The sequence below is a fragment of the Schistocerca nitens genome, chromosome 3, assembly GCF_023898315.1.
Source record: "Schistocerca nitens isolate TAMUIC-IGC-003100 chromosome 3, iqSchNite1.1, whole genome shotgun sequence".
Lineage (NCBI taxonomy): Eukaryota > Metazoa > Arthropoda > Insecta > Orthoptera > Acrididae > Schistocerca > Schistocerca nitens.
The window spans coordinates 716,857,629-717,145,986 of record NC_064616.1 but is presented as its reverse complement, the minus strand read 5'-3'; positions in this window follow the sequence as shown (position 1 = coordinate 717,145,986).

Genomic DNA, 288,358 nt, shown 5'->3' with positions numbered 1-288,358 from the left:
TCACAGGACCCTTATTCCTTCTTTTATTTGAGCTTCTGCATGTCGATAAAATTGGTTCTGAACTTGGAATGTAACTCAGACCGCCCTTAACGCGGAATTTGATCCCTTCGTGACAATAGAGCTCGACTACAATTTGTTGTTTGTTCAAAACGGCAGATTCCTCAACATTTCCACCTACTTCGCGTGAATGGTTTCGAATGCTGGCCTGGCACTATAGTTTTCATTATGTATTATCCAGCTCTAGCATGGGAACACCTGTCTGCTGGTGGATAATAATTTTGATTTTTAATGCATTTTCATTCGTTGTCAACACTAACGATATCTGACGGTTTTGACTCCCAGTGAGACACAGGACTATTTGAGAGATCACTGTAAGTTCAAGGATGTTTGTCCGAGCTGCTGGTGGAGAAAAATTCGGTAGCTGACGTTTCTTTGTGTGTAGTCAACAACGGTATGTGTGGGGTTCGATTCGCAGTCAGCACTGAACTCTTCGTCATATTATTTCTAGTTCTAACATGCTCACATGTCACTGCTGATGTAACAACCCCATATTTAACGTTCGTTTTCTCTAGAATATAACAGCGATAGGTTCCGGGTTGGAGTCCTGGGAAGCAAAAAATTAATATTTCGTCTTGTCGTTTCAGTTAAAACATCTAGCTACAGCCGAGAAAATCCGGTATGTCACAGTTGATTGTGCTTCGATAACAATCCGATTAGGTTCTGCGTTTGAGTCCCTGTCCAACACAAAGCTTTACCTCACGGCATTTCTAGTAAGTTACCTGTGAAGAAGCAATATTTAACATCTCTCGTAGTTCGTTAACAGGGACAATAGATGCTGGGTAGGAATTCGCGTCCGTTAAAAATGTTTACGTTATGAAATTTAAAGTTGATATTTGCCAACTGATACTGTCTAAAATCGAGGTATGTCACTCTCTCTATGCCTAGTCAGGAATGACTGTTAGATTCCGTCAGTCACGAAATATTAGTCTGCATGAGCTGGGTTTGAATCCATATGCAGGACGAGACGGTTCGTCGTGTCATTTGAAGTTCATACATATTGTCAACTAGCTGCTCGTGAATAACTTAAATTTTAAATGTCATTTTGTGTTAAATAACAAGTACGGTATGTTACTTTGAAGAAGAAATCATGAATACGACGAACTTACTAGGTGCATTACCTATCTGACGTAATAATGAGAGTGGTAACATTTCAGGTATGTCATTTATTGCAATAAATGTGAGCTTACAAACCTTAAGGACAGTCATATCTGTGATAAGGTGTTCCCTGATATTTATAGTATCGTGGTATTACTTTACATTTTCAGTTATTGCGAAACAGAGTCGAGTTTTCTATGGGTGACTTGTTGGAGCCATTTTCAATAGTCAAACGACTGTACCAAGGAGCGATTGGAGGACCTGCTAGACAGCTGCGTTATGTGTGTTGCATGCGAATCAGGCGAAATGCAGTTCAGGTCGTTCGGATACTTTTGAGCACCACTGTACATCTCCCATGTAATAGTATACTGCCCCCAACCGCCTGCGTCCGTGGAGCAAAGAATCTTTCGCCTGGATAATGGCGTATCCGGATATGAAAATCGACTAAGTGATCCATCTGACCGGGCGACATGTTTTACTGTTCTGCTGCCAACCTCGATGATCCAGTGTCCACTGCAGTCTTAACTGAATGTCATTGGGTCAACATGAGAACACGTATGGTTCGTATGCTGCGAATCTTCGTGGTCAGCAATGTCCGCTGGACGGCGTGCTCCGAAACACTTTTGCCCGCACCATCACTGCTCTCTGTCGTCAGGTCTACCACACATCGCCGCCTATCCTGATTTACAAAGCAGCAAGCGTCCGACATCCACATTCTGTGGTGATGTGTGGACCTTCAACACCACGCCGCCTACTCATGGTTTCACCGACTTTGAACCATTTACGGGATTAGCATGCCAAAAGCTGACCAACTTCGTCGTTTAAGAGATTCTCGTTCTCAGACGCCAGGTCTTGACAATCTGTCCTTTGTCAGTGTCGTTTATGTCAGTATATTTTTCCATTTGTGGCTTGTATCTCGCTAGAATGATTCCTCATTCGCCTATATTCCACTTATATACTTTCCTTTGAGCGTCATATGCCCTCAGAGGTGGCACTCAGTTTTGAGGAGGGCACTGCACATAATGTTTTGGCTCATCAGCGTATTTCGTGTGTTATGTGAATTAACCCGTTCTGGAGACTATACATGTTTTGCTACCGAGAAAATGTATGGCAGGTTGAGTTTCCATTTACGTAGTCCAACCACTATCACTGCACCTAAGTTACACACTAATTAGAGTATAAAAAGCCGTATGCAATTCATTTCGCTTTGTTAATAGAAAGCACTAAACCGCTTTCATATACTGATTCTGTCAGATTTCATATTCGGATTCTTTGATATGTAGTGTCGTGTCAAAGCACATCCCAGAAAAAGTAATCTGTGAAGAAGCCGTAAGCAACAGGACTCTTCATGTGAAGTCGTACTCCGAATCGCACATGCGTTTGCACTAGCGTAGATTACAGACAGGCAGATCCGACAAGAAGTGGAAGTTTTCGTGTACGCCTAGGTAGCGTCGTTCGCACAATTCCCCGCCTGGATAGTTAGATCGAGAACAACGTTGTTTTTCGCAGCGGACAAAGTGCCTTCAGCGATCGGCGCAGAACCGACAAACAAGTCAGCCAATACGCAGCCGCATCCTATAGCACGATGTCGCGACACACAATTCGGCGATATCGTTTCTACCAGAGGACAAGGGTTCATTAGCGTTTCCTTCCCTTTCGTCATTCTCAAATTGTTCTCAAGCTCTTACCAAAGTACCTTATTCTTTCTGCCACACTATGTGTAACAGTTGTGAAAACTCTTAGTATGCAGCTAAAGCTTGACACTGCAAGTATAGAGCACATGCTTAAGCTCAGGATCTGGAATGAATCGATATAAGCTCTATGACGACTCAATACTGCTCATATTCTGACAAGACTCGTAGATGTTTAATACAACTTCTTGTTAGCAAACAGAGGCAGTCAGAAGCCAATAGAGGCGCGTATGTTACCTTTATGAACGAATAAATGTATTTGTACCAATAAACATCTCTGGTATCTAAAGAAAATGACTTCAGCGCAGATTAGATTACTTTGAAAACTTTATGGCCAAAATCTCAGCTGCAGTAAATTTGATATAACCAAGTATTCTACGTACGGACTTCAGAAAGTAACTTAATATGTCTTCTCATTATAAGACCGTTACGCAATAAGAGTGGCACTTCAGCTGTACGTGTGACAGGTGCACCACAGTATGCTAGTGAAATGAAGTGGCAACTCGAAACGTACTCCAGAGTTGAAGTACGCAGGGCAGTACGTATCTTGTGGAAAAAACGTCTAAAGTGCGAACCGATAAACCACCAAATTGTGGCTATGTATAGAGCAGACGCAGTGGAATTGTGAGAACAGTTTGACCCAGACGAGGGTGATGCTGATCCGGAAGGTAGACTATCGACATCGACTACAGACGAAAATGTCCAGGCAGTCGGCAAGCTGGAAGATCATCTGGGGGAAGAGAGATTTTCCAACTTTTAGACGTTCGCACAGCGGTTCTCAAATGGCTTCGTGGCCAAGGAGCGTAAACCTACCGTCGAGGAACTTTCGAGCCGTTATTTACAGAGACCTAGTAATTCTGTTGAAAACAATGTCATGTGTCTGTGTCAACCTGAGGTTTAGTGCAGCATTTGAAAGATATTATTTTGCCTGCCCTAATAACATGTAACGTACGTTTTCAACTCGCATTTTCTGTCTAGGTGATTTGTCTGAAGAATATGCCCCGGTATTCGAGACATGATTAAGAATCGTAGCCAAAAACAAATTTCATAGTGGGGCCATTACTGTTTTTATGCAAGATTAGCTAAAAGCACAGTTTGATAGATTCAATGACTTTAATGTCATTTTTCCTATAGCCTATTGTGATTGGGGAATACCCATACTTATAGTGGAGAAACTGAAGAGTTCCATAATGTTAAGCGATATATTAATGACTGTCGCCCCATCCCGTGGATAGAACACCTACTTTCCAAGCTCGCTGGTGGTAAGCATTTTTCTGAAATTGACCTATCAGATACATCTGAGGAATCTAATACACTACTGGCCATTAAAATTGCTACACCAAGAAGAAATGCAGATGATAACGGGTATTCATTGGACAAATATATTATACTAGAACACGCAGTTTGGGTGCATAGATCCTGGGAAATCAGTACCCAGAACAACCACCTTTGGCCGTAATAACGGCCTTGATACGCCTGGGCATTGAGTCAAACGGATGGCGTGTAAAGGTACAGCTGCCCATGCAGCTTCAACACGATACCACAGTTCATCAGGAGTAGTGACTGACGTATTGTGACGAGCCAGTTGCTCTGCCACCATTGACCAGACGTTTTCAATTGGTGAGAGATCTGGAAAATGTGCTGGCCAGGCAGCAGTCGAACATTTTCTGTATCCAGAAAGGCCCGTACAGGACCTGAAACATGTGGTCGTGGATTATCCTGCTGAAATGTAGGGATTCGCAGGGATCGAATGAAGGGTAGAGCCACGGGTCGTAACACATCTGAAATGTAACGTCCACTGTTCAAAGTTGTTGGAGACAACAGTTTTACTGATTAGCTTTTGAACCTCGTCGGAAAATAAACGATACGCTCAAACGACGTACGGGAATGCAGCCTGGTGAGTTTCCGACAACCGCCGATATTTTGACAGGTGAACACCAAGACACTTTGAAGGAACAACAGCAACGAGAGAATGCCATGCATCAAATATGATGGTTTGTGTGAACTGTATGGCGGCGTCCTGAAATTAAATCACTTCGCTTTTAGGACATAATATAATGACACGTCGACACCACAGACAAGTTCAAATACTAAAGCAGGGTAGTCCATAAAGCACAACACTTACAACTGAACGCACGTTTGTTACTGACACCAGCGTACAGCCAGAAGAGAACTGATCTCCTGGATGGAGAGAGCAGCGATTTGTATAAACATCGAATATTCCAGAATGCTGATATTTATAGAAACATCAAAAATTCCAAAGTATACAACCATTTCAATCAGGAGATATTTGAGCATCCTTCCGGAAATTACTAGAACCTAGTAATACATAATTGCTGTTGGTTGGGTTTGAACTGGCAATCAGCAATACGCCCGCCGGAGACGATGAACACTAAGCCATACTGCCGGCACCATTGCTCGTCGCAATATTACGCATATCGCGCGATATATTACGCATATCGCACGATATCTCTACAGGCGCGGCGATTTTATATTCCCTGCTGGACATTAAGTTATAACTTAAAGGAAATACATTTTAAATTCCTCGACACAAAAGCTTCTTCCTGGCAGCAGCTTAAATCAGCATCATTTCAAGTCAAAGAAGGAATAAATGGAGACTTCATCAACTCACAAATTCTTTTGATGCATTTCATTGGTTTCAGGTTCAGATGAAGGGAGAGGAACATTAGCAGTTTGAGAATTCTGAAACGTTTAACGTATGAGAATCTAATATTCTTCGCTGTGATCTTATAGATTTGTTGAAGAGGAACAATTTATCGTCCAAGCACGCATGTATCTGAAATGATTTAACTTACATCTGTCTACAGCACTCTACCATATAAGTGCTGAGTGGACGGAGTCAACGTCTTTGTTGATGATGAAGTGATGACCTTACAGCCTGCAGCGCTCACGATAAAACACATACAATGGAACTGAGGTTGAAAATGATAAGACGTAAAAGTTATCCAGTGATAAACCTTTAAATAGGATCTCTTTGAGCAAACCAATAAAACTTGCACTGTTTCAATTCTTGAAGCTTATCAAAAGAAAAAAAAAAACACAGAGTAAATAGGAACATACAAGTGGCTGGCTGATCGGTAATCAAAATAATTGATAGACTGTCCATCACGAACCGCACTAACATCGCAGTCTCGAGCCCAGAGAAAATGCACAAAATTTGTAAAATACGTGTCACACTCGTCTCTTCGTAAGTTAAAACAGAGGACACGTACCCACTTAGCATTTCATACTGCCGTCTTGTCGGAATACAAAACACATTTCGTTACATGTGACGTACCATATTACTTACATTATCTACTGGAACTTTTGCTTGTAGGTTTACAACGACTGTAACTCTGAGATTGGGATGTGAAATAATTTTGAAATGCCTCCGGTCCCTGTTATTTGTCGTTCCTGATGTTATCGACACATTTAGAACAAAATATTGCGAAGAGCAACAGTTTGTGTTTTATCAGCTTACATTTATTTATTTTCCTTGCTTGTTTACTGTGCCCCGGAGCCATCTAGACTACAATCACTAGTCTCTTTAATAGGTTAAGGAAGCACTGCATGCCACGCGGAGTAGCCACGCGGTTTGAAGCGCCATATCAGACATTGTGTGGCCCCTCCTCCCGGAGGTTCGAATCCTCTCTCGGGCATGGGTGTGTGTGTGTGTGTGTGTGTGTGTGTGTGTGTGTGTGTGTGTTGTTAGCATAAGTTAGTTTAAGTAGTGTGTAAGTCTAGTGACCGATGACCTCAGCAGTTTGGTCCCTTAGGAGTTCCCACACTTTTGAACATTTTAAAGCGCTGCATGCTTTGAAAAACTCCCAGTTTACATTTGCTTCAGCTTTCAACCTCCATTGTATAAAACGAGACTGCTGTTACTTTAGTGAATGTGTCCTCACGGAACATAAATATCGTAAACAATATTTTGCGAGATTAGGGAGTGGGATTTAAAGGTTTTGCTGGTGACGATACAAGTGACGCACCACAGAAGCCGAATAATGCACATTAGTATATTCATTATATGGAAAAACTAAGTCCATAGAGAATAAATTATTTGCATTCTGTGGTTGTTTTGTTTCACGTATCGTTGGATTATATAACTGTGCTGAAAATAAGTATTTTTTTGCTAAAGTTGTAACAATTCTCCTACAATATTTTGGTATTTACCTTGTTTCTAAATTTCCATATGTCTCGCCTGCTAAGGTGCAAACGTTCAAATTTCTAAGGAAACATTAAGAAGGCTGATATATCCATAGTGCAGCTGGTTCCGGCGGAGGTTCGAGTCCTCCCTCGGGCATTGGTGTGTGCGTTTGGCCTTAGGATGATTTAGGTTAAGTAGTGTATAAGCTTAGAGACTGATGACCTTAGCAGTTAGATATGTTAGCAAAGTCGTTGTGCTCATCTAAAAATTAAAAATACGAGTATGTAAGTATTTTATTTGGAGTGTATTCAGTGCTAAAATTCACAGCTACATGACAAATCAAGGCCCTACAAAAGGAGAAGGTGGGGGTTTTGTGCAAAATATTGATATTCGCCGCACCCATTTCTAGAACATAGCACTTTTGTACGAACCCCAAAGCACTACGTTCCTTTGATTATTGGAAACTCGCGCCAAATTTGAAAGAGAAACGGTATGATAACCAGTTGCCGTATGTCCTGAATATTTTTTTTATGCATGTGACGTCATGAGAAGTTCTGACCACATGTGATATGGCAGCTCGTCAACGTCAGTGTACATAAACGAACTCGGTGTGTTTCGTATGCGCAGTGCATATTAAAGTATTGACCGCTGTGGGGATATTCCGGATGCGGCAAGTACGTAAGTCTCTCATCAAAAATGAAGCGCAGACACCTCATCGAGTACTTACAACGTAAAAATATATTCCCCATTAATAGGTTTGGAAGAATAAAAACACGATGATGACGGTTGACGAGAACACACACGCATATTTCTGTCGAAAAACTGAGCCGGCCGGTGTGGCCGAGCGGTTCTAGGCGCTTCAGTCTGGAACCGCGCGACTGCTACGGTCGCAGGTTCGAATCCTGCCTCGGGCGTTGATGTGTGTGATATCCTTAGGTTAGTTAGGTTTAATTAGTTCTAAGTTCTAGGGGACTGATGACCTCATATGTTAAGTCCCATAGTGCTCAGAGCCATTTTTTCGAACAACTGAAAACGGTTTTTAATGTCCGCAAATATAGCCTCTTAATCGTTGAGTCTAATCGACGAATGTTTGCTGCAGTTCTGGAAAACAAACTAAAAATTGATAGTTCGTCTACACGTAAAGAGATCTTAATAGTATATTTTCTTCTTGAAGTGGTAAAAACTGTAGCAACAGGTAACACTGTCAGTCATACTTAACTCTCTATCTTTAGTGAAACCCTTATCTAGTTCTAAACGATTAGACAGAGTATTACAGAATCGACGTCTATAGTTACGTTGCGAAAGAAGGGATCGTAGAATGACAGGAAGACGTACCAGGAAGCCATGCCTGAATCTTACTGGTTACATGCTGCGACATCCTGAAGTTAACTTTGTCGTGCCCAGTTTAAGTGTCACGTGCCGCAGGATATACTGAATCCAACTTCCTTGTAGAAGAAGGTAGCTGAAAACTTTATTATCGACTGCCCGTAATCCCAGTCACACCTCATGTAAAGCGCTCCGTAGTGATGGACGCTGACAGTTGCAGTGACTTGTTATGGTCTGGGAAATATCTCCTCAGATAGTCATTTGACTTCCACTGCGCATTGCAGCATCAGTATGGCACCATGAAAGATTCCTGTATTCATTCTGCTGGTCTGCGACTAATACGGTGATTTAGTGGAATAGTGTGTGGTATTCAACAAGCATTTCCCTGACAACTTCTTACACTTACTGGTATTTCTGCTGCATTTCGCACTCGTCATTGCAAGGTTTATCAGGTTCTCTGCAGCTAGTTGGGATCTTAAATCCGCGCAGAATTGTGAACCAGTTCCTAATTATAGAGCGACACACTCATTAAACTAAAGGTCAGGCTCTGGTGTAGATAAAGCAGCGGTGAGGTAAATAATGCCTTTTACATGATCCACACATTAGTTTGCTTGTCTCTAGATTCGAAATGATCACTCTACTGTACAGTATTCATTTCATTTTGCTTAGCACCCGTCCTGATGAATTACTGTCAGACATTCTACTAGGTGTATCCAGATAGGATATTAGTCCAGAAAGAAATTTTCACTCTGCAGCGGAGTGTGCGCTGATATGAAACTTCCTGGGAGATTAAAACTCTATGCCCGAAACAGACTCGAATTCGGGACGTTTGCTTTTCACGGGCAGGTGCTCTACCGACTGAGCTACCCAAGCACAGCTTAAATTCTGCCAGTATCTCGTCTCCTACCTTCCAAACTTCACAGAAGCTCTATTGCAAACTTTGCAGAACTAGCACTCCTGGAAGAAAGGAAATTATGGAGACATGGCTTAGCCACAGTCTGGGGCAGTTTTAATCTGCCAGGAAGTTTCAAGTTTCAGGATATTAGTCAATAAAGTGTACATTATCGACCACTTCCAATTTAGTAGCACCTTAGGAGTGAAATATAACAACTGATTAATGGTGGAGAAAGACACAGTAGCAGTGCTTCAGTGCGTTGGATGCCTTATCTTCAGAACATGTTGATCATGTGAAACAAGAAGCTACCGACCGTCGACCTCTAAGCCTGATGGTAGGTGGATCCTACGTGGTATGGCGTACTCTCAACATCTCCGTAGACGAGTAATAGGAGGGGATGCTATGTGAAAATATCATGGTGAGATTTATTGCCTAGTGGTCCGCTGGTTGTTGGATGACGGGGCGGCGGAGGGGGGGGGGGGGGGGGGGAGCACCTCATTTGGCATTTGGCAATGGGGGCTGCTGCATCAACTGCTTGAAAGTCCGTAGCCGAAGAGTGCCATGCATCCGATGGTCAAGTGGCACGCATCCGATGCTGAAGTAGTTTTCGAGCTTCTTGTTTGTTGTTGGAAGTATAGTCTCGGCGTTTCTTCTTTTGCAGCGATGTAGGTGCTGTCTGTGTGCCACTTTCTGTCTTTTTCGGTGATTTGGCTGGTGATGTTTTTGTGCTACCTGTGTTTTGTTGTAGGTCTTTGAGCAAATGCAACCAAGTAAGTGCATCTGTAAGCTCTTGCTGGAGTTACTTTCTCTGTTTCAATGGGAATTTTAACTTTTTAAATTGACTTTTTGGCAACTAATATGAAAGACGTAGGTAGAAACATCGCGGTGAAGTTGATCAGTACTAAAATGTATGTGAGCATTACAGGCTCATGCATGCTTTGATACTGGAAGCTTTATAGTTTTTTTCTTTTCTTTTTCTTTTTCAAACGATAATATGCTACCCACTAATCTGGAAACATCCAAAACTGATTTGATGGGCTCGAGCACGAAATTATTGACTCCTAGGAATATTTAAGTTTTTTGGATGTCAGATTAAGTCCCAAATCTTTATATGTTTGTTCATATTATTCTATTCATTTCCTATAGCTACTTCGTTACCTCGGTCATAAAAAAGAAAAGTTATTACCGAAACTTCCTGATAGATTATAATTGTGATCTGGAGTGGAGCTAGAACCCGAATTGTGGCCTACGCGATCGAAACTCTAACCGACTGAGCTGTCCAGATATTATTCACAACCTTACTCATAGCCTCACTTCTGCTCTCTCACTTCAAAAAAATTCACAGAAGCTCTCCTGCATACCTCGCTCGACTAGCTCTAGTCAAAGATGTGATACTGCGGCGAAGCGATTTAGTCACGATCTAGTGGATGATTCTAGAATGAATTTTTTACTCTCCTGTAGGAAATACAGTGTTGTGAAATTTGCAAAACAAATTAAAACTGAGCTTCGTATAGGACGTAATAAAATAAAAGTCCGGATTGTAGTCCCAGTTTGAAACAGCTTGAATCTGCCAGGGATGTTCACAGTAGAAAACAGTCCGCTGCAGAATGAAAGATACTTCCTAGTCTCTTAGAGCCTATTACTTGTCGGACGCCTTTTTACCCAATTTTGTCTTTTTTACGGAACTTACATAACAGTAGGACATCAAATATTAGGTCTCAGGCTATGTAGTGGAATTACACATTTACCATTAACGTCCCAGGAGCGGCCTCACAGAGCGCTAGCGTTTGTTGTTACTCTATTGCCAATGCATAGGGGTCGGATAGGAGATTACAGTGTTATTTAGTTGTTCTTTTCCGAAGCTGCAGTGATTTACTTTGTCAGTAGCCACTTAAATGTGACGTGAACCTAGACCTATTAGTACTTCTTTGGTGCTAGCGGTCTCTTAGACTGCACCTGGGAATTTGCGTTATGGATTCAGTAGCCAAATCTTCGTCTGCTGTTCATGTTACAGACCCTGATTTGAAGATACTGCTTTAAATTGGTCTGAGCACAATTTAGGACATGTCCGAAAAAAACAGACACCATATCCATGTAAGTACAGGGCTATTACAAATGATTGAAGCGATTTCATAAATTCACTGTAGCTCCATTCATTGACATATGGTCACGACACACTACAGATACGTAGAAAAACTCATGAAGTTTTGTTCGGCTGAAGCCGCACTTCAGGTTTCTGCCGCCAGAGTGCTCGAGAGCGCAGTGAGACAAAATGGTGACAGGAGCCGAGAAAGCGTATGTCGTGCTTGAAATGCACTCACATCAGTCAGTCATAACAGTGCAACGACACTTCAGGACGAAGTTCAACAAAGATCCACCAACTGATAACTCCATTCGGCGATGGTATGCGCAGTTTAAAGCTTCTGGATGCCTCTGTAAGGGGAAATCAACGGGTCGGCCTGCAGTGAGCGAAGAAACGGTTGAACGCGTGCAGGCTAGTTTCACGCGTAGCCCGCGGAAGTCGACGAATAAAGCAAGCAGGGAGCTAAACGTACCACAGCCGACGGTTTGGAAAATTTTACGGAAAAGGCTAAAGCAGAAGCCTTACCGTTTACAATCGCTACAAGCCCTGACACCCGATGACAAAGTCAAACGCTTTGAATTTTCGGCGCGGTTGCAACAGCTCATGGAAGAGGATGCGTTCAGGTGTTTTCAGTGATGAAGCAACATTTTTTCTTAATGGTGAAGTGAACAGACACAATGTGCGAATCTGGGCGGTAGAGAATCCTCACGCATTCGTGCAGCAAATTCGCAATTCACCAAAAGTTAAGTGTTTTGTGCAATCTCACGGTTTAAAGTTCACTGCCCTTTTTTCTTCTGCGAAAAAAACGTCACAGGACACGTGTATCAGGGGATGCTGGAAAATTGGCTCATGCCACAACTGGAGACCGACAGCGCCGACTTCATCTTTCAACAGGATGGTGCTCCACCGCACTTCCATCATCTACATCTACATCTACATCCACACTCCGCAAGCCACCTGACGGTGTGTGGCGGAGGGTACCCTGAGTACCTCTATCGGTTCTCCCTTCTATTCCAGTCTCGTATTGTTCGTGGAAAGCAGGATTGTCTGTATGCTTCTGTGTGGGCTCTAATCTCTCTGATTTTATGCTCATGGTCTCTTCGTGAGATATACGTAGGAGAGAGCAATATACTGCTGGACTCTTCGGTGAAGGTATGTTCTCGAAACTTTAACAAAAGCCCGTACCGAGCTACTGAGCGTCTCTCCTGCAGAGTCTTCCACTGGAGTTTATCTATCATCTCCGTAACGCTTTCGCGATTACTAAATGATCCTGTAACGAAGCGCGCTGCTCTCCGTTGGATCTTCTCTATCTCTTCTATCAACCCTATCTGGTACGGATCCCACACCGCTGAGCAGTATTCAAGCAGTGGGCGAACAAGCGTACTGTAACCTACTTCCTTTGTTTTCGGATTGCATTTCCTTAGGATTCTTCCAGTGAATCTCATTTTGGCATCTGCTTTCCCGACGATCAACTTTATATGATCATTCCATTTTAAATCACTCCTAATGCGTACTCCCAGATAATTTATGGAGTTAACTGCTTCCAGTTGCTGACCTGCTATTTTGTAGCTAAATGATAAGGGATCTATCTTTCTATGTATTCGCAGCACATTACACTTATCTACATTGAGATTCAATTGCCATTCCCTGCACCATGCGTCAATTCGTTGCAGATCCTCCTGCATTTCAGTACAATTTTCCATTGTTACAACCTCTCGATACACTACAGCATCATCTGCAAAAAGCCACTTCCGATGTCATCCACCAGGTCATTTATGTATATTGTGAACAGCAACGGTCCCATGACACTCCCCTGTGGCACACCTGTAATCACTCTTACTTCGGAAGACTTCTCTCCATTGAGAATGACATGCTGAGTTCTGTTATCTAGGAACTCCTCAATCCAATCACACAATTGGTCTGATAGTCCGTATGCTCTTACTTTGTTCATTAAACGACTGTGGGGAACTGTATCGAACGACTTGCGGAAGTCAAGAAACGCGGCATCTACCTGTGAACCCGTGTCTATGGCCCTCTCGGTCTCGTGGACGAATAGCGCGAGCTGGGTTTCACACGACCGTCTTTTTCGAAACCCATGCTGATTCCTACAGAGTAGATTTCTAGTCTCCAGGAAAGTCATTATACTCGAACATAATACGTATTCCAAAATTCTACAACTGATCGACGTTAGAGATATAGGTCTATAGTTATGCACATCTGTTCGACGTCCCTTCATGAAAACGGGGATGACCTGTGCCCTTTTCCAATCATTTGGAACGCTGCGCTCTTCTAGAGACCTACGGTACACCGCTGCAAGAAGGGGGGCAAGTTCCTTCGCGTACTCTGTGTAAAATAGAACTGGTATCCCATCAGGTCCAGCGACCTTTCCTCTTTTGAGCGATTTTAATTGTTTCTCTATCCCTCTGTCGTCTATTTCGATATCTACCATTTCTTAAACAGGAGATTGGAAAACCGATGGATCGGTCGTGGTCGAGATCATGATCAGCAATTCATGTCATGGCCTCCACGCTCTCCCAACTTAACCCCATGCGATTTCTTTCTGTGGGGTTATGTGAAAGATTCAGTGTTTAAACCTCCTCTACCAAGAAACGTGCCAGAACTGCGAGCTCACATCAACGATGCTTTCGAACTCATTGATGGGGACATGCTGCGCCGAGTGTGGGAGGAACTTGATTATCGGCTTGATGTCTGCCGAATCACTGAAGGGGCACATATCGAACATTTGTGAATGCCTAAAAAAAACCTTTTGAGTTTTTGTATGTGTGTGCAAAGTCATGTGAAAATATCTCAAATAATAAAGTTATTGTAGAACTGTGAAATCGCTTCCATCATTTGTAATAACCCTGTATATATTTCTGGCGATACAGGCCATGACCTTCTCATTCTGTGCGGATGCACACATATTCCCCGAACTCTTACGGGACTTGGAAGAATGTCTTCCACGAGTAATGAATGTGTTGGGGTGGGATACTACGAATGTAGTGTGTGGACATACAAGGTGAGAATGTGAGTCTCGCGGGAGGCGTGCACGGTATAGTCCCTGCAGTCGCACTATCATCTGTGCCCTCGGTTGCACAGCCGGCACGGTAGCTCAGCGTGTTCGGTCAGTGTTGTGTACATAGTTCCGCGTAGTCAGCGCGTACACAACTTTCCCACTAGAGCGCGCCCCGCTTAGCACAACAGCACAGGCGCAGCGCTCGTCCGTCTCCGCACTACGAGATGGCGCTGCCATAGAGACTGACCAAATTCTGCTTCCCCCAATCCGCATATTAATCTGTAACGCAGCCAATGAGATTGCTGCTAACGTAGAACCTTTTCTCCTCGCGGATCACACTCGCGCAGTGATACATGAACGCGCAATGTATTATAACGAGTGTACAGACCTCCCATTAGTCAGTCTGCATTTGTCTGCACCAGTCTGTACCAGTCTATAGTCAAGTTTGCGTCTGCGCCTAATAAGATTACCATATTCCTGTACATAGCCAGAAGAGAAATGTATAGACACTTTGTCAAGTATCAGAGATATATGTGAGAATAAGATTAACGTACCAGTACCAAAGGAACTTCAGATTGTCAATTGTAAATAGCATCCAGAACTAGTTAAGTAATTTTTATTCTTGTTATTATTTTAATAAATGTGTGTGAAAATTAATCAAGTTGAGTTTGAAGTTGGTCACCATCAATCTGCTACTCTAAGCGTGCAAGTGGCATTTCTATCGTCTGACCTAACGGCAGAGGATAAACACGCCACGATAAGACCACGAGACATATTGCTGACACTCGCCTATTTTCTTAGAGCGACAAGTCAAATAATCTGATGGTGTGTGTACTGAAGGTCTTACAGTACACACACCACAGTCAGAGAGCCGGTTGGCCTCTGTAATAAAAAACTGAGTGAAAGGATCAACAAACGAACTTGAACGTATGTCATGTGACGTCCGCAACGACCAAACACAACGATCAACAACGAACAAAAAAAAAAAAAAAAGGGATACAGCGTCTGACAGTTAAGCAGGAGATCCCGGGTTCGAGTCCCGGTCGGGGCACACATTTTCACCTGTCCCCGTTGATCCATATCAACGCCCGTGAGCAGCTGACGGTATTAACATAATTCTGATTTCGTTCTAGACGGCTGCAGGTCATGTCCGAAAGAACAGACACCATATCCATATGTTTCTATAAGTCTTTCTTGCACTCACAGCTCATGATTTGAACCTGCTGGCCAAAACTGGAATTAATTTTTTTTTCAGCATAAATATATTCCGCATTAATTCATTAGGATATCCACCAAGTTTCGGAGCCATACGATAATTACTGCTCAAACTGGACCTCGTGAGTTGCTACACTTTCATTAAAACCGACCGGTACTAACTGTGTGAATATCTTCATACCTGCGCTTGGTCTATTTGCAGACATAGCGAATAAGGCTCCCACCATTCCTCTCCCGGAATAAGGGACGTTACGGTGCCAACAGGGACAACGACTACCAGTGAACAAGGATTAGCGCCAGCAAAAGAGAAGCAGAAAACCTCCGTTTTGGTGCGGTCAGTTTTATAGCCGAGGAATTGTTAGAATGAGGGTAATGAAGTTAGTGCGGGTGCCCTTTGTGTGAGTGGAAAACTGCAACAGAAACGCGAAAGGGCGCAGACAAAGGAGTTGGCCGGCACCGCAGCCGACTGAGCACCGCTGGCGCTGAATTGCGGCTCCTTTCAGGGACGGCACCGGCCGCCGCAGCGCCGTTAAGTCCGGCGGAAAGCGCGCCCAGGGAAGCACCGGGGTAATTGCTATCTGCCGTTCTCCGGCAAAAACGCGCCGCCCGAGTGCATGTCTCAAGTGCAATCGCGTGCAATTAATCTGAGAACAGTGCCTGTTCAAAAGGCATCTTTTTCCTTTCGAAACGTTGGAAGGAGCTAAAGCGTCCTTCTTTAATGAACGACGGCTCCGTGGGAGTAAACGCTGCTAATGGCCATATAAAATGCTAATAGAACTAACAGTGGTTCAGTGAAAAACACAAATAACATATGCTTCCACTTATTTTTATTACATTTGCTTCAGTTTTTCATTACATTACTTCATTTTCCTCATTTCCCAATGCTCTTAGGTGGTGCACTCTACCCGATTTTTTCCCTCAGAACTGCGTATGTCAGAAATAGCGTTTGTACACTCACAAGTATAGTTTTTACATAACAATATCACTATTATTATGACTATTATTCTAGAATTATCAGTAGAAGCATTAGAAGTAGTACTGCTCGTATTAAATTCATTAGTTCTTACGCATTGCTATTTATTCACATTCTCTCTACATACAATCAAACCATTTTTAATAATATTGATTCTATGTTGTTACAATGTGCTCTATTAAAATTATAAATATCTCTTACGTAACTATGATGTAGGAAAAGAGTACTGTACGTGTGAAACCATGGCTTGATGTAGGAGAGTTTCTGAAGACCTTAATCTGATCAGGTTCAATAACTAAATAAATGAATAAAAATTGTGTAGCAGCTAGATTCTTCTAAATTATGACTGAAAATGGGTGGAGCCGTCTGCAGTTTTTTAACTTCAGACTCTCACTCTTAGGCTGTGTGTGGCATCAGATACGCTTGAAGTTGCTTTTACAAATTCGAGTGATTTGCTGAGAGTTATACGCAGTGCCGACGATGGACAATCTAGAAGCAGAAGTTTTCTTGTACTGTCATACTCACGGTTACTAGTGAACAAAATCAATCAATCGAGATGGTGCTGTCTGAAACACATTGGAAAAGAACCTAGGTAAAAAAATTTGAAATGAGATTTCTCGCGTGGTGTGCGAATAGACAGACGCCTATTTGGCAGACAGAATAACGTCCTGACACATAATTGACTTTCAGTGTTCTCCAGCAAAGTATGACGGATCCATTATTGTTTACGTCATGAGGTAGATCAGTGACTTAGTGGCTAGTATTATTTCCAATCTCAGATTTTCTTTAGAATCAGCGATTACCTTTGAGAGCGTAATCAAAAAGAAAAAAAAAAAAAAAATTGGATTTCGTCAGACCTAGACAAATGACGATCTAGTGATTAGACTGGCAACTAGCTCTTAGTACACGGAAACGTTCTGATGTACACCTCCCAAAATGTAAAACTATAGTAGTTTTTCCCCTATACATTAAATGAAATACAACTTGACAGATTTATGTCATACTTGGGAGTAACAGGCATTTTGGCTGATGGCACAGTCTAAAATAAATACTAGAATATCTGCTTTCAAATAGTTAACGAAATCCGTCCAACGCATCGCGAAAATGTGGATTCAGTAAATCAAGAAAGGTTCTGAAAATAAATTCAGACTTTGAACAGCTGGTACTGTGCTGTTCTTCCACTGCTTTATCAAGGTATGTATTGGTTCGAAATTTTAACGTACTGTAAAGTTAACAGTTGTTTCTACCAGGTGCTTTGTAGTGATACGTAAAATTTAAGTGAAGGTATGGGATGTAGATGAAGGTGTAGATGAAGACATTAAAGAGAAAACTATTTAAAACGGGAAAAAATCGGATACATTGATGACAGTTGAGTAGAGTTCCGATACCATAGGAATAGTATCTCTACTAGCTACTTCTATAAGGCATTAGTCTCGTGCAACTTCAAAAGTCGGTAGGGCACCTCTTGAGACACTGAGTAACAGTAAATGTCCTCACAAATATTTTAAGTTACTGAAATGTGAACATGAAATACATTGAACCCCAATAGTTCCTGTAGTTTCTCTTAGTTCGGAATCGGTTTGGACATCCGTACTTGTGTCTCGCGCGCCGCATTAATTTTAATGTCGCAGTTGGTTTCTGTGAAGAAACTGCCGGGAACTAAACTTCACAAAAGTGTAATGCCACAAATATTCCTCGGTGCCTCTGGATATTTACGGCAGAGCCGTGTCTTAAACTTGCAGAGCTCCTATGCAGCGGTACTGTACTACGTCTTTTATGAATAGGAATAAGGTGAGAATAGACGAGAAACATACAGCTGGTAGTGCTTCACGTGACGCAGAGAGCGAAATATAGCGTAGATATTGTCTCGTTTTTAGCGTACTGGAATTAAGACGTCAAACTTCCTGCGTCTACGGTTCGGATTTAATTCATCTTTACGTTTAAATACCTCCTTCTCAGTCACAGTCTCCAAAAACTGAATGTGTCTGATAGCCCAGCTGATGATGATTAAGGTTAAAGAAAGTGACGGGAAATCAATTTCGATGACGACGTTGGCTCTAGCATGCACATAGGTTAAAGATGAATAATAATTAGATATTTACACATCCGTTAAGCTACGTAAACCTCCGAAAGTGCATTCAAATGAACAATCTAGTTCTTTTCCACAATTAGTTAATGATATATCACACTTTTCATATTAGATGCAACCCATTACGTTTAACTGTTTTCTTCACCTTAGCCAGTTTGCAAGTTTCATCATTAAAAATACTGTTTCCATAATTGTGAAAGCATTATCAAACCTTTTTAACGTGGACTAGAGTTAACTGTTATATTCACCGACGTCCGATTTCATGATACATTTACACAACAGATTTTACCAAGAACCGTGCGTTTTGCAGCGATTTAATGCGGGGCTTGAATTAAGCTACATATTACCGTGATACTTAAACGCAAACTCCATCTACAAGCCTTGATACCCATTGGTACCGACCGACCGCCATGTCATGGTCCGCAAATGGAGTCATTTTGGATGCGGAATGAAGGGCTAGGGTGGAATGGCTGGGGGGGGGGGGAGGAATCATGGAGTCAGCACACCTCTTTTTCGGCCGTTATCAATCTTCATGACCTGAAGCAACTACTCAGTCAAGCAGGTCCTCGATTGGCGACACGAGGCTGGGTGCATCCCGTTCCAGACCCCCCACAAGGAAAATTTCTTGGCAGTACCGGGAATCGAACCTGGGTCCTCAGCATGACAATCATCCGCGCTGACCACTCACGTAAGTATGAATACGAAAATCAGCGGTTAGGGGACTTTATCTGCTCAAACACTCAAATCTGTACGACGTCTGCTTTGTTTGCTTCTGGCAGCCAGTCACAGCACAGGACACATGTCGTCACGCCAAAGTATTTCTGGCGGTACTACAGATCAATTACAACCTTTATTTGAATAATTACTTATTATTATTTGGGCTATTTTGTTAAATGAAGCCTGTGGTGACAGCCTGATGACTAACGTATCTCTATTGGCTGACAGAAACAAACCGAGCAGGAGCGACTGATTTAGGTGTTTGTAGAGCTAAGGTATGCTATTTGATTGTTTTCGTGCTTATACTTGCGTACTGCGAAAATATGTAGTTTATTTGATGCACTTCATTAAAAAAGTTATCAAACCATGTAGTTTTCCAAAAAATTGCCATGCAAAAGAGACTAGAAATGCGATTTCAGCAGATAAAAATGTCTCGGGCTTAGGTCACATCAAGGTATTATTCTTTACCCGACAATTGAATGGTTATTTTAAGATCATACGTACGCCTCTACCCTGACTAAAACGTCAAAATCCTATTTCGACGATAAATAATTATTAGTTAACAATGTTAGTATCTACTGCCTTCAGATTTACCAAGTTTTCAAATAGAAATGGGAAAAATGTCAAATTTAAATTATACGTATTGTAAAAGTAGCCACTTTTGCGTTATTTGTCACGTAACCATTTACGCGCATTTTCCTCTGTCCTTAATTATTAACACAAATATTTCTTTTTCTTTCGAAATAAAGAGTCATGCCATCTACTTAACTATATGAATTATTAACATAAACATCGTTAACAAGCCGGCCGCAGTGAACGAGCGGTTGTAGGCGCTTCAGTCTGGAACTGCGCGACCGCTACGTTCGCAGGCTCGAATCCTGCCTCGGGCATGGATGTGTGTGATGTTCTTAGGTTAGTTACGTTTACGTAGTTCTAAGTTATAGGGGACTGATGACCTCAGATGTTAAGTTCCATAGTGCTCAGAGCCATTTGAACCATTTTTTAAACATCATTAACAGTTGGTACACAGCTATTTTTGAGAATGAATTGATTGTACATGTTTCAAGCTCAGTGCGCAAAGCTCAATGAATGCATAAATATTGAAAATTATTTATTCATACCTCGCCCCCTGCTAGAGACGTCCGAAAATAACACAGCGCACCAAGTTAAATTGTTCAGTTCCCACAGATCGTGGCAGAATAGAATGTAAGGAAAGAAGATGATTTGAGCACGGCGAAAAATAATATCATAACGAAAAAGCATTTTTTCTTCTGCATTTTGTATAAATACGTCATATAGAAGGAAAGAAAGTGAATACAGATTGAATTATATGGTCCTGCACTATAGCATACATCAAAGCGAAGACTACATGCAATATAAAGTTGTAGCAGGAAGCAGGGTTAGAAACTGATGCAATGCTCCTACGAAAGATGGTTGCGTGTACTTACAGACTACATCCTTGAAACTTAATGATATTTATAAAGTCATCTACTTAAGCAGGGGAGTAAAACACAGAAAGTAACAAGCTATATGTACGAGGTTGAATGAAAAGTAATGCCTCCACCTTCGTTAATTGTTTAGGACGGGAATATTTTAGTTAATCAAACGCACAAATAATCCTTAGAATGTGAACTTTAATTACCAATAATCACTTTTCCACACAAACACCAGCCAATTGGATACATTTCTGCCAACGATGAACAAGTTTTCTGAAGCCGTCACGGAAAAAGTCGACACTGTTTCCTCAACAACAGTCTCACAGTTATCTCAACGTCTTCATCGGAAGCATAACGATGTCCCATGACTGAATGGAGAAAGGCGTCACCTTTATTCACGTAACGCGAGAGGAGTTCCTGGCAAATTTCAAGTCTGTGCGCTTTTAATTCAGGAGTCAGCATCCGGAGTACCCATCGTGCACAGATTTTCCGATAGTCAAGCAAAGCAATAATGTGACCCACACGTTCTCGTAAAATGCCGATTGCGCTTGCAGTTTATCTCTGAGTGATACGACGACCGTCCTCAATCAATCTGGCAACATTTAGCTTGTGAAACTCGGTGGTTGCTGTCACAGGACGTCCAACCCTTTGTTTGTCACGCAGGTCAGATGTTCCCGCCTCAACATCTTTAAACTTACTCGCCCAACGACGCACAGTACTCACATCAATACAATCATCATAAACTGCTTTCATTCTCTGATAAATCTCCTTTGGGGTGACACCTTCTGCTGTCAGGAATTCAATGACTGCACGTTGCTGAAATGGCATTGACCGACCGTCTGCGCAGGGTTCCATACTTTACACTGTAACAACACAACAGTTCAATGCTAAGGCCTTCCGCCAATTGGATCTGTAGAAAAGAGGCTTCGGAACAAGCCAGTACTTGCCGCATACCAATGCTGCCAACTGTTGAAGAGTTATGAAGGTGACTTTTCAGTCAACCCTCATATAATGTGAGTTTAATTGTTTGCGAGCACTTTATTTCTTCGATTTTACATCAATATCTCAGAGGATCAGGATACGCTTTTTGTCTGTTGCAAGCCGGCCGCTGTGGCCGAGTGGTTCTAGTTCCTCGGGCATGGATGTGCGTGATGTCCTTAGGTTAGTTAAGTTTAAGTAGTTTTAAGTTCTAGGAGACTGATGACCTCAGATGTAAAGTCCCATAGTGCTCAGAGCCATTTGAACTATTTGAACTTGCTTCACGGAAGGTATCCTTTATTCATTAGATTTTCTCCATAGCAAGACATTTTACTAACTACACAGTTAATCTGCTGCAAATTTGATTTTCCATGGGTCTCTCTGCAGAGTAATGAACACTTTGCTTTTTAATTGAAGCTACACGAAAACAGTGTTCTTTTCCATCATATTAGCCGATTAAGGTGAAGGTGAATTTTGAGGAAGTTTCCTTGAAAAGTATACGGCCGATTTCCTTCCCTCCTCTTGTTTTATCAGAGCCAGTGCTCCGCCTCTAACAAATTCGTGAACTATGGTACGTTCAACACACCCACACACCCACCCACACCCACACACCCACCCACCCACCCACCCACCCACACACACACACACACACACACACACACATACACACACACACACAGAGAGTGAAGGAGGTCGACTGATGAAGAATGTTCGGGACGAAACGGGGATGTTCAACTGCTCTATGAGCTTTTCGTATTTAGATATTTACGGAAACAATAAAATTGATTACATGATGTCACTGATATGGATCTAACATAGTCCTTATGCATCTTACATGAGATCGTAATCTACAGTTTCCAACAACGTAAAAACAAATTTCCTGATAAATCCAGTCTCTCGAGAAGTCAGGACCGCGAGCAATGAAACATATTAAAGTGCCCTAGTTTGTGACTCAGACGATACTTGAATGAAAATTTAAATATAACCGCAAGAAAGTGTTTCATTTATGTTAGAAACTGTGAGCTTCGCCTCGTTATGAGAAAATTAAGTAAACACCATGTCATGCGGGTCCAGATAAAATCTAAAATATCACAGGCGCCATTCTGGGAATTTTGCCAACTTGCCTCTTGCTGCCAGTTTCACAGCAGCAGTCCATGACCACTACAATACTTCATCTATTACAGTCTTCTGCGGACGATTATGCAGAGAGAAAAGAGAAATATGAAAGCGTTCTTCATTTATTCTGTGTGCAAACATGGATCGTAATGGAAAATTATTGTACGATACTATGGACGTTGAAAAGCTTTAGTAACTCTTTAGTCATTTTCGCTGAGGCTAATTATAGAACGAAGCTCAGTTTGATTTTCGTCTGGTGATTGCTAACACAAATCCTGCAGTATATATAGAGTATAAAGTGTGCGTGCGTGTGCGCGCTTGCGAGCTGTGTGTGTGTGTGTGTGTGTGTGTGTGTGTGTGTGTTCTCGAGTCCTGACACCTGTGTTTAATTTAGAACTAATAGCTGCCGTGTTGTGTGGGGTTTTACTGGCACCAGCTGCTGCTGATGGCGTCCTTCCCCGGTGCCTGCCTGCACCGAGTCTGTCCGCTTTACTATCCTGTTACTCACGGGAATCGCCAGTTCGTTTCGGTGTATTATAGGAGGAAGTACTCATTACAAAATCCGAAACAAGTACTGTCTCAATCAGCCCGAAATAAACCTAAACAGTAGTAAAGCACGGAAACGTTGTCCTTCCCCTCTTCTTTATGGCAATAATTGGAATATGTCTCGTTTGACGAGGGACATATTTATGATTTATAAACCGTAACCTGAAAAGAAGCGACGCATTACTGAAACAGAATAACTTGTTTATCATATAAATATGGCACAAAACTGTGGTATAAGTCTGTAAGTATAGAACGGGTCTGTATTTCAGATAATTCTAGAAAATTGTCGATGAGATGGAAACACATGTAAAGCTAAACATAATGTGAGTAGCATCCCATCGCAAGGCAAACTTCTGTTCGAGAGTATGGTGACGAATAGAAACACGTCTGAAGCATGAATTCGTGCATCTCGTAAAATTTCCACGACAGTAATGAATACCAGAGTAAACAGAGGAAAAATAAAGTATTTTAAGAGCTGGGTTACCTAAAAATATACTGATGTGCAGAACTTAAGGACGAAAGTAACTTTCGTATGATGTGTCACTGCTAAGTACCACAGCTCGATGAAACTTGGACCATACGTAAAACGAAATGTTACAGTAAAGTACAGAAGGTAGCTGAAAAATACGCAATGAGACGAACAGAAATGATAACTATATTGTTCTTAATAGGGTATGTGATCACCGGGGACAGCAATGCATGCTCTGCCACAAGGGTGGTAAGGAGTTCTTGTGGTAGAGCGATCCATTCCACCAGATATGCAGTCTGTATTACGTCTCCTCAGCGCATATCGTACACGCTCGTTGGGATTTAAGTCCGGGGGAACGGTCAGGCCAGTACCGTCGCTGAATATCCTCTCGTTCCAACAGATTTCACACCTGCGCTGTTCAATACACTCGTGCATTGTCATCCATAAAATAAAGTAACGTCGGAATGAACCCCTGAAAAGAAGCACGAGGGGGAGGAGTACAGTGCCAGAATAACAACCGATGAGTGTACCGTGTTCAAAGATTTGGAGGTCATTACGCCCAAGAAACATTATGCCTCCCCACACCACAACACCTGGACAACGAAAGCGATTGTATTCGATAAGATTCCTAATTGCATTACGTGTTCCTACCTCTCGTCAAATGAGGGTACGTCCAGAATCAATACACTAAATCTTCTCTCAGCCGAGAAGAACATGCGACCCTACTCCCTGCTGGTCCAGTCCCTACGTTCTTGGCACCATCAAAAACGGTGCCGCCGATGTGCGAACGAGAACAGAACGGGAGGTACTCTTCGTAGGACAAAGGAACCTCCTCCACATAGTCGCCGTGCCAATCCGCAGCGTGAGGCTGCAGTCGTGTTAAGCTAGGTTTCAACTGTACCCTCTGCTTGATTACCGTAACTGATCGAGGTCAACCACCTCCTCTACTTCGGGCAGCAGTGTCTATAGTTCGGAACGCTCCCCATGCAAGCGAAAGAACACTGAGACCAATACCAAACTCCCTGGCTACACGCGTCACATTTCGCCGTTTTTCCAGTTCCCGATGTCCCCCCCCCCCACGCCCCCCCCCCCCCAAGAGTGAAGTCATCCAAACGCAGTCTGTGGGCGTGTTGTAATGAAGAACACCACCGCAGTGCGCGGTGACTGGTTTCTGATTTACACATACTGTCTTTTCCGGTTCCTTCAACCGTTACGTGTTGCGGGTCTAGTCTCATTTGCCGCTATAGTAGCGCTGATCTCACATCCTGTGACGTCCAAGGGAGTCCTCTGGCAACATGCTTCCGCACTTTCATTCCTTTCCACCGACTAGTTAATATGTTATGATACTTTATCTAGCTCGCCCCCTAAGTTTTACAGAGCAGTATAGATGAAAACGCGAAAAAAGTAAGTAGAGTCCGACTCTGTAGTTAAGTAATAAGGATTCTGGTTCTCTTTCCGTCACTACCTGTGATTTTTTCTATTGTGGGAACGCTGGAACGCTTCGTGAGGCCAATAGATGAGCTACTTTAAGAGAAATACAGACACCAGAGATCCTAAACCTGAAAACGGCTACGAGAGCGTTGTGTTGATAACATGCTCCTCCGCACCGCATCCATATTACGACATTAGCAGAGCATGAAACAGCTGCTTATCGGGAACACATGGTCTTCAGGGCAAGATTAGTAGTTTCATTTACTGCCAATAGAGGGATGCAGTTTCCACGAAGATACACAGGAATAATACTGGAACAAAAATCGCCTGAACTGTTACACCTATTACAACGTATTGGTATAGCTCAATGTGGAGCGCTCGCGCCTTCACTAGACAGGAAGGTGTGCCAAACCCGAAGAAACTCCGCACGGCGGATTAACGACCGTTCGCCTTATACAAAGGCTAGACAGAGTGTGGTTCTTAGGTGATTTTCCACGCTCGTTTTAGGCTAATGCTGTGAAAGGGTACAGTACCGCCCGACATTGAAAATAGGTACAACATACTTCATTATTTTTGTCAGAACGACACATATTTTTTGTAAAATAACTCAATTTCAATTAATACAGTGAAGCCGGATACCAGTGTAGGAAAGAATGACTATTTATTTAATTGATCACATGTGCACTCCCACAAAATAAATCCCTACATCCAGTTTGGTGAGATCTGTGAAATGAATGAATGTATGGTCGTCTGCTAACCGAAGATAGTGAATGTGAATATATGATCATCTTTGAGACGATCCTTTGGCCACCTTTGGTGGGACCAAAGAGATGAAATTTACCTGAGCTTTGAGCGCCTGAAATGTGGCTGACCAATACGTTAACAAGGTGCTCCCCCACTTCGGCAGAGGTGAGAGAGAACCTGAAGAACGGCCATGTTTCAGCACTCTGCCGCTGGATCTTGTGCTGTTAAGACCTGTCTTAGGTGTGCTCCGTAATGACAAAAGAGTGGAGACATGGTATGCATGTGGAATATTTAAGAGTAGTTTGAAATAATAATTTCTCTATTTCAGGAACTTTTGTGGGGAGAATTAAATGTCAGGCAGGTAATATTAATGGGATCGTAGTAATCTTCGGAAGTGACCAACGGTCACAATGAAACTACGTGTAGCAATAAGTTGAAATACTTCCGTGTGCTTAAGCTGAATTACTAGCGTGTGTACTATAAGTTGAAATATTTAAGAAATAGCGTGTGCAGGACTTGAAATTAGAGGCGAGTACTTCCACGTGGTGAGTACTGTGTGAGTCTCAATCTGTGTATGAGAGAAAGGATAAAGAGAAGTACTCGTCCATGGTATCAGTTGAGGACTCGTGTGTGTGATGAATATGTTCTTAATATTACTTTGCGAGATATGTTTCCGTGTGACGCTTGATTCAAACTATAATGCTCTGAGAGAGAAGCAAGGTGAGTCAACCGTCTATCCAGCAACGCCACTTGGCTTGCATTGCACAGGAAGACGTGCATATATCTCCACAGTTCATAGTAGGAAAGTAGAATTACGAAGTGGGGCAGTGTCGTGTGAAACTGGGATAAATATTAATTGAAGTGGGAAAGCTGAAAGTGATAATGTTGTGACTATTCCCTGTGTTGTATTTCATGTTGTAGTGTGGTGTATATCATGTAATTTAAGTATGTGTGGTTTGCATGGGAGAGTAGCAAGGTAGTTTCAGAGGTAGTGGGTTATGCGTGTTCCTTTTGTACTGCTCGGTCTGGAGGAAAGTTTCGTGATGATGATTGTGAGGGTCGAAGTGTGAGAAATAATAAAAGATCCACCATCCTATCCAGAAAGTGCACTGTAGCGTTAAATAATTACGAGACCATAAGATAGAGATTCACCAATGTAAAGCCATGTCCACTGGGCGGAATTTCTCATGTGTTATTGTTGTAGGTTATAGAATTTGTGTGTTTAGGTTATAGAATTTATCGGAATAAATAAGACAGTGAAAAGAAAATGATTGGTGGACTTTTCCTTCGAATTGTATGTTATGATATCCAGAATTTATAATGTGTGCGCCACTCATATTCAGTGCGATGGCCACGTGTTGATAAAAGCCGTTAAATAAAAAAAAAAGAAAATGTCGTATTGCCAGTGCGTAGTGAACAGTCAAGAGTTCTGTAAATTACTGATAGTCAGATGTGAGTTTCCGTTGCGTATTATTCATACAGGAGGATAATTTGTAACTTAATTGTGAGTACGAGAGTTCTTGTTACTCGATAAATAAGAATGAATCCACTCGCTTGGCAGACCACTCATCTTGCAGGCCTGACTGCTTGATGCCACAGTATGAGCAAGGCATGTGGGTGCCTCTCAACTGGACTGGTCTCCAATCTCCATTTCACAAAGTACGAAACAAACTGTTGAATTACAACAGAACACAGAAGAAAGTTTACACGATCCATAGACACATAGCATGCGGTTAACTGGCGACTGTGGCGACAATAAGGGAATGTGACCCCAAGGTTAAAATAACATATTTGCCAAATAATGAAAACAGTGGACCCTGTAACATAGGTTAAAGCCCAGATAAAAGAGAGTTATACCTTTTAGCAACAGGAACCTCTAAGGTAAGAATGACGTCCGTCGTTAATCACTAGAGTTACTGGTACAATTGGACAATAACGTGGTCTTGCTGTTAGACAAGTGTAATGCGCTGCGAATACATAGAAAGAAAGATCCTTTATCATTTTGCTACAATATGGCAGGTCAGCCACTGGAAGCAGTTAATTCCATAAATTATCTGGGAGTACGCATTAGGAGTGATTTAAAATGGAATTATCATATAAAGTTGATTGTCGGTAAAGCAGATGCCAGACTGAGATTCATTGGAAGAATCCTAAGGAAATGCAGCCGGAAAACAAAGGAAGTAGGTTACAGTACACTTGTTCGCCCACTGTTTGAATATTGCTCAACAGTGTGGGATCCGTACCAGGTGGGGTTGATAGAGGAGATAGAGAAGATCCAACGGAGAGCAGCGCGCTTCGTTACAGGATCATTTAGTAATCGCGAAAGCGTTACGGAGATGACAGACAAACTCCAGTAGAAGACTCTGCAGGAGAGACACTCAGTAGCTCTGTATGGGCTTTGGTTGAAGTTTCGAGAACATACCTTCACCGAGGAGCCAAGCAGTATACACTCCTGGAAATTGAAATAAGAACACCGTGAATTCATTGTCCCAGGAAGGGGAAACTTTATTGACACATTCCTGGGGTCAGATACATCACATGATCACACTGACAGAACCACAGGCACATAGACACAGGCAACAGAGCATGCACAATGTCGGCATTAGTGCAGTGTATATCCACCTTTCGCAGCAATGCAGGCTGCTATTCTCCCATGGAGACGATGTAGAGATGCTGGATGTAGTCCTGTGGAACGGCTTGCCATGCCATTTCCACCTGGCGCCTCAGTTGGACCAGCGTTCGTGCTGGACGTGCAGACCGCGTGAGACGACGCTTCATCCAGTCCCAAACATGCTCAATGGGGGACAGATCCGGAGATCTTGCTGGCCAGGGTAGTTGACTTACACCTTCTAGAGCACGTTGGGTGGCACGGGATACATGCGGACGTGCATTGTCCTGTTGGAACAGCAAGTTCCCTTGCCGGTCTAGGAATGGTAGAACGATGGGTTCGATGACGGTTTGGATGTACCGTGCACTATTCAGTGTCCCCTCGACGATCACCAGTGGTGTACGGCCAGTGTAGGAGACCGCTCCCCACACCATGATGCCGGGTGTTGGCCCTGTGTGCCTCGGTCGTATGCAGTCCTGATTGTGGCGCTCACCTGCACGGCGCCAAACACACATACGACCATCATTGGCACCAAGGCAGAAGCGACTCTCATCGCTGAAGACGACACGTCTCCATTCGTCCCTCCATTCACGCCTGTCGCGACACCACTGGAGGCGGGCTGCACGATGTTGGGGCGTGAGCGGAAGACGGCCTAACGGTGTGCGGGACCGTAGCCCAGCTTCATGGAGACGGTTGCGAATGGTCCTCGCCGATACCCCAGGAGCAACAGTGTCCCTAACTTGCTGGGAAGTGGCGGTGCGGTCCCCTACGGCACTGCGTAGGATCCTACGGTCTTGGCGTGCATCCGTGCGTCGCTGCGGTCCGGTCCCAGGTCGACGGGCACGTGCACCTTCCGCCGACCACTGGCGACAACATCGATGTACTGTGGAGACCTCACGCCCCACGTGTTGAGCAATTCGGCGGTACGTCCACCCGGCCTCCCGCATGCCCACTATACACCCTCGCTCAAAGTCCGTCAACTGCACATACGGTTCACGTCCACGCTGTCGCGGCATGCCACCAGTGTTAAAGACTGCGATGGAGCTACGTATGCCACGGCAAACTGGCGGACACTGACGGCGGCGGTGCACAAATGCTGCGCAGCTAGCGCCATTCGACGGCCAACACCTCGGTTCCTGGTGTGTCCGCTGTGCCGTGCGTGTGATCATTGCTTGTACAGCCCTCTCGCAGTGTCCGGAGCAAGTATGGTGGGTCTGACACACCGGTGTCAATGTGTTCTTTTTTCCATTTCCAGGAGTGTATTCCTCCCTCCTACGTACATCTCGCGAAGAGACCATGAGGATAAAATCAGAGAGATTAGAGCCCACACAGAGGCATACCGACAACCTTTCTTTCCACGAACAATACGAGACTGGAATAGAAGGGAGAACCGATAGAGGTACTCAGGGTACCCTCCGCCACACACCGTCAGGTGGCTTGCGGAGTATGGATGTAGATGTAGATGTTAAACGTTCCATAATCAGATATGCTTTTCATTTAATTTATGTACAAATTCACATTAATATTATTCGCATTTTGCCCCAACATAATACACTGAATTAAGGGCACTCGTTTAGTAACGTACAACATCCGTCAATAAAGTTTCGAGATCGACCTTATGCGTCGGGTATAAGTGATGACAGTGGGGTTACTAAGGTGGCAGCTTGAACTAACAACTACAAATAACTGGTGTGCATTCGCTCATTCAAATTTGAGCAGGCAGTGTTAAGTAGTGGACGTGTGGCCCTCGGGTGTTAACGGTGTTGTATCAAAAATTACAGAATGGCAACATCTCTAAATCAAGTGTTCAAGACGTTGTGCAGAATGTTTTGAGGAAGAGAAAATCTACAAAGTGCAGAAATTCACACGAAGGGTCATTGTTTTCACAACGCAACCGACATGCAAGCAAATGTGACGCGCGAGTTTAACAACATCCTAAAGAAGAACTCTGCTAACAGTTTTCCATGGCAGTATGAACGTTGTGAGCGCTGTACTCAAGTAGAGGAAAATATGTAGAGCACACGAAGCATTAAAAGTACCATATTTACTTTTCTTTATTTTTTATTGATACAGTCTCGAAACTTTTTCGACCGATGGGGTTGTTGTAAAAATATATTTCTTTAATAAGCACATCGCTTTAGTGGCAACAGTCTTTGAATGATTCATGTTTCACTTTGCATCCTACTTTTGGATCATATTGTGTTCTCGGAGCGCAGCCGAGTGAGTTAGCGAAGTTGCGAAAACACGGCACGCGCGGTAGGGTGGTGCTGAATGCAAATACTGTCCCGCAACGTAGATTAAGGTTTTGTGTTACTTACGGAAAATGCAGGGGAAGTTCTATTGAATAAACGACGGTGGGTTTGTTTCCCCGTAATTTCAGGCTCAACTGTTGGTTTCTCTCTGGTGACAGAGACTATACATTAACAAATTTGACCTTACTTGTTGTTGTCTTTCTTTGACACCGAAAACTCTCATTATGCATTGTTCTTTGGTATCTTCTGAAAGATTACGATAAAATTTCCTGAGATCTTCATTAGCTGCTGCCGCGCGGGATTAGCCGAGCGGTCTACGCTGCAGTCATGGACTGTGCGGCTGGTCCGGGCGGAGGTTCGAGTCCTCCATCGGGAATGGGTGTGTGTGTTTGTCCTTAGGATAATTTAGGCTAAGTAGTGTGTAAGCTTATGGACTGAAGACCTTAGCAGTGAAGCCCCATAAGATTTCACACACATTGGAACATCATTAGCTGCTCGAGGAATTATGAAGAAACATGAATCATTCGCCTGTACATATATGTTTGTGGAATACGAGAAGAGCTGCTGTACATTCAGCAAACGAAGAGCACAAACGGGACTACAGGCAGCCCAGTACGGCAGGCAAAACCTGTATTATTTTTGGTTTTCTATTTTGCTATAAGATTTTCAGTTATTGAGAGGCACCCGTTTCCTGTAGGTTAGTTAGTCCACCACACTGAATTCTTATTTAAGAAAAGCAATTTGTATTTAATTTGACACTTGACACGTCTCTGAATTAAAGTATTCAGTCGATTGAAAGAGTACAGATTCAATATCTCTAATCGCCTCCATCATTAACAAAGTGGACCACGAGGTTGGATTATTTGTTACACTCTGAAAGCAGAAATGAATACTCACGGCAAGGTGTATGATATAAGAGAAGCATCAGTGTTCACGATATATGATATTTTGTACTCGACAACAATGCAGACAAGAGTAGAGTAAAGAAACAAGACCTCACAGCCACTCTTCTTAGAGGAGAAAGGCTACTGACAACAAAGACTGAAATAAAACTGCAGAGATACCGAGAGGTAATACCCACTACACAAAAGAGAGAACGACGTTCTGAAAGTAGATGGCAGCTGTACGGATGAAAGGAAGTAGCGTCATAAAATAACAGAGAAAACTAAATGGACAATAACGAACTCAGACGAAATTAAAGTGCTCTGTAACATAAAAAAGCTATTGAGTCAAGCCAAGGAAATGAAACCAAAAGAATTTCCCGGAAACGAGAATGAAATGAAGCAGCCTATGATGACATTGTGTAAAGAACTGATCCATTTAATTTTCACCGAAATGACAGCAAACTGTCTGTAAAGCCTTAGCTGCCAAATGGTGACAATGAAATTTTATGTACAACCGAAATAACTCACATAAATCTTTACTGCTTGACAGAAGCCACTGAACTGAAAACTCTATTACAGACGTTTATATTGTGCAATAGACTGTTCATTATGACAGAATGTTTCTTCTAAAGTTGATTTTTTCTTTATGAAACGACACAATTACCTCTGCAAACTCGCTATCTATATGTGGTCACGCATATGTGGTTTCTAGCCTACCGGTGAAAGGAGGTGAAAAATGAAGCTGACGACTGCACATCGACGACCAACGATATGATCGCACTGGATAACTGTCACCAATGCTACTAGACGATCACAGTAAACAGTAGGAATACAGATTTCTGGAGAGTAATATTATTGTAATTGATTTGATTTATTCTGTCATGAACTGGTATATGACAGTTCTAAAGGGGGTAAGTGAAAACTCGATTCTCATCTCATTAGTTTTTAATTACTAATAAATAACTGTTTTTATTTCTACTGGGATAGTTTGCTGGAAATATGTACTAATGTTTGTAGTAATGTACATTACCTCATGCAATGCCATTTAATTCATACAGACATACATTATGTGATCAAAAGTATCCGGACACCCCCAAAAACATACGTTTTTCATATTAGGTGCATTGTGCTGACACCTAATGCCAAGTACTCCATATCAGCTACCTCAGTAGTCATTAGACGTCGTGAGAGAGCAGAATGAGGCGCTCCTCGGAACTCACGGACTTCGGACGTGGTCAGGTGATTGGGTGTCACTTGTGTCACACGTTTGTACGCGAGATTTTCACACTCCTAAACATCCCTAGGTCCACTAATTCTGATGTTATAGTGAAGTGGAAACGAGAAGGGACACGTACAGCACAAAAGCGTACAGGCCGGCCTCGTCTGTAGACTGACAGAGACCGCCGACAGTTGGAGAGGGCCGTAATGTGTAATACGCAGACATCTATACAGACCATCAAACAGGAATTCCGCACTGCATCAGGATCCACTGCAAGTACTATGACAGATAGGCGGGAGGTGAGAAAACTTGGATTTCATGGTGTAGCGGGTGCTCATAAGCAACACATCACGCCGGTAAATGCCAAACGACACCTCGCTTGGTGTAAGGAGCGTAAACATTGTACGATCGAACAGTGGAAAAACGTTGTGTGGAGTGACGAATCACGGCACACAATGTGGCGATCCGGTGGTAGGGTGTGGGTATGGGGAATGCTCGGTGAACGTCATCTTCCAGAAAGTGTAAAGCCAACAGTAAAATTCGGAGGCGGTGGTGTTATGGTGTGTTCGTGTTTTTCATGGAGGGGGCTTGACCCTCTCGTTGCTTTGCGTGACAACATCACAGCACAGGCCTACATTGGTGTTTAAAGCACCTTCAAAAATGGCTCTGAGTACTATGGGACTTAACTTCTGAGGTCATCAGTCCCCTGGAACTTAGAACTACTTAAACCTAACTAACCTAAGGACATCACACACATCCATGCCCGAGGCAGGATTCGAACCTGCGACCGTAGCAGTCGCGCGGTTCCAGACTGTAGCGCCTAGAACCACTCGGCCACACCGGCTCATACACTACCTGATCAGAAGTATCCGGACACCTATTTGTGGAGCTTGATAATGAATGAGTCAACCCTTCGCCTTTACAACAGTCTTAAATATGCTGGGGACACTCTCAAAGCTGTGTCTGAATGTTTGCGGATGAATGAGAACCCATTTTTCCTCAAGATCCGAAAGCAGAGAAGTTAAATGGTGCTTGACCCGGGGTCGGGAGGGAATCCGACGTTCTAACTTATCCCAAAGGTGTTCCATTGGGTTCAGGTTGTGTCTCTGAGCAGTTCCCCTAATGCACGTAGTACACAATACTCTAAAATGCATTCATTTCCTTCGGCATTTAGCATTTTTCTTAAGAACGGGAAAGGGACCACACCACAACCACGAAAAATACTCCCCCAACCGTAGCAACACCTCCTCCGTACTTCGTTGGCACTAACTTGATGGTAGGTAAAGTTCTCCGGGCATTCGTCAAACCTAAATCCTTCCATCAGATTGCCACATGGATATCATCATCTATTCTCTAGTTCTTTCTTTCTTTTTTTTTTTCTTTACCCGGATTCTCCGTTTCTCTAGTACGGTGGCCTTAACTCCGTCCGCCATCTAGTTTTCCATTGCGCCTCCTTCCCTCCCCTTATAGCCCTATCAATCACTCACCTGTAATTGCCTTCTTGGCCTGCCTTCTGTGCCGTTTATCTTGTTTGTTAAAACATAACAAAACTTCTGGAAAACGGAAGAAATTAACTAACGTATATATTTCGATTGATATGGCAAATTCCCAATATTTGTTATTTACTTAAATTAAAGTTCTTCTTAAATGTGAATTAAATGGTTTAAATGGTTCTGAGCACTATGGGACTTAACATTTGAGGTCATCAGTCCCCTAGAACTTAGAACTACTTAAACCTAACTAACCTAAGGACAACACACAACACCCACTCATCACGAGGCAGAGAAAGTGAATTAAATAGTAAGAAAAATGTTTCATTTCGAGGAACTGAAAAAGAAAAGTAATAATTCAATAAAATTCCTTTTGATGTTTGTATAATCCTTCATATCCAGTTGACAGTCGGACACTTTACAGTTCTGCTAGGTTAGAACTCAATTAAACACTGCTTCCTTGCAGTCCCAATGGCAGCTAAGGCAGAGAATTCGCAACATAAATAGAGAAGTAAGCTGCAGTTTCCCTTGGAACCAGCTTCCCGGAGTCAAAACCAAAAATTTGCTACCTCTATGTCATCCCTTAAGTGAGAGTAATTCAGAATATTTAATGTAAATGATAAGAATATATCGAGTGAATGTACCACTCTACTTCTGAACCAAACCAGGAAGTAAATCGACGGACACATATTTACCAAATGTATTCTACAATGTTGATACACTTTTCTGTAAGTATGATTTTGTTATGCACCAACTGGACAAAATTTGACACGATATCACTCAGGAGGACGTGAAACAACTGTATCACTCAATGTCAAGCCGAATAACTGCTTACCTAAGAGCCAGAGGCAGACCAACTCATTATTGACATGCTCAGTTTGTGAAGCTCTTTCTCTTGAATAAATCATCCAACTTTTATGAAATTGTTATCTTAATCTTTTATTCTATTGTATGTTAACCGGGGACCTAGAAACGACGCAGAGGCACCGTCCCCGCCGCAGTCGCAGTGGTCCACAACCCCACGACGACTACCGCAGTCCACTTCACCCCTCCACCTCCCCACATCGAACCCTGGGTTATTGTGCGGTTCGGCCCCCGGTGGACCCCCCCATGGAACGTGTCACACCAGACGAGTGTAACCCCTATGTTTGCGTGGTAGAGTAATGGTGGTGTACGCGTACGTGGAGAACTTGTTTGCGCAGCAATCGCCGACATAGTGTAACTGAGGCGGAATAAGGGGAACCAGCCCGCATTCACCGTGGCAGATGGGAAACCGCCTAAAAACCATCCACAGACTGGCCGTTTCACCGGATCTCGACACAAATCCGCCGGGCGAATTCGTGCCGGGGACCAGGCGCTCCTTCCCGCCCGGAAAGCCGTGCGTTAGACCGCACGGCCAACCGGGCGGGCACATCTTAAATTACTTTAACACTACTAATTACATCAACGTAATCCCGAAAGGTGCAGGATGTGGTGATTAATTTAGACAGTATATTATTTTCGCATGAAATGGGGCCCATAGGGGTATGCCGAGATATGTTAATGGTGCCGAATTACTGCGTGAAACATTGTTCCATGCGCAAGTGTAGAGTTACATCAGCAATTACCTGAAACTTTACCTTACAAGGAGAGCCGCAATAGTTCACTCTCTGACACGGTCGAAACTTTGTTTGGTGAAAGAAGGGCGAAAATAAATGAGCACTTATTTTGTCCTAGGTGCCAATACTCGATAGTTTCCGAGAAAAAGGCAAAGTTTTGATGTTGCTGTGTCAGAGTGCACAAATCCCCTTATACCAAGCGAGATGGTAGTTTAGTGGCTAACAGCACAAGTGCGAATTTTTGTGATCCGTCTTTTTTTTCCTTTTTCTGTCGTGGATGTATGTGACATGGGTGTCATTAATATATTTGTGACATCAAGAAGTATAATGGAATTATTTACAAATAGCATTCCTAATATCTTTAAAATTAGATTTTATCACCACAGGACTTGTATAACATTATGTAACGAACAGTAATTGAAAATGAAAAGCACAAAAATTCTAAGATATCATTTTTTGTTTTGATGTTTACTTTTATACTTCAAGAAAGCAGTGTATTCTGCAGGACGATATGTATTATAAAGGCTTTCAAAGCATAAAAAATTAAAGTACCGCCAGCAACGCGCGAAGGCATATATGCCAAGTCATATTCTTAAATGTGAATTTCATTAGGAAAAGCAGCTTCATTAACGATCTAAATACCCTGCGTTCTGGCGATAATTTGACGTCCAATCAAGTATATCAAAGCATTTTCTCGGAAGCTGGAGTCTACAGTAGATTACGTATGGGCGCGTATATTGTATTAGAACTTTTTGTGGGTAACTGTTTACATTAGTCAAATATTAGGAGCCACCAACTGTACGTATAAACCATTATTCCCAAACGGTTTGTTTTAGCAACCACCATCACAGAGGAAAAGCTGTACATCGATGGATCAAAAATGAATTAAATGCAAACAGGATATAGCTGTACGCCCAGTACAAATTTGCTCCATAATAGCATGCATAAACTCAGTAACTTTTGAAACACTCTGAACCATAAAAATACAATAGTTTATGGTAGATGACACTTAGCTGTTAACGGCTTGCCACTGAGATAGAGCGCAAACTGTACTACAATGGACAGAATAAAAAATGAAGTAATCCGACGAAGAATGAAAATGGATAGGGATACCTGTGACGATATCAACAAAAACAGCTGATGTCGTTGAAATTAATCAGCTCGTCTTGCAACCCATAGGGCTACTACGGTATAATTAGGCTTGTTAAATTAAGATTAAACCATACCGATTGCTTGGAATCTAACATGTTTCGTTTCCTGTGATTTGTGGTCTTTTATATTCTTTACGTTTCACTATCTTGCTGAAACTTTATTATTGCTGATATGTATTATGAAACTGTATGATGCTAGTTGGGAATGGCATCACACCGGGACTGGGATGACTACGGTACCAGGTGGTGCACATTTCCCACTGTAACTTCGAGTTACCAAAACGTTTAAAAATACTCGAAGTGATGTTCAGTTACAAATATTTGTCGTATGCTAGCACTGCGTAGCGATGATTTCAAAACGTAAATACTTACACAAGAAATGATGTAGGCTTCATCTCGAAACGTCTTCAGTTATTTCATCAACCTCATTTCATCTAAATTCATTGCTTTACCAATGCTTAATTTTTCACAGTTACTACACACAGTTGTAAGAAATGAGGTGTCTAGTATTCACGCCTGTTTGTTCTTCTCATTTTACCATTTTTATGTGAATCTCAACTTTTTAGTTAAGCAAGAGCCGATGAGCAGTTGTCTCAGGAGACAAGCTGACTATTTTGAAACCATTATTAAGCCTTTCTAATAGTTGAAACATCCCCTTAGAAAAATTAGTGAATTACTTTGCTGATAAACCTCTTACTTTATTCGATTTTCAAACAGCTGAGCAAAACTGAACGTACTCAGACATTTCTCTCTTTACTTATTCCGATCATCACTAAACTGACACACAATATTTTAGCGCAACGCAATCTGACTTTCAATCATCCCTACAAAAGAATGGCCCTGACTAACAATAACCTATACCTTTCATGAATCACTTACCTCACAAACATCTTCGTTACTCGAATTACTGCTATACAGCGAGGCATAGTTAGCAAATGATATATATACATATACACTCCTGGAAATGGAAAAAAGAACACATTGACACCGGTGTGTCAGACCCACCATACTTGCTCCGGACACTGCGAGAGGGCTGTACAAGCAATGATCACACGCACGGCACAGCGGACACACCAGGAACCGCGGTGTTGACCGTCGAATGGCGCTAGCTGCGCAGCATTTGTGCACCACCGCCGTCAGTGTCAGCCAGTTTGCCGTGGCATACGGAGCTCCATCGCAGTCTTTAACACTGGTAGCATGCCGCGACAGCGTGGACGTGAACCGTATGTGCAGTTGACGGACTTTGAGCGAGGGCGTATAGTGGGCATGCGGGAGGCCGGGTGGACGTACCGCCGAATTGCTCAACACGTGGGGCGTGAGGTCTCCACAGTACATCGATGTTGTCGCCAGTGGTCGGCGGAAGGTGCACGTGCCCGTCGACCTGGGACCGGACCGCAGCGACGCACGGAAGCACGCCAAGACCGTAGGATCCTACGCAGTGCCGTAGGGGACCGCACCGCCACTTCCCAGCAAATTAGGGACACTGTTGCTCCTGGGGTATCGGCGAGGACCATTCGCAACCGTCTCCATGAAGCTGGGCTACGGTCCCGCACACCGTTAGGCCGTCTTCCGCTCACGCCCCAACATCGTGCAGCCCGCCTCCAGTGGTGTCGCGACAGGCGTGAATGGAGGGACGAATGGAGACGTGTCGTCTTCAGCGATGAGAGTTGCTTCTGCCTTGGTGCCAATGATGGTCGTATGCGTGTTTGGCGCCGTGCAGGTGAGCGCCACAATCAGGACTGCATACGACCGAGGCACACAGGGCCAACACCCGGCATCATGGTGTGGGGAGCGATCTCCTACACTGGCCGTACACCACTGGTGATCGTCGAGGGGACACTGAATAGTGCACGGTACATCCAAACCGTCATCGAACCCATCGTTCTACCATTCCTAGACCGGCAAGGGAACTTGCTGTTCCAACAGGACAATGCCCGTCCGCATGTATCCCGTGCCACCCAACGTGCTCTAGAAGGTGTAAGTCAACTACCCTGGCCAGCAAGATCTCCGGATCTGTCCCCCATTGAGCATGTTTGGGACTGGATGAAGCGTCGTCTCACGCGGTCTGCACGTCCAGCACGAACGCTGGTCCAACTGAGGCGCCAGGTGGAAATGGCATGGCAAGCCGTTCCACAGGACTACATCCAGCACCTCTACGATCGTCTCCATGGGAGAATAGCAGCCTGCATTGCTGCGAAAGGTGGATATACACTGTACTAGTGCCGACATTGTGCATGCTCTGTTGCCTGTGTCTATGTGCCTGTGGTTCTGTCAGTGTGATCATGTGATGTATCTGACCCCAGGAATGTGTCAATAAAGTTTCCCCTTCCTGGGACAATGAATTCACGGTGTTCTTATTTCAATTTCCAGGAGTATATATATCAGTTCATGACATCCAGTCTTACAAATTTCCTTTTTCTGACGGCCACACGTCCAGATCGTCCGCTCTCAAAATTCTGCCATCTCTCTCCCTATATCCACCCCTGCTGGCGGCTCACCTCCAACTGCCCAACACTACAATAGCAAATATTCCAACAATGCATACCAGCCACAGACTGCACACAGCACAGTCAGTGATTTTCATACAGAGCGCTATGTAGCGTTACCAACATAAAAACCTAAACAGCCTTACATAGTCTCCAAGATGAAATGAAATGACAATTAGCGTTATCCACTCAGTCAGACCCGCTCACAAGAGCCATAACATTTAAATTAGCAGTCTGTTGTTAACAGTTACACCTCGTTAAATCACACATGATTTTTGTGATAGCCTAGAGGGATCGTTAGTGGGAAACAACCGAGAAATTTACTATGAGCAAAATGTGCCAACTGCAAGACACTGCATAGAAATTCCGTCCCACGCTCACGTATGGTCATCTCTTCTTGTTAATTTCGTTCCTCTCTGTCTTAAGCTGCCTGTAAATGTAGATGCTCATTTATCAGGCGCTTTTTTCTGTTATTAATAAAGCCTCACCAGCAATTATGTAGAAATCATTACGGGTAGAAGATACTTTTCGCCTCTTTGGCTTTTATAGAATTGAATGAAAGTTTTTGTTAAGAAGGTCATATTTCACACATTACTTTCGGCACTTTTTGTTGACTATCATATTTTTATCACAATTGCTTCTCCTTTCATGTTATCAGAAGCTGGAATCGAACGTACACTATATTGATTGATTTGTTTAATTACCTTCACGGCTTTTAATCCAATTTGTTGTGATTTGAAACTGTATCTTATTCGCAGCATATGAAATCTGATTACAAAACGCGAACGTCCACAAGTAGGGCTACGTTGTCTTCCCATTTGTAATATTATTTACTAGATGTGGTTTCAGTGCAAACATTCATCAGGAAAACTTTTTTCAAGTACATAATACTGAAATGAATGTTATTTACTCATAATGTTAACAGCGTCTGGTGGTGCTGAAAAAGCGAATCGCTTCCAGTGAATGAGTTTTTTAGTTTGCAATTTGCTTAAGGCAGGAAAACAAAGGTACCTACAACACCTACACGAGGAGAACCGCCAAAATAGTTTTCCCTGGTTTTTAATTGCGATGTCCGAGTTCCATTCTACATCTAAATCTACATCTACATCCATACTCCGAAAGCCACCGGACGGTGTGTGGTGGAGGGTACTTGAGTACCTCTATCGGTTCTCCCTTCTATTCCAGTCTCGTATTGTTCGTGGAAAGAAGGATTGTCGGTATGCTTCTGTGTGGGCTCTAATCTCTCTGATTTTATCCTCATGGTCTCTTCGTGAGATATACGTAGGAGGGAGCAATATACTGCTTGACTCTTCGGTGAAGGTATGTTCTCGAAACTTTAACAAACGCCCGTACTGAGCTACTGAGCGTCTCTCCTGCAGAGTCTTCCACTGGAGTTTATCTATCATCTCCGTAACGCTTTCGCGATTACTAAGTGATCCTGTAACGAAGCGCGCTGCACTTAGTTGGATCTTCTCTATCTCTTCTATCAACCCTATCTGGTACGGATCCCACACTGCTGAGCAGTATTCAAGCAGTGGGCGAACAAGTGTACTGTAACCTACTTCCTTTGTTTTCGGACTGCATTTCCTTAGGATTCTTCCAATGAATCTCAGTCTGGCATCTGCTTTACCGACGATTAATTTTATATGGCCATTCCATTTTAAATCACTCCTAATGCGTACTCCCAGATAATTTATGGTATTAACTGCTTCCAGCTGCTGACCTGCTATATTGTAGCAGCAGCGTGGTTCCAGAATGAAGCGCCTAGAACCTCTCGGTCACAGCGGCAGGCGATTTGGAACTATCACGTGGAAAATGTTGGGAGGAAGGCGAACCACAGACTGCGTTTTATTAGCATAACACTTAGAACATACAACAAATCTAATAAAGAGACCTCCTACACTGCGCTTGCCCGTCCTCTTCTGGATTACTGCTGCGCGGTATTGGATCTTTAATGGATAGGATTGACTGAGGTCGCCGAAAAAATTGAATGAAATGCGGCTCGTTCTGTACTGTCGCGAAATCGGGTGTAGAATGTCACGTACATTCGTATGGTAAACGAGTAGGGGTGGCAGTCTTTAAAAAAAGAGGCTTTTTTTCTGACGAGAATTGTTATGGTTCAAATGGCTCTGAGCACTATGGGACTCAACTGCTGTGGTTATCAGTCCCCTAGAACTTAGAACTACTTAAACCTAACTAACCTAAGGACATTACACACATCCATGCCCGAGGCAGGATTCGAACCTGCGACCGTAGCAGTCGCACGGTTCCGGACTGCGCGCCTAGAACCGCGAGACCACCGCGGCCGGCAGAATTGTTATGCGAAACGGTAATTAGATAGTAGGAAAACGAAGAGAAGAAATAAGAAAAATATGGATTGCGGAAAAGTAATGAAAGGGGAAGTCACTAGATAGAATTCTGTACATAGCAAAAGTTAATAATTGCTAACAATTGATTTATGAATCATGAAACATGGTTGTGTACGTGGAAAGGACGTAGCGACTCTGGAAGGTTTCAGACAGACTACATAATAATAAAACAGAGAAATAGGAACCAGATATTAAACTGCAGAACATTTTGCAGGTGAAGAAATGGATTCGGATCCCTTTTTTTCGTTATGAATTGCAGATTAAAACTGCAGAGACCACAGAGAGATAGGAAATTAAGTGTACGGTACCAGGATAAATTGAAGAACTGGTTGCTGACAGTTTCAAAGGGAGCATTAAAAAACGGCTGACGAAAGGATGACTTTGAAAGAGGAAATAGTGAAGGCAGCAGAGGAGTAAATATTCAGAAACATTAAGTCCAAAAAACTTCTTTAGATAACACAAGAGACATTTAATTTAACTTACGAATGGAGACACTACAAAAAAAAAAAAATAACGGACAGAAGGAAATGCAGACTCATATAAAATGACGCAGGTACGAACTGCAAAATAACAAAACAGGAATTGTTAGATGTCAAGTGCAAAGATATAGGTGTATGAAAGACTATGGGAATAATAGATGCTGCTTACAGGAAAATTAAAATGGCCTTTCTGAGAGAAGAGAAGCAATATTATGAACATTAATAGCTCAGATGGCAACTCAGTACAAAGCAAAGAAGGAAAGGCTGAAGTGTGGGTGGATAAACAGAGGGACTATTCAAGGGAAACGAACTAGAAAACAATATTATAGAAGGAGAAGTAGAAGTAGCTGAGTATGTGAGGGGTAACATCGTACTCCAAAACATACCGCGAAACAATGCAAGTGAAGCAGACAAAAACCTGTCAGAATTATTGGTATCCTTGGGAGAATATACTATGACAAAACTATTCCCCTAAGCATGCACGATATTCCTCTATGAGACAAGCAAAATATCCTCAGACTTCAAGAAGAATGTGATAACCCCAATTACAAACAACGCAGCTGTTGACAGGTATGGTTTGTTTAGTAAGTTACCGTTATAAAATACGGACACGAAATGTTTACAGAAGAATGGAAAAACTGGTACAAGCTGGTCTCGGGACAGATTAGTTTGGCTTCCGGAGAAGTGTATGAACATGCAAGGCAATACGGACCCTGCAAGACAGGCTGAAAAAGGCAAATCTACATTTATAGCTCTTGTAGGTTTACAGAATGCTTTTGACAATGTTGGCTAGAATACCCACTCTGAATTTCTGAACGTAGCAAGGATGAAACACAGGAATCGAAATGTTGGCTACAAATTGTACAGAAACCACACTGTAGCTATAAGAGTCGAATGACATGAAAGGGAAGCAGTTGTTTGAGAAGGGAGCGAATAAGAATTGTAGCCTATCCTCATTGTTATCCAGTTTGCACCTAGAAGCCGGCCGCGGTGGTCTCGCGGTTCTAGGCGCGCAGTCCGGAACCGTGCGACTGCTACGGTCGCAGGTTCGAATCCTGCCTCGGGCATGGATGTGTGTGATGTCCTTAGGTTAGTTAGGTTTAAGTAGTTCTAAGTTCTAGGGGACTGATAACCACAGCAGTTGAGTCCCATAGTGCTCAGAGCCGTTTGAACCATTTTGCACCTAGAACAAGCAGTGAAGGAAACCAAAGAGATATGTTGAAAGGAGATCAAAATACTTGTTGAAGAAATAAAAACCTTTCGGTTTGCCGATGACATTGTAAATCTGTCAGAGATGGCAAAGGAGTTAGAACAGTAGTTGAATAAAATCGAAAATGTCTCGAAAAAAGTTAAAAGACGAAGATCAAGAAAATTAAAATAAGGTTAATGGATTGCAATCCGGTCTTGTAAAATGACATACGGCCGGGAGAGCGCTGTGCTGCCCACATGCCCTCCATATCCGCATCCAGTGACGCCTGTGGGCTAAGGATGACACGGCGGCCGGTCGGTTCCGCTGGGCCTTCCAAGGCCTGTTCGGACGGAGTTTAGTTTTAATGGATTGTAGGCGAATGCGATCAGGTGATGCCGAGCAATTCCATTAAGAAGCGAGAGAGTAAAAGTAGACAGTGAGGTTTGCTATTTCGGCAGCAAAATAACTGAAGTTGAGTGAAGCAGAAGAAAATAAAATTCAGACTGCCAATAGCAAGGAAAGCGTTTTATGAGCAAGAAATATTTGTTAACGTCGAAATTAAATTTAAGTGTTGGGAAGCCTTTTCGGAAGGTATTTGTGTGTAAGTGAAAGGTGGGTTACAAACAGTTCAGACATCAATGGATTAGAACTGCTTGAAATCCTGTGCAACAGCGAAATGCTGAAGATATGATGGGCAGATAGAATAGCTAATGAGGAAGTACTGGAGTACTGGAAAGAGAAATTTATGACACAACCTAACTAAAAGAAGAGGTAAGATGATAGGACACATCCTGAGGCAGAAAGGAATAGTCAGTTTGGTAATGGAAGTACTTGGGAGGGTGGGGGAGGGGGGGGGAGGGATTCAGGGAAAGACAAAGGCTTGAGCACAGTAAGCATCTTCAAGTGAATACAGACTGCAATAGTTCTGCTGAGATAAAAAATCAGTCTTTGGACTGAAGACAACAACAACAACATGATCTTTAAACAGCTGCTGCACTGACTCCTCGTCTCCCTCCTGAAGAGCTTACGAATATACATAAAGAAGTTGTGTTCTTCATTTAAAATGTTACAAATGTAACGATAATTCCACCTGGTCGTACTTAAGAAATCGTAACAGACGATTTACAGACACTATTCGTGTAAAACAACTGACACTTGGCTGCCTATATTTGATAGTTCCACAAAAGTCAAATCTGGCTTTACACGTAAACAGGGCAGCGAAAATCAGTTTCCGAATTTTTTATTTGTTCATTTCATTTATTTATTTATATAACCTGATCTCATTAGGGCCATTAGGCCTTCCCTTGCTTCGGACCAGCGTCTGACACACACAGTACCTTCTTTACATAATAGTTATCTGAGAAATAACTATTTCAATTTGACAAATAGAATCAAAGGGATTTGGGTATCTACAGTGACAATGTAAGTAAACAATACTATGAAAAAAGTTAATTCTGGCAGTATTTCTGTGGTTCTTCGGTTTTCATATCCCAATTTTTGTTGCATTTAAACATGGTGATTCTGTTTGATGGAAGGAGTATTTAATCCGACGACCATTTACTCGTAACGACGTACAGGTGAGAAAAGACTCTACTGAATGACTATCGTACGATACGAGAGCAACCAAGAATAGCAAATAGTCCTCTGTCGAGTAGTTGTGGCGTGGGCAGCTACTTCTCGAAACTAGCGGCATGACAGGACTAGCAATGCAAACACTAAGTGCAGTTACGTCTTTAACTGAGGTAACTAGCTGTGGGGTGAGAAACAGAGGTGTAGTTGCGCTCGCACGCCACGATAACGAGAACTGCTGTGAAGGGAAGGGAAGTGCAGCGAGGCGGAGACCGGGCAACGTTCGACCCCGTGGGCCAGGTCGCGGACGCGGGCTGCGCTCTGCGCATGCGCCGCAGCTAACGACCCTCATTGCAGATTCCGCTCATGTGAATGAACCTCCAAGTGGGGTCCTCCGTGAGTATTAACTTCCTGCGTGATACTGACCCAACACAAATCTGACGGCTACGCAGCTGTGCCCGCGCCCTATCCCAACGCTGCGCGTCGCTGCGGATGCGGGAACAAATCGAACATATTGTTCGGCGCGCAGTTGGTTGTTACTGATACACCGCTTCCGCACGGCGAACAGATACTCTCTGAAATACAAAAGACCAGTTATTGCAGTTGTAGTTTGAGGGCTGACGCTGATATTCAGCGCCTTTTGATGAATATTTACTCTTCAGTTGTAAATCTACTGTGTAATTCGCGAAACCTTTACAGTTTTCCATTTGAAATGAACGCTTCTTGCAGCATCCCGTATTGATTTTTTCACTGATCAATTTTTTCATGGCTACATCGGAACGCTTTACTGAATGTGAAGTAGTCCATATGACTGACAAAACGCATATACCTCAGTTTAATCATTCATTTTACATGCAACAAATACGTAATTCATGTACTGCGGTAATATTCTGACACGTGTTTCTCTGGTTTCAGTAGGCTTAGAAAACGACCAAAATGAAGCATAGGAATACGCTGAGTTGTAATAAACATGTAAACGTACATCGCTACGTTAATTTTTATACACTTTACCTTGCCGCGTGTATGACGAGCTTAATATTATATTCTACAATTTATAGTCAAATATTTAAAATGAAGGTACGATATATCATTATCTTTAGCTCAAGTCTTTTACTTGTACTTTTTAATAGTCACACAGTCTGCGCGAAGTAAATGAGTTTTATCTCGTAATACAGTAACTCTAATACCTATATACAACTATTACTGGCAAATGTAATTATAAAACGAAAAGTAGTCAGCACTCAGGTTAATAAATTACATCCCTGAAGACGAAGAATCGTATTGTAGAGTATTAAGAGAGCTTTAACAGGCAATGTGCCAAACCGAATTTTTTGGTAACAAATGTAATTTCGTAAAATCATGATTACTACTGATGTGACGAGGAAAAAATGCTGTCCTCCAGCTGAGTATTACTATTTGAATATTCGAAATGATATAATTTAAATGAAGATCTTTACATTTTGAAATTAGGTTTGGAGAAAAAGAAGTGAACTATCACACAGTTTTCAGTTTTTTTTTTTTTAAATTACATATTTAAAATGTAGCTCCGCTTCTGAAATCTTCCTTTTAAAAGAAAATGGGGTTAACAACGTTGAATGTTTACTGGAAAGAAAGAGTAATTTTTACTTAACAACAAGGGGATACAGTTGCAACTTTGAGTTTCTCTTCGTATTTCCTTTCATTTGTACTGTGTCCTTAACACAAGTATCTCAGTAATACATGATGTGCCATAAAGCTCCTAAACAGAAATTTTTAACTATGCCTCTGTAATTATTTTGATGTTTGCAAGTTTACTTGCTGCATGTGATTTGAAACTCAGTTCCTGCTATAAAAGAAGTATTAATATCCAATTTCTGTAGTTTTCTATACTACCGTCAGGCGTCTGTAAATATTTCATCGTAATTTTTGTTCGCAATGAGTGAATCTAGGCTTAACAGTGTAGTGCTCCTAAGTTATACAGTAAATACTAGAGTGTTAAATACGTCTGTTCATTTCCTAACACATTTCTGCGTGTTACGCTCCTTATAATGTTGTTTCCTGTAATAATATGCCATGGTGTTGCTGCGGTAATCAGTCCGAAGACTGGTTTGATGCAGCTTTCCAGGATTTCTTAGCTTCAGGAAAATCATCGATAGGAAATGTTTGTTTATTACAAAAAGTTACTAAGAGGTTCGTAAAATAGGGTGCAATAATTATTCAGAAGAGAAAGAATTAAGAAGAAAATTTGCGGAAAACGGTGCCAAGGCACTCTTGGTAAACTGGTACTTGTAAATTACGAAATGTAACGCTGTTAGTGTAGGAAAAGCTTCAGACATAGATTTAAGGCGTTGCCGCATTGATTACTAATTGTGACAACCATAAAAATTTCTAGACAAGGAACCCGACGTCGGTTGTGAGAACTGACTTCCATGCAAAATTCAGCTGTATGTTTCGTTTTAATGTAGGGGCGTCCTTTACGGGAAGAGAAATAAAAAACTTTGAGAACTCCATTAAGGGCCCAGCGCTGAGACAACTTCATACCAGCACCGCTTCCCAGAGGCCTACGCTGTTACGTACTGCTATCAGCATCATGCAGCTCCTCCTTCTCGAGGAACAAATCGATTCCTTGTTGAAAACCATGTGCCGTCGCCTCCACCAGAGTGTTGACTTATTTGGTCGTATTTTATTTCAGTTGAGCTATAAATTATTGAACGACAGTAGCAAAATGCCGAAAACACACACAAAGAGTTCTACAATTTTTCTACGTTGCCTTGCTAACATTTGAATTCTGCTGAAGTAATCTTAGACTTCTTGCTTTTCCCACACTCTCGTCTAGGTCCTCGCTTCAGTCAGAACATGAGAGAACTGACATTGTATTTTCAGTTTAAAGTCACTTAGCTTCCCACAAACGTTTGTCAGGGTGACACTGGATTCTCTTTGATCCCTCCAGTAAACTTAGTGAGGCTATTTTTTTGATTACTGGGATCGTTTTATTTTTTGAAGGAAGGATAGATCTTAACTGATTATCAAAGAGTAAGAAATACATTTCAGTTTAGAGCAGCCCAAATTCCTGTTATATCTGAGTAACAGAACAGTATTTCCATAAAAAGGTTATTGACACAACACTTCAAAATGGTTCAAATGGCTCTGAGCACTATGGGACTTGACTTCTGAGGTCATCAGTCCCCTAGAACTTAGAACTACTTAAACCTAACTAACCTAAGGCCATCACTCACATCCATGCCCGAGGCAGGATTCGAACCGGACACAACACTTTTCTTTAAATTTCTAGTAGTTATACCGCAGGTTATAAATATCAGAAAGCTGGGTACAAACGCAATATTAGTTAATTTCAACAAAAGTACAGCGTTTCGTGGCGTGGCAACCATGAAACGAGTAGTGAAGTGAAGCAGTGTTTCTGGCTGAACATATAACAAAAATAGGAATTTATTTTGTGCGAATAGGAAAACTAACACAGCCGCCACCACTCATATATCAGTATTTTACTTCCTAGTCACTGTGTATAATAAGAAGATCTTCTCTAGATATACAGTCTCACATTGCAGTACTTCTACATTTAAAGCTTTTCGTACGACTCCGAAAAGAGTGCATCCTTCCATTAAAAAACATTGTTTCATTATTTCTGAAGCGCCAAAGAAACTGGTATAGGCATGTGTATTCAAATACAGAGATATGTAAACAGGCAGAATACGGCTCTACGGACGGCAACACCTGTTGTGGTAAGTTCCTATGGGACCAAACTGCTAAGGTCATCGGTCCCTAGGCTTACACACTACTTAATCTAACTTAAACTAACTTACGCTAAGGACAACATACACACCCATGCCCGAGGGAGGACTCTAACCTCCGACTGGGGGAAGCCTCGCGAAACGTGGCAAGGCGCCCTAGACCGCACGGCTACCCCGGGCCGCTTGGTAACGCCTGTATAAGACAAGTGCCTGGCACAGTTGTTATATCGATTACTACTGCTACAACGGCAGGTTAACAAGATTTAAGTGAGTTTGAACGTGGTGATATAGTCGGCGCAGAAGGTAGCTATGAAGTGGTGATTTTTCTGTACGACCATTTCACGAGTGTACCGTGAATATCAGGAATCCGGTAAAACATCAAATCTCCGACATACCTGCGGCTGGAGAAAGATCCTGCAAGAACTTGACCATAGATGACCGAAGAGAATCGTTCAGCGTGACAGAAATGCAACCCTTACGCAAATGCAGGTTTAAATGCTGGACGATCAGCAAGTGTCAACGTGCGAACCATTCAACGAAACATCATCGACATGGGCTTTCGGAGACGAGGACTGCACTCGTGTACCCTTGATAACTGCATGACACTAAGCTTTGCGCTTCGCCTGGACTCGTCAACAGCAGCACTGGACTGTTGATGACTGGAAACATGTTGCCTGATCGGACGAGTATCGTTACAGATTGTATCGAGCGGATGAACGTGTATGCTTATGGATACAGCCTCATGAATCCATGTACCCTGCATGTCAGCAGAGGACTGTTCAAGCTGGTGGAGGCTCTGTAAAGGTGTGGGGTGCGTGCAGGTGGGGTGATATGGGACCCCTGACACGTCTAGACACGACTGACAGGTTACACGTACATAAGCATCCTGTCTCATCACCTGCTTCCATTCGCGTCCACTGTACATTCCGACGGACTTGGGAAATTCCAGCAGGACAATGTGACGCCCCACACGTCCAGAACTGCTCCGGAGTGGCTGCAGGAACCTCCGCTGGCCACCAAACTCCCCAGATATGAACATTATTGAGCATATCTGGGATGCCTTGCAACGTGCTGTTCAGAATAGGTCTCCAACCCCTCGCACTATTATGGATTTATGGACAGCCGTGCAGGATTTGTGGCGTCAGTTCCATGCAGCACTTCTTCAGACATTAGTCGAGTTCAGGCCACGTTGTGTTGGGGCACTTCCCCATGATCGCTGGGGCCCTATGCGCTATTAGGTAGACGTACCAGTTTCTTTGGCTCATCAGTGTACAAAGGAGCTACAACCATTGCAGAAAGCTGACTACATACCCCTTTTTGTGGAATTATCCTTTATTAATATTCTTTTGCTACCTCAAACAGTTTGTTAAGTATTAGCGATTTACACGTGTTGTAGCACATGTGTGATAAATACATTTTACATCAATTCAAACGAAGCCCGCTCGTCTCGTGTTCTGAGCTACGTCCAATGTTCACGCAAAAAGCAGCTTTGGTTTTTATCGTAAACAAAATGTGGTTCAATATGCAGTTTTATAAGAACATTTTATTTAAGCTAAATTCTGTTCAGAGTGAAAAATGGTTCAAATGGCTCTGAGCACTATGGGACTTAACATCTGTGGTCATCAGTCCCCTAGAACGTAGAACTACCTAAACCTAACTAACCTAAGGACATCAATCACATCCATGCCCGTGGCAGGATTCGAACCTGCGACCGTAGCAGTCGCGCGGCTCCGGACTGAGCGCCTAGAACCGCTAGACCACCGCGGCCGGCTGTAATGAGTGAAACTGAACAGAATTTCTGAGATTGTTCCGGAATATTTTCTGAGCATGTTAGTATAAGGGACACATGGTCTTTTGCAGCTCGTTACCGAGTAATGATGCAATTACGACCTATGGATTTTGTTAGCACAGTTATTTCCCTTCTGTGAAAATCCCTTTACAACAGCGGAAAAGTCAGTAATATGCAGTCATTAAAACGTGAAACACGAAGAAATTGTATTCAAGATTCCTCAGACATTACATGTACGTTTTCATTTCAGTTTGTTTTATTTCTTCTGTTAGTGTACAGTACAGTTTTTAGTAAATGCAGAACTGTTCGCTTATAGGTACTGCTCAGATTGCTGATCACCACGATCTCTGCAGTGTGTACAGCGACGCTCGATCACCTGTTTTACACCCTCAAGAAACCCAAGAGTTTACGATACTTTTTCTGTGGTCGCGGAGATCCTAGCAACCAAGTCCATTTTAGCATCGATCACAGAGACTTAAATTAAGCTTTTCACATGGCTCCGGAAGAAAAACTACATCTGTGTGATGTTTGATGATGGAGCTGGCCTCGAGAAAGCATCGAACGTCGCTCGAGATTTACCATACGTTCAGGCCGTTTAAATTATCTAGCAAATGTCAGAAATCCAAGTCGACGTTGAATGTCCCCAAAAACGCTGACTAAAGATTACATACTTCACAACATGAATTTTTTTAGCACAGGATGTAACTCTACATATGTGATAGCATTTGGTTCAAGGCAACAGGATAAACCGAATATTCCGTAATGAGCAATACTTCCTCCGATTTGCTACAATGGCCACTACGTGAGATGGGTGTGGGCGGAGGTAGTATGCTTCAAGACTCTTCTTGGAAAGTCCCCTTTCGGTATTATAACAAAATCCTTTTCGTGTGCGTATAAAGTTTGACTTGGATCTCCGCAATGCTGTCGTGAGTACTAAAGGAATCCGTAACTAACCGTATCTTCTTTCGATCTTACTTATTTCTTCTTATGATTCTCTAGCAAGGGTCCCCGCCTGACAACCAATACTTAGAAATTGACCGAAATATTAGTGGTGATTTATTTCACCACTTCCTTCGTGGCCTTTCGATTCGTCCAATTAATCTCAGCTTGGCATCCACTTCTCCCACATCTATTTGGAAACTGTCGTTCTACTTTAGAATGTTCCAGACGGATATTCGGGGATATTTTACATTTATTACTGGTTTTAGTTGTTTATCGCCAATGGCGTAATCCAAAAGTAATGGGTATTCCAGCCGACGCATGCGCAATACACTACATTTATTTACGTTATTGGGCAACAACCAATCCATACACAGATCTTCATCAAGTCTTCCTGCAATTCGCTACAGTTTTTGGGATTGCGATTTTTCTATACAGGGTGGTCAGAAGAAGTCTAAAATGTTTGTAAGCGTGTTGCGGGGTAAGTTGTTCAAAAATGGCTCTGAGCACTATGGGACTTAACATCTGAGGTCATCAGTCCCCTAGAACGTAGAACTACTTAAACCTAACTAACCTAAGGACATCACACACATCCATGCCCGAGGCAGGGTTCGGTCCTGCGACCGTAGCAGTCGCGCGGTTCCGGACTGAAGCGCCTAGAGCCGCTCGGCCACAGCGGTCGGCGGATAAGTTGTGATGAGAAATAATTGTTAAGAAAGAAATTTGATACGTTTTTGAGTTATTTAGCACTGAAGTTATCCAATCAGGTAGTTTTGCACACAGATTCAAACACGTACCAATATGCGGTAACGCACAGACATCTGTGGGTTCAACTGCTCATTACTAGTAAAATGAGCCTCTTTCGGATTCTTATACATCCAAGCTATGTGAGCAGAAGCTAAATTTGTTCGATATGAGGAAACTAAAGGAAGAAGACCTTTGGCGACACTGTTTCTGGCATACTGCTTGAACTGGCACGCGTGGAGACCTGATTGGCTAAATTCAATGCTAAATAACTCGGGAACATCGCAACGTATCGAATTCGTTTCCTCTAAACAGTTACTTCTCAGCAGAAACTCTCATGCAACACATTTAAAAGCTTCTTAGACTGTTTCTGACCGCCCTGTATGCAATAGCATCGTCTGCGATCAGCCTCGGGAAGATACCTGCCTTATCAACCACCTCATGAAGAGTCACTAAGTAATTTTTTTTAGTGTAAAACATATTGAAAGTAATTTATGGTACAAGGTATTTCCAGTGTGCCACAGCTCCGCCTTCACGATACTTTTGCAAGTGTGTCACTGCCAAGGATCCCTTGATGTTGTCCACTATGAAACGTTCCATAAGTGCAAATCGGTTCAGCGACCCACAAATTTCGCAACGTATTGCTGAGTAGGTTTACCCAGACACGGAATACACTCCGATGCAGAATTAAAGACTCACTTTTTAGAAAGCCCGTAATTATTTCCATCTGCGATTGGTAAGTTTTATGTGTGGCTCCAGAGTACCTACAACCGGCCTCTGTAACGATGAAAAAGTGTGGAGCCCTGCGACATCACACTCGGGCTCGGCGACGCTTCAAACACCAAGGCCTCAACACATGTGAAAAAAAAAAGCCAGAGCTCAGAAGTTCACGTGAGCACCACAATTATGCCCAACGCCATCGTAGAAATTCTGGTCGTATGTAAAGTATACAAGCGGCAAGACGCAGTCAATACATTCGCTACGCAGTGCCGATGGTACTGTTACCGACGACTGTGCCGCTAAAGCGGAGTTATTGAACGCAGTTTTCCGAAATTCCTTCCCCAGGGAAGACGAATGGAATATTCCAGAATTTGAAACACGAACAGCTGCTAGCATGAGTTTCTTAGAAGTAGATGCCTTACGGGTTGCGAAGCAACTCAAATCGCTTGATACGGGCAAGTCTTCAGGCCCAGATTGTATACCGATTAGGTTCTTTTCAGATTACGCTGATACAATAGCTCCCTACTTAGCAATCATATACAACCGCTCGCTCAACGATAGATCTGTACCTACAGATTGGAAAATAGCGCAGGTCGCACCAGTGTTTAAGAAGGGTAGTAGGAGCAATCCATCGAACTATAGACCTATATCACTGACGTCAGTTTGCAGTAGGGTTTTGGAGCATATACTGTATTCAAACATTATGAATCACCTCGAAGGGAACGATCTATTGATACGTAATCAGCATGGTTTCAGAAAACATCGTTCTTGTGCAACTGGCCGCTATCGACAGAGGATCTCAAGTTGATTCCGTATTTCTAGATTTCCGGAAAGCTTTTGACACCGTTCCTCACAAGCGACTTCTAATCAAGCTGCGGGCCTATGGGGTATCGTCTCAGTTGTGCGACTGGATTCGTGATTTCCTGTCAGGAAGGTCGCAGTTCGTAGTAATAGACGGCAAATCATCGAGTAAAACTGAAGTGATATGAGGTGTTCCCCAGGGAAGCGTCCTGGGACCTCTGCTGTTCCTGATCTATATAAATGACCTGGGTGACAGTCTGAGCAGTTCTCTTAGGTTGTTCGCAGATGATGCTGTAATTTACCGTCTAGTAAGGTCATCCGAAGACCAGTATCAGTTGCAAAGCGATTTAGAAAAGATTGCTGTACGGTGTGGCAGGTGGCAGTTGACGCTAAATAACGGAAAGTGTGAGGTGATCCACATGAGTTCCGAAAGAAATCCGTTGGAATTCGATTACTCGATAAATAGTATAATTCTCAAGGCTGTCAATTCAACTAAGTACCTGGGTGTTAAAATTACGAACAAATTCAGTTGAAAAGACCACATAGATAATATTGTGGGGAAGGCGAGCCAAAGGTTGCGTTTCATTGGAAGGACACTTAGAAGATGCAACAGGTCCACTAAAGAGACAGCTTACACTACACTCGTTCGTTCTCTGTTAGAATATTGCTGCGCGGTGTGGAATCCTTACCAGGTGGGATTGACGGAGGACATCGAAAGGGTACAAAAAAGGGCAGCTCGTTTTGTATTATCACGTAATAGGGGAGAGAGTGTGGCAGATATGATACGCGAGTTGGGATGGAAGTCATTACAGCAAAGACGTTTTTCGTCGCGGCGAGATCTATTTACGAAATTTCAGTCACCACTTTCTCTTCCGAATGCGAAAATATTTTGTTGAGCCCAACCTACATAAGTAGGAATGATCATCAAAATAAAATAATGGAAGTCAGAGCTCGAACAGAAAGGTTTAAGTGTTCGTTTTTCCCGCGCGCTGTTCGGGAGTGGAATGGTAGAGAGATAGTATGATTGTGGTTCGATGAACCCTCTGCCAAGCACTTAAATGTGGATTGCAGAGTAATCATGTAGATGTAGACGTGTGACATTATGGGAAGGTCGTCTAACCCTCTGTTATCCACATTTCTAGCCTTCTGTTGATGCCTCCTCGATGGATGTGAGAACCGTGATGCCCAATGTTGAAATCACGCCATTTTCTTATGCGTTGCCGAGAGAATCTTTTCAGGCATGCCGCTGCTCAGAAACGACACGAGGCCTCAGGGGGTGACATTAAGAACTTCAATGAAGCCACATATTTTCTTGAGTTGATTCCCACACATTTTGAGGTCGGAAATGACAGTTCACAGTGCGATGAGCAGCAGGACGACGTTCTTGACCGTCATTGACACTTACCGTCTTTGACACTGCTGACACGACACGGACGCTTCAACCCTTTTCCAAAGACATCGTGGTCTAGCAACCAAACCGAATGTGATCGCTCCCCTTTGTAGTACAGTGCGGCCGGAACTTTCGCTCTGGGGTACAGTGTGGAACCAAATGTGACTGTTAAAACCATTGGATGACATTTGAACGCTATCCGAAACAGCTTTCATCTTCCTGTGGCGTGCTCATGGAGACGTGTGATATTGAGACATACGTGAATAAAATGGCAAAGGGTCGCCCTAAGAACCCTCCCCCTCTCCCCTCCCCAGCTCAGCAACAATGTCATTATCATCTGTCCACGTTTGTTGAGCACTTTAAAAATGTAGCTACACAGAGGAAACCTGTGAGAGAAATCTGGCCGCCCGCTAGTAGGCAAGCCGGAAGAGATGGGTGTCAAGTGGTTGCTGGTGTCTAGAACTTGCTGAAGGTGTCTAGAACTCTCATCAAGGGTTTTATCTGTAGAGGCACATTTTTAACGTGCCCAACAAATGTGGGCAGGTGAAACTGAGGATGTTGCTGAACTGAGTCATCTGCAAAATTGTAGATATTGCAGCAATTATATTTGCTATGTCATAATTGTGGTATACCAGATATTACTTCAATATGTATAGATTATAAGTACCCAGTCGTCAGGCAAATTTTCACTGGTGTTTACACAGATATCTGCAATAGTTTTTGCAGTGTGTCGCTGAAGTCAGCCCAGACAATCAAACGTAGCTCATCGTGTCTTTCACGCAACACTTAGTGTAGACGGGAATCGTGTTTGTTTCCCATTACGAGAAAAATGATTATTAAAGCGGAATATTATGTGCCCATTCGATTGAGTGGTCCCAAATTACTCTAGTGCGATATTCGAGTTATCGATCTGTATTTACATGGACAATGAAACACGAAGCAACTGCACTCACCAGGCACGTGCTGGCTGCTACCGCCATGCAGCAGCGTTGTTCAGTCGCTGATGGAGTAACGGTTATTTTTCATGTTTTACCGTCCTTGTGAATACATATAGATAAAAGAAGTATAGCACTAGCCAAATTTGGGACCGCTTAAGTGTGACGTGCAGTATTTATTTGGGCTGACTCCTGCTATACATCGCAAAAATTTAATTGCACATATCTGCCCAAAATGGACAGTCACAGTTTAAAGATTTATCAGAGAAGTTTTCGTGGAACATTAAGCAGTTGTGCTGTATTAGAGAACAATTCCAAAACTAGATTGTTACTGTGTGGAGTAATTTAACTATCCCTCCAGTTTTCCTGCAAATGAAAGAGCTCCGTGAGTTGCTACTGCAGACAGATTTTCAAGCTCCAAACCGAGCCTGCATACGACTCCAGTAACATTCTCCATTAATACTCGATTTTTGTCGTGCCTTTAAGAGAGACTAGAGCATCGAAATCTTCCATAAAAATATTTCCATATCACGCTCTACAATTGCTGACTGCGGAGTATCTCTTGCATCATAGCTCTCATACCACAAAAAACTTCACCCACTGTGGCCTGCCGCTTTAAAGTGTGCTTAATACTGGTGGCTAACTCGTAAATATGGCACAGCCAGATATACCGAAGAAGGAAATGACTATTAGTAAACTCTATAAACAGCCCTGCATAAAACCTGTCACAGAAACTGTATACAAAACTGATGAGAAATTCTACATATGAAACAACTTATTCTATAAAAAGAGCTTGATAATAGCTGAAAAACTAAAAGCCACATAACTCCCTCAAGATGCTCAGTTTTTATCACCTGACATTGCCAGCCTTCACACAAGCATGTCTATACAAGAAGCTTTGCAGTAACCCAAAAGAACCTTGTGAAACATAAATGCCGGCCGCGGTGGTCGAGCGGTTCTAGGCGCTTCAGTCCGGGACCGCGCGGCTGCTACGGTCGCAGGTTCGAATCCTGCCTCGTGCATGGGTGTGTGTGATGTCCTTAGGTTAGTTAGGTTTAAGTAGTTCTAAGTTCTAGGGGACTGATGACCTCAGATGTTAAACCCCATAGTACTCAGAGCCATTTGAACCATTTTTTGAAACATAAGAAACTTGCGTACACAAAGTTTGTTGAATTTATAGGAACTCCTCCAGCTAACCCTATGTTACAACAATTTTACATTTAATGACAACATTTATAAGTAACCAGATGGCCAAGCAATGGGATCCAGTACAGTTAGTACCATAGATGACACACACATAAATCATCTGGAACAAAAATTGATTTACCACCAAGAATTTTGGTAGGAGATGTGTAAATAACATACTACTGCTAGTAGAAGGGAATGCCAAAGGCACAGTAGGCGCTCTAAATTGCTCCAATAGTGTACACCAGAAAATTACCTTTACATTGGAACATGAACAAGACAAAACTTCCAATTACCTAGTACCAAATATCGCAAGACACGACAATACTAGCACATTCAAAATTTATGGGAAAAATACAGTAACCAACAAGACAATCCCTAAAACTTCATCTCACCCAGAAGTAGCATATAGGTCAATACTGCAAACGGCAATTGAAGTACCTTTTAACCCAAGTAAAATTTGGTTTCTCTACATTTAATAATCTACAACAAGAACAAGCGCATAAAGTGTAATCGTGACGAATATTCGAACTCAGGAATACAAAAAATTATATGTCAGGAATGCCCCATTTTCTACCTCGGAAAACAGGCCGAGAATTCAGCACCAGGTATACAGAGCACATGAAAGCTTACACACACAAGACAGACACAGCATCATCAATAGCCACACACATACACAACGTAGTTCACCCATTTGGGAAAGTACAGCAAAAATGCTGAGGTAGTTCACCAACTAAATGAAGGTCATAAAATGGAACTTTTGGAAGATATACATATATATAAAATATTATATTTGTCAGATTACAGGAAAATTTAAGACAAAACGTTAACTGAGCAGCTGGAAAGTGAATTTGTGAATTTATTCAGATACTTTGTTTACATACTTAAAAGGTAGACACTCATAACTAAGTACCATAGTGAATATATATGAGCAGATAATTACCCAGATTATTTAGATAAATACCACCTGCAGGAATGCATACGTCCTCTTGTGGGTAACCTATAGGTTTACCTCTGTTGACTTCACGTGAAAAAGCGTTTGTAGCTGCTTGTTCATGTGCGTTTACTAGTGTGACTGTACTGTGGACAGAAAATTGTGTGTAATGTTTAATAGGTGTGACTGACTGCATAACTGGACCGGAAGTAAACTAAGTACACGTTCTTTCCAAATTTCCCCACTAACTTTACACGAAGATTGGTCTTTCATCAAAAACTAAATGTGTTTTTTTATATATTACAGTAAAGACAACAGAACAACGCTGCACCTGATACGTCGCAAACACCACGAGTAAACAGCACAGTACACAGATAAAGGTCTTGAAAATTGGTATCATTCCCTAAAATGCATTCTGAAAAATACAAATAAAAGAAATCTTGACTTTTAGTAAGAAAGTAACTTCATAAATGAACTTTAGTTTTTACAGTCGCGGGCATTTATCTACAGTTTGTAATTGATCAAATCAAAATACTTCACTCTGGTACTGAAAAATAAAACTATACATACCTGAACGTGGTTAATAACACGTCATCAGATAGCAGTAGTAGACTAACAGCTGTTTTGTAGTTATACTTAATGCCTACACTTTTGTACATTTTACGAATGACATTTTCCGGCTGGAATGTTACTTCTTATAACAGGCCAGGCCGAAAATATTGTTTTTTATAATTTACTGCATGACTGAACGCAAGCACGTTGAAAATACTAGTTTTGCCTACCTTCACACATTTCTTACTGCTGAATGGTACCGATGCTGCAGGTTCTATAGCTTAACCTTCCTATTGTGTTCCAAACAGAAACACACACATTTTTAAAGTGTCAGTTAAACCCAGTATAAAAAAGAAAGTTTTTTCCTTAGGTGGTACTTCAAAATATGTTTTGTAGATGGTTTGTATCTAGAAAAATAGACATACCAATTTATCAACATTTATTGAACGTAATGATTACAAGACAGACAATAATTTACAAAATTTTAGTTGACAAATAAATTTTCTTACATGGTACTTCAAACTACTTTTTTTCCAGGAAAACACACATTAGACCTTAAATTTCAACATTTATTGCAGACAACAATTATAAAATTTAAATTAAACACAAAATTTGACTCTGAGGAACTATACTGAACTCTTTCGGTATTTCTTCGGTCCACACTCTTTGCACCGGCCTCCCTCCCATTCTTTATCTCCTGAACCCATTCCTGAAATATTCTCCAAACTAACTTTGATCTTGTTAGGAAGATTTTTGGTAATTCTTTCCTCTCGCATTGGTTTCGGTAGCTAATATTCAGTTCTCTTAGAAATAGCAGCCTTCTGAACAATTTAGTTTGATTGGACTCTGGCTTGATGTGTACACACAAGATATAGGCATTTATTGGTTCAAATGGCTCTGAGCACCATGGGACTCAACTGCTGAGGTCTTCAGTGCTCTAGAACTTAGAACTACTTAAACCTAACTAACCTAAGGACATCACACACATCAATGCCCGAGGCAGGATTCGAACCTGCGACCGTAGCGGTCACGCGGTTCCAGACTAGCGCCTAGAACCGCTCGGCCACATCGGCCGGCAACAACGGTGACAGCCCGGTGTACTAGTTGCTAGACTATGACGCTGTGCAATAATTATAATAGTATACCAATAAAATACAGTTATGTATAATATATTTATTATGCTCATTTTGCTCCTGACTCTTCTGGAGGATTTGTAGACCACTCTGTACCATTATGCCACGTATATAGACCTCCAATTAGATTAGTTTCTTTAGACAACGATACTCCACCATCTCCTTCAGCCACATCAGTCTCCTCACTTCTAGCCTATACGTTATCATCATCTCTGGAACCATCACGAAAAATCTTGAAAATCAAGATCATTAACAGGATCATCTGCCATTTCATTATCTGATTCATTCAACAGCCTTTCTAACTGATCATCACTTAGGAAAGGTCTAGCTATTTTGACACACAAGATTAGAATAGTCATGTAGTTGTCACACTTGTACCAATTCTTACAAAAATGTGAAATGCCTCTGAGCCATTGTTAGACCGTACGACAACAATCGCATTTATTTAAAATAAAATTTTCTTGTAATTCAAATGACAGTTTCTGGCTGGGTCTAAAAGACCCATTCACAGTAAGTGTGTCAAAGCTGTGTGTGTCCCAAATTATTTTAGACTTTGAAGTAAGTATTGAGGACAACGTAAATTACCGTATTATATATCTTATGATTCTACATCTACATCTACATTCATACTCCGCAAGCCACCCAACGGTGTGTGGCGGAGGGCACCTTATGTGCCACTGTCATTACCTCCCATTCCTGTTCCAGTCGCGTATGGTTCGCGGGAAGAACGACTGTCTGAAAGCCTCCGTGCGCGCTCTAATCTCTCTAATTTTACATTCGTGATCTCCTCGGGAGGTATAAGTAGGGGGAAGCAATATACTCGATACCTCATCCAGAAACGCACCCTCTCGAAAGCTGGCGAGCAAGCTACACCGCGATGCAGAGCGCCTCTCTTGCAGAGTCTGCCACTTGAGTTTATTAAACATCTCCGTAACGCTATCACGGTTACCAAATAACCCTGTGACGAAACGCGCTGCTCTTCTTTGGATCTTCTCTATCTCCTCCGTCAACCCGATCTGGTACGGATCCCACACTGATGAGCAATACTCAAGTATAGGTCGAACGAGTGTTTTGTAAGCCACCTCCTTTGTTGCTGGACTACATTTTCTAAGCACTCTCCCAATGAATCTCAACCTGGTACCCGCCTTACCAACAATTAATTTTATATGATCATTCCACTTCAAATCGTTCCGCACGCATACTCCCAGATATTTTACAGAAGTAACTGCTACCAGTGTTTCTTCCGCTATCATATAATTATACAATAAAGGATCCTTCTTTCTATGTATTCGCAATACATTACATTTGTCTATGTTAAGGGACAGTTGCCACTCCCCGCACCAAGTGCCTATCCGCTGCAGATCTTCCTGCATTTCGCTACAATTTTCTAATGCTGCAACTTCTCTGTATACTACAGCATCATCCGCGAAAAGCCGCATGGAACTTCCGACACTATCTACTAGGTCATTTATATATATTGTGAAAAGCAATGGTCCCATAACACTCCCCTGTGGCACGCCAGAGGTTACCTTAACGTCTGTAGACGTCTCTCCATTGATAACAACATGCTGTGTTCTGTTTGCTAAAAACTCTTCAATCCAGCCACACAGCTGGTCTGATATTCCGTAGGCTCTTACTTTGTTTATCAGGCGACAGTGCGGAACTGTATCGAACGCCTTCCGGAAGTCAAGAAAAATAGCATCTACCTGGGAGCCTGTATCTAATATTTTCTGGGTCTCATGAACAAATAACGCGAGTTGGGTCTCACACGATCGCTGTTTCCGGAATCCATGTTGATTCCTACATAGTAGATTCTGGGTTTCCAAAAACGACATGATACTCGAGCAAAAAACATGTTCTAAAATTCTACAACAGATCGACGTCAGAGATATAGGTCTATAGTTTTGCGCATATGCTCGACGACCCTTCTTGAAGACTGGGACTACCTGTGCTTTTTTCCAATCATTTGGAACCCTCCGTTCCTCTAGAGACTTGCGGTACACGGCTGTTAGAAGGGGGGCAAGTTCTTTCGCGTACTCTGTGTAGAATCGAATTGGTATCCCGTCAGGTCCAGTGGACTTTCCTCTGTTGAGTGATTCCAGTTGCTTTTCTATTCCTTGGACACTTATTTCGATGTCAGCCATTTTTTCGTTTGTGCGAGGATTTAGACAAGGAACTGCAGTGCGGTCTTCCTCTGTGAAACAGCTTTGGAAAAAGGTGTTTAGCATTTCAGCTTTACGCGTGTCATCCTCTGTTTCAATGCCATCATCATCCCGGAGTGTCTGGATATGCTGTTTCGAGCCACTCACTGATTTAACGTAAGACCAGAACTTCCTAGGATTTTCTGTCAAGTCTGTACATAGAATTTTACTTTCGAATTCACTGAACGCTTCTCGCACAGCCCTCCTTACGCTAACTTTGACATCGCTTAGCTTCTGTTTGTCTGAGAGGTTTTGGCTGCGTTTAAACTTGGAGTGAAGCTCTCTTTGCTTTCGCAGTAGTTTCCTAACTTTGTTGTTGTACCACGGTGGGTTTTTCCCGTCCCTCACAGTTTTACTCGGCACGTACCTGTCTAAAACGCATTTTACGATTGCCTTGAACTTTTTCCATAAACACTCAACATTACCTAAGGTCCTGTTAGAGCATAAATATTAATCGCGCTTTTATGTTAATTTTAGTAAATGAACTGGGTCAGTTGGACCCATTAACAATAGGAACGTTAAATTCTATCTATTGTCTCGATCTTTTACAGATTAAACCACTTATCAATTGCTATGATATTTTAGATTATATTTGGTCCTGAAACAATGCCAGCCCATAACGCAACACATTTCACTCTCTCGCTTCAACCTCGTATGACTAAGCACTGTAGCAACGCGTGTGAGCTACATTATATAGAAGAAAGGAAGATTGGAATTTAACGTCGCACAGTTATCACAGACGGGGCCCAAGCTCGGATTACGAAAAGATGGGAATGGGAGGTACCTCTTTTTAAAGGATCCATCCAGGTGTTTGTCTGGAGTGATTGAGGGAAATCATGAAAATCCTAAATCTGGATAGCTAGGCAGGAATTTGAACCTTTATCCTCCTGAAACGTTATACAGAGCTCTAAATGTTGTGCACTGAAGTTACGAACAGATAAACACTATGAGTTACACTAAACAATTCGCTAAATCACCGAACGTAAGAGGTAACATACCCTTGCACTAGGGCACTGCAGATGCGTGGCGGAATAGCGCGAGTATCTCTCGCTGCCAATCACTTGCTTCCCATGCAATGCCGAAGCACGCGTCTGGCAGTTCCCGAACTCTTGAATCATTCGGCGCGGATTCACTGAGCAGCCCTACTACGAGGCTAAGGAACCGTGGACTCTAAACAGCTTTGTCAGAACGTAGCAGCACTTATGGGCCTGGCAAGCGTTGGAATGCATTCAGCACTGAAATTCTTTTTAGCAGTTGATTTCCCATGTTTTCTACGGAGAACATGTATGTCGCATACATGAATTCGTTAAATGCTACCACAGCGACTGAGTATGATTATGTGTAACGAAATTTAAACTGATAATCCAATACTGAATATCACTGAAAGTCATTGATTTAGCTGTGGAATTGTAAATTTGCGTGAGTGAATAGCTGATGAGATGATGCTCGCAATCAGCCAGCAACTAAAATCGCACTGACATTGTGACTTATTTTCGACAGAACAGATGAAACAGGTCTACAGCAGGAGAGTGACAACTGATTAAAATTGTCAATTTTGTTTATAATTAACAAAAAACTTCAATCTAGCAATACTGTAAGCTTTCAGTGAGCAAAGCGGGCAAATTCAGTGAGCAAATCAGGCAAATGAATTAACAGGACTTGTTACAGTTGATAATATTAAGACATGACATCCAGACCAGATGTGAGGAAACGCAGATCAGCAAATCGTAAGTAATTACTTTTTTTTACGAAACAATCGCGAAGTGAACTGTTTAATAATCTAAAACTAACAAAACTATCGCTATAGATCCACTGATGATGCCTTAGAACAGGAGAAGGCGAAACACGTATGGGGTAAATAAAGTAACTAGCAGCAGGAAAAGGCAGTTTTATTTACAAAACAAATATTTATTATGACCCTGTAATATTAATTGCACTGACTACAAACAGGAAGCAAGCTCAAGGTGTAGTGGTAGCCAGAGATAGGTATTATTTGAACAAATTTGTATCTGGATAATTATCTGTGTATCATTCAAACAAATCTGCCCGCTGATCAAGTATTCACCGGTAAGGGTGAATACAAATAAATATTTGTTATTTATCATTCGTTACTTAAATAACGAATAACGTAGCATACCACTACGTTTTCTTTGTTTACTTCTCGTACAGGTCTCAATAAGTATTGTTTGTTCCCTTAGCTCAGTGCAGTTTATGTTCGCTCAGTTGACATACGAGCATCAAGAAAAGTTGTTGCAATTCGTAAATCTAAAGAAGCTAGCCGACGAAGGCAAGATGGTCAGCACAAGGAGAAGCTAAAAAACATAAAAGCTAAAAATTGTTGTTTTGAAAACTAATTTAAAAGCAACCAAAAGCACATTTGTTTAATAAGTGACAAATAACTGGACCAACAAAAAAATGGCTCTGAGCACTATGGGACTCAACTGCTGTGGTCATAAGTCCCCTAGAACTTAGAACTACTTAAACCTAACTAACCTAAGGACAGCACACAACACCCAGCCATCACGAGGCAGAGAAAATCCCTGATCCCGCCGGGAATCGAACCCGGGAACCCGGGCATGGGAAGCGAGAACGCTACCGCACGACCACGAGATGCGGGCAGGACCAACAAACGTCGCTGGAAATTATGCGTAAAGCGTTTTGTTCACACATGACGAATAATTGTTTTTACTCGTGTAAATGAATAACGTTCCAAATAATGTTAGTCACAAATAAAGAACAATAATTTTATTTTATATCTTTTATTCATCACTCGAATAAAATTTGACCTACTCTACCAGTAAGAGAAGCGCATCGCACATGCGCAAATTGCAAATTCGCAGGTTATGTGCGAGTGTGTGCGAACGTGTGACATCCGCGTGGTCACATAGAAGTGCTCATTCAGCTGCGTTACTGCATCGACCATCTTCGGCAACTTCCGACAGGATATACGATGTGTATTCGCTCTCTGTATTGCATACCCAGCCGTGTGCAAATCTCTCGGGTAGGCTACTCGCCCGCAGGGCTCTAGTTTGCACATATCTGCCGAAAACTTGAAGTGAAGTAGTCCGCAAGTGTGATTATTGGAACATGACATGAGCTTAAGTGTTAGCCGAAATACGGGCAGCTGTGTGACGAAACACCAGAAAAATAGGATCTGAACGTATATGCTTACTGTCCACTATGTTTGCAACAAAAAAAAAAAAACGAAAAAAATCTGTAACAAATATCTAACTAATAAGTGGTAATAGTTCGTGATCTTTTACTGCACAATAAACAATGCTAACAGAGTTGTCGAAATCGAAGTATAACATTAAAAATTAATAGAAGAAACGATTATTTTTTCAGATCACAATGAGCGCCCACTGAGGTCACGGCCTTCGATATGAGAAGCCCAAGTCTATCTTGTTTTACTCGTATTTCGTATCACACCTGCACAGCGGATTTAAAATATCTGTTCAACGAAAAGCCGTTGTGTGTGACTCAGTAGTGCAACCTGCGCGTTAACATTTACTCAGCCACAGGGGCACAATAAATGTGCGTACAAAACACGAGCATTTAGTCCGACTCTAAACAATTTTATCAGCGCAGTACAGCGTTCAAAATCATCGCTTTTAACTCAACGGTAATCACCGGAGTACCTACGGGAACCAATTGTGCCGGCCGGAGTGGCCGAGCCGTTCTAGGCGATACAGTCTGGAACCGCGCGACCGCGGGTTCGAATCCTGCCTCAGGCATGGATGTGTGTGATGTTCTTAGGTTAGTTAGGTTTAAGTAGTTCTAAGGTATAGGGGACTGATGACCTCAGAAGTTAAGTCCCATAGTGCTCAGAGCCATTTGAACCATTTTGAACCAATTGTGAATTCACAATATGTTCTCAGAAGTGAAAGAATTTCCTTTTCCTTCAATAGTCAACGTTAATATTTTTGCAAAATTTAAAACATAACACATAACTCCAGATGCAGAGTGAGAGTATTACTTTCTTGTAATCCATGTGTTTATTGATGTGATACTAGGCTATCTGTAAGCGACTGTGTGATTGGATGTTTCCTACAAGGTGGCCCTTGTATAATGCCGTACTACTAAACTGTAGACTGTCCTTCAGTACTATGCCAGTTAACGTTGCTAGTTCAGACCCACCTAGACACACGCGCGGGTTAGCACGCCGCTTCCGGAATTACTGAAGGCGCACCGGCTCCGGCTAGAATCTAGCTCCGGCTAGAGTTGGCGTGGCTTTTAGGCTGTTCCTCACATACCACTGGGTGAATAGTGGGCTGGTATACACTTTCTGCCTCAGTTAAGCGATTCGCAAACATTTGCACATAGGATGCCACAATACGCAAACAGCAGGGTTACACAAATTCCGTCCTGGTGTAAAAGGGGTGCCGTCACTAAGGGGATCCGGCCACCTCCGACGACTAACATTGCCAAATCCAGATTGTTGACCCCATGGAGATACGTATTAAGGCCAAAAAAATGAAGTACGTTGCCCTTTCAACTGAATTTTTTGAAGAGGCGCCAAGAAACGTCAGGACTGAAATCTGAAGAGCTTCATTGCTGGTACACACTGGTCATAGTTTATTCTGAACAGCGGAGAAATACTAGAGTAAAGGAAATTTATCTAATTCTCTAAGAGATTCTTGAGTTCTCCTTCATGGAATCCCCGTCCAGTCATACAGATTTAGGTCTTCCTTGATCTCCGTAAATCGCTTAAGACAAATGCTGGGATGGTTCCTTTGAAAGGGAACTTCCGATTACCCTTCTGTAATCCGAGCTTGTCCTCCGCCTCTTCAAATGGCTCTAAGCACTATGAGACTTAACATCTGAGGTCATCAGTCCCTTAGACTTAGAACTACTTAAACCTAACTAACCTAAGGACATCACACACATCCATGCTCGAGGCAGGATTCGAACCTGCGCCTCTAATGACCTCGTTGTCGACGAGACGATAAACACTAACCTGCCTTTATTTATTATTTATTTATTTGCTCCATAGTAGAAAACTTGCAGGGAAGAAAATAGAGCACATTACGCATGAAATCCCGGTTAAGAAGTGCGCCAATACTTTCGGATACCACACCTAATTTTACTTACACATCATAGCTTCTGTATCAAAAACAAATGTCGCAAATGTTTTGGTGATTTACAGATGCTAAATCAAGTTAGATGCGAAATACTGCCTGAAGGACCACGAAGTATCGGCTTCGCCTAATGTAAAAGGTTTTTTGTCAGTTGACAATTTTCGATCTCGGCTTTTACAACATATACCTAAATGGACCGGTGAACAAACCAGCATCTAGAAGGCTGGCTATCGGGCATTCCAGGGACTAATCCTGCTTTCGGTTGAATGCAAGCGGTCGTGTTCCTTGGAGATTAAGGGCATCTGAACAGTTGACGACCACCTGCTCCTCAGCTATTCGAAGGAAGCTAACTTTACGATTTCTTCATCGTTCTCTAACATGGACTCGTGTACTATGCTGGCTTTGACATTTGTTTTTATTTATCATCCTGTGCGTCCGTGCTTGCTCCGAGTGCTGTTGACGTAATGTAGAAAAGCGTTACCTAAAAGAAACAGCAATAAACTGAATTACTACGAGGGCAACACTGCTACAAACTCAAAAGTTTAACTAGCGATAAAAAAAGCACGTCCTCTAAAACATTAGTTTAATCGGAACTTTCTTATAGATTTGTGGTCCAGGCGGATAGACTGTCACAATAACAACAAATAAATTGCAAATAGACGTCACGGCTGTAACGAAACATGTTCCGGCGAAGACAAATGTAACTGTGTTTTGGTAGTAGGGGGACTCTGTTATTCATACGTTTTTAATTATCTACTTTATTGTCTCACTTTACGTGTAACTGAGTGTGCAGAAACTACTTTGTCACTGAATAAGTCGTCACATAGCACGAACTACAGTTAAAATATTTAGAAAAAGGGAAACAAATTAACTGTGATCGTATATAATAACAAATTTCAAAGATAGGCTCTAAAATGCTGGGACGCAGTTCAAAAATGGCTCTGATCACTATGGCACTTAACTTCTCAGGTCATCAGTCCCCTAGAACTACTTAAACCTAACTAAGCTAAGGACATCACACACATCCATGCCCGAGGCAGGATTCGAACCTGCGACCGTAGCGGTCGCGCAGTTCCAGACTGTAGCGCCTAGAACCGCTCGGCCACTCCGGCCGGCTGGGACGCAGTGCTACATATTATATGGTGTAAGGAAGGCTTTAAAGTCAGATTTGAAAATCTGGGGCTTGTCAGTCACGTTGGTTAGTTCTACTGGAAAGCTGCAGAATGATGAACACACAAAATGTGATGCCACTGAGCATAACACAGCAAACGTAGGCAATGTAAACAAGTTTTAACCTTTCAGTGTGAGTTTCAGTGAGACTGTAGTGACAATTGGAACTATCATTATAAAGAAGACAGCAGCACTCCGATTCTCAGTTTGATACCTCCAAGGAAGTTTACTTTCTGTCTGTAGAGTTCAGACCGTATAATGACGGCTTGTACTAACTATTTGGTCATCTTTTATAAGTAAATTTTGTTTTGCAATCAGCTTTCTGCACTGCTGCTGAAATTTTCTTTTGTATAGATTCCGTAAGTTTTTTGATTTTTACAAACAACCCTTCTGATGTCAATGACTCCATCTCCAGCGGTACAGATCTTGAAGTTTCACGGCGACATAGACTTACCTGTCCGACTGAAAATTCTTACCTCATAATTGTGAGCATTGCTTGATTCACGTTGCTTCACTCCATCTTTAAATACAGTAAAAATGGATGGCGTACGTTTGGAGAACGTAATTTTTGAATGAACACGTGCAGAGTTATGGAACACGTATAAATATTCATTGAACAAAGACCAGGGAGAAGAATAATAAATGTGAAAAATCCCAAATGTACTCAAATGCGTCATAATGATCAAAGTTCATACACAGGTTAATATACTTCATGGATAAACACAACTAGACAGACCATGTGCTTTACATCCACATCGGATGTGATAGGCAAAAGAAAATTACAGAACATTATTAATTTCTAAAGCATTGTCTTACTTGTAGAAGATCACTGACATAAACCACATGAAATCTTGGATGATTAAATTAGAGGTTGAGACGAGTCCCCACATGCTCTCAAGAAGCTGAAAACACGAACAGAGACCTAACCTTTCCCACGCCAAATTGGACTGAAAAGTGTATCAAGGAAAGATATCTAATACTACAGGATCTGAAAGGCCACATAATTTACAATCACGAAAATGCATAGCAAATGTGTGAATCCAGCAACGATGTCACGATAATCCAGGACGAAGTCGGCTGAATGCAGCCATGTCATGGCAACAGAATCAGACTAAGTGTCTTTGTGATGCGGTCACGAGGATCTCCGAAAGGAAGTACGCGACCCAACATTCTGATATTGACAGGTAGTTGACTGCAGATCTTGGAGGCTAACAAGTGACTGTCATAGTGCACACCAATGCGCTATGTGAAAGGTGTTCGCGCCAAAGCCTTTCAAACTTACCATAAATCTTCAGTCCCCTTAATTATTATGTCTTCCGCTATAGTAACTCTGGAGCAATTATAAGAAAATGAAATGTGAACATGAATAGAAATATGTATAAGAAACAGGTGTGATCCTTTAGATCGATTAGAAGTCTTTCAGTATTTGGGAACCAAAATTTATTTTTCTACAAGATATTGCAATCTACATTATTATAATCCTGACTTGAATCTGTTATATTTATGTTAGTATCATGCCTATGGTCACAATGGTGAACTGTTAATATGAATTTTTAAAGACAAAATTTAGTGCTGCTTAATGATGGTTCGTCAACAAGCCCTGCATTACAACTAATCTCATTGGTAATCGACAGAGACATAAGGGAGATCACTTGGATTCTGATGACTTACCAAATGTTTTGATTTTCACAGGTTTAGTGGAAGGACCTTTCAGGACTACCTTAGGTCCCAGTTGGTAAGTCAAGAAAGCGGACTAGAACAAGAATGTTGACAGATAAAAAGAGAACCTAAGAAAATTAGATAAATATGACGATCTAGTCTAGGACTACTACAAACGAACTCAATGGCCTACAGAAGCCATCATATAGGCTATTCTCCAACAGAAACAATTCAGTATTAGACATAAATCTAGTCAGGCGTAGCGAGAAGTTGAATGCTTGAATTTCAGCAGCTAACGTAAGAAATTACATAGGAAATATAAGCAGCATAGACAAAGCAACGTAACATCTAGTCAGAGAAAATAAATGGAGATATAAAGAGGATGAACAGTAAGAAGATGAGGTATCGATGAGTGAACTTCGAGGAACTAGAGTGTTGTTCTAACAATACCAGAGGCAGAGAGAATTTCTGCCAGATACTCTTCATTTTCCGTTAGTGTCTCGTACTCACGGGTTATCACATGATCCCACAGTCGAAATCAAGTTGCATCAGAACAAGCTACCAACTGACCTCAAAATAGGATTTCCTCTTTATACACACTTTTAGTGGCACATCAGGCGCAAGTATTAACTAGCAAGAATTGCGAAGAGAGGAGCCATTCCATCAGGTTGGAACTGCAGTTTTATACGAAAATCTAGTGGGATACCTTTCAAAAACGTGAGGAGTAAAGTTATCGAAAACACAGTGTATACAGTACAGGAAGCAGGTAGAAAGTTTTACGAGGCTATTCAAGTAAGGGAGGAAGATTAGAGTTTAACGTCCCGTCGTCATCATGGTCATGAGAGACGGAGAACAAGCTCGGGATGTTTCAAGGGTAAGGAAGGAAACTGACCGTGCTCTTTCAATGGAACCATCCTGGTATTTGCTGGAGCGATGTGGGGAAATCACAGAAAACCTAATCAGGATGGTCAGACGAGGATTTGAAACGTCGTCCTGCCGAATCAGAGTCTAGTGTGGTAACCACTGCGCCACCTCGCTTAGTCTGGCCTATTTAACAATGACTGATAATGCCCACTGAACCCTTCGTTGCAAATCTGCGTTGAAAGCTTTGCACAGATGTAGCGCGGAATTCTCGACGGAGCCTTTAATCCTTTGTGGACGGCAACAGAACCAGTACAGCGGGGGCCACATTGCAGCTCCAGCCTAAGACCGTACGGGTAGGTTTTCGCTTTTCTGTCAAGTGTATCTGCCACCATATCGGTAAGATTTCTCCCTTCTGTGACTGAATGTTGCTGCCATCTGTTGCAAACATCTGCATCTACTAACGTTTCCTATATCTATAGGAACTAAATTCGATACTTGCATTTGTGCTTTCACGTTTGGTGAGAATGACGCGGTCGAAAGGTTTGAGTGACAATGTAATTAGAGAAATATTGGTAAATGAAGACTCAGCTGTGGAATATGGTAGTGGTTTTGAAGACCACGAAGACAGAGGTATTACCAACATATACCGAAGATTCATCGAGTGACACTGAAATTATACACGAACCGGGCCTTTCGCAGGTGATAAAGAAGCAAAAGGTCGGAAAAAGCGAATACAGATCGCTGACAGACGGCGAGTTTACGCGTCAGAATTACACTTTTCCTGGTGGTAATTCTGGCGTGAATCCTCATTGTGGACTAAGTGAGATACATTGCCAATGAAACTAACAGCTTTTACAAAGTAGTGATTGAACGATGTCAAGGATCTTCCAGGGGAATACAGTGGACAGATACAAGTACGGACGAGATGTATCAGTTTTTGGCAACCTCCACCCTGATGGTTAACGTAAAAAAGAATAGAATTATGAAGGACTACTGTTATAGAGGCCTACTGACAAACACCTCTCTTTTAGAAAGTAAAGCTGTGGTCTGCGTACTGTAAGACCTTCGGTACACACACCATCAGATTATTTGACTTGTCGCTCTAACGAAGTAGGTGAGTGTCAGCAATATGTTTCGTGGTCTTATCGTGGCGTGTTTATCTTCTGCCGTTAGGTCAGACGATAGAAATGTCACTTGCACGCTAAGAGTAGCAGATTGATGGTGACCAACTATAAACAGAACTTGATTAATTTCCACACACATTTATTAAAATAATAAAAATCATAAATCTTACTTAACTTGATTCTGGATGCTGTTTACAATTGACAATCTGAAGTTCCTTTGGTCTTGGTACGTTAATCTTATTCTCACATATCTCTGCTACTTGACAAAATGTCTATACATTTCTCTTCATGGCTATGTACAGGAATATGGTAATCTTATTAGGCGCAGACTAAAACTTGACTACAGACTGGTACAGACTGATGCAGACTAACGCAGACTGACTAATCGGAGTTTTTTTTTTTTTCTTTATTGTGATTTCATTCCCCTGCCCAATATGGGCAGGGGAGGGCTGTCAGCAGCACAATCCGCCGCTCTTCAGCCGAGTGACATGACAACTAAAACAAGAATAAAATAATACATACATAAGGAGGTAAAAAAAGGGGAACATAAAACAGAGTAAGGGGAGAAAATGGAGGTAAAAATACATTGATATGTAGACGTTCATTGGGGACAGTTAAAAAAAAGTCACCAGAAAGTTGAAAAAAAAAAAACACAGTGGACGATTCTGAAAACACAGAAGTCACTGGATGCGCAGGCACAGGTTAAAAGTCGGCCACAGTATTAAAAACACTCCGAAACAACACACTTAAAACCCACTTGGAGCACACACGACGAAGAATAAAACGACCAGGTGGGACCTGCCGAGGGAAAGGTCAGAGAGGATGGAAAAGGAGGGGAGAGCATGGGGCAGCCGGGGAAGCAGCGGGATGAATAGAGGAGGGGCAACCGTGGGTGCACGAAGAGGCAGGAGACACATGGGGCGGGAGAGGAAAAGGGAAGACAGGGCAGGAGGGGGCGCAGAGACACTGAAAGAAGGCACAAGAGATGGAGGGGGAGTAGGAGGGGAAATCCGCGCAGAAGGAGGGAGGGGGAGGAGAGGGAGCCCTGAGGAGGAGGCAGGAAGAGGGGGTTAGAGTTGGTAGGAAGGGTAGATGTCAGGGCGAAGCTCATCATCCGGGAGTGGTAGACGGTGGAAGTTACGTTGGGAAAGGAGATGGAGGGTGTGGAGATGGAGAGAGGGAGGGACACAACGGTAAAGGCGCGGCAACGGGGCGGGAGTGGAGAGGAATGGAGACACCAGGGGGTGAGGGGGATCAAGGCGACGGACAATATATAGTGTGCGGATGTGTTCAAGGAAAAGGAGAAGGTGGGGGAAGGGGATGAGGTCATAGAGGATGCGCGTGGGGGACGGAAGGCGGATGCGGAAGGCGAGGCGGAGTGCATGACGTTCGAGGATTTGGAGGGCGTTATAGAACCGGGGAGGGGCGGAAATCCAAGCGATGCTGGCATAACAAAGGATGGGGCGGATCATGGATTTGTAGGTGTGGAGGATGGTGGAAGGATGCAGACCCCATGTCCGGCCGGACAGGAGTTTCAGGAGGCGGAGGCAGTTGTGGGCTTTGTTTTGGATGGTAAGGAGATGGGGAGTCCAGGTGAGGTGGCGGTCGAGGGTGAGGCCAAGGTATTTGAGGGTAGGAGTGAGGTGGATAGGACGGCCATAAATGGTGAGGTAGAAATCATGGAGGCGGAAGGAGCGGATGGTGCGGCCTATGATGATCGCCTGGGTCTTGGAGGGATTAACACGGAGGAACCACTGGTTGCACCAAGCGGTGAATTGGTCAAGGTGGGTTTGGAGAGTACGTTGGGACCGTTGAAGGGTAGGATAAAGGGCTAGGAAGGCGGTGTCATCAGCGAACTGGAGAAGATGAACAGGAGGGGGAGGTTTGGGCATATCAGCAGTGTACAGGAGATAGAGGAGAGGGGAAAGGACAGAACCTTGGGGCACGCCGGCAGAGGGGTAGAAAGTATGGGAGTTGGAATTGTGGATAGTCACATAGGAGGGACGATGGGTGAGGAAGGAAGCAACGAGACGGACGAAGTTGATGGGGAGAGCATAGGTCTGGAGTTTGAAAAGGAGCCCGGGATGCCAGACACGGTCATAGGCGTTCTGGAGGTCAAGGGAAACAAAGATAGCAGAGCGACGGGAGTTAAGTTGGAGGGAAAGAAGATGGGTAAGGTTAAGGAGCTGGTCGTCAGCAGAGAAGGAAGGCCGGAAGCCACATTGGGTAAGAGGAAGGAGGCGGTGCTGGTTAAGGTGGCGGTGGATACGGCGAGAGAGGATGGCCTCAAAGACCTTACTGAACACGGAGGTGAGGCAGATGGGACGATAGGAAGAGGTAGCAGAGGGGGATTTGTTAGGCTTAGGGAACAGCAGGACACGGGAAACTAATCGGAGGTCTGTACACTCGTTATAATACCTCGCGCGTTCAGGTATCACTGCGCGAGTGTGATCCGCGAGGAGAAAAGGTTCTACGTTAGCAGCAATCTCATTGGCTGCGTTACATATTAATACGCGGATCGGCGGAAGCAGAATTTGGTCCGTCTCTGACAGCGCCATCTCGTAGCGCGGAGACGGACGAGCGCTGCGCCTACGCTGTTGTGCTTAGCGTGGCGCGCTCTAGTGGGAAAGTTGTGTACGCGCTGACTACGCGGAACTATGTGCACAACAAAAGCCTAGGGACAGATTTCTGACAGTCCTTCGAAAGTTACATTTTAGTGATGCAGGCTTTTTGGAAGACGCTCAGAGGCCGAACAGACTTCAGAAAATAAAACATATTGTGAATTTTTTGACCGTGAAATTCAAATCAACTCTAAATGTGGTGTCACCGCCAGCCACCACACTTGCTAGGTGGTAGCTTTAAATCGGCCGCGGTCCATTAGTACATGTCGGACCCGCGTGTCGCCACTGTCAGTGATCGCAGACCGAGCGCCACCACACGGCAGGTCTCGAGAGACTTACTAGCACTCGCCCCAGTTGTACAGCCGACGTTGCTAGGAAAGGTTCACTGAGAATTACGCTCTCATTTGCCGAGACGATGGTTAGCGTAGCCTTTAGCTAAGTCAATTGCTACGACCTAGCAAGGCGCCATTTCTCCTTTGCTATGTATCTAATGAAGCATGTACAGTAACAAGACCAATGTTCACCAATTATGGATTAAAGTTAAGTATTCCAGCAGCTACGTACTTTTCTTTATAGCATTCATTAAGTATCCTGTTTCAGACCTAACGCCATCCTGCGTGAGCTTATAGCGTGCATTTCGGCTTCCTCAAACAACACGGTGTTGGCACTTCTGCCGACACTTCACTAAATCCATTCAGAGAGTTCTGCATTGACGAATCTTTAATACAGTGGAAAGGTAAACTTGTTTTCAGACAATATGTACCAAACAAATGGCACAGATCTGTAATAAAACTGCGCATCTTCATATTTTCGCGGTGTAGTGACTGATCCAAAAAATTTCGGGAGTGCAGTTGTATAAATTTCACTTCTTCTTCCAATATTTCAGCTATATATAGTCCTTCCATCTTCAGAGTGAGGTAACTGACGCTCAAGCTCTTTCTCCGTCCCTTTAATCTGGCGGACTGCGCTACTACGCATGCGGCCACGGATACACAAGCCGCCAGAGACGTTGATCGGCGGCAAAGAGATGTAACATATGCATGAAATTAGATCTGTGGCTGCACGGTCGACCCACACGGTGACATCGATTTATGACTGCGAGCTGCACTGTCGGGACGACTTTGTGAGTTTATCACAGAAAGTCCCTGATTCCATGTTTTTTCCAAACTGAAGCAGGTGTATCTATTAATTAAATTCGTCGCCAACCGAATTTCAGTTGCTTCTATCACTACTGAGTCCCAGAAAGATGAAGTTGAGGCTAAAATTTCGATGTTATCTTACGCCATAGTGTCCAGTGTCACTGCAGTGCCCTGCCATCGCCGATTTATTAGGTTGTAAGAGCCGGGTGTACATGCGGTGCTCTGTGCATCTCTCATGGGCTGTACGTGTCGTCTGTCTGATGTATGAACGGCCACACTCACATGGGATCTTGTAAGCCCCAGGCCACAGAAGCACCAAGTCATCTTTAACGGAACCCAGGAGTGCCGCTGTCTTTGGTCGAGGGTGAAAAATCAGTTTCACTTTGTGTTTGCTGTGGATCCGTCCTACTTTTGACGATATGCTTCCAACGTATGGCAGAAAAGCCATGGATTTAAAACTTACCGTGTCTTCTTTTGTATTCCTTATGCCCACTCTTGGTTTCATTTGTACTGCTGTGGAGAGTACCCGTTGGCTTCAAAACCTCTTCTCAAGTGTAGAAGCTCGTCCTCCAGATTGCTCTCGTTAGCAATGCCATGTGCTCTGTGTACCAGTGGTCTGACAACACTCATCGTCAGCTAAGGATGGTGGCAGCTATTTGCACGTAAATATAAACCCATATGGGTCGGTCTCCGACATACTTCATGTCCCAAAATGCCATCATCTTTCCGTCGTACCAAAACATCCAAAAATGGAAGGCACCCATCTTTTTCGATTCCCATCGTGCCTTCGTCACATCCAAAATATCGTGCAAGATGTGAAAAACTGATAAAAGAACGGTGTTCACTTTTTCCGCTATCGCCTGACTGTGATACGCTGGTCTACGAGCACTAACGCCTCAACTTCTCTTGATATCCAGATCCTTCACAGAGAGGTAGCCTGACAGTTCCTTCTTCGTTATTCAGACTTCTTTGATCACACTGGAAGCGTATGTGCCACATAACCTCTGTGTCATATGATTGTGATTTGTTGCTCCACATTTAGTTCAACAATTATCGTAGGATGCTGTAACTTCATTAATGGACTGCGTCATTTTCTTTTGGCTTCTGTAGCGGCGTACGTCGGTACTGTGGCTCGGGCATTCTAGTGTGGTTCCCGAACTGCAGACAAGTGCCTCCAAATAAACAGAAAAATTAATTAAATCACTTTATTTTTAAGGTGATAATTACAACTTTATGTCTGCTTTTGTATACGCACAGTCAGTACTATTTCGATATTCACAGCAAAGTGACGATCGCCCACATAGCAATGCAGCGTCCATTGGATCAACACAACATGACGTCTGAAGTCATGTGGAGTTACAGAACTTGCCCTTTATTTAAATGATACAAATGTAGATGAAGGTCATTATTGTGCTGCACGCAGAACTTAGCACGATACACATTTCACGTGCAACAGATCCACACCAGTTTAAGGCTGCTATCTAAGTGAACAAAAATTGTCTCTTTTCGGACGAAATCGTCCTATGTACTACATACTATGCCTACCTTAATCGTTGGAACAACATTGAACAACAAAACACTTCCTTATGTTCTAAAAATGTTTATTTGATCGTGGAACCTAAATACACTCCTGGAAATTGAAATAAGAACACCGTAAATTCATTGTCCCAGGAAGGGGAAACTTTATTGACACATTCCTGGGGTCAGATACATCACATGATCACACTGACAGAACCACAGGCACATAGACACAGGCAACAGAGCATGCACAATGTCGGCACTAGTACAGTGTATATCCACCTTTCGCAGCAATGCAGGCTGCTATTCTCCCATGGAGACGATCGTAGAGATGCTGGATGTAGTCCTGTGGAACGGCTTGCCATGCCATTTCCACCTGGCGCCTCAGTTGGACCAGCGTTCGTGCTGGACGTGCAGACCGCGTGAGACGACGCTTCATCCAGTCCCAAACATGCTCAATGGGGGACAGATCCGGAGATCTTGCTGGCCAGGGTAGTTGACTTACACCTTCTAGAGCACGTTGGGTGGCACGGGATACATGCGGACGTGCATTGTCCTGTTGGAACAGCAAGTTCCCTTGCCGGTCTAGGAATGGTAGAACGATGGGTTCGATGACGGTTTGGATGTACCGTGCGCTATTCAGTGTCCCCTCGACGATCACCAGTGGTGTACGGCCAGTGTAGGAGATCGCTCCCCACACCATGATGCCGGGTGTTGGCCCTGTGTGCCTCGGTCGTATGCAGTCCTGATTGTGGCGCTCACCTGCACGGCGCCAAACACGCATACGACCGTCATTGGCACCAAGGCAGAAGCGACTCTCATCGCTGAAGACGACACGTCTCCATTCGTCCCTCCATTCACGCCTGTCGCGACACCACTGGAGGCGGGCTGCACGATGTTGGGGCGTGAGCGGAAGACGGTCTAACGGTGTGCGGGACCGTAGCCCAGCTTCATGGAGACGGTTGCGAATGGTCCTCGCCGATACCCCAGGAGCAACAGTGTCCCTAATTTGCTAGGAAGTGGCGGTGCGGTCCCCTACGGCACTGCGTAGGATCCTACGGTCTTTGCGTGCAAGCCGGCCGAAGTGGCCGTGCGGTTAAAGGCGCTGCAGTCTGGAACCGCAAGACCGCTACGGTCGCAGGTTCGAATCCTGCCTCGGGCATGGATGTTTGTGATGTCCTTAGGTTAGTTAGGTTTAACTAGTTCTAAGTTCTAGGGGACTAATGACCTCAGCAGTTGAGTCCCATAGTGCTCAGAGCCATTCTTGGCGTGCATCCGTGCGTCGCTGCGGTCCGGTCCCAGGTCGACGGGCACGTGCACCTTCCGCCGACCACTGGCAACAACATCGATGTACTGTGCAGACCTCACTCCCCACGTGTTGAGCAATTCGGCGGTACGTCCACCTGGCCTCCCGCATGCCCACTATACGCCCTCGCTCAAAGTCCGTCAACTGCACATACGGTTCACGTCCACGCTGTCGCGGCATGCTACCAGTGTTAAAGACTGCGATGGAGCTCCGTATGCCACGGCAAACTGGCTGACACTGACGGCGGCGGTGCACAAATGCTGCGCAGCTAGCGCCATTCGACGGCCAACACCGCGGTTCCTGGTGTGTCCGCTGTGCCGTGCGTGTGATCATTGCTTGTACAGCCCTCTCGCAGTGTCCGGAGCAAGTATGGTGGGTCTGACACACCGGTGTCAATGTGTTCTTTTTTCCATTTCCAGGAGTGTAGAAGTCATCAGATGGCGATGACCGAACAAACGGAAAATAGTGACATGACGAAACAAATACAATTTTGTAGAACATTTGCAGGTATTTGCTATTTAATACTGTTTTAATGTTCTGTTAATCATAGATCGAACGCTTCGTTAACGTTGTAACAAACTGGGAAACTTGATGTGCGTTCGATTTCTTCTGTGTGGTTACTTGGCTTGGTAAAACCTGTGAACTTCCTTACAACTTCCATTTGATTCTCAGTACACGAAACTCTATACTGCAAATTCTGTAAACTGGGTAAATGCTGTTTTTGAGGCCTTGAGAGACTATAAACATCAACTCGTAAATACAGACAACAGTATTATAGATTTTAGGTCAGGCCTGACCATTATAGATAACTCATCAGGCAATCGGCAGTGCTTTATTGGAGTAACTTCTCATCACCCCTCATGATGTAAGCCCTCATGCTGGGTCGGTATTACCCATCCGACGAAGGTAGCAACTAATTACATAATAAGCCTTTTCATTGCATTGTACAAATAACGATTGATAAGTTCACGTATTCTACTGATAGAACTATCAAACAACGCAAGTTTCTAGACAGTAGTTTCCGAACAATAATTCCAAGTCAGAAATAAATTTGCCCTTCTGTATCATCTTCGGACGTTAATATTGCCGTCATGGAAACAACCCACAGGAGGATGTATACCTCTCTACTAATAATGAATTCTTGTTGTTGCTGTTGTTGTGGCGATCTTCAGTTTGAAGACCGGTTTGATGCAGCACTCCACGCTACTCTATGCTGTGCAAGCTTTTTCATGTCAGAGTAACTACTGCAACCCACATCAATTTAAACCTGCTTACTGTATTCATCTCTTGCTCTCCCTCTACGATCGTGACCTCTCACAGTTCCCTCCAATACTAAATCGGTGATACCTTGATGTCTCCGAATGTTACTCAAGTTATGCCACAAGTTTCTTTTCTCTCCAATTCTGTTGAGTTTTTCCTCATTGGTTATACGATCTACCCATCTAATCTTCAGCATTCTTTTATAGCACCATATTTCAAAAGCTTCTTTTCACTTCTTGTCTGAACTGTCTATCGTCCATGTTTCACTTGCACACATGGCTACACTCCAGACAAAGACCTTCAGAAAAGACTTCCTTACACTTAAATCTATATTCTATGTTAAGAAATTTCTCTTATTCAGAAACGCTTTTCTTGCCATTGCCAGTCTACATTTTATATTCTCCCTGCTTCGGCCATTATCCGTTACTTTACTATACAAGTAGCAAAACTCGTCACCTACGTTTCGTGTATCGTTTACTCGTATGATTTCCACGGCATCGCCTCCTTTAATTCGCCTACATCCCATTCCCCTTGTTTTACATTTGTTGATTTTATCTTATATCCTCTCTTCAAGACACAATCCATTCAATTCAATTGCTTTTCCAAGTCCTTTGCTGTCTCTGGCAGAATTCCAGTGTCATCCGTAAACCTCAAAGTTTTTATTTCTTCTCACTGAACTTTAATTCTTCGCCCAAATTTTTCTTTTGTTTCCTTTACTCCTTGCTCGATGTACGGATTGCATAACATCGGGGAAAGGCCACGACCCAGTCTTACTGCCTTCTCAAAAAAATGGCTCTGAGCACAATGGGACTTAACTTCTGAGGTCATCAGTCCCCTAGAACTTAGAACTACTTAAACCTAACTAACCTAAGGACATCACACACATCCATACCCGAGGCAGGTTTCGAACCAGCGACAGTAGCGGTCGCGCGGTTCCAAACTGAAGCGCCTAAAACCGCTCGGTCACTCCGGCCGGCACTGCCTTCTCAACCATTGCTTCCCTTTTATGCCCCTCTGCTCATAAAGGCCGTCTGGTTTCTGTATTACAGTCGACATTGTCTTACGTGTTTATATTTTTCACACGAAGGAGGCACTGTTGCGAGTGTACGCACCGCGAACGCCATTAAGACTTCTGGAAATGTCTTGTGATCGAACTGTGAAAATTTGTGTCTGAAAGCTGGTGTTTACCCGGTAAATTACGAATTCAGGAAATATTGAAATATTCATTCATAAAGACAATGTCGGCTACCAGTGTACGATCAGAAGCAACAGTGGCTAACAGTGAATAGCCACGACGGCGTCTAGAGAACGGTGGCAGCTTGTGCAGGCCGGTACCCTTCCAGGAAAGTGAATTATAACTCGCAGACGATTTCGTGAGCGAGGGAATTCTCGCGTGAGTTGGCACCGGCTGTGGGACTGCGAGCAGATATGCATTCATGAATGCGCAACGAAGCAATTAGCCATCGAACTTGCAAGCCCGGCTTGGTGGTGAGCTTCCAAGCTGTGATGCGCGGCCGATGGCTGGGAATTTTCAGCGCCAGGAATCTGGCGACCGTGTCGTGGCCTTAATGAGCTCAGCCGGGCGTTCAGGAAGCTTCCGTACTCACGGCCAGTGCGTGCAAACTGCAGCGGACAACTTCTCGGAATCGAGATGTCACACCTTAACTGGTTTTTCCCATGCAGTCCTGGCAATTACTGGTGTTACTGAGGGCCATCAGATGTAAGGGTACGGCCAACTGTAATTTAAGTGCTTTCAAAGGATTTTCATATTATCAGAACACTGCTGCTTTCTAATGAAGTGATGTTTCACTCGCTAGTATAAACAAAGAAATAAGGTTGTCTTCTAAAGACATTAATTACTTTAACTGAGCAATGTGTATTACCGAACCTGCCAGTAAATCTCTTCATTTATTTTCTATTCTCTGTATTACGGATCTCATTGTATCTACCATTGAGCATCGGAAGCTATTCTTCCATCTGGTCTTCCATGTGGTCACCCAGTTTAAGTTCCATTAACCCTCCTGGAAAATGCTATGTAAAGAAGTTTGTTCTCAGGACTTCCAACTCCGTGCACGGTCCGAATTAGCCTTCAAAATATTGTGGTGTTTGCGTAGCGCCTTCATTTTATTATTTATTCTGATGCTCAGTTTCCAGGAATGTACGTCCATAATTGATTTAAAATGTCTATTCTATTTCTCTTTCACTCATTATAAGTTCTTTTCTTATCTCTTGTGGAAAGCGCAGTGTACAATTATTGAAATACATGAAATAAAATCATCATAAATTCTAAACGGTTAGCGTTAGGAAGTTCAAACTGTACGGTTGGCCTGGGGGCATGATGGCAGTTAGTATGCGCATGCATGGTTTGATTTTGCGACGAAGCCCACTTTCATTTGGATCGGTTGACAATAAGCAAAATCGGCGCATTTGGGGGACTAAGAATCCGCATTTCGCGATCGAGAAGTCTCTTCACCCTCAACGGGTGAGTAAATGGTATGCAATGTCCAGTCACGGAATAATCGATGTGATATTACTTGATGGCACGATGACTACCGAAAGATACGTGAAGGTTTTGGAAGATGATTTCATCCCCATTAGTCAAAGTAACCCTCATTTCGACGAGATGTGATTAATGCAAGACGGAGCTCGACCTTATCGAAGCAGGAGAGTGTTTGATGTTCTGGAAGAGCATTTTGGCATACCCAGATGCCACTGGCGGATACACCGGTTCCCGTGAGATCACCGAAGTTAAGCGCTGTCGGGAGTGGTCGGCCATTCAGGCCGCCATCCGCTGTTGCCATTTTTCGGGGTGCACTCAGCCTCGTGATGCCAATTGAGGAGCTACTCGACCGAATAGTAGCGGCTTCGGTCAAGAATACCACCATAACGACTGGGAGAGCGGTGTGCTGACCCCATGCCTCTCCTAACCGCATCCTCCACTGAGGATGACACGGTGGTCGGATGGTCCCGGTAGGCCACTCGTGGCCTGAAGACGGAGTACAGATGCCACTGACATGACCCTCGATTGGCCACCATAGTCGCCGGATCTCAACACTTGGGACTACTTTTTGAGGGACTGTATTAAAGACATGGTGTACGGCAATAACCCCAAAACAAATGCTGAGCTTAAAACAGCCATTCAGGAGGTTTTCGATAGCTTCTATGTTCCGACACTTCAGCGGGTCATACAGAATTTCGCTATTCGTCTGGACCACTTCATCGCCAGTGATAGCAGGCATTCGAACATGTCATGACTTAAATCTGAATGTCTGTACTGACGTTTACATGTTCAAACATAGTTTGTAACTAATTTGCGTTTTTTTCATATAGTACAATACTTGTTACCCTGCAAGACCCTAAATTCCACTACCATGTCTTACAAAAAATCCAGATCTTGAAATTTAAGTAGGATGATCTGTATTTCAGAATGGCAGTGAAGACTGATCAGTTCAGAGCTACAACGATTTGTACATAATGTCATTTACATCGTCTACAATGCGTATTAGTATTCATATATAATTTGAAAGCCCTAACGTGCTGCCTGTAGAAAGCAACTTCCATTCTGGAAACAGATATCTAGTGGAACTGTGCTAACTTTTGTCCAGATGAGATTAAGCAACTGCGGTTAGGTCAATGTTCCTTTTCTTCTCTTACGGAATCATTCGATAAATTTCTGCTCTGAAGTCTATTGAACTACGTATGAGCTTACCGAACATCACATCAGCCGTGCTCCCTTTGGATCACGGGGTCCCAGGTTCGATTCCCAGCCGTGTTGGGGATTTTCTCTGCCTGGGGACTGGGCGTGTGTGTTGTCCTCATCGTTTCATCATCATCATCATCATCATCATCATCATCATCATCATCATCATCATCATCATTCGTGACAGGGGACTGATAGGACTGTGTAAAAAATTGGACTGTGTAAAAATTGGGACTTTGTACGGGTGCTGATGACCGCGCCCCACAAACAGATTGCCTGGTTGGTTCCTTTGAAAGGACATGGCCGCTTGGCTTCTCCATCCTTTCTTAATCCGAGCTGGTGCTCTGTCTCTAATGACCTCGTTGTCTACGGAACGTTGAACACGAATCTCCTCTTCATCTCCTCTTAACGAGGAGAAGTTAACAGATGTAACAGTAATTTCATAAAATCTTAGCGAAATGCAGAAAGAGCAACAGGTGACTGGCATTTCGTTAAGAACTGATGTTTGACCTTCAATATAAATAAATGCAACACACTGCACACAGTAGAGTGAATATACTCTCCGTCCTTCGATTAAGTTATTGGTAATAAAACACTGAAAACAGTAACAGTTGGAAAGTATTTAAAAGTATTCGTCCACAGCGAGCTTAAGTGGTACGATCTTATAAACCAAGCTGTAGGAAAATCAGATGGCAAACAGAAGTACACTGGGAGACCCTTAGGAAATGCGAATTAATTATGAAAGAAGATTACAAAATCCTCGTTGTATTGAATCTTAAGTTCAGTTTGTCAGTGTGCAACTACTCGGAGGTAGAATTAATAGACAAGACTGAGGAGATACGATGCATTACGTCACACGTTCATATGGTAAATATGATGACAGAAATGCTCACGATACTCGAGAGGCAGAAGTTTTCCACATCACGAAGAGATAACTGCTTGAGGAATATACAGCCTACATCAATCGTTTGGAAGACTTCATTTCCGCTTATGGGTCCATGAATTTTAATATTGCCATTTTCAAGTGTAAGCTGCTTGCGCTATTTCAAGTTATAAATCGAGTTCACAGTATTGGAAGCTATGGTGTATTACGATCGTCTTTTCAAATTTAGAAAAAGTAACTGACAGTCATATTTACTCCTGTTAGCTAGTCGGATGCAGACTAAGTACAAATTTGGGACCTTTTTAATTCAATCTGCCTACGAGCGTTCAGTAATCTATATTTCTAATGCAATGTTAGTAACAATCGCTCATTCGTGGTGTATGCTACGTTTCTTGTGTTGAATAAATTTTTGTATTTTATTGAATGATTCCTCTCAGAGTTCAGTAGTTTCTGGTGCATTTTTTTTGGAAATGAGTAGTGTTTTCTTTTTCTTCTTGCGGCCTTTATAAACGATTTGAAGTTTTTGGTGGTGATCCTCGAGAAGTTGTTCAGCCCATCACCGTTTATCTCCTACTGGTTTGTCATGAACTAGTTGAGAAATCCGGCATTCCCCAGGTATTTATTTATTTCCATTCGTCTAGTAGTTCATCTCCTCCTCCCTCCACTGTCTTTCCATCTCCTTTTTTCCCCTCTCTCCGTCAATCTCCTCTCTCCCCCTCTTTGTCAGTCTCCTTTACCACCCTCTCTCTGTCAATCTCCTCTATCCCCCTCTCTCTGTCAATCTCCCCTCTCCCCCTCTCTCTGTCAAGCTCCTCTATCCCCCTCTCTCTATCAGTCTCCCCTCCTCCCTCTGTCAATCTCCTCTATCCCCCTCTCTCTGTCAATCTCCTTTTGACCCCTCTGTCCATCTCCTCCTTCCCCTCCTTATCCACTTCTGCCTCCCCCTCTCTCTTTAAACACGTATCCCCTCGTCTGTCTCTAGCTATACCTAGCTACCTCTATATTTCACATCCACCCCTCCCTCTCTCTGACAGTCTCCACCACCACCTCTCTCTCTGTCGACCTCCTCCATCCCCACTCTCTATCTATCACGTCCTCCCTCCTCTCTCTCTGTCCATCTCTTGCTCCTTGTCCTATCTGTGTATGTCTTCTCCCTCCCCTTCACTATCTGATCATCTCCTCTTTCTTCCATCTCTCTCTACATTATCATAAAAAGAAGGCTGGGGTTTCTTATCTGCACAGTATATATTACGAGATTGTAACTAATATGTCTATCAAATTTGATTGAAATCATTCCAGGGATATAAGATGAGCTTATTACCCATGGCTTTGTCTGCATAAGTATTTGTCAAATATATTTCACACGTGTTTAACGTATTTCACACGTATTTGAACGCACTACACAGCCGCACTTTCGAATCCATGACGGGTCTTGCTTTATATACCCCTACCAATGGGTAGCCCCAATATTGGCGAATACCAGAACATACTAAAAAGGTTTCGAATGGTCCACAATATTCCAGAACATTCCACAACATTCGAGAGTGTTCTGGAATGCTCCACAATGACCTAGGATGTTCGGGGATGCTCCTGAACATTCTAGAATCTTCCCGAGTGTTCCAGACCATTCCCGAACATCCTGTATCATTGTGGAACATTCCGGAACATTCTTGAATGATGTGGAATGCTCTCGAATACCCTCGAATATTGTGGAATGTTCTCGAATACTCTCGAATGTTCTGAAACTTTCTGGAAATTTCTAGAGGACGAAACTTACGAGAATCATAAAAACGCATGTGCCCGAGTAAAACTTGTAAATGCATGCACAATAACATATGATAGGTTCCAACACCGGAGGCATTAATTTCTGTTTTTTGCTAGCCAGTGCCAAGAGCGTTTCATTATGTAGGGCAGATTTTTTTCTACCTGTAATATCAGTGGAAAGTTAGGTTTACAAGGTCATTAAAGTTGATGACAGTTGTTAATTCTAGTGCGCGGTTACAGCGCATCCTCGGATAAGCCTAGTGTATTGTGGACCACAGACGCCGCATCGTAAACAAGACGGAAGTTGCGGTCCTGCTTCGCACGAAAGAAAAATTGACGGCCGTCTTCTCAAATGCAGAAAAGTGCTGAGACACTGGGTCGTAACTCGGAGCTGTAATAACGTTATCCCGGGGGAGAAGAGAGCCATAACGTAGGTATCCCGGAGGCGGCGTTAGCGAGGACACACTTTATCGCTGAACTTGAATAGCGAAAGGAGAGAAGTGGCTCCACCAATAATTTCATAAAAAACAGACAGGACGCAGTTAATCGCAGCCAAGAACGGCGCACCGGGAATAGATGGTCATTACTGCCACAGAATTAGAGGCAAAAAAGACAGGAAGACTATTTCTCACCCTTCTTTGACGAGAATTCAGACTTAATAGATCTACTGCACTTATCGTGGAAGATACTTGTTCTTCCCATGCGTTTTGCCTTTCTGTGTCACGTACTGTACTGAAATACATACAAAAATTGTCAGTACTGGTCATTATGTAACAACATCTACATCTACATCTTAATCCATAAGCCTCCTAATGATGTGTGGGGGAGGGAACTTCCGGTACCACTCAGTCATCTCCTACCCTACCCTGTTCCACTCACGAATGGCACGTGGGAAGAATAAGTGTCGGTAAGCCTCTGTATTGGCTCTAAGCTCTTTAATTTTCTCGTCGGGGTCATTACACGAGACGAATCTGGGAAGAAGTAATATGCTGTCCGGCTCTTATCGTGAAGTTCTTTCTCGAAATTTCGACAGTAAAACTGACCGTGGTGCACAACATGGCTATTCCCGTGAAGTTCTTTCTCGAAATTTCGACAGTAAAACTCTCCGCGATGCACAACACCTCTCTTGTAACGTCTGCTAATGAAGTTTTCTTTGGGCAACTCGGTAACGCTCTCGCGCCAATTATACGATCACATGAGGCAACGCGCCGTTCTTCGTCGGATCCCCTCTACCTCTTCTATCAGTCCTACTTGCTAAGGGTCCTATCTTGATGAACAGTACTCGATAACAGGTCGAACAAGCGCCTTCTGTCACTTCCTCCGTGGATGAGTTACATTTCCTTAAGATTATATCTATGAATCTCAGACTGGCATCTCCTTCTCCATATCCTTATTTTATGTGGTCATTCCACTTGTTGTCGTTCTGTGTGTCCTAGCTATTTGACGGTAGATACTGTTCCCATCACTTTCTCATCAATGGTGTAGTTGTACAGTAGCGGCTTTCTCTTTCTACGTATGCGCTATACGTTACATTTATTTATGTTCAGGGTCATCTGCCAGGGCCTACACCATTCAACAATCTTTTGCAGGTCATTCTGCATATTATTACAGTCTTCTGTCGCTGCTTATTTGTTGAAGACAAGCGCATCATTTGCGACCTGTTTTAAAGAGCATCTGACGCTTTCTACTAGATCTCTTATATACATCGTACACAGTAAGGATCCTATCACACTTAATTAATGTACTCAGGAAAGTATCTTTACATCAGTCTATTTTGTTACATTAAGAACAACATGTGGAGTTCTATATGCAAGAAAACCTTGAATTTAGTTAGAAACCGGTCCGATACTTGATAAAAAGGGAGATTTTCTAACTGTGTGCGCAGACGAGATACATTTGTTTGAGGGATTCGATATCAAAAGTTTATTTTAGGTGCGAATGTAAACTTATTTGCAAAGTAGGATCTTCATAATCAAAAACTCATGTTAAATAATTTATAGGCGTCTACAAGTAGTATAATTAATTCTTTTGTTTTGTAACCAGGTGTTGCCAAAGACCGTAAATGAGCACATCAGTAGTACATTTCAGCAGACTGAAAGAGTGACATGTTAACATCTAAACTCTGGCAACACTGTCATAAAATTATTGTTTTGCAGATACCAACGGAATGCTAAGGCCGGTATTACACTAACAAATTTCTTTGTCAAATATCTTTGTCAAAGATATTTGATGGTGTAATAGGGAACTTTGTCAAATGTCGTCCAATATTTGATCAAATCTAGGGCCTTGCTGTAGATTTGATCAAAGTAGTCGCTTGTCTTCTGTTCACTGCAATGTGACATGTTACCACATGGAGCGCTAGCATCGCTGCAGCGTTCTGTCGTCTGTTGTGTTTTTATAAAGATTGCTGGTAAATACAATTGGTGTGTGCTGACAACTACAAAATTAATAGATATGTATGAAGCTGATGAGGCGCTTTACAGCGTGAGGCACCATGAATACAAAACTAAATTAAGAAGAGTGGTGACCTGACCTGGCCTGACCTGACCTAATCTAACCTAACCTAACCTAACCATCTCCTGTAGCAAGGAATCGGAGTGCTACAGTGAGCCTGTCTTCTGCAGATGTAGCAGTTCTTAAGTGAATATTGTGCTTTGTGATATGAGGTTCAAATGGTTCAAATGGCTCTGAGCACTATGGGACTAAACATATGTGGTCATCAATCCCCTAGAACTTAGAACTACTTAAACCTAACTAACCTAAGGACATCACACACATCCATGCCCGAGGCAGGATTCGAACCTGCGACCGTAGCAGTCGCGCGGTTCCGGACTGAGCGCCTAGAACCGCTAGACCACCGCGGCCGGCTGTGATATGAGGATACACTTCATTGAGCACATACAGAAATGTGTGCTCATCCATTCTTAAGTAATTGATGTACGACTTGACGTCCTCCACTATAAGCTCACGTAACAAGTTTTGTTGAATGCTTTTATCGTGTCGTCGTAAAACCCAGGTATGTTTCCTTTTTTTCCCCTTGCTTCTCTTCCGCATGTGCACACAATGCAATTGCGGTACATGCAACTGCTGCGGTTAATGACAAGTTGTTGTTGTCAGCCATCTTGAACTTTGACGAAAAATATGATGACAGTGTAATACCCCTTCTTGCGCTACATCAAAGATCTTTGTCAAATATATTTGACGGAATATTTGATCATATCTTTGATCAAATCATTGACAAAGAAATTTGATAGTGTAATATCGGCCTAAGCGGCAGATTCTATGCTTGAAATGTTGTTGTTTTCATACACACATCAACGTTGAAGGCCTTTTCACCAGGTAGTATTCATCGATGTTCGCTCATATGCTTTCACAAAATAACGCTTCGTCTCAACATTGGTTCTGCCCGTTTCCTTCTTTGCCTTTCCAGAAACAGCTTTGCAATTCCTTATCAAAAACGAGTTTTGGTGCCTGTTATAACGGTAAGCCCTTCACATCAAATCCAACCCCTCATCCTACTCTAGCTACGTTGCTGCAGATGAACACCGTATTCTATCATGCTTCGAGTCTACTTATGAACGTTCCTGCAATTACCACCTTTATAAATTCGGCCCAGTGTTCTTACCTCGCAAAAGTAGCCAGGCCGTATGCAGACGGACAGTGGTCATTTCTCCAGCAGACAACGCATGCGCGTGATAAAGAATTAGGTCGTTCGACTAGAAGAAATACAGTTACCTACCTACTATAACAAAACGTGCACACGATAGGTGACACAAATACATCAGCTACAGTTTATTATGTGGTAGTAAAATGTAAAAAATGTAATTCCTGTAAGACTGTTCATGGTGTTAGGATATAAGTTCCATAATTGTAATGGGATAACGGACGATATAATCACTCAATACATGTCACTTGCTTCATAATTTTTGAACTTCTCAATTTGGAGTAATGTAACAAGAATAATTTAGGTAACATGACACGCATGAACACAAGCATTCTGTGTAAGTATGTGGTTTACGGAGCATTTTAAATTGTCTTTATTACGTTTGTGTCAAATGAAGTTAAATAATGACCTCATTTAAAAGAGAGAAGCCAAATAAGTACAGTTCTGAACATTAAATCATGGATAATTAGTGTAGCTCTATCTCGAAATCTGGTAGAAAATCCAAAGAGATTCTAGTCATTTATAAAGTACACCACCGGCGAGAGTAAGCCAATACCTTCCCAGGGCGAAATCCTTGGTAATATTACCGATCACAGCGCCAATAAAGTAGAGTTACTAAATATAATTTTCCGAAATTCCTTCGCCAAGGAAAACAAAGTAAATCTTCCAGAATTCGAATCAAGCAGTGCTGCAAACGTGAGTAACTTAGAAATAAATATCCTCGGAGTAGCGAAGCAGCTTAAATCAGTTAAGAAAGGCAAGTCTTTCGGTTAAGACAGAGTACCAATTAGGCTGCGTTCAGACTATGCTGATAGGATAGCCCATACTGAGCAGTCATATACAACAGCTCGCTCGACGAATGATCCTCATCAAAAGACTTGAACGTTTCTCAGGTCACACCAATGCTCAAGAAAGGAAATATGAGTAATTCGATGAACTACAGACCCACATCACTGACGCCGATTTGCAGTACGATTTTGGAACGTATACTTCGTTCGGACATCACAAATTATCTCGAACGTAACGATCTATTGACACAAAGTCAGCACCGATACAGAAAATAGCATTCTTGTGAAATACAATTAGGTCTTTATTCACACGAAGTAATGAATGCTGTCGACAGAGGGTCTCAAATTGATTCCACATTTCCTGATTTCCAGAAGGCTTTTGACACCGTTCTCCATAAGAGACTAATCAAATTGCGTGCCTATGTGGCTCAAATGGTTCAAATGGCTCTGAGCACTATGGGACTTAACAGCTGTGGTCATCAGTCCCCTAGAACTTAGAACTACTTAAACCTAACTAACCTAAGGACATCACACACATCCATGCCCGAGGCAGGATTCGAACCTGCGACCGTAGCAGTCGCGCGGTTCCGGACTGCGCGCCTAGAACCGCGAGACCACCGCGGCCGGCGCCTATATGGTATCACTTCATTAGTGTTACTGGATACGTTATTTCCTTCTGGAAAGTAATTGACGGAAAGTCATCTTGCGTTCCCCAAGAAACTGTTATGGTCCCTCTGCTGCTCCTAAGCCATATAAACGATTTAGGAGACAATCTGAGCAGCCCTTTCAGACTGCAGGTTACGCGAGTTGGGATATTAGTCATTAAAATAAATGCAATTTTCGTTGTAGCGAGATATTTAACGAAATTTCAATCACCAATTTTTTCCTCTGAGTGTGAAAACGTTTTACTGTCGCCATCCTACGCAGGGAGAAATTAACGTCTTAATAAAACAAGATATCAGAGCTCGTGTGCAAAGATTTTTCCCACGCGATGTTAGACAGTGGAAGGGTAATTAAATAGTCTGCCAGGGACATAAGCGTGAATTTCAGAGTAGTCATGGAGATGTATCTACATATGTAGAACAGCATGGAAGCTTATCGTAATTCCAACGGCTAGTTCTAGCTTCTTCCGCAAAGTGGTAGAATATGCTGGTGATAGTGACATCATTACAATGGTGATATGTAGGCTCCATCAACTTTCACAGTGAAAAAGTGCTATAATTGATTCTTGCTATAGCATGAGACGAAAACTTTTTTCTTTTTCATTAATAGACCTGTCGTGATATGGAAGTCTGTGTTTAGCTATTTTAGTAATAGTCATAATGTTGACATACAGTGCTTGACGAGTTCGAAAGTCAGGGCATTCCCATAAGAGTGAACATTATCTTTAATTCTTGGTGAAAGCTTCCTTTCTTGTGGACATGAAGTGCTCAGTCGCGCAACGTATTACCTGACCACGAAGTTACTGCATTTGGCTTCCAGTGCCCGTTATCGGAAACACATAGTGAAGTTACAGGCAACAAGTACAGTGGTGTCTAAGGAAAACGCATCGCATTCTGAATGATTTCAAGACGGTTGTGCATACACTGTCAGGCGGTTCAGCGTGTTCTCGTGAAACATCACGATAAAAACCGGCAATAAGCCGACCGAAGCTCCCTCAGTCCCATGCGCAATAATATTGCTGTTGACTAGTATATGCTTCTATCCGGATGTATCTTGCTAGGGGAATACGGACGGTGCACGTGAGTAGGTGTTGCTCTAACAGTATCTGCGTTCACGAACTGCACAAGCCTGTTTATTTTATTTTACCCACTAGACGAATGATAAGATACACATCTCAGGAAGCATGGAGGGTAAAAATTGTAGTGAGACGAACGCTTCACTACAGCAAGCAGGTTCAAAAGAATGTAGGGTGCAGTAGCTATGTAGAGATGAAGAGCCGCACAGGGTACACAAGCGTGGAGAGATGCATAAAACTGGTATTACGACTGAAGACCACAACTTTTTCGATGTTTCCGATGCCTATGACAGTGTCGATGTTAACGTACAGATACGGAAGCTCCAGTCGATGGGTGTGCCAGACCTTACCCCGTTTACTCTCTCCTACGGCAAAGTGTAATCTATGTCAGACAACAGGACAATACTTTCGTGGACTGCATGTGGTCTACAGAAGACTGCCACAAGTTCCGTCTTAAGTCCCATTCTTTATGCAGTGTACTCGTCAGATCTCACCACAATTTTTGGCCCTCCAGTAAAAGTTCTAATGTTCTCCAGTGACATATGCATGTACACGTTTTCTCTCAGTTTAAGGGCGACAATAAGGTGGTTGGATCGAACGGCGTACGTACTATATTGGTGGACGTACGGAACTGGAATGAATCTGAAAGATACCAAATCTTGGCGGTTGTCTGCACACGGCAAAGATGTACGACAACAACACCCGAGATACGGTTAGGACCTTTCACTGTTCCAGTAAGGAGCTCAGTCGAATGGCTTGGACTCTTTGTCGACAGCAGACTGGCGTGGGTAAGCCATGTGGAATATTTGATTTCCAAGATCGGTGGATCGCGCGATATCCTCGCGTATGGTGGGGAGCTGATGTTACAGTCCTACTCACTCTTCACCGTGGCATAATTCGGTCTGTACTGGATTATGGGTGCACGTTATATGGCAATGCTCTGACATTTCTTCTAAGCAAGATCGATACTCTGCACTACCGTGCCATACGCATCTGTCTTGGGGCAGTGAATTCTACACCTGCATATGCGCTTTTGGTGGAAGCAAACGAGATGCCTCTTCAATTCTGGAGGACTACCTTAGCTCAGAAATTCATCATTAGCAGAGCAGTGCAAACAGTTCATCCTCTTCTTCAAAATCTTAATTGCTTCATTGAGGACAAAGGGTACGTCGATAGGATTCGAATGAGGAGGGTATCACCCGTAGTTCAAATTTCAGGCAGCGAAGAAGTATGATACCCCTCGCCCTAAAAGACTCTCTGCCTCCTGCGTTTAGTTGGGAATATGACGTACTAAGCTACCAGCCCACAATCTTCTATCAGGACAGAGGGTCGGATCGAATTCTCATTGCTTCTACTGGCGTTTCCCATTTGATTGCATCAACGTGACCCTAATCGGTCAAAATATTCACTGGCGGCTCCAAAACAAGAGAGGGCACCAGCTTTGCTTACTTCTGCGAACATCCGCTGTCTTGGCTATGTTTAATCTACCAAAGGAAGCCAGCATGTTAACTTACGAAGTCCTTGCAATTAAGTAAGCTCAAAAATGGCTCTGAGCACTATGGGACTCAACTGCTGAGGTCATTAGTCCCCTAGAACTTAGAACTAGTTAAACCTAACTAACCTAAGGACATCACAAACATCCATGCCCGAGGCAGGATTCGAACCTGCGACCGTAGCGGTCTTGCGGTTCCAGGCTGCAGCGCCTTTAACCGCACGGCCACTTGGGCCTGCAATTAAGTAAGCCCTTCAATACGCGCCCAGTCGGCTCAACGATATCTTTATTGTCACGTATTAGAGGAGTGCACTGAAAAACCTGGCAAAGCAGCAATGGGTCTCCAACATGAACTGTCATGTAGTCGATATAGTTATGTTACTGTATTACTGTGAAAGTCAACACAAACGTATTCAGTTGTTATGGATCAATTGACACTCTGGAATTTCATGTAACGAGATGGCGGACGACCTGGCAAAACAAAGTGATGCTGATGGCCGACCTTATTACACCAGCCTTCCATATGCAGATTTTGTTGCTGGCTTGAAGAAAACGGTTCATCAAGAATGGTCACATACGTGAGAGATCTCACAACAGTCCAAATGAAGACATTATGTCCGAACACAGCAGAGTATTCCGCGAAAAACCTGGTTCTCCCAGATAAAGCTATCTAGACGTCATACCACTACCATAACACGCATACGGCTGGGTCACGGCTGTTACTCTTAACATCTTTATAGGACGAAAGTTCAGCGATCTCCATACTGCGAAAACTACCCAAATGAAAATGCACAACTGAAACACGTGATACTAGGATGTTCACGCTTTGACAGGCAACGCTGCAAGTTTCTTAAGGCCTCGATCAGAGCAGGAATTCCTCAAACTACAACCACAGCTGGCCACAATGGTCTAAGTCAGTAGCAAGAAAGCGGATATCCAGTTATAAATCAGACTCAAAGGTTTGGGCGTAACAAGTTTTGATCTGTGGACTATGTTGAGTGCGTGAATGTACAGACTGTACCATGAAGTTTACCTGGAATTAATGCAATTTCTAATGTGTATGCTGCATATGTGATATTGTGCAGTACACACGTAGGTGACATACAGCTTGTTAATGCTATCACTTCTTTATAATGAGGTTCTGTTGTTACAACAAATTTTTTTGCTGAAGGAATGAACCAGAAATGAAAAATTGCATTTCTCTTGCCAGATTTCTCTCTCGCGACGGCTGCTACCAAAAAGTTTTACGAAGAGAGTAAAATTATGATGGGAATCAAAGCGTAAGAGTTGTAAAGAACTTGCGAACGCTTGTGGCATTTCCATTACATAACTTAGCGAATATGATTGATATACCAACATAAATTACCCATTCTTTTCCGTGCGATTAGCAAAGTATATCATTATACGCAGGAAGACGATAAGATGAGAATAATTAAACGTCTTTGAGTTCCTTAAATTACAGGCATCAAGTAAAACCTTTTTACTATCTCATACTCATTTCCTTTCATGCAGAATTCACCAGTGTTCGTGGCCCAATCAGATGAAGGATATTGTTTCGAAATAATGGCTTATGGAAGGTCCCTGGAGCATATATAATGTACTCCTAGCAAAAATTAATCTACGTTTCTAGCTTGCAGGGATTCAAGGATTAGATTAGTCTGACATCAGTGTGCTAGTTGGTTTTGTGAAGTAAGGTCAGAAGATTCAAACACGGTGACAGTCAGACGTTGCTATTGCAGAGTACTAGTGCTTATTCGTATTACACCTACTGCAGGTCTCCCGACAGAGTTACTGAATAAACAAATGTAGTGAGATATTGTCATGTCGTAATTTTAGGCATTATTCATTCTAAAATCAGTTTTAGATTGAAAAGTGCAATGTTTTGAGGTGCTTTTAAAGCTTGTAGTTTTTTTACAAAATCTTTGGATTATGAAAAGCAAGAAAAAATATAAAGTACGAATAAGTACATTTGGTCACGATCTTTTTTTTTTTCAAACATTAGTGGAAAGCATAAAAAATGAAGACACTGACGCAGTGATTCCAACAGAAAGAAATTTATGTCTGAAGAAAGAAATATATTTCAAATATTATAAAGCATGTCCACTGTATATAAAAATAACCTCCTACTGCCGGACTCTGTTTGATAATCATTGCGTAGTTCCAACTGTCTACAACGCATGCCTGCTATCGTGCATATTGGCGATTATAGATGGGTCGGATGTCATCCTGAGATACAGCATTCAGAAGTTCATATAACTATTGACCTTATCAGAAAAGTTGTGTAGCCGGTATTGTAAAGTTGATCAGACACCGGCTCCGTGCTGACTGTGGGACAGTGCTGATGATAATGTTGGCCAGAGGTGATGACAAAAATTTTCGATAGCGAACATTGGTATCGAAGCAATGTGGGCAATGGAGCTGTCATGTAGTATATGTTCTTCTACATTTATACTCCACAAGCCACATTGTGGTGCTTGACGGAGAGTATTTTGTGTTCCACTGTCACTTAATCCGTTCCCTGTTTCAGTCGGGAATGATACGAAAGAAGAACGATTACCGCTAAGTCTCCGTGTGACCTCAAATCTCTCTAATTTCACCTCCATGGTCCTTCCACAAGATATACGTAAGTGAAAGACATATACTGACTGACTCTCGCAATTTAAACAGTAAACCACTCCGTAAAGGAGAGCGTCTCTCTTGCAGCATTTGCCAAGAGGTTGGATGACCATGAGCGTGAAGCTTTCACGCTAATTAAACGAACCTTTAACGAAACGCGTTGTTCGTGTTTGGATCTTCCCTATTCCATCTTGGATTTTCCATTGCTCTATTTCTTCAATAATATATATACTATCTGATATTGATCCCAGAATGACGAGCATCATTCAAGTATTGGTTTACCGAGCGTTATGTAAGCTACCTCCTTCATGGGTTTCTGAGAATTCTTCCAATGAAGCTCAGTCTGGCATCTACTTTTTCTGTCATTAGTTTGATGTGGTCTTTCCACTTTAAATCGTTCTGTGCGCGTACTCCCAGATGTTTAATGGATTTGAATCCGTTCATTTATTGTTCAGAAATCGTTTACTAATTCAATACCGCGTCTTTTCGCCTATCTGTGCGCAATCCATTACACTTTTTCATGATCTGGGTCAGTGCCAATCCAGGTACCATGCCTTTGTCTTCTGCAGTCTTGCTTAATTTTGCTATAATTTTCTAGGACTGCGACTCTTCTGTATACAACAGCAGAACCCCTAACAGCCTCATGGGACTTCTGAAATTTTCCACTAGATCATTTACACATATTTTGGACAGTAATGGTCAAATAACATTCTCTTGGAGTATGGCAGAAATTTGTTTTACGTTAAAATATTTTTCTCCGTTGTAAATGACGTTCCGTCTTTTATTTGCTGAGAAATCTTCATTCAAATCAAAAATCTCATTGCCGGCCGCTGGTGGCCGAGCGGTTCTGGCGCTACAGTCTGGAACCGCGCGACCGCTACGGTCGCAGGTTCGAATCCTGCCTCGGGCATGGATGTGTGTATTGTCCTTAGGTTAGGTTTAAGTAGTTCTAAGTTCTAGGGGACTTATGACCTCAGCAGTTGAGTCCCATAGTGCTCAGAGCCATTTGAGCCATTTTGAAAAATGTCATTTGCTGTCCCGAACGTTTGTGTTTGGTGCATTAGGCTATTATGTGGAACTGTATGGAACAAACTCCAGAAGTCAAGGAACAAAAGATCAATCTGGGCTCCGGTATCCACTTCCTTCTGTAAATAATCCTTGTTTGCGCAATCCATGTTGGTATTTACCGAAGAGATTCTATGTCTTCACGAAAGGTTGTTATAAGCGAACATAAAGCTCGTTCTAAAATTTGACAACAGTCTGACATAAACAACATACTCTCTCACCCCAAACAGTTTCTAGATTAGACTACCAAAAAGTAGAGTTAATATGGTAGTTTTAATGCTTCAGTGTAAATCTGTCAGAAAAGTTATTCTTCGGAATATTATCCAAACACTTGTCACATTCGCACCTTTTTTGGTGTTGGCGAGCCAGCTGAAACTCATTTGCCGTTTTTTGGTAGGTTCGTAGTGATAACATTAAGTCTCCTTAAGTGTGAAGATTTTTTTTTCCTGAGAAGAAGTGTCTGCGTTTTTTGTTTCAATCAAATCGCGGCAGGCGTCCACGAGTCGTTCCGTTTGTTCTTGCTTTAAGGTGTGCGGGACAAGCTTAGCACACAGTTTTCTTTAGAACATTCTGGAGAATGTATTGGACATTGATTTAGAGGTTTTCAGTTAGTTGCTACATTGAGATTTGTGACACAATATCGCTGACACGCTATGGTAGCTCGTCCTTTACTTAATACTTCCTGCTCACAACTATCTGGTCGAAGGTTCTTCTACATTTGGAATAAAACTAGTCCAGGAACTTTTTAGACGGAGTATGTAGTTTACAATTGTGTGGATGTGTTCGATTACCCTTCTTGACAACGGGGATGGCATGTACAGTTTTCTAATCACCAGAAATGCTTCACTCTTCCAGCGACCAACGGAAGACTGATGCTAGAAAAAGATAAAGTTCCTTCTCTCTCCATAAACTTCCGACGGAAACTAAATGTGCTGGATGGACACTGCACAGAAAAACGTTCTTTCAAAAAACATCAGAGAAGAACAATGATTGCAGGCTATGATTCACCAAGCCATGAACTTATATGTTCGTCTACGTCACTGAATAACACAGTGTTGTAGCTACTGCACGCCTGGTTGACACCAAACTCACAAATAACCATCAGTGACAGAAGGGCACAATCTACCAAACGTGTAACTACACTGTGGTATTACGTGTCGATGAAACCACACGGGCCTCAAGATTGGCATCAGAATTTCAAGTTTCCATCAGATGCCGACAGAAGTCGTACGGTAACTATCGAATACAATGCAGCACGCCTGCCGAGCCATGCGTTCAGCGGGTCCGTACCACGAGCCCTCTGCCGCCGCGATATAGGACGGCCGGCGGCAACGAGACAGCCCACTCACACTTGGAACCTCCTCGTTACGTGAAGCTCCGACATCATTCGTGTAGTTTTGTAGTGGTAGAGGTAGTTGTAGTTTTCTTATCTCTCTCTTTTTTAAATTAAGTATCAGAAATAAATAATTAATTTGTTACTTATAACTAGCCAAGGCAATATGATTTGCTGGAACATTTTAGCTTTTATAATAATAGGCCGTAATTATGAAGAATAAACTGTCATTCGTCCCTTAGTTGGGGTAACCTCATACTTGTTGCTATTGTGTGAGCTGGACTCTATTTCTTGCTGTATTATTGGTAATGAGTCCTCATATGGTAGAAGAAATTAAAGTAAAGTAATGTTATTTTGTTCGGTGATCATTTCTGTTTTTCTTCAGCTTTCCTATGACAACAGTTGCGGCACCGCTCTGCAGTCCGCAGCTCGTGGTCGTGCGGTAGCGTTCTCGCTTCCCACGCCCGGGTTCCCGGGTTCGATTCCCGGCGGGGTCAGGGATTTTCTCTGCCTCGTGATGACTGGGTGTTGTGTATTGTCCTTAAGATAGTTAGGTTTAAGTAGTTCTAAGTTCTATGGGACTGATGACCATAGCTGTTAAGTCCCATCGTGCTCAGAGCCATTTGAACCATTTTTGAACCACTCTGTAGCCAACCTCTCCTTATCATTGCGTGTGAAGTCATACACAATGTATACAATTCAGCTGCCCATTTACGTCTTTTTCTGGACCATCACATGATGAACTGTGAGAGGAAGTTTGTGAACGGCATGTTAACTAGTAATGTACTCGTAGCTTCCAGAAAATGATACTAGACGGTTGTAGCTGACGCCTGTGGTGCATCATGGCTTTAATTCAAACTAAATTCATAGTATAGATAAAAATAGTCGCAAATACCTACACTGGTGTAGTCCACATCCTAAAAGCCGTGTGAGTGCATCGCATCTGGGCCCTGGACACCAACTACACACATCAAAGAAAGTTTTGCGTCACCTCGGTTCCGAAAGTTCCGGAACCTGTGCAGAAAATTGGAATAGAGATCTACACAAACGTCATTTCCGCCCTTTTTTTGCCCATGAAAACCACACATACCCAGTAGCACGTCCTCTTGCACTGATTCAGGCCTGTATTCGCCGTGGCATACTGTTCACAAGTTCATCAAGGCTCTGTTGCTCCAGAGAGTCCCAGTCCTTAACGGAAATTCGGCGTAGATTTCTCAGAGTGGTTGGTGGGTCATGTCGTCCATAAACAGCCCTTTCCGATCTATCCCAGGTATGTTCGATAGGGTTCATGTCTGGAGAACTGGAGAACATGCTGGCCACTCTAGTCGAGCGATGTCGTTATCCTGAAGGAAGTCATTCACAAGATGTGCACGATGGTGGTTCGAATTGTCGTTCATCAAGACGAATGCCTCGCCAATATGCTGCCGATATAGTTGCAATATCGGTCGGAGGATGGCATTCACGTATCGTACAGCCATTACAGCGCCTTCCATGACCACCAGCGGCAACACACAATGCCATTCCAAAACAGCAGGGAACCTCCACCTCGCTGCACTCGCTGGACTGTGTGTCTAAGGCGTTCAGCCTGACCAGGTTGCCCGCAAACACGTCTCCGACGATCGTCTGGTTGAAACCATATGCGACACTCATCGATGAAGAGAATGTGATGCCAATCCTGAGCGGTCCATTAGACATGTTGTTAGGCCCATCTGTACCGCGCTGCATGGTGTCGTGGTTGCAAAGATGGAGTTCGCCATGGACGTCGGGAGTGAAGATGCTCATCACAAAACCTATTGCGCACAGTTTGAGTCATAACATGGCGTCCTGCGGCTGCACGAAAAGCATTATTCAACATGGTGGCGCTGCTGTCAGGTTTCCTCCGAGCCATCATAATCCGTAGATGGCGGGCATCCACTGCAGTAGTAGCCCTTGGGTGGCCTGAGCGAGCCATGTCATCGGAAGTTCTTCTCTCTCTGTATCTCCTCCATGTCAGAACAACATCGCTTTGATTCACTCCGAGACGCCTGGACACTTCCATTGTTGAGAACCCTTCCTGGCGCAAAGTAATAATGGGGTCGAATTACAGACAACAACCGCGGTATTGACCGTCTAGGCATGGTTGAACTACAGACAATACGAGCCGTGTATCTCCTTCTTGGTGGAATGACTAGAACTGATAGGCTGTCGGACCCCACCGTCTAATAGGCGCTGCTTATGCATGGATGTTTACATTCTTTAGGAGGTTTTAGTGACATCTCTGAACAGTCAAAGGGACTGTGTCTGTGATACAATATCCACAGTCAACGCCTGTCTTCAGAAGTTCTGGGAACTGAGGTGTTGCAAAATTTTTTTTCATGTGTGTATCATACACAGCTAATGTCTCATTCATAGGGTGTTAGGTAATTCTTCAGTAAGACCAACCATCCTTCAATAGGCGAAATGTAGGATCTCGCTAAATGTAATATGTGTGTTAAAATCCTGTTTGTCGACGCTTTCATGGCGTATCTGCAGCATCTGATAGCCCACACTGATATTTGATGGTACAGATTATTCTTTTATAACGTCAGATGCACTGGTTGTGGGTTCTGTGTTTTCATGCTTACTACATGGATGCTAGTCTGTTCATACCATGTCCGTTTCACCCCCTGCTTTTTCTGCTCTGTAACAACGTTCCATATAAATGTGGTGCTTCTACGTCATGCTTTTAGATCTTTACATTTTTCACTTCTAGATATTAGTTCATTTTTACAAGTAAATAACATACAGTTCTATAGGCAGGAAATAATTATGTGAAATTTAAAGTTGCATTCATAGAAATTTGGAAGTATGAAGTGTAAACAAATTGTGAATACTTGTGACTGGATATCTTTTCCTCACTGGAATTCAGGACATATCAGGAGAATAGGCGATTCTACACTGTTTTCTTGATCAGTCAGTGTACTGTGTTACATCGAGATATTTCTGCTACGTCACGTTAATTATTGCGATTGTGTTATTTCCGTTTGAAATGTGGTTTGCTTCACGTTCCGATTGTGGTCTGCGGGAAGAGTAGCTCATGTGTAGGCACTGTGGTTTTTCCTCTCGTTCCCCTTCTCGTCACACCCATCCATATGAACACAGAACTAACGCTACACTTAAAAAGAATTCTTTGAAATCATCAGCAGAGTGCAGCTACTTGTCTCGCCAATCGAAGAGAAACGGGAGGCAGGCAATAACTTAAGTCTTCACCAGGCAAACTGCTATAAAAACAACATTATAATCGTTCTAACCATTCATTAAGGCAATATAGGTACAAGGCGTAACGTGACGAATCAGTGACAAAGTAGTGAGGCGTGCGCGGATGAGTGACTTTATCAAAGGAATATTCTCCAATATGTGGCATCTGTATTCGTATTCTTCTGCTGAATAGGGTTTTAACCTCTCAGCTGTTCAGTAAACTATGGATTTAAGTGTCATTTAATAAATGAGCGAAAACAAGTGTAATATGGATATTATATAAAAATAATAAGTATTTTGTTTTTTGTGAGACACATAGTGAGTAGTTAACGAGTATGACACTGTACTGTGCCCTGACGGTTGGGTAATCGGAGAGTGAAAAACAACCTGGGAAACTGGAGAACTACTTTTTGTACCGCAAAACGAATGACATGTATTTTAAAACTAAACAAGGGTCGAGGAATATCAAATCACGTATTCACACGAATTGCAATCTGTGGACCAAAACATCTAGTTATAAAATATCTAAGCTAGTAGAGGGGTAACAAAGTCGTTATAGTTTACAAGAAGGTAATATAACCAGGACTGCCACGATACATACATAATGAACAGTATTACTGCTGCAGATAACTATTATTTATTTTATTTTATTTATTTATTTATTGTTCCGTGGGACCAAATTAAGGAGAAGTCTCCATGGTCATGGAACGAGTCAATACATGAAATTGTAACACGATATTAGAAACAGATAAAATGAAATATAAAAAAACATATTCAGGTGACAAGTCGTAAGTTTCAATAAAGAAAATCAACAATGTAACAATGGAATTTGCTTAATTTTTTAGCTCTTCCAGGAGCTCCTCGACAGAATAGAAGGAGTGAGCCATGAGGAAACTCTTCAGTTTAGACTTAAAAGACTTCGGGCTACTGCTACGATTTTTGAGTTCTTGTGGTAGCTTATTAAAAATGGATGCAGCAGAATACTGCACTCCTTTCTGCACAAGAGTCAAGGAGGTGCATTCCACATGCAGATTTGATTTCTGCCTAGTATTAACTGAGTGAAAGCTGCTAACTCTTGGGAATAGGCTAATATTGCTAACAACAAACGACATTAAAGAAAATATATACTGTAGGGCAGTGTCAGAATTCCCAGACTATTGAATAGGGGTCGACAAGAGGTTCTCGAACTTACACCACATATAGCTCGAACAGCCCGTTTTTGAGTCAAAAATACCCTTTTTGAATCAGAAGAATTACCCCAAAAAATAATACCATACGCCATAAGCGTATGAAAATATGCAAAGTAGACTACTTTTTGTGTTGAAGTGTCACTTATTTCAGATACTGTTCTAATGGTAAATAAAGCAGCATTTAGTTTCTGAACAAGATCCTGGACATGGGCTTTCCACAACAACTTACTATCTATCCGAACGCCTAGGAACTTGAACTGTTCTGTCTCGCTTTTAATATGCCCATTCTGTCTGATCATAATATCGGTTCTTGTTGAATTGTGAGTTAGAAACTGCAAGAACTGAGTCTTACTGTGATTTAGTATCAAATTATTTTCCACAAGCCAAGAACTTATTTCATGAACTACATTATTTGTTATTGTTTCAATATTACACACAAGATCCTTCACTATCAAGCTGGTGTCATCAGCAAACAGAAATATTTTTGAATCACCTGTAATACTAGAAGGCATATCATTTACATAAATAAGAAACAGCAGTGGCCCCAGCACCGACCCTTGGGGAACGCCCCACTTAACAGTGCCCCATTGGGACTGAACATCACTACCACTCTCAATATTGCGGAGAATCACCTTCTGCTTTCTGTTCTTAAAGTAAGAGGCGAACCAATTGTAAGCTACTCCCCTTACTCCACAATGGTCCAACTTCTGCAGTAATATTTTGTGGTCAACACAGTCAAAAGCCTTCGTTAAATCAAACACCTAGCGTTCGCAACCTTTTATTTAATCCGTCCAAAACCTCACAGAGAAAAGAGAATATAGCATTTTCAGTTGTTAAACCATTTCTAAAACCAAACTGAACATTTGACAGAAAATTATGTGAATTTAAATGCTCCAGTAACCTTGTATATACAACCTTCTCGATAACTTTAGCAAACACCGATGGCATAGAAATAGGTCTAAAATTGTCAACATTATCCCTGTCTCCCTTTTTATAAAGTGGCTTCACTACCGAGTACTTTAATCGGTCAGGAAACCGACCACTCCTAAACGAAAAGTTACATATATGGCTAAGTACTGGGCTAACATACATATAACAATACTTCAGTATTCTGCTAGATACCCCGTCATATCCATGAGAGTTCTTGGTCTTTAGTGATTTAATTATTAACTCAATCTCCCTCTTGTCAGTATCATGGAGGAGCATTTCAGGTAACAGTCTCGGAATACTTTTTTCTAAGAGCGCTATATGATTCCCTGTTGGGACTAGGTTTCTATTTAGTTCACCTGCTATATTCAGAAAGTGATTATTTAATAGTGTACATATATGCGACTTATCAGTAACACGGACATTCCCACTACGCACTGATTCTATATCCTCGACCTGTCTCTGCAGACCAGCCACTTCCTTTACGACTAACCATACGGTTTTAATTTTATCCTGAGACTTAGCTATTCTATCTGCATACCACATACTTTTTACCTTCCTCATACCATTTTTAAGCACCTTACAATACTGTTTGTAATGGGCTGCTGCATTTACTTCCTTTTTAAAATAAGAAGGTCAATTTATTCTACGAAACCACAACGAATCACCTACTTCAGGCAAGGGAGCCACGAATAAATAGATGTATTCAAATAATTTGTTACGTAGAAAGAATGTGAAGGGGAGACAGGTGTTTGTCATTATTATTGTTAGTGGGAAACAGTAGTGTGTCATCAGTACATCGCTGCTCCCAACTTTTGATTGGGTACGCAAAAATATTGAACAGTATGTTGTCGAAGGTTTCAGCTACGTATGACTAACCTAAACTCAGTTTCAGGAAAGTAGATAAATGGTACCACGAACGTTTTGACAAAGTACGCCTCAGTGTTCAAACACTAAAGAAAAGAGATTTCGTAGTCCGATTGTCGTTAAGTGTCGTCACCACTTAAGCTGAACGTCTTACTTTGTAGCGTAGTGAACTGAATACTTACGCACGATAAGTCAGCCAGTTGCCCTGTAATTAAATGTTTGGAAAGAAGTGTAGAGTGCATTGTCAGAGCGCTCACTGAAATTGTATGTGGTGACTCCCACTTTGCAATAGCCACAGTCGGTCTAAATACAAAATTTGATTTAAAATAATAGTAAATGTTTTTGTTAGATGTCAAAATCAGTGGGCAAGCACTTTTGAGATTACGTCGGTGTGAATATCCGACCGCATGTACTATACGAAATATTATCTGGAATCCTAAAATTCAGTGTCACTTCGTGATATTGCATCAGCTTCATGTCTTCTTGAATTTTTAATTTTTTTCCTGTTTTTCATTCTTTTTCTAAATCGTGAATCTCTTTCCCAAATGTCTGAGGATGACAGAATATACACTCCTGGAAATTGAAATAAGAACACCGTGAATTCATCGTCCCAGGAAGGGGAAACTTTATTGACACATTCCTGGGGTCAGATACATCACATGATCACACTGACAGAACCACAGGCACATAGACACAGGCAACAGAGCATGCACAATGTCGGCACTAGTACAGTGTATATCCACCTTTCGCAGCAATGCAGGCTGCTATTCTCCCATGGAGACGATCGTAGAGATGCTGGATGTAGTCCTGTGGAACGGCTTGCCATGCCATTTCCACCTGGCGCCTCAGTTGGACCAGCGTTCGTGCTGGACGTGCAGACCGCGTGAGACGACGCTTCATCCAGTCCCAAACATGCTCAATGGGGGACAGATCCGGAGATCTTGCTGGCCAGGGTAGTTGACTTACACCTTCTAGAGCACGTTGGGTGGCACGGGATACATGCGGACGTGCATTGTCCTGTTGGAACAGCAAGTTCCCTTGCCGGTCTAGGAATGGTAGAACGATGGGTTCGATGACGGTTTGGATGTACCGTGCACTATTCAGTGTCCCCTCGACGATCACCAGTGGTGTACGGCCAGTGTAGGAGATCGCTCCCCACACCATGATGCCGGGTGTTGGCCCTGTGTGCCTCGGTCGTATGCAGTCCTGATTGTGGCGCTCACCTGCACGGCGCCAAACACGCATACGACCATCATTGGCACCAAGGCAGAAGCGACTCTCATCGCTGAAGACGACACGTCTCCATTCGTCCCTCCATTCACGCCTGTCGCGACGCCACTGGAGGCGGGCTGCACGATGTTGGGGCGTGAGCGGAAGACGGCCTAACGGTGTGCGGGACCGTAGCCCAGCTTCATGGAGACGGTTGCGAATGGTCCTCGCCGATACCCCAGGAGCAACAGTGTCCCTAATTTGCTGGGAAGTGGCGGTGCGGTCCCCTACGGCACTGCGTAGGATCCTACGGTCTTGGCGTGCATCCGTGCGTCGCTGCGGTCCGGTCCCAGGTCGACGGGCACGTGCACCTTCCGCCGACCACTTGCGACAACATCGATGTACTGTGGAGACCTCACGCCCCACGTGTTGAGCAATTCGGCGGTACGTCCACCCGGCCTCCCGCATGCCCACTATACGCCCTCGCTCAAAGTCCGTCAACTGCACATACGGTTCACGTCCACGCTGTCGCGGCATGCTACCAGTGTTAAAGCCTGCGATGGAGCTCCGTATGCCACGGCAAACTGTCTGACACTGACGGCGGCGGTGCACAAATGCTGCGCAGCTAGCGCCATTCGACGGCCAACACCGCGGTTCCTGGTGTGTCCGCTGTGCCGTGCGTGTGATCATTGCTTGTACAGCCCTCTCGCAGTGTCCGGAGCAAGTATGGTGGGTCTGACACACCGGTGTCAATGTGTTCTTTTTTCCATTTCCAGGAGTGTATTTGCGTGTCAACACCTGTGCAAAGAGATGCAAGTAAACCTGCGTTATCAGTGCAGTTCGGTAGACAGAACTCTGTCCTCAATTGTGAATGTGACAATACTCTTTGTGTACGCTGTCCATCCTGTCTAAAAGCTTTTAAAGCGCAGTTAAAGCAGAGAGTGTGCGCCTGTTGTTACATTACGGCAAGAAGATTCCTCAGCATGGGAGGTTGCGCGTCGAATTACCACAAATCACAGCGTCGTCATTCGGACAATCATCGGTACAGTGCAACACAAAAATGAATGGCCTGTCTCGTCGTGGTGCCTGCTGTTAACAACATCAGCTGATTGATGACCGGCTATCTACAAATTATAGGTCGTCGGTATCGCGTAGGAAAATGTAGCCGATTGCGTGCTGCCCTTATTGCAGGCAACTTGGAGGTCCTCGTCGAACCAAAACAGTACGCAACTGCTCTACACGCGAATTTGGCATCTAGTCACTCATTAGGAATGCAGAAGCCCCTGAGACGCGTGCTGAGCGAAGCAGGTGGGTAAATGAACACCTGGAATGCAATCTGGGTCGGTGGCGTTGGCCTCTCTTCATCGATGAGCGCAGGGAGACTGACGATCGTCGTAGAAAATGTGTAGGCAGCCAGGTACCAATAAACCCTTTCGTCGCTATCGATGCTAATCTGAGGACTGTGCGGTATCTGGACAGTACCTTCCGACATATTGCCTAGCCCTATAGTCAGGATTTCGGAGATGGATTCGCGTTGCAAGACATTGATTGACGAGTACAAAGCGCCCATCACGTGAACACCTTGTTCCAGGAGAAAGTAATCAATCAAATGGAATTACGTGTGATATCTGCTGACATGACACCGACTGAGCGTGATTGGGATCAGTTGAAGGTAGCATTTCGTCGTCGCAGGAACCCTCTTCAAACAGTGTCTGATCTCAGGACAGCTGCTGTCATAGAATAGGGTAGGCTTGACAGCACCGTTTTCGACCATCTTGAGGACAACATACTAAGGAGGGTTCAAGTATGTTACAATGCAAGGGGTGGAGTAATACGATAAAAAATGTTAGCCAGCAGCAGCGTCTGATTTGATAGATGTGCGAAGATGTGCACTGCCGAACAGAGAGCCTTTACGTTGATTGCTGTTTTCTTTTTATTTCATACAAAAATTATTGTTTTTAATTCTATATGCATTTTTCTTTCTTTCCTTTCACCGCTTGAATCTAGGTCCATGCAAGATTGCAAATAAATAGGATCGTGCGCAAAATTTGATTTGAGCGGTTTACTTGTTCTGACTGCGGGAAGTCAGCATAAATCGTAGCACATTTATAACTGGCCAGCTTCCCATTATCTATATTTCTAACTGGTTTTTCTCCTATATGATGAATAGAAGCAGTAGATGTGGCCAAATAGCCAGTCTTTGCATCCTTTCACATTTATCATTCATGTGCATCAGTTATAATAAGAGACAGTAAACGTCTCACCAACGAATTAAAGATAGTAATAGCACTGATGATGATAATAACTTTTGACATAAGGCTGACTGACTGATAATTCAATATGACACAGAAGCCGCAGTGGCGCAAGGTTGTCCAATAATTTTGTTATAAGACTTGGATCTCGCCTTTTGTTGCTGGATTAAAGAAAAAGAAAGTTGAAATCCCCGGCACTCAGCACGGTGCATCCCGCTGGCGAAGCCACAACAAAACGGCGGCACCCACTGATCAGGTGGAGATGGGCAGCGCCATTTTGATTTGACTGCTTTACCGGCGTGCTGTAGTACTGTGGCTAAGGGATTCTTAAGTGTGCCAGGACCACAGATATATGAATATCTATCTCTTTATCTGATGATGGCCTAACAGCTAAAACCCGGTTTTTCAAATAATAAATATTGTAGAACATTATACTAGTGTCGTGTGTGTTTTCGTTCATAGTGTGTAAAATAGTCTACCAAGAACCGACGGAATGGTCAGTCAGTGCAGTGGAACATTATATTTTCGAGGTTATTATTGAAACTTGATGCCTTCCCTCGTACCCAGTGGTTGAGTTATCTCATTTAAGTCTGTCAAAACTGAGAAAAATAGTCTCAAAATTTGTAACCTACAGATTATTGATGTTTAAGAACCGCAGAACAAGTTTTTCATCAATTTCAAAAACTATTTTATGTTTAATAACTGTGATTGATTGTGATTGATGCTGTTCCAGAAAAACCGAGTTTGCAAAACAAATCATTTCAATCGCATACGCTTAGCTAGATTAGCACGTTTCGTTGGAAAGAAACTCACATTCAACTAATCTCACCGTTATCTATGTTTTTATGAATAAAAACCATTTGTCACTAAGTAGATGTAGTCACTCGTGCAATATATGTCAGAAAACTCACGTATCACGTTAGTACGATGAGCGTATATTTGTGTGCTGTGGAGAATAAACTAGGGAATATATTCTGGTTTAATGAAATAACACATTTCCGTTTGGGATATCTTTCGTATCTCTTGTGTCATTGTATAAAATTTCTAAAAATGTGTTTTAGGCAGCATGTCGTGCCATTCACATTAATCCAAATTTCTCAGATTTACCGTACAGATAAAATAGAATGAAACTTTCGGCTTACTTCACGTACGTTTTATGCGTATGCAATTCGCTGTCATCTCACGGTTTATTAGTGACTCACAGAGTCTGCGATTTTGATCCCAGAAACTGCGTAAACCTATGAAAACCCAGGAAAATGTACTATTCAGTTGGTTTAGTCTGATGGACGCGTAATTTGAGGGAGCGAGTATCATCGAGCGGATCTGGCGCTGGAGCTGCTGTGGCACATATTTCCGAACTCGCCAGCAGCCCAGCTGTTGCTGTTGCTGTGCAGACAGGCCTCAGTTTTTGGGTACCGGTGCAGTGTTAGTGGCAAACAAGATGGTGCTTCTCGAAGCACTTCCCACACAACTTCAGCGCCCGCATAATGTCAAAACTAGCGACGATACAAAACCTAGAGTTCTCTAGAAACTTGCTTCTGTGTTCACGGACTCGGGGCAAAGTTTGTCTCAGCGTATTATCAAAACATTTACGGAGATTGAAAATGATGCGGATATATACAAAATCTCAGTGTGTATGTTGCCACCTGCAGAGAATAAGTCATACTTCCCAGAAAAATACCTCAAATATTCCTAAAATTTAATGCAGTATGAAGACTCACATAAAGCTGTAAAATGATCAGCTGGCTATTAAACCCTACGTTGAATGTAACTACGTTCTCCACGGTTTATTTACATTCCAGTGGAGTGCTGGATACAAAATATCTTCCACTGAAATAGTTCAAGGGAAATGTGAGATCTTTGTAAACGAATCTAAGGAAAGCCGTTACGGGATTTCGAAGTAAAATGTCTTCGTGCACATTTGTCTACAAAGTCGTCGATGTCCACAGACAGAATTTCAACGAAATATGCACAGTTATTTCGTAGTAGTAAAAACAAGTCGACGTATTAATACGTAGCGCCATTCATACACATATCTGGTAGAGTTACAACACCAAATGTGATCGACATGCACATCGAGTTTTTAGTGATTTTCCTATGAAAGTGGAGTGTTGCATGGTAGAGCTAAAACACCAAATCTGATCAACATGCACATCGATGTTTAGTTATTTTCCTATGAAAGTGGAGTGTTGTATCGGGAATGTTTCTTCGTAACATTTGTAATGTTCAGAACTATAAAAGATTGATCGCTGATAAGCTCGGCGTTGAGCGCCCATAAGCTTCAAAATGTTGATATGAACATCCGATTAAACTAAAAAAACTGTCATAGTTACTCTGAGATGTAACATATTACCACACATATTTTAAAGAAAATAACACTTACCAAAAATAGTGAAGAATACAACGAAGAGAAAAATCAGTCTTGTGCTAAAACTTAAGGACGAAAGTGACATTCATATGGAGTATCACTGTCAAGTAACATAGCTCGATGAAACTTGGGCCATACCTACAAAGAACTGCTACAGTATACTACAGAAGGCCAGTGAAAGAAATACGTAACACCGGTTAGTGTACCACGTTCAAAAATTTTGAGATTAGTACGCTCATGTAACATTATTCCTCCCAACACTCAGCATTGTCGAACGTGATCGTTCTGGTGGTCCAGGTGTCATGGTGAGAAGAGCCATAATGTTGCAAGGGCGTATTCAAAACACCGTAGCCTCACCGGTCAACATTATTGTGACAACGTACTCGTTCTCTACGCGCGTCCTTTCATGGTGACATTCGCCCTGACTTCACTTTTATGGATGACAATATGCGACAGCATCGAACAGCGCAGGTGGAGGAGTTCCTGAAAGAAGTGATTTTTTTTTTGCGAATGAACTGGCCTGTCCATTCCCCCGTTCCCATCGAGCACGTGTGAGATGAGTTGGGGAGACGTATATTTGCAGCACGTCAACATGCACCAACGACCACCTAGCGCTTGTCAACTGCGCTGGTGAAGGAACACAACGCCCTCCTACAAGAATTCCTTACCAGACTTGTGGCCAGCATGGGAGCACGTTGCAGAGCATACATTGCTGTCTGTGGTGGTTACAAAACCAATTAATAACCAAGGTCTGGATTTTGTCCAGCGGGCCATCATATTTCGCGGTGACTTCTCTGTAATTATTGTCTGTGACTAAAAGTGTCATTTCTGCCAGCCTCATTGCATTTTATTTCAATTACGTTCTGTACTATATTGAAGCACTTCCTCCTATGTATGGTCCAAGTTTTAGCGAGCTATGTTCCTTGGGAGTGACACATCCTGTGAAAGTTACTTTCGTCCTTAAGTTCTGCACACCAGTTTCTATAATGACCAATGGCCACGCCTGGCGGCGTTGCGGGAACGTGACGAGCTAAGGAAAATATGTACACACATCAAAAAAAGTTTTCCATCACCTCGGTTCCGAGAGTTCCGGAACCTGTACAGAAAATTGGAATAGGAATCAATATAAAAATCATTTCCGCCCTTTTTATTGCTCATAAAAATCACGCAATGCGTGTTGTACCACTATACAGCGAGACCTTCAGTGGTGGTGGTCCAGATCGCTGTAAACACCGGTACTTTAATACCCAGTAACACGTCCTCTTGCACTGATGCAGGCCTGTATTCGTCGTGGCATACTATCCAAAAGTTCATCAAGGCTCTGTTGATCCAGATTGTCCAACTCCTTAACGGCGGTTCTGCGTAGATCCCTCAGAGTGGTTGGGGAGTCACGTCAACCATAAACAGCCCTTTTCAGTCTACACCAGGCAAGTTCGATAGGGTTCATGTCTGGAGAACTGGAGAATATGCTGGCCACTCTAGTCGAACGATATCGTTATCCTGACGGAAGTTATTCACAAGATGTGCACGATGGGGGTACGAATTGTCGTCCATCAAGGCGAATACCTCGCCAATATGCTGCCAATATGGTTGCAATATCGGTCGGAGGGTGGCATTCACGTATCGTACAGCCAATGCGGCGCCTTCCATGACCACCAGCGGCACCACCTAACGCCTGCTCAAAACAGCAGGGAACCTCCACCTTGCTGCACTCGCTGGACAGTGTGTCTAAGTCGTTAAGCCTGTCTAGGTTGCCTCCAAACACGTCTTCGTCGATTGTCTGGTTAAAGGTATATGCGACACTCATCGGTGAACAGAACGTGGTGCCAATCCTCAACGGTCCATTCGGCATGTTGTTGGGCCCATTTGCATCACGCTGCATGGTGTCGTGTTTGCAAAGACGGACCTCGCCGTGGACGTCGGGAGTGAAGTTGGGCATCATGCAGCCTATTGCGCACAGTTTGAGTCGTAACACGACGTCCTATGGCTGCACGAAAAGCCTTATTCAACATGGTGGCGTTGCTGTCAGAGTTCCTCCGATCCATAATCCGTAGGTAGCGGTCATCCACTGCAGTAGTAGCCCTTGGGCGGCCTGAGCGAGGCATGTCATCGTCAGTTCCTGTCTCCCTTTATCTCGTCCATGCCCCAACAAAATCGCTTTGTTTCACTGTGAGACGCCTGGACAGTTCCCCTGTTGAGAGCCCTTTCCTGGCCGAAAGTAACTATTTGGACGCGATCGAACCGCGGGACTGACCGTCTAGACATGGTTGAACTACAGACAACACGTGCCGTGTACCTCCTTCCTCGTGGAATGACTGGACCTGACTGGCTGTCGGACCTCCTCCGTCTATCTTTGAACAGCCAAAGGGACTGTGTCTGTGATATAATATCCATAGTCAGCGTCAATCTTCGGGAGTTCTGGGAACCGTGGTGATGCGAAACCATTTTTTTATGTGTGTATAAGCGCAGCTGAGACGATTGGGGAATTATACTAACGACGAGATGGTCTGAAAATTTGAAAATCTGCTCACATAAGTGACTTTGACAAAGGGTAGATTGTTATGGCCTGGTGTCTGGAAGCGAGCGTCTCGTAAACGGTGAAGATGGTTGGCTGTTAGAGTGTTATTGACGTGATTATCTATCTAAAATGGTTGAAGGACGATGCATCAACGAAAGGTGACAAGTGTTGGAAGTCCACGCGTCATCATAGAACGTGGAGGTTGTGTGGAGCGGGATAGACGTCGATTTGTTACAGTTGTGACGACAACGTTCAACCCTAGTAGAGGGACAAGTAGTTCAAATCACAACGTTCATCGCACACAGCTCCGTAACAGACGACCCATACGTGTTTCCATGTTCAGCCAGCGAAATCATCAAGTAGAATTGCACCGGATCGTCAAGGGTGGACGGTGGATCAATGGAAATGTTTTGCCGGGTCCGATGGTTCACCTTTCTTGCTACACCAGGTCACGGTCCAGTCCGGATACGCGGGGTCAGGGATTTTCTCTGCTTCGTGATGACTTGGTGTTGTGTGCTGTCCTTAGGTTAGTTAGGTTTAAGTAGTTCTAAGTTCTAAGGGACTGATGAGCATAGGTGTTAAGTCCCATAGTTCTCAGCGCCTTTTGAACCAATTTGAACGCGATCATCCAGGCGAGCGGCTGCTCGATACATGCACAGAGCCACGGACGCAGGCCGATGGGGGCTTTTATGCTATCTGGGATAATCAGCCTGGCTTGTATTGGGCGTGCGGTGGTAACATTTGGAAATCTCTGGTAAGATCTTATGGCACCAAACTGCTGAGGTCATCGTTCCCTAAGCTTACACATACTTAACCTTACTTGAACTAACTTACGCTAAGGACAACACACACACCCATGCCCGCAGACCACCTGTACTCTTCTATGCTTGGTGTGTTGCCCGCCGTCGGTGGCATTTTCCAACAATATAACTGTCAGTCTCACAAGGCCGGAATTCCGATGGGAGACATCTGGTACGAGATCGGGGGCCTGGTTCGTGTCCACTACAGATCAGAAATCAGCTTCGTACATTCGCTTTGAACTCTGCAGATAGTACTGTGACGTCATTTACGGACTTACTGCCTCCGTGCGCCCGTAGATTCGACTCGTGAGTCTCCGCCGCACATTGCGCCGGGCGCGGTGTCCGAGCGGTTCTGGGCGCTTCAGTCTGGAACCGCGCGACTGCTACGGTCGCAGGCTCGAATCCTGCCTCGGACATGGATGTGTGTGATGTCCTTCGGTTAGTTAGGTTTAAGTAGTTCTAAGTTCTAGGGGACTGATGACCTCAAATGTTAAGTCCCATAGTGCTCAGAGCCATTTGAAACAATTTTTTCCCGCCGCAGCCCACTCGCCAGCTGAGTCTGATGTCGGGTACAAGGGACTGACTCGCTCAGAAAGGAGGGAGAGAACAAGAGTTAATTATTAAAACAAATAACAGAAATTAATGATAAGCTACACAATTCGCTGTTAGCCCATAAGCGCAAGTTGCCGTGACGAACGAATTAAGAAATAGGGCGCTTTTTTGTCGCAGAGACGTAAAAGTGATGTTGCTCTGTGCCCAGTTTTCGTTTGACGCAGGAACTATTTTTTCTCATGATGGAGATGGCATAAACATGAATATAAGTATCCGGTTAGCAATGGACGAAATTTGTATGTTCTTCGTCTAAAGCGTGAACTATAACGTGAAACTTATTCCGGTTAACACTCCTCCCCTAAAGGAATACATCTGCAATTCTGTACACTGCATCAGGTAATTTTCGTCTTACTCTCTCCACAGTCTCACAAAACACAGCTTCGTTGAAGGCCATCTGATGCTCACACTCGGTCGTTTCGCTTTGTCAGTGCTACTTCACAGCAGCAAGACCGTGTACTCATCTTCCGTTATAACAGTTAAGTCACGACTAACCTTACACTCCTGCATGCTGCAGTAAGAGAGAACGAGTCGACGAGTACGAAGAGGTCGCAGCGCCACAGTTCTCGGAATCGTCACACTGGCGGAACTACAGCGGGAGTGAAGGAAGCCCGTTAACACTGTAGTAACGGCGGCGCCTTGAGTTTTGAAGTATGCAACCCGCAGTTTATGGTATTTTCTTAACCTGTGCGTAGACATCTGGCTTGCCAAATCCATGTCACACAGAATTGCTGCTGTACTGCGTTCATTGGGTTAACCAACATGCTATTAAGCAGGTGGTTATAATTTGACTCGTCAGTGTAACTGGAGCAGTGAAAAGATATAATACAGGTGACAAAATTATTCACATGTGCATTCCCGACTATTCGTAGCCAAAGCACAAACAATTTTTGTCGGTCGAGCGTGGCACCATTATTACCTGATCGAGAGTGTGGGCCCATCATCATATGTGGTCTGCGTAAGACGCTGGACTTTGTTACATTCCGAGTTGTGTCACTGATATAGACCTAGCGACAGCTACTGGAGTACGTCTTTCCACGTTCGCAATGGGCAGCAGCCGCTGAGTGAAACTTATTTTCCCATAGAGAGTTTGAACATCAAGAGCTCAGATGGAAACCCAGTTCTAAGCAATGAAGGGAAAGCAGAAACGTGGAAGGAGTATATAGAGGGTCTGTACAAGGCTGATGTACTTGAGGACAATATTATAGAAATGGAAGAGGATGTAGATGAAGATGAAATGGGAGATATGATACTGGGTGAAGAGTTTGACAGAGCACTGAGACACCTGAGTCGAAACAAGGCCCCGGGAGTAGACAACATTCCATTAGAACTACTGACTGCCTTGCAAGAGCCAGTCATGACAAAACTCTACCATCTGGTGAGCAAGATATATGACACAGGCGAAATACCCTCAGACTTCAAGAAGAATATAATAATTCCAATCCCAAAGAAAGCAGGTGTTGACAGATGTGAAAATTACCAAACTATCAGTTTAATAAGTCACGGCTGCAAAATACTAACACGAATTCTTTACAGGCGAATGGAAAAACTAGTAGAAGCCGACCTCGGGGAAGATCAGTTTGGATTCCGTAGAAATATAGGAACACGTGAGGCAATATTGACCCTACGATTTATATTAGAAGCTAGATTAAGGAAAGGCAAACCTACGTTTCTAGCATTTGTAGACTTAGAGAAAGCTTTTGACAATGTTGACTGGAATACTCTCTTTCAAATTCTGAAGGTGGCAGGGGTAAAATATAGGGAGCGAAAGGCTATTTACAACTTGTACAGAAACCAGATGGCAGTTATAAAAGTCGAGGGACATGAAAGGGAAGCAGTGATTGGGAAGGGAGTGAGACAGGGTTGTGGCCTCTCCCCGATGTTATTCAATCTGTATATTGAGCAAGCAGTGAAGGAAACAAAAGAAAAATTCGGAATAGGTATTCAAATCCATGGAGAAGAAATAAAAACTTTGAGGTTTGCCGATGACATTGTAATTCTGTCAGAGACAGCAGAGTACTTGGAAGAGCAGTTGAACGGAATAGATAGTGTCTTGAAAGGAGGATATAAGATGAACATCAACAAAAGTAAAACGAGGATAATGGAATGTAGTCGAATTAAGTCGGGTGATGCTGAGGGAATTAGATTAGGAAATGAGACACTTAAAGTAATAAAGGAGTTTTGCTATTTGGGGAGCAAAATAACTGATGATGGTCGAAGTAGAGAGGATATAAAATGTAGACTGGCAATGGCAAGGAAAGCGTTTCTGAAGAAGAGAAATTAGTTAACATCGAGTATAGATTTAAATGTCAGGAAGTCGTTTCTGAAAGTATTTGTATGGAGTGTAGCCATGTATGAAAGTGAAACATGGACGATAAATAGTTTGGACAAGAAGAGAATAGAAGCTTCCGAAATGTGGTGCTACAGAAGAATGCTGAAGATTAGATGGGTAGATCACATAACTAATGAGGAGGTATTGAATAGGATTGGGGATGGTTCAAATGGCTCCGAGCACTATGGGACTCAACTGCTGTGGTCATCAGTCCCCTAGAACTTAGAACTACTTAAACCTAACTAACCTAAGGACATCACACACATCCATGCCCGAGGCAGGATTCGAACCTGCGACCGTAGCAGTCGCACGGTAGGATTGGGGAGAAGAGAAATTTGTGGCACAACTTGACTAGTAGAAGGGATCGGTTGGTAGGACATGTTCTGAGGCATCAAGGGATCACCAATTTAGTATTGGAGGGCAGCGTGGAGGGCACAAATCGTAGAGGGAGACCAAGAGATGAATACACTAAGCAGATTCAGAAGGATTTAGGTTGCAGTTGTTAATGGGAGATGAAGCAGCTTGCACAGGATAGAGTAGCATGGAGAGCTGCATCAAACCAGTCTCAGGACTGAAGACCACAACAACAATAGAGAGTTTGATACTCTTAGAAGTTTTTAATTGGATTGTATGAAGTTAATTAATATCAAAATTTAGCTGTAGTTTTGTATTTGAAACTTCCTAAGCAGAGAAGGAGGAAATAATTTCAATATATCTTGCTGGATTCTCTTTTTTCCCATTTTGGTGAGTATTAATTTCCTGAAAGAAACATAAGGACCTCTTCACGTGGGATTCGTTTCCTGTCCTGGATGAGTATGCTACCATTTCAGGAACTAATGAATCTGTACAAGAAGTTACGTACATTTTTTAAAGATTTGGATTCCGATATGTATGCATTTAGAACAAAATGTAATTCGAAATTACGTGCAGTTTCTGTTCCCAGTTGAGAAGATTTGGTGTTACATACAGATTCTGAATAACTGTCATACAGCCTTAATGAGGAAACTTCTGTTAGAATGTAGAAAGGACTGGAAGCTAAAATAGGAATTGTTATTTTGATTTCTTTCATCCGTTATATATTCGAGAACCCATGTGTAATAACGAAGTGAGACGCCGACGAAAACGTTATCCAACCCCTGGTAGTGATTTAAGCAGACAAACACAATCAATGATAATTCCGCCCCCCCTCCTCCGAAACACGCACTTCATTTCTATATGTGATACTATGTTTCCTCATGTCGAAAATGTATTATAGCGTTATCCTACTCTGTAAACAACAATTACACAGTCCTTTTTACAACTAGCGATTGTCACAGCCGGCCGAAGTGGCCGTGCGGTTAAAGGCGCTGCAGTCTGGAACCGCAAGACCGCTACGGTCGCAGGTTCGAATCCTGCCTCGGGCATGGATGTTTGTGATGTCCTTAGGTTAGTTAGGTTTAACTAGTTCTAAGTTCTAGGGGACTAATGACCTCAGCAGTTGAGTCCCATAGTGCTCAGAGCCATTTGAACCATTTTTTTGATTGTCACATTACTAAACAAAGATAATGTTTTCCGTAATGTACCAGCGATCCGGCTATTGGCTGGTCTGTTAATGGGGGATAGTAAGCAGGTGCTTGGAATAAATAAATATCTACTGCTTAGACAATTTTATTGTTAATCTCAAGCCTCGAATAAGCATTGAAATACAAACACAAGATGATCTTGGATATACGAATTTTATGAGTCTTCTAAACGTGTGGTGATAATACAAAGTGTACTTAGTATTGGAACTACAACTGTCACTCTGCAGTGAGTTCTTTGGCGTGTAATTGATAGACATTTATTTCGCATTAAGCAGACAGTAAATTTCCTCGTACACTAACTGACGCCTCTCTAGTAGTTACGGCGTTTTATATGTTTTTCCTATAGTGGAGCGAGATATATCAGACGGGTGGTCGCGTACAGCGTTATAGAAGTTACTGCCTCACTGTGCAGTCGTGTCTAGAACGGAGGAGCCTGGTCGACCGTAACCGCTCGCTGTTGTATCGATGGCCGTGGCAGCGTTGTGGTGTCTGCCATGTCGTGTTAAAGTACCACTGAATAGTGCTGTGATGAGTCCTTCAGGTACCGACAACTTTGCATACATGACGTGATACCGTGATCGTGTTACATACATTCATGGATGATGGAAAACAGTAAATGTATAAATTTGAAATAGGGATACTGGTTCAGAAACGACCCAGTCAAAAGTTACAAGCGAACATCGCTCTGACACATCTGACGGTAGACTACTTTTGCTGCAAATTCATTGCTTTCCGTATTTGGGGGGGGGGGGGGTAGTATGGACCAAAACAAGAAAAAAGTGTCCAGGAAAGCATGGGCTTTAAAGTGCACATCGTAAGAGCTGTGAGCGCTTGGTCATTTTTTCTACTTTGAAACACATCTCTTCCTGAACAAGTGCCCATAGGTTTTAAAATATCTGTTTTACAGCTCCTGTTTATTAGACAACTTTTTCCTTTTCTTTGGTCCATACTACCTCTTCAAAAATATAGAAAGCTAAGAGCTTGCAGTAGAAGAGGTCCACTGTCAGAGGTATCAGAACGATTTTCACTTATAACTATCGACTCGATCGTTTCCGGACCAGTGTCTCTTACCTCAGATTGATACTTTTACCTTCCTCCATAATCGTAATAGCATCACGGAATTACTCTGTACAGGCAGTCATTCAAATGTAAAGCCAAGTTCCTCTCCGATGATGGGGAACGTAACTTTTATCAATGTGCTTCCTGAGGTACTGAGAAGACATGACGGTCTTACTGCCAAAGCACTGGCTCCATTTTAATGTGTGTGTTATGAAGTCTTAAAACGAATTTCGTGACCGTCGAAAGGAGATAGCTAGGCCACTGTCTGTCAACCTCATTGTTGTGATTGAAAGACCCCTAACGCAATTTTAATCACGTACCACACCAGAATCTCTTTCGCAAGGTGTAGAAGGATGTTACCTCGACCAGGAGAGGGCCTTGCAACTTTTTTTCCAGATTTCATCATCTGAAAGAAGTGGTAAGAAATTGTAGCTTGGAGGCTTTCTCCTTATGCAGGTAGAGATATACTCTATCTACATCGCAATGTCTGCACATTAAGTGAGTCGTAAGGAGTAGACGGTCTAGAGTCTCAAAGGAACAAGAGTGCATTAAACTGACGGCGATATTCAAAAGTTGAAGCACACACATGTGTAACTCGAAATGTACGATTTAGACTCCATAAGCGTTACTAACATATTCGTCTACCGGTAGGACCTCATAAAAACAGTATTTTCTGCCAAAGGATAAAACTGCACAGCAAATTGGCCAATGAGATTAAATACGTTACTAAAATGAACACATTTAAAAATACCGTTAAAAAGTACCGGTTAAGCAAGAAATTCTATACAATTACTCACAAGAAACCACTTGAGAGAGAGTTCGCAAGTTTAATCTTTAGTAAAGCTCATTTGAAAATGTTCCGTTAACAATTATGACAGGAAAAATATTAGCTGCTAATGACTCGCAATGTGCTACAGGACGGCTACAGAAAATGAATGTCTGGGAGGCACAGAGATCAACCTTCCATGGGATATATGTATTACATTTCACAAAATGAACTTCGTCGAAATTCAGTAAATGTTCAAAACAAACCATTAAATTGCACCATGAACACCGAATGAAAAATAGCAAGCCATAGTCATCAGAAAAGTTAGCACCATCAAGAACGAAGACGAATTTCTTGGATGTTACAATCGGTGCAGGACGTTCAGTTAGTTATCCACTCTTAAAGAATGCATATAGAATCGTATTGGTGTAACGGGGTGACGAGAACTGATGGAATTTAATGACATGCAACCTAATGCGAAACAGTCTGTCGTAGAGCTTATCGTGAAACTGGCTATCCAGAGGCTCAGTTTGTCTAGAGGTTGCAACTGGTATGAACGGGAATGTCCGCACTTTTCAAGCGAGATAATTTGCTCTGAAGTATTATGATTTTTATACACAGACCAGGAATTAAGAACAAGCGTGTTATTTTGATTAGCTATTGGCCAAAAGCAGTGCTCATACCATAGTTGTAGTTCTCTTACGCCAATTTCCCCACTCTTACTTACTGTGATGTAAATGTTCTCTACTGCCATTGCAAGAACACGTACACGAGAAATAATCGCAGGGGCAGAGCACCTCCAAATTCTCGCACCACAATAAACAAGTTTAAAACCAGTTTACCATCCATATTAACAGTCGAAATAATTGTATACTTTGCGTTAAGGTAGTGATGTTAGCTGATTTAGATATAAATCTCATGTTACTTCTAGTTTCCAGGGTTCCTTTGACACGCGTTTCCTCTTTTTCAAATCCCGATTGACCGGAGATGTAAACAAATTCCTTACTGACCGACTGGATTAGTCTGTTTAACTAGTCTCCAATTTTTCTGGCCATTCCACTGTTTGCCGTGCATCGTCAAGTTGACTATTTTTTTTCTTTATCTTACGTCTACCAATTCTATAGCACTGTCTGAACTTATTCAACCATCCACTGCTTCCATTCAAAGCACTGTAAACTGTTCAAAAATGGCTCTGAGCACTATGGGACTTAACATCTGTGGTCATCAGTCCCCTAGAACTTAGAACTACTTAAACCTAACTAACCTAAGGACATCACACACATCCATGCCCGAGGCAGGATTCGAACCTGCGACCGTAGCAGTCGCGCTGTAAACTGTGTCGCGTTAATTTGTTGTACATAACGTAGTAGGTCAAATACTGTAATTTTTATCGAGCACGCTTGAAATGCGCGAACACCAGTTTGTGTAACAAGTGCGCCTTTTCCTCCCTTGAATATCCCTAGTTTTTCTTATTCAGCGTAAGATCGTATTGCTGAGGTCTTACTCGAAGTCTGCTCGCATTTTTTCTTTTCTTTTAATAATCTGCGGATAATCTTCGATGCACGTAATTATGTTTGGTTCCCGCTGCTTGGACGACGATTGTCCTCCTCTACGTTTCACTCGAGACGGGATTTGTGGCTACCTTTCCGACAAAGATGATGAACTACATGGCTCGACACCTGTTTCACAATCTTATTTCACTTGTTAACCACGTATCGTCATCGGTGTACGCCTCATGTACATTGTCCTCACAGTCGAGCTTACACGACAACACATTCCAATTACTCATCTTGCAGAAACGCTAATATTTCGTCTACCAATTCTGTTCGGGCATAACGACAAGTGCCGGCATGATGAGCAAGAACGGAGGAGCAGAGAGGGCTGTGAGACGATGTCACCCAGTCGTTCGCTGACGCACCCCTCTCTAAGACGACACAAAGGCATGAGCGGCCTCTACACGTAGAGAATGCAAGCGCCGCGCCGCCTAGCCACGAGGGGAATGGAAGACGAGCCGTCATACAAACTCTATAGCAGTGACATATCAACTGTATTGATTTGCTTGCAATGAAATTGTATATACCGAAGAACATTGATTATTTGCATGTCGCCATTTGCTCGCGACACGCCTTTGTGAAAGCGCAAAGTTAAGTATTGTCAATTTAACTTACTGTAATAAACTCCACTAATACGATTCCCCTGAATTGTTGTCTAGCGATCTGAGAAAACAGCTTCCTTGGCACCCTTTATAAGAGGCGTGGGCAGAATACAGTAAATTCTTTCTCACTCTGCGAAATTCCCTGGGTTCCTTTCTGACGAAATTTCAACTTCGGCAACTGCTGTTGTAGGTATAATGTGCTGTTTGCTTTGTTTATTCTTCCAATTGCCCTGCTTTATATCAACACCACTAGTACTGTAGCACTGTTGCGAGGTACGCCGACTCATCCAGTGCCACCCGCTGTAGCTATTACCAGCCAATATTGTGGTTGAATGGTAGAAAATGTGTGGGTCTTCAAATGTTGTAAACATCATTGGCCTTTTGCGATCTTGCACTCAAGGGATTCCTTGTTAGATAACACAAACAGATAATAACATTTACAATAAAGCGTCTGTCATCTCACACAACACTTTCACATAATGTTTTTTTTATTTTATTTTCTGCAAAACCTTACTCCCAGGGAAATGCAATGTATAATATAAACATCTTATCCTCTCCCTGAGTTCAATATCTCATTCATTATTGAGGGATGTCGACAATTTTTGAGACAAGCTGATCTGAAGTTTCGGTATACAAAATGGAAACCAAACATCGTCGCTATGATTCTGGTGTCAGCTGACATTGTGTGTTTTATGACATAATGTTTGTATAGAGTCTGAAATGTGTGCAGTGACAGGGAGTGAGCAATGAATGAACAGTGTAACACTTGCTTTTTGTCAATAAGCAACTTATTTGCAAGATAGTGTATTACAATTGGGATAAATCGAATTAGGTAGCACTGTTTTAAGCACACTGGCGTTGTATTCGGGAGGGTGGAGGCTCCAGTCTTCATCTGGCTATGCTGATTTATGTTATCTGTGGCTTCCCTAATTTACTTCAGACAAATACTGGGATGGTTCCTACTACAAGGCCACAGCCGACTACCTATCCAGTTCTTGTCAGACTAAACCTTCGAGTGTGTAAATTCTTATCTACACGAATTATGTTATATTTGTTGTTCTTAAATTGTAATATTGTTATACTTTCAACATCCTTGAAAAAGTGATCTATTGATGAATAAAATTACTATAACTCGTAATTATGTGTAGATAGGCAATTAACCCAAAAACATGAAGACAGAGAAGACAATATGAGCATAAAAACTTTTATAAAAACATAAAAAAGTGTTATTTATATCTCAAGCAATAGTAGCAGTTTCCCCAGCATTGCCTTGATGGAAATGAATTCACTGTTCCGTGAGTTGTTGCCAGCTGCTCTTCATATGAGAATGACCTCTAATTACAATCTCGTTGTCTTACCAGGCGGGTTGAACTACTACAAAGATACTGAATTTACAACCGAGTGACTCTGTCGAAATGGCCCAACGTTTTGACGAGTGTCATTCGCATCTCATGGTGAATTGAAGAAAGAGCGTCTCGGTCGTCATGAAAAGATGATATCGAGTGGCGGTGCGCCCACACCCAGTGGATGTCAGGGGGGAAGGGGGAGGGCGCTCAGTCAAGATCCTCTGCGCGTGCCTTCCGAATGTCTATCATCAGCGAGTGCTCGCAGCGTACTGTTGCCATTATCGGATCCCAGGTAGAGTCCACATGCCAGGTGTTTCCCTCATTTTGAAATAAAAGCCTTTCTTCTTCATTGGACCTTTTACCCTCATCCTCACCACACCGACTAATAGTACTATTCACTTGTTTTTCTTGTTTTTTCTAGTAGCCATATTTTTTCTTGGGCATTGAAAATGTTACTATTGAGCGAGTAAGTATAAACTTCAAAGGCTGAGCAGTCACGGAAAATCTGTACTCCAGATGAAAAATATCGCGAGCTGTAATTAACAGGTATTGAAGGTTAGTGACTAGTTATAAAAAGTTTACTTACTATACTTTCGACAAACAGTCACGGTAGAACCTATGAAAACATATTTTGATACGTAGATTAGGTTCTTCTTTGCAATGGATGTTCGTTGTATTTATTTTTCCCCTTTACAGCAACCGATAAGTCATCATCTGAACATCATATGAAATACAAGCAATCACCACAATGTATGCATCTGAAGTATCAAATTCCCATGAAGTGCTCAATGATTTCATATTGCTTTAGTGAAACGTTGTCACTTGTACTTTCTGTCCCATCGCACTACTATTTCTAATGCTTGAGTAGCAAAGTGGTTATAGTTATCAAAATTAATACAGTAACGTCCAGTATTTGATTCATTACCTTTGGTTACAACAACAAAATAATATACATCCCCCTTCCCCCTACGCATGGATGCTCATTTCAAAGAGACTGTTGAATGTCCTATCAGGATTAAAATTATTGTTGAATAGATTCTCCAAATTATTTGTATCCAGTCTCAAATGAAAACTTACATCAGTTTCATTGTTAAGTAGTTATTTAGCAATGCTGCTGTATGTTTGGCATAAATAAAAGTTATCTACAGTAACGTGATAACACATAACCTCCTACTTCTCACAAGCAACGTAATTATAAATAAAAACTAAAAACAGAACCAGTTAATCAGACGATTTTAATTATTTCTAATAAACACTTGAAATATAATTGAATCAACTGACGTTAAGCTTTAGATAACCTAATCCACAATTTTATACGTACACTGCAGATTTATATATGGCAGTGTTGATATATACACACTCCTAGACTTTGGAATTGCAACATCATGATGGCGGCGTGCGACGAACGTCAAATTGTCATGAAGTATACTGCATGACTGGATATAAAAATTATAAGAATTACAGTGAACTACACAAGATTAATACGAGCAACGATATCTACTCGTTGTATATATGGGAAGATTACGAATTGGGTTCCTCATTTTGAAATAGCATTTGAATGATTTTTGTTCGTGAGAAAATCGTGTTATATTTCGCGCAAGAAGGAGAAACGTCTACCAACAAGTGTGGTTTTTGGTCTCTCGACATTGTGATTCATCATTAAGCGATATTGCTAGTCGCGTCGGTCTAGGTCTCATTACTGACATGCGAGTATGTAATCCATGGGTTCAGTACAGTCATACTCAACGTTATGCACCATTCAACGGCTCCACGCAACTAGCGCCCAAGAGAACAGACGTATTGTTCGCTCGGCCGTGCAGGATCGCACGCCATGAATCATGAGTCACGAAATTGGCTTTTTTGCAGCTAGGCAAGTATCCCAGTGGACACTGTGATAACGTCTGGAACATCATGGACTGTCGGCACGCCAACCCATGTTCCAGCTCCGCATGCCGCTGCAACAGAGAGAGGCGTTCCGGCGATTGTGTGCCCAATGGTAACATCTTGCACAGGAGTTGCACCACGTTGTCTTTTCACAACAAGCTCTGTTTTGCGTATAAAATCGCGATGAACGTATAAGTGTGTGCAGGCTGAGGAGAACAAACTTTTCAGGATTACATTCATCATCGTCTTACGCACCGAGAACCTGGAGTGATTGTTTAGGGTGCCACTAGGCACACAATACTACCAAATATGGTTCTCATAGTCGGTAATTTGAACAGCAGGTGGTATGCGTGTGACGTTTTAATTCAGAAGACTGTGCCCTGTCTTCGAGGCCCACGTGATGTTATCTTTAATCGAGATGACACACGAATGCGTCACCCGTTCTGCCCTGATCTGTCTCGATAAAGAGTGTTCGACTAGATCCCTGGCCAGCACCCTCTACAGATCTCTCAACCACTGAAAACATCTGGTCATGGGTTGCGAGAAAGTCACACGCCACCACGCACCAGCCGGCCGAAGTGGCCGTGCGGTTAAAGGCGCTGCAGTCTGGAACCGCAAGACTGCTACGGTCGCAGGTTCGAATCCTGCCTTGGGCATGGATGTTTGTGATGTCCTTAGGTTAGTTAGGTTTAACTAGTTCTAAGTTCTAGGGGACTAATGACCTCAGCTGTTGAGTCCCATAGTGCTCAGAGCCATTTGAACCATTTGAACCACGCACCAGCCTCTACGATTAATTATCTCTGACAGAACTGAAGAAGCATGAAATGACGTGATAGTATTTGTCATCGACGCTCAGTCTGGCTCGATGCCCAGCCGACTTAGAGCCACTGTGGCTGCCACTTGTAAGGATTCTCTGTGCCAAATTTTGCACACTCTATACACGCAAATCACCTACATATTTAAGCATTAATTCTTCTTACCATGCTGCGTATACATAATAAACAAAATTTCATTGTTTACCATCGTTTCTGATTTCAGTGGCAAGCAGTGTACAACCTTATATTTAAAATCACTTTTACGACGTAGAATGTTTATAATAACATTATTTTTTCAGCAGTAGGATGTGCTAGACGTAATGCACATAGCTGTAACTGGAACGATACGTACATAATACTGTATTGTGCTTTTCCAGCCTATGAATATCGTGAATATTACGATTAAATGCGAGTTGAAGAGCATGCTTCGAGACTCGTATATCTGTTCGCAGTTAAGTTTTCTCCGCCTTACAGGAGATAATGTAAGTGCCAGTTCTAAACCGTAAAACATCAGTCGCTAATCATAAATCAAGAAATGAAGGAAGAATAAGAATAAAAAGAAGGGTTACTAGAGGAAGTAGAAGCAAGCATAAAATATTTCTCAGTGACATCATTAATAAACTGCTTCTGTAACAGAAATGAGATGTTACAGGCAGTTACTATGGAGTTATCTATGAAAGGTCCTGGTTAAGTGTTAGCTTGGCCAACTCCCAATAAATTTTCTAACAGATTTTAACGAATGGAGTGTGGCACACTGCTCGTGCACCATCACCATACAATCCACAGTTAATCATTTAGGGTGGTTTAGGAACACACCTTCATCACTTTTCAAACTTCCACCTCTAGCCAATCCTGTAATTGAAGTTTAATATATTTTCTTATACCATTTTTAAATAATGCCATTCACTTTTCATGTGCTGCAGTCTTTTTCTGAAATTACAAAAATTACTCCGGAAAATTAAGGTTGTTTCTCCAAATGTGAAAACATTATCCAAGGTACGAGCAAAATGTCATACAGATAAGAACAAATATTCGGCCGAAATTTATAAGTGTTGCAATCGAGAGAATTTTGTGAACGCTATGTTTAATAGTCCACTTGTTACATTATTAGTGTACTACACACCAATAATCAATAATTAAAATAGAATTAAACAGAAGTACTATCAAAAACCAGTTCAAATTTAAATATATTATGAAATATAAGCTATTGTAAAATAACATAGATTTTCATTTTAAAGCGGATAAAATTGTTAAGAAACTCCATTAATTTGCAAGTGTCATATGTTCCATGGTAAAAGACCTACTTTTGTTTCAAGGAGCAAGATGCCGCACGACCGACGAATTATGGCTTAAATTCCACATGTTACATAAATCGTTCTAAAAATATATTATAGCATTTTAGTCACCATAAAATTCTGTACATGAAGAATTAACAATATAATCCAATTCAATTTGACGTATCATAGAGGACTTAAATGTTAGAACGTGAAATATCTACAAGAGCTGTGGAATTTGCAATCTCATGTCTAACAACACAAAAACTTTGGAAAATGGCGGAACTGTTTGTGGTAGTCTCTAGTGCGCACTCGTTTAGGTGATGCTAAAATCAATCGTTACACTGAAGTACCACTAAAAGTCATTGTTTGTTCCCAGGTACACTACCATCAAGGTATAACAAACTACCTATATTATTTGACCATTGTCGAAAACAGCTGGCCGGAGTGGCCGAGCGGTTCTTGGCGCTACAGTCTGGAACCGCTCGACCGCTACGGTCGCGGGTTCGAGTCCTGCCTCGGGCATGGATGTGTGTGATGTCCTTAAAAATGGACTATACTACATGCCGCAGTCACAAAATGCTTTGGCACAGTCATTAAGATACAAGATTGGCTTTCGGGAGGAACTGGGATCAGATAGGCTCCTGCCACATACATTTCGGTTTTCCATTGATTTTCCGAAACCCTTGTTGAGAATAACATTAAAGGCCCTTTCAGGTGAATTCAGCCGATTTGATTCTCTATCCTTGCCCATTGCCAATTGAGCTCCGTTTCCCATAAGCTCGGCGTCTACGAGACGTTAATGGCTAATCTTTCTTTATCCTCGAAAAACTCAGTTTTAGACTTTAGGCATTACGTAATGAGCTACTACCATTTTACATCAGAAGGCTGCATTTAAATTGACCTGTGTTTTGCATAATTTTTCTTAATCATCACGTCTTGTGCTTCATAAATTCTTTGGATATTATTCGCTTGAAAGGACGTTCGAAGAGTTAAATAACTGAAGCTTTAAACACTCTAAAAAAAGGAATGAATAATTTAGTGTTATGCATTAGAATTTTGAAATAATGCTGTAAATTTATATTTTAAACTTAGTCTGTTAAATAGTTGGAATTAACCTGCTTTTCTACACATTTTTCCAAGCGTATCTGCAACTTCAGTATCAACTTAAATCTTCGAGAACCAAACCATACATATCCAGAGAGAACGACAATTGCTGTTACTATGTATTTATGTAGAGAATTACATCCAGATAACTCAGGAGCATCAACAAAAACTGCTTGCTAAATATCATTTAGTTTTCTGCATGCTGAGCGATGGACCTCATCTAAGATAGCAAACTGTATCTTGGGGATAATGAGAATGACTATGATGAGGTAAAGTAAGTACATGTCCAAATGAGGAAGCAACAACTAAATATGCTTTTTATAAAGTATCACTGTAGCATGAGTTTCTACAGATCTAAAGGAAATATTTAAGGGTGTACTAAGAGGAACAATACTATATAATGAATTTCACACTGGGCTTAGCAAAATCAAATTTTATTAAATAGCGTTACTATCAATTAATAAGAGACTATCAGTCAAACAATATGGACAACTCAGTCCATTAATGTACGTAGAGTAGCAGTGAAGTCGTAACCACACCAGTATTCACAGAACAGTAACTGGACATATATTTTCGTAAGAATTGGCCGATAAATGTTCGCATCACACTCAGTTTTTTGGAAATTGAGCATTGAAGGCGCACAATAGCTGTAGCATGTACTCTATCTACTCGACAAAATGGTTCAAATGGCTCTGAGCACTATGGGACTTAACTGCTGAGGTCATCAATCCCCTAGAACTTAGAACTACTTAAACCTGCCTAAAGAAGGTAAACCTAACAAGTTGAACCCAAACTGCCATAACAGTTCGACTGGTGTACATTACACACAGTGTTTACTATCTGATCAAAGTTACTCTGACACCTATCATTGGACATTAATATGGTCCACACTTCGGCTTTATGACGGCTTGAACTGTGCTGGATACACTTTTAATAAGATATCTGAATGTCTGTGGGGGAACGGCAGCCCATTCTTCTTCGAGGGCCGAAACCAGAGAAAATAATGATGTCCAACACTGGGATCTGGAGCGAAGTGGATGTTCTATCTCATATCAAAGATGTTCCTCTAGATTCGGCCTTGGGACTCTTGGCAGCCCAGTCCATTTGAAGAGTGTTTCAGGAATGCTATTGTCCACAAACCATTGTCTCACATCTGTTGCTTTCTGATAGGGTGCATTGTCATGCTAATATCATCATCATCTTCGAATTGCTCCTCTTTTGCCATAGCAAGTCAAGACATTGGGACACACACACGCACACACACATACACGCACGCAATTCAAGACATTCGGACACACACACACACACACACACACACACACACACACACACACACACATACACACACTTTCATCAACACATCAAAAATAAATGTGAACATAGATAAGCTACAATTATACTGCTTTCTTTCCCTAGTAGAAATAGTTAAGACTTGCATCAACCATATACAGTAACTGATGGGATGTGTCTGGAAACCCCTTTGTAATGTGGAATTGACCACTAGATCTTACAATAGGCGTATCCGCCAGCATAAAAGGAGGTGGGGCGTATTGTGTTGTCGGTACAGCAGAATGGATCGGTCAGGAGAGGTTTTTATTCCCCCTTGAGCATAGTTGCTCTAAATTCTGACCATTGCTTCCCCACAATATAATTTTACGATTCTCAAAATCTCATTGTGATGTAGAAAAAAATGGTTCACATGGTTCTGAGCACTATGGGACTTAACATCTGTGGTCATCAGTCCCCTAGAACTTAGAACTACTTAAACCTAACTAACCTAAGGACATCACACACATCCATGCCCGAGGCAGGATTCGAACCTGCGACCGTAGCAGTCGCGCGGTTCCGGACTGCGCGCCTAGAACCGCTAGACCACCACGGCCGGCTGTGATGTAGACACCCTTGGCAGATATATCAGTTATTTTCGACCGGTTGACTGTATAATTGCTATGTTTGATCACTGAGCTCTTCTGACCGATCCATTCTGCTGTTGCTGCTCTTCTACTGACAGCACAGTACGTCCCACCTCCTTTTATGCTGATGGGTACACCTATTGTGACATCTAGTGCTGAAGTCCGTATTACAAAGGGGTATCCAGACACGTTCCATCAATTAGTGTACAAGTTTTCTTCCCCGCGACCACTCTACCTCCCTTTTTACACCCAACGTCATGCAGCACAGGCGACGTTTCCGAAATAGAGAATTCCTCTATTGTTAATGGGCAGAGGTGTTCCATACCTTGTTGAAATTATACTAATGTGTTATTCAAATTATATAAAAAGTTAATCGTATTTCATTTTATTTCTATTTTGAAAAATATATATTAATTCCACTTTACAGCACAAGTTACTATTTCGTACAGTAATCACTAACACAAAAGTCCTTATTAGGTGAACCTAAACTCGTAATCACTTTTGTAGTTGAAGAATCGTGTGGTAAATTAAAACAGGTTTCCGAGAGAATAAAATTTCCGTACAAAGTGGAACAAGAAAATGATGACGACGATCTTGTAATTTTAAAATTAGTAAACACACATAGACCTGTATAGTTTTAAGCATTTGTCTGTATTTTATCTTTTATGGGTACGGAGGGGAAGAGGAGAGGATAGACCATTACAGGTTAGATGGAAGACAACGACAGTACTAGGTCATGAGAGATGGAGGAAAAATTCCGACCGCGCAAGGACGTGGTTCAGATGGCTCTGAGCACTATGGGACTTAACTTCTGAGGTCATCAGTCTCCTAGAACTTAGAACTACCTAAACCTAACTAACCTAAGGACATCACACACATCCATGCCCGAGGCAGGATTCGAACCTGCGACCGTAGCAGTCGCGCGGTTCCAGATTGTAGCTCCTAGAACCGCTCGGCAAGGACGTGAAAGTAAATCAGCATTGGCCTTGTTTTAGGAACCACCCCAGCATTTTCATTAAGTAATATAGAACTTAAATCTGTTCCACTCGACAGTGCTTCGAATGTGGCTCCTTCTGAGTACAAAGGTTGTGTCGTAACCACCGCACTTTGACAGTTATCACTGTAGATCAACTACACTGTAGACAGCAAAACCAGAAAGTTACAGAGCGGGTCACAAAATTTTGAAACCACGGAATAGTTGTAACCTCAGAAAAACGCATCGACAAAGCTTTCAGACAGGAGAATTGACACGTGTCAACCATCAGGGATTTTTGGATATATTTCGGCGGTTGTGAGTTCATCCTGTCGCCACAATGTGATGGAGAAAATTGAAAGGTCGTCATGTCACTATAAATTTCGTAAGCTCCGTTCTTCCCTTATTTGTGTTTTGTTTATGTTTTTATTGGTTATTTGAGGCACACCGGAAGAACAGTCGGCGAATGGCTACGTACTATCGAGGAAAACAACCTCACAGAGGCCCGCAAAAGCACTAGGCGGTCGATCGTTAATGAAGCGAAAGGATGCGGTTTGGGCCTACTGGATCTTGATGTCTTGCGTAACCATGCTCAAGACACATGACTGAAATACTGTAACCGGGTTTGACGCCAACTACATTTAAAACTAATAAAGTGGGACGTGCATCCTTGTTTGGACAGACGAATAAAACGTTCTTTGACGCACCGGTACAATATTGACAGACAGCGTGGCTTCTTGCTTTAGTCTGGTTTGGGTGTAGCTGGGCGAATGACCGGGCCCGTTTATCATCCAGGCTAGACAGCGAGGCTAACGGCAGTATTATACGGCGATCGTAAAAATACGGCGATTTGTGAGGTAAGTGCCCCAGCAGAGGTGCTCCGGACGCTGATGTCACCCTGCGTCGCCACGAATACTTAACTACAGTATAATCCCGGCTACTGCAGCACCGTGACATAACACCAGATCGACTTCTCCGAGAATATCACACATTGGTCGGTTGGCTTCTCTTCTCTTGCACTCGTAGTTAGGTCTCCACGCTAATTCCTGCCATGCCATTTTGGAAAAGATTTGTGCTTCACTGGCTGTTTCATCATCCACAGATCGTCTTACAATCACGATGCATTAATCCACCAAAAATATAACTGAAAGTAAATTCAGAATCGTAATTAATGTTTAGCAAAATAATAAATGCAGAAATTTTCAGATCTATCCTTATAAGAATTCATACTTACGTACAATGTTCTTTTGTTTATACCTACTTGCAAACAAATTAGTTAATAAAGTCAGGACTAATATTACGTTTTTCATTCACATCTCATCACTGAATGCACATGATACAGAATTTGTATACAAGCACACATCCGCTACCAACATGTCTATGGTGAAACCCTTTGGCTTCCTAAAATCTGAACCAACATCCCTCCGTGAGGAAGAATATACTGAGCTCATGAAAATAAAACGAGATTATTGTTGTTCACCACTGAGCTTGGAAATGTGGTTCTCTAGTACCGGCTACATGTGTGATACTATGGAAGTATGTAGCAGTATGATAGAGGTGTTTTATTACTCATTTGTGATACATTTTAATACCTCCACTTCATGAAATCAAAGAAAAGCTTTATTGTATTGAATTACTTAAGAGGAAATCTTTAAACTGCCCTTTCTAATATGTTAATTTTTGTTATTCCTTTAATATACTAGGCAAATATGTTATACAGTTTGATTTCCTGGTAGAAAATACAGTCCCGAGTTCTTGCTACTTATTTTCTTGCTAAATACACTCGAAGACAAGAAATAAATATATAAAAATATGACTCACTGTGAAGGAATTATCCGAATGTGACGGCAATCTGTAGCTGTGATGTACATGTACTGACGAACAAATGATACACTTCCACAAAACATGGAAGAAATAGCATCACGAGTTGAGCAAGTCAATAACGCTTTGGTCAACCTCTGGCCTTTATGCAAGCAGTTATTCTACTTGGCTCTGACTAAGCTGTTGGATGTCTTCCTGAGTTATAACGTGCCGAATTATGTCTAATTGGCGCGTTAGACTGTCAGACATCCAAGATGGTTCCTCCAAATGTTCTCAATTGGGGAGAAATCCGACGACCTTCCTGGCCAAAGAAAGGGTTTGCCAAGCACGAAACCAAGCAGTAGAAACTCTCGCAGAAATGTAAGCCAAGGATGGCTTGCCATGGAAGGCAACAAAATGGGGCGTAGAATATTGTCGATGTACCGTAGTGCTGCGAGTGTGCCGCGAATGACAACCAAAGGGGTTTTTCTATGAAATGATGTGGCTCTCCTGACCCTCACTCACGATTTTCGGGCCCTATGGTGGGCGACAGTCAGCTTAGTAACCCACCGCCGTCCGGGGCATCTCCAGACGCGTGTTCCCTGGTCATCGGGGCTCAGTTAGAAGCGCGACTCATCAGTGAAGACAAACTTACATCAGTCCACAAGATCCCAGGCGGAATGTGCCCGACACCACTGCAAACAGGGTTACAGGGGTCAGTGGTAGTCGGCGCAAGGGGCCCCGTGATCTCAGCCCCTTTCTGTAAGCCAGGTGCTCACTGATGCACCAGTTGCTCATCGGGTCGATGATAATGATAAATCAAAGGATCTGAGTACCTCTTTGATGATCGCTCTGTCGTCACGTTCTGTCGCCTCTTTAGGTTTACCGCTTCCTTCTTGACGGTGTGTTCGGCCATGGTTCACCCATACCGGCCAACATCGTCGAATGGTGACATAGCTCCTGTTCAAATGTTGAGCGATTCGCCGATTACTCCAATCGGCTTCTTAGCGCCCAACTACAAGTCCTCTCTCAAATGCTGATCGTGATGACTGGGTGTTGTGTGCTGTCCTTAGGTTAGTTAGGTTTAAGTAGTTCTAAGTTCTAGGGGACTGATGACCTTAGATGTTAAGTCCCATAGTGCTCAGAGCCATTTGAACCATTTTTCAAATGCTGATATCGGCATTATTGTTCACGCGCCTGTCTACGAGGCATAGCTACTGTACAACGGAGTACACGGAATGAAATTCGCAAAGACTTTATGCCCTAGTATCGACGTATCCCCTGTTCACTATCCTTGCCAGCTGCGCAATGAAACTGCGCTGCAGCGTAACACATTCACCCATCGGTCACCTAAGTTTACTATTTCACCTCTTCCGTCGATACCTGTGTGAATATCAATTTGTGACCAATTTGCGTAACTCCTTTGTTATTCGTCTTTTTTCATATTAGAGTGTATCAAATGGTTCGTATGGCATGACCGAGGAGAGAGCTGATTTTGAGGTTATTTATAACCTTTTCTTTCATATCTGCAGTTGATTGGTAGGTGTAGTGGAGCAGTGCGAGCCCAACATTTTTAAACAGATTTTTACAAAGAGCCTTTCTGTTGTCAGAAATTACAACAGTAACTACTGACATTAATGAACTCATTGTAAAAATCTTTGAACACTCATCTATGAAATGTCATCCACCATAGAAAGAATACGTATTCCAAAATCAGTATTCATTTGCGCCGTCGTTTTCAGTACGTCACTTTCTTTAAAGGCAGAAGCTTTGAAGAAAATAGGGATTGTGAATTACCGTCTCGTCCAAGACGAGGTTTCTAGAGACGCACCAGGAACTCCGATAGCACAATCACTGGGAACGAAACTGGTCGAGCCTTCCTTAAAGGTACCATCTCGACATTCGCAGTAACAAATTTATGAAAACCATAGGATACATAAATCTCAGATGCCGGCCAGATATTTGCAGTCCCATAGTCCCGAATGCAAGTTCAGTGCCTCAAACACTCGGCCACATAGGCTGTGAAGGACACAAGAAGACATGACTCCTGTCATTTATTATTAAACTTGACGACACTAACATTTGAGGAATACTTGTTCATACTTGAGTGCACTAAGACATTTGCTGCGTACCTTTCTCTGTATTTAAATTCTCCTATCGAACGGTGCTACTTTACTTTTGACGAACGATACATATGCGAACAGCATTCACTCATACCGTGTTTATTCCGTTTTCCTCTGTTACAGTGATCGTCCTGCCGCCAGAATATCGTCTTAATGGCTGAGCGGACAACAACGTACTGTAAACTAGGTGGACAAGAAACCCGTCGACAACATTTGAGGGGCTGTACGTGGATATTGTATGAATAGTTTGATGTTTATTTGGTGGACATAGAGTATCATTGTTACCATGACAGATAATTTTGGTGTTTACAGTAAGCCGCTCAACGTTTAATCGGTATACATGTGATAGCATGCGTAGCTAATATGTTCCAAAACGCCGCTCATAAAAACGGTATTTTCCTGTGCTCATACTTCAAGTTCCGTTGGTGATAAAAATTTGAGGTTATATGTTTTGGATGGCCCTTGGGCTAGAGACCATTTGTATGCCGACACAAGGATCATCTTAATGTCACTATCCTACAATACAGTGTCAAAGTACGAATATTACAAATTTCCTCCTCCTTCAGAAAATGGAGCAAATCGGTTGATTCCTTTTTCCATTTTATGTGTTCTACGGCGGGCTTGATGGGACTTATGGAGACTCCATTAGCCTCCATAAATTTTTTTAATTATATTTTCGCCGTCACCAGCGGACCAAAAGCCTGCCGAGGAGCCCAAGACGGCTATGCACATTAAATCGCTGAAAGGTTGACCATATATTTCTAAGATAGGGATCTCGAACAAACTTAAAAATTTTCGTGATATCTTCATCCATTCCCAAGATACGGAGGTTCAAAGCTACACTACTTCCACAAGCAAGATTCGGTATGAGGCGAAATCTAAATAATGAATAATCACAGAAAATAACTCGAATTCTCTAGGTGGAAGAGCCATCTCCCTGTGTTAAGAAATATTTATCTGTTATCGAGAAACACCCCCAAAACTTTATATATATATATACCAAAACGCAGCAGGGGACTCCCAAATGGCTATGCACAGTGTGGGTGTAATTTTTACTATGTATTCCCACTATCCCGATCTCGAACAAGCTTCACAGTTTTCTTCATATCTTTATCCGTTTCCGATATACAGAGGTTCAAAGTAACATTACTTGTACACGTAAAATATACACGTAAAATCCGATATAGGGCGAAAACGTAGTTTATGAAGTGACGTACCACGAAAAAAGATAACGTAAAGTGTCTCAGTAATCATCTGGGAACCCCATATTTTAGTATTGAAGCACTTGCAATTTTTTTTCACCTCAAATCCGGTGTGATATGCAAAATTAGTTTTGCGTTATTTCAATTCCACATATGTAATTATCTAAATTTTACTGATCAATAAATATCTTTCATTTGAGTTGCGAGATCTTCTGCAGCAGGGGCGAGAAGAGAATCAGCGGAGAAATGTTCCTATCGGAGCACAAAAATGCGAATATGTTCCTGTTTATTTAAAAGATCCTGACTGAAAAGTGGGTTTCCAGCTACCTTAGTCTACTTTCCTCAGCACCTTAAAAAATTTTCCCAAATTTTTTGGAATACAAACATGTTCGCGGCTTTTTATACTGAGAGAGATGAAGACAGTGGAAGTGGCAAAGAGACGGAACAGTAATAATACCGGAAGAGAGTAGACAGTGGTTGTGTTATACAAAGAGCAAAGCAGGCAACGGCAGTTGGAGATAAGGAGAGGGACAAGTGACAGTGCAGCGTAGTTGACAGTGACAGAACAGTGCTAGGAAAAGTGTGAAGGAGACAGTGTCAGGGGAGGTGCGAGGAATAAAGCAAAAGAAAAATGGAAGTGGGTGAGAGCCACTGATAATGAGAGACAGATGATATGACAATGAAAATGAGGAAGAGAGAGATAGTGAAATGGTTCAAATGGCTCTGAGCACTATGGGACTCAACTGCTGAGGTCATTAGTCCCCTAGAACTTAGAACTAGTTAAACCTAACTAACCTAAGGACAACACAAACATCCATGCCCGAGGCAGGATTCGAACCTGCGACCGTAGCGGTCTTACGGTTCCAGACTGCAGCGCCTTTAACCGCACGGCCACTTCGGCCGGCCAGAGATAGTGACTTTGAAGTGAGACAGCAGCAGTAGGAAGGAAGGAAAGAGATATTAGCAATAAATGAGAGCTAGAGGAAGACAACGATAGTGAGAGGTGACTGGAGGAGTAGGACAGAAAGAAGTGGACTGTGGCTCCGACACGGGAGACAATGACAGAGAGATATAAAGAGATAATGTCAGTGAGTTGGGCTGAATGAGTGATTGAGAAACGTAGGTTGAGGTGAGTTACATGTTTTTTAAGGATAAAAAAGCGCGAAATGTTCGCATGCCAGAAGTTCTGGAAAAAATTTTAAAGGTGCTGAGAAGGTAGAACGAGGCTGCTGATAGCCCACTTTTCAGTCAGAGTCTGTTCAATATACAGGAACATATACGCATTTCTTATGCTCCAATTGGAGAATTTTCCGGCTGGTTGCTTTATGTTCAAATGGTTCAAATGGCTCTGAGCACTATGGGACTCAACTGCTGAGGTCATTAGTCCCCTAGAACTTAGAACTAGTTAAACCTAACTAACCTAAGGACATCACAAACATCCATGCCCGAGGCAGGATTCGAACCTGCGACCGTAGCGGTCTTGCGGTTCCAGACGGTTGCTTTATGTCTGTAGAATAATTTATACAGGAGGAAATGGTCCGAAACATGAAAATAAATTATGTGAGTAATGCAGCAATTCTAAAGAAAAATAGGTACACTTTTGGTGTAGGATGGTACTACTAACATACAAAGTGTTACTTCGTAGTAGCTGTTCGGTATATCGACAGCCATTATTGAAAAACACTGTACAGTAACGTATCATGAACTATCTTATAGTCTCTACATTCCAAAGACGTAGGCTCACAACAGGAAATCAAATTAATAGGAGTGTCCACCGGAATTTTGTAAACCGACCTTCTCATCGTCATAGTTCGTAAGATGGCTTGCAAAGTATATCGTTGCCCTTTCATGTTCAAATCACGTATGATAATGCCAAATCAGGATAGGAATGTCTTGATAACACACCATTCTGTAACCTATTAGGGAGTTTGGAGCTGTAGAAAAAGCTGAACTTGCTCACAGTTAAAATATCAGCTTATGAACTGTAAGCCTACATGTCGCAGAGAGAACTAACAACAGGACAAACATCATGATAACGAGACGCACCAAGGCAGAATATCCACCTACAACAACCTTTCGGAAACGATGAGGACCATGAAAAACGTTCTGAGACCCTTTCTACCCTTTGGTGGCACAGCCGTACAGCCCCTGTCAATACTGAGTTGTATCTCAGCACGCCAGGGACCACCTGTCCAGGCAAAATTAGGAAGGCTAATTTCATTTTGATACCAATGTAAAGCAGTGTAGTTCAGTGGTGTATAGCACATTGCAGTCTAGAATCATAAAATTTTTCAGCGTGCTGTAGTACAGTAGACGGGCAGCACATGGATTCTGGATAGACGTATATTTCAGTGGCATATGGCGCAAAAGTAGTATGCAGGTTTTTACTTAAACATCACATGCTTAGTTGTATTAACATATTTTAAATTACGTTAAAATAAGATGTGTTATATTCTTACATACGAGTCGATCTCTCGCTAATTTATCATACCAGATCCTCAGAACATGTGTACTATAAGGATATACTGACGGTTAAACATAAGAAACTCTGAAATTAAATACATGAAACTGTCAGGCAGCCTAGCCCACTGGATTATGGTTAGAGATTTCGTGCAATAAATATGTTGAGTAACCTAATAGTACTAAATGAGAGAGGTAGATCTGATAACATTTCATTTTTATTCACGAAAAAACTAAAAACATCAAAAAACTTCATGAATATATCGGAATAAAAAGAGCTTTGCTTAAAAAGTGCTTTCCTTAAAAAGCTGTACACTGAAGTGCCAAAGAAACTGGTACAGAGACATGTAAACAGGTAGAATATTGCGCTGTGGTCGGCAACGCCTATATAAGACAAAAAGTGTCTGGCGCAATTGTTAGATGGATTACTGCTGCTACAATCACAGGTTAACAAGATTTAAGAGAGTTTGAACGTGGTGCTATAGTCGGCGCACGAGTGATGGGACACAGTCAAATCGGAATTATCAATTACTTTGTACACTAACATGTTCCACAACCTTCCAGGAGGAGAAGAAATTGACGAAGAAGACGTTACTAAGTGGCTGAATGAGGAAAACTGTGATACGGGCCAAACTTTAACAAATGAAGAAATAACCAAAGAGTGCAAGAAAGTAATGATGAATGTGATGAACAAGAGTACACAGGAGGAGAGAGCTTGAAGATTTCTCACGCTGCTGGTGCTACAGCTGCCGAGGTCCTCCTGGAGTACATTATGCAACAACCAGATACATACAGTAATGATGTGATAAAGCATATCACCGTCGTGCCTCATCATTGCGACAGTTAAAAATTAGGGACATGTTTCATAGTGAGTGATACGACTGTATAATTATGTACAGTGTGCACTCAAGAACTAAGTTTTCTTTGAAAATTAATGTATTTTTGGATTTAAAAAATATATCCTCTATGTTTTAAAATTGTATCCTTCGGTTTAATAAATTACAGTACACTATACCCCTATGTTTTCAAAATAAATAAAAAACAAAATAAATGAATAAAATAAACTTCAGACAGTAAATAATCCGGCACTTTCGCTAATCCGGCACCCATACGTGCCAGGAATGGCCGGATTAGCGAGAGTATAGTGTATTGTTATTATACGCAAAATTCGCTTTAGTGCCTTTGGATCCGTCTCCCACTGACAGTATGAGACCAGGGGATAATACAGGGTGTTCGGAAATTCCCTTACAAAGGTATAGGACTTTTAGGGGGGGGGGGGGTAGATATATAACATTTTGAATAGCAACCCATGTCCAGAAACGTCATCCAACGACGCTACAGAGCGTCAAAGTTATAGGCGGCGACGCCTGTAAATGTATGTATATACAGGGTGATTCAGTTATGATGTTAAAAACTTTTTAGAACGATGGAGTGGAATAAATGTATCAGTTTGAGGTAAGGGTCCCTCTACTGGAAACGAACGAGTCGAAAGTTATGAGAGACAACAAGTTTGATATCTCTGACTGGAATACATGTACTGACACTATTGTTGCTAAGATTGAAGGGTAGGCAACTTCAGGCGTGGTAGTATGGACCAAAGCAAGGAAAATATATTCAGTAAACATGGTCTCTAAAAGGTATAGCTGAAGAGCTATGAGCACTTCTTCAATTTCTCTGTTTTGCTACACATCTTCTCCATTGAACAAGTCTTCTTAGATCTTAGGTATTGTAACTTAGCAAATTATTACGAGTCGTCATGTTGCATTGAAAGCGTAGCTTACCGTGGAGCCAGGAGGAGAGCAGATTATGGTTCTCACGCTCGTATATAGCTGACTCTGGCTACTAGGCCGCGCGAACCGTGTACTTGGATAAAGCTACTTGCAATGTCTTACACATACTCTCTATGAATCTGGAGAAGTAGTAGTAAATATTAATCGATCTTTGTCATAGTTAGTATAGCCAATTCCACACAACCATACTGTTAAAATTTCAAATCAGTAACTTCAATATTTTCGGAGATATAAATTTTTACCTAAAACACATAATAGCCATGCAGCCATTCTGAAAAGGAGGTAGGAACAGTAATGCATTCATGTACAGTATCAATTTAAACTACAACCAAGAGGATAGGTTCATATAATTTAATTTTCTGGAGTTATCTTTAGATTCATTCTGACGTAGTTAACAGTGCTTTGGAAGATTATTTCATCGTGTTTTGGTTGTGTGAGTGTTTTGGAGAGATGGAGAAAATGAAGGACACACATAAAGTGAGAATCTGAAATTTTTTTAAAACTATGTAAATGTGTGCGTGAGAAAGTTGTTGTGCAATAGGGGAATTTCTGACGTACTGCATGTGCGACTGAGCTCGATATTGTGAAAGGCAGCCAGAAGGGGCGTTGGGTATTAAATTTATTACTAATTTATTTTGTGGAAAAGAACAGAATTTTGTTTTCATTAAATTTTATTTTGTTTCGGAATTACGAGATTTCTAGTCTAAATGACATGTGGTAATTTCATTGGCTCACATCAGAAACACCGCGAGTATAGTAGTTCTCGAAATACCGGGTGTTAAAAAAGTCAGTATAAATTTGAAAACAATATGGTTCAAATGGCTCTGAGCACTATGAGACATAACATCTGAGGTCATCAGTTCCCTAGAACTTAGAACTACTTAAACCTAACTAACCTAAGGACATCACACACATCCATGCCCGAGGCAGGATTCGAACCTGCGACCGTAGCGGTCGCACGGTTCCAGACTGCAGCGCCTAGAACCGCTCGGCCACACTGGCCGGCGAAAACTGAATATATCATGGAATAATGTAGATAGAGAGATGCAAATTGACACACATGCTTGGAATGACATGGGGTTTTATTAGAACAAAAAAAAAAATTACAAAAGTTCAAAAAATGTCCGACAGATGGCTCTTCATCTGATCAGAATAGCTATAATTAGCATAACAAAGTTAGACAAAGCAAAGATGATGTTATTTACAGGAAATGCTCAATATGTCCACCATCATTTCTCAACAATAGCTGTAGTCGAGGAACAATGTTGTGAACAGCACTGTAAAGCATGTCGGGAGTTATGGTGAGGCACTGGCGTCGGATGTTGTCTTTCAGCATCCCTAGAGATGTCGGTCGATCACGATACACTTGCGACTTCAAGTAACCCCAAAGCCAATAATCGTACGGACTGAGGTCTGGGGACCTGGCAGGCCACGCATGACGAAAGTGGCGGCTAAGCACACGATCATCACCAAACGACGCGCGCACGAGATCTTTCACGCGCCATCTGTCGGACATTTTATGAACTTTGTTTGTTTTTGTTCTAATAAAACCCCATGTCATTCCAAGCATGTGTGTCAATTTTTAGCTCTCTATATACATTATTCCGTGGTTTATTAAGTTTTCAAATTTATACTGACTTTTTGATCACCCTGTATCTAACTGGCTGCTTAACATGCTATCCGATAGGAATTCAGCATTTCGCGCACGTTTGAGTGTGGCTTTGTGCCTCAGCTCTATGAGTCGAGATAGTCTCTTGTACCAAAATGAAGAAATTCGCACGTTTGATCGGTTCTCATGTCGCTGACGAAAAGTGACTACAGTCTTGAGTATTTTGTGAACGTCTGAGTCTGTGAGTGGTTTATTTCATGAAATATTCATATGTGAACATTTCGTGTCATACATAAACTTTGCGTGGCGCGTTTCGAGCAGATTAAGAGACATTATGGCGACCACTTCTTTACAAGGAGCCTCATGAACGGCTGAATGTGTTAATTCCCAAGTAGTCATGGGTCAGTGACCAGGACGTTCAAAATATGTGGCCGGATTAAAATTCGACTGGCTGTTTTTGGGAGTGAACTTAAAACGGAGACATAGTACCATTGCATGGTTGATGTCGGGTTATTAAATACGGACTTGATAGCTATTTTCCGGGTTTTAAAGACAATAAATTAACTTAAAGGAAATTTTAGATTTTTTTTTTTCAGTCGAGTCATGCAAAAATCCCGAATGCTCGACAGTTTATCTAACTTTCAGCTATTGCCCATGGACAGGACTTATGTGGCCTTTGCGTGGTAGGTATTTAGTCGAATTTTCGTCAGTGGTGCTTTTGTCGGCTAAACCAGTATCTACCATCGCAGAGTAAACGGGTAGACAACCTGAAACCTATCCAGGCAGGTGGACTGATTGTTTAAAGGGTAGCGAGAGACTAACCCACCCCGCTACAGTATGCATTTTAGAGCCCATGTTTTGGTCCTTACTAGCACTTCTGAAAGTTGCCTACCCTACAATGTTAGCAACAACATTACCAGTACATGTATTCCATTGTCAGAGGTATGAAAATCGTTTTCGCTTATAACTTCAGACTCGTTTGTTTCTGGCACAGGGACCCTACCTCAAACTTATAAATTTATCCCTCTCTATCATCATACAAAATGTGTCACAACATCACAGAATCAACCTGTATATACATACATTTACAGGGCTCGGTACCTATTACGTTGGCGCTCTGTAGAGTCGTTGGATGACGTTTCCGGACATGGGTTGCTATTCAAGGTATTACGTACTCACTTCCCTCTACAGGTCATGTAAGTTCGTAACGGGAATTTCCGAACTGCCTGTATGCAGGCCGCTGCACTTCACAGTGATGTCTTCTCGGAAATCTAGATATTAGTGAAAACGGGCTTGATTGTGAGACGGTTACTGTTTCACAGTTAGCAGATATCCCGCGTGCCGGGACAAAATATGAGTAGAAAAATCTGAATGTCACCAGAAGTGAGCTTGATACCAAAATCCAGTATGATCACCCATCTAGATAACTAGCAACTACGCCCTAACCACTCATGAGTTACATCCATAAAATTGCGAATAATGCACGGTAAACACAGAATGCTTCGGAAAGCAAACTGAAGAAATGAAAAACTGGCCATCGCATCACAATAAATGCAAAGCCGCAACAAACAAAACAACAAACGTAAAATGCTGGTGGCTGCATCATGTAGCGAAAATGAGGAACAAGCATCTCTGTGTCCGGAAGAGGTAGATCTTATGAAAGAGTTTTTCAGCACAGTCTAATCAGAATGTGCTTATGCTTTCCTTTCGCACATTTCTGCCCACTTCCCGTTTTAGTACTCTCTAATTCTTTCACTGCTTCTTCTTCTTCTTCGCCTTCCTCATTTGTCCCCCCACTTTCCCTCATATTTCCCTTCTTCATTCTTACAAAGCGAAGTGGTCAGTGTTTAGCACACTGGACTCGCATTCGGGAGGACGGTGGTTCAAATCCCCTTCTGGCTATCCAGATTTAGGTTTTCCATGGTTACTCTAAATCGCTTAAGGCAAATGCGAGGATGTTTATTTTGAGAACGGCAGGACTGAATCCTTCCCCATATTTCACTAATCCGAGCTAGTACTACATCCCGAATGACCTCGTTGTCGACGAGACGTTCAGCTCTAATCTTCATCCTTTCTTCCTCCCAGTTATTTAGCTTGTGATGAAAGTGGACACCCACGGAAAAGATATGCACCCCAAGTCACATACGCAACCTGAGAAAGAATGTGAAGAACCCAAAAGAGGAAGAGGAAACGAAATGAAACTTTGCGGTTTGAGAGGGTATGTGATGTTATTTCAGTGATTATAAAATAGAGTCAAATTTACAAAGAGCTTGACAATAGGAGGCCACTTATCAGTATGACGCTGCACGCCCTATGGCCGGGATGTATGCACTGATACTGTTGGGAAGGGCGTCATGAAGCAGTTGGCAAGCTGGCGCACAACTGTAGAATCTGGTCTATTCTGCATATCGGTACTGAGATGAACTTGACATCCAAGCTGGTCTCACATACGATGGTTGGAACTTTAATAGTGGCAACTATTTATTTACAGCTCGTACAAAACAGATACATGTTTCAAAGTTTTCCTGACATTCAAAGTAGTCACCAGCATTGTGCATAACCCGTTGCCAGCGATGTGGATGTCGTAGGATACTCTTAGTAGTGCCAGTTGTGTTGACAGTTCGAGGGGCGCGGTCTATTGCCCGACGAATTTGTAGTAGTTCTGAAGCGAATGCCGTGAAGTGTGTCCTTCAGTTTAGAATTCGAGTTGAGATCACGAGGGCTTAAGTCATGGGAGTACAGTGGGTGGTATAGCACTTAGCAGCCCCATTAGTGGAACAAATCAGTGACAGCTTGCACTCTACGTGCTTGAGCGTTGTCCTGCAAAATTATGGTCAGGTCCTGCAGAAAGTGTCATCACTTCTGTCTCTATGCTGTTCATTTTTGGAACATAGCCTACGAGCAGCTTAGAGACAGAAGTGATGACACTTTCTGCAGGACTTGACCATCATTTTGCAGCACAATGCTCAAGCACGTACAGTTAAGTTGTTACTGCTTTGTTTCACTGATGGGGCTGCTAAGTGCTATACCACCTACTGCACTCCCCTGACTTAAGCCCTCGTAAGTTCAACTCGATCTCTAAACTGAAGGAAACATTTCACGGCATTCGCTTCAGAACTGTTACAAATTCGTTGCATAATAGACCGCGCCGCTCGAACTGTCAACACTACTGGCACTGCTAAGAGTATCGTACCATTTCCACATCGCTGGCAACGGGTTATACACAATGATGGTGACTGCTGTGAAGGTCAGTAAAACTTTGAAACACGTATCTATTTTGTACGAACTGTAAATAAATAGTTGCCACTATTAAAGTTCCAACCTTCGTATGTTCTACCGGGGACAGATCAGGGGATCTTGTTGGCCACAGGAATATCTGTAATCACGCAGACAGTTCATAGAGACATTAACATGTGTGAACGAGCAGTGTCTTGTTGAAAAATGGTGCCATGATACTGTCACACGAGAGGCAACACCTGAGGACGCAGGATACCCGTGACGTACCGTTGTGCCAACACAGTTCCCTCAATCACTACCAGCCGCGACCTGACGTCATTCCCGATGGCTTCCCACACCACTGTGCCTCTCCTAAATATTATCAGAATGGTAGCTCTCCTCAAGTCACCGTCATACTCGCCGACGACGTTCACCTGGGGTAAAACAGAAACGTGAGTTGTCGCCGAACACAATGCGATGCCATTCATCGGCAGTCCATGCTACCATGATTTGGCACCAATCCAAACGGAATCGCTTGTGTCGTGGTGTTATCGGCAGCCTACTCATGGATCGTTGTAACAACACTGAAAACAAACAACACGAGTGCATTCTGGTGATCGTTCTCCCTATTACAGAGAATTGCAACTATAGTAAACCTGTCGATGTTGTGTACGAGTACGAAGTTTCATTGATGACCGACCATGTCTTTTGGGTACTTCACTTTTTTTGTCAGGCAGTGTATTAGCAACAGCTTTTCAAGATACAGAAAGAGAGGTTTGAAGTGGGTGAGTTAACATTTTCACGGATTCTTTATTGCGTAAGAATAGCCCGGAACCATTGTTTTCTGTAACTTTATCCAATACTATTCAGTTATATTAAAGCCCACTTTATACAAATTCAGTGATCCATTTCCTTAAAAAGACTTAGTCAATAATCCTGACAAATTCAGTTAGTATCTATGTAACATCTGCATAAGCATCGTAAAACAAATATTGGTAAGTACATTTATATTGAAATTATACAATGAAGGTTGCTCAGAAACTTCATTCATAAGCGTCGTACCATAGTTGAGGAAACAGCACTGGATATTTACATCCTCTTGTGTAGCTCTACTTAAATGAGTTTTAAATAACAACTAGAGAGGATTCCTGCCACAGGATTTGGGATGGGAGATGACAATGCCCCTGTCGAAAACGCCCAGCTATTTAGCAGGTGTTCATAATGTTTTTCTTATCAAACTGCGTTATCATGGCGTTACTGCCCGATTGTCACTTTCCTTTTACCTTTCCCTGAGTCTCGGGAATTTTGAAGTGAGTCTTGAATCTAACATGGCTACCGAAGACAGTTTTTCGCTAGGAATGGGTATTCCCATTTTCACGCCAAGGATACGACTGTTTGGACATTAAGTTTCACAAAGAATGGCAACCAATCAGTGTGCCATACCAACAAGAGAAGAGAACACCGTGGGACAGAGGAACAAAACTTGACTTCCCATACAAATTGTTGGCTAGGTGAAGCCATCTTCCACCGCCCGGCAGCGAATGAGGCAAGCTATGTTGGTCTCTTTTTGTTGGTGATTGGTGGGTTACATCGACGTTTGAAGTGGGCTTTGGTAAGGACCCGAGATAGGGGGAGGCAATGTGAGGGAGGCACTGTGATAATCTTCGTTAGAGCGAGTAATATGCAGAAGATATACCCGGAGGACAAATAGCCCAAATCTAGAATTAATAAGAAGAGTATATTGCTGGAATCCACACAGAGAACTGATATCACTGTGATACAAGGGACAGCATTACAAACTAACGAAGGTGAACGGAAAACTATGAAACAGTCATAATGTTTTCTATGGAAACGCTATAAACGGGATGAATTCATTAAATAAACTCTACAAATTGTCGTTTCTTACAGGGTGTATCAAAAAGAATCATCCGATTTCAAAAAGATCATAACTATTGTGTTATCTGAGATATGTGCGTGAACAACGTGCTGCTGGAAAGAGCTATCTCTCGAGTTGTACATGGTTCCCGCTAGGTAGCAACAATGTGCGCCCACTTTAGTTCTAGTAAAAACGCTGTCGGGACAACAGAAAACGTTTTGTGTTCTACGTTTTAGGGTCAGTAATAAAAGTTCAGCGTGACTTTCGTACTAGGTATGGTGTGGATCCTCCTACGGCACAGAGCGTTATATGATGGCATGAACAATTCCGAGGAACAGGTTGTTTGTGCAAAGGAAAATCCCCGAGTGTCTGACACAGACGTCGAGCGCATACGCCATAGTTTCCGCAGAAATCCGTTCACCGTACATATCGACAGTTCAGAATGCCCCCGATATCCGTCTGACGTGTGTTGTGTCGACGTTTACTCACGAAACCATACAAACTTCAGCTACTGCAAACTCTTCGAGAAGGCGACAAACAACAAAGTGTAGAGTCCTATAATTTCATTCCTGGCCAGATGGAGGATGACAGTTTCCTTCCACGCTTAGTGTTTAGTGACGAGGTAACATTCCATTTGAAATGCAAACGTGAACCGTCATAATGTGAGAATATGGGGTACGGATGAACCGCATTAAAACAACCACATGAAGGTGTACAACATGAGAGGGATTCTCCAAAATTTGTTTTTTTTTTGTGCCGTTTCAAAGGGAAAGGTGTAAGGTCCATATTTTTTTGCCGAGAACACTGTTATAGGAAGCACATATGTCGAAATGCTTGAGACCCTTATTTTCCCACAGTTGGAGACTGATTCGAACGACTTCATTTACCAATAGAAGGGAGCACGGCCACACTGGCATCTAGAAGTGCGGGAATTTTTAAATCAAAGGATTACTGAACGATGAATCGGTCGCACTGAACCATCCTGATTCATCCTTACATTACTGGCCTCCAAGGTCACCGGATATGACTGTATGTGATTATTTACCGTGGGGGTTTATAAAAGACTCTGTTAATGTGCCTCCATTAGCAACAACAATGAATGAACTGATACATCGCATAACAGCAGCTGTGGAAGCCGTACCTCAAAGACATGCTATCTGCAATATGGGAACAGTCTGAATACCGCACTGACATGTGCTGTGCATCTCAAGGAGGGAATATTGACATATCTTATTTTGTCATGCTTAGGGCCAATCCATTCACTGTACGAGGGGCGTTTGAAAACTCCGTGTTAAGTCCGAGAGAGGGCACCACCGCCGCGTATCGAGGTATGTTTAGTCAGTAGCATCTCTCGAAAGAATGCACGCCAAGTTTCAGCCATATTGGTTTATTTCTTTGTGTTTGGCATTCGTGTGAATCAAGGAAGTCGAGTGATTGTCAAAAAATGGACGACAAAGAATTTCGTGTGGTGATTAAACATTACTTAATGAAAGGCAAAGCCGGCCGGAGTGGCCGAGCGGTTCTAGGCGCTACACTCTGGAACCGAGCCACCGCTACGGTCGCAGGTTCGAATCCTGCCTCGGGCATGGATGTGTGTGATGTCCTTAGGTTAGTTAGGTTTAAGTAGTTCTAAGTTCTAGGGGACTGATGACCTTAGAAGTTAAGTCCCATAGTGCTCAGACCCATTTGAACCATTCTTTTGAAAGGCAAAACGCCTCAGGAAACTAAACAAAAGCTTCATAAACATTACGATGACTCTGCACCTTCGATCACAACAGTTTATAAGTGATTTAAAATTTTCCAGAGTGGCAGTATGGGCACAAGCGATACTGAACGTTCAGGACGCCCTGTGGAGGTTACGACTCCAGAAATCATTGATAAAATCCATGATATGGTGATGGATGACATAAGAGTTAAGGTGCGTGAGACTGCGAGTGCTGTGGGCATCTCCAATGAACGGGTTCATCATATTTTGCATAAACATTTGGACATGAGAAAGCTATCCGCAAGATAGGTTCCGCGATTGCTCAAGCTTGACCAAAAACGGAATAGTGTGAAGTGTTGCAAGAATGGTTTGCAACTGTTCAGGAAGAATCCGCAGCACTTTAAGTGTCGTTTCGTCACTGTGGGTGAAACATGGATACATTACTATTCTCCTGAGACCAAACAACAATCTAAACAATGGGTTAACAAGGGACAATCTGCACCAAAAATGTCCGCAGCTCGTGGTCGTGCGGTAGCGTTCTCGCTTCCCACGCCCGGGTTCCCGGGTTAGATTCCCGGCGGGGTCAGGGATTTTCTCTGCCTCGTGATGACTGGGTGTTGTGTGATGTCCTTAGGTTAGTTAGGTTTAAGTAGTTCTGGGGGACTGATGACCATAGATGTTAAGTCCCATAGTGCTCAGAGCCATTTGAATCTTTTTTTTTTTTTTTTTGTACCAAAAAAGGCGAAGACCATTCCTTCGGCCGGAAGGTTATGGCGACTGTCTTTTGGGATTCGCAAGGAATAATCATCATCGACTATCTGGAAAAGGGTAAAACTATTACAGGTGGATATTATTCATCGTTATTGGACCGTTTGAAAACCGAGCTGCAAGAGAAACGCTGGCGATTGGACCGCAAAAAAGTCCTTTTCCATCACGACAATGCACCAGCACACATCTCAGCAGCTGTGGTCGCAAAATTAATGGAAATAGGATTCCAACTCGTTTCACATCCCCCCTATTCTCCAGACTTGGCTCCCTCGGACTACTATTTGTTCCCCAATTTGAAGAAATGGCTGGCGGGACAAAGATTTTACTCAAACGAGGAGGTGACTGCAGCAACTAATATCTGTTATGCAGACTTGGACATTTCCTATTATTCGGAAGGGATCAACAAATTAGAACTGCGTTGGACGAAGTGTATGAGTCTAAAAGGAGACTATGTCGAAAAATAAGAAAGGTTTACCCCAAACACGTAAGTAGTTTTTATTTTTGCACGGACTTTTGAAACGCCCTTCTATGTCCACTCATATGGCTCACCTTATTATGATACACTTTTAACTTTTGTTAGGAAGTCGCTGTCAGATAACGATTGACGGAGACGATGTTGTGGTTACTCGACTCTCCTGGTGACATTCCTTCGTTGAGGGATAAAAATAAATTACTAAGCAGAATTTAGGGTTCAGCCGAAAGTCGTCGAACTCCGAGACGGCTGGTGGAGAAGCTTATGGGAGCGCGTCCGTTCCCTCCACAGCCAGAGGGTCTGGGCTACGACCGGCAGGCAGCGACGCAGATGTGAATCAGCAGGCACACACAAAAAGAAGGCGCGTCGCACGCGGGAAGGCGAGAAGTCGCCGAAATCACGAGAGAGACCTGCTGGCTGATAGCGCCTGTTTACTGCTGCCAGCTTCTTTCCGACGCCTCTCGTCTCAAACTACTCGACGAAGTAACACCACTAGCCGCAGCATTTCACGCCGTTTGCGACCGGTCTTCTCTCATACGCGTCAACAAGATTCCCAACTGAAATCACTACTTCTACGTTACTGGTCTCGTCATTTATCACCCTCTGAGTTGAAATTCTAGAGACTTGAAGAAATAGGAAAACAGGAAATTTAACGTTTCATCCTCTCTAGTATGGAAGAACTAGCTCGGAATCAACAACGAAAGGCGAAAGAAATGTAATTAGTCATTTCAGACGATTTCATGAACTGTGTGGCGCAATGGTGCAGGCAGTGGACTTGCATTTGTTAGGAGCGGCCCTTACATTATTGTCCAGTAACCTCGAACTATTTAAAAAAACGCAGTTGATATCCGTTTGACCTATGGCAGCGACATCTAGCGGGCCAACCATAGCGCCATCTGGTTTCTCCCTTCAAGCTAGATAAGTTTTTTCGTTTGACGCTTATTTCGTGAGATATTTGGCCCTGTCACGATCAATGGACCACCCTGTATAAGCTACCAACTACTAAAAAGTTTTTTATCTACAAAAAATGATTATGTGTAAAATATTGGATTAACTTTACATTACATGGATTCTCAAAAAGCAGCGATGGATTGAAAGAAGCTACATGAGTCATACATTTACAGTGGTTAATTTTCCAACTGAATAACAGAGGCTAATAGTCATTTTAGGACATTGAAACTTTAAACAAAACTGGAAGCTGGTTTTAGTGACAGACAAGTGTGTCTTAAATATACCTCAAATTAGTGGGTGAAACCTGATTCATAAATTCCTTACCTTACCATTTTTGTTTCTATACTTGATTGATCATACACAAAACCAGACAAAGAAATACCACACAGTCGACGGAACAGCATGAAATTAACACGATATTTGTCATAGGAATAAATCATTATATCAAGCAATACCGTTAAATCACTACCGAATAATTAGTTTTCTAAAGTTCCTATTAACTGAAATTAAAGCTTCATGACCCATAACCAAAGTGTCATTTTACGAGTTTGTGACGTATCATCTCTTCCAAGAAACCACTTGAGTGCGACTTCGCAAGTTCATTCTTTAGTAAGGCTCATTTTAAAGTGTTGTATTAGCAATTATGAAAGGAAAAATATTAGCTGCTAATGAGTCACCATGTGCATCAGGGGGCGACAGAAAATGAGTGTCCGGGAGGTGCAGAGATCAACCTAGTGTAGGATGCACGTATTACACTTCACAAAATGGTCATCGTCGACATTCAAGAAATGTTCAAAACAAACCATTAACATGCACCATGGACACCGAATAAATAATGGCGCGTCACAGTGGTTCACACAATCAAGATCGAATGCAAGCTCCTTGGGAGTTACAAATCGTGTAGGACGTTCAGAAAGCTGTCCACTCTCAAAGATCGCATATAGAATCAAACTGGTGCAACAGGGTAATGAGAACTGAAGGAATGTTATAGCATGCCACCGACTGCGAAACAGTCTGTCGTGGACATTATCGTTAAGCTGCCTATTATTTTAAGGCGTAGCTGCAGACAGAGCGAAAATATGTTTCATGGCCACGGAAGAAACAAACATCCAGAGGCTGAGTTTGTCCAGTGATTCCAGGTGGTATGAAGTGCAATGTCACACACTTTTCAGGAGGGATAGTTTGCTCTGAAGGAGTATGATTTTTATACGTAAACCAGGAATAAAGCAAATGAAAGTTATTTTGATCAGTTATTGGCCAACGCCCGTTTTCCAACTATTGCTTGCTGTGACGTAAGTGTTCCTTACTGCTCTTGCAATATCATGCCCACCAGAAGGAATCGTAGGGGGCAGAGCACCTACAATTTCTTTCAGCACTGTAAATAACTTTGCACCCAATTTACTATCCAGATTAACGGTTACATAAGTGTATACGATTATGTTAAGGCTTTGGTGTTAGTTGACCCTGATACAACTGTCTTCGTACCTCCAATTTCTAGGGGTCCTTGGACATGCATTTCCTCTTCAAATCTCGACTGGTCGGAGTTGAAAACAAATTCCTTATCGAACGACTGGATAAATTTGTTTATCTCATCTACAAATTTTCGGGCCGATTCCGCAGTTTGCTGTGCATCGTGAGACTGACGCTTTGTTTCAAATTTCGTTACCTTATGTCTTCAAATTATGTAGCACTGTTTGAAATGATACAACCATCCTGTGCTTCCCTTGAAATCACTGTAATCTATCTCGTCCACAATTTGATGGGCATAACGTAGCAGGTCACTATCATGAACATGGTGCAAACTGTATCGAGCATCCTTGAGACTCGAAAACACCAGTTTTTGTAACAAGTGCGCCTTGTCCTACACTGAATATCAGTAGTTTTTCTTATGCACTACACGGTCACTTTGCTGCGGTCTTATTCGAAATCTGCTCATAACTTTTCTTAATATGCTGTGGATGATGTTCCATGTAAGTAATTGTCTTTATTCCGCTCCTTGGACAACGACTGTCCTTTACTACGTTTCGCTGAAGACGGGATTTATGGCTCCCTGTCGGACAAGGATGATGAACTACATAGCTCGACACATGTTTCAATATCACGTCAATCTACCTCTACATCTACATGGTTACTCTACAGTTCACACTTAAGTGCCTCGTAGAGGGTTCATCGAACCATTTTCCTACTACTTCTCTACCATTCCACTCTCAAACGGCGCGTGGGAAAAAGGAACACCTAAATCTTTCCGTTCGAGCTCTGATTTCTCTTATTTTATTATGATGATCATTTCTCCTTACGTAGGTGGCTGTCAACGAAAAGTTTTCACATTCGGAAGAGAAAGTTGGTGATTGAAATTTCATAAATAGATCTCGCTGCAAAGAAAACCGCCTTTGTTTCAGTGACTGCCACCCCAACTCGCCTGTCATATCAGTGACACTCTCACACCTATTGCGCGATAACACGAAACGGGCTGCCCTTCTTTGCACTTTTTCGATGTCCTCCGTCAGTCCTACTATCTGGTATGGATCCCACACAGCGCAGCAATATTCCAGCAGAGGAGGGACAATTGTAATGTAGGCTCTCTCTTTAGTGGGTTTGTCGCATCTTCCAAGTGTTCTGCCAACAAAGCGCAGTCTTTGTTTCGCTTTCCTCACAATATTATCTATGTTGCCTTTCCAATGTGAGTTCCTCGTAATTGTAATTCCTAGGTATTTAGTCGAATTGACAGACCTTAGATTTGTGCGATTTATCGTATACTCAAAATTTATCGGTTTTCTTTTAGTACCCGTGTGGACGACCACGCTCTTTTCTTTTGTTTAGTGCTAATTGCCACTTTTCGCATCATACAGAAATTCTCTCAAGATCATTTTGTAACTGGAATTGATCGTCTGATGATTTTACTAGACGGTAAATTACAGCATCATCTGCAAACAATCTAAGGGGGCTGCTCAGATTATCGCCTAGATCATTTATGTAAATCAGGAACAGCAGAGGGCCTATGACACTTGTCGACAGCACTCATTACTTCACGTGTTGCACAAAAACGATATTTTCTGAATCCGTGTTTGTTATGTATCAATAAGTCATTTTCTTCAAGGTGATTCACAATGTTCGAGTAAAGTATATGCTCCAAACTCCTACTGCAAATTGAGGTCAGTGATATGGGTCTGTAATTCAATGGGTTACTCCTATTTCCTTTCTTGAATATTGGTGTGACCTGTGCTATTTTCCAGTCTTTAGGAACAGACCTTTCGTCAAGTGAGCGGTTGTATATGATAGCTTGTTCAAGATGTTCAAATGTATGTGAAATCTTATGGGACTTAACTGCTAAGGTCATCAGTCCCTAACCTTACACGCTACTTAACCTAAATTAACCTAAGGACAAACACACACACCCATGCCAGAGGGAGGACTCGAACCTCCACCGGGACCAGCCGCACAGCCCATGACTGCAGCGCCTGAGACCGCTCGGCCAATCCCGCGCTGCATATGATTGCTAAGAAAGGCGTTATTGTGTCTGCATACTCTGAAAGGAACCTGATTGGTATACCATCTGGACCTGAAGACTTGCCTTTCTTAAGTGATTTGAGTTGTTTCGCAACACCTAAACATCTACTTTTATGTCACTCATGCTAACAGACGTTCTGGTTTCGAATTCTGGAGTATTTACTTCATCTTCTTTCGTGAAGGAATTACGGAGAACTGTATTTAGTAACTCCGCTTTAGTGGCACCATCATTGGTAACATTTCCATCGGTATTGCGCAGTGACGGTATTGACTGTTTTTTGCCACTGATGTACTTTACATACGACCAGATTCTCTTTGGGTTTTCTAACATATTTTGAGACAATTTTTCATTGTGGAAACTATTAAAAGCATCTCGCACTAACGTCCGCACTAAATTTTGAGCTTCTGTGAAATTTTGCCAGTCTTGGGGATTTTGCGTTCTTCTGTATTTGGCATGCTTTTTTCGTTGCCTCTGCAACAGTGTTCTGACGTGTTTTGTGTACCATGGTGGATCAGTCCTGTCTCTTATTAACTTATGCGGTGTGAATCTATCTATTGCTGTCGATACTGTATCTTTGAATTTGAGCCATAACTGGTCTACACTTACATAATTAGCTTGGAAGGAATGTAGACTCTTTCTTAGGAAGGCATCAAGCGAATTTTTATCTGCTGTTGTAAATAGATACATTTTGCGTTTATTTTTAGTGGCTTTGGTTGGTATGGTTCTAAGCCTCGCTTCAATGACCTTGTGTTCACTAATCCATGTATCCATCATGACGCTCTCTATTAGGTCAGGATTATTTGTGGCTAAGTGGTCAAGTGTGTTTTCGTAACCATTTACAATTTGCGTGGGCTCATGAACTAACTGTTCAAAGTAATTCTCAGAGAAAGCAGTTAGTACAATTTCGGAAGATGTTTTCTGTCTACCACCGGCTTTGAACGTGTATTTTCGCCAACAAATCGAGGGTAGATTGAAGCCTCCACCAATTACAACTGTATGAGTGGGGTACTAATTTGTAATGAGATTCAAGTTTTCTTTGAACCGTTCAGCTGTTATATCATCTGAGTCAGGGGTCGGTAAAAGGAGCCAATTATTAATTTGATACGGCTGTTGAGTATAACCTCTACCTATAGTAATTCGCAGGAACTATCTATTTCAACTCCATTACAAGATAAACTATTACCAACAGACACAAACACACCACCACCTACTTTATTTAATATATCCTTTCTGAACACGGTTTGCGCCTCTGTATGAATTTCGGCAGAATTTATCTCCGGCTTTAGCCATCTTTCTGTTCCTATAACGATTTCAGCTTCAGTGCTTTCTAGCAGCGCTTGAAGCTCTGGTACTTTTCCAACACAGCTACGACAGTTTACAACTACAATATTGGTCGATTCTCGTTGTTTCTTTACCCCGTACCCTTTCAGACTGAAGCCCTTTATGATCTTTCCCGAGACTGTCTAACCTATAAAACCGCCCAGTCCACGCCACACAGCCCCTGCTACCCGTGTAGCCGCCTCCTGTGTGTAGGAGACACTTGACCTATTTAGCGTAACCCGAAACCCAGAAACCCCACCACCCTATGGTGCACGTATTTTCATCACTGTACTTCTCATATACATGATCCGCACAGTCGAGCTGAGTCATCTTGCAGAAACACTAATACTTCGTCTGCCACTTCTTTCTCACTTTGCGGTTTCCCTTGGGTTCGTTGCTGACGAATGTCAACTTCGGAAACTGTTGTTGTAGATACAGTGCACAGTTTGCTTTATTTATTATTGCCGTTGCTCTGTTTTCTATCAACACCGCTAGCACTGTAGCACTGTTGTGAGTTACTCGTCGACCAAGCAGTTCCGCTACCCTTCGTAGCCTCGTGCTGTGCTCATCATTGGATGTCTCCAGTCCTACCCCCTATTGATATTAGCAGCCAATATTGTGGTTGCGTGGTAGACAATATGTGGGGCGTCGAATGCCGTTAAACATCATTGGACACTTGCGACCTCGCACTCAATGGGTTCTTTGTTAGACCGCTCCTACACAACTCCTCAGTATCCTCAATTCATCGCAGCTATGGCTGTTGAGAGTAAACAAAGGCATCCCCAAAACCATGCCTGTTGCTCATCTTACACAATATTCGAAAAGCATTGCTGGAGAGAGGTTGTGAGCCGCTATAGCAAAACACTACTAACGACACAAGAATGCAGTAGTCGCTTATGAGGAAAGGAATGGTAGCGTTGTCGAAAGAGTTTTGCCTACCTAGGAGTAAAGTGACACCACCCGTTTGTAAAAAAGATCATAACAGCATGGCAGGTAACTAACAGAAGTCTTGTGTTGTAACACCTACATGCGTTCATATGAAGTCGAAAATCTTTCACGTGGTCATTCCCACATGTCTCGATGAAAAGAAAAAACTGCGAGATTTCAGGGTTGCGTATTACAGAGTTTTAAACGTATTTCCTAAAAAATTTAACATATTTAGTTAGGTAGGCTCATGCACATAAATCATTGTGTGTGTTTGTAGTTTACTGAGGAGGAGGAAGAGGAGATTAGTGTTTAACGTCCCGTCGACAACGAGGTCATTAGAGACGGAGCAATTTCTGTACCGTCGTCCTCCCGAATGCTTGTCCAGTGTGCTAACCACTGCGCCACGAGACTCGTTGGGTAGTTTACTGTGGCAATAACAAGTGATATCACATTCAACATGATTCATACCTGTACACCTACGATACTCCATCTGTCCCCGTCCCAAAGAAACCACTGCACATCAACTCCCCTTCTGTGCATGTGAACAAGTGATTAAGACACTCACTTACACTTAGTCTAGTCCATCAACTTCACCTGATATATTTTTATTGTATGTTTCAGGTTCGGGTCACGCAAGTGGTATTGTTACCCTGTCCAAATTATTAAAAATAACCATCAGATGAGTTTCGTACGTTGCGTAGTCACTCACCAACTGAAGAGGCCCGGTCATTGTGGTTCTCTAAAGCGCCATACCCTAGTCTCTGTTACCTAATATTCTTCGAAATGGTACAATAATTCTTGTAAATAGTGGCTGGGAAGTTATAAGATAATTCCTGTCTGATTAGTTAATGATATTTTGTACTACATTGTTTTACGAGTACAAAGTGTCATTTCCTCTAGGTGCCGTCGGAATGACAAAATTTTTGCACTTCATTGATTCCGAAACAGATCAGCTTTCGTGAGATATTTAAGTCGTTAGAGATGAGTAATAGTGATAGACAGATATTAATGTACCTGGAAATCAACTACGGACTTTTCATAGAATCCTGGGCAGTAAAGAAAGTTGGAACGACGCCCAAAACTCTATTATAATAATCCATAGGGAGTTCCACGGCTGACAGTAAGTAATTTAAGATTGGAACGGTAAACCTAAATCAGGACAGCCAGACTGGGATTTCATCTCGCAGTTACTCATCGCTTAAAGAAATCATCTCTTTGGCGGAGGCAGGTTTGCAAAACTTGCCCATTAAAACTGTCATACCTTGTAGACTGCATGCAAAATACCTTAAACTGCCATGAAGTGTAGCACATACTTGGATATGCAAATTATCAGCATTTCTGCGCAACCGCAATTGGCAGGAGTAAAGCCATATTCATTATCTGTATATGGAAAGATTTCGCAGCAGATTTCTCTTTCATAAATCGTATTTCAATGTTGGATGTTTGTGAGATGACCGCGCTGTACGTCGTATAACAAGGAGAAACGTCCACCGGCATTTATTAGAATTAGGCAGCAACGGGATCGCTAGCTATTGAGAGCACGAGCCATCGTTTCGCGATATTGCTGCTGGCGCTGGTGGAGTCCCATGGCTGTCATGCGGATAAGGAGTCGATGAATTCATGAGGACCGTACTCAACGACGGAACGCCCTACCACAAGAACTCCTTACCAACCTATAGGCCAGTATGGGAGCACGAACTGTTTTCCGTGCTGATCACACACCTTATCAAGAATCATCTCCCTCCTTCTGCAGTGCCCATATGACCATTACAAATCGCGGTGACTTCAGTGTAATTACTGCCTTTGAATAAAAGTGTCATTTACGTTGGTCTCAATACGTTTTTGTTTCTGTTACATTCTCTGCTATAGTGTAGCAGTTCTTTTTATGTATGGTTCAAGCTTCGTCGCGTTATGTTGCATGGCAGTGACACATCATACGGAAGTTACGCTCTTCCTTAAGTTTTGCACGCCAGTCTACTATTCACAAGCTAGTGCAGGATGGTAAACCCACGAGACGTGTCTCTACTCCTAACAGTGTTGTGACCAGTGAGAACACTAAATTCCGCAGCGACACCACGCTGTCTTTTGAAACGTGTTTCGCTTACGTGTAAGGCATCAAAACGGACGAATCTTTGTATGGAGGCTCTGAGGAAAACAAACGTTGCCAGACTGCATTAGTCATCGTTACATGGAGTTGTCATCTGTGTTGGTAAGGGGTGCGATTGTGCACAGTACGATCATTTATATTTTGCATTGCCGGTAACTTGGAGAGAAACCGTTGCATTTCTAAAGCGTTAAGGCCGGTGGTTGTACCCCAAAGTTGAGTCCCCGTGAGAAGCTAGCATTGTTCTTGCTGTCGTGACCTACCTGTGTTGCCATGACCAGCACGTTCTGCAAAAGACAGCTTGTCATGTGTTGCAGAGAGACTGATAGGACACCACCACGCCAGCCAGTACGACGAAGAACTCTGGTATAGAATTAAATCAGCATGGAACGACATATCCGTATCTTTCATCCAAGCTCATTTCGACTCATCGATGCCGAGCCGTGATACGGTCGTTGTTGCTGCTCGAGATAGCAGCTGTGTGTACTTAATTTTACAATGTGTAAAGGTCCCCTTCCTCCCCTACACCCTCCCCCGCCCCCGCCCCCACCTCCACCCACACCGCAAAAGAAAAAAGAAGTCACCCAAACAAGTAACATTTAGTTATTTTGCAATCTTTTTTGTGTTTAAATTTTAATGCCCAACAGAACGATACTTATAAGCCCACGTTACACTTTTAGTGGTTTAGCTGGAGTTTCGGTTTGTTAGTAGAGCTGCGGCAACTGGTTGGACTCGCACGCTGTAGGCGTGTGGAGACGCCAGCCGGCAGGATTAGCCAGTCCGCCGCTAATTGCCAGAGCATCAGCCTTACGGGAGACATCTGCCGCCCTGCTGTAACTGTAGATGCTCACTTGGGGAAAAAAGCACCACTGTTAAACGAACAACGGAACGTGTTCGCATTACCCAATAACTGGCCGCGAAATCGGTTAGATACTCATTACTGACGATGACAATATCTTAGAACGAAAAAAAATTTCACTGGCCAACAAATTATAAGACGATCCACGGATTTATTTTGTGTACAGGGGAAAGATTCTAACCAGACTTCACTCTTTAAGGCCACGGCATAGGCTGTAGCGTCTAGTTGGAACTCAGTTTCTCTCTCGTTGGAAAATAAACGAACTGAAACGTGCGATGTCCTTAGCTGATAAATACTACCAGTTATTTCTATCTCACAGCTACAGTAATGACCCATGGATCCTAACCATAGGTATTTGGTGGTTCAGTCCATGTATGGGACGAATTGTCATGGAATAGACCGGGGCCAGTAATTTTCCACATAGCTCAGCTTGTGACATCGATTATGGATTGCAGCTTACAAATTATTTCAACCCATTACCTAAAAATAAAAACAGTATGCGATAAGAATAGTACAAGAGCTCATATGACAAGAAATATTGAAAAGAAGATTAGAATATAACGTCCCGTCGACGACAAAGTCATTAGAGACGGAACTCAAACGCGAATTCGTTAATGATGGGAAGCAAATCGACAGTGTCCTTTCAAAGGAACCACCCTGGCATTCACCTTAAGCGATTTAGGAAAACCACAGGAAACTCACATCTGAATTTCCGGACGTAGATGCGAAACGCCGTCCTCTCGCATACGAATCCAGTGTCTGAAGACATCGCTACCTCTATCGGTAAGATATCTTGACACTTGGTCGTTCGATGATTCATTTCTTTCATCGTGACAGCAGCACAATTTAGGTTGAGCACGGGTAATAATAAAATGTTGCGCATTTTATGCAGCACATCACAAGACGGTAGTCGATTTAAAACCTCCATATAATCATGCGTTTGGAAATGTGGCAAAAGATGAATGTAAGGCAGAAATAGTAAACTGTACTCAATAACTACTTCACCATGAAGAAATATCAACACACTTTTCCCCAAAACACAGAAACGTAATGCTTTCCTGGTGGAATGATAAAGATCACTTTTCAAATAATGCAATACCATTAGATGTAAACACTTGATGGACATTTTTGTGCCGAGTGCTCCCCTTGTGGCAGCAGCTTATAGCAAGTCGTCGTAGCAACGAATGCACCCAAAAGACTGGAAAACGGCACAGGTGATTCCCGTTTCCAGGAAATGTTGTCATATACATGCGGAAAACTAAACACGAATATAGCTGATGTTGAAAGTAGACTGTCGCTATGAGTTATTTTGCGTATTAGTTAACGCAGGTCTACTGCAAAAATACAGCTCTATACCCAGTTATCGATTGAGAACAATATACACTCCTGGAAATGGAAAAAAGAACACATTGACACCGGTGTGTCAGACCCACCATACTTGCTCCGGACACTGCGAGAGGGCTGTACAAGCAATGATCACACGCACGGCACAGCGGACACACCAGGAACCGCGGTGTTGGCCGTCGAATGGCGCTAGCTGCGCAGCATTTGTGCACCGCCGCCGTCAGTGTCAGCCAGTTTGCCGTGGCATACGGAGCTCCATCGCAGTCTTTAACACTGGTAGCATGCCGCGACAGCGTGGACGTGAACCGTATGTGCAGTTGACGGACTTTTAGTGAGGGCGTATAGTGGGCATGCGGGAGGTCGGGTGGACGTACCGCCGAATTGCTCAACACGTGGGGTGTGAGGTCTCCACAGTACATTGATGTTGTCGCCAGTGGTCGGCGGAAGGTGCACGTGCCCGTCGACCTGGGACCGGACCGCAGCGACGCACGGATGCACGCCAAGACCGTAGGATCCTACGCAGTGCCGTAGGGGACCGCACCGCCACTTCCCAGCAAATTAGGGACACTGTTGCTCCTGGGGTACCGGCGAGGACCATTCGCAACCGTCTCCATGAAGCTGGGCTACGGTCCCGCACACCGTTAGGCCGTCTTCCGCTCACGCCCCAACATCGTGCAGCCCGCCTCCAGTGGTGTCGCGACAGGCGTGAATGGAGGGACGAATGGAGACGTGTCGTCTTCAGCGATGAGAGTCGCTTCTGCCTTGGTGCCAATGATCGTCGTATGCGTGTTTGGCGCCGTGCAGGTGAGCGCCACAATCAGGACTGCATACGACCGAGGCACACAGGGCCAACACCCGGCATCATGGTGTGGGGAGCGATCTCCTACACTGGCCGTACACCACTGGTGATCGTCGAGGGGACACTGAATAGTGCACGGTACATCCAAACCGTCATCGAACCCATCGTTCTACCATTCCTAGACCGGCAAGGGAACTTGCTGTTCCAACAGGACAATGCACGTCCGCATGTATCCCGTGCCACCCAACGTGCTCTAGAAGGTGTAAGTCAACTACCCTGGCCAGCAAGATCTCCGGATCTGTCCCCCATTGAGCATGTTTGGGACTGGATGAAGCGTCGTCTCACGCGGTCTGCACGTCCAGCACGAACGCTGGTCCAACTGAGGCGCCAGGTGGAAATGGCATGGCAAGCCGTTCCTCAGGACTACATCCAGCACCTCTACGATCGTCTCCATGGGAGAATAGCAGCCTGCATTGCTGCGAAAGGTGGATATACACTGTACTAGTGCCGACATTGTGCATGCTCTGTTGCCTGTGTCTATGTGCCTGTGGTTCTGTCAGTGTGATCATGTGATGTATCTGACCCCAGGAATGTGTCAATAAAGTTTCCCCTTCCTGGGACAATGAATTCACGGTGTTCTTATTTCAATTTCCAGGAGTGTAGTTGATCTTTGAGTCAACCTATGAGTTGTTCAGGAACTATTCATTGATGCCGGATGAGCAGACCAATCCGATCACAGCCCACCTCGCAGCGAATCCTGAGTCCCGGCTTTCTGGAAGTCTGATTGCGCGTTTAGCTGCTTGCGGCACGGCATGATGGTAAGATGCAGTTTAGCTGTGTGCATTAAGAGCGCATTTGAAATACAATTTGGTTAATCATTCACAATGAGCGTGTACTTCACATGGAACTCATTTCTTGATTAGTTCCGCGAAGTGGTTTATTTCGCTCTAACGTGGATGACTTAGAAGTGTGTCTCTCGTATGGAGGTCCAGTCTTCGTGCCTCGTAAGGAGAGTAAGTTTCGATATTCGGAACAAAATCTCCTTGTTACTAGCGCATCCTAGTAATATATCATTTAATTTCGTCACACTCCGCATCAATGAGCTTTTGTTAATGTTTTATGACTTGTGTAATTTTGATTTTTTCGATTTTTCTCGCATGCTGGAACATCCTGTTACATATTACTTATATTATATTCGGACACTAATGCTACGCCTGATACAGTAGTTCACCTGCTCTTCGATTTATAATCAAATTCTTTTAAATCAAGTTTCCACTGCCTATGTAGACGAGTTTATAGCGAGTACTACTTACAAGGGGGGGGGGGGGTACAAATTTCCCCTCACCGATTTAATTTGTACTGACAGTCTGTGTACAGCACCACTAGGACCTCAACATATATAAATACACACATCAAAAAAGTTTTGCAACACCCGGTTCCCAGAACTCCTGAAGGCAGACGTTGACTGTAGATATTGTACCACAGACACAGTCACCGGGACTGTTCAGAGATGTCACTAAACCCGCCCAATGGTATAAACAACCATGCATGAGCAGCGCACATTAGACGGAGGGGGTCCGACAGTCGATCAGTTCCAGTCATTCCACCAGGAAGGAGGTAAAAATGGTTCAAATGGCTCTGAGCACTATGGGACTTAACATCTGAGGTCATCAGTCCCCTAGAACTTAGAACTACTTAAACCTAACTAACCTAAGGACATCACACACATCCATGCCCGAGGCAGAATTCGAACCTGCGACCGTAGCGGTCGCTCGGTTCCAGACTGTAGCGCCTAGAACCGCACGGCCACTTCGGCCGGCGGAAGGAGGTACACGGCTCGTGTTGTCTGTAGTTCAACCACGTCTAGACGGTCAATACCGCGGTTCGATCGCATCCGCATTGTTATTTTGTGCCAGGAAGGAGGTACACGGCTTGTGTTATCTGTAATTTGACCGCATTGTTACTTTGTGCCAGGAAGGGCTCTCAACAAGGAAAGTATCCAGGCGTCTCGGAGTGATCCAAAGCGATGTTGTTCAGACATGGAGGAGATACAGTGAGACAGGAACTGTCGACGGAATGCCTTGCTCAGGCCGCCCAAGGGCTACTGCTGCAGTAGATGACAGCTACCTAAGGATTATGGCTCGGAGGAACCCTGACAACAACGCCACGATGTTGGATAATGCTTTTTGTTACGACTTAAACAGTGCGCGACAGGCTACATGATGCACAACTTCACTCTCGACGTTGATGGGGAGGTCCATTTCTGCAACCACGACACCATGCAGCGCGATGCACATGGGCCCAACAACATGCCGAATGGACCGCTCAGAATTGGCATCACGTTCTCTTCACCGATGAGTGTCGCATATGTCTACAATCAGACAATCGTCGGAGACGTATTTGGAGGCAACCCGGTCAGGCTCAACGCCTTAGACACACTGTCCAGCGAGTGCAGCCAAGTGGAGGTTCCCTGATGTTTCGGGGTTGCATTATGTGGGGCCGACGTACGCCGCTGGTGGTCATGGAAGGTGCCGTAATGGCTGTACGATACGTGAATGCCATCCACCTACCGATAGTGGGCCGGCCGAAGTGGCCGTGCGGTTAAAGGCGCTGCAGTCTGGAACCGCAAGACCGCTACGGTCGCAGGTTCGAATCCTGCCTCGGGCATGGATGTTTGTGATGTCCTTAGGTTAGTTCGGTTTAACTAGTTCTAAGTTCTAGGGGACTAATGACCTCAGCAGTTGAGTCCCATAGTGCTCAGAGCCATTTGAACCATTTGAACCGATAGTGCAACCATATTGGCAGCGTATTGGCAATGCATTCGTCTTCATGAACGACAATTCGCGCCCACATCGTGCACATCTTGTAAATAACTTCCTTCAGGACAACGACATCGCTCGACTACAGTGGCCAGCATGTCCTCCAGACATGAACCCTATCGAAACATGCCTGGGATAGACTGGAAAGGGCTGTTTATGGACGACGTGACCCGCCGTCCTCTCTGAGGGATCTATGCCGAATCGCCGTCGAGGAGTGGGACAATCTGGACCAACTGTGTCTTGATGAACTTGTGGATAGTATGCCACGACGAATACAGGAATTCTTCAATGCAGGAGGACGTGCTACTGGGTATTAGAGGTACTGGAGTGTACAGCAATCTGGACGACCACCTCTGAAGGTCTCGCTGTAAGGTGTTCTACATGAAATGCGTGATTTGCATGAGCAATAAAAAGGACGGAAATGATGTTTATGTTGATCTCTATTACAATTTTCTGTACAGGTTCCTGAATTCTCGGAACCTAGGTGATGCAATTTTTTTTTTTTTTATGTGTGTAGTAAGACGCAACACTCAACCGTTTAAGAGAAAATCGGATCTGAATATTTTTCAGATATGTACTTCGTATGATCGATAATAATCAAGGATCCTGCGGCCAAGTGAGTTAACACTTAGTTTCACAAGCGCGTGGTTTGCTGATCGAATCTCACTTCAGGTACTCTTTTTTTATTTCATTCCCGCGTAATTCTAATAACAGATATGCGTGGAACGCCACGAAATTGTGTGATGACCGAGCACCGCTTACGTATGTAACCCAAGTTCGTTTTGCCATTGACTCACTGAAAAACTATGCACATGCAAAGATTCGGCTTTCATTAGAAGTCCTGTATGTCGCAATAATTATTTTTTACCATGTATCAATAATCAGCGTGATCCACATTCATACAGTGATTCATAGGTTAAACATTATACTTGCCGCACATGCAGGTAAACACATAAGTAAAATGCCTACACTGATCTGATTCAAAGTTCCTGGGTAACAATTTTTTCCCACCCTCATTGTTGTTGTCGTTGTGGCCTTCAGTCCTGACACTGGTTTGACGCAGCTCTCCATGCTACTCTATCCTGTGCAAGCTTCTTCAGCTCCCAGTACCTACTGCAGCCTACATCCTTCTGAATCTGCTTAGGACATTCATCTCTTGGTCCCTCTACGATTTTTACCCTCCACGCTGCCCTCCAATACTAAATTGGTGATCCCTCGATATCTCAGAACATGTCCTACCAACCGATCCCTTCTTCTAGTCAAGTTGTGTCACAGGCTCCTCTTCTCCCCAATTGTATTCAATACCTCCTCAGCCGGCCGGTGTGGCCGAGTGGTTCTAGGCTTCAGTCTGAAACTGCGTGAGCGCTACGGTTACAGGTTCGAATCCTGCTTCGGGCATGGATGTGTATGATGTCCTTAGATTAGTTAGGTTTAAGTAGTTCTAAGTTCTAGGGGACTGATGACCATAGATGTTAAGTCCCATAGTGCTCAGAGGCATTTGAGCCAATACCTTCTCATTAGTTATGTGATCTACCCATCTAATCTCCAGCATTCTTCTGTAGCACCACATTTCGGAAGCTTCTATTCTCTTCTTGTCTAAACTATTTATCGTCCATGTTTCACTTCCATATATGGCTACACTCCATACAAATACCTTCAGAAACGACTTCCTGAAACTTAAATCAATATTCAATGTTAACAAATGTCTCTTCTTCAGAAACGTTTTCCTTGCCATTGCCAGTCTACATTTTATATCCTCTCTACTTCGATCATCATCAGTTATTTTGCTCCCCAAATAGCAAAACTCCTTTACTACTTTAAGTATCTCATTTCCTAATCTAATTCCCTCAGCATCACCCGACTTAATTCGACTACATTCCATTATCCTCGTTTTGCTTTTGTTGATGTTCATCTTATACCCTCCTTTCAAGACACTGTCCATTCCGTTCAGCTGTTCTTCCAAGTCCTTTGCTGTCTCTGACAGAATTACAATGTCATCGGCGAACCTCAAAGTTTTTATTTCTTCTCCACGGATTTTAATACCTACTCCGAACTTTTCTTTTGTTTCTTTTATTGCTTGCTCAATATACAGATTGAATAACATCGGGGATAGGCTACAACCCTGTCTCACTCCCTTCCCAACCACTGCTTCCCTTTCATACCCCTCGACTCTTATAGCTGCCATCTGGTTTCTGTACAAATTGTAAATAGCCTTTCGCTCCCTGTATTTTACCCCAGCCACCTTCAGAATTTGAAAGAGAGTGTTCCAATCAACATTGTCAAAAGCTTTCTCTAAGTCTACAAATGCTAGAAACGTAGGTTTGCCTTTCCTTAATCTTTCTTCTAAGATAAGTCGTAGGGTCAGTATTGCCTCACGTGTTCCAACATCTCTACGGAATCCAAACTGATCTTCCCCGAGGTCGGCTTCTATCAGTTTTTCCATTCGTCTGTAAAGAATTCGCGTTAGTATTTTGCAGCTGTGACTTATTAAACTGATAGTTCGGTAATTTTCACATCTGTCAACACCTGCTTTCTTTGGGATTGGAATTATTATATTCTTCTTGAAGTCTGAGGGTATTTCTCCTGTCTCATACATCTTGCTCACCAGATGGTAGAGTTTTGTCAGGACTTGCTCTCCCAAGGCTGTCAGTAGTTCTAATGGAATGTTGTCTACTCCGGGGGCCTTGTTTCGACTCAGGTCTTTCAGTGCTCTGTCAAACTCTTCACGCAGTATCATCCCCCCCATTTCATCTTCATCTACATCCTCTTCCATTTCCATAATATTGTCCTCAAGTACATCGGCCTTGTATAGACCCTCTATATACTCCTTCCACCTTTCTGCTTTCTCTTCTTTGCTTAGAACTGAGTTTCCATCAAAGCTCTTGATATTCATGGAAGTGGTTCTCCTTTCTCCAAAGGTCTCTTTACTTTTCCTGTAGGCAGTATCTATCTTACCCCTAGTGAGATAAGCCTCTACACCCTTACATTTGTCCTCCAGCCATCCCTGCTTAGCCATTTTGCACTTTCTGTCGGTATCATTTTTGTGACGTTTGTATTCCTTTTTGCCTGCTTCATTTACTACATTTTTATATTTTCATCAATTAAATTCAATATATCCTCTGTTACCCAAGGATTTCTACTAGCCGTCGTCTTTTTACCTATTTGATCCTCTGCTGCCTTCACTATTTCATCCCTCAAAGCTACCCATTCTTCTTGTACTGTATTTCTTTCCCCCATTCCAGTCAATTGTTCCCTTATGCTCTCCCTGAAACTCTGTACAACCTCTGGTTCTTTCTGTTTATCCAGGTCCCATCTCCTCAAATTCCCACCTTTTTGCAGTTTCTTCAGTTTTAATCTACAGTTCATAACAAATAGATTGTGGTCAGAGTTCACATCTGCCCCTGGAAATGTCTTACAATTTAAAACCTGGTTCCTAAATCTCTGTCTTACCATTATATAATCTATCTGATACCTTTTAGTATCTCCAGGGTTCTTCCATGTATACAACCCTCATTAGGAAAGCTTTTTTCAGGATAAAGAGAATGAAAATGATAAATGAATCATTCAATAATGATAGTTTGCACAGTCATAACAATTACCTGGAAGGAAAAAAATGAAATGCAGTATGGAAATTCGATCCGTCTACGTCGCGTTCTTTTTTTTCCCTCTATATCTCTTCCACTTCAGCCGTACCACAGTACCCCGCAAAACTCATCTAACCTACGAAAAAAAACCACCCTAAAAGCTAACTAGAACGGATTTTTGCCACCACTTCAGGTTCCGCCAACGAACAAAATCGAAGGCGGCAGGTGGTGCATGACGTCCTAAACGTCATTGTCAAGCCGACAATCCGGTGACCGGCCAGATTGAGAGTGCAGATAATAATGTGTGATGACACAGGATATGGCGGTCTGTGTATCCGCACGTTGCCCGTCGAAAGCAATAACTGTCGTGACGAGTTCCGTCTTAGATATCTCAGATCTGTGATGACGTTATAGAGACAAGCACATTCATCTGGGACGCAATCATACAGCCTCACTCAAATCCACGTGCCTTCCAATCTGACCACTGTGATCTGCAAAAGTCATGCCTGTGTCTGGTGGACGGCCGTTTAGCACTCCAACGAAGGTGGTTGCGAAGCTAGTTCTCTCAAGAACGTATAGTAAAACTCAGAGGTCGACTATTGCAAAAGCTCCCAGCGTTGCTCACACACCATGAGTGTGCCACGAATAAATGGACTGGCACAGTGTGTCCCCCACCACATCGTGGAATCATAGATATGACGGTGTCGTTGACATTTGTGCCAGGTGACGGCTAGGCAGTGAGCGTCTCCACAGAGAATGTTGATATTAAGAGTCTCTTTCGGCTCGTTTGTTGTCGTAGATAGGTCATAGTGCAGATGAAGTCCTGGTGGTCAATGAATGTGATTGGTCAGAGCTCGGCACCAACAGATGCCGCCCTAAGAACTGGGGAAACGTAAATATTCTCCAACCTGCTGGCCGAGTGGCTAGCGTAGCATCTATATCCGTGTCGTTGACTGTGGATGATTAGCCACGTATCGAAGTGTCTACGTCCCTGAACATAGATTGAAGGGTCGGACATGAGACATGGTAAAGGATCTGATCCTCAGGATGTAAGACTCTGTTAAAGTCCTCTCCCACAAGTAAATGCTCCGTGGCATCCTGAAAGAATGGAGCCCCCTCGGTAGTGTAATAAATTGTTCATTCCCTACACTTCACAACCCCAGATGGGGCATACATATGTACGAGGCGGACCAAATCGATGGTGAGCGCAACGCCTCGCGCTGATGGCAAATATTGAATATCTGTTGCTTCTATGCCATGACGTGTTAGTATGGCCATACCATCACCACCTTCAGCAACTGGCTTGCTGTAAGAAGTGTATCCATAAACGTCCATGCGCAGATCAGGTTGGACCTCTTGAAGAAGCCCTATATCAATGTCCACCACCCGAATTATGTCCTTTAACAACGGGGTTTTGTTCTTGGAACTAATATTGTTGACACTGTATGTATCCAATACACCTGGGTCATTGGATAGTGCAATGATGTGTCGCACAGTCGTTTGGGTCAGTAAGCGCCATGTCGCCCATCTGAGCGTCCCCGTCACTATCAACACTTATATTAGTGAACGGCCGAGACAAGATGTCCATACCGCAATCCGCCAGACATGAGAATTAGGTAGTATCTCGAGCCTGAGATTATTTGCCTATCTCCACCTCTGACGCCCAATCAACAAGCTGGAGGTGCGGTACGTTAGGCGACGGATGACGTTCATGTGGTGTCTTCGCCACAACATCGCCAGGGAGCCTATCAATCGGTTGAGCATCGTCAAAATGTCTTAGTCCTTGGACGGTCGTTGCCAACAGCGAACCAGGAACAGCTGGAGAGGGGTACACAGCCCAGGCCACAGAGGGATTATCTTCATCTTCCTGCAGTGTGTCACCGTCTTGCGAAGATTTTCCTGTGGACAGCCTCGTCTTCTTTCGACGTTTAGGCGACTTCTGCTTGAGGGAACCCGTATCTGCGTCGTGTGGATCACGATAAACAACAGGAACCTCCCGTATCTCTACGTCTGAACTGAAATCGACCATCCGGTGCTCGCCTTCTTCTCACGGAAGAAGCGCAGATGGGGTCGCTGCTGTCGAGCGCGTTGACAGTTCCGACGCAGGCCGTGGCATCGTGGGCGTGGAAACCGGACCTGCGGGGGATGTAACTGCAACGGAACAACATCATCGTTCGTCATGTTCCTCGCTGCCTCAATATAGGTAATAGGCAGCGTCAACGGTTGCGATGTAGGTGTCGTGTCAGTCCGAGGTATTTTGGACGAGGCGTCTCTGCAGGCATTCGGAGCGAACATACCATTCCGCCCGAACTCCGAACAAGTCCTCGGTTGACCGCCATAAACGAAGATCGCTCGTCAGCCAACAACGGTCACATATGACGAGCTGTAGTTGCTTAGTTCAGTTCGCACCTGACGCTCTCCGTTCAGAGCAGGGTACTCTCGATCATGTGTCAATTTTGTGCCGAATGAATTAATACGTCCCAGTAAGGCCACAAAGAGCGTGGCCGGAACTTCAAACGGCAACTCGAAGATTCAAATGGTCCGAACCCCGAGTCCTGCATGGTTGACAGTCACAACGCCCACACTGCTGCCCGAGTGGTGGAAACGATATCCACAGGTGGAACAGCGAATAGGCCGTTCACACGCTGCTTCATCGACAAGTTTAATGTATTCCGATGAGTTCCTGTAGATCGACCTGCATTACTTCACGTAGAAAACGCTCTGCTTCTTATGCCTTAGGTCGTGCGAACTGAGCATAGAATGTTAATTTTATCGTGACCTTTCTGCACGAAAGTGTCATGGTCGGTCGAGGTGATCTGTTGACACCACAATACGACCTCTCGCGCGAGATAACAATGGCCCTCTCGAGGAGCGCTGCACAGAGACCCACTCACGTCCGCCTCGCAACATGGCTAAGAACTAACCGCTTAACACACTCAGCAGCGGACTTCTTGAATACTGGCGACCATACCATGCATATAAATACATGTAAAATTTTAAAATTCGATTTTCGCGAAAAAGGTTGAAAGTTGCGCCTTCATCTTCACGTACGTTGAAGTCGTAGTCGTGCGCTACACATCCTGTCAACGGGAATCAAATCAGCGAGGGGAAGTTCGTTCGGTCCCCTTTTTACCAGTAGCGTACGATCACTCGAGGAGAAACGGTCTACTTGACCTCAGCAACTGGTAGAATTTTTGTGGAATTCTTACTGCAATTTATCAAAAGTAGAGTCAAACACTGAACATTATACTTCGCGTTTCTATGCATGATTTTTCAGTAAAAAAAGGTAGGCGTTGGAGTTGACGGACGTGGCAGTGTCGCAGTTCTTGAGTCCATAGAAACTGTGAATACTTGATGTCTTGTATTTGTGAGCTGTCATAACAGAGTAGGTTAACATGGCCATCGCTCGGCACGGCGATATTACCCTCGTTGCTTTACAAATCTTCATGCATAGTGGTATGTTCGTTGCGGTTTCCTATGCCCATTTAAATCGTTGTACAAGGTAAGAATTTCTCGCCTAGGTATCTGTTGCGTCACCGCCAGACACCACACTTGCTAAGTGGTAGCCTTTAAATCGGCCGCGGTCCGTTAGTATTCGTCAGACCCGCGTGTCGCCACTATCAGTGATTGCAGACCGAGCGCCGCCACACGGCAGGTCTAGAGAGACTTCCTAGCACTCGCCCCAGTTGTACAACCGACTTTGCTAGCGATGGTTCACTGATAAAGTACGCTCTCGTTTGCCGAGACGATAGTTAGCACAGCCTTCAGCTACGTCATTTGCTACGACCTAGCAAGGCGCCATTATCAGTTGCTATTGATCTTGCGATGCATGTACCGTCAGACCGACGTTCACCATTAATGGATTAAAGTTAAGTATTCCACCAGCTACGTCCGTTTTTCTAAATTCTAATTCCTTGTCCTGTTCCAGACCTCACGCCAGCCTGCGTGAGCTAAAACGCGTGCCTTTCGGCTTCCTCTTGTAACCTGGTGTTGACTCTCCTGCCAACCCACAACAGTATCATTCTACAACTTTTTGGAGTCATGTCACGTTACTAGTTTAATTTGTGGGTATAAATATTATACATGAGAAGGCATCATTTTTAATTCAGAGCATATCCAGACTTTTATAGGTAACACTTTTTCAAAACCTAGCAGGAAACTGACGCAGTCAGTCTGTTGAAGAATTGTGAGAAAGTTCAATATTTTCTACACATACATGTAGTGCAAGAGAACTAGTTGCCAAACTGCTGGAATAACCTCTTTGGAACGAAAACTATTCCCTGTAGGAATCGCACGTGTTCCATTAACAGCGACCTTATAAAATTCAACTCGCTTTGTTTGTCCTACACATCCAGTCCTAGGAAATATTAAATCCAGACGACCAGGTTGATGACAGGTCACCTGAGTTCGGGAAGGAGTTCGATACAGATCTACACTGTAGCGCAGTGAAGAAAATACGCCATTAGGGAATATCTGTCAAGATTGGTGTACATTGAAGATTTCGCAGCAGAAAGAACACAACACGTCGTTGTATACGGACAGAAATCATCAGATGTTCAAAAAAATTCCGTCGTATCCAAAGGGATTCTTATAGGAGCATGAATCTTCAAAAAATGTGTAAATGACTTGGTGGATAGCGTCGTAAAATCAATGAGTACTTTCACTAAGCAACGGTGTACAACTGTACTGAACACATTCCAGAAGACAAAGTTTACGCTTTTTCCACATTTACAGCTATTCTCCGCAAGCCATCTTAAACTGTGTGCCGGGGGGCACTTGTTACACTACTACTGGCAGTTGACAGCCCTCCGAATGAGCTCTAATCACTCGAATTTTATATTCATAGTCGTTTATCATGATGTATATTGGTTAACTATTCTAGGAACCTATGTGGAATTTTCAACGTGATCCCCCACCTGAGGAACAACGCCTCACTTGTAGCATGTGACACGGATTGGGTGAACCTCTCTGTGAACTTTATCACTTTGCAAGCGAACCCGTCACGAACCATGCTTCTCTTCGTATCCTCTCTATTATGTCTACCAGTGCTCCCTGGTGAGGGTTCAGGCGCAGGAGCAGTACTGAAGTTTCGGTAAAATTATGGTGTTGAAAGCTATCTCCTTTGTGGATGGAAATTACCTCACTTTTCTTGAATGAATCTCTGCAGTTGTCTTTCCTACTGCTAATTCCACATTAAATAGCTCCGTAAACATACGCTCAGATAATTAACTGTCTGCGGTTCTTCCATTGTTTGTACAGCGAATAGTGAAGTCAAACACGACGATTTTTTCCGCCTATTTATGCGCAATAGGGTACAGCTCTTTATGTGAAGTCAGCCGACAATTCTTTCACCAAGCATGTATCCTCAGGAAGTATTCCGGCCTTTCACCAAAATTTTCTAGTCTTGCAGCTTCTCTATACGTAACATCATCATCCACAAACAGGCTCATGCAGCTTCTAACGTTATCTAGTAGTTTTTCTGAATATATTGGGTACAGTAATGGTTCTATAAAACTCCCTTGGAGTACTCTGGAAGTTACCTCTACGTCCAAAAATGTCTCTCCCTTACATAACACACAATAATACCTTTAGCCTGTATATTATGGAAACACTTCAAAACTGGCGTTAACGTATTTTAATGTGGTATGTATGCTGGAACAGTGAAAAACATGCATAAGAATGGCACGTTTTCCATTTTGCATATGCACTTCATATCAGGGGTAGTTGTGAGCTTACCGGTTATGGTTGTGCGAAACTCTTGTTAGTGGCACCATCACATGTTACTTCACCCATACTGATGTTTTTAATATACCATGCTGTAAGTGTAACAGTTTTTGCTGTGATGTAGCTGGATAATGCCTAAGGGGGCAAAATAATCTAGTAGCTACATAATAAAATATGAAGTTTATTGCAAAATAAGACTACAGTTTCTGCAGGAAAATGACTTCATTTAACATTTGGGTACATCATTCCATGATGCTTTAACTGTGTATTAGAGTACATCAGTCGTAGCTGCTGACGAATAGTGGCGTGCCAGTCTATCGGCAGCCCAATACCAGATATTTTCAGTGGGAAATAACCTGAAGACCGTACTGACCATGGTAAGAGTCCAGTAACCTATGTACCGAGGTAAGTAAGGACAAAAAGGCCAGTGCGCTGTCTTGAACTGTCTTGGTGGAAGATAACGTCACGGAGACCTCGAAGAGAGTAAACCACAACCAGCCTTAATACGTCATAATTGCAATGCTTGCCATCCAACTATGACGACGAAGGATGCCATTTGGCAAATTTACTTCTCTTCCGTGCCTTCACACACGGGTACTTCCATCGCCGTGCGGAACGCATAACCGGGACTCGTCTGAAAAGACGACGTGGTGCCAAATGTTGTCAATAGGCGCATCGCAGTCGGCATGCTTTCCTCCGTGATGCTCAAAACACCATTCATCGTCGCACTGTCTGTGTGGATACTTGTCTCGCGGCATTCAAGTACATTTCGTGACTCAAGGTAACTGACGTAGTTGTAGGATACACTCGAACAAAACGTCGTTCTCTCTGGCACACATTGCGTAGGGCCGTTGAGATCCTTCACGGCGTTGAGTACGACCCACCTGAACCCATCGATTCCATATTCAGCTGAGATTCCGACCAACGGGAGGAGTAATATCGTGGAACGATAAAACACAGTCTCAGTCGCCTAAGACCCTGCCAACATTCAAATCCGATTACTTAATGAGCTACTCGCTGCGTAATTTTTCCTTATAGACAGAATGTAGATGGTGTTACTCCTACCTACTTCCCACCGTTGCACTGAAATACCAATTTTTTACATAACCAAGCCTGAACACTTCATGCCAATTTGACATATATTGCAAGCCGTTTTTCATGGTATTAGAATTTAATGACCTGAAACATACTTCCTATTTCACCTGTGCGATTCTACGACGCTATATTTAACTAGAAAATTAATAGCAACTTTTAAGCACGAACTTGTACTCGGGTGCGTTGCTGCATGTATTTATCATATATTCAAAGGACCGAAATCTTTAATTTCGTTTTATTGTAAATTGTCCCAGTCAAGGTGCCAGTAGAATCTGTAATTTTGTCCTTTGATAAATCAAACTGAAACTGACTGGTTATCGGTCAGTGCTGTATCATAATTTTATAAATTACTGACACTGCTGTTAGTAACACTGGAAGAAGAAGATACTTTACACAGAGACGTAACTACATCTGAAATACAGGAGTTGTTCCAGTTTTGTACAGGTTTATTTGTGAATGCAGCTGCAGTTTGTTGGCTGCACAAAACATTGATTGTCCTGTGCACGAACTTCTGTTAAAACTCTTAAGATGTAAATGCATCACTAACAAAGGTATTTCATTCAAAGACTTAGTTGATGGAAAGATTTAGATTCAAATGAGATTTATGACTAAGGACTACATACTTAGAAATACCTCTAAATCCGTTTCGAAACATCGGTGTTTGGTCTTCTATGCGTATCCTCACCTGTAAGACAAAAATGAAGAGGTAAATGTTAAATTTTATAGAGCAACTTAATCAGATTTCATAAAATAACAATTCATTACAATGTAAATTCTTTACATATCTAAATTTTGTTCGATTAGGACTCAGGTAGAAAAAATTTAATACAATCAGTGAATAACTCATTTCGTAAGTGAAACACACAAGATACTGTTAGACAAGTGGAAAATATGGACGTAGGTCTCGAAATATGTCACGTTGAAATAGAGTATTTACGTAGTATTCTGACAGAGATCATAAATGGCAACGCTGAAAAGCACCGTGCTGTGGACGAAGTAGAGACTGTAGCGCAATGTTGGCCATTTGATGGTGACACTCATCCTGCTGGAAGACGTGTATCCGAACACTATCATCTACCTGATGTAAATAAAAATATGATTCATCTGACCAGGTGACAGGTTGCCATTGAGCCACGGGCCAACCTCGACGATCGCATGCCCACTGTAGTCGTAACTGACGAAGTCGTTGGGTCAACATGGGATCCTTTAGCGATCTGCTGCAGAGCCCAGTGTTGAAGAGTGTGCGCTGAACGCCGCGCGGGATTAGCCGAGCGGTCTGGGGCGCTGCAGTCACGGACTGTGTGGCTGGTCCCGGCGGAGGTTCGAGTCCTCCCTCGGGCATGGGTGTGTGTGTTTGTCCTTAGGATAATTTAGGTTAAATAGTGTGTAAGCTTAGGGACTGATGACCTTAGCAGTTAAGTCCCATAAGATTTCACACACATTTGAACTTTTTTTTTTTTTTTTTTTTTTGTGCGCTGAACGGCGTGCCCAGAAACACTTGTGCTTTCGTCAGTATTGCGCTCTGTCGTCAGATCTTCCACAGAACGCGGCCTATCCTGCTTTCCAGAGCAGGAAAGCCGATGGCTTCCACGTACTGTCATGAGGCGTGGACGCCGAATACCATGTCGCCCACTCCCGTGGTTCCACAGTTGGCCGTCCTTCAACCGCTTACCATAAATGCTCATAGCAGTTATATGTAAACAGCCGATGAGGTTCGTTGTCTTCGAAATACTTATTCCTAGGTGCCGAGACGTAACAACTCGCCCTTTGTCACAGTCGCTCATGTCAACGCATTTCCCGCACGTATCATCGCTAGGACAATACCATTATTTTTACTTCCTAAGTGGCAGGGTGAGGGTTCTAATTATCTTTCATTCTCATCCAACTTCTATATTTTGCTTACCGGCTCAGGTGTCCGCAATGCCACAAGTTAGAATGTAATCTCGCGGAGGACAGCGCCCATAATGTTTTGCCGGTCAGTGTAAATGACTGTAGCGGCCATCCCGAATCCGCAGCTGAGGTCGCTAATGCGCCCCTGTGCGGTAACGCACGATTCGGGCGTGGCTCTGAGCACTATGGGACTTAACATCTATGGTCATCAGTCCCCTAGAACTTAGAACTACTTAAACCTAACTAACCTAAGGACATCACACAACACCCAGCCATCACGAGGCAGAGAAAATCCCTGACCCCGCCGGGAATCGAACCCGGGAACCCGGGCGTGGGAAGCGAGAACGCTACCGCACGACCACGAGATGCGGGCGATTCGGGCGTAAGCCGCTTCGAATCCTGGTGATGGATGAAATCTTCACTGCCAGTACATGGCCGACAAGGGGAGAAGAGATGGTGACGTAAATCTCCTGATCACCAGACTTTGCGTAAATCTCCTAGGTTAAATTACTAACCTCTTCGCTCTTTCCCGTAAAGTGTGAGCGTGTGACACTGTAGATGGAGATCCGTCCCTCGAATGGGGACGTTAAGCTCTGCGGCCATCTTGGTGCTACTGCAGAGGAGTAGGTTTTATTCAGGCATCGTGCTTCACTTTCCCCCTTCTCTTATTCTCATCATACAACACAAACATAAACGTACTATATATACGTCCATTACATTAACCTCGGAGGATGAACCTACCCCCTTGCGGTCCCCAGGCAACAGTATCATACGACTTTACAATAGTTTTTAGAGTCCCCAAGTACTATAAGTTCACAACACTAACCAATAAAGCTCAAATAGTAATCTAGCATTTCGTATGGTTATAAAAGTAGTAATAAAATAGTTTTGTACATTTCCATTCAGAATATGGTATCAAACGTGAATCTGACATAAATGAAATTAATTATGTCATTTTCCACAAAACTAAATTATTTTTCATGTATTGTATATCTTTCAAAATTTATTTATTCAGCATTAATTCCAAGTAGCAAACGCGACTTGAAGTTTGCTTCTTGCACGTGATCTATTTTTTGTACGTGCTTCTGTTTGGTAGAAAACAGCAAATAGTTTTTGTCTGTGTGTAGCGATTTTTAATTTCTATACTAGTGTCTGTGTTTACCAAGGCACAGGACACGTGACGCTAATCAATTATTTTTACAAACTTTTGTGAGTGACATTTGTGATGACAATCGGTTATGTCTCGTAGCCAGAGTCTCGGTTAGTTTTGAAGGTATTAATTTGGTTGTGAATTAATGAACCCAATGAACACGATTGTGTAAGTATCTATCGCACTACTCTTCCAGAGCGGTTTTATTATTCCATCCATATTACGTGAAGGCAGTGATGATTCTGTGCTGTAACATATTCTGTGCAATGATTGGCCGACAGGAGCGGATCGAATACAAGCCATGTTTATTTATGTGTTTGCAAAGCTAGGGTCCTAAATTTGGTGCTTTTCATATTTGTACTTGAATACTACGAAAATACGGTGTTTAATTGATGCACGACATAAAAGTCTCTCAAAAGCGTAAGATTTGTTGTGCAAAACTGTAAAGAAATATCACATGTGCGATAAAAAGTATTATAGGAATGAAGTTCGTTGGAAGTAAGGTATTTTCGTTTCACGTCGAGGCTTAAGCCATAGTTCTTTACGCGGGAAATGAACTTCATTTTAAGATAATACGAGACATAAAAGTCAAAATCCATAATAACTATCAATTACTAATATTAATAAGTGCCTTCCACATATTTACGACATTCTTGAACGGGAACAGGAAAAATGCCACATGTCGCGCCTACGCCATTTTGCGTTCTACCGGTAAAAAGCATCGATTGCGCCTTATCATTTACGGGTTCTTATTTATAATTTGTACCAAACTTTCTCCGCTGGCTTGTTTTAACTTACGTGCTTTACAATAAAGGAAGAATAAAGAACCTGTCATCGTTTTTAAACACTCACTCTTTTCTCTGATTTTCAATAACTAGCTGCATCTTTAAAACTTTAATTATTCTCATTTTGTAAAGACGACTTTATTGTGTAACGATCTGAGAGAGCATTTCCTTTAGCAACATGAATTGTTCAAAGTTGGCAATGTCCTAAGTTTACAGGGTGCCGCATACCTATAGGATTTTGAAGTGTAAAAGAAATATATTACGTGGTCAGCTATGTCGTTTTCAGTAGTGTAGTAAAAAATGAAATGAGCGTGTGGGATTGTTGGCCAGGAGGCCGTATTGCAAGTCCTTTTTAGTTGACGCCACGTCGGCGACTTGCGGGTCAGTAGTGTAGTGTTCGCTAGAAATAAAAGTTGTGTTAAATAAAGTCGGTATAGTCTTCAGAAGGATAGGATTGTGTATTTATGTAGGTTTAAGAACCAAACCGCGGTATTCGGAGTATTTTGGTATGTAACTATGTAAATACATCGAACGATATTTTGAAGTCCGTTGGCAGGATAATAGGATTTACTTTTTCCTATTTTATTGTGCGCTGGAACTACTAATTCCATGGCCTTATTTTACTACGGGTTCCCACACCAATCATAAACGTCCATTGTTTGACTTTAATTTGTATCTTGGTATCATATTACTTAATAATATCCAACTCTGAGGTTAAGAAAATATTTTAATGCATTTTTAGACTTATCAGATTAGCCGATATTTTTGAACGTGAGAGTCTCTTACGAAAGCAGTGTTCAACACATTAGATACAACGGGCAAGTCACGTTACAAGCGTTACACCAAAATCTACCTGAATTTTATAAAATAGGTCACATTTTACAACATAACAGTGGCTATCTGTCTGCACTGGTTTTTCGTGGCGACCATTAAGAATAATTCAGAAGGTTCAGATTTATTTTCCATTCAGGGTTGTACAATTGTGTCACCTTAGAAGTTGTAATTTGGACCTGGTCTTTGCCGGCAGACCATACTGCATGATTTTATCTGTGCATAATATGTATTATTTCCCTACTACAGACAATTAATTTCTCTAGTTTTCAAGAGTCATTCAACGGACGACATATACGGCACTGACTGTTTTGGTGATGCAACTATCCTATGGTTTAACACTATGTTATACCCTGGGGTGACAAAAGTCACTTGGTAGCGATAAGAACTTATGCATATGGCGTAAGTATCGCGTTAACAAAATGTAAAAGGGCAGTGCACTGGAAGAGCTATCATTTGTACTCAGTTGATTCATGAGAAAAGGTGTCAGACATGATTATGGCCGCACGAAGGAAATTAACATACTTTGAACGAGAAATGGTAGTTGGAACTGGACGCACGGGACATTCCATTAAGGGAATCGTTAGCGAATTTAATATTCCGGGAACCACAGTGTTAAGAGTAGCCGACAACACCAAATATCAGGCATTACCTCTCACCATGAACTACGCAGTGACCGACGGCCTTCACTTAACGACCGAGAGCAGTGGCGTTAGCGTAGAGTTGTCAGTGTTAATAAACAAGCAACATGACATAAAATGATCGCAGAAATCGATGTGTGACGTATGACGAAGGTATCCGTTAGAACAACGTGGAAAATGGGCTATAGCAGCAGACGATCGACGCGAGTGCCTTTGCTAACAGCACATCCTCTGCAGCGCCTCTCCTGGGCTTGTGACCATATCGGTTGGACCCTAGACGACTGAGAACCCGCGTCGTGGACAGAAGAATCCTGGTTTCAGCTGGTAAGAGCTGATGGTAGGGTTCATATGTGTTGCAGACTTCACTAAATCATGGACTCAAGTTGCCCACAAGGCACTGTGCAAGCTGCTGGTGACTCCATAATTGTGTTGGCTGTGTTTACATGGAATGAGCTGGGTCACCTGTGAAACTGAACCGATTATTGACTGGAAATGGTTATGTCCCGTTACTTGGAGACCATCTGTGGCCATTCGTTTGCTCCATGTTCCCAAACAAAGATGGTATTTTATGGATGACAATGCGCCATATCATCGTGCCACAATTGTTCGCGATTGGTTTGAAGAACATTCTGGACAATTCGAGCCAATGATTTGGCCATACAGATCGCCCGACATTAATCCCAAGAGCATTCATGGGACATAATCCAGAGGTAATTTCGTGCAGAAAACCCTGCACTAGAAACACTTTCGGAAATATAGACGGCTAGTCAGGCAGCGTGCCTCATTATTTCTGAATTGGACTTCCAAAGTTTTTTCGAATCCATGTCACGTCGAGCTGCTGCAATATGCTGGGGAAAAGGAGGTCCGACACGAAATTAGGAGTTACGGTTCAAATGGTTCTGAGCACTATGGGACTTAACAGCTGAGGTCATCAGTCCCCTAGAACTACTTAAACCTAACTAACCTAAGGACATCACACACATCCATGCCCGAGGCAGGATTCGAACCTGCGACCGTAGCGGTCGAGCGGTTCCAGACTGAAGCGCCTAGAACCGCTCGGCCACACCAGCCGGCTATTAGGAGTTATCCTATGACTTTTGTCACCTCAGGGTATTTCAACAAAGGAATGTTTGCTTTTCCAAATACGTTGCCCAACGAACATGTCTTGGATGTAATTAGCGGGTAACTTATTTACATTGTCCTTTACCATAAATAGTTGGTGAACTGTGGACTCTTTTCCAAACTGTGTGTGCGTGCAAGGAGAATCGGCAGGAACATATCCTGGCCAGATGGGAATGTATTTGACGACATTCAGAGCCTCTGATTGTATCGTGTACGATCATAGTGAATTTTTAAAGAAAGAGAGTATTTGCCGTCCTTTATTCCTCATCATTCGCATGTTGTCATGTACCGAGTATCTGCTATAAAGGAAACTGCAGTCAAGTAAGTCCTAACTGGATTATTAATTTCCACAAACGTTTTATGTTACAGCGTCAACATGAATGAGCCTCGTGAAATGCTACGTATTTGTGGATGATTTTTCATTTTACCGTAGCTTAAATGTCACCATATAACAACTGCTACTAACAATTTACGCGCTGAAACAACGCGTGGACACAAAACGTTAGTTTTTAATCTCCTGCTGAATACTTGATGTTTATCCTCCTTAGCTGTTCAGGTCAAGTTTTTAATCTTCCAATTATAAAAAGAGGGATATCAATTCAGATTTTAAAAATTTTGAGATACTTTTGGTTCTCACATTTGGTCATAAACTGAGGAGCTGTAAACACAATTTCTCAATGAAGTCAGCGATTTAAAATGCAATAGTCGCTATACATAAGGAACAAACACTATTCTCGAGCTGCATTGTGAATCGGGTCATATGTGGTTCTGCGTATTGATACTGACAACTGATTTTCTGTCTCGTGTATCTTGCGTTGTATAGATGTACACTGCGACGTCACTATTGCTATTTACAGTTAAATAATCCCATTGGTGCCATATGAGATCGCGAGAAGATGGAAGACGATTGTTTCTTTGTGTGCAGAGTATTTTATACATCCGTTAGCGTAATCAGATGTAAATTAATCACGCAAGTACCTTAATGAAGGTACATCTGGAAAGGTTGTTTGTAAGTTCATCTATGAAGTAGAATAATGAAGGTATTTTCTCTTAATCCGGATTAGGTAATAGAATAAAGAACAAATCGATTTACCGTCAAGTTACCTAGCAGTAGATAGTTAGGTTTTGATATTATAACTTCGTTGATAATGTAATATGTTTCCCAGAGTATTTATTTTATTAAAAGGTGTTGGATTAATTCTTAAGGGGACAGAGAGCTTGGTTAAGCCAGCTTCTTCATTGCTATCTTGCAAACCTAATATTTTCCAGGAAAATTTTGCTGAACACGTCGGAGAGTGCCATATATGTTTTTCTTTAAAAGAAATGCTTTATCTTCGGCTAATTACTAACTAAGTGTTGTCGTAGGTGACTAATATCGTAGGATTATTTGATAAGAGAGTTTTCTTGTTTTATCAAAGCTCAAAGACCGTTAGATTTCTAAATCACAATCACAACTATTCTCTGAATTTGACGAGCACTGTAAGAACATGCCTTACTGCACAGCACATGTACCTGACCTACAGCTTGCCACTGCTCGTCACTGAGTAGTTATTTTAAATGTTTTTCTCATCAAAAATTGGAACTATAGAATTTTACCGGGGAAAATGGTTCAAATGGCTCTGAGCACTATGGGACTTAACATCTATGGTCATCAGTCCCCTAGAACTTAGAACTACTTAAACCTAACTAACCTAAGGACAGCACACAACACCCAGCCATCACGAGGCAGAGAAAATCGCTGACCCCGCCGGGAATCGAACCCGGGAACCCGGGCGTGGGAAGCGAGAACGCTACCGCACGACCACGAGATGCGGGCATTTACCGGGGAAAAGAAATATCGGATGCATATTTATCAATCGTATACTTCAAGCTCATTATCACGTCACACGGTGGGATTCCATGTATTACTGTCAGGTGTGCAGTGAAATACTTTGTCACTTAACCAATTCGTTCAGCTTTGTGATGGGAAATTTGGAAAATATTTCTAATGATATGTGTAATCTATTTGGTGTAGTCCAGTTTGCGTCTGTAGACGATGACGAGGTGTTTTAGCTTTGTGTATCACCAAAAGATTTAGAGTAACACAGTTTCAAAACCTGGTAACAGGTAGATAACGACGCACGGGACACAGTGAGACAAGCGCTCACCAAAGAAGACACTGCTGTATTTACTTACGATTTTAGTTTTGGATTTAGTGTTGTACTACAGGAACATACAAAACTATACTTTCATGTCATAATTTTTTGCGGTTGTGACCTTCCAACTTTTCCTTTCCAGCAACACCATGACTTTTTCAAACTATGTCTGGTGTCAAATGGCTCTGAGCACTATGGGACTTAACATCTGTGGTCATCAGTCCCCTAGAACTTAGAACTGCTTAAACCTAACTAACCTAATGACATCACATACATCCATGCCCGAGGCAGGATTCGAACCTGCGACCGTAGCAGTCGCGCGGTTCCGGACTGCTGTCTGGTGTCAGACGCAATTAAAAGCACTTATTATTGCTTCATGTGTTCAAATGGTTCAAATGGCTCTGAGCACTATGGGACTCAACTGCTGGGGTCATTAGTCCCCTAGAACTTAGAACTAGTTAAACCTAACTAACCTAAGGACATCACAAACATCCATGCCCGAGGCAGGATTCGAACCTGCGACCGTAGCGGTCTTGCGGTTCCAGACTGCAGCGCCTTTAACCGCACGGCCACTTCGGCCGGCACACTTCATGTGTTAGTCAGCGCTATATATCATCTTCGAGAAACAAATTAGCAGTCCCAAGATTTGTTTTGCATCTAGGAATGAGATTTTAAATACTGTTTATAACCTATAAAGCGCCACTTTTGTTTCACTAATGTTGTCATACCGCTGTGAGCCTGGAGTTGTTAAGAGCTGTAACACATTATCTCGTAAAACTGTAAGAATTTTCCAGCCTTTTGCAATATTTCAAAGTTTGTAAAACTGGAATGATAATGCACATCGATTAGATTTTTCCATTCATTTACGTAACACGCACTTTGAGAACTAATATTCGCTGTAGATTATTCATGGAAATGTGGAAAATAAAATTGAGGGTGGACGAACCCAAGTTTGAACGGTTTCCTCCCGATTCGATTATGAATCGGCTGGTCTCATTGAATCTCTCAGCTTTAATTCATTACTTGCTCGTTAAGTAACTATTTCTCCAGTAAAGGTCATACACACCATAAACAGTAGTAGTTAGTGGCGTCCGTCTCCAAGTGGAAGATCTATGGAAGGCAGACAATTGTTTGAGGAGAGGCCGTATTTTTACTGGTAAATCCGGATCGATCGTGAGGCGGCACAGAGGCGTCTAGACGGTGAGTTTCCAATAGAATCGGCTAAGCCGGTGATTCGTATGCAGGCGCCGCGAAACCCGACCAGCCCTGCAGCTGTTGGGTGGCCTTCCTAATGTTTAGAGGGAATCATCGTCCTAACGAAAACATCTCACCAACGCTAAGACGTACAGTTCTCCTTATCGCATCCACATCTGTACTCCACTACGAAGCTAAGGGGAAATCACTAAGGCAATGTACACATTCAGTAATAGTCGGATATTCTATCTCGGTTTTGTGATAAGATGCTCTCGCAGTACATTCAGCTGCTATATTATGTGTTGTAAAGACCAAACTCAAAGCGCGAATCTTAGGTTTCTTGCTTGGATAGGAAATTAACAGTCATTACCAAAGTGGAAATCCTGCACGTGGTGTATTGTCCATTCGCCTCGCCAAAATTTGGCTTTGTGTACGCCTGGTATTTACGTTACAAAACGTGTACTATCATGCGTGAACTACACCAGCAACACTATGAAAAATAACAGGGGTTTGGAGTGGTTTATTTTCTGCACTACTGGCCTTGAACTCAAGAGGTACAGAAAAATTCTTATTGAGCTGCACTTTTGCGATGATGTATTTACATTATTTTAGGGAATGCTACGTTTATCTTCTTTTTGCTTAGCATTTACCTGTGCACAATTAATAGCAACTTCAGAGAGGTTAAATTCCCCCCACCCCCGCCTCCCTACTCACCATCACCGCCACCACACAGACCCTTCCCTTTCTTTTAGAGTGATGGCGACCCCACATTCATTCAGTCTGGTTTAGAATATTTCTGGGTTTTATTGTGAAGTTATTTCTACCGTTTATTAACTAGGCAGTGCGCATGGGTGGTATATTCATTATCCTTTACAGACGCGGAACACGAAACAATATGAAAATATTTTTCAATGTTCTATACTAAACTCGATTGTTTCGAATTTGTATCTTTCTTTTCGCTTAGATACATGTTTGCCTCTTCGTAAGATATATAATTTATGTATTGCCCATCACACTGTTATACACTACTGGCCATTAAAATTGCTACAATAAGAAGAAATGTAGATGATAAACGGGTATTCATTGGACAAATATATTATACTAGAACTGACATGTGATTACATTTTCACGCAGTTTTTGTGCATAGATCCTGAGAAATCAGTACCCAGAACAACCACCTCTGGCCGTAACAACGGCCTTGATACGCCTGGGCATTGAATCAAACAGAGCTTCGATGGCGTGTACAGTTACAGCTGCCCATGCAGCTTCAACACGATACCACAGTTCATCACTAGTAGTGATTGGCGTATTGTGAAGAGCCAGTTGCTCGGCCACCATAACCAGACGTTTTCAATTGGGGAGAGATCTGGAGAATGTGCTGGCCAGGGCAGCAGTCGAACATTTTCTGAATCCAGAAAGGCCCGTACAGGACCTGCGACATGCGGTCGTGCATTATCCTGCTGAAATGTAGGGTTTCTCAGGGATCGAATGAAGGGTAGAGCCACGGGTCGTAACGCATCTGAAATGTAACGTCCACTGTTCAAAGTGTCGTCAGTGTGAACAAGAGGTGACGGAGACGTATAACCAATGGCACCCCATACCATCACACCGGGTGATACGCCAGTATGGCGACGACGAATACAAGCTTCCAATGTGCGTTCACCGCGATGTCACCAAACACGACTGCGAACATCATGATGCTGTAAACAGAAAGTGACGTTTTGCCAGTCATGCACCCAGGTTCGTCGTTGAATACACCATCGCAGGCGCTCCTGTCTGTGATGCAGCGTCAAGGGTAACCGCAGCCATGGTCTCCGAGCTGATTGTCCATGCTGCTGCAAACGTCTGCGAACTGTTCGTGCAGATGATTGTTGTCTTGCAAACGTCCCCATCTGTTGATTCAGGGATCGAGACGTGGCTGCACGATCCGTTACAGCCATGCGGATAAGATGCCTGTCATCTCGACTGCTAGTGATACGAGGCCATTGGGATCCAGCACGGCGTTCCGTATTACCCTCCTGAGACCACCGATTCCATATTCTGCCAACAGTCATTGGATCTTGACCAACGCGAGCAGCAATGTCGCGATACGATAAACCGCAATCGCGATAGGCAACAATCCGAATTTTATCAAAGTCGGAAACGTGATGGGACGCATTTCTCCTATTTACACGAGGCATCACAACAACGTTACACCAGGCAACGCCGGTCAACTGCTGTTCGTGTATGAGAAATCGGTTGGAAACTTTCCTCATGTCAGCACGTTGCAGGTGTCGCCACCGGCGCCAACCTTGTGTGAATGCTCTGAAAAGCTAATCATTTGCATATCACAGCATCTTCTTCCTGTCGGATAAATTTCGCGTCTGTAGCACGTCATCTTCGTGGTATAGCAATTTTAATGTCCAGTAGTTTATCTCTGTTGTTTCTGTTTAAGTGTACTTTTCGTTATTCTTTTCTCCTTTTCTTATTAGTTTGAGGTGTTTTGTTACTTGCCAGTTATATACTGGCTCCATCTCTTCCTACTTCGTACACGGTGCTTAAGAAGGTGAAGCGGGCAAATATATGAGCTCAAGTTTCAGCAAGAATGAAGACTCCACCTATCCGTCTCTTGACGTAAAGGAAAACAGCATAGACTCGTACAACACAAATAAAGTATCGATTCAATTACTGATTGACAAACTACAGGAAAACAGTGTAACTGGACATTTCAATAGACCACAGTGTGCTTTTGCGCACACTCTTGTTAACAGTACTAGTTGCACTTTTGAAGATTGTCTTCACGGTATAAAAAGAACTTAGATACGATCGCGAAACGAGTAAAGAATTAGAATTAATCTGCACCCTTTGTATGTCATTATTTCTATCCTGAAGGCGTAATAAAGGCAATGTAGTGGGCCGCGGCAACAAATCCATCCATCGCAGTATATTTAATGGCAATATAATCCCACGACTACATTGCCCATTTTCTCCGTCATGCTCGAACAAAGGAACAATCTTTTACTCGAAATGAATATTTCTTATAGTAGTAGCGAGAGATTGTTTTTAATAAAGCCTACATACTCGACATCTTATATGGTCCAAATAATTGAGTATTTATCATACTGAACGTCGGATTGTCAGAGAGGTAATGTTGAGAGTGTGTCTCAATAACGACATGCACGTTTCGGTTTCAATGGAACACTGAGGAGAATTAGATATGATGTTGACGGAGCAATGGGAATTAAAAATGAAGATTATGGTTTAAGGTCGTGTTGACAACGTGGTTCTTAGGAACGGAGCACAAATGCAGAATGGACAATGATGTGGAAGGAAACTGGCTGTGTCCTGCTCCAGAGTATGCATGGCAGCCTTCACTTTAATCCGTTTCTGGAAGCCTCATATAATCCTTAATCCTGATGATCGAACGGCGATTTCAGCATCATTCCTTTCAAACACATTAATGTTTACGAAAATTATAGCACCAGAAAAGAAATATGTGACAGAAAAGATCTCTATATATCACAGTGAAGCCAATATATTTTTCTGGGCAATCACTGTTAATTGGTTTCTATGGGACTCCATAAAGCTCCGAGGAGGAGGAGGAGACTAATGTTTAACGTCCTGTCGACAACGAGGTATTTAGAGACGGAGCACCAGCTCGGATTAGGGAAGGATTGAAGAGCCCTTGGAAAGGAACGATTCTGGCAATTACCTTAAGCGATTTAGGGAAATCATGGAAAACCTAATTCTGGATGGCGGGACGCGAGTTTGACCCGTCATCCTATGCGAGTCCAGTGTGCTAATCGCTGCACTCTTCGCTCGGTCATAAAACTTCGACAGTTTGTGTAGGATCTTGATGTGCAAGTGGTCGACAAACATGTTACTAGCATGTTTGATGGCTGCTATATCAGGACAGGGAAGTAGTGGTATCCATCGTTCTTCGAAGGTGTCTTGCTCATTCCGTGTCACACTAACTCGTTTCCGTCGCGTTTTAATTGAGCCACACACTAATATTGTTCGCATCGACGTCTACGAGGCGTGGTGGAATGTTGTCATCCGAACGTGAGATAAGACTGCCCATGACCACTATCCGAACTAAGTTGTTCAATATATTGGCTTATCATCACGAACTGTCCAAGATGTCTACAAGTAACTGTGTACCATTAGCAACCAGGCAGTATGACGTAAGGACAAAGGTCATAAAATATCCTGACAGACGCGTAACGGAGAGAGAGCGACGCACTGTCAACGACAATTGGTTCAAAATCAGACAGAAATTGTTGCTGTCAGTGAATGCAAGCCATAACAAACAGCTTCCGGGCGTATATTTTGTATGGAAATACATGTATTGGGAAATCGGATTCGGGTCCTTGCAAAATGCCATTCTTCACAGCGACATATAAAGCTGCATGTCTTCCGTGGGCTTCACAACACAAAATCGGGAGAGTAGTTGACTGAGGTTGTGTAAGATGCTGAGTGCAGCGACAGCTCAGATGGGTGTACAACCGGCAGTATGTGGAGGGGGGAGTTAAAGCCGAAGGTGGCTCTGTGATGTTTTGGGGATGTTTTTCGTACCACGAGCTGAGCCCACACATTCAGACTACCATGCCATTAACGAGGACGTTTATTTTAAGATTATCGGTGACAAAGTGTTGCTCTTTCTTTCGCATCTTGATGATGAATACGAGGCTGTAGACACTTCCATCTTTGAAGACAGCAGCCATATCCACAGGGCTGCACGCATACGGTTCCCCCCTTGACCCCCTTGACTAACACTGAGGCGCCCTATCACACTCATCGCCCTCTCCGCCCGCCGCCCCCCCCCCCCCACCACTAAATTATCCAGTATTAACCCCATAGAAAATTTGCTGCTTTGTAGAAGAGAGGAGCAAACGTAATAGTCAACATCCCTACCATCTGGAATGCTACGGAGTCTCATCTTCAATGAGGGCTTCAACTGGTTATAGAACACCTGAAGAAACTTTTGAACTCTATACCTTGCAGAATCAGTGCTATTATCGATGGCAGAGGTGGTGTTATACAGTATTAGCATGATATCTCCTGGGGTTAACTGCTTTTTGTCTCTTATGCCTCTATCAGGACAACTCAGTTCAGCCGGAGAGAATGTTTCAAACATAGCAAGGTACACTATTACTAAAGTCTCATGCAGATTCTAAATAATTACTTTAACATCTAAGCAAACCCATTCGCTAATGGGGTTAATTGTTGACAACATAAAATTCTTTAAAAGGAACAACAGTATCTATTCAATGGAGTAAAATCAGAAGTGATGAAAAATTAAATTAGGGCATAACCTCCCAGCTACGACGAGATAATTATTGACTAAACGCAAGTTCAGATTCGTAAAGGACGGAAAGGAAATCTGTCGCTCCCTTTTCAAAGGAAATTTCCTCACATTTTCCATAAGAAACTTAGAGCAATAACGAAAAACATAAATCTTAATTATCGGTCAGGGATTTGCTCCACTGTCCTGAACGAATAAACGTCTAGTGTCTTGGCGATTGCGCCACCTTGCTACATTCGTAAGACAGAGACTCGGTCTGTATATATTTTTTTTTTTTTTTAAAAAATCTTTATTATAAAACCATTTATAAATTATACAAAAATAACCCACTACCTTACTACATTAGTGGGTCCTAACATTTATATATTTGTATTAAAATGTTGCAGCTATATTAGTGTTAGTTGGTGAGCTACAGTTATATTTTATTAATAACAATGGGCATCTAATATCTACATGTACTATGTATTTCCTATTCTTATGACTAGTCTAATTTGTATATATATACTGCAGCATCACATGTGTGCCAGCAAAGATATAAACCTACTTGCTTTTGCCTTGCTCTTCGAGCTAACCCCGAAGAGCATGCCCCTGGCACTGGGCAGGCCTCGATGTTATTTTGCTGCAGTCCCTATCTTAATTTCCTATAACTAAATCCTACAAACTAACTAATCCTACGTCAAATCCGGTGTGTGTCACGTTCGGTGTTTATTCCCCACTCCCCCTAATCCTGCACGTGGCGGATTCCAACTTAGATGTAGTCGGCCGATCCACGCACAGGCGGCATGGGAGTAGGGCTCTTGGACGCAATTGGTGGTTATTGTATCTCGCCTAAATAGTCAATGAGAACTTTTCGAGATACCTCGTTAGCCAAGCTGTTTAAGGTCTGAAATATTCCCTCTTGTCTGAGTAGTTGGTATGTGTCGCGGTTGGGTAGTCTGTCTCGTAGTGTGTTGGCAACATCATTGAAGAGTGGACATTCGTAAACTACATGCTCAGGTGTACCCTCCGGATCGCCACAGTCACACGCTGGTGTCGCCCTCTTCCCAAATCGACATAAATAAGTTGGGTAGGGTCCATGGCCAGTGAGAAAGTGGATCAACCCTCGCGTAGGCTCGAAGTACTTTAGTTCAAGACGTTCCCTGACATCAGGTAGGAACTGGAAGGTTCTTCGTCCCGTCTCTTCTGCCTCCCAAGTCTCCTGCCAGAGCTCCTCCCCTCTTTTCCTTATCTCTCGCTTATCCCCCACTCTAATACCCATTATGTCCGCAATCTTTTCATAGTTTCCTTTCTTGGCCCAATACCACGCCGCCTGCTCCCTTATCTTTATGTCCAGGGGGCAGAGCCCCATTATGGCTAATAGGCCCCCCCCCCCCCGGAGATGTTCTATAGGCACCTACTGCTCTTAGTACCATGTTTCTCTGGACCCTTCTCACGGCCATGGCGGGCACAACCCTCGTGAGCCTGTGCGCCCAGACTCCCGAGCCATAGCCCACAACCGAGGTTAAAATACTATTGTGATAAAGTTTAATTAAGTGTGGAGGAAGATGAAATCTTTTGTGACCTATTGAAATGAGATTATTTAATATCTGAAGGGCTCTTTGGGTGACAGTATCAATGTGTTTTCCGAAGTTCCACCTCTCATCAATGATAATTCCCAGGTAGCGTGTCTCTCGTCGTCGGAGAACTGGTGAACCGTCTATTCTTACTGTCGGGTTTCTGATGAGTTGTCCTTTTAGTAATAAGTAGGTGGATTTACTGGGTGAAATCGTCATTTTAGTCGTGCGGCACCACTGTTGGAGTTTATCTAAAGCTGTCTCTATTTTTGGTTCAATGTCTTCGCGGCTACGGCCACCGACCAACAGAAGGAGGTCATCCGCGTAGGCTATCACATCTAGCACCTCATTACTTTGCTGCAATCTATCTAATAAAGGCTCCATGTGGATGTCCCAAAAAAGGGGTCCTAAGACAGAACCTTGGGGACATCCTTTCGTAATTACCTTCCCAACTCTTTCGCTAGATGATGATAACCAGACCTCTCGATCCTTACAATAGCTCCTCAGGCAACCATATAGCGGCCCTGGACACTCTTTCTCCCGCAAGCAGGAGAAGAGCGAAGGCCACCACAGGTTGTCAAAGGCGCCACTGATATCCACCATGATGCCGACCACGTATTTGTGAGGGGTCGAGTCACAGACCTCGGCCGCCAGAGCAATTGCATCAGATGCCGATCGCCCCGGCCTGAACCCGAACTGCCTGTCACTCATCCCACACAAAACCCGGTGTGCTGTCAGTCTGTCAGCTAGTAATTTCTCTAATACTTTGCCAGATACGTCCAACAGGCAAATCGGCCTGTATGATTTTACTTCTGCAGGGTCCTTATCTAGTCCTTTCTTTATAATTACTACGTTCGCCATTTTCCATTTCTTCGGAAATCTTTTCTGTCTGACGCATTCGTTATATAGATGTGTTAGTGGCGCAATTAGCTGAGGCGCCAGAAACTGCACTACCTCCGCCACAATGCCGTCTGGCCCAGGTGCTTTCCCTTTTTTTAGTGATCTTATGTGGGTTGCCACCTCCTCCTCTGAGAAGGGGTAGACAGCCGTTTCATTAATATATTCCTCTTGATCTTCTTCTCTAAGTTGCTTCTGCCCCTCTGTCTCCCCATCCGCATTATCGTCAGGCAACAGGGACCGGAGAAGGACCCCCGCAGTCTCCTGCCAGGTCTCCGTCATCCCATCCCCGTGCCTGACTGTTGATAGTTCCAGAGGAGAGCGGATTTTTTCCCTTACCAATTTGTACGGAAGCCCCCATGGGTCAGTGACTAGCTGGTTAAGCACGAAGTTTTCCCAGCTTCTCATCCTGACTTCGCGCAGTTCCTTTTGGAACTTCCGCTTTTCCTCTCTATATAGCATCTGCCACCTTTGTCGTTCCTGCCAGACGACACTGCGCTGGTAGTGCTTCCTCAGCCTTCTGACAGACTGACGCAGTTCCCCCAGTTCAGCAGTCCATGGTGACGGAGAGGCCGCCATGGCCCTCCTCCTTGTCGGTACGGCTGCTTTCACCGCTCTTGTCACTGCATTCACCAGTTCCTCAGCTCTCTGGTCCACGTCTATGTCCAGTTGTATGTCACCTTCTGGTAATGGAGGAATGTCACACTCCCTCGCTAGACGTTCCCAATTTGCTCTCTTGTAGTTCAGTTGCACCTCCCACCCCGTGGCCCAGCGGCACTCTCTTTCTCCCAGGGTGAAACATATTAGATTGTGATCACTTGTGGTAGCGTTTTCTATGACTTTCCAGTTTTGGATAATGTTTGCCATATTTGGAGTTGCAAGGGTAACATCAATATTTGTACCCTGTCCTCCCCCTGCAGCGTAGGTAGGAGGATTGCCGGCCTTATTTGCAACCACAAGTTGTGATGCCATTATGAATTCTTCGACTTTTTCACCGTTAGCGTCCCTTGTGCCGCTGTACCACAGGGGAGATTTAGCATTGATATCAGCTGTTATCACGAGCTTTCTCCCCTGTAACGCCGTGGTGACTCTCGCTAGATGGTCTAAGTGATGTTCTATGCTATCCCCATACTGGAAGTACATGTTTATGAGAGTCATGGTCCCCATAGGGGTTTGAAGCTCCACGACATTACAGTGGCTTGTTGTGAATTGTGAGAGCGTAGTGACTCTTAGGAGTCTATTTGCAATTATAATTGCTGCCTTCGGGTCGTCCCCTCTGCTGACTATTTGCCAGCCCGTGGCAGCGAAAGCTATTTTTCCGGCCAGGGAGTATGGCTCCTGTAGACAGAGTACATCTAGTCTCCTCTCCTCCACCTCCCTTCGGAGCTCTTGCATGACGAGTCTGCTGTTATGAGTATTAAGCTGTCCAATAGTTATTTTCGTCATTAGGGGAAGTAAGTATGTATTCGGTCATGTGGCCAAGTCTTGCTCCAGTCGAATGCAATCCGTCCGTGTGCTACAACTGATTGTTCGTAAATGTCTTTTAGATTAAATGTCTCACCTCGTCTTTCAAAAACTTTCGTGAGCAGATCTCGCAAGGCTCCGAAGTCGGTGGGAAGATTCACTGATTTTAGCTGGATCCTGTCAACAGCCTCCATAACCGAGAAGGTTATCTTTCTGCCTTCTTTATGCCCTACGCGGACCACATGTCGTAAGGCAGTGGTCAGGGTAGCCGGCTGCTCCAACCTGGATAGTTGCATGGTGTACTCCAAATTGGGGTACACCCTGACTGGATCAACTGGTGGCAGTCTGACTATTGGTGAACTTTGTGTTGTTGGGCTCGTACTCGAGCTAGTTACTGTATTTTCTTGTATGGGTTGTTGATTATGATTGTCTTTAAGCGTTGCCACAGCCACAGGATGCCCTTGCCGTTGCTGGTGTAATTCCGGCTTTTTTCCCCGGCTTTCAGAGGAGAGAGTTTCAACCATGAGGGGGAGATCAGTTTGTATGCCAATGTCCATAGTTGTAAATTCGGTTTGTATAGCCTTGTCTATTGTTTCAGTTTTAGTGGTGCCCGAGAGCGACCTCAAGAAATCCTTGAATCTGTTTGCCCTCATGGCGTCCCTCCTCCTTTTGCTCGGGGACTTTCGCTTTGGCATCCTGTTCGGTATGCCGGGCTCAGCCATAGTCGGTTCTAGCAATTAACCTTTGATCCAACATTTTGTATGTCGGGCAATTCCTGCCTGTGGCTCCGCAAGACTTCTTCCCGCGATTTTTGCACGGTATGCAGACTGCCGCCGCCTTGCAATCTTTGCGGCCGTGACCGTGTTCCCCACACCTGGTGCATGCCGGCTCCCTGGTGCACAGCCTTAAGACGTGGTCCAAGTCCCCACAGTTGTGGCAACGAGGTACCACGACATAATCCCTAGTATTTATGGCGTGAAAGCCAACATATATTCTGCCCATTGTTATTATTTTTCTCCACATCTGTGCTGATACCTCGGCGACGTGATGTACAACATCACGACCCCTTGGCCCAGTTTTAAATTTTAATTTGAAGCTGTTTTTGAATTCCTCTTCATCTATATCATCAAAGTTTTGCATTCTGATTGTATCTGAGAGTTCGTCATTGGACATTACGAACATTCATTTAAATACTTTCAGTCTTTCACACTTATGTGCCAAAAAATTATGCCGACTCTCCACAGCAAAACTGCCCACTGGCGACGTTGAGAGCACATGACGCGGTAAGGAAAATATACACTGAAGAGCCAAAGAAACTGGTACACCTGCCTAATATCGTATAGGGCCCCGCGAGCACGCAGAAGTGCCGCAACACGACGTGACACGGACTCGACTAATGTCTCAAGTAGTGTTGGAGGGAACTGACAACATGAATCCTGCAGAGCTGTCCATAAATTCTTAAGAGTACGAGGGAATGAAGGTCACTTCTGAACAGCACGTTGCGACGCAGCGCAGATATGCTCAATAATGTTCATGTCTGTGGGGGAGGGGGGGGGGGGGGCGGCTTGTGGCCGACGCAAGTGTTTAAACTCAGAAGAGTGTTCCTGGAGCCACGTTGTAGCAATTCTGGATGCACTGTCCCGCTAGAATTACCGAAGCCGGTCGGAATGCACAATGTACATGAGATGGATGCAGGTGACCAGACAGGATGTTTACGTATGTGTCACTTGTTAGAGTCGTATCTAGACGTATCAGAGGTCCCATACACTCCAACTGCACGCGCCCCACACCATTACAGAGCCTCCACCAGCTTGAACAGTCTACATCTACATCTACATCCACACTCCGCAAGCCACCTGACGGTGTGTGGCGGAGGGTACCTTGAGAACCTCTATCGGTTCTCCCCTCTATTCCAGTCTCGTATTGTTCGTGGAAAGAATGAATGTCGGTATGCCTCTGTGTGAGGTCTAATCTCTCTGATTTTATCCTCATGTTGTCTTCGCGAGATATACGTAGGAGGCAGCAGTATACTGCTTGACTCCTCGGTGAAGGGATGTTCTCAAAACTTCAACAAAAGCCCGTACCGAGCTACTGAGCTTCTCTCCTGTAGAGTCTTCCACTGGAGTTTATCATCTCCGTAACGCTTTCGCGATTACTAAATGATTCTGTAACGAAGCGGGATGCTCTCCATTGGATCTTCTGTATCTCTTCTATCAACCCTATCTGGTACGGATCCCACACCGATGAGCAGTATTCAAGTAGTGGGCGAACGAGTGTACTGTAACCTACTTCCTTTGTCTTCAAACTGCATTTCCTTAGGATTCTTCTAATGAATCTCAGTCTGGCATCTGCTTTACTGACGATTAATTTTATGTGGTCATTCCATTTTAAATCACTCCTAATGCCTACTCCTAGATAATTTATGGAATTAGCTGCTTCCAGTTGCTGAAGTGCTATATTGTAGCTAAATGATAAAGTCTACCTTTCTATGTATTCGCAGCACATTACACTTGTCTACATTGAGATTCAATTGCCATTCCCTGCACCATGCGTCAATTCGTTGCATATCCTCTTGCATTTCAGTACAATTTTCCATTGTTACAACCTCTCGATATACTACAGCATCATGCCTGCTAACATGCAGGATCCATGGATTCATGAGGTAGCCTCCGTGCCCGCACACGTCCTTCCACTTGATACAATTTGAAACGAGACTCGTCCGACAGACAATATGTTCCCAAACATCAAAGTCCAATGTCGGTATTGACGGTCTCAGGCGAGGTGTAAAGCTTTCTGTCATGCAGTCATCAAGGGTACACGAGTTGGCCTTCGGCTCCGAATGCCCATTTTGTTAATGTTTCGTTGAATGATTCGCACGCAGACACTTGACGACCCAGCACTGAAATCTGTAGCAATTTGCGGAATGGTTGCACTTTCTTCATGTTGAATAATTTTCTTCAGTCATCGTTGGTTCTGTTCTTGCAGGATCTTTTTCCTGCCGCAGCGATATCGGAGATTTGATGTTTTACCGAATTCCTGATATTCACGCTACACTCGTAAAATGGTCGTAAGGGAAAATCCCCACTTCATCGTTGTCTCGGAAATGCTGTGTCCCCATCGCTCGTGCGCCGGCTATAACACCACATTCAAACTTAATTGAATCTTGATAACCTGCCATTGTAGCAGCAGTAACCGATCTAACAACTGCGCCAGACACTTGTTGTCATATATAGGCGTTGCCGGCCGCAGCGCTGTATTCTGTCTGTTTACATATCTCTGTATTTCAGTACCCATGCCTCTAACAGCGTGTTTGGCGCTTCATTGTGTAAGCGGAGCAGAAATGAACGGCAAATCATCTTAGCGACTAAAAAGGCTGTAAATTGTTAAATCCCCCAAAGTAATCGCGTCCGAGGAATAATGGCACAGCACCTGGGAACGAACATCTCAGAAATGACAAAACTATTCGGCTGATGGCATGTTACTATCGTGAGCATCTATGGTAAACGGTTAAAGGACGATGAAACCACGCATATGCGACAAGCTGTTAGAGGACAACGTCTCATCACAGAACATGGACGTGTGAGGCTAATCTATTCTTTAATTCAGGATTGGGGGCGATCTATTGCAGATCTAAAGACAAAGTACGATGCTTGTGGCGGCACAAGCGTTTTGGAGCACACCGTCCAGCGCACATTTCTGAACATGGGACTGTGCAGCTGACGACACCTACGTGTTCCCATGTGGACTCTACAGCATCGTCAGTTACGATTCCAGTGTGATGATCGACATTGTACTATGCATCAAGGTATATCTGTGTGCTGGTCAGATAAATCACTTTTGCTGTTACACCAGGTCGATGGTGGTGTCCCAGTACGCCATGACCCAGGCGTTTGGCTGCTCGAAATATGCACCACACCACGAACGCAGGCTGGCAGGAGTGTTATCACGTCATGAGGGACATTCACTTGGACTTCTGTGGGACCTGTGGTAGTAACCAAAGGCACCATGACGGTTGTGGCCTAGTGGAAATTACTGCAGAACACTACTTCCCTTGCCGGCCGAAGTGGCCGTGCGGTTAAAGGCGCTGAAGTCTGGAACCGCAAGGCCGCTACGGTCGCAGGTTCGAATCCTGCCTCGGGCATGGATGTTTGTGATGTCCTTAGGTTAGTTAGGTTTAACTAGTTCTAAGTTCTAGGGGACTAATGACCTCAGCAGTTGAGTCCCATAGTGCTCAGAGCCATTTGAACCATTTTGAACCACTACTTCCCTTCATGCTTGTTGTCTTCCCAAATGCCGGTGGCGTCTTCCAGCAGATTAACTGTCCGTTTCAGCAGGCCGGAATCGTGCTACAGTGATTTGATAAACATGATAGTAAGCTTGCTTTGATTTCTTGGCCACAAAATTAGCCTGATGTGATCCCGGTGGCAACATCTGGAACGCTATCGGGAACCACCCCCACCGTCACTACCCATCGGTCTGAATTTCGTGACCTCTACTAGACATTTGGTGCCAACCACATGAAGGACTTGTCGAACCTACACCATGAAGATTCGCTGCTATATTGCCTCTCAAAAGTTCCAAGAGTTAACAGCATGCTATTAAGAAGGTAATTACAATATTTTGGCTCATCTGCGTGTATAGAGAATTATCCACATGTTCAAAAAGCAGCCTTACGTATTGTTAAGGAACTGTTGTACCATTCTTATAGAACTAAATTTAATAAACTGGTAGTGCCATACCGCAAGATTACAAATCCACGTTGAAAACTTTCTCTCGGGAAAACCCGAGCACGAATCCTGTGAGTCCATCAAATGGTTCAAATGGCTCTGAGCACTATGGGACTTAACTGCTGAGGTCATTAGTCCCCTAGAACTTAGAACTAGTTAAACCTAACTAACCTAAGGACATCACAAACATCCATGCCCGAGGCAGGATTCGAACCTGCGACCGTAGCGGTCTTGCGGTTCCAGACTGCAGCGCCTTTAACCGCACGGCCACTTCGGCCGGCTGTGAGTCCATCAAATGACGCCATGGGGATGCAGTTAACTGAAATAAATGGGACAGGATACCATATTGCTCATATATGGATAACTTTATTTCCTTCGTTGCGTTATAACAGTTTTAAGTTGTTATAATGGAATGGAAAAAAGGAACGCTGATAATGTAAAGAGAATAAGAAGCTTTTCCTTTGGTCTAGTCATCCTGATTTTGGTTTCCCACAGTTTTCTCAAGTCATAGCTTGTGAATGCTGGTACGTTTTCTATCGATATGCAGTGTTTGCCGCCTTCATTTTTTATTGAGTATTACTTAGAGTTCTTGACTGAAATAAAATCTAACACTACTTATTATTATTATTTGGAAAATTGGAAATTTGTGGTAAGGTCTTATGGGACCAAACTTATGAGGTCATTGGTCCCTAAGCTTACGCACTACTTAATCTAACTCAAAATAACTTACTCTAAGGACAACACACATACCCATGCCTGAGGGAGGACTCGAACCTCCGATGGTGGAGCCGCGCGGACCGTGACAAGACTTCTTGGACGACACGGTTACGCCTCGCGGCTATTATTAATATTATTATTATTGTTATTATTATTATTATTATTATTATTATTTTATTGATTACAGTGGTACTTTAATTTAGGACTTTCATAGTTCTGTGATTTATTAATCTTTTTTTCTTCTTCTGGTAAGTTCTATGTAAGCTATTACGTGGTCTAAATTTTATTATATCAGTGACACAAATGTCTAATTTAATAAGGGCGTGTATAATACCTGCCCTCAGAAGACTGCATATAGGCAGCAAGATAATGGAAAGCAGAAAGGGTGTGTTTATCCTAATATCGAAGTTAATTGATTCCGACTGGCTTGCTTTGCCTCTTCATCATTCTCTTGTTGAATCTGTGTTCAAGTTCTTAGAACTACTTACGCCAGTTTTCTTCTTGTTTGCAGCTAGTAACACTTTGTCTTTACGCAAAAGGTTTACCGGTACTCAGAAGTGCATATACTGCAACACGGGGGTCATCACAACTAAAAAAGGGTTACCAATAACGTAAAGAGAAAATAAAATACATTACATTATCATTTTTTACTAAACAAACTTTACAAATGAGAAGTACTTACAGTCCTTTACAGCTTCCCATAAAACAGTTAACGTCATGCGAACTGAGTTATAACTTTGTGCTTTGTATCAAATACAGGGTGTCCCATGAGGAATGGTAAATATTCAGGGAAGTGACAGGAACTACCACTAGAAGCAAAAAAAAAAAAAAAAATCAAGTGAACCTGGTCTCCGAAATCCATACCTAAAGAGCTATGAAGACTGCTTAATCTTAGGTGCTGTTAAAAAGATGTCTCCTACTGCAAGCTCTTTGATTTCCGTATTTTGAGAGGTGGTAGTATGGAGCAAAAAAGGAAAAAAATCCAGCAAACATGATCTCTAAGATTCATATCTTAAGAGCTACTACCACTTGTTCATCTTCTATAATGTGAAACACATCTCTTCTACTGAAAAAGTGCTCTTCACTCTTAAGATACAGATTTCAGAACACAAGTTTACTATATTTTGTGCTTCGAATGATCACTCCTGCCATATCCTTGAATATTGACCATTCCTCCAAAAACACCCTATATTTTACCTGTTGTGGTTACTCCGCCTCTTTAGCCGAGGTCGCTAACGCACGTCTCTGTAGTTTCGCTCGACTCGGAGGTAAGCCGGTTCGAGTCCTGTGGGCGGATGAAATTTTCACAGACCGTATTCGGCCGGCGAGGGGAGGAGAAGTGGCTCAAATGGTTCAAATGACTCTGAGCGATATGGGACTTAACTTCTAAGGTCATCAGTCCCCTAGAACTTAGAAATACTTAAACCGAACTAACCTAAGGACATCACACACATCCATGCCCGAGGCAGGATTCGAACCTGCGACCTTAGCTGTTGCGCGGTTCCAGACTGTAGCGCCTAGAACCGCTCGGCCACTCCGGCCGGCGAGAGGTGGCGCCATAAGGTTTCTGGCCACTGGTCTTTACGTCAATGTCCTGGATTAACTTTAATTCGTTACCCCAGGGCCTCATGAGGTGACACTGTTGATGGTGATCCGTCCGTCAGATGGAACGTCAAGATCGGCGGCCTCCTTGGTGGTATTCAAGGGCAGAATGGTATGTGACGGCACTAGATTTCACTCCCACCCTTCTCTCATTATCATTATCATAAAACACAACACCACACTATACTCGCATCCATTACAGTCACATACAGGGTGTAAAATTTTATGTTGACAAACCAGAATAACTCGAAAAATAAGCTTCACAACGAAAAAATGGATAGAATTCAAAGTTGATTATTTTCGAGGGGGACGTCTGCTGGTGCTAAAATTAGCCCGCCACCCCAGTCCCCATTGGGTGGTGCGGGAGGCAACTTTAAAATGTCAAATGGGAACCCCCATTTTTGTTGCTGAATCAGCTTCTGCATAAAAAGCTAGGTACATTTCGTCTTAAACATTTGTTTTTATTCTTGATAGTTGGCACTGGAATTCAAAAAAATATACGTTCTCATTTTTGCGTGAAAAATGGTTACAGATAAATAAAAATACTTATTTACTTCGTAAATTTTGATTCGCTAAAACTAAACCTCTCCCTCTCTTCCCACAGGTTGGGGTTTGAGAGAGAGAGAGAGGAATTAGAGTTTTACAAATGTTGACCCAAATATTAATTTTTTCCACAGATTCGGAAAAGTTTTGTTTGTTTCGTGGCCATGAGATCACACTTCTTTTAATTATTTATTGTAATTTAATTACTTTAATTTAATTTAATTATTTATCCGTAACCATTTTCCACGAAAAAATGAGAACATGGATTTTCTTGAATTACAGTGCCAAATACCAAGAATCAAAACAAACGCTTAAGACAAAATGTAAGTAGTTTTTTATGTAAAATCTGATTCGGCAATAAAAAAATGGGGGTTCTCATTTGAAATTTTAAAGTTGCCTCCCGCCCCATCCCCAGGGGCAGGGGTGGCGGGCTAATTTTAGCACCAGCAGATGTCCCCCTCGAAAATAATCAACTCGGGGTTCTACACATGTTTTCGTGTGAAGCTTATTTTTCGAGTTATTCTGGTTTGTCAACTTAAAATTTACACCGTGTATACTCAAAAGTAAACGTCACACAGAAGGAAGTCATTCTACGAGGTTGGAGCAACCGCTGTCCGACTAAGGCCGCTGAACGTATCACTCGGGGTCTCCCAAGGAGCACTGCCACTCGACTTAGTCGCTGGTGGTTGAAACTGCTCCACTTTGTGTACATATACTGATACACAAACGCTGCCTATCACGAAAGGCGGAAAACAATTATAGTTTATCAAAAGCATGTAAAAAGTTCGTACCACATAACTGCACGAAATTACAATGAAATTGTATGAGTGTAGTTGAACTATATTCAGTACTGTTTGTGGCAGGAAATCAGTTAAAAGTTTAAATGTACATTTCTCATTAACTGACTGTTAGATCTGCTGACTGGGCAAGAAATGATTAACTGTAGCTCAATGGGAAGCCTTGATATGTCTCATCATGTACGTACAGCTCAATGCTGATCACAAGAGGGATCATATGCAGTGGGCCCGTCTGGTCTAGTAAAGAACATAAAACATCGCTACACTCTATGAAGTACGATGTTACGTTATATAGATGATGTCTGTGAAGATTTTATTTCCCTATTGCCATCGTAGATGCCTTTCGAGAGTTTTATTTAGAATGTGTCGTTTAGTTCTTGTGCGTGGTGGCTTGGATAGTGTCGTTTTCTGGACTATGTAAGACTAGCGGCGACGGCAACTATGTTGAACATTAATGAAACTGTCTTTCTGCTTTGACAAGTGATATCACATTTGGCATAGTAGTTTTTGGAAATAGTGGTGGTAGAATAATCTGTAGAGAAGCCACAGATCTAAGCTAGTTAGGAAGAAGACGGTTTGGTTGTCGAACCGACTATATGTCGCATTTTGCTTTTTTTTAAATGGAGAGTATGGTGGCAGATTGATCGGTTGCGTAGTTCTTGCTATACTTTAGGTTGGATGGTTATAGTCTGGCTCTGCGTTGATGAATCCAACGAATGTGCACGATAACAGTGTTTTATATACAGACTGAGCAACCCATTGTTACATTTACGTTGCCGACCGAAATCTGTAACTCTCGACTGTATTATGGAATTTTCAGTTCTTTAGTATATAACATTCCCGTCCAAAATACGAGAGCATGCTGAAAAGTAATGCCTCCTAATTTTGTACGCGAAAACTCTTGAAGCTTTTAGAAACAAACGTTATTAACATTCTGCATCTATATTCTTCATGTCTACATATTTATTTCTCAACATAGCTATCCTAACGACGAATACATTACTCCCAACGGGAGACCGGTTTGCTGATACCGTCACTGTAGAATATTTCACTTTTTTGACGGAACCACAACGTCACCTCTGCTTGCACCGCTTCACCACCATTAAAAGTGAAGTTCTCGAATGTGTTCTTTAACTTTTGGAAACAGATAAAAATTGCATGGGGCAATGTCAGAACAGTATTGGGGATGATCGAAGACAGTGATCCCAAGGCGTTGGATTGTTGCAGATGTCACAGCGCTCGTGCGTGGTCTAGCATCGTCATGTTAAGGAGAGAGTGATCCATTTGTAGCTGAACTTATCGAATTCTAAACTCAATTACAGCTCGCTGCTCCTCACGCACCAACATAATTACGTCACACACCACCACGTGACACACTACAATTCGGAGACCTCTAGCGGCAGAGGGCTGCAAATATGCAGGCGTGAAGAATAAAGAAGTAGAATGTTAATAACGTTCGTTTCATTTAAAAATCTTTTAGAGTTTTCATACAAAAAGTCGGACACATTAGTTTTCAGCACGCCCACGTACCTTACTCCAATATGAGGGTCGTAATTCTGTCTGTTTTTGTTTAGGTCATGTTTGTGTGTGATGTCATTCACTGATCACTTCTCGAGGTTCGTATCTCCACCATGTTGATGATGACAACAATATGTCGCTGCGGACTGAGCGGTCTACTAAATCCGGCACATCAAGTTAATGGAATGCGGGACCGTCCTATACATGATTAGCTTTACCTTTTCTTTGGAAGTGACAATAAGTATGTTTTGAAACAACGAGATGGGAATTGTGAGTCCGCCTTGATGCAAAACACCTTGTTATTTGTTTGCTTATTTATTCCGCAAAGTGGTCTAGCGGTTCTAGGCGCTCAGTCCGGAATCGCACGACTGCTACGGTCGCAGGTTCGAATCCTGCCTCGGGCATGGATGTGTGTGATGTCCTTAGGTTAGTTAGGTTTAAGTAGTTCTAAGTTCTAGGGGACTGATGACCACAGATGTTAAGTCCCATAGTGCTCAGAGCCATTTGAACCATTTATTCCGCAAACTAGTTTCGGTGACAAATATCACCATCAGCAGTGGGATCTTTAAATCTAAAACATGCAGAAAATGGTGTAGTTATACAAACACAGTAACACATTATTACATTTTTACTGTTCGTTTTTCAAAATATAGTTTTCTATGGATACTTTTATACTTATTTATTGCTACCTGCCGTACAACGAACGTGAGTACTCGAATAACTAAGTAACAGCACAGTACACACCACAACTGTATTCCACAACACTACCGCAACCCCAAGTGTATAACGCTGACATACGTAAGTTCAACTTTTCATATCTGTTAACTAACAGCCGCTCACACAGTTGCAGATGACATGATGTACACTGAGAAAAAAACAGCAACAGAAAAAGCATAGAAAATATGCCGCAAACTGCTGCAATAATTCTTAAAAACATGCCATAACGTACAAAAAATAAGGTAGTACGAAAGTATCCATAGAAAACTATTTTTCAAAAAGTGAACAGTAAAAATCTAATAATGTGTTACTGCTATAACTATGCAATTTTCTGCATGTTTCAGATTTAAAGAACCCACCGATGATGGTGATATTTGTCGCCGAAACAAGTTTGGGGAATAAATAAGCAAACAAATAAGAAGATGTTTTGCATCAAGGTGGACTCAAAATTCCCATATTGGTTTTTTTCTATGCAAACACGGACCAAATGGAAGAGTTCCAAGATAAAGTTACGTATGGTTTGATTTGTTGAGAAACTGCAGCTCTTCAAAAAGTCTGCTGATGAGACAGTGTCTGTGCGTGGTGGTTATATGAAGGAGTTGAAATCGAGCTCCGCGTAGTATAAATTAGTGAAACATTATTTTGTTGATTTTAATGCTCTAGGTTTGAAAATAAATTCTCTCTGTGGACCTGTATATCATAGTTTTATTTGTGTCGTGATTTCCACTCAATTCTTTATTTTTCTTCGAATTAAGAGAATATTTTTCCAACTATATTTATTTTTGTGGCTTTTTCTTGATTTATGAGATACAGTACAAGACTTACGTTTTTAGTAATGATGCAATTAAACTTTACCTGATGTTCAGCTGCGCTGCAGCTATAAGTCATCTGGGATAACGAGGTGGAGCCTTGAAAACAGGATAGGCTTCACATGTAGAGAAAGAGAGTAAGAAAGAGAGAGAGAGAGAGAGAGAGAGAGAGAGAGAGAGAGAGAGAGAGAGAGAGAGAAAGATCATAGCCCCCTTATAAGGAAAGCCAAAGCTTTTGCAGTTGGTTATATCAGCTATCGCGGATCAGCAGGGCAAATATAACACAAATAAATATAAAAAAAATAATATAAAAATATTAAATGCTTGGTGCTCTGCAGCTTTTCATTATTTATTAAAGATTTTTGCAAATGAACATTTCTAGTGCAGCTCATGGCGAACAAAAATGACCTTTAATCAAATGAATATCCTGCTGAAAAGGGTAAATATTTGTAGGTACCCAAATCGTTCGCTGACGCTTAAACATTTGTTAAAACAGTATTTCTTGCAACGCGTCTGTTCTTGCTTAAGGCATTGTTAGGATACAGAAAACCCCTTAAATACTTTTGAGGGTTACCTATTTGCGGATTATTGGAATGCTGGGTAACAAAGTTTGAAATCTGCTACTACATCAATGTTTCGTTTCCTGTGCAACGATACTGGAGAATGAAGGTCCATTTTACATGTCGAACTGTAGCATTAGACAGTAAACAGTGAACACAATCTACCTGTGAATTTCTTCATTTAGTGAAAAACGGAAGATGTACAAATTGGAAAATTATTTTATTCATGGCTGTCATTTTCAGCAACTGTAGCATATATTTCAGAATAAAATTCAGTTGTCAGTTGCAAATATATATTTTTTCCCTTTACCGGTTTCGACAAATTAGTTTATCATCTTCAGAAACCTACAATATTAAGGGTCTTATAATACTTTAGACCTTGGCTACACACATATGTTAAGTATAAGAACTATGTTACAGAAACTTACTTAGTATTGCTTTAGCAGCTGTCCATACATTCTTCATAGAAGCATAATGCCATGATATGTACAAAAATGTACATAATGTATGGTTTTTTAAGGATAAAATTCACTTGTGAGTTGCAAATACATTTTTATTATGCTGGACGTACTGTGGCATTATGCCTCTATGATGAAGATGTTGAAATCTGCTAACCCATTGCTAAGTAATTTTTTCTAATGTACTTTTCGCACTTCTCATAAATGTATATCCAAGGTCAAAAGATTTATAAAATCCCTAATTTTTTAGGTCTCTAAAGATGACAAATTAATTTGTCGTAACCGGTAAAGCATACTGAAATTTATTTGCAACTGATGACTGAACTTTAAATTTTATCCTGAAAAACAAAATACTACAATTTCTGAAAATGACAGCTATGAATAAAATATTGTATGTGATTATAGTAAAATCAGATTCTGAATTTAGTTCTGAAACTGGGAAATGTATCTTCGGACATTGCCGTTTATGACCTGAATATATTACGAGGAAATTTCTAGTTTTCTGTCGTGCGTAGGTATACAGATTACGAATGTTCGTAGTTAATACTAATGGATATAGACTTCTATATTTTCAGATATAATTATTGTTATTATTTAGAATTTAGTGCTTGAGGACGATCAGAAGCGTATAGTTCTGGTACATTATCAGTTACAAATGAAAATACATTAGAAACCAGAAAAACAATTAAAAGAAAGTAATGATCAGTATCATGATTTTACAACCTGTGGATTTCAGTTAGCCCAAAGCATTTCTTCAACGGATCTGGCGAAAGAACGCAAGGGAAAGCTCAAGTGTTTCATTGTACAAAATGAAATGTACAGTAAGTCTATGCATTCATTTGTTCAAGAGCATTCTGTTACTTCGTGAACTATTCCAAAAACTAATTTAGTACCGTGTTTCTTCTCAGATTCCGTTCTCTACGGCACTGCCAATGCTTTTGCACAATCATAAATAGGCCCTATATAGTTCTGGTATATTGTTAGTTCCAAATGGAAAACGTTGACAATCAGTTTCTGTAGTATAAGACGTGGCTGATGATGGAAGGTTATACCGTTCGTTGTGAATCGCTAACGAACACAAGAAAGCACACCCACCGTTACCTACTGACACGATTCTTGAACCATCAGTGTACACTAGGGGAGATTCGCTTCATTTTTCACGGAGATAGGCGCTCGCTGTCAACTTTAGGTTTCTGCCGCTTTTTACACTAAAGTACCAGTAGATCACAGAAACGGTAGACGTGCAGAGACGAAAAGGTCAGTCATTCATAGTGTATCTCCTATACGTAATAATCATTTTAGGTAGATTTTCCGTCTGAAAACTTCTATAAGAATTTTTAATTCGATTTAATGCGGTTTTACCCAGAAAAGTGGGTAGCATTTCACATTTCTTAATGACTGGATGTGTCGCTAGTGCTACCCTATCCTTTGTATATTGGCCACTGGTCCTCAAAATGAAGTGGCAGTTCCAGGATCTCTACTAATAGCTCATTTGTAGGAGTTGATCGCTTCACCATAAACATGGATACTTATTGTTAGTGTGTATAATTTACGGATATACATTAAGCTGGCGTTACCGTACTTGGTACAGCCATACACATTCTGATCCTAATCAGCGCCTGATATGTGGTCAATACACATTGGTAATCCATGAGACTATGTTTCATGATTTGATAATATGGCATACTAAAGTTAATAGAGGACTTGATGCGAGGAATCCATCTGAGTCTGGAATAGAACTTACACTCTCTGGAGCATGGCTGGCGGTTTAACTTGGAATGTGTACTTTCTTAGACGAAATGCGCTACTAATTACATGACATCTTGAAAAAACAATAACCGAAGGTTTCTCAGAAGAAATTTTAAGGCCGTTTACGGGAAACCCATTCTACGCCTTTATTACAGCCCCAATCACATTACCAATTACTCTGTGCAACAAGGTAAGAACAAGCATACATCATCAGCCTACACCTTTATTTAAGTATTGGAAGAATAATTTCTTAGAGATCCCGCGAGCAAAGTACGTACAACAAGATGCTCAGGATCGCACCCCGGGGTAAGCCTCAAGGTAGGACCAGCGGTCCTTCAATTAGTTCTGATATATTACGTATATCATTCTCTTCGCGAGGAAAATACTTATACAACGTATCAAAATCCCTCTGAGTGTTTGTAAAACGAGAGAGTTTGGATATTATCGTAATATGAAGCCAGGCCTAATAATAATAATAATAATAATAATCTATTTTCCTGAAAACCGAAAAGAATATCAGCAAACAGTGTTGTTTTGTTGATAATCGTTCTCCGAGCCTTGTGGAAGCTAAATTGAAATGAGGATAGCAATTCATTAGTTTCCAGCCATATGTCAAAACGATTTGTAACGAGTCCTCCAAGATTATTTCCCCACACAAGAGGACAAGGATTGAGATCTATCTCAGGTTTCAGTACAGTTGAAATAATCTGCGTAGTCCAGTCCTCCATAAATTCTCCCCTTCCCCACGTTTCACTGAGTATCCGAAAAAGTATTTCCAAAGCTCCCTGGGGTAGGTTTCTAATCGTATCTTATTATTAATATAGTCAGTTCCTAGAAGGGTATCGATAGAAGTTTTCAGCTCACGCCTAGGGATTGGAACTAGGCGGTAGCACAAGACAGAGGAACCACTCTTGTCACAAAATCTTCTAACCACATCGCGTCAACTGCTGAAGAAGCAACTGCATCAAGATGTTTTCGAGATCGAATTGTCCACCATACCTATGAGATGTGCGATTCCTTGTTAACGCTGTTGCAGTAGTTATGTCGTGCCTCCTTTTTTATTTCCTTGTGAAATCTCCTTGTGTTAGCCGCTAGTCGTCTGTATAACATAAATCTGTGTAGCTTCTGTCGGAATGAAAGAGGGATATGGGGTTGTTTCTGGGTGTCAAGCGATTTTACTATCATTTTTGAGTATGTGTGTGTGTGTGTGTTTGTGTGTGTGTGTGTGTGAGAGAGAGAGAGAGAGAGAGAGAGAGAGAGAGAGAGAGAGAGAGAGAGAGAGTACGGCCTGAGTGGTTCTAGGCGCTACAGTCTGGAACCGAGCTACTGCTACGGTTGCAGGTTCGAATCCTGCCTAGGGCATGGATGTGTGTGATGTCCTTAGGTTAGTTAGGTTTAATTAGTTCTAAGTTCTAGGCGACTGATGACCTCAGAAGTTAGGTCGCATAGTGCTCAGAGCCATTTGAACCATTTGAAGAGAGAGAGAAAGAGAGAGAGAGTGAGATTGAGGGGGGAGGGGGGGGCGGAGATAGGGATGAATGAAGAAGAAGAGTGTGGCTAACCATTTGTTCTCTCTTGTCAGGAAGAGAGCTTTTGTTGATTGTAAGGAAGGAGAGGCATATTATCTTGGTAGAGATATGGTAATGCCGACATTGTTCTAACATCCGGACAGGTAGAAGCATTACCAGAGTTGCCTTGTATGGTTTTGATTACACAGTAGTGTATGACCCGCTCCTTCTGCGGTCCTATAAGAAATATTATCAAAGGACGCAAATTCATTGGCTTACCTTTAAAAATGTAAGTTGCGGACGACCTATCTGTAACCAGATAGCCACTTCCACGGTTTATGCAAACGATTATATTTGACTGAAATCTTTCTGTGGGATGGGCTCTTTCACAACTCAACACAACTCATTTCACTTCAACACTGCTAATATATCTTACATAGCTGTAGAATTTTTTTAACATTTGGAACATAAAGGTTACCCTCGCACTTATATTTATGCGTATAAGTATATAGAGGGAGTAACTGACTTTAGAATGTAAGGACAAACGTCTCCAATTTCACAACAGATGTAAGTCTGTTCTGAGTTACGCGTCATGCTAAGCGTCTGACCTCTATTATTCCAGTAGGTGACGTGACAGTCGCAGCTGTTTCAGATTCTTCTATTGATACTTTCCCTGGAGTCGGGGACTGCCTCCGATGCATCGTTCCAGAGTATTCTGTAAACGTTAGTCGTGGATGGGCGTGTAGATCGAGTTTCAGATACGCTCGGGAGCAATGGTCAACCTAATTAGAAATGCACAGACTCTTGAGCTAGCTCGCGTTGCAACGACCGCTACACCAACTAGTATCTTATAGTAAACGACGTATTCCATTGTGGGGGCAATGCTCCATCTCGGCACGTTTTAAAAATGTTGGACGACATCTTTTGTAGTTAGTGGTAAATTCAACATCGGTGCAAAATATAATTGGACTAGATGCATTTTCTGATTTTGGATTCCAGATCGTTAACAAAGTTCATTGAGTTTACCAGTTGGACCCATTTCAAGATTTTGACTCTTTACTAAGGATCTGGTGTTTGAGAATACGTTGGGTTGGACAGAAAATTTTCTGGGTCCATGTCTCTCTTCAGGAGCCATAACCAAACTTTTTCACTCCACCCCACTCCCTTCACAATACCTGACAAGGTCAAGACCGATTTGCATTGTTGATAGGAATTCTACATCAGTTCCACTATTTCGTCTAGTCAGTGGGCCACACCTATAGTGATGATTCAGAAGGCACAAGGCACCAAGCACCTTTGCAGCGATTTTAAGCAGAAGGTCAGTGCGTAATGTGTTTCAAGCTACTACCTCATACCACGTCTGAAGCAGTTGTTGGCTAAGTTGTCAATTTTATGACATTCGTTACTGGACCGCTGCCTGGCATGCTAATGCAGATGCACTATTGGCGTTGCACGTGGGATTCGATCTGGAGTTAGATCGACAGGAGGCTCTCGTTTTCACATTCGATGATACCTTGCAGCGGACACTGTTGGATTTTCCTTGGGCGGAGCGGAACTTCGGGGCAGCCACGGCCGCTGTTCCACTTTCTCTGCGCCGCTGCAGCACACTTGGGAGAGGATGCCCATCAACTTAGTGGCCCCTTTTTTTCGGAAGCATGTGGTTTCTGGTGGTGGATGCGTTGTACAGTTTCCTATATGTAGCCAAAATGTCCTCCAGAAACTCTTCGAGCATTAGCATTCGTTTTGCTATCAAGCGCTCCAATGGACCCTCGTATCTGATAACGGTTTACAACTTACGTCGCTGGAGATAGAAGAATTTTGCATTCACAGTGGGATCCAGCGTATAATTAACCCTCTGTTTCACCTGGCTTCTAACTCAGAGATGGAGTGATTCATGCGAAAGTCAAGATCCAAATTAAGAAGTCCATGTACGCCTCATCCTGTGCTGATGCATTGTCTAGTTTTACCGTGACAAACTGAGCGACGCCTGTTAATGGTTGTGGTCTGGTTGAACGTTTGCATAGGAATCAGTCCTGGCTTTGTACATCCCGAGTTACACGCCCCAGAATATTGCGGCCTGCTGCGTTTTCCTCCCAGGGCTGTCGCTTTGGCCAGGTCTTTCAGCTTCCTGTAGAGGTGACTGTTGGGTGTAGTGGTGGGTCACAAGCGTCGGCATTTGTTTATGGTGGATGTCGGTCGGGAGCAGCTTATCCACCATTAAACCGAATTGCATTTGTAACCTGTTGGAGCCGTGATGCCACTTACTATGCAGGAACCAGACACAGAGTCGGTCGTGGCATTTCCTCGGTAGGAGGTTCCTAAATGTGGCAGCGAGCACATCTACTGCAACCTCCACTGCGCTGTCCATCATACTACTTTTCCCCATGTAACAAGGCGCCAGCGGTAATTACTCCCGCAACTCCCGACGCTGACTCCATGGACTTGGAACCTGCGCCCTCCTTTCTTTCCCAGATCATCCATGGGTGAGTCCTCGGCCCCCGCTTCCCCACAATGCAGGAGGACCGGTCATTACGCCAGATTTTGCAAACTTCGACCGTCCTGGTGGAGTCAGCTGACTTGCTGTTTCCTACTTCAGTTTTAGACTCATTGCCAGGCAATCTCACGCCCTCTCCGCCTTTTCGACTTAGGTTGTCGCAGAAATCAGGCCATTTTCGGACCTGCGTAGCTCTTTCATTGGGAAGGGATTTACTACCCCCACCAATGGGCATACGTATTGACACAGATGAATTGGGGGTGGGAATGGGAGGGGAGGGGAGGGGAGGGGAGAGTGCTTGCGTCAGAGGAATGCGGAAAACTGTCAGGGACAGTGCACACAAAACATTTTAATAGCAGAAACGTTCACCAAGGCGGCGAAGTACCAGGCCAGTCAATTCTTATGCTCAGATCGACTAAAATGGACCTGGCTTTCGCTTCGCATCATGGTCTTGGTTCTACATGTTAGTTATTTCGGTCATTCACAAAGGTCGCGTTTGATGCTTTCCTACCTGTCAGCCTCTAATCAGTGTCTGGGCACTGTGCTACCCTGTAGATACTCAAACATCAAGGTTTTCCTCTTCCAGTGTCCAGCTCCCCGGCTTCTGCATCTGACACCCACTATCGGCTAGAGTAGTGACGTTTGTGCCGAGAGGAGAGTTTTGCGGTGTTGTTAAACCTGTGCAGATACAGATCGTAGATTATGTTGTTGGAGATTGCTTATTCCGTATTGATGTTCCAAAAGATGCCGGAAGATCACTCGCTGGCAGCAGGGAAGACGCTACGACATTCTATTTATCCGTCCATGAATGTAGCTTCAGCTATCAGTAAGGAATGATGCAGCGAAATGAAGATTCCCCACATGATCAGTAGAACGATACGAAGTCGAGAGAGTAGCTATTATAGATGGAAGTTCCCATTTACATGATTACAACACCATCTTTTCACCCAACCGTCTTCCTTCTTCTGTTGTTAATGCCAGCTTTCCTCACTTTTTTCATTTATAATTCACTTGGACATTTTCTTACATTCGAATCTTCTTTTTGTTGAGGAACTGGTTCAAATGGCTCCGAGCACAATGGGACTTAACATCTGAGGTCATCAGTCCCCTAAAACTTAGAACTACTTAAACCTAACTAACCTAAGGACATCACACACATCCATGCCCGAGGCTGGATTCGAAACTGCGACCGTAGCAGCAGCGCGGTTCCAGACCGAAGAGCCTAGAACCACTCGGCCACAACGGCCGGCCCGGATGTCATATGAATAAGGTAAAATCTGCCAAATATATTATTCGCTCTGCAAGAAAATCTTTCCTTTGCTAACCACATGCCTATTAGCAGTTAGAGCCTATAGTAGTCTGAATATTTTTATTTAACTAGCTGTAGTTTCTGCCTGCGCTATTTGCTGTAATTCGTGTCATGAAGATTTTCTTTGAGGTAAGTGACTTATGAAAAAGTATAGGTTATTGTTAGGATTTCTTCTAATTCAGGGCCATTCTTCTGTGTTAATTATTTGCAGTCAGACTGCGTTGCGTTTGTGTTCTGTGGGCAATAAATGAATAGAATAAGTTTGAGTTGTATTTGTCAGGGAAGAATCTGTAGGCCATAGTAATGATAAAAACAAGCAAAGAGACAGTAGGTTCAATTTCACTCAGCAATTTCATCTCGTGGTAAAGACTACGAAGTTTCACTCAGCAGTTTAAGAAGGTTCAGTTGAATTCAGCAGTTTCAGAACTAAATAAAGAAGTTTCACCTCCTTCACCATATATTCCACAAAAAACGGTGGAATATAGTCATCACACATTCGCCAGGTATGGGAACTAAAAAGAAAGTATTTACTTCAGTGTCTTGTTTCAGAAGTTTATCAGCGACTACCTGTACGACCGCAGCAATTAACCGTAAACAACATTTCTTCCCGCGAGCGGCCTCCAGCCGATGTTGACTGGGCGGCGGTCCGCGACCAACTACCTTTACGGTATGTGGCCCCATCGTGTCCGCTTTTCTGCAGTCACAACTCGGAGAGTCTCGAAATTCTGAGCTGTAGAGAGTTGCGGCAGTTCTTCCTATCCCAAATGTTATGCCTTTCCGGCTGAAGACCATTCCGATTTCCGAGGCTCAGCGAGATTCTACTACAGGCTGGTTGTCGACAATTCAGTTGCATTATATTGCGTATGGGCAGAGATTGATCCCTCTGCTGCTCTGCAGGAATGTGAGGCAGAGTGTTATTTCTTACACCGGCTCTTACATTTTCTTAATCATCACTGAGTATCGTTAACGTGCATTTAGCACAGTGGTTCGACGTGAACGTATAGCTACGAAATTGAAGTTTGTATCGAAGTAGCATTCCACATGAAGTGAGATGAACGTATTGCCCTAAATTACGGCCACAGCCAGTAAACATGTTTCGCGTAACGGAACTGGATACACAGCTGCACGCTAAAGGTTAGTTCTGTATGAGGCCCCTGCTGTCAGGCTTCATGTAGATCAAAAGAACAAACAAAACTTGAGGAGGCAGGTGCTCTATTGTCCAATGCGAACGAAAGTCGATAATGAAGTGTTAGATGATATTTCAGTGCCTGTGTTGAGAAGAGGTACTATGCTATCAGGCACTGCGGCGGCTACAGCTGCTTTTTAACTTATCACAAGTGGTCCTACCTAAAGATCACAGCAGCGCTATACAAGCCTTGTTTCCCACTCTAAATTCAGTTAGTTGCTACTGTAATTGGACGACAGCGCATCTCTTTGACTTCTGATACGAAATGTATTCGCAGCTGCGACATGAAATGTATTCGCAGTAGCGAATATGCATCACCTCCAGCTGGATAATGGAATTTCGACGATGTAAATTTATGCCGGACTGGGAAGTTTGGGTCTGACCCTTAGTCAGGCTGTGATAGCCGAAAGCGGTTAAGGTGAACACTCGCATAAAGCGGCAAATCCGGGCTGGGGTACCGATTCGGCACAAATTTTTATTATCGTCATTCCTTCGTATAGTTGGAGGTGATTCATATTCGCAGCTGCGAATACATTTCGTATCTGAAATCAAAGAGATGCGCTGTCGTCCAATTACAGTAGCAACTAACTGAATTTAGAGTGGTTGAACCAGCTAAGTGGGAAATAAGGCTTGTATAGCGCTGCTGTGATCTTTAGGTAGAACCACTTGTGATAAGTTAAAAGTATGTTTCGTGTCAGGGCCGTGTTACATTCAACGCACGCATGGATTTAGGCACGCAAGGTCGACCGTTTCAAAATGATACAGACGAGCTACCCGGAGAGCGGACGCCCAGTATTTTTTTCCCCTACGAGCACACTCAGTAGTATTAGAAGTACCTGTCTAATGATATGCATCAACTCAAGTGCATCAAATTGGTTCTAAGAGGTAAATAGTTAGAGAACTAGCCAAGGGAAGCTAAGCAGCGACAGGCCTCCGGAAATCCCACTAAATGAACTCTGTGTGGATTCGAGACTATATAAGTACTGACACAATAGAGTACAACATAAGTGTTTCCTGACAAAAGAAATGAGTAGAGAGGTACGAATGGTCAGGCGTGTCATGATTCCACAGGCTGAGGTCATGTATTCCGTCAAAGAAACTGTACACAAGTTGCATGTCCTCATACCTTCTGCTAGCGTTAGGGAAGTTCTAAATTCAGTCATTGCTCAGACAAATGTAAGCAATTAACAGAGAGGGGAAATGCTGACATGGCAGGAACGGATGAACTGCAGGAACTGAACTGAGCTATCTGCAGGCACTGAACAGTGAGCGTGTCTTCGATGCATCGTGTTTTGTGCCTGTCGGCGGAATAATCTCCATATCCGCCAGTAGTAGCCGGAAACAAAGTAATCCCTGATTGACAGCACTCTCTCGGCGGCAGGCAGCACTATCGGTGGACGAATACGACACGCTGATTGATATGGAGGCGGAAACAGATAGTGGTCCAGAATAGCGAGGACCTGCTATGATGTGAATGCTCAGAACTGATAAGAGGACTACACGTCATTCGATCTTTTGTAATATTTTATATTTATGGTGAGTGCAGTTCATATATGAAATATACCGCTCCCAAAGCAGTTCGATGTAACTCTAAAAATTTCTAGAGAAAATCGACATTGAAATTTCCCGACTAAGCTTAACATGTTGAAACAAGGTCGATATTTTATGACGAGCAGTGTGGCTCCGTATGTCACGAATAAAATAATAACATACCCTTAAGAAGAAGAACATTTTGGTTTCGAGAAGATACTGAAGTTTTTAGTTACATTTACAGAATAAAAATTTTGTTACTTAAGGAAACTAGAATATAGCTGAAGGAAGCTAGCCAATGAAGGCATAATTTGGGGAGCGCAGGGATGGGCTGTGGGGGTGGATGGAGGTCCGATTTAAAAAATAAATACACAAAAAAAGCTCTGTGATAGAGTGATCGCTCAGTGCATAGGGGACCTTGGTTCCAATTCTGATGGAATCGAATTTTTAAACAAAGGTGCATGTTCTATGAGCATTTACGTGAAGCGTAAAATTCAAAAGAAGATATAAAAATTTCTTTTGTAACTTTTTTACCTACTCAATGTTGATTAACAATCTTTTATGCAGGATCGATTATGAAGTAGTTTTGATGTAATGAAAACGTGATTATATGTGTGCAGTATATAATTAGAAATTAGCAAATGTGTATTTTTCATTAACATGACTATAGGTGTGTTACTTATCATATATATGATGAATTTTACATTTAAATGACGTAGTATTCGAACTGAATGGAAACAGAAAACGGAAAAAAATTATGACCGAAACGAGACTTCATCTACCAGTTTGTAGTCTCGTGTGCTTTGTGTAAGTTGGTACAAAAGTACCTTTGTCAAACATTTAATTCCACCTGGAGTCGAATCCAGGCCCCACGCAGCGAGCAAGCACTCTACCACAGAGCGACTGCCTGACGATAAATATCTACTTTGTTTCTAGCATATTAAATATGGTCGGAACATTGAAAATCGGTTTTTTCGAGGATTTTTGAGTGTTGCATCGAACTGCCTTGGAGTTGCATCACTGACTTCTCAACTTAACGTACCGAACATATAAAAAATTACAGAATCGGACGGCCGTGTGGTACCCTTGTGAGAGGCGCCTGGCGTGCGGTGTGGCTGTGTGACGGCTTTGAGTGAAAATTATGGGGTAAAGCTTGTAAATTCATTAACAGACGTAATTTACATTACGGCTAACGTTCTCTTCATCGGCAGTTAAAGTAATGAGAGATTTTACTCTATGAATGACTCTGGGGTTATGTCAGATAACGAATCAAAGAGACTGTTCACATAGAAAGTTCTAATGAAATCCAACATCTGAACATTATGAGGAGTACAGGAAACTAACGCCCCTCCGGCTAGCCGCACGGTCTAACGCGCTGCTTCCCCAGTGGGAAGGCGTGCCGGTTCCGACACGAATCCGCCCGGCGGATTTGTGTCGAGGTCCGGTGTGCCGGACAGCCTGTGGATGGTTTTTAAGGCGGTTTTTCATCTGCCTCGGCGAACGTGTACTGGTTCCCCGTATTTCAGCCTCAGTTGCACTATGTCGGCGATTGTTGCGCAAACACTGTCTCCATGTACGCGTACACCATAATTACTCTACCACGCAAATATTTGGGGTTACACTCATCTGGAGTGAGACGTTCTCGGGGTCGGGGGGGGGGGGCGAGGGGGGGGGGGGTTCCGCTGGGGGCCGAACCGCACAATAACCCTGGCTTTGGTATGGGGCGGTGGTGGGGTGGGTGGACTGCTGTGGCCTGTTGTGAGGTTGTGAACCACTGAGGGCCACGGCGGTACGAAGCCTCTCCGTCGTTTCCGTCGTTTCTAGGTCCCCGGTTTTCCACACAATACACAGGAAACTATGAAACAGGGCGAAAGGAGAGTGAGCCGAATCCGTTACAGGCAGAAATTCTAATCCTGCATGCCCAAAAGAAACAGCACAGCCTGGGCATATGAATGTCTGCTGCTATATTTCAAAACTTCGCAGACAAATGACACTACTTCATCACGATGCAGCACAAATTGAGATGCAATCACCACAACCACAAGATTGCTTTTGTTTGACAGATGCATTTATTTAAAACTATGATTCTACATGTTAAGTACCGGAAGCCCTTAAGCGATTTCTGAGGCGTTATTTTATGACAGAGTGATCAACTGAAAAGCTCCAAGTTACTGGATTACATTGTTCATTGTCAGCCGACGGAATACCATAACAATTATAGCATCCACGATAAATTTCAGTTCCGTTCTTGTAGCACGACAAATATAGTAAATAACAGAATGTATCTGAAAAGCCATGTAGAGGCGAGGAGGTATCTATTGATGATACCAGAAAAGCATTTGATATATTCGATTTCGATATTTTACTTTTGAAATCAAGCAACCAAAGTTCTTAACTCTTTCAATCTACATTTTTTCTGGCGGAATGAAAATTTTTCTTTATGTGGTAATGCTCTTAAGTGACTTTTTAATGATTTTAAGTGCAAGATTTATACAAAAATATATACCCGTTTTCAAAACATACTTTGTACACTTGGCTTCATTTTATCGACTGAAATAGGTAATTACGATACATTCTATGTTGTAATACATAGTAAAATGATCATTCAATAATTACCATGGAAAATACCAATAATGATATTCAATTATACTGTGGAGTACAGCGAACGGACCACATCCGTGTATTCCGGTGGTCACGAGCTGCTGCGCACTGCTGCATTGACTTGCTAATATTTTCATAGTGATCTCCAACAGTTGGCAGCACTTGCGCATTATGAAAACATTGAGCATTCAAAAATGTGTATCTCAGGTTTTCAGTAGGAAAAATTCTTTTATTGTAGCTAAGACACAATAAATGCAGTAAATGAAGCAGGCAAAAAGGAATACAAACGTCTCAAAAATGAGATCGGCAGGAAGTGCAAAATGGCTAAGCAGGCATGGCTAGAGGACACATGTAAGGATGTAGAGGCTTATCTTACTAGGGAAAATTAAAGAGACCTTTGGAGAAAGGAGAACCACTTGCATGAATATCAAGAGCTTTGATGGAAACCCAGTTCTAAGCAAAGAAGGGAAAGCAGAAAGGTGGAAGGAGTATATAGAGGGTTTATACAAGGGCGATGTAGTTGAGGACAATATTATGGAAATGGAAGAGGATGTAGATGAAGATGAAATGGGAGATATGATATTGCGTGAAGAGTTTGACAGAGCACTGAAAGACCTGAGTCGAAACAAGGCCCCCGGAGTAGACAACATTCCATTAGAACTACTGACAGCCTTGGGAGAGCAAGTCCTGACAAAACTCTACCATCTGATGAGCAAGATGTATGAGACAAGCGAAATACCCTCCGACTTCAAGAAGAATATAATAATTTCAATCCCAAAGAAAGCAGGTGTTGACAGATGTGAAAATTACCGAACTATCAGTTTAATAAGTCACAGCTGCAAAATACTAACGCGCATTCTTTACAGACGAATGGAAAAAATGATAGAAGCCGACCTCGGGGAAGATCAGTTTGGATTCCGCAGAAATGTTGGAACACGTGAGGCAATACTGACCCTACGACTTATCTTAGAAGCTAGATTAAGGAAAGGCAAACCTACGTTTCTAGCATTTATAGACTTAGAGAAAGCTTTTGACAATGTTGACTGGAATACTCTCTTTGAAATTCTGAAGGTGGCAGGTGTAAAATACAGAGAGCGCAAGGCTATTTACAATTTGTACAGAAAGCAGATGGCAGTTATAAGAGTCGAGGGGTATGAAAGGGAAGCAGTGATTGGGAAGGGAGTGAGACAGGTTTGTAGCCTATCCCCGATGTTATTCAATCTGTATATTGAGCAAGCAATAAAGGAAACAAAAGAAAAGTTCGGAGTATGTACTAAAATCCATGGAGAAGAAATAAAAACTTTGAGGTTCGCCGATGACATTGTAATTCTGTCAGAGACAGCAAAGGACTTGGAAGAGCAGTTGAACGGAATGAACAATGTCTTGAAAGGAGAGTATAAGTTGAACATCAACAAAAGAAAAACGAGGATAATGGAATGTAGTCGAATTAAGTCTGTTGATGCTGAGGGGATTAGATTAGGAAATGAGACACTTAACGTAGTAAAGGAGTTTAACTATTTGGGGAGCAAGATAACTGATGATGGTCGAAGTAGAGAGGATATAAAATGTAGACTGGAAATGGCAAGGAAAGCGTTTCTGAAGAAGAAAAATTTGTTAACATCGAGTATAGATTTAAATGTCAGGAAGTCGTTTCTGAAAGTATTTGTATGGAGCGCAGCCATGTATGGAGGTGAAACGTGGACGATAAATAGCTTAGACAAGAAGAGAATAGAAGGTTTCGAAATGTGGTGCTACAGAAGAATGCTGAAGATTAGATGGGTAGGTCACATAACTAATGATGGGGTATTGAATAGAATTGGGGAGAAGAGGAGCTTGTGGCACAACTTGACTAGAAGATGGGATCGGTTGGTAGGACATGTTCTGAGACATCGAGGGATCACCAATTTAGTATTGGAGGGCAGCGTGGAGGGTAAAAATCGTAGAGGGAGACCAAGATATGAATTCACTAAGCAGATTCAGAAGGATGTAGGGTGCAGTAGGTACTGGGAGATGAAGAAGCTTGTACAGGATAGAGTAGCACGGAGAGCTGCATCAAACCAGTCTCAGGACTGAAGACCACAACAACAACAACAAGCCACAATAAAAGTTAATGTACACAGTTGTAGCCAGACGGTCCGAAGGGGTAAACCGTACTGTAAATATAACTTAACAGCAAGTAATGTGATATCATAATGGTAGTTTTCGGAAATGGTCACATTAGAGCGCAAGTTACTAGCAAATCTTGGTTAGCGATTAGTATCAACTTTCAAGGTGTAAGAGACTAATAACGTGCCCGTTTAATACTAAATGAGACATTCATATCGCTGTTCTGTGTTACATAGGAGCCCCAAGTCATTAACAGAACATGTCATGACTGCTATATATTTAAATATCCAAAAATAAAAACGGGCATAAATATTATCCTCGTGACTGCTACAATACTTCTGTTGACGCCTGATCGGCTGATCAAGAAGATGTTGGAATAAAGGTGCAGAATTAAGTTTATTACCAGAATACCTGTCAAGAGAACAGTAACGCAATGTAAATAAACAAACAAAACTGTGGGAAAGAACTGCCTGGACGATGACAGAAAAAAAAAGAGAAATGTTTTCCGTATACCTCTGAAACACTATGAAGAACTATGGTGCCGTCTTAGTAGTTGGAAATGTTTTCTAGCAATTGTGCATTAACTGTTTTTATGGAGACACTGAAGACAATGAGTAAAATATACGGCCTGATGTCGACAACTGGTGACAGAGATTCTACACTTAACAAAGCAATACGTCTAAATACTACGCTATGACACAGCAAATAGATAGTAGAGCGGGTGCATTTACCATATTTCATTCCAGCCATTACTGCGTTCTCAGTATGGAGAAAATCTGACACCCCGAAAGTTATTCATTACCACACGGTCACATTCTTGAAATATAGTCAGTTACTTACTCAACCCAACGAAACGCGAAAACTGTACACGCTAGAATAACTCAGCTGAAGTTATGTCTCGGTTCTGTGCATTCAATTAGCAGTTAATGACCATGTAGTCACGCCAGACCTCCACCTCGACCACCGTGATTAATCAATACCTTGCCGGCAATGACAAATGGCGTGACGCACAGCCACACAGCTCGGTATCGATGGCCGACGGCATCCGTTACCACTTGATACACCGGGAATTAATTAGGCGTCTGGTGCCACAACGTCAACATTAAGCCTGTGAAGAGCGCGGCGACAAAGACCGCAACAAGGTTCACCAGCCGATACAGAAGAATGAAAACGCTTAGAAAAAGGATCTTTTCGTCACGAGGAAACGCTTGTATTTCATATGAAATAAATAATGCGTTCAACTTAAAATATCCGCGTTTTCTAACCTTTCTTGCGAATTCCGCTTACAAATGCGAGAAAAAGTTACATATGAGTAACTGGAAAAATTTAAACTCTGAGAAAGGTAATGTCAATACGTAAATTTTTCAACTGGTTCACGACCCCCATTGTTTCTGTTGACCTAAAGCCATACAAGTGAAAAATATTATTATATTAACTGATTAGCTTATTCATATAAGAAAAATTAATTAAAATGAGGAAGCTGTTGGCTGGAATTATTGTTTCATCAACAACGGGAAATTCTAAATCAAAATGTAGAGATAGAGATTTTCTCCTACTTCATTTGAAGTGCAGTTGAGGAACTTTAAATATGCAACAGTTCCATAGGGTTCCGTAGGTCACTCTCAATAAAGATACAATGATATAGCAAAGACCTAAAGAGCCCTCTCCATAATCGTAGCTGAAATCGGTTACTGCCGTCCATATAACACAATAATACCCTCAACGGTGTATAACACAAAAAAAAAGCTTTACAGGCAATGTTATGCAGTGGGCGTATTTTCACAAACTAATTTCATACAACAGATAGCCATTAGTTCCATGGACAAAACTAACAGAGTGAATGAATACTTTTTTTTTCATAGCAGTGGCTCAGTTGTATAAAGTGTGAACCTACATATACAAAGGTCTTAGGGTTCGATTCCCAGTCAGTCATAGGATTTTCATCTGTCACGTATCACTTCTTTCAACTCTGGCATTATTTGTTGATGTGAAAAATGACAAGTTGCTCCGTGGTTCGGAATCTACGTTAAACTGTAGGTTCTTCTGTAACTTGCTGGATAAGTCAGTTTAAAGGTCGGAGGAACGCAACGACATACCACCTCGAACAGGACTATGCCTAGTAAAGCACCGTTGTGTTCAAATCAAAATCGGATTGACGACTGTTTTACCTTATTTTCATATCGGACACAATGTTTTTTTTAAAAAAAAGCAAGTTCAGATAGTAAAGACAAAACATTTATATAAGTAAATATCACAGAATCGGATGAGTATATTATGCAATGAAGCATATGCGTATTATAAGTTGCAAATACATGTAAGGCATTACAGCCTGTGAGTTTAATCAGAAATTTTGGAGGCAGGTTAATAGTTTGTAATAAGTTATGTAAAGGCCTACCTAGAAAGACTTGAGGGTTGATACATTGTAATCAATTATTTAACGGTCGACCTAGAAATACTTGAAGCTTGAAGCATATATTATGTACGTTAGTAACCATAAAAGTTTACAGATATAACTTCATAATGACAAAATATATGAAAACGAAGGAAAAGTAACAAGTACCGATGGCCAGAAAGTGAACACTTAAACATAATGAATAATAACTGAAAAATGATACTAAAGTATCTACACGTAAATCAGTTAAAAGACGAATCAGCGGATAAAATTATTTTAAAAAGAAAAAGGAAATCACTGATGAGAAGGAGCTTGCATCGTGATACGATTCATTAATACTCGGAAGAAACTAAAATAACAAGTATATGAAGTTTCTATGGCTTTCAGAAGTAATGAACATAACAGCCCCTAATTAACAAGTGTTAAGGTTCCCACGTTATTTCGATTAGGGGCAAAATATAGCATCGTTGAGCAGTATAGTTTGCTGAAAATATAGCTGAAAGTTTCTAAAATATTTCAAAGCTGTGGGATGTGTTTAGCGAATGTACGGAAACATCCTACTCGTCCTCATTCAGGCACATACATATTATATTAAATGTATTTGAATACGCTATTAATGAAGTTAAAATAGCTGACGTGAGAAACCCATCCAGCAGCATCTTGGTACTCTTGGATATCGCCGATGATTGGATTAGCGGAACAACTGAATTTGCCACGTTGACGATCCGATTGCAGCTTATATGTTCAAACCGTCAAGTGGAAGCTTATTGTATTCACCACAAAATACGAGCTGCAAGAAACCTAAAGTTAGTACAAGTAATATCAAATGTCACGGAAGCGGTAGTGCCCTCTTTCAGTATATGTGGTAACACCGCTGTTTTATTTTATTGCTTATAAATCTGGTGCATAGCTAATTTGTTAGCTAAACCAATGCAAATCTACACCTTGCAGGACAACAGACCTGCAGATTACAAAACAAAAGTAAAGCATCATCAAATAATTCTCAGTTATAACTATTCATGACGAATGTCACTATAACTAGCCAAGAGGAACGGTAGACCACAGCTTCTACATAGGTATTCTCCAAGAGATGTTAGTCTAACTTTGCAGCGTTTGAAAGGAACAGGAACATACTAATCACATGTGAAAATTGTAGCATAAAATAAGTTTCTTTTATCTCAGCTCGCAACTTACACAGATCACTGGCAGTACTCCGCATATTAACGATACAGTCATCGCAGACAACGTTCTGAAATTTTCTGAGCACACTTCTTCACATTTAATAATATCAGTGACCGTATCCCCAACAGTTTGAATCCATTTAGGTATACCACTTACTTTCACCACAAATTCTAGTCGTCGGTGGTTCTCATGTAATCATTCTTACTTTTTAGTGCGCTTTTGATATAAAGTTTACAGATTCTGAGTTGCAGTCTTTGACGGGTAGTACTCTTTGAAAAGAAATACATGACTTCTGGCGCTTCCTAGATGTTAGGTTATGGTTAAAGGTACAAATTAATGTTTCCTAACTTTTCTTCTATAACCTTGGACGCATATAATAACAACAACGCTATACTTCGAACGATACAGGGTACATAAGAAATTTTTACCATCTTAAGAGCTATATATGGTCTATATACCTCTTTGCAGAGGCAGTCTCAATGTTAGTTGCACCAGCTTATACTACAGACCGTGGTCAAATATTTTGAGAGTGACAGCTGTGTGTCCTGATAGCAAACCGTTCGTGAACATGTTTTGTTTGAATTAGACGCTGCAAAGCATAAAACCAATGTTCGAAAAAAGTCAGTACAATGAATGCGCAAATTTTTATTCTCTATTCTGGGTACCGCTTCAGTGGGAGGCGGGAGAACCATCCGCAATAAAAAATGTGTCTTTAGTCACCGTCAATTGAAGGCAGTTTGCCAATATTTTATTGTCCGTCGCGTCGGCTTACGTAAAGCGCTGTGTTCCCCTTCAAAGCGAATCCGTAGTTTCCCGGGTGGGGGTCGGGGGTGGGCCGTTCGCTGACCCCTGTTCGCTGTCCGCTGTCCGCAGTTTGCAAGGTTCCCTTGTGCCAGTCGATTACCAGATCTTTCCTCACCCAGTCACTCACTGACGTTCTGGTATTTTTTCTACAAATAAAATCCAAACTTGCTTCAAGGGTTATCATTAACCAAATTTCCTGTTTTCAATTTTAATTCTTTATCTAACAGACCACATAAATCACTTTGTTGCGTTTAACGACCCTTAGGTGGTTTAGATGATGAAATCAACAGACATCTGACACTAGGTCAAGTGAATAAAGAATAAATACATCAATCGTAAGTTTGTTAATGGAACGCTTGGAATATGCTCCGAAAGGATTATCACCATGACCTAACAGGATTTGAGCCTATTTCTTAAGAAGGAAATGAGCCTCGAAAATTTTGATGTGTTTTCTGACTGAAATAAAAAACTGAACTCTAAAGAACATATGTCCATTTTGTTCACTGAGACTAGAGTTCGATTGTTACTGAAGGCACTAAAGTAAAAAGGAAAAATCGTATTTTAGATCCTGGATTTGTCAGTGTTCAGCGACTCTGTTCATTTTCACACAAGTAAATATGATGAAACGTATCACAACTACGATTTACCGTGGTGCTTATTGTTTCAAGTCATTAGAAGGTGGTAAGTCACACAGTTTGAGTATTTCAAAGTGTACTTTAACTAAATGACAACTGGAAAGTTTCCGAAAATAACGAGGCAAAGTCGTCCAACAACAATTTCAGACTGAGGCAGACGTAAGAATAAGGTACGAACGAAAATTTTTGCCAAGACTGAGATTCAAACTCGGTGCTCCTGCTCACTAGGTACATGCGCTAACCACTACTCAGGGTGGCGTAGTGGTTAGCACATCGTCGCTTATATATAAGGTCGACAGTGCAGAACATTAACCTAAGTCGACATCTTCGAAGAGACCCACGTTAACCACTTCACTTTCACAAATAAAACAATTCCGTGGAGCTGGTGGACAACGACGACTCGACGTCGTGTATAGAGTACACTGTGTTTTCGCCGCGCGGGGTAGCCGTGCGGTCTTGGGCGTCTTGTTACTGTTCGCGCGGCTCCACACATAGGAGGTTCGAGTCCTCCCTCGGGCATGGGTGTGTGTGTTGTCCTTAGCGTAAGGTAGTTGAAGTTGGATTAAGTAGTTCGTAAGCCTAGGGACCGAAGATCTTAGCAGTTTGGTCCCATAGTCCTTACCACAAATTTCAAATTTACACTGCGTTTTCTTCCGACGTGTCGTGAGCTGGTCTGTGCCTGACAACCGACGTCAGGGGGAAGCGTAAAGGCAGACTGCTGGTGTAGGTAGCAGTCGACACTCACTGAAGTACGGACCTTCACGTCATTATGTTCTTTGACAACACAACGCTGACGAGAGGTATTTCTCGTTCTCATAGAATCTGTTTGGTGCACTATTTGCTGTAGGGTAAGGGTGTCACACGAATGCTGTGGCGAGCTTTCTCCAGGGAACGGAATCCGATAGCACATGCGTAATAACATGAAATCACAGATAGATAAAATAGCTAAGTTAGAAGGCAAACTGGAAGCAGCTCCATCCGGGCATCTCCTTATATGCCGTACAGCTTCCGTACCGAAAAAGAGTTGCGTGCTTACTGCTGCTACTAAACTTAATATTTGTTACAGTTATAAAAACAAACCTCTTAATGAATATATATACACAACTGAAAATTTATGCCGGATTGATGTTCAGACCAGGATTTTCTGCTTACAACGAGCAGTTGCCTTAACAATAAGGCTATCTGCTCACGTCTGCAGGACTGACTCAAACTTTCGCTGTCGCTGATGTTTCCATCAATGATTTCTGAAAACTACCACCAGAGGTTCTCGCACGTTGCCTCGACATATTCTTTACATATCAGATTCAGAATAACAGAACGGTCTGCAGTCATATCCTTTCCTATCCATGCATGTTCACTGATTTACCCTTATCAATCCATTCATTTCATTTCAAGGTATTTAATTAATTTTCATAACGTATAAATAGTCAGCATTTGCTTTTGTTTAAATAGGAATTCAGTTGAATACCATTAAATTGACTCGTTCTACAACATTACGGTATGTGAGATCCATGAAACATGTAACTAGCTATAATGAACTAAACTGAACAATTGTAAATGTCTGAAATTATATATGAAAACGATTGGCAGATCAGCTATACCCCCAAGGGACCATTCCAAGGCTAGATACTATTATATATGACAGGTTCAGATATGATTTTCTCAAACGTATCATAATCTTTTGGCATTAATATCACAGACACGTTGGACGTTCACAACTATCTCATAGTGTTTTAGTGGGATGATTATAATGGATGCTTCGTTTGTCTCTGATTTGTTCCATTTGCTTTTTCGTACCTTGGAATACTGCGCATCTACATGAGAACAGTATAGAGTATTACATTGTATCCGAAAATACGTTTTCCTAAGTGTGATGTCAGGCAGAAGTGGCATTTCAGTTTCGCAATATGTTTCTCATATGATAGAGCAGAGCAATCAGTCGTATTTTTCTTTCAGGTTTTATTAGGCAGATCTAGATTTCGGCTAGTGCCTAGCCATTATGAATGCACTATTAGATATCAATGCATGTCCCAGTACGTTAGTCCATTGCTGTTCACCGGCCGCGGTGACCGAGCGGTTCTAGACGCTTCAGTCCGGAACCGCGCGACTGTTATGGCCGCAGGGGGACTAGACAGCATTCCATTAGAACTATTGACAGCCTTGGCAGAGCAAGTCCTGACAAACTACCATCTGGTGAGCAGATGTATGAAACAGGCGAAATACCCTCAAACGTCAAGAAGAAAATAGTAATTCCAATCCCAAAGAAAGCAGGTGTTGACAGATGTGAAAATTACCGAACTATCAGTTTAATAAATCACAGCTGCAAAGTACTAACGCGAATTCTTTACAGACGAATGGAAAAACTGATAGAAGCCGACCTCGGGGAAGATCGGTTTGGATTCCGTAGAAATGTTGGAACACGTGACGCAATACTGACCATACGACTTATCTTAGAAGAAAGGTTAAGAAAAGGCAAACCTACGTTTCTAACATTTGTAGACTTAGAGAAAGCTTATGACAATATTGATAGGAATACTCTCTTTCAAATTCTGAAGGTGGCAGGGGTAAAATACAGGGAGCGAAAGGCTATTTACAATTTGTGCAGGAATCAGATGGCAGTTATAAGAGTCGAGGGGTATGAAAGGGAAGCAGTGGTTGGGAAGGGAGTGAGACAGGATTGCAGCCTATCCCCGATGTATATTGAGCAAGCAGTAAAGGAAACAAAAGAAAAATTTGGAGTAGGAATTAAAATCCATGGAGAAGAAATGAAAACTTTGAGGTTCGCCGATAACATTGTACGAGTCAGAGACAGCAAAGGACTTGGTAGAGCTGTTGAACGGAATGGACAGTGTCTTGAAAGGAGGGTATAAGATGAACATCAACAAAAGCAAAACGAGGATAATGGAATGTAGTCGAATTAAGTCTGTTGATGCTGAGGGAATTAGATGAGGAAATGAGACACTTAACATAGTAAAGGAGTTTTGCTATTTGGGGAGCAAAATAACTGATGATGGTCGAAGTAGAGAGGATATAAAATGTAGACTGGCAATGGCAAGGAAAGCGTTTCTGAAGAAGAAAAGTTTGTTAACATCGAGTATAGATTTAAATGTCAGGAAGTTGTTTCTGAAAGTATTTGTATGGAGTGTAGCCATGTATGGAAGTGAAACATGGACAATAAATAGTTCGGACAAGAAGAGAATAGAAGCTTTCGAAATGTGGTGCTACAGAAGAATGCTGAAGATTAGATGGGTAGATCACATAACTAATGAGGAGGTATTGAATAGAATTGGGGAGAATAGGAGCTTGTGGCACAACTTGACTAAAAGAAGGGATCGGTTGGTAGGACATGTTCTGAGACATCGAGGGATCACCAATTTAGTATTGGAGGGCAGCGTGGAGGGTAAAAATCGTAGAGGGAAACCTAGAGATGAATACACTAAGAAGATTCAGAAGGATGTAGGCTGCAGCAGGTACTGGGAGATGAAGAAGCTTGCACAGGATAGAGTAGCATGGAGAGCTGCATCAAACCGGTCTCAGGACTGAAGACCACAACAACAACAAGTTCTAGGGGACTGATGACCTCAGATGTTAAGTCTCATAGTGCTCAGAGCTATTTGAACCAATTTGAACCATTGCTGTTCTGACTTTTGTCACAGTTCTTGCAAGACCCCTAATGGAACGTAACTTAATTCCCAGTATGTGCCGATGACGTTGGATAGTTACCCCACAGCCAATCTCAGTTACTCACAAAAACCGTTTCGTACATCAACCGCAAACGCCTTTGTGCAGCATTTTCGTATCTGGATGTCTAGGTGCCTCCGTAATGGTCTCATTAACCAATTAGCTGACAATAATTGGAAAATTTATTCGCTGATTTTTTTAACTAGATAATGTGTAGATCTTGTAATGAACGCTATTCCTTATGCCCTAGGTAGCTCATTTTAGTCACTGACAGATTCATCGACTGAAAATTCTGCTATGTAAGGGAACTACATTGTCTATGCACACATGCAAATGGACATGCTCAATAGGTGCATTACTTAGTATGAAAATACGAGGGGGTGCTGAAAAGTAATGCCTTGAAACTTTTTATGTGAAAACCCACACGATTTTTAAAATAAAACAAACATTATTACCAATTTACATCTCTATGCTTCATGTCTACATATTTGCAGCCCTGTGACGTTAAAGGACGTCGAATTGTAACGTGTTACATGGCTATGCGTAACATAACTATGTCGGTGGGTGAGCAACCGCTTGCTGTATTAGAGTTTCTAATCGCGGAAGCCTTACTTCAAACGGGCAAACCTCTCCTTCAGCATGACAATGCCAGACCACACACGAGAGCTGCTGCATCTCCAGCAATTCGATGCCTTGGGGTCACTGTCATCTATCGTTCTCCATATAGTCCGCACTTGGCCACATCGAAGTTTCCAGAACTTAAAGAACACCTTTGAGGAATCCAATTAGATAGTGACTAGGCGGTGCAAGCAGAGGTGTGGCTGTGGCTCCGTCAAAGAAGTTCAAGATTCTGCTCCGTGTGGTTGGAGCCGCCATGTCACGGATTGTGCGGCTCCTCCAGTCAGAGGTTCGAGTCCTCCCTCGGGCATAGGTGTGCGTGTTGCTCTTCGCATAAGTTAGTTTAAGTAATGTGTAAGTCTAGGGACCGATGACCTCAGCAGTTTGTTCCCTTAGTAATTCACACACATCTGAACATTTTTCCAAGACTCTGCAGTGATGGTATCAACAAACCGGTCTGTCGCTGGGAGAAACGTGTTCATCGCCAGGGTAACTGTGTTGAGAAATAAATATGTAGACTTGAATAAAAAATATGTACAGTACAAATAACGTTTGTTTCATATAAAAAGCTTTAAGGCTTTTACATAAAAAATTCGGAGGCATTGTTTTTCAGCAAGCCTTCATAACTACGTCTAGACATTAAGACCAAGAATATCATACAAATTGTTCAGGTTGTTAATAAGATTTGTTTTACTTTTTACAGAGCCAAAATTGTAAATCAGTGGCAGAAGTAGCTAAGCCTGTGAGCAAGACGACAGGAGCTCTTGCTTGTCCCAGAGATGATTGGGAGCACACACGGCTTATCACCAGGGAAGTGACATAGATTCAAAGTAACTCGACGACTGTTGCACTTGCCGAGTAGGTAAGCGCACAGAGTTAGCCTAAGTTTCTCCATTCTGTGCGAGACTAAGATTCTATTTTATATTCGAATGGACACAGTGCAGATGTTCCAAGAAATTACGAATGGTTTGCCTTCCATGTGGCCGCTTACCAAATGTGTCGTCCATGTTTCAGTCAAAACACGGAACCTTGGCCTTGAATTTCATGTATTTACTACAAATTATCCCACATATGTTTGCCACAACAGGTGATAACGGGCTGCCCATAGCTGACCTGTCTGTTCGTTAATGTTTTCAATCAGGCGTCAAACAGCTTGACGTGGTGGCCTTATGACTATTTAAACATCGCCGAGCTCATTTAGTTAGTTATAAGGATTCGGGAAGCTGAAATATTGTGCAGAGTGAAACCATACTAAAACTGACCACAGTATTTGTTCAAAAATGGTTCAAATGGCTCTGAGCACTATGGGACTCAACTGCTGTGGTCATAAGTCCCCTAGAACTTAGAACTACTTAAACCTAACTAACCTAAGGACATCACACACATCCATGCCCGAGGCAGGATTCGAACCTGCGACCGTAGTGGTCGTGCGGTTCCAGACTGTAGCGCTTTTAACCGCTCGTCCACTCCGGCCGGCACAGTATTTGTATTCCGAAGTAGTAGTTCACTGAGGTGCGGGTCCTAGCCAACAATGAGTAGACGGTCTGTATTATATATAAAGATGGAGATGAGGAAATTGTTTCCAAGCGGACTCAAGCATTTGTCCGAGTTCACGAATCCTCCATAGCTCCAGCGTAACGTTTCCAACGCGTATAAACCTGTTGATTGCTCGCTTGTTAATATGAGTAATGTACAGACTTTTGGTACCACTTATTCATCTCGACATCTCGTTAAGAAGTTAGGCGTACCTATATTGTTGGCGAAATTTATGCCGTTCTCGTAAATTGCAAAACAGCTCCTCCTCGTTGAGATAAATCAAATGATACCCGTGTATTCTCGGCATGGTTGATTCACTGTGATGTATGTTAGGAATCCATATAAGACCATTCCTGATAACCGGAGAGGATGATTGTGTCAGGTGTCGAAACACTTTGCGCAAAAACGAGTCATTTAAGTTTCACGTTGGAAACCCAGAAACAAGCCATTAATTTCTCTTGCGATTTTTTTTCTTATTTTGCAACCTCAGAAACTCAATGCTACGCCTAATATTCAGTTCATTTCCCTTGAAGAACTGTGCATCAAGATTTGAAGACCCTACTAGATAGGATATAAGCGTTGAATAAGATAAAAAAAGGGAGACGAAATGCAAAAAGAAACAGTAGCATACATTAACATATTTTATCTCTCTTCGTTGGGAATACCTTGAGTGTAATATCATTGTTTAGAAAATTTTTATCTAAAAAGCTTCGATACTGATATCATGCCCAAGAGCTACACAACTATAGATGTTTTCCACTCACACGGCTTGCAACGGCCGAAGCCGAGAGGCTTGTTTCACTTTCTTCCTAATTTTTCCTCTTTTTCTTGTGTCCATGTCATTGGTTGGTACATATATACGTATTTTCTAAACTAATCACAGTATAACAAAAAAGTCTCATTAATCACTTGAAACCAGATGCAGATCGTATTAGCTTGTCTACTATTAACTGATAAGGATACTTGGCAATGTATCTTCGTGTTTATCTAAGTATAGATTGCCAAATACCAACAAATAATACCTCATTTCCGATTTTGTGTTACCAATGATAACACGTCTACAATAAGATGAATTTTTGCACTATTCACTCATTTACGTCGACCGTATTTTCGTATATAAATTTTTCTCACGTACTCCCAAAATTTTTATGCCTTACGACAAATATTACATTCTTTTGAGGTAGCGCTTACGATGTAAACGGTAATACACTTGTAATACAACATCCATTGAGCAGGTTCACCATGAATGTTGATATTGCCACGTAATATTGCACGTTCTATACAGGCAAGTCTGAGTTGTTTACCTATTCCGAATTCAATGATTTACATAAAAGGTTGAAACCGTATAAATGAAGTTTAGGTTATGGACTGTTTCTTCAGTAAAAGCGGACAAAACTAACTGATAGTGGCAGAATTAGCCTACATAGTACGAAATATTCGTGAAATTCCGCGAAACTGAAAATCATTGTGAAGGGTGTCAACAGCTTGTATCAAATTCCAGAAGTAGCTTAGCTACTGTCAACTACTGATAAAAGATACATTATTGCTATTTACACAAAAGTATACCCCATTTTTAGTTACCATCCACTATAACACTGGCTACAGTATCAATGAAACAGGTTTCATAACACGAAGGCTTGTTAAAAAGTAATACTTCGGACTATTTTCATGTGAAATGTTTTAAGGCTTTCTACATAAAATAAAAGTTATCAACATTCAAAATCTTTATTCTTCACGTCTACATACTTATGTCTCAGCATAGTCACCCTGGCGACGAACACGTTTCCCCCAACGATAGACAAGTTTGTTGATACCGTCGTTGATGGAGTCACAACATCACCTGTTCCTGCACCGCGTCAGCGTTGTCAAAGTGCAGTAAACAAAGGTATTCTTTAGGTTTTGGAAACATATGAAAATCGGATGGGGCTAAGTTGATATTGTATGGTGGATGGTGACAGTGGACCGAAGGCGTCGAATTCTTGCAGATTTCGCAGCACCCATGTGTGGTGTGGCACCGTTAAACTGAAGGAGAGGTTGCTCTATGAGTGAACGAACTCTTCAAATTCGAAAATCGATTACAGCAAGCTGTTTCTCATGCACCGATATAGTTACGTTATACACAGTCATGTTACACGCTACAATTAGGAGCTTTCTAGCGAAAGAGGGCAACAAATTTGTAGACATGGAGAATAAAGATGAAGAATGTTAATAACGTTTGCTTTATTTAAAAGCTTTAAGAGTCTTCGCATAAAAATTCCGGAGGCATTACGTTTCAGCACGCCTTCGTACTATCTCAACTGTATATCCGTACAATGAGAGCAGTAACTTAAAGAACAGAAAATTATGTATTTTCACTGTTATGATACCGCTGTTCCAAAAGGTTTTTGAGCCCAAATTATGCATAAGTAACTTGATGAGCCGAAACATAATGCTCACCTTTTTAATAGAAAGTTGGTCCACTTTTCGAACGCAATATAGCAGCGAATCTGTAAGAGTATAGATTCGACATCCTCAGTTGGTTTCTTGAGGTACGTGGCACCAGATGTATAAACAAGGGTCAAGAAGTTTATGTAAATTTGGGACCGGTCGTTTGTAGACTCTGAGCTGGCGCCCGAGCAAATTCAAACGGCCCGCCAAATACGGTGTTGCCAAACATTTTCTGTGTTTGGTTTTCCAAATCCGAACAAGAGAGCAGTCAAAAAATTTGACATGGGACGGTAGTAGGGATCGAACCCGAACCAGAGGCTGAGCAGTCTTGTGCGCTATCATCTACACTGTGCGAACAACTGACACTAATTGTATCTGGCTGGCTGCTTGCATTTGCGCATGCAACGGTATGATTCCCTAATTTCAATGATAATTTGCCCGGAACTGCGCAACGTACCGAATTTTTTTCTTAACCATCTTTTCGATGCACAACTTACCCTGTAACACACTTACGATCTCTTCAGACTGTTTCTGACCACCCCGTATAGCAGCACTCTCCGTCCAGGGGTTCAGTTCTATTCTCTCTGTACGTCGGTGTCCGTCATAAACGTGGTTTCAGTGCAAGGTGTTCTACATCCCTGACGATCCTGCTTTCGATTTGGGCTTGATTGTGGTTACGACGTGACACTATTAATGGCCAGCAGTGTATAATGTCGGCTTCACTATGAAAAGGAGGCTATATTGAAAAGTCCGACAGGAATAAAGATTTGAAAGATCACAGGCATGTAAATTAAATCAAGTGCACAAGAATAACCCCCTACCTATCTCCCCTTACCGTACTCCCACCACCAAACAAATACTCCCTGGAATTAAATGAGTGCTTGCCGAAGCACTCTGTTTCATCACACACAAAGAATGAAATGAAAAAGAACAGAATTCGAATTCAGCAGTCCGCAGATCGTGGTCGTACGGTTGCGTTCTCGCTTCCCGCGCCCGGGTTCCCGGGTTCGATTCCCGGCGGGGTCAGGGATTTTCTCTGCCTCGTGATGACTGGGTGTTGTGTGATGTCCTTAGGTTAGTTAGGTTTAAGTAGTTCTAATTATTGCGAACTGTACAAGAGCTGTAATGTGACGTGTACTATAATTCTTAGTGGAAAATGTGTTAAAAATTCTTATTTTTCAATTGATACATTGTAAAAGGCATTTCATAGTATTTACTGACTGTTGTGCATCTGTACATGTGTAAACGTGATAATGTTCTGAATAATACAGGAAATGAATAACAATATACATAAAACGTTTCCTATCTTGGAAACCATTCACAATAGGGCATATGTCCATAATATTCTTTGCTTCAAATGATTGTACCTGTCATATCTCTGAATATGTAAATTGAAGGTGGAGAGGGGAAGAAAGGAAAGGAAAGCCGAAAGTTCAGTGCTGTCAGCTGCATTGGGACACCACGTGGAATCGGCGGCGGCGAGTGAAAAATATGTACCGAAACTGGATTCTAACCCGGAATTTTCTGCTTACTAGGCAGGTGCGTAACCACTGCGCCATCCGGGACATAGTGTTATCGCAACTGTACGGACTATATCGGATCGCCTCACGGGCGATCCACGCTCCCATCGAGCGCCACCTATCCGGAGCCCCTGTCCATTTCCTCCATATTCGCTCTTCCGAGATTCCCTCAGGAGGTGTGACATATCTCTGCATCCGCACTGAAGAAGGTGGATTCATTGTCCAGTTAGGCCTCTCCAATTATATGAATACTGACCATTCAGCCGGCCGATGTGGCCGAGCGGTTCTAGGCACTTCAGTCCGGAACCGCGCTGCTGCTACCGTTTCAGGTTAGAATCCTGCCTCGGGCATGGATGTGTGTAATGTCCTTAGGTTATTTAGGTTTAAGTAGTTCTGGGTCTAGGGGACTGATGACCATAGATGTTAAGTCCCATAGTGCTCAGAGCCATTTGAACCATCGAATTCAGCATGACTGATAAAGTGCGAGTAGCCGACCAGTCCTATAGCAAAGCATTTCTTTTGTAACTCAGGTATGGAGTCGACAGTCACCTGAGAGATGGTGATATACCGGTACGTATGGAAAACATTGTATGGTTCACACCGGACAACTTATTTTGTGTTAAATAGCAACGAAACGTATTCATACACTGATCATAACAGTTTGGAGCTAAGACAAAACATTATGAGGATATCTTGAGATTATGATAAGTGGAATATATTTACCTTAAATGTGTCATCAGGACACTTAAATGACAAACGGATTCTTTCGGGGGAATATCCAATTCAGATATTTTCTCGTTTACACGTGAATGTTTACTCGTATACGGTTAAAATTTATACAGTCTCTAAGCCGTGTACTTTAGAATCTGTAGCATTGCGAACTACTGATAGCACAAAAGCTTGTGTATTAGTTGTCAAAGAAGATTAGATGTTCGGAGGAGATAATGAGAACTTTGCGTACAGTAAGAGATGTTAGCTCCTCTTGTCTGTAGCCTGCCTGAGTAGGTGGCAAAATACATTTCAGCTGCCACGACCTTCGTAAGCAACAACAGGACGCAAGTTATCAGTTCAAATTGGCAACACTCCTCGTAGCAAAGGTGGCCTCACTGCTTATAACCATATATGCCTGTTTTGTTAGCAATACCGTAAGGTTGAAAATTCAGCTTGAAAACATCATAGTGGGAGCTGTTCACCCACATGGATACCAAGTACTGTGGCGCAATGACGACACACTGGATTCTCATTTGGCACAAAAACAGTTCAGATAACCGTCTGGCCATCCAGATTTAGATTTTCGTGATTTCCTTGAATCGCTTAAAGCATATGCCGGAATGATCCTATGAAAGGGCACAACTGACTGTCTTCAAAATGGTTCAAATGGCTCTGAGCACTATGGGACTTAACATCTATGGTCATCAGTCCCCTAGAACTTAGAACTAATTAAACCTAACTAACCTAAGGACATCACACAACACCCAGCCATCACGAGGCAGAGAAAATCCCTGACCCCGCCGGGAATCGAACCCGGGAACCCGGGCGTGGGAAGCGAGAACGCTACCGCACGACCACGAGATGCGGGCTGACTGTCTTCCCTAACCCATCTTGTGGTCAATCTCTAATGGCCCAGTCGTCGACGGGATGTTAAGGTGTAGTCTTCTTCCGTATCTTCTCTCACCCGTGGCACGGAGCTGACAACCGACACGTTTAACTCGGGAGAGACTATGAAATTCAGAAAAAAACGTATATCTTGAAGCATGTAGAGAAGAATATACGTCTGTTCTCTCCAGAACAGTAGGGGGAGATTATTTGTCGGGGATTCAGTCGCATAATAGGAAACGTTTTCCTTGTCTTACGAGCACTGCTGCTCTTAATTACGAAGTGTGACCGTTTACTTCAGATGACTTACATTTCATCCTACACTATAATTCCGTAGACCTCATGTATAAAGTCGAAATGAATTTCAGGTCTATCTGTATGTCTCTGCTGATTCCAGAATTCTTCTGATCAGTATATCTCATTGGATCATTACGGAGTGTCGTACGGATGACTCATGGAACAAAAGGTAAACAAAGCTTGTTGAAAATTTTCTTCAGCAAAGAAATACAAAAAGACGTTCTGACAAGTAACAGGTAACTTTTTTAAGAAAGAGTTGTTCAGTTCATCGATAGACATTCGAAAAGTTCGTTGTGATGTAAACTAGAGACTAATACTCTAAAATGCTACATTTTCTATAAAAAAACTACGGTATGTATAGATAGTATGTTGGTAGAATTATATTTACCGGCATCTAAGAGTCTAATGACGAAATCTTAGTTTGATAGTACTATCCTAATGCTGTCTTCCAGTAACAAAGTATAGTGAGCTAAGTACGTTGCATAGTTTAAAGAAGTTTTCCGTGAACCGCGACTATCGGTCCTTAATTAGAAATCATGTCACTCGATTATTGCTGTCTGTGAAAATGTGTAATATTGCACTGAGATTTATGCGCAAAAAGACACTGTGTCTCTGACAATAACCTTGGACTCTCACTGAGCACCCTGCCCGATACTGTCCAGAAAAAAAAATAGAATACTTTCAAATAAACTTCGCGCAGTGGAAATCTGGAGAACTGATTACAAATTTGTCAACTCGACGCTCTCGTCTAGTGCTGAAGGCATAGCGATTTGTACCTTGCGTCAGTTACTGCATAGTGAATCTTATTCCTCAGGCTCCGTTCCTCTCTTCGTTGCAATGAGCCGGAAGGCGATATTAGAAAGGCGTACAACTGCATGTCACTTACTGCCGAGGCGGTCTGCGGTCGACGAGTCGATTGTGCTGCCATCGGCGGGCGGCAGACGAAAGCTGCTGCGTGCACTGCCGCAAGAGAGCGGCCTAGTCCGTCTGTCAGAAATTGGCCGCAGTCGTTAACTAATAGGATCCACTGTTTCTTTGACATCAGCACTTATTCCTGTATTGCCTTGGCACGCAGGATTAATAGTCGCCTAAAGTATTATGCTCCTTAATACGAAAATAAGGAGGAGTGAAGAACAAAGTAATAAAAATTATCGCTGGCTACAGCGGCGGCACGCGTATAGACACTGTGAAACTGCAGCACCCCCTTTTTCGACATTATGTTATCAATGATATTTAATATAATGAGTCCTTTCTCCTTTAACTATTTCTTTGTAATTATCCAGTATACAATCCTTAAGTTCAATGTCAGTAGTCGTCCCCCAATTTATAAAAAAGATGTAACAATCTTTGTATGGGACTGTACGCTTCACATTTCTATTGGCGAGGTGTCCAGCTGTTGCGCACACGTGCATATAGTAAGCTGTACATAGTGTTGCGCTCTACCAAAACTACGATTCGGTTGTTTTTACCGGTAGTGTTGCTCGTATTGGTAGGGAAAGAGACAAATTAATGTGTGAGAGAGACTTCTCTTTGTGTTTTATATATGATTGTTTGTTTTGCACATAATCGGAACCACACATCGTTAAGTGCTAGTCCATAGTGTATACAATATGCCTACAAAACATAAAACGTATTTTGTTAGTAATAAAAATTAGTTGAGCGCCTAACTTCAGAGATTTTGTGTAACCAAAGCAATTACTTTCGATGAAAGTAGAGTTTACAAAAATGGTTCTGACCACTATGGGACTTAACTACTGAGGTCATCAGTCCCCTAGAACTTAGAACTACTTAAACCTAACTAACCTAAGGACATCACACACATCCATGCCCGAGGCAGGATTCGAACCTGCGACCTAGCGGTCCCGCGGTTCCAGACTGTAGCGCCTAGAACCGCTCGGTCACCCCGGCCGGCAGAGTTCACACGAAGGACCATAAAATATGTATTATTATTGTTCTTTATGAATAAAAGAAGCAAATTTTATACAAGCTCGACGAATTATGAACTGCTGTTTGACATGTTCTGATTTGTGGTTTTTAATTATACCCCTCTTTTTGGAAAAAAATGCGTTTGCTAGCGCTTTATAATAAATCTGTACTGTTTTTTATTTCTACTAGAACATCCCTCAGCTTCACGATCAAATTGTCAATACTGACAACTTCCGTTTTGCTATAAATACAGTTTATTTTTAGGTAGAGGAGGATAACTATGTGGAACTGAAGTTTTCTGTGGGTTTCGCAGTTCTTTATATATCTTCACTCAGTTTCTAGACAGTTCGCCGCTATAGATTTCAATGGAAAACTAGTAAGACACTGATCGCATCCGCAGACAAAGCGACTGAAATGAGGTAACGCGAGACACGTAGGCTATGTAACACACATAAGGTAACGCAGTAGCGATCTTAATAGACCAAAGCTACCAGACAAACTACCATAGTTCACGCTTACTTGCGATAGCTTACCGTAGCCTACGGTAGTTTTACAACTCTAGCTGTACGAGAGGCTGCGATGGGGTGAGGGCACGGATACTAGAAGTGTGGTAAGGATCACAAGGTGCATGCGCATTAGCAAGCCGATCCGCTGACGTGACGGTGAAGCAAAGCAGCGGTCAGTAGCCAGCATTTGCTATAAACTATTGTGTTGTAAATGTATTTTCGAGCGCAAACGAGGTTGTTTATGGCAGTGTGAATTTTTATTAATGACTGGCGACTTGAGTACAAAGTTACCCCGTAATTATCCAGTTACTGAGGTATTATTTAGAGTAAATTTTTAAGTGGAAAGTAATGATTGCTTCGCGACTGCTAGTTGTACTAACCACAGCCGGCAGGTAACTATGTAAGGAATTAAATTTAGTACATATACTAAAAACAGTAAGACGAAACGGAAATTGATTATAGCTTGTAAATGTACAAACTCGTTTGCAGTTGAAAATGCTCGTGTCTCTCCAATACATTTTAAAATGTTCAAATGTGTGTGAAATCTTATAGGACTGAACTGCTAAGGTCATCAGTCCCTAAGCTAACTCACTACTTAACCTAAATTATCCTAAGGACAAACACACACACCCATGCCCGAGGGAGGACTCGAACCTCCGCCGGGACCAGCCGCACAGTCCATGACTGCAGCGCCTTAGACAATACATTTTACTGATTCTGATTATGAAAGGGATTTGAAAAGTGAACTGATGAACATTCCTTCGAAACGCAAGTTGAAAACTGATGCTGTTACAACTCAAAATCTACCATCCTCCGTTGCTGATTTATGGCGCAGTAACGAATCTAATAATGAGAGAAATATTTGGCACAAAAACGAAGCTACGGTAAAGCAGTAAGTACTATTTTACAGGTAGCGTTGCCAACTAATGAAGAAATTAATACTAGACAAAACATTGACTGTGAGAACAAACACTGATGTGAAAGCAAAAATGAGTGATTACGCCAAAATTAGAGATTATGGAAAGAGAAATAAAGGTCTTTAGGTAAGGGAATTATAGGTTCGTCTCTCTCGATGTAGCGCTGAGTTGCTGAAATCAAACATGTTCTAAAAGTGATTCACAACTCTTTCTGTCAACAACAAGCGGTTATGTGTGTGTGTGAATTTCTAAGGGACCAAACTGCTTCTTAGATCATCGGTCCCTAGTCTTACACACTACTTAACTCATGCTAAGAACAAGACACACACCCATGCCAGAGAGAGGACGCGGACCTCCGGCGGGAGGGGCCGCTCAATCCCTGACATGGCGCCTCAAACCACGCGACCACTCCGCGCTACAAGCGGTTATGAAAGCACAGTGTGGTATATGCCTGTGTGAGCCTCTTCCCCCAGAAAAAACAGTGTCCTCCTAGATGTGGTAAGAGGTTGACGTCCTTTACAAGCTTTACACTAGCATTTCGTCGACCATAGGAAATAATTGTGTAACTAATATAAAGTTTAATAATAATAGTAACAGTAATAATAATACAGTGGAACATGGAAAATTACGATTATATTCATACCTGCATATGAGTTAAACCTGTGCACACCGTGTACCTATAAGCTTCAGTGCAGTGCGGCGTGGCGAGAGGGTTGACGGTGACGTCACGGGCCACAGTCCACCTGCGCGACACCTACCGTGTACTCTAATATCCGTGGGTGAGAATACTGTCGCTCTCTCAGTGCCAACTGCGAACCCTGGCTCGCAGCTGCAGGGCAGCTGTGTTTTCTTTCCGCGTGTATTGTGCTTAAAAACCTTGTATCATACTCTTGAATGTGATAAAGTGTACAGTTACATTATTATCCGTTTCCCGCTACTGAATTTAATTATTTTTTCTCCAATTCTTTTATTTTACAGAAAACTTTAACCATGGCTTTTCAACACCAAGATCTATGTCCTGTGACTCTAAGTGAACTTTAACCGCTTAAGTTCTTACAGCTGTCCCTCCATGTAAACTTACAGTTAAGTAAAGAGGTAGTTCAACACCTGATATTCCAAAATCTCTGCCAGGCATAAACAGCAAAGAGATATAGCTCTCATTCTGAATAGTACCAATGGAAATATTGCTTTTGCGGCTGTGAAATATAAATTCTACTGTTTTGCTTTCCGTGTACGCTGTTTTGAGTAGATTTAATGTGGAAAACAGATGCTTTTAGAAGTAAGACCTAATTAAAAAAAAACTGAAAAGCTTCAGAAGTCAAATAAGCACTTTGATAAGCATTAAGGAGAAAGTTGGTGCGGCATACAAACTTTCAATAAATTAGTATAATATACAGCTTATAAATGTTTGTTTTGCTTTCACACAATTTTAAAACAAAGGCTAAAAATTTTCTGGAGCAGTACCCTCACTAATTTTAGCTGCAAGCCGCCACTATTTGGTTTTGTACCTTATCGTACACTATCATCTATAGACAAGAAGAAATAAATAAGCGACCAGATTACGTATTCCAAGTATCACTTTTGTGTCAGGTAAGAGAAAACAAAATAATTCTAGACGCTAAAACTATGAAGGCCATTTGTTAATCTAGACGATATTTCTATAGACTACGAAATCGCTATTTAATATAAAGTGACAATTATTTATATTTGCGGTCTCTCCACGAAACACATTTGGTCGCAACTACAGAGTTTTTTTTTTTTTTTTTTAATTCATCTTGTTGAAGCTCTCTCGCCACTGGATAAGCAAGATATGGTGGTTTTCAGATACTCCACAACTGTCATTACACATTCGACTACTGTCATGGTACGGATCCGCCACGCAGTATTATCCGAGCGGTCTTAGGCGCTGCAGTCATGGACTGTGCGGCAGGTCCCGGCGGAGGTTCGAGTCCTCCCTCGGGCATGGGTGTGTGTGTTTGTCCTTAGGATAATTTAGGTTAAGTAGTGTGTACGCTTAAGGACTGATGACCTTAGCAGTTAAGTCCCATAAGATTTCACACGCATTTGAACATTTTGGAACGGATCCCACGGAAGCCCAGTTGACTGTTCCTCATAGCATAATACTGCTACCAACGCCCTTCGTCACCAGTACATGTTTCTAGCAATCGTTCGCCTGGATGACGGCTTGTTGGGACACGACAATCGACGCGGTGTAACAAGTACTATGATTCATTCGACACGACGAGTCGTTTCCGATGGTCCAGTCTCGATGACCCCATGCCCACTGCAGCAGCAATTTACGATGTAGTTTTGTCTACGGGGGGACATGTAGTGGGCGTCTGCTACGGAGCCCACGTTGAAAGGTTTTATCTAAATTCATTTACTGTTCGTGAAATCTAAAAGGGTGGTCCAGGATGCGGTACCAGATATATGGAGATATTGTAATTATTATCCACGTCCTACTGAGCTTATGTGAGACATCTTGATCTAGTTGATTTCATTTACATTTTTAAACTATTCGATGCACCGTATGGGCAAGTTGAAGCATGGGAAGGCATGAAGTTCGGATTTACGCGAGGTATCAATAAAACATAGAGGGTCAGTGTTCACAATTGATGGCGATCTATTTGTTATTAACACACTTGACAGCCACGAATCTTTACAGGAGATAGGGATAAAAGTCTTCAATACATGAACAAAAATTGTGTCGGACTATAATATTAATAACAGACGTTCATGAGCATTAGGATGCAACTACTGGTATAATTTACTTCTTGTATGTGGTGCAGATGGAGTCAATATGGGACAAAGGCTGCACGCCCTCGTAACTGAGTGGTCAACTCGGCTGACTACCATGTGGAGGAACTGGGTTCGTATCCACGCACTGCCAGGGATATTTCTTTGGTGGGAGGACTGCAACGGGCTGCACCCAGTTCATGATGCTATATCAGGAACCACTTTACCGAACCGAAGCCGCTCCAAGAGACAAAAACTGCCACTGCGGAGAGGGCGGATTTCTGATCCCACGCCCCTCGATACTGCATCCATTGTCGCTATTGGTAGAGGACGATAAGGCGGGCACGCCAGGGTCTATGGACGGAGTTCGTGTTTTGTGGGACAAAGGTCAGAGAAACAGTTGACTCAAACTCTCAAATATCAGCATGCTAGGCTTCGGGGTTAGACATACTATAAATCTACGGGTGCTCTTCTAATATAATAAAATCCGCTGGAGTTGAAGCGGTGGGAGCGCCGGCATGTTACTAGCCAGATACCGTAATGGTGAAGAAAACGTTAAATGCTATAAATGCAAGATGAGAAGAAATTCGGTACAGATGTTGGTACCCTTCTGCCCCTAATTTCGCGTTCGACAATACAGAACATAGTATTGCTCATTGCATGCACGATAAATAACACGTGGCAAGTGCTGCTCAATATGAAAATGTTTAACGTTGGGGGAAACTCATTAACTTGGGTAAATATTCTCAAAAGACGGGTACAAATTAACTGAATGTCGTCGCTGAAGGCGATAGGATTAATCAATTCATAATCAGCTTTGATTAAGTTGGCAAGTGGCATGGTTACTAACAAAAGGACCACATCCAAAACATGATTTTAATACTCTAAAATCACTCGAATTCCGAAAGAAAGGTCTTTGAGTGTTTTATGAATAAATACGGATTTAATATGGGAATGAGCCAATGGCTTCTCATGGGCGCTACCCCCAACTTCCCTGCGCTACATCTGCTTTCGTTTGTAGAGATACACACCATACTCTCCCTGCGGTAGTCAGTCATATGGCCTGGCTTAGTCCTTCAATCACAGCGCCGTTCACGTTTGCGTTAGTGATTCTAATTTATTATATAAGATGAAAATTAGAACACAGATTTAATCTCGAATGAATGCGATTTTAATTCATCTAAACAAATCCCCTTGGTATGTAACTGTGTTTTCATACGCGTCTAAGGAAACCGCTAGAGGGCAAACACTGAGTCAATGAATACATAGCCGGTCGAAGTGGCCGTGCGGTTAAAGGCGCTGCAGTCTGGAACCGCAAGACCGCTACGGTCGCAGGTTCGAATCCTGCCTCGGGCATGGATGTTTGTGATGTCCTTAGGTTAGTTAGGTTTAACTAGTTCTAAGTTCTAGGGGACTAATGACCTCAGCAGTTGAGTCCCATAGTGCTCAGAGCCATTTGAACCAATGAATACATAAACATTTCACACTTCATCCATTTCACATAATTTACTGGAAATACCAATGTTTCTTTCACTTATGTTGTTTTACAATACATATATTGCCTGAGAAGGAAAAGAGAAGCCCACAGGAGGAGAGGAGGAAGAGAAATAAAAATTAACGGATTGAGAGGGTACGTGATGTTATTTCAGTGACAGAGTCAAATTAATAAAGAACTTTAGAGTATGAACCTACTAATCAATACGTCGTTGCAACCACTCTAACCTAGATTCAAGTACTGGTTAGCTTGGAAAGGATGTCATATAGCCATCGTATACTCTACTGAGGTTAGCTGGCCGGCAACTATTGTGACTGGTCCTTGACATCTCGGATACTCGCACTGAAACAGAGTTGACTTACGAGCTGGTCCCACACAGGTTTTATCAGGGACAGATTTGGGCATCTTGCTGGCCACAGCATTACCTCAGCACCATGTAGGCAGTTAATAGAGACACGTGCCATATGTGGACGAGCGCTGTCTTGTTGAAAAGTGGCACCACGATACTGTCACATGAGAGGTAACACAGGACGCAGGATGTCCAGGACATAACGATATGCCATCAGGGTCCCGTAAATCACTAACGGTCGTGACCTGATGTCATAACAGATGACTTCTCACACCACGACGCCAACAGTAACACTGCCGTGCCTCTCCGAAACATTGGAAGAATGGGACCTCTCCTGGGGTCGCTGCCATATACGCTGACGATATCCATCCGGGGTAGTAAAGAACCATGATTCATCGCTGAACACAGTGCGACTCCATTCATCCAAAGTCCCTCCTTCCTAGTTACGACACCGTTCCAAACGCAGCCAGTTATGTTTTAGTGTTAACGGCATCCTAGGCATTGGACGGCAATCCTCTGGTCCGGCTGCTGCTTGACCCCCACCAACGGCGATGGATGACTCAGAATATTGCCCTCAATAACTTTTTCTCGGATGGCAGGCACAGACATGGAGGGGTTACAGCGTGCTTGCTGCACAATACGGCGATCCTCCTTTGTAATGTTCAGACGTTGTCGATCGTCCGATTTCCATTCAATCCAACATTGGTCCACTGTTACATCAGAATGTCACACAAATCTGCCTGTTGCACGATACGACCAGGCGGGCGAATGGAGACCCACACTGATGCTCCAATGATGAAACAATACGTTGACTTAAACCGACGGAGGCAATTTGTCTGGTATTTCACAAGAGCAGATAACTGCGGCTGATAGGGTATATCACGTTGGATTGCCCCCTAGATGCACGATGAAAGTAGGGTGAACACACTACAGAGTGCTCATAGGTGTGTAATCACAATTTCCATCAAAATCAGGTGGACAAATGTAAAGTCAACCAGTGTGAAATAGAAGGAACTTGTCAAGCTATGTTCTCAACACAGAGGCCATTTTGAAAGCCTCCATCTTTAATATAATTCTTAGTTTTCAAATTTAAACAGAATAATGCGACATATCAAACAGAGAATTACACTAGAACAGGAACAGTACCTTTAATTTGACCATAGCTTTAATAATTCTAGAGTTATTAGGCATACAATTTTGCTTCCGTCGTTTCGCAATAGTCGGCAGCGAAAAGTGGCGGTGCAGATGGTAGGACGTAAGTGTCATGCAGTAAGCTTAGGCAGTTGCAAACCTAACGTCATCAAAATATTAGTTGATTCGTGGTTGCATCATAAAGTTATTCTCGACTGAACGTGTCACCTTGGTGCCCAGTTCTCGACATTTGCGGGAAGTTTTAATTTCCTACTTTAACATGAAGATATTTGCGGCCGAGACTCGTACAATGCTAGGTAAAGCCTATGGCGAGGCAGCCATTACTGAGATGACGTGCCGAGAATGGTTTCAACACTTAAAGAACGGTGATATTTGACGCCGAAGGTCGAACTGGCTGTGGAAGATAGAAGATTTTCGAAGCTACTGAAACCGACAGAAACAATCACAGGAGATCGTTATCGAATGCAGTTGATGCGTTTGAGCCGAGCACTGAAAGACAAACGGCCGCAATAAACCGACAGACAGAAAAACGTAATTTTACACCTTGACGATGCTTGACCCCATGTCGCAAAACCCGTCAAAACATACCTGAAAACGTTGAAATGGGAAGTGCTATCCAACCCGCCGCATTCTCCAGACATTGCTCCTTCTGACTGTCACCTTTCTTGACCATTGGCACACGGCCCGGCTCACCAGCACTTCCTGTCATATGAACAAGTGCAGAATTGGATCGATTAGTGGATTCTCGACTGAACGTGTCACCTTACGTGCCCAGTTCTCGTCATTTGCGGGAAGTTTTAATTTGCTACTTTAACATGACGATATCTGCTACCGAGCCTCATCAAATGCTAGGTAAGGCCTATGTTAGGCTTTGGGGTTAGACTGATAGGGTATATCATTACAAAACTAGCACGTTGGATTTCTCCTAGGTGCATGATGAAACCTAAATTTTGATGGACGGACTCCGACTGGATGCAGAGAAAGCTAAAGCTGAATGATCGAAGACGGGTAAGAATGAAACATTATCAACCGCTGTTCTGTTGTTGAACCCCTCTTCATTTTGGGTACACACAGAGTAGCGTGTTGTCTGCAGTTGTAAGACGAAGATATGCTGCCGTCGCCCAGTTCTTCCACCGTGGGATCCGTGTGCTGCCCGAAATGTGGGAGGAAGTGGTGGCCTCCCTGACGGATCATCCATTATCCACAGTGCGGTGGTGAAATTTCTCCCGAAATTCCTTAAAATCGGCTGAGTCGCAGACAAACCGAAGAAAGGAAGGAAGGAAGCAAGATTAGAGTTTAACGTCGCTCCGACATCGAGGCCACTAGAGACTGAGCACAAGCTGGGAATGTTTCAAGGGTGGGGAAGAAAATCGGCCGTACCCTTTCAAAGTAACTATTCCGGCATTTGTCTGTAGCGATTTATGGAAATCATGGAAAACCTAAATTTTGATGGACGGACTCCGACTGGATGCAGAGAAACCTAAAGCTGGATGATCAAAGACGGGTAAGAATGAAACAATATCAACCGCTGTTCTGTTGTTGAACCCCTCTTCATTTTGGGTACACACAGAGCAGCGTGTTATCTGCAGTTGTAAGACAAAGATGTGCCGCCGTCGCTGTTGTCTGAAGATGGGCGTTTCCCTATCCCCACTTTCTTTCAGCACGGTAGTATCCAACCTCATTACAGGCTAGTTGCCAATGTATACTTGGATAGTTTCCCCGTAGATTGATATGTCATAAAGCCACGACGGAGTGGTTGCCACGTTCCGCGGATGTAAGTCCGTTAGATTTCTCTCTGTGGAAACATGTGAAAGCATTTGTACATGCCGTGAATTTCAAAAACATGGCACGCTTCAGGGAGTGATTGTCAGTTCTTGTATTCGTATTCCGTCACAATAGTTGATATAAGTCCATGGGGGATGGAGTAAGGGCGTGCTGCAAAATAAAAAAATGGTTCAAATGGCTCTGAGCACTATGGGACTCAACATCTTAGGTCATAAGTCCCCTAGAACTTAGAACTACTTAAACCTAACTAACCTAAGGACATCACACACACCCATGCCCGAGGCAGGATTCGAACCTGCGACCGTAGCAGTCCCGCGGTTCCGGACTGCAGCGCCAGAACCGCTAGACCACCGCGGCCGGCGTGCTGCAAAGTAGTGCCTCCGAATTTTTTATGAGAAAACTGTTAAAGATTTTTAAGTAAAACAAACGTTATTAATATTCATATCTTGATTATTCATGTCTACATATCTGCATCTTTCTGCTGCTGGAATGATCCGAATAGCATGTAACATTGCGCCGTGTAACGTAACTATGTTGGTATGCGAGACATAACGTGCTGTAATCCAGTTCGAATTCGAGGAGTTGGCCACATATGGAGCACCTTCTCCTTCAGCGCCGGCCGGGGTGGCCGAGCGGCTCTAGGCGCTACAGTCTGGAACCGTGCGACCGATACGGTCGCAGATTCGAATCCTGCATCGGGCATGGATGTGTGTGATGTCCTTAGGTTAGTTAGGTTTAAGTAGTCCTAAGTTCTAGGGGACTGATGACCTCAGAAGTTAAGTCCCATAGTGCTCAGAGCCATTTAAACCAATTTTTCTCCTTCAGCACGATAATACCGTACTAAACACGATCGCTGCGGGGTCTGCAACAATCAGACGCCCTCGATCATCCTCCATACGGTCACAACTTGACCCCGTCTGTTTTTCATTTGTTTCCAGAACTTAATGAACTCCTCCGAGGTTTTCACATTTGCCTTTTTCTGTGCGAAACGTGAAGTACCTCTAAAATACATAAAGCACCATTGTTTTTCACGTATGTTTCCTATGTCTCATTAGCACTTTTACATTTGAAAATTATAAGTTCTACATCTACATCTACATCTATACTCCGCGAGCCACCTTACGGTGTGTGGCGGAGGGTACTTATTGTACCACTATCTGATCCCCCCTTCCCTGTTCCATTCACGAATTGTGCGTGGGAAGAACGACTGCTTGTAAGTCTCCGTATTTGCTCTAATTTCTCGGATCTTTTCGTTGTGATCATTACGCGAGATATATGTGGGCGGTAGTAATATGTTGCCCATCTCTTCCCGGAATGTGCTCTCTCGTAATTTCGATAATAAACCTCTCCGTATTGCGTAACGCCTTTCTTGAAGTGTCCGCCACTGGAGCTTGTTCAGCATCTCCGTAACGCTCTCGCGCTGACTAAATGTCCCCATGACGAATCGCGCTGCTTTTCGCTGGATCATGTCTATCTCTTCTATTAATCCAACCTGGTAAGGGTCCCATACTGATGAGCAATACTCAAGAATCGGACGAACAAGCGTTTTGTAAGCTACTTCTTTCGTCGATGAGTCACATTTTCTTAGAATTCTTCCTATGAATCTCAACCTGGCGCCTGCTTTTCCCACTATTTGTTTTATGTGATCATTCCACTTCAGATCGCTCCGGATAGTAACTCCTAAGTATTTTACGGTCGTTACCGCTTCCAATGATTTACCACCTATGGCATAATCGTACTGGAATGGATTTCTGCCCCTATGTATGCGCATTATATTACATTTATCTACGTTTAGGGACAGCTGCCAGCTGTCGCACCATTCATTAATCCTCTGCAGGTCTTCCTGGAGTACGTACGAGTCTTCTGATGTTGCTACTTTCTTGTAGACAACCGTGTCATCTGCAAATAGCCTCACGGAGCTACCGATGTTGTCAACTAAGTCATTTATGTATATTGTAAACAATAAAGGTCCTATCACGCTTCCTTGCGGTACTCCCGAAATTACCTCTACATATGCAGATTTTGAACCGTTAAGAATGACATGTTGTGTTCTTTCTTCTAGGAAATCCTGAATCCAATCACAAACCTGGTCCGATATTCCGTAAGCTCGTATTTTTTTTCACTAAACGTAAGTGCGGAGCCGTATCAAATGCCTTCCTGAAGTCCAGGAATACGGCATCAATCTGCTCGCCAGTGTCTACGGCACTGTGAATTTCTTGGACAAATAGGGCGAGCTGGGTTTCACATGATCTCTGTTTGCGGAATCCATGTTGGTTATGATGAAGGAGATTTGTATTATCTAAGAACGTCATAATACGAGAACACAAAACATGTTCCATTATTCTACAACAGATTGACGTAAGTGAAATAGGCCTATAATTATTCGCATCTGATTTATGACCCTTCTTGAAAATGGGAACGACCTGTGCTCTCTTCCAGTCGCTAGGTACTTTACGTTCTTCCAGAGATCTACGATAAATTGCTGATAGAAAGGGGGCAAGTTCTTTAGCATAATCACTGTAGAATCTTAAGGGTATCTCGTCTGGTCCGGATGCTTTTCCGCTACTAAGTGATAGCAGTTGTTTTTCAATTCCGATATCGTTTATTTCAATATTTTCCATTTTGGCGTCCGTGCGACGGCTGAAGTCAGGGACCGTGTTACGATTTTCCGCAGTGAAACAGTTTCGGAACACTGAATTCAGTATTTCTGCCTTTCTTCGGTCGTCCTCTGTTTCGGTGCCATCGTGGTCAACGAGTGACTGAATAGGGGATTTAGATCCGCTTACCGATTTTACATATGACCAAAACTTTTTAGGGTTCTTGTTTAGATTGTTTGCCAATGTTTTATGTTCGAATTCGTTGAATGCTTCTCTCATTGCTCTCTTTACGCTCTTTTTCGCTTCGTTCAGCTTTTCCTTATCAGCTATGATTCGACTACTCTTAAACCTATGGTGAAGCTTTCTTTGTTTCCGTAGTACCTTTCGTACATGATTGTTATACCACGGTGGATCTTTCCCCTCGCTTTGGACCTTAGTCGGTACGAACTTATCTAAGGCGTACTGGACGATGTTTCTGAATTTTTTCCATTTTTGTTCCACATCCTCTTCCTCAGAAATGAACGTCTGATGGTGGTCACTCAGATATTCTGCGATTTGTGCCCTATCACTCTTGTTAAGCAAATAGATTTTCCTTCCTTTCTTGGCATTTCTTATTACACTTGTAGTCATTGATGCAACCACTGACTTATGATCACTGATACCCTCTTCTACATTCACGGAGTCGAAAAGTTCCGGTCTATTTGTTGCTATGAGGTCTAAAACGTTAGCTTCACGAGTTGGTTCTCTAACTATCTGCTCGAAGTAATTCTCGGACAAGGCAGTCAGGATAATGTCACAAGAGTCTCTGTCCCTGGCTCCAGTTCTGATTGTATGACTATCCCATTCTATACCTGGTAGATTGAAGTCTCCCCCTATTACAATAGTATGATCACGAAACTTCTTCACGACGTTCTGCAGGTTCTCTCTGAGGCGCTCAACTACTACGGTTGCTGATGCAGGTGGCCTATAGAAGCATCCGACTATCATATCTGACCCACCTTTGATACTTAACTTAACCCAGATTATTTCACATTCGCATTCGCTAATAACTTCACTGGATATTATTGAATTCTTTACTGCTATAAATACTCCTCCACCATTGGCGTTTATCCTATCCTTGCGGTATATATTCCATTCTGTGTCTAGGATTTCGTTACTGTTCACTTCCGGTTTTAACCAACTTTCCGTTCCTAATACTATATGCGCACTATTTCCTTCAATAAGAGATACTAATTCAGGAACCTTGCCCTGGATACTCCTGCAGTTTACCAATATTACGTTAACTTTTCCTGTTTTTGGTCTCTGAGGACGGACGTTCTTTATCAACGATGATAATGTTCTCTCTGGTAAGCCGTCAGGTATTTTATCGTTTCGCCCAAGGGGGGGTCCCTCTAACCTAAAAAACCCCCGTGTGCACGCCACACGTACTCTGCTACCCTAGTAGCTGCTTCCGGTGTGTAGTGCACGCCTGACCTGTCTAGGGGGGCCCTACAGTTCTCCACCCAATAACGGAGGTCGATGAATTTGCAACCATTATAGTCGCAGAGTCGTCTGAGCCTCTGGTTTAGACCCTCCACACGGCTCCAAACCAGAGGACCGCGATCGACTCTGGGCACTATGCTGCAGATATTAAGCTCAGCTTGCACTCCGCGTGCGATGCTGGTTGTCTTCACCAAATCAGCCAGCCGCCGGAAGGAACCAAGGATGGCCTCAGAACCCAAGCGGCAGGCGTCATTCGTTCCGACATGTGCTACTATCTGCAGCCGGTCACACCCAGTGCGTTCAATAGCTGCCGGAAGGGCCTCCTCCATATTACGGACGAGACCCCCCGGCAAGCACACCGAGTGCACACTGGCATTCTTCCCCGACCTACCCGCTATTTTCCTGAGGGGCTCCATAACCCGCCTAACGTTGGAGCTCCCTATAACTAATAGGCCCGCCCTCTGTGACTGTCGGGACCTTGCCGGAGAATCGGCCACTGGCCCAACAGGCGAGGCATCCTGTGGTGGCTCGGAAACGATGTCATCACCACTAGGAAGCACCCCGTACCTGTTGGAAAGGGGTAAGGCAGCCGCCACGTGGCCAGATCCCACCTTCGCCTTTCGGCCAGGCACGCGCGAGCCCACCACTGTCCGCCATTCACCCTGGAGTGATGGCTGACCGGTAAGATGCTCACTGCCGGAAGACGCAGCGACATCAGGGGTTCCATGTGATTCCAAGGCCACCGAAGTAGGCATAGGTCTCACCACAGTTGCCCCAACGCCACTACGAGCCGACGCCTGCGCCTCGAGCTCGATGAGCCTAACAGACAAAGCCTCCACCTGTCCCCGAAGAGTGGCCAATTCTCCTTGCGTCCGCTCACAACAACCACAGTCCCTACACATGACTATGTTTACCCTACTCTATACGGTGACAAATTCCCAAGATAATCTTCTGATGAGCTACTCTGATAATCAAGAAACACTCACTGAAATACGAGACGCGAAAACTACGCTAGGTTTTCCCAGAAAAACTATTTAAAAGCTAAGCGCAGCAAATAAGTACAAAAACACTGTTATTGAAATAAAAGGTTCTACCTAGTAAGCACTCGAACACGCAAGAAATTACAAAAATAAACTAGTAATTACACAGATAACTGAAAAATAAGTCGCTGCTGTTTGTAAAATATGTAAGAAGCAAACGGTGTACTCGCCTTAGTAGTAGGAGCTAGCGATGCGCTCTCGCTGACGGTCTAACTGACACTGAGCTGCTCTAACCAAACATACAAGCCTGCACGATACGAGAGTCGATACAACGGTCGATAGCAATGGCGGTACTGTACACTACACTGTTATTGAAATAAAAGGTTCTACCTAGTAAGCACTCGAACACGCAAGAAATTACAAAAATAAACTAGTAATTACACAGATAACTGAAAATAAGTCGCTGCTGTTTGTAAAATATGTAAGAAGCAAACGGTGTACTCGCCTTAGTAGTAGCAGGAGCTAGCGATGCGCTCTCGCTGACGGTCTAACTGACACTCCAAGATGGCAGCGCCCAAAACAGCCGTCATGTTGGTAACGTAGTCTCACAGATTTTATCCCTCCCATCCCATACTACTTGAGTTTAAATTTCTGTTTATCACCTTCTTTCTATTTTTGAAGCGGAGGTCCGTGTCCCGTTCTGTATTAGACAGCGTGCCCCAGGAAGGGTGGTCACTATTAAGGGATATGACAAGAACGAAGCATAAATGTCTAGTAAATATGGGCTCTAAAATGCATACATTTAGAGATATGAACACTTGTTCATCTTCGCTACTGTGAAACACATCTCTTCTACTGAACAAGCAGTCATGGATTTCGAGGTATACATTTTAGGGCCTATGTTTATCAAACTTTCTTGCTTCGAATTATCGTACCTGTCCATATCCCTGAATATCTGGGACATCTTGTACAGATTTCCGTGTAATTTAGGACTAATATTTCGGATGATTAATTGAGATACCCATAACTACGTTTTTCATAATTTTAGGACAAAATCGACAATGAGATGTCAATATTGCTGCGTTTATTTGGTCAGAAAGAGCTAACAGAGATCTTGTCATCGGTGACATATTATTAAAATGGCTCTGAGCACTATGGGACTCAACTGCTGAGGTCATTAGTCCCCTAGAACTTAGAAATAGTTAAACCTAACTAACCTAAGGACATCACACACATCCATACCCGAGGCAGGATTCGAACCTGCGACCGTAGCGGTTTCGCGGTTCCAGACTGCAGTGCAGAACCCCATGGCCACTTCGGCCGGTGACATATTATTAAAAGTAGTTTTGCAACATGTTTAAATGCACATAAAAGCAACGAATGCTATCGCTCATATTACTTTTTTGAGATTGTTTTATAGCGCTTGAAGAAATATTATTTCACATCTGCAAACATAATTCTTTGTGACATATTTACAAAGAATACGTAATGAGTGCTGTGCGTCTGAGCGCATTATTACGGAATGCTCAGCAAGCACTCAAAGCCAACGCTAGAGAATGTCGCTTACAAAGCACACTCTGCTGACGAAAGTAACAGTGCATTATAGTGAAAATGATGGCATTTGCAATGTATGTGAGTAGCACACCAAAATGTCTGGAAGGAAAATTTTTGCTGCAAACAAGTACAGTGTGTAAACTGAGATGAACCAGCTAATACCATACTGTCTCTGTACTGTATCTATGTTGCTCCTGCTTACATAGGGGTATTATGGTCGAATGACTAGTTACTGTTCATTTCAAAACGCACAAGAACTTCGGTATCTGCTATTATGCGATCCTCTGAATATTTTGAAGAATTTAACATGTTTCCCATTTGTGACAATATCCTGCGAACTTTAATGATGTGACATTGACAGTAATGCCGAATTACGTTGATGTACGGACGTCATCATAATTGGCTGGGGAACCATTACAACTTCAGAATAAAGACAAGACCATATCACATCCTGTGGCATCACATCAAGTAAAATGCTCTGTTAATTCAACACATGGTAACAGTGATGTCTGTTTTTGAACATGGAATCATATAGAAAAATTTAAACAGACATTTTATCAACGCTACCCCCTACACCAGGGACAGCCAATAATTTGGCTTGCGAGCTGTGCCCTGGATCTCGTGCCATAGCGCCCGACCTGGCGGCACACTTTCTCCATCGCCATGCCACACTGTCTGCGCATGATGAGAGGGAAAGAGGGGAAACTGCGAACGCGCTACGTTTAAACGGCAATGCAATCCCACCGCATACGACTTAGTTTCACATTTCATATATTTTTGGAGCAGTGAAGACATAATATAATTTATACCTGGTACCAACTGTCGCCATAGGGACACACACAGACAAATTTCACAGATTTTCGCAGTCGTGTTGCCACGTAATCGTTTAGTGTCATAATCGAAAAAAAGGCCATTCACACATATATGTTGGCCGAAATACAGTATTTTCACCGCGATTGCAAACTCATTACGGAGACATGAAAACTCTTCCTTAGGAAAACAATGCTGACATCATGGATAGGTTTAACGTGAAAAGATTTATCTTTAAAACGGGAGTTACTTCGCAAATTAATCAGATCCATCTGCACATTTACAGTGGTAAATTCAACTGAAACGGCAAACAGTCTCGAAAACAGCTCCAAATGTTCAAATGTGTGTGAATTCCTAAGGGAGCAAACTGCTGAGGTCGTGGGTCCCTAGACTTACGCACTACTTAAACTAACTTATGCTAAGAACAACACACACACCCATGCCCGAGGGAGGACTTGAACCTCCGGCGGGAGGGGCCGCGCAGTCCGTGACATGACGCCTCAAACCGCGCGACCACTCCGCGCGGCAAAACAGCTCCAGAAGAGACGTAAGATTGGCAGTGTCCTCAAAACGTTTATAAATCTATCTACGTAATTCTTTCAAGGTCACAATCAGACATCGTGTTTTCTTTAGCACCAATGAGCAAAGGGAACTGGACTGTGATTTTTTTTTCCAGAATCTGTGCCTTCTACAATGCGATTTTCTTTTTAAATGCATCCCCATCAAATCAGATGTGTTATTTGGCACCTTTCAGTATCTTACACTGTGCAATGTGCAGTCAACTCCACTTAAAATGCGAGGTCTGCAAGCCATTATGGATATTCTAATTTCATTCCTGCAGTCCTTTTTCCTTTATGAATTCAACAATAGAGGGTTTAAACAGGAAAATCTTTCCGTGAATGCCACTTGCTTTAACAAACGTACTTTGCAGTAATATACAAAGTCTCCATACTGTACGCTCATTTCCATCGAAAACCTTTGCAACTGGCAGTGGAATAACCCGTGCAACTTCAGAAAATGTACTGTTTGAAGCATTTTTGAATTTCTTCATGTCCTCCATGCCTGCAAATTTAGCGCAAAGTGCTTCTTGAGCTACAAGAAATCCTGACTGTCGATCATTGATTTTTTTTGCTCTATTATTGTTAACTAAAGCATTAAATTTTTTATGCATGGTGCTGTAAATGTCGTTTCATAGTAAATTTGATATATCTATCGATTTTGCAACTGCATAATAGTACTGAGAATGCTCTCCCCACTCTTTTGTCATTCCTATTCATTTTAAAGGTTTCTGTCGATAGATCTCTACACTATCTCTATTTTGTGTAAACAGCCACCGGACCTCTGAATATTCTTCATACCATGAACAAAATAGCGAAGGGTAAACAGCGCTGACAAATGGTTCAAATGGCTCTGAGCACTGTGGGACTTAACATCTGAGGTCATCAGTCCCCTAGAACTTAGAACTACTTAAACCTAACTAACCTAAGGACATCACACAGCGCTGACACCACGATTCTGCCGGCCGCAGTGGCCGAGCGGTTCTAGGCGCTTCAGTCCGGAATCACGCGGCTGCTACGGTCGCAGGTTCGAATCCTGCCTCGGGCATGGATGTGTGTGATGTCTTTAGGTTAGTTAGGTTTAAGTAATTCTAAGTCTAGGGGACTGATGACCTCAGATGTTAAGTCCCACAGTGCTTAGAACCATTTGAACATTTGAACCACGATTCTGTCGAACTGAAGTGAGTCGTGCCTACCGAAAAATGCCGCACTGCATTAATAACAGAATGATGAGCTGTACTGGGTACTTCCAAGAAGGGCCAAGCAAAGCCGAGACTGACCGAGCCTCGGCCCACACGCGGTCTACACATCAGGCTTGCAGACGTGGCAGACTTAAATCCCGCAAGAGATATTTTAACACTGGGCTAAAGATCGAAGATTAGAAAAACAGCGAATCGCGCCAGAAAGTGTGTAGCGCCTCTCAAAATTATTGTCATTAAATGTGACTTCTAATACGAAGCAGACAACAATATAACTGTTGTGAAGTCCGGGATGTGGAACATTATCTGCGATGTCTCAACTGCCTCACAAGATGTACGCTTCATTACATATGGCGTGATAAAAATGAAGCACTGGACATGGTCGGATACTGGGCTGAAAAACGTCAAAAGAAACTTTCTGGATATGAATAAGTAAAATAAGTATACATGGAAGATGTCAGTAATTTATAAAAGGAAATTATGGTGGCATATAACTGTTTACTTATTATTCATACTTTTCCCCACTGGGCGTCAACACTCTTCAGCTGCTCCTACTTGAAGAATGAAATACTGTGTATGCGTCAGCCCCAGCTGATACGAATTTCTGATAGTTTCTTTCTAAAACAAGTCATGTACGCAATGTGGCTAGTGATGAAAAAGGCTGTGATACGGGATGTGTAAAAATCTTTCTCTTTACCTCCAGTCAGTGACCTCAAATGTCTATTAATACCTGTTTTTTAATATCTGTAAATAAAGAGAAAGTTTCCTAGGGAACTAGGTTGGAAAATAGACAGTTTTTTTACCATAGAATGCAAAACATTATTCGTAAACGTTGAGTTGTACCAAAATGAAGCTTGTGGGCAGCTTGTACGATATGGGAGGCACATGTGGATGACATAGCGTGACATGCTGCTTGTCATTTACATCGTCACTGGCCTGCGGGATTACAAACCAATGACATACGGACTACTTTTTGAGAGAAAGACATTCAAAATTTACAAATATACAGGGTGGTCCATTGATCGTCACCGGGCCAAATATCTCACGAAATAAACGTCAAACGAAAAAACTACAAAGAACGAAACTTGTCTATCTTGAAGGGGGAAATCAGATGGCGCTATGGTTGGCCCGCTAGATGGCGCTGCCATAGGTCAAACGGATATCAACAGCGTTTATTTTTTTAATAGGAACCCCCATTTTTATCACATATTCGTGTAGTACGTAAAGAAATGTTTTAGTTGGACCACTTTTTCCGCTTTGTGATACATGGCGTTGTAATAGTCACAAACATATGGGTCACAAAATTAGACGAACAGTTGGTAACAGTTAGATTTTTTGAACTAAAATAGGATTGAACACTTTATTTCGGTTGTTCCTAAGAGATACGTGTACCTTAGTGAACTTATCATTTCTGAGAACGCATTCTGTTACAGTGTGAATACCTGTAAATACCATATTAATGCAATAAATATTCAAAATGATGTCCGTCAACCTCAATGCATTTGACAACACGTGTAACGACAAATTCTCTCAACAGCGAGTAGTTCGCCTTCCGTAATGTTCGTACATGCATTGACAATGCGCTGACGCATGTTGTCAGGCGTTGTCGGTGGACCATGACAGCAAATATCCTTCAACTTTCCCCACAGAAAGAAATCCGGGGACGTCAGATCGGTGAACGTGCGGGCCATGGTATGGTGCTTCGACGACTAATCCACCTGTCATGAAATATGCTATTCAATACCGCTTCAACCGCACGCGAGCTGTGTGCCGGACATCCATCATGTTAGAAGTACACCGCCATTCTGTCATGCAGTGAAACATCTTGTAGTAACATCGGTAGAACATTACGTAGGAAATCAGCATACATTGCACCATTTAGACTGCCATCGATAAAATGTGGGCCAATTATCCCTCATCCCATAATGCCGCACCATACATTAACCCGCCAAGGTAGCTGATGTTCCACTTGTCGCAGCCATTGTGGATTTGCATATTATGCCGGTTTACGTTACCGCTGTTGGTGAATGACACTTCGTCGCTAAATAGAACGCGTGTAAACAATCTGTCATCGTCCCATAATTTCTGTTGTGCCCAGTGGCAGAACTGTACACGACGTACAAGGTCGTCGCCACGCAGTTCCTGGTGCATAGAAATATGGTACGGGTGCAATCGATGTTGATGTAGCATTCTGAACACCGACGCTTTTGAGATTCCCGATTCTCGCGCAATTTGTCCGCTATCGACTTGCGGATTAGCCGCGACAGCAGCTAAAACACCTACTTGGGCATCATCATTTGTTGCAGGTCGTGGTTGACGTTTCACATGTGTGTGAACACTTCCTGTTTTCTTAAATAATCTAAATATCCGGCGAACGGTCCGGACACTTGGATGACGTCGTCCAGGATACCGAGCAGCATCCATAGCACACGCCCGTTGGACATTTTGATCACCGTAGCCATACATCAACACGATATCGACCTTTCCCGCAATTGGTAAACGGTCCATTTTAACACGGGTAATGTATCACGAAGCAAATACCGTCCGTACTGGCGGAATGTTACGTGATACCTCGTACTTATACATTTGTGACTATTACAGCATTCGGGAGGCAGACGGTTCAATCCCGCGTCCCGGCTATCCTGATTTAGGTTTCCCGTGATTTCCCTAAATCACTCCAGGCAAATGCCGGGATGGTTCCTTTGAAAGGGCACGGCCGGCTTCATTCCCCGTCCCTCCCTAACCCGATGACCTCGCTGTCTGGTCTCCTCCCCCAACCAATCTAATTCTACTATTACAGCGCCATCTATCACAAAGCGAAAAAAGTGGTCCAGCTAAAACATTCATATTTCTTTACGTACTACACTAATATGTAATAAAAATGGGGGTTCCCATTTAAAGAAACGCAGTTGATATCCGTTTGACCTATGGCAGCGCCATCTAGCGGGCCAACCATAGCGCCACCTGGTTTCACCCTTCAAGCTAGACGAGTTTCGTTCTTTGTAGTTTTTTTGTTTGATGCATATTTTATAAGATATTTGGCCCGGTCACTATCAATGGATCACCCTGTATATAATGCTAGAATACTGAGGTATTATGTATAACACAAATATGTTTGGAACCAACTGATCGCAGCTGTATGATTTCTTCGTACCACCCACTGAAACGTTTTTGTCGGCTGCTGTTAGTGTCTGCTAAAGCAAACAGTATTTACTTTAACAAGTATAGTTGCAGTTGTTCAACTACGTTACATCTGTCGATCTCATGTGCAGCTAACATTTTTCTTTTCGTGCATGATAATAAACGACACAATATGTAGTAACATTTCGTTTTCTGTTTTTCTATATCTCTACTAGATACTTTCCGAAAAATATCAGCACCATGTTCTTCCATCGTAGAACACAGCGTACTGTGGTAAAAACCACCTGCCCTACACACAATAAACTTTACTGAAAGCACGCATAATACGATCTGTCTGCGGTAATAATTCATAGTTTGATTTATTTTTTGAAATGTTTATTCTCTTTGAAATTGTATTATAAAACTGCGCTCATGACTTCTATGCGTGAAAATTATTTTAATGTATGAACAATATCAATGGTCAAGAATAAGAATTGAGGTCAGGTGAGTATTAAATATGCACTAATCAAAATATCCACGGGTGTACTGCCGGTCTACAGTGTCCAATGGGCACAATATTTCGGCGATCATACATGTCGCCAACATCAGGTGAACTGACAGACTGAACTCCTGTGAACGTGCCGGCACGGAGATCCGTACACTATGGCTGCTCAGGGGGAACTGGGTTCGGTTGCGGCGGCGGCCGATTTAAATACACTCCGCCCGCGGCGCGCTCACTCCGCTGTCCGCGCCCCGCGCCACGGTCGCGCGGTGGAACAGATTGCGACGGTGTCTGAGATGACGTCGGTGTGATGGCTCTGTCCGCCGTGGTCGTCACAACTATACATTTGCTCGATTTACTCTTGATTAACCCAATCGCTGGTTCCCAAGCCTTGCTAAGATTATAGCCACAGTCACGGTTTATGAGGTCGTCATTGGTGCGAATTTCGATGGCCTCTCTAACAACGCTGTCCCAGTATCTCGACGTCTGTACCAGAATCCTCGTGCGGTCATACTCCATAGCGTGATTTTCCGACAAACAATGTTCAGCGACCGCCGACTTGCTCGGATACATCAGTCGAGTGTGCCTCTGGTGTTCACGGCATCGATCCTCGACGGTACGCATCGTCTGACCAATATACGACTTGCCACACTGACACGAAATCTGGTACACGCCGAATGGAAACCTACTTGCTTTTTCCGTTACGTGGACGACACGTTCGTCATCTGGCCACATGGTATGGATAAACTCCTTGACTTCCTTACACATCTAAACTCAATACACCCCAACATCAAATTCACTATGGAGACTGAAACGGAGGGTAAACTACCTTTCCTTGACGTCTTGGTCAAGAGAAGGCCCGACGGCACCCTAGGCTATGGGGTGTATCGGAAGACAACGCACACTGATCTGTATTTGCACGCAGACAGCTGCCACCACCCTTCAGAGAGGAATGGGGTGCTTAAAACTCTAGTACATAGGGCGCGCACTATCTCTGACGCAGAGAGTCTACCCCAGGAATTGGAACATCTGAGAACTGTATTTCGAAAAAATGGGTACTCAGAGTGGCAGATTCAACGTGCTCTCCGCCCACCCACTACAGCACAACCTGTGGAGATGGATGAAATCACGAGGGAGGAGGTAGGCACTGCGTTTATCCCATATACAGGCGCACTCTCGGGGAAAATCGCCCGCATTTTGAAGAAACACCGGGTCGGAACTGTGTTTTATCCTCCGAATAAAACTCGTGCACTGGTGGGGAGCGCCAAAGATGACCTCGGTTTGAGGAAGGCCGGCGTGTACCAGATTTCGTGTCAGTGTGGCAAGTCGTATATTGGTCAGACGATGCGTACCGTCGAGGATCGATGCCGTGAACACCAGAGGCACACTCGACTGATGTATCCGAGCAAGTCGGCGGTCGCTGAACATTGTTTGTCGGAAAATCACGCTATGGAGTATGACCGCACGAGGATTCTGGTACAGACGTCGAGATACTGGGACAGCGTTGTTAGAGAGGCCATCGAAATTCGCACCAATGACGACCTCATAAACCGTGACTGTGGCTATAATCTTAGCAAGGCTTGGAACCAGCGATTGGGTTAATCAAGAGTAAATCGAGCAAATGTATAGTTGTGACGACCACGGCGGACAGAGCCATCACACCGACGTCATCTCAGACACCGTCGCAATCTGTTCCACCGCGCGACCGTGGTGCGGGGCGCGGACGGCGGAGTGAGCGCGCCGCGGGCGGAGGGTATTTCAATCGGCCGCCGCCGCGACCGAACCCAGTTCCCCCTGAGCAGCCATAGTGTACGGATCTCCGTGCCGGCACGTTCACAGGAGTTCAGTCTGTCAGTCCACCTGATGATGGCGACATGTATGATCGCCGAAATATTGTGCCCGTTGGACACTGTAGACCGGCAGTACACCCGTGGATATTTTGATTATCAAATACGCCGGGAGAAACTCAAGAATCACAACTATGCAGTACATTGTGAATATTAGTGAAGAGGTCGTGCCTTCGAGTGGCAGGACGTCAACGGCAAGTTACTCGGATCAGTTATCTTCCTTGAGTGATATCAGTTTATTCATTTGAGTCCAAAACACGCATGAAACACAGTCAGTCTCCACTGTTAGCAACCTCTCTTTAGCATCGTCAGGATGGTTTGATCAGTCCAGAGCACCATCAGCCCCCTCCTCACAGTTCTGTTTTGATGTGGCGTCATACAGACTGCCATTGTGCTGTTGGTAGCCAGTAAAGGAAATATCGCTGGCACTGGGCATGAAACTGATTCTAAATCCTTTATTAAATGAAACTTAATTTTGTAGAGCCCACGAAATTGTGTCACACTATAAAAAACATAGTTACGTCGATTTCCTTTCTGTCGGTGTTAAGTCAAGTAACATTTAACACAAAATAAGTAGGAGAGGACATCGGCTGTAGTCTTGCTGAATGAACTGTTTCGGCTGTCGTTTGAAGGGATTTCAAGAACTCAGCTCAGCGAAACTTAAACTAATACTACTGGATAAGGACCTGAGTAACATTATTCAAGTCTTAATCACTGCACCATGTAACTCGATGCACTTAATGAAATGTCGAGTGGTGAGGGCCTGCCGGCGGGGAGACCCGATCGCCTGGTGCAAGTCTGAGGTATCGCCACTTCAGCGACTTGCTCGTCGATGACAGTGAAATGATGATGATGAAGACGACACAAACACCCAGTCCCTGAGGGGAGAAAATCCCCAACCGAGCCGGGAATCGAAGCAGGGCCCGCCGGCATGCCAAGCCGGCGCTCTGTCCACTCAGCCACGGCGGTGGATGGTACATTCAATGAGTGTTCTAGACAAGGTATGAGTTACATTCCTGGAGACAATAAATTATAATGTTCAGAGTGATGAAATTCAAGTTGCCTTCAATGTCCAGTGACGCCTCGTTGCTCACTGTGTTCTATAATACAAACACATGCATTGCAATAATAAGCCAGAAGTCTCAAGTTTTGAAGATATGTTATCATTATCATCATTACAAAAGGTGTGAATATTTAATAGTGAACAAGTCTCTCCATTAGACGTGTGACCGTATGGCTTTCGTTCTGAATCATCGAATAATCAACACTGTAATAAGTGGCAGGCACAAACTTCCAATAGGTAATTATGATAGGATCGTGAGGAAAAGGTGACAAGATTTGTCAACATCTGATAAAGGATCGCTCTAAGGTCGTAACAAGTGGCTACAGATCAGAGAAAGCATGGTTTTAAACGGTTTTGTACCAAGTCTATTTTTAATTGCTGATACCAGCAATACGACTGTGTCTTGAAGGTAGTGAAACACCACCAGACCTGGAAATGTTCAGATGAGGAAACTCTACAATAGCAACAGTGCTGAAAAATCTCATTTGGCAGGTATATAAATCTGTCGCAGTGTCTGTGGCTACCATGGTTACAAAGTGTTCCGTAGTGATGCGACTACGTTACAGCACGTGGAATCTATATAATACACGAATTGTAGATGGAAAATCAGAGGCCAGATGTAAAATACTCAATCAATATAAACCCTTATACTCTGGCCTAATCACTACTTCAATGAGGGGGTCGGATGTGTCTACAATCTACTCAACGCCACAAACTGGCAACTATAGCTATCAATTCCAATTCGTATAACTATTACAGCCGCGCGTTGTGGCCGCACAGTTTGAGGCGCCATGTCACGGATTGCGCGGCCCCTCCCGCAGGAGGTTCGAGTCCTCCTTCGGGCATGGGTGTGTGTGCTGTTCTTAGCATAAGTTAGTTTAAGTAGTGTGTAAGTCTAGGGACCGATGACCTCAGCAATTAGCTCCCGTAGAAATTCACACACATTTTTAACTATTACGACTGAGGTAGTAGTTACCTTTTTCACACTCGTTTGTGGGTGGTATGAATGATGAAAGCTGGCGAATATAGAATAAGTCGTTAGTCTGCATTAGTAGAAGGAGTGTTGTTTCCCATTGCTCTTGCAAGAAGCATTTGAGCATGACTGTAAAAGAAAATCGCCGGCTGTGGTGGCCGAGCGGTTCTAGGCGCTTCAGTCCGGGACCGCGCAACTGCTATGGTCGCAGGTTCGAATCCTGCCTCGGGCATGGATGTGTGTGATGTTCTTAGGTTAGTTAAGTGTAAGTAGTTCTAAGTTCTAGGGGACTGATGACCTCAGATGTTAAGTCCCATAGTGCTCAGAGCCATTTGAACCATTTTTTGTAGAGAAAATCATGAATAATACGTTTAAGTTCTGTTAATTGTTGTAAAAAGTAATGTTATTTTGGTGCTGAAAGCAAAACTGGGCGCTCTAGATCGATTATTGGCACTTGCTCAAGCTATAACAGAAATGTAGTATAAAAAAAGGTACTGGTAACTAAATAATAGAAGTTGTTGTTGTTGTGGTCTTCAGTCCTGAGACTGGTTTGATGCAGCTCTCCATGCTACTCTATCCTGTGCAAGCTTCTTCATCTCCCAGTACCTACTGCAACCTACATCCTTCTGAATCTGCTTAGTGTATTCATCTCTTGGTCTCCCCCTACGATTTTTACGTTCCACGCTGCCCTCCAATACTAAATTGGTGATCCCTTGATGCCTCAGAACATGTCCTACCAACCGATCCCTTCTTCTGGTCAAGTTGTGCCACAAACTCCTCTTCTCCCCAATCCTATTCAGTACCTCCTCATTAGTTATGTGATCTACCCATCTAATCTTGAGCATTCTTCTGTAGCACCACATTTCGAAAGCTTCTATTCTCTTCTTGTCCAAACTATTTACCGTCCATGTTTCACTTCCATACATGGCTACACTCCATACAAATACTTTCAGAAATGACTTCCTGACACTTAAATCTATACTCGATGTTAACAAATTTCTCTTCTTCAGAAACGCTTTCCTTGCCATTGCCAGTCTACATTTTATATCCTCTCTACTTCGACCATCATTATTTTGCTCCCCAAATAGCAAAACTCCTTTACTACTTTAAGTGTCTCATTTCCTAATCTAATACCCTCAACATCACCCGACTTAATTCGACTACATTCCATTATCCTCGTTTTGCTTTTGCTGATGTTCATCTTATATCCTCCCTTCAAGACACCATCCATTCCGTTCAACTGCTCTTCCAAGTCCTTTGCTGTCTCTGACAGAATTACAATGTCAATAATAGAAGTAAGGAGTAAAAATAGGCCTTTTGATACTGTCAATCTATTTCTAGTCAACATAGTCACAAGTGTATTCGCGCGAGGTAAGTTGTACGACTTTCTGCTCCCGTTGTATTTCCTAGCACAACAATTCTACGAACAAATGTTTTTGATTAAAGCACTGAGCAAGTAAGCACTAATGAATCTATTAAAAATCGTTTCGAAAAAGGACGCTTACTGTAGCATTAGGACTTGCGGGACTAAAATTGGTGACAATGGTATTCAGTCCACGGTGAACTAAAGTGATTCACTAACAAAGAGAATAATGCAGGGTGTTCCAGGAAGAATTTGAGTATTTGGGAATATGATAGGAACGACCATTGGAAGCAAAAATCTGCAGTAAATATTGGCTCTAAAATGCATACCTTCTGTGAGCTGTGAGCGCTTGTTCAGTAGAAGAAATGTTTCACGATAGCTAAGATGAAAAAATGTTCGTAACTCCTAATGGGGGTACTATAGAGCCCATATTTACTGGACACTGTTTCTTGTTTTGGTCCATACTGCTATTTCTCAAAACATGGGAAGCAAAGAGCTTGCTATAAAAGAGATTTTTTTCACACTATGGAAGATGAAGAAGTACTCATATCTCTTAACGTGTGCATTTTAGAGCCCGTGTTTCCTAGAGTTTTTTGCTTCGAATGACCGTTCGTGTCCTATGCCTGAATACTGATCATGCTTCCTGCGGCATCCTGTATTATTAAGCTTATTTTCGAAAGCGGCCGCTCCCGCCGGAGGTTCGAGTCCTCCCTCGGGCATGGGTGTGTGTGTTGTTCTTAGCATAAGTTAGTTAGTTTAAGTAGTGTGTAAGTCTAGGGACCGATGACCTAAGCAGTTTGGTCCCTTAGAAATTTACACACATTTGAACATTTCCAAAGCAGCTGTCAATAAAATGAGGGAGTCGTCGTAGACAACAATGGTATTAATAAAGTTTCTGTCCTGTTACAGTGATGCGACAACCAACTGGTTTTATCAACCATCTGACCAGTCGATTGTTTAGCGTTCAATCTTTTTTTCTTTTTTTCATCGAATGAAACAAACAAATGAAACTAGTCTCCGTTGCAACGTCAGCTATATGAATATTATTTACTCACTCTCCATAATCGACTGAGATAAGTCTTTCTATGTTTCGTCAGTTGTATGAATGTTTTCAATCAGTCTCTGGGATTGCGTAATTTCATTTATACACTTTTTTTCAGCCTTTCCTGTAATACAGGGCGAACCACAGCTCCACCGACAAACTTTCGGTGGTTGTCCAGAGATAGCTTCTGAGTGCCTTCTTGTAAGGCACACACGGTCTCCGGCGACTTACTACAGAATTATTGCACTTTGTCTTGACGACAATGGATTAGTCGCGGTGGTCCTGTTACATGACGAGCTCGATCACCAGGTATGCCAACAACGGACTTTTTCCTCTGGGGACATAAGAAGAGCTTAGTTTACGGGACTACAGTCGATACTCGCCCGGACCTTATTCTTAGGATTATCGCAGTAGCGGAAGTAGAACGCTAAATTCCTGGAATTCTTGAGCGTGAGACAGTGAATGGCGCGTCCCTGTACCCTCTTCCGATATCATGGTGTTCGAAATTTTGAACAATATCTGTAAGGGAACGGTCCTGCAATTGTTTCGTGCAGTACTGTACACTGACAAAACAGACTGAACAGAATGTGATAAAAGTGTACGTGTTTCGTCTGAAAGTTGTTTCATTACTGTGTTTTATACATTACGTTTCGGTTATTGCCTATTACGGGCTTCTTCACAGTTAAGATATTTTCACAGAAACAAGGGTGACTGAGGTAACAAACCGAATAAATCATAAGTGCATTATTACTCTAACAGCTTGAGATCTTGGAACCCTTATACGAAAATACTCGAAAGGTATCCCTGAACAACATCTGAAAGTTTGTCGAAGTTCTGGTTCACCCAGGACACCTAGCATAACTAGGGTTGTCAAGTTTTTAGAGGCATATAACTTAATCTTTCTTACTACAAGAAGAGACGAATAAAAAGCATATTTCTAAAAATATTAATTTTTTGACGGGGGGGGGGGGAGACATCATTGTACGTACTTTATGTTAAGAAACTCTTAGCAGACCATTACTTGATACTGCACGAAATGTGAACACCAACAGATATTCTGATCGCCGCTTCATATTAGCCCCCTTCCACCCTATCCCACCACTCCTCGTTATCCTCCAGAAATTTTCGTACGGAAGGGGGCGCACGCAGCACTGCGGTACCAGGTGAGCAGCCGATCACAGGACGAGTGGACAGCACGCGCCACCTCTCCGCTGCTGCTACTGCCCTGGTCGGTGGCGGGACCGCAGGCGACGTCACAGCGGCCCAGAAGGGTGTGTGAAACCGCCAGCCAGACTGTTTTACTACAGTGATGGCTAGAGATAAGCTTAAATGGAAAATTAATTAGTAATATATATGCCCGTAAAATACCGTCCTGACCACTTTTCAGTGGCTTTAAAATATAAGCACGTTTGTTTGCATGACTTGCCCGCATCTCGTGGTCGTGCGGTAGCGTTCTCGCTTCCCACGCCCGGGTTCGATTCCCGGCGGGGTCAGGGATTTTCTCTGCCTCGTGATGGCTGGGTGTTGTGTGATGTCCTTAGGTTAGTTAGGTTTAAGTAGTTCTAAGTTCTAGGGGACTGATGACCATAGATGTTAAGTCCCATAGTCCTCAGAGCCATTTGAACAATTTTGTTTGCATGACAGTGATTTGTACGTTTTTTTCAGCGCAATATATTTACCGTTGAAACATATAAATGGCTCAAGAATTGTTTAAGAGCTGGTTTAAAACTGTTTTTTAACATCTCACCTTTTCAATAAAACAAAATGCAATCACTAAAATTTGGCAGTGTTCCTTTCTTCTTCATGCACCATTAAGGGAAATTTTATACCCAGCATTGTACCGCCCACTACACACCAAATTAATCTGAATAATGCTTACTTTAACTTTGGCATACGTTGGTGGTGCTACGGTAGCATACAACTGCGCATTAGCTCAACAAATGAAAGTCCTATAGACTGGTTTCACGCAGAACAATTAATGATTAGAGTAGCTCTGTGAACTAAATCACCAAAGAGCTTTTTCATTTGAGAGAACAAATACATGATTCGACCAACAGAAAATCTACAGGCTGGTTTTATTTGAAGAGAAAGAAAGGATAATTTAGTCAGAGTGCAAAACTGTAACGGACTGTGTCGCTTTTTTCCATCCGACTGGCCCAAATGACTGATTTCACTCAACAGAACTAAATGGATAATAATCTAACTCGTATATAAAACTAAGATCGACTGTTTTCATACAGTTGTTCCTATAGAATGATTTCATTCAAAAGCATGAATGAATAATTCGACTGACACATAAAACTATAACCGAACGATTATTTTCCAAGACGCGTCTGAGTCGATTATTTTCATTTGCTTGTTCCCATCATTACCCTTTTGTCATTCAAGATTAGTATTAAACAACTTAATTTGAAAGTTAAGAACTGAGTGACCGAAAGTCATTGAAAGATACTGGACGTGATATCAATTGCCGGCTGCTGAAGCCTATGCGGTGTAGTTGTCCCCGTACATTCATCGTAGAAATGGGTTCCTGACGCCCTACAGTCAAACCCACGGCTCGTATGGCTCTGTAAAGACGCCGTGACGTCCGTTCGTGAAACATTTGTGGTACTCCTGTGCTGCAGCTCATGACTGTGGAAACGTTGTCTCTGCCATACTGAAGACCTATCCTGGATATTGTCTTCTGAAATCCGAATACGTACGTAATCTACTGCCGTGTTCACTATACACCTATCTGTAAGAGATGCTCGGATATCGTGTCTATATGGGTGCCACGCATTGCATATAGATGCAACATTCATGTGTCATCTGCAGCAAATCTTCAAACATGACAACACTTCCCGTGATTTTCGGCCTGTCAGCTTGCAAGATAGTTGTAGCTATTGTGGTTGCATTTGGTGTTGTTAGAAATCAGAAATTAAATATAAGCTCACAATGAAATGAACGTATGGCATTTTTGGCCGGGAAATCCCATGTGGGGTTGTTTGATTGCTATGTTGTGTACATAGTTCCGCGTAGTCAGCGGGTACACAACTTTCCCACTAGAGCGCGCCCCGCTAAGCACAACCTAGCAGGCGCAGCGCTCGTCAGTCTCCGCCCTTCGAGATGGCGCTGCCATAAAGACGTACCAAATTCTGCTTCCATCGATCCGCGTATTAATATGTAACGCTGCCAATCAGAGTGCCGCTAACGTAGAACCTTTTCTCCTCGCGGATCACACTCGCGCAGTGATACCTGAACGCTCGAGGTATTATAACGAGTGTACAGATCTCCGATTAGTCAGTCTGCATCTGTCTGCATTAGTCTATAGTCAAGTTTCAGTCTGCGCCTAATAAGATTACCATATTCCCGTACATCGCCATGAAGAGAAATGTATAGACACTTTGTCAAGTATCAGAGATATGTGAGAATAAGATTAACGTACCAAGACCAAAGGAACTTCAGATTGTCCATTGTAAATAGCATCAGAACCAAGTTAAGTTATTTTTATGCTTGTTGTTATTTTAATAAATGTGTGTGAAAATTAATCAAGTTCTGTTTAAAGTGGGTCACCGTCAATCTGCTACTCTAAGCGTGTAAGTGGCATTTCTATCGTCTGACCTAACGGCAGAAGATAAACACGCCACGATAAGACCACGAGCAATATTGCTGACACTCGCCTACTTCGTTAGAGCGACAAGTCAAATAATCTGATGGTGTGTGTACCGAAGTTCTTACAGTACGCACACCACACAAGTCTTTTTATTTGACGCCACTTGCGTGTCGACGATGACGAGGGAAACCCAAAATTCAGTCCCCAAGTGGATAAAAGCCTGCTTCTTTCCTTCTCTTTCTCTCTCTCTCTTTCATCTCTCTCTAACTCACTCTCTCTAACTCTCTCTCTCTCTCTCTCTCTCTCTCTCTCTAACTCACTCTCTCTCTCTATCTCTCTCTAACTCACTCTCTCTCTCGCTCGCTCTCTCTCTCTCTCTCTCTCTCTCTCTAACTCACTCTCTCTCTCTCTCTCTCTCTCTCTCTCTCTCTCTCTCTAACTCACTCTCTCTCTCTCTCTCTCACTCTCTAACTCTCTCTCTCTCTCTCTCTCTCTCTAACTCACTCTCTCTCTCTCTCTCTCTCTCTCTCTCTCTCTCTCTCTCTAACTCTCTCTCTCTCTCTCTAACTCACTCTCTCTCTCTCTCTCTCTCTCTCTCTCTCTCTCTAACTCTCTCTCTCTCTCTCTAACTCACTCTCTCTCTCTCTCTCTAACTCACTCTCTCTCTCTCTCTAACTCTCTAACTCTATAACTCTCTCTAACTCTCTAACTCTAACTCTAACTCTCTAACTCTAACTCTAACTCTCTAACTCTAACTATAACTCTCTAACTCTAACTCTAACTCTCTAACTCTAACTATAACTCTCTAACTCTAACTCTCTCTCTAACTCTAACTCTCTCTCTAACTCTAACTCTCTCTCTAACTCTAACTCTCTCTCTTTCTAACTCTCTCTCACGCTATTTTTTTTAAAGGAACTGGTCAGCTTCAGGCTGGTGGATACAGCGTCTACAGGAGTCGAAACACGAGGCCTCACCACGATGCCTCTCCCTTCCCTTTTTTGTGCAACAGAAACGCAGGTTAAACAATCTTTATTCTACTAATTGTTCCCTTCTAGGGATAAGAAAACTAACTAAAAGACAAAAGCAAAATCAGAGCATAAATACAACGTAAGGGCCGCCAATCCAACGGAACCAACATTAGACACTACATTCACAGTTACTAGCGACAAGACGTCTGCGAATCTTTCCAAAAGGCCTTTGGGGCTGGGCACATCTTCACGAAGAAAGTATCCGTATCGTTCTGCCACTTTTTTCAGTCCGTAAAACTGACAACCACGTAATACTACCTGGCACACCCCAGTTTTGGGAATGATCCAGGTTCAAATGGCTCTGAGCACTATGGGACTTAACATCTGAGGTTATCAGTCCCCTAGACTTACAACTACTAGAGCCTAATTAACCGCCGGCCGCGGTGGTCTCGCGGTTCTTGGCGCGCAGTCCGGAACCGTGCGCCTGCTACATTCGCAGGTTCGAATCCTGCCTAGGGCATGGATGTGTGTGATGTCCTTAGGTTAATCAGGTTTAAGTAGTTCTAAGTTCTAGGGGACTGATGACCACAGCAGTTGAGTCCCATAGTGCTCAGAGCCATTTGAACCATTTGAACCTAGTTAACCTAAGGACATCACACACATCCATGCCCGAGGCAGGATTCGAACCTGCGACCGTAGGGGTCGCACGGTTCCAAACTGAAGCGCCTAGAACCGCTCGGCCACTCCGGCCGGCGAAGGATCCAGGAAGAAACTACCTAGATAGTTAGCAAAGTATTCGCGGTGGCGGAGGTGGAGTCGGAGACGGGAGGATCGTTCCAATAAAAAGGTCCAAAAATCGAGAAAGTTTTTGTCACAATCCCAGTAAATGTAAAATATGGTTAGAGCTTTGATTCATGTGACAGCATACATCTTATTACATGGATAAAGCGTCATATCCGGCAAGAGAAGTCAGGTCGCAGTCACTGCATTTGGATCGTGCATTGAATGAAGACCAACAACAGTCTCTTCAACATCCACACTTCCATGGCTGACCCACATTCCACATTCCACATTCATCCATATCAGGTATATGGACTGGAAACATAATGAAGAGTCTGCCATACATATGGAATGGAGTCCCTGGCGATTCATATATTTGTGGTTGACCACCAAATACCAAGCTGCTCTTGCGTCCGAATCGAGGAGAGTGCTGTGCAATGAAACGTCAGACAACCCGCCAAGTAACCGCCGGGAAACGGCTTTCAAACAGGATCTAGGGATGGCTTCAAGTCATCCAGCAACAAATGCTCACTCAGCTGGTCAGCGTTGACGTAACTGAGGTCCACAAGAAAATCCTTAAGGTGAGGTAATGTAGGAGAACTGTGCGCCACTTCATCGGTGGTAACAGAGGTAAGACCAAGTTCTTCGACAAGAGTTACGATAAATCTGCGCTGGCGATGAGTTCACATCTTCATCATTGTGACAACATACACTGACGGCAAAAAAAATCGCAGTTGGTTTGTTGGTTTAAAGGTTAAAGGGACCAAACTGCATAGATCATCGGTCCCTTGTTTCATAAACACACAGAGCACAGTGAAACCATCCATTAGTCTTTCGAAGCACAAAAGAAAAATTCTAGGGGAAGAAAAGCCCGAAGGTCAATAATAAAGCAACATGGAAAACGGAGCACAGCAAAGGCAGAAAGAATTAAAACTGTACAGCAGAGGATCGTGGCTGGCTGATGACGAAAATAAAAGGATGAGCCAGCCACTCTGCAACACGTTAAAACCTCCAGCCTAAAAGATTAGGGTCGAATCGAATTACAACACAAAACTATGTAAAATATACAGCACAAAAGAGGGTGACGCAATAAAATTATATGGATCTATAAAAGCCGCTTGCTCGAATAAAACTTAAAACACGATCTGCCATAGAGACATTGTCACCTAAAAGAGATGATAAATAACCCAGGAGATTAAAAGTTCGCCTGAGGGCAGTTAAAACAGGACATTCCAACAATATATGGGCCACCGTCATGTTTGCACCACAGCGACAATGAGGGAGGTCCTCTCGACGCAGCAGATGACCATGTGTCAGCCAAGAGTGACCAATGCGGAGCCTACACAGAACAACAGAATCCCTGCGAGAGGCCCGCATGGAGGAACCCCACACAATCGTGGTCTCCTTTACTTGCCGCAGCTTGTTGGGTGCAGACAGAGTGCGCCATTCGTCTCCCCACATCCAAAAGACCCGACGGTGCAACACATTTCGGAGATCAGTTACCGGGAGGCCGATCTCCAGCGTCTGTTTGCGGGTAGCCTTTTTGGATAACTTGTCGACGAGATCGTTTCCCGCTATCCCAATGTGTCCCGGGGTCCATATGAACACCACCGAACGACCACGCTGTTCAAGATCGTGAATGGACCCCTGGATGGCACCAACAATGGGATGGCGTGGATAGCACTGGTCAAGATCCTGCAGACTACTGAGCGAGCCACTGCAAATGATGAAGGACTCTCCAGTGCTGGTACGAATACGCTCAAGGGCACGAAAAATGGCTGTCAGTTCTGCGGTGTAAACACTGCAGCCTTCCGGCAAGGAGCGCTGGTCGACATAGTCCGCATGAGCATAAGCGTACCCCACACGGCCATCAACCATCGAGCCATCGGTATAGATATCCTCCGAGTCATGGTATGCGCCTAGGAGAGCAAGGAATTGGCGGCGCAAGACTGCAGGAGGAACTGAATCTTTGGGCCATCGGGAAAGTTCCAGCCGAAGCTGCGGCCGACGAATACACCAAGGTGGTGTATGTGGGTGGACCTGGAAAGCAGATGGAAGAGGCAAACACTCGAGTTCACTATGGAGCGACCAAACACGGATCCCAATTGTATGGCCTGATCGCGGCCGCCGGTGTGGGATATGGACTGCCGCATTCGCGAAAAGGAGACGGTAGTTAGGGTGAGGGGGCGAACAACGGACGTGTGCAGCATAGTTAGCTAACAGTTCTTGCCACCGGATGCGAAGTGGAGGAACCCCAGCCTCAGCAAGGAGGCTATTAACAGGGCTGGTGCGGTATGCTCCTGTCGCCTGTCGAACCCCACAGTGGTGAACGGGGTCCAGCAGCTGCAACGCTGAGGGCGACGCCGAGCCATACACCACACTCCCATAATCCAGTCGGGACAGCACGAAGGCTTTGTAGAGCTGCAGCAGCGTTTTACGATCTGCACCCCAAGTTGTGTTGCTGAGGCAGCGGAGGGCATTCAGATGCTGCCAGCACTGACGCTTGAGCTGACGAATATGTGGAAGCCAAGTAAGCCGGGCATCGAACAGCAATCCCAGAAAACGGTAAGTGTCAACAACCCTGAGCATGGCATCCTGAAGATAGAGCTCAGGGTGTGGATGGAGAGTTCGACGCCGACAGAAGTGCATAACACAAATCTTCGCAGGAGAAAAGTGAAACCCATGGACGAGGGCCCCCGCCTGCGCCTTGCGTATGGTTCCCTGCAACCAACGTTCTGCAACACTAATGGTGGAGGAGCTGAAAAAGATGCAGAAATCGTCAGCATATAACGTGGGGGAGACAGATGACCCCACTGCTCCTGCAAGGCCATTAATGGCCACAAGGAAAAGTGGCACGCTCAATACAGAGCCCTGTGGTACGCCGTTTTCCTGGACATGAAGTGAACTATGGGATGTGCCAAGTAAAACGCGGAATGAAACTTCCTGGCAGATTAAAACTGTGTGCCCGACCGAGACTCGAACTCGGGACCTTTGCCTTTCGCGGGCAAGTGCTCTACCATCTGAGCTACCGAAGCACGACTCACGCCCGGTCCTCACAGCTCCGCTGCAGAGTGAAAATCTCGTTCTGAAAACGCGGAATGTCCGAACAGATAAAAAATTCTGAATAAAAATGGGGAGAGAGCCCCGGAGTCCCCACCCGTGGAACGTGGCGAGAATATGGTGCCGCCACGTCGTGTCATATGCTCTGGAGAGGTCGAAAAAGACGGAGACGAGGTGTTGGCGCCTGGAAAAAGCAGACTCGAGAAAGACCGAAGTATCGGCGGTGGAACGGCCCTGACGGAAGCCGCTCTGGCACAGAGCCAGAAGACTCCGAGACTCGAGCAGCCAACACAGCCGTCGACTCACCATACGTTCCAGTAGCTTGCACAGAGTGTTTGTCAAGCTGATTGGCCGATAACTATCCACATTAAGCGGGTCCTTACCAGGCTTCAGCACTGGAATGATGGCACTTTCTCGCCACTGCGACGGAAAGACACCATCGCCCCATATGCGGTTGAAGATGGCAAGAACACATCGCTGACAGTCCGGGGACAGGTGTTTGAGCATCTGATTGTGGATGCCATCTGGCCCAGAGGCTATATCGGGGCACTGTGCCAGGGCGCTTTGGAGTTCCCACGAACTAAATGGGGCTTTATACGCCTCAGGGTGGCGAGAAGCAAAAGAAAGCCGTTTGCCTTCCTGCCGTCGTTTTAGCGCGCGAAACGCAGGCGGGTAATTCCCCGACGCAGACGCCCGAACATAGTGTTGAGCGAAATGCTCAGCGATTACATCGGTATCGGTGCATAGCGCCCCGTTGATGGAAAGCCCTGGGACACCTGTAGAGTGCTGCAATCCATAGATGCGCCGATTCTTCATCCACACCTTGGAGGGTGAAGTACGGGAACGAACGGTGGAAACGTACCTCTCCCAGCACTCTTGTTTCCGCCGTTTGATGAGCCTCCAGACCTGAGCACGGAGACGTTTGAAGAAAATGAGGTTCTCCAAAGACGGGTGCCGCTTATGTCGCTGAAGAGCCCGCCGACGCTCTTTAATGGCTTCAGCGACCTCCAGCGACCACCAAGGCACTGACTTTCGCTCGGGGCACCCTAACGAACGAGGAATGGTACGTTCTGCAGCAGAAACAATCGCTGCACTCAGTGTCTCAACCGCCACATCGATGGTACCGTGGGGGAGAGAGTCAACAGTGGCAGCAGAGGAGAACACTTCCCACTTTGCTTTGCTAAATACCCATCTGGGCTAGCGTTCAGGGGAGCGACGCTGGGGTAGTGAAAGGAAGATGGGAAAATGGTCACTACCACAAAGGTGGTCATGGACTCTCCAGTGAACCAATGGTACTAGCCCTGGGCTGCACAACGACAGACCTATGGCCGAGAACGTGCCATGCGCCACACTGAAATATTTGGCGGCGCCAGTGTTTAAGAGGCAGAGGTCGAGTTGGGAGATGAGATTCTCGACAACTCTGCCTCGGCCAGTAATCTTCGTTCCTCCCCACAGGGGATTGTGGGCGTTAAAATCCCCCAGGAGAAGAAAAGGCGTTGGTAGTTGGGTGACAAGTGCAGCTAATTCGGTCAGGGGGACTGTACCACCCGGAGGGAGATAGACACTGCAGACGGTTATGTCCTGGGTAGTCCTTACGCGGACAGCCACAGCTTCCAATGATATTTGAAGGGGCACAGGAGCACTATATACAGAGGTAAGGACATACACGCAGGCTCCACCTGACACACTATGGTAAGAGCTACGGTTACAGTAATAGCCCATGTATCCACGAAGGACAGGGGTCCGCATTGCCGGGAACCAGGTTTCCTGGAGGGCAATGCAGAAAGCAGGTGTCATGCTTAGAAGCTGGCGTAGCTCAGGTAGATGGCTAAAATAACCGCCTCTATTCCACTGGAGGATGGTAGAAAGCGTGTCCTGTAGGGGCATGAAGGCACTGAAAAGGCAAATTACTTCGCAGAGTCACATGCTGCCACTGACTGAGTGACTGACGTCGCACCTTCCATCGTTTCTGATGAGACTGCGAGATCCAGGTCATAAGGGGACGCAAAGAGCTCGACCTCATCCTCAGAGGCTGAAGTGACGAAGTGGTGGCGCGGGAACCACTTGGTCCTTATTCTTTTTGGAGAGCTTCACCCTCTTGTCTTTGGGAGGAGGGTGTGCATGCTGGGAGGGCTTTCCTGACGTATTGTCAGGAACAGAGGAAGAGCGTGATGCCCTTCTACCAGCAGCTGGTGGCTTCTTCAGCCACTGGCTGGAGTCTTGGGAGACATTGGAAGGGACTCCCCCAAGGGACCCCTTCCGAACGAATGAGGCCGGAGGAGGCTGTTGCACCTCCGGCTGAGTAGTCGGAGAGGGCTGTTGCCTCTCCGGCTGAGTAGCTGGAGAAGGCTGTCGCTTCTCCGGCTGAGAGGAGGGGACTGACGTCCCCGGTTGTTTGGGCTGCAGTGCTCCCAAACTGGGTGTTTCGGGAGTAGTGGAAGAGAGAGTGGTCCGTACCAGTGGTGGGGCAGGCGTAACGTGATTTCTCTGTGGGCCAACGGAGAAGGGAGTCTTTGCAGGAACTGGTGGCGGCAGTGTGACGGTAGCATAACTCCTCAACATAGGTGTGGGGTTGAGTCGTTCTAGCTTCTTCTTTGCCTCTTGGTAAGTTAAACGGTCCAAGGTCTTAATTTCTTGTATCTTCCGCTCTCGTTGGTAGACTGCACAGTCTGGTGAGCAGGGAGAATGATGCTCCCCACAGTTAACGCAGGTGGGAGGCGGAGCACATGGAGCATTAGGATGCGAAGGTCGTCCACAATCACGACACGTGGGGCTGGCAGTGCACCTGGAGGACATGTGTCCGAATTTCCAGCACTGGAAGCATCGCATAGGGGGCGGGACATAGGGCTTGACATCGCACCGGTAGATCATGACCTTGACCTTCTCAGGCAAGCAGTCGCCCTCAAAGACCAGGATGAAGGCACCGGTAGCGACCCTATTACCCTTGGGCCCCCTAAAGACACGACGGACAAAGTGTACACCTCGTCGTGCCAAGTTCTCCCGTAGCTCGTCATCAGACTGGAGCAGAAAATCTTTATGAAAAATAATCCCCTGGACCAAATTTAAGGACTTATGGGGAGTGACGGTAATGGGGATGTCACTGAGCTTCTCACAGGCGAGTAATGCCCGTGACTGTGCAGATGAAGCTGCTTGTATCAGAATGGCCCCGCTCCTCATTTTGGAAAGGGACGCCACTTCCCCAAACTTATCTTCGAGATTGTGCACGAAGAAAAGAAGCTGAGTCCCCAAAAACGAATCCCCATCAGTTCTGCTGCACACAAGGCATCGCGGTGAATACGGCTCCTGTGTCTGCAGCCCTACATTACTCCCATGGTGTGGCTAGGGAAGGGAACGATTTGGGGTTATATGTCACAGCGTTAAATTCCACCTTACCACGCTTGGAGACATTGGCGATCGGGCGACCACCAGATTGAGATTTCACCCGCTTCATTGCGGGGCATCCGCCCCGATGCCACCCACTCCGACCAGGGGCTCTCCCCACGGGCGCCACCCAGCCACAGCAAAGGCCACCTAGCAGGATGGCCGTTGCCGGGAGTCCCGATGCCCCAGAGAGACGGGCATATACTCCTTGGCATACGTGAGTAGGTGTCAGCTCAGGCATCGGCAGTACGATTCCTGTGTTGTCAGGGGGCTACAACCTAGAGGGGACATGACGACCCCATCACAACCGGCTGGTTACCGTGCTGGATTTTGGGTGCCATGGGTAGTCCATAGTGATCGTGGGTGCAGATGGTGACGTACTTACACAATCCATCAGGTGTGTATGCCCAAAATGAGGGATGGAGGGTGCAGTTACGACGCCAAGACGATAAAGAGTGCCAAGGTCTTTGGGCACAGAGGACTGATGGTGCACCACGTAAGGTGTCCTTCCCGAAAAGGCTCGTATTTCTGTTGAATTTGGAAAAATGGAGGTCAAACCATCACATTAAAGGCCGAAACAGTTGAGACTCCTTTTAGTCGCCTCTTACGACAGGCAGGAATACCGCGGGCCTATTCTTACTCCCAAACCCACAGGAGGGAAAAATCGCAGTACAAAGAAGGAGTTGTGTGAAATAAACGAAAGCTGGCGGGCATGTTTCTACATTTGGGAGATGATGTCTATTTAAATTTCGCCAAAGTCGCGCAAGAGTATCATCACTATGAGGATACCAATCAGGTTTGCTTTAAATACACGCTGTAACGGTCGTAACGTTTGAGATCGAAAGTGGTAAGTTGATGTCAGTCAACAATACTCCTAACGAGACAAAGAAGCCATTATCCAAACTGAGTATTAACAAGATCGGGTAATATGTCTACGAGAAATTTGATGTTCCTTCTGCGATACTTCAAAAATACTTGACAGGAAAGTAACCAATGTACATGGTTGCTGGCAGCTGTGGTCACGGGAATGTACGGTAGGAAGAAGACCAGGTTCCGGACGACGAACGCGGCGCTACCTAGAGGGATGACCATCGTGTTCGGCGTATGGCCTTGGCACATTGTACTGCATCTGCAACAGCAATTTCAGCAGCATTTGGCGCCACAGTATGTCAACAAACTACAGCAAATCGGTTACTTCAAGGACCATTCCGAGCCAGACGCTCTGTAGCGTGCAATCAAATGGTAGCCTAACCTCCCCCTTACTAATTGGCCTATCCTGTTTGCGATATAAAATATGACCGTGGATCGCGTGTATGCCTAATGGATTTTTACTAATTGGATAAGGCTATGTTTCCCGAAGAAATAATACCGATAAGTAGGAGAAAACTGGACAACAGACCCTTCTGATGGAAAAGTCTACTAAAATTAAAAAAGTAATTAAACCGAACAGGTCATAATTTGGAAAAATGAAAGTTATTTTGTGCATTCACTCACGAACAACACTGGACAGTAAAAGGGGTACTACTGTTCATGAATCCAAAAGTTACACTAATGAACGAAAAGAACATAATTAACGGTCGCCAGACATATGTAAAATCTATACGTAAAATAAAACTTCCGCACTCTTAATTTGTGCTTTTCTTTAAATTTGGATTTTTTTCCAGTGATTGATTCTCAAACTTGAAAAATGAAATTGCTTAACGTTACTCATATACTGAAACCTCTGAACAAGATGATGGGAAAGAAAGACATGTATTGTTAAACACTGACGTGGCAACTGAAGGTTTCACGTTTTTTTGACACTAATTTTAAGTGAGTAAGTAATGATAAATAAACTGAGAAGTCACTCTAACGTTATGTTTGTCATTAAATTATGAAAACAAAATTGAGTAATGATTTGAAAATATGCAATTAACTTGTATGTTAGTACTGAACTACGTTACATGAACAATGACATTCAGTGACCTCAACGTAACGTCGTCAAAGAAATTTAGAAAAAAAGAAGCACTTTTTACTTTGCAGTTACTTATTTTGCAAATTGGAAAATTGGATTTCAAATTATTGTCTGAAAAACTGAACCTTTTTAGTGTCTTGAACAGAAATAAATAATAAAATGCATACCAAACCAAACCGCCAAGACGCCCGGGGTGGCCGAGCGGTTCTAGGCGCTTCAGTCCGGAACCGTGCGACTGCTGCGGTCGCAGCTTCGAATCCTGTCTCAGGCATGGATGTGTAGTTCTAAGTTCTAGCAGACTGATGACTTCAGATGTTAAGTCCCATAGTGCTCAGAGCCATTTTGAACCAAACAGTCACGTGTTCCAAGCTATATGTAAAATAAGTAAAACTTCCGCACTCTTCATTTGTGCATTTCTTTAAATTTGGATTTTTTCCAGTAATTGATTCTCAAATTTGAAAAATGAAATTGCTTAACTTTACTCATATACTGAAACCTCTGTTGTACAACAGTTAATTGAAAGTAGACTGAGGCTACAATTCTTAAAAGTGAAATTATTGATTAATAAACTGGCTGTAAATATTCAATTTGTTTCTTATGACACTCTGTTAGCATATAAGAAAAAAAAAAAAAAGAAAAGGACAAGGACCCTGCTTGGTAACAATGTCTGAGGACAATGAGGACAATCTTCCTGAGTTTAACTGACTATTATTTAAATAAATTTTATCAATCAAATCACATTCAGTAGTGCTGCTGGGTTAACAGTTAATACTTTCTAGCAATGAGCAGTCTTACTTCAGTGCTGTGCATACGACGAAACTCGGAGCCGACGACGAATCTGTGTTGCTGGGACTGCTGTTGTTGAAGACGGTAGCATCTTGTGGAGCAAGGCTAATTACAGGAACGGGCAATCGTAATTAATACAGCCTCTTCCGCCCATCCACTGTCCTTACTCCTGTTACTAAACATCTGGCCGGCGCGCGTACATGATGCCGCCGAAATGGTACACTCTACTGCGAGAGCGTTAACACCACACTTCCGCACACTACAAAAGCTGGAACCAGTCTCCCTCTCTCCGCTCGTTCCGCGCAACAACTCCCTACCCAAAGATTTTACAACGCACAAGCACTGTTATTATCGTTGCTAGTCGATGCAAATAACAATTCCTTTGGCTTTTTCCAAGAGCTTATAAGTTTCACAGAAAGACACAGATAAATACAATGAAATGTCAACAGACTTCTACCTAAATGTACACATACAGTGAAGCAATGTCCTTACTTATTAAAAAGAAAGCATCTAAATTACAAATGTTTACATACAATTCAACAAAAAAGTTTATATATCGGTGGCAGGTGCTATGTATCCTGCATTTTCGGTGTTACAAACTGACACCAAAGAACCGCCATTTGCGACTTCAGTGGTGTCAAGCGAGAGTTCAGTAGTGGGCAGGGTGAAAGTCTGTCGTGTTTTCTGATGAGAACTGGTGCCATCTCGGTGCCATGATGGTCGTGTGTTGGTTGGAAGGAGACAAGTTTGAGGGCCTACAAAATCCCACGCACCCTGATTGCAAAACTGTACGTCAGTATAATGATTCAACCTGCTGTGCTGCCACTGACGATCAACGTTCCAAGGTGGTGTTTTCCAACACGATGACGCTCGCCGACATATGGCTATTGTCACCCAACATGCTCTACAGAATGTCGACATGTTGCCTTGGCCTGGTCGATCACCAGACCTGTCTCCAATTGAGCACATAGGGGACAGCATCAGACGAGAGCTCCAGCATCATCCACAAACAGCAGTTAACGCCCCTGTATTGACTGGTATAGTGCAAGAGGCATGGGATTTTATTCCATAAACTGACATCCGGTACCTGTACAATATAATGCACGCACATATGTATGCTTGCAGTCAACATTCGGGCTGTTACTCTGGCCACTAAGTACTAGTATTTCACATTTGCAATGGCGTACCTCGCACTTACATTAACCTGTGATCTTGCAATGTTAACCACTTCAATGTTATCTATTATAAATATATTCCCAGAGTTTCATTACTCTACATTAATTATTTTTCGTTGTTGCGATTTTTATCCGTCAATGTGTAAAGCAATTGCTCTAACCTGCACATTGACCATTCCAAGACCACGCTCTGTAGTATGGAGGATGAGAAATTCGTATCGCACTCTGATGATCATTACCTCACTACGAAGTAACCAAAGACCGCCTTTAGACTGTATGCTATCGTCACTGGCATTTGGGAGGATTGTAGCCAGTATCCTCGACAGCAGATAGACGTTGATGTAAGCCACCCAGTGTACCATGTTCGAAGGCTGCTGCACGTTGCCATGGACCTCTGCATGAATGCCTTGTAGGAGACGACTACAGGTAAGGTGCGCCATCCGACGACTTGTGTTTAAAGAGGACCTCCAAACATTTGATCATATCACAGAGAGTATGAGGCCAAGGTCCATCCTGGGAGGCCACTGCTGATGAACATCGCCCTCGACATCTGCAAGTTCACATGGTTTCCAGTTGCGACATCGCACTAAGCAGTCCATTCGAGTGATCTCTGGACTTGGTCTGGCATATGTACAAAAAAGTCAGATTGTCTGGCTTGGAACTTCCAACGACTTGTTGAGTTCATGCTATGTCAGAGTTATGCACTACGCTGGGAAAAAGGAGGTCCGACATGATATTAGGAGGTATCCCATAACTTTTGTCACCTAAGTCTAAATAGACGTGAACTGGTCAAGACAAACGTCATGCTATTTAAGTTGATGGTGCCAATCCGGTAGGCCTGACAGTATCGTTGGCGCCCATTGGGAATGGTGGAGGTGGGAGACCTGAAGAAGGCTCCGCTGCCGATAGTGGATCCCCCAAATAACTAGCGGTATTTGACTGTCGAGACGTGACATAACTGCATCTGTTTTCATTACAGCGGTAGATTTCGCGTCCTCGACATCGTCAGCACTCGGACTTCAGCAGTGCTCATCCCGCGGAATTAATGGGGCAGCTGAAGGTTGCAACACGTTTGTGGTGGAGCAGAGACCAGATCCACCTGCTGTCCATCATCCAGAAACGTGGCGCTGTGAGAGGCCTCTTACGAGTCCACTGACAATCGCATCCCATATGGGAAACCGGCCTTCATGTGTTCCTGCTGGTTGCCGTCGTCGGCATTTTTGTCCTGTGTAGACATCGTCTGGTAGGTATTGGATGGAGTCAGTCGGCGTTTCTTCCGTCGCTTCGGAGCCCGTTTTTCTGGGACATAAGAAATTGTATCCGAGAATGACTGGAGGTATTTACCACTGTGAACAATAGCGTCGGTGCTCATCACCAAGTCTGGTGCAGCCAGTCTCTCCTCCAAGGCCGTTCCACATCCGCGTTGCAAGACCAGTGCGAGGGGGTACACGAGAATCACGAACTGTCCGATTATAGTGCCTTGTAGCTGCGTCGCTGCTGTTCAGAGTCAATTGGAGACGACGCTTCTGTTGACAATCGATAATTAGATGAAGCGCCCTGACGTACGTCAATAGGAGCACTATAGGATCGGGCAACATTTTCTCATTCCCTGGCGACAGTTGTGTCATGTGACGTTGTATACAAATTGATGTCAGATATCCTTCTTGCCCACAATCGGAACACGTCTTCGGCTGTTCGGCTGACCGTCGTAACTTGCGATTTCACGGCATCCTCAAATATTCAAACAGGAAAGGACATGTTTAGTAAGAGCTATGTACTAGTGGAACACGTAGGGGGGAATCAGTGGGGTGGTACCAGAAGTATCCACCGCCTCACGCCATGAGGTGATTTGCAGAGTATGCTGTAGATGTAGAACAGTTGGTTACACCAAATGGGAACACAAAAGGAACGAAGATGTGCTGAAAAAACTAAAAATAGAACATAACACACACGATTTTCAGAACTATCAAACCTATTGGAGGAAACATCTACAACGAATGAGTTGAAAGAGGATCCCAGAATCCATGCCACATTACCACCGCAACGGTGTAAGTTTGTTAGGCTGACAATTGAAAAGATGTCAGGAGAACTCGACGAGACCATAACGGCTCCACAGGCCTAATACTTGTAAGGGAGATGATAATTATTGTTCTCCTGTTGCGACTGTTTATCGGTTAGAAAAATTATGTTCAATAAAAAACTGTAAACTATAGATAATATGAAATATTGATTCTTCCATGAAGTGCCCTTGAAGATGAGGGGCTACTTCACGGGTGGCTAAATTTTTATTTGGACTTGAGGAAAAAGATTAAAAGAAAATAAGTTTTAGTATGTTTCCTACGATATTTGAAATTAATTCATGTGCGCTGCTAACCTAGACTGAAGAAATGAAAGTATTTCGACTACAACTTAATAATTATTGTTTTCAGGAAAGGAAACCATACGTTTACAGCTCGGCAAAGTGCAGCCCTCAGAAACCGTCAGTGTACAGGTAAAATAGCGTCGCCCGCTAATAAATGAATTTCATTACCTTTTATCACTAAATGCTACTGCAAAATTATGGTTAGCGAATATTAAATGTAAGCCCGCGTGGCATTTTAGCATACACGCAGAGACGTGGAGAACGAAATTCGCTGTACCGCAGTTCTTATGAAAAACTGAAAAAGACGTTTTGCACATTAACCTTCGACCTAAACGTCCTAATGTTGTAAGAGTGAGTGTCCAAAGAGGTCAACAGATCTAACTTGAAGCGACATAGACCATGGCCCATCGTAGTAAAGGTTAACCATTATTCTCAAGTGCTTCCAAACTGGGCATTACTGCCACGCTTGGACGCAATACTTACAATAAAAAAATTAAAACATTAGTTTTGCAAAAACAACAATATCTTCTTACTCCGCAACCTGGGTGAAGTAAATTCCAGGCAAAGGTGTAATGATACATCATTCACTAAACGTGGTGTAGCTTCCGGATTTTATTTTCAAATGGAAACACTTTCATTCACTGGAAATCCACAAATGTCTTTCTATTCTACTACGGAACCTAACGCAATGGATAAGAAGCATATTCAGTCGGAGAGAGGCTCCTTTACTCCTTTATGCTCTTCACCATGCGAGCCATGCATGAAGGATCTTACTATTTTATCTGTATTATCATTGTTCTTCGAGTAACAATTAATGGACTGCAAGAAGGGAAAAATGGCTGATTTCTTACACCTCCATATATATTCCAGCTAACCGCGTTTTTTAACATGAAATTTCCTTAAAAGGATGTTGAAAATATCACTAGCGTACGGTCGGATTTAGTAGTCAAAGACTGGCGATATTTCGAGAAGCAAATTTCGTACTATTCTAAACACACAAACAGCAAGCGAGACTGCTGTCTTCGACGATTATAACTGTCTACATCCCAGGAAACTTTTCATATACTAAACGTGACAGGTAAATATTAAATTTAAGATTTCTGCTCTGGAGTGAAATGGTTTCAAATGTACGCAAACTATTTACTAAAAAGTATGTTTGAATATTATACAGTGAAACTCCGCATGCAAAAAAATTACGGTCTTATCTACAACTCAGTGCATAAACTAATTGCATTCAGACGTGTATCCTAGTTACACTATAAATATTAATGATACGGGCGGGGCGTTTTAATTTTACAGTATGATAGACTGGTAGTCTTTTTCAATTAGTACTGATATAACTTTTGCCCTGCGACGAAAACGAAATTCATCTGATAGTTGCTTTAAATACCAGCGTTTATTTATTTAACACTGTGATCACAGGAGGCTC